At 38.4% G+C, this 288358-nt stretch overlaps 25 protein-coding genes, 1 long non-coding RNA gene, 2 other non-coding genes and 1 pseudogene across 37 annotated transcripts in view; 12 read left to right on the top strand and 17 right to left on the bottom strand.

The window, feature by feature from the left end:
* The window catches only part of LOC147851932 (metacaspase-6-like), a 1878-nt gene extending 1667 nt beyond the window's left edge, over positions 1-211 (top strand). The window contains exon 2 of the mRNA XM_087334377.1: positions 1-211. This exon is cut by the window's left edge and continues 887 nt beyond it. The gene's annotated coding sequence lies outside the window, so the exon portion shown is untranslated.
* A 117-nt stretch (positions 212-328) lies between these two features.
* On the bottom strand, positions 329-2326 carry LOC147851931 (uncharacterized). The gene is made up of 2 exons (XR_015531466.1): positions 2147-2326; positions 329-1512 (listed from the first exon to the last, which is right to left on the bottom strand). It is a non-coding gene; the product is annotated as an uncharacterized LOC147851931 (long non-coding RNA).
* Positions 2327-5430: 3104 nt separating this feature from the next.
* LOC147851930 (metacaspase-6 pseudogene) lies at positions 5431-6898 on the top strand (annotated as a pseudogene). Its single transcript, XR_015531467.1, has 2 exons — positions 5431-5785; positions 6522-6898. The product of XR_015531467.1 is annotated as a metacaspase-6 pseudogene (transcript).
* Positions 6899-14717: 7819 nt separating this feature from the next.
* On the top strand, positions 14718-16850 carry LOC147851929 (metacaspase-4-like). Its single transcript, XM_087334379.1, has 2 exons — positions 14718-15142; positions 15885-16850. The coding sequence occupies exons 1-2, from the start codon at positions 14797-14799 to the stop codon at positions 16646-16648; spliced, it is 1110 nt and encodes a 369-aa protein (XP_087190505.1). The 5' UTR covers positions 14718-14796; the 3' UTR covers positions 16649-16850.
* Positions 16851-17672: 822 nt separating this feature from the next.
* Positions 17673-22086, bottom strand: LOC147851928 (phosphatidylinositol 4-kinase gamma 6-like). The gene is made up of 3 exons (XM_087334376.1): positions 21287-22086; positions 20713-21069; positions 17673-20005 (listed from the first exon to the last, which is right to left on the bottom strand). Exons 2-3 carry the CDS (start codon positions 20728-20730, stop codon positions 17915-17917), a joined length of 2109 nt encoding a protein of 702 aa, XP_087190502.1. The 5' UTR covers positions 20731-21069; positions 21287-22086; the 3' UTR covers positions 17673-17914.
* Positions 22087-29527: 7441 nt separating this feature from the next.
* Positions 29528-29601, bottom strand: TRNAI-AAU (transfer RNA isoleucine (anticodon AAU)). Its single transcript has one exon. It is a non-coding gene; the product is annotated as a tRNA-Ile (tRNA).
* A 484-nt stretch (positions 29602-30085) lies between these two features.
* LOC147851926 (membrane protein PM19L-like) lies at positions 30086-31632 on the bottom strand. Its single transcript, XM_087334296.1, has 4 exons — positions 31317-31632; positions 30604-30778; positions 30451-30499; positions 30086-30348 (listed from the first exon to the last, which is right to left on the bottom strand). Exons 1-4 carry the CDS (start codon positions 31441-31443, stop codon positions 30253-30255), a joined length of 447 nt encoding a protein of 148 aa, XP_087190422.1. The 5' UTR covers positions 31444-31632; the 3' UTR covers positions 30086-30252.
* Positions 31633-43481: 11849 nt separating this feature from the next.
* VOZ1 (vascular plant one zinc finger protein) lies at positions 43482-49043 on the top strand. Its single transcript, XM_087334351.1, has 4 exons — positions 43482-43873; positions 45066-45230; positions 46457-46970; positions 48201-49043. The coding sequence occupies exons 1-4, from the start codon at positions 43652-43654 to the stop codon at positions 48776-48778; spliced, it is 1479 nt and encodes a 492-aa protein (XP_087190477.1). The 5' UTR covers positions 43482-43651; the 3' UTR covers positions 48779-49043.
* A 2052-nt stretch (positions 49044-51095) lies between these two features.
* On the bottom strand, positions 51096-55794 carry LOC147851924 (uncharacterized). Its single transcript, XM_087334350.1, has 6 exons — positions 54814-55794; positions 54330-54355; positions 54128-54214; positions 53155-54051; positions 51441-51501; positions 51096-51358 (listed from the first exon to the last, which is right to left on the bottom strand). The coding sequence occupies exons 1-6, from the start codon at positions 55699-55701 to the stop codon at positions 51305-51307; spliced, it is 2013 nt and encodes a 670-aa protein (XP_087190476.1). The 5' UTR covers positions 55702-55794; the 3' UTR covers positions 51096-51304.
* A 7242-nt stretch (positions 55795-63036) lies between these two features.
* Positions 63037-66788, bottom strand: LOC147851923 (serine/threonine-protein kinase AFC3-like). 4 transcript variants are annotated; one of them, XM_087333805.1, is made up of 9 exons: positions 64966-65412; positions 64809-64860; positions 64565-64679; positions 64357-64448; positions 64058-64205; positions 63872-63936; positions 63662-63762; positions 63276-63381; positions 63037-63181 (listed from the first exon to the last, which is right to left on the bottom strand). In XM_087333805.1, the coding sequence occupies exons 1-9, from the start codon at positions 65205-65207 to the stop codon at positions 63041-63043; spliced, it is 1062 nt and encodes a 353-aa protein (XP_087189931.1). In that variant the 5' UTR covers positions 65208-65412; the 3' UTR covers positions 63037-63040. The 4 variants fall into 4 exon arrangements, 3 of the variants coding, with proteins under 3 accessions (XP_087189931.1, XP_087189930.1, XP_087189929.1); XR_015531423.1 differs by lacking the exon at positions 63037-63181 and adding an exon at positions 66526-66788 and having other exon boundaries at positions 63283-63381; positions 63662-63936; positions 64966-65146; positions 65267-65498; XM_087333804.1 differs by lacking the exon at positions 63037-63181 and adding an exon at positions 66526-66783 and having other exon boundaries at positions 63283-63762; positions 64966-65146; positions 65267-65498.
* Positions 66789-69438: 2650 nt separating this feature from the next.
* LOC147851922 (UTP--glucose-1-phosphate uridylyltransferase-like) lies at positions 69439-77440 on the bottom strand. Its single transcript, XM_087334293.1, has 21 exons — positions 77294-77440; positions 75242-75289; positions 75071-75162; positions 74734-74824; positions 74595-74655; positions 74395-74472; positions 74249-74299; positions 74077-74150; positions 73409-73481; positions 73273-73330; positions 73138-73184; positions 72771-72836; positions 72658-72690; positions 72519-72571; positions 71444-71519; positions 71311-71367; positions 70660-70743; positions 70289-70387; positions 70037-70141; positions 69785-69856; positions 69439-69689 (listed from the first exon to the last, which is right to left on the bottom strand). The coding sequence occupies exons 1-21, from the start codon at positions 77389-77391 to the stop codon at positions 69654-69656; spliced, it is 1452 nt and encodes a 483-aa protein (XP_087190419.1). The 5' UTR covers positions 77392-77440; the 3' UTR covers positions 69439-69653.
* A 14-nt stretch (positions 77441-77454) lies between these two features.
* LOC147851917 (uncharacterized) lies at positions 77455-164831 on the top strand. 2 transcript variants are annotated; one of them, XM_087334289.1, is made up of 12 exons: positions 77455-77475; positions 156791-156891; positions 158191-158370; positions 158610-158730; positions 158855-158896; positions 160255-160311; positions 160418-162538; positions 162660-162926; positions 163012-163113; positions 163218-163364; positions 164175-164300; positions 164385-164831. In XM_087334289.1, the coding sequence occupies exons 2-12, from the start codon at positions 156797-156799 to the stop codon at positions 164448-164450; spliced, it is 3324 nt and encodes a 1107-aa protein (XP_087190415.1). In that variant the 5' UTR covers positions 77455-77475; positions 156791-156796; the 3' UTR covers positions 164451-164831. The 2 variants fall into 2 exon arrangements, with proteins under 2 accessions (XP_087190415.1, XP_087190416.1); XM_087334290.1 differs by lacking the exon at positions 77455-77475 and having other exon boundaries at positions 156491-156891; positions 158225-158370.
* On the top strand, positions 96127-99374 carry LOC147851921 (amino acid transporter AVT1D-like). 2 transcript variants are annotated; one of them, XM_087334485.1, is made up of 2 exons: positions 96127-96433; positions 97914-99374. In XM_087334485.1, the coding sequence occupies exons 1-2, from the start codon at positions 96181-96183 to the stop codon at positions 99092-99094; spliced, it is 1434 nt and encodes a 477-aa protein (XP_087190611.1). In that variant the 5' UTR covers positions 96127-96180; the 3' UTR covers positions 99095-99374. The 2 variants fall into 2 exon arrangements, with proteins under 2 accessions (XP_087190611.1, XP_087190613.1); XM_087334487.1 differs by lacking the exon at positions 96127-96433 and adding an exon at positions 97243-97378.
* Positions 109712-113707, top strand: LOC147851920 (large ribosomal subunit protein eL18x-like). Its single transcript, XM_087334482.1, has 5 exons — positions 109712-109857; positions 111269-111358; positions 111520-111648; positions 111953-112135; positions 113408-113707. The coding sequence occupies exons 1-5, from the start codon at positions 109855-109857 to the stop codon at positions 113564-113566; spliced, it is 564 nt and encodes a 187-aa protein (XP_087190608.1). The 5' UTR covers positions 109712-109854; the 3' UTR covers positions 113567-113707.
* On the bottom strand, positions 117986-124618 carry LOC147851918 (nucleoside diphosphate kinase 1-like). The gene is made up of 5 exons (XM_087334295.1): positions 124508-124618; positions 124220-124268; positions 123531-123762; positions 122711-122845; positions 117986-118141 (listed from the first exon to the last, which is right to left on the bottom strand). The coding sequence occupies exons 1-4, from the start codon at positions 124562-124564 to the stop codon at positions 122731-122733; spliced, it is 453 nt and encodes a 150-aa protein (XP_087190421.1). The 5' UTR covers positions 124565-124618; the 3' UTR covers positions 117986-118141; positions 122711-122730.
* Positions 118057-124592, bottom strand: LOC147851919 (nucleoside diphosphate kinase 1-like). Its single transcript, XM_087334297.1, has 4 exons — positions 124508-124592; positions 124220-124268; positions 118984-119215; positions 118057-118279 (listed from the first exon to the last, which is right to left on the bottom strand). Exons 3-4 carry the CDS (start codon positions 119097-119099, stop codon positions 118165-118167), a joined length of 231 nt encoding a protein of 76 aa, XP_087190423.1. The 5' UTR covers positions 119100-119215; positions 124220-124268; positions 124508-124592; the 3' UTR covers positions 118057-118164.
* Positions 130263-169155, bottom strand: LOC147851915 (uncharacterized). 2 transcript variants are annotated; one of them, XM_087334292.1, is made up of 3 exons: positions 169143-169155; positions 132157-133133; positions 130264-131365 (listed from the first exon to the last, which is right to left on the bottom strand). In XM_087334292.1, the coding sequence occupies exons 2-3, from the start codon at positions 133101-133103 to the stop codon at positions 130420-130422; spliced, it is 1893 nt and encodes a 630-aa protein (XP_087190418.1). In that variant the 5' UTR covers positions 133104-133133; positions 169143-169155; the 3' UTR covers positions 130264-130419. The 2 variants fall into 2 exon arrangements, with proteins under 2 accessions (XP_087190417.1, XP_087190418.1); XM_087334291.1 differs by lacking the exon at positions 169143-169155 and having other exon boundaries at positions 130263-131365; positions 132157-133388.
* On the bottom strand, positions 165836-169066 carry LOC147851916 (proteasome subunit alpha type-3-like). Its single transcript, XM_087334294.1, has 11 exons — positions 168914-169066; positions 167980-168062; positions 167856-167895; positions 167657-167740; positions 167303-167376; positions 167125-167211; positions 166951-167035; positions 166808-166854; positions 166675-166740; positions 166497-166587; positions 165836-166052 (listed from the first exon to the last, which is right to left on the bottom strand). Exons 1-11 carry the CDS (start codon positions 168932-168934, stop codon positions 165978-165980), a joined length of 753 nt encoding a protein of 250 aa, XP_087190420.1. The 5' UTR covers positions 168935-169066; the 3' UTR covers positions 165836-165977.
* Positions 169156-170679: 1524 nt separating the features above from the next.
* LOC147851914 (pentatricopeptide repeat-containing protein At5g27110-like) lies at positions 170680-173030 on the bottom strand. The gene is made up of 2 exons (XM_087334512.1): positions 170803-173030; positions 170680-170763 (listed from the first exon to the last, which is right to left on the bottom strand). The coding sequence occupies exon 1, from the start codon at positions 173003-173005 to the stop codon at positions 171077-171079; it is 1929 nt and encodes a 642-aa protein (XP_087190638.1). The 5' UTR covers positions 173006-173030; the 3' UTR covers positions 170680-170763; positions 170803-171076.
* Positions 173031-174545: 1515 nt separating this feature from the next.
* LOC147851913 (uncharacterized) lies at positions 174546-178643 on the bottom strand. Its single transcript, XM_087334396.1, has 6 exons — positions 178457-178643; positions 176502-177886; positions 176323-176401; positions 175622-176238; positions 175414-175512; positions 174546-174996 (listed from the first exon to the last, which is right to left on the bottom strand). The coding sequence occupies exons 2-6, from the start codon at positions 177867-177869 to the stop codon at positions 174895-174897; spliced, it is 2265 nt and encodes a 754-aa protein (XP_087190522.1). The 5' UTR covers positions 177870-177886; positions 178457-178643; the 3' UTR covers positions 174546-174894.
* An 8091-nt stretch (positions 178644-186734) lies between these two features.
* Positions 186735-188880, top strand: LOC147851912 (EID1-like F-box protein 2). Its single transcript, XM_087334303.1, has 2 exons — positions 186735-186901; positions 186993-188880. The coding sequence occupies exon 2, from the start codon at positions 187941-187943 to the stop codon at positions 188658-188660; it is 720 nt and encodes a 239-aa protein (XP_087190429.1). The 5' UTR covers positions 186735-186901; positions 186993-187940; the 3' UTR covers positions 188661-188880.
* Positions 188881-195160: 6280 nt separating this feature from the next.
* Positions 195161-199157, top strand: LOC147851911 (dormancy-associated protein 1-like). 2 transcript variants are annotated; one of them, XM_087333834.1, is made up of 5 exons: positions 195161-195342; positions 195635-195853; positions 196740-196811; positions 197255-197375; positions 197765-199157. In XM_087333834.1, the coding sequence occupies exons 1-5, from the start codon at positions 195243-195245 to the stop codon at positions 197790-197792; spliced, it is 540 nt and encodes a 179-aa protein (XP_087189960.1). In that variant the 5' UTR covers positions 195161-195242; the 3' UTR covers positions 197793-199157. The 2 variants fall into 2 exon arrangements, with proteins under 2 accessions (XP_087189960.1, XP_087189961.1); XM_087333835.1 differs by having other exon boundaries at positions 195167-195342; positions 195632-195853.
* Positions 199158-212172: 13015 nt separating this feature from the next.
* LOC147851910 (protein NRT1/ PTR FAMILY 5.11-like) lies at positions 212173-215040 on the bottom strand. Its single transcript, XM_087333759.1, has 4 exons — positions 214813-215040; positions 214023-214240; positions 212757-213887; positions 212173-212647 (listed from the first exon to the last, which is right to left on the bottom strand). Exons 1-4 carry the CDS (start codon positions 214943-214945, stop codon positions 212318-212320), a joined length of 1812 nt encoding a protein of 603 aa, XP_087189885.1. The 5' UTR covers positions 214946-215040; the 3' UTR covers positions 212173-212317.
* Positions 215041-217118: 2078 nt separating this feature from the next.
* On the top strand, positions 217119-221412 carry LOC147851909 (uncharacterized). Its single transcript, XM_087334333.1, has 6 exons — positions 217119-217442; positions 218212-218364; positions 218570-218663; positions 219454-219536; positions 220272-220425; positions 220830-221412. Exons 1-6 carry the CDS (start codon positions 217197-217199, stop codon positions 221063-221065), a joined length of 966 nt encoding a protein of 321 aa, XP_087190459.1. The 5' UTR covers positions 217119-217196; the 3' UTR covers positions 221066-221412.
* Positions 221413-223137: 1725 nt separating this feature from the next.
* LOC147851908 (uncharacterized) lies at positions 223138-225476 on the bottom strand. 2 transcript variants are annotated; one of them, XM_087333729.1, is made up of 2 exons: positions 224814-225470; positions 223138-223738 (listed from the first exon to the last, which is right to left on the bottom strand). In XM_087333729.1, the coding sequence occupies exon 1, from the start codon at positions 225353-225355 to the stop codon at positions 224816-224818; it is 540 nt and encodes a 179-aa protein (XP_087189855.1). In that variant the 5' UTR covers positions 225356-225470; the 3' UTR covers positions 223138-223738; positions 224814-224815. The 2 variants fall into 2 exon arrangements, with proteins under 2 accessions (XP_087189855.1, XP_087189856.1); XM_087333730.1 differs by lacking the exon at positions 223138-223738 and adding an exon at positions 223802-224032 and having other exon boundaries at positions 224814-225476.
* Positions 225477-233934: 8458 nt separating this feature from the next.
* LOC147851907 (U6 spliceosomal RNA) lies at positions 233935-234039 on the bottom strand. The gene has a single exon (XR_015531488.1). It is a non-coding gene; the product is annotated as a U6 spliceosomal RNA (small nuclear RNA).
* Positions 234040-236472: 2433 nt separating this feature from the next.
* Positions 236473-241511, top strand: LOC147851906 (uncharacterized). The gene is made up of 2 exons (XM_087334088.1): positions 236473-236762; positions 240283-241511. Exon 2 carries the CDS (start codon positions 240350-240352, stop codon positions 241289-241291), a length of 942 nt encoding a protein of 313 aa, XP_087190214.1. The 5' UTR covers positions 236473-236762; positions 240283-240349; the 3' UTR covers positions 241292-241511.
* Positions 241512-252105: 10594 nt separating this feature from the next.
* LOC147851905 (uncharacterized) lies at positions 252106-256810 on the top strand. The gene is made up of 4 exons (XM_087334448.1): positions 252106-252451; positions 252627-255070; positions 255200-255365; positions 255794-256810. Exons 1-4 carry the CDS (start codon positions 252157-252159, stop codon positions 256729-256731), a joined length of 3843 nt encoding a protein of 1280 aa, XP_087190574.1. The 5' UTR covers positions 252106-252156; the 3' UTR covers positions 256732-256810.
* A 485-nt stretch (positions 256811-257295) lies between these two features.
* On the bottom strand, positions 257296-259327 carry LOC147851904 (salt stress root protein RS1-like). Its single transcript, XM_087333752.1, has 4 exons — positions 259153-259327; positions 258868-258957; positions 258609-258693; positions 257296-258405 (listed from the first exon to the last, which is right to left on the bottom strand). Exons 1-4 carry the CDS (start codon positions 259261-259263, stop codon positions 257831-257833), a joined length of 861 nt encoding a protein of 286 aa, XP_087189878.1. The 5' UTR covers positions 259264-259327; the 3' UTR covers positions 257296-257830.
* Between the last annotated feature and the right edge of the window lie 29031 nt (positions 259328-288358).

The following is a 288358-nucleotide window of genomic DNA, read 5'->3' as shown; positions in this document are numbered from 1 at the left end:
AATAAGCTACCAATATCATTGGTAAGGGATTGTATTCTTAATTGGTGGTGTTGTCCTTGTTAGCCAATTGTTGAATAGATATCTCAGAAATAACAAAATCCATGTATAAAAACCCAAGCCTAAAAGCTGCAAGCTTTTGTTGCTAGTGCTTTATGTGTCACCATATTGTTAATACACTACCCATATCATCAGTAAGAGATTGTATTGTTAATTGGTGTTGTCCTTGTTATCAAGTTCTGTTATTTATCAACTCTAGATTGAAGGCTGGTTGCATACGTCCAAAATCCATGCCTAAAAGTGGCAAGATTGAGAACAGAAAGCGAAGATAAGACTTTACACAATCATGTCCTCAAACTAACCATTACCAAAAGTTTACCCTTTACACCAATCTCAAAAGATGTGATAAATAATTACATGAAGTATCCCCACAACCCCACCCACATTTGATGTGTCTTAATTCCAGTTCTTATTTCATGCCGAGCATTCTAAATATTTACACTCCAATCCAACAGGAATCCCAATAAGCATAGCTTATACTTTATGCCTATGTTACTTGGATTGGACCCTCTTCGAGCTTACATGGTGCATTGTATCAGAAATGTCTTTCAGACAAGCACAAACTTTATTAGTGTTCCATTATCCAATTATCATTCCAAACTTCACTACCTTAAATGGATTAACTCTTGAGTTGTTTCAATTTAAGACTCCCTGAGCGAAACATTTATGATATTTTTCCACATTGTCATAGAATAAGATGCATCAAACCAGTAATGTACATGTTCAATGGAGAGGAAAACTCTGAAAGAACTGTCCATAAAAGAATTTACAATTTTACAAGAGGTATATATAAGCTCAATTTCTACACAAACTACATCCGCAGAAGCATTATCTTGGAGACTTACTAGAAACACTTAAATGAGAAGATGTGGCACAAAATCAAACTGAAAAGAGGTCCCAAGTCTCTGCCTATTGAAATTCACATTCTGATTACTCCTAGATGCCAGAGCTTCTTCCAAAACACTACTGAAACAGCTCAAAAAACACATCCACTCTTCATCACTCATGTCCCCAAGAGAAAATTGATTTGTATTAGCAGCAGAGACGCCTTTCCCATTCATCTTGGGTGCTGTTTGAACAGATATTTCTTCCTACCACCATAGTTTCCATATGTGGGCTTATGGTGATTCAAACTGATGCTTCTGTAACACATGGGACTGGATGACTGAGGATATTGCTTTCATCCTGGGACTACCAAATGGTTGATGTCCACTGACATGCCACATATTTCTTGGGGATCCTAAGGAAAGTCTCTTGTTCAAACAACTAGATTTAACAGTTGAAACTCCTTTGTTTGCCAGCAATAGACCATCTTCATCCAAAGGAGGGAGACATGGTTAAAATCGGTACTTGGGCCACACAACTTCCATCTCCAAAACAATCTTCCTCTACCCTAAACTGGAGGGCGCCGTAATCTTCCAATCGAAGCCTGCCGACATGGTGTCAGCCTGGATGCTGAACAGACCATAAAGACGAAACAGGCCACAGCAAATGCATTGTCACTTCTGATGCTAAACTCACTTGATTAAGGTGCCAACAAGACCGTGCTCAGTGTTAACAAGTTTATATTGCGGCCAAAGTAGACCAACCCTTACTAACAAAACAATGAGACTAACTCATGAATAACCCTATTGTGCTTTGTGACATGAACCTGATATACCATCGAATTATATTACGTCAGGAAAAACGGGGCGCCAAAAATATAATTGACAACCACACACAACGAACTGAAATTCTTTTCTTTTACCCTTAATTTCTGTTGGTTATAACTTATAACTATGGGATTGAAGTACAAAAGATATTGCATTTAGGGCATACCAGTCTCGCAAAAAGGATTGACAATGTTAATATCCAAAAACTCTCATCATCGTCACAGTGGAATCACTAAACCATCTAATTTACAACAAACTTGGTACCAAGTCAAAAACAGTTTCACCATACACATGGATGCAAAAGGAAATCCCCATCGGTGGATGTTTGGAACACATTTCCTTTCTATTACATCAAGATCAAACAACCCTAGGTATCATTTGTTTGTTTTCCTGCTTCTACTCGGACATATCATTAAGACGAAGGTAGGACGGTTTACCTGTAAGATTGTGTAGTGAGTGAGATCGACAGAGAGGAGAACTCTTCCACAGATGACAGAAGTAGGGCTACGATACCAGATGAGATCAAAGTTGTCTCTAACTCCCTCCTTTCCTTACCTATCTCTCTTGTGCTTTTTAATCGATCTCTCTGTGTCTCCTCCCTCTCTGTTTTCTCCTAATCTCTCTGTCTTCTCTCAAGGTGTTTTTCACTCTCTGTTTTCTGATTTTCTTTGGCTTCGTTTTTTTTATTTCTTACAGTACCCCTCCGTAGGGGCATATAAGCAATAAGTAAAAGTAGTGCTGAAATTACAGAAATAACCCCTTACCTTTTACTTATTACCTTTTCAAGTGTGGGTTCCACTTGTGTGGAAAACCCCCCGCACATATGTATGTGTTTCATGTTGTGCAAATGAAGTGCTTTGTTTCTTGGTGAATAAGTAAAAGGTAAGGGGTTATTTCTGTAATTCCTGATGTCACACTGATCGTAGTCGCGCGCATTCTTGCCAATCAATGAGCTAATTAAAACAAACATGTGAGTAGTCCTAAACTTCTCCACACTAGTTAGGTTGCAATGTGTTTATCGAGGCCCTTAGCCACTACCCCATGGACATTCATTGACACATACAGATTACTTCTTTTGTTTGGGGTCTAATTATAGGTTTAGGATTTTTAATTGTAGGGATTCCATGTCTTTTTCATGTGGCTCTCTATGCTCAATTGTTATACCTTCTACCACTTTGCTCAATTGCCTCTAGCAATTGTCAACAGTTCCATTTTAACCGATCAGAACCGTGAAACCGCGACTTAATAGTTTATATGGTTTGGTTCAATTCAAGTTCGAGTTTTTTTTAACAATTTGGTTTCTGTTCGCTTTAAACGGTTTGAAATCGTGGCTTAAACGATTTAGGGCAGTCACTTTATTATTTTTTTATACTTTTTGGACAACCTTTTCATTTTTCGGCTTGATTCTGACATTTTAGGGGAAATAATTATATTTTGAAAATTTTAAATTTTAAATATTGAAAAATATAAAATCTTGAAATTGAAATTTGAAATTTTGAATTTTTATGTAACTTGAAAACCGAAACCAATTCGTGAAATCGTGGTTTTAGCGGTTTAATAATTCGGTTTTAATTGTTTCGGTTTAAATGGTTTTGTGGTTTTGGTTTGGTTTGGTTTGGTTTGGTTTGGTTTGGTTTGGTCGGTTTAAGTTTCAAAAAATTAAAACGGTTTGAGTTTAACACTCTCGAAACGAACCAAACCAAACCATTGCATGTTGTTAATTGCCTCTAGCATAGGGAAATAAATCTCTTAACAATAAAGTGACTCAAGCGAAGGAGTTTGGCTAGCTCAAATCCGACTAATAAAATGACCTAGGGTAAGGGACTTTCACTACGTCAAACACTACATTTGATGGAATATATTAGTCCTAATATCTACAAAACCAAACTCCGTATGCTTGTTTAGTTTGCACAAACGGAATACAACACTTATTAGTAAGTCTCAACTTTAAGGCAATCAATCGTGTGGCTATCTTCATCACAACATTTTATATCAAGATGGCACAATACATCCACAGTATAGCGAGTGAGTGGATTCACTAGATCATGTGCCTAGCTATTTGCTCATATATTTGTTGTACTCCCAATTCGATATCAAGATTACACACCAATAAATTAAACTTTTTGAGTATAGAACTAAATGAGATAGTTTTGAATTTTCTACCACATAGTTGAGGCTATACTCTAACCTGCCTATCTCAAGCTTGTTGATCTTTAATCGTTGCTTCTAGCATTTAGATGGATACATCAATCATCCTTTATTTGGTGTTTGTACACGACATCTTGTTGAAATTGTTTTATTGAGAGGTTCATTACTATGGGAAAATGTAAAGAGACCTTAATTACTAGTGGGTGCAACTTTTGTTCAGTTTGTTTGCGATGTGATTGGAGAGATTAACATGTTGAATAGTTAACTTTAAGGGTATATCCAAATATTGCTAGTATTGGAAAACCTCTTGAATCAACCATTTGAAACAGTTTTCCATTTGGCATTCCTTGATGATACATTTGTTATAGATGCATTTCATTCTAAAATTTTCATGAGAAAGGTACATAATGGAAACATATTTATGAGTTTTGTGGATATTAAAGGCACAATGGGATTCAATGTATAAAGGTGATGAAGATCATATACAAGAAATATATCACATAGCAACTGCTCATATGATCAATTGGTGTCAAACCTATGTAAGAAATTTGATTGTTCTATAATGTCGTGGTTTGAAGAATGATTTTGATATAGTTCAAGCCCCAAATGTCCAAAATACTATGATAAATAGTTGGAAAAGTTAGATGCATGCACAAGAGTGTCATATGTGTTATATAATCATTTTGGGAATGATTCATATACATTGCATAAACAAAGAATAAAATCAAGAGAAAGACAATCTTTTACTTTGGAGATGAGAAGTTGGTTTAGCGATACAACCATGCATGCACTTGTGTTGGGAAGATTGTTGTAATTGTGATGAGTGGGAGGAACAAGCAGCTCCATGGATAATGAAACTTTGCCGCTATCATCAATTGGATGTGAAAAGAACATTTTGTCCGAGAATAATATCAAAAACAAAAATTGAAATGAACAATTATTTCTTAAAGGAGTCAGGTTATTAACATTTTGTGGGCATAGGCACACAAAACAAGGCCAATTTTGAAGGGTCCATGTGGGGCAAAAGCTTTGAAGCTTGGAAATATAACATAATGTAATTAATTTAGGAATATGTGGAGATAGATATGTAAAACAAAAAACCATCCTTCTATAATAATATAAGGTTTGTGAAGACAATTCTTTTGTTCCTATGATTCCATTCTTAGCTATTGTATATAGTTATATGCTCAAGAGTTTAACAAGTCAAAGTATGAAAAGGGACTCCATTGTCTTGTTGTATCACGAGGTTTCCACCTTTGACCTATGGTTCAAAAATGAGAAGGTAAGTGCAGAATCCATCTTTGATTAGGGAGGGGATCACCATGTCTTTACTTTTCTTTTCTTTTCTTTTGCGGCCCTGCCGCGTCGTGTTTCGATTGTTTCGGGTGATGAAAATGTCAAAGCAGGGCATCCAAATTGGTTGGCCCCACATAGGTCACTTGTCCTTGAGAAGACTGAGCAAGGTCTCACATTGATCCGTTACAAAGACACTACATATTATAAAATCTAACCAGTGGAGAGATGGTGAGACAACTTAAGACCTAACCTTGACAACCACAAACAGAGAGAGAGAGAGCATTATACAAACATAATGGATAAGATGGTTGTCTTAGTGGGCTGTAACTACCCGGGCATAGAATCTGAACTTCACGGATGTGTCAACGATGTGTGGAACATGCGCAAGCTCCTATTGGACAAGTATGGATTCTCTCAAGAAGACATTATGGTGCTCATTGACACCGATGACAACTACACTAAACCGACGGGTGCCAATATCCACCAAGCCCTCCACGACCTCATTTCTGAGTCGGCACCCGACGACATCCTCTACTTCCACTACAATGACCGTGGTACCCGTGTTCCTGTAGACGACGACGAGACGGGCTATGACGAATGTATCGTCCCGTCTTACCTGAATTTAATCAATGGTATGTGCCAATATGATTGCATTCATTACTAGATGTTGATATTGAGTCCAAAGAATAGTGAACCATACGCACCACACGTATATTTGCATTTGAGTAGGTTTCGATCATTCATGTATAGTTAACACCTTCCAAGTATGGTAAATACCATATTTTTGTATTTGTTATTTATTATACGGTAAAACGTTATTTTTAAGTTAAGAAAATTAAGGTAAAAACGTGTATGTTTTCATAACATACACATCACATTGCAAACATATACGTATGGAAAAGTATGTTTGCAAATGCATTTGAGTATGTTACGACCAATGGTATGAACCATACGTACCATACATGCATTCGCATTCGAGTATGGTAAACACCCTCAAAGTAGGGTAAATACCATACTTTTGTATTCATTATTTATTATAAGGTAAAACTTTATTTTAAAGTATAAAAGTTTCGGTGAAAAACGTAAAAATCAAAATAAACATTAAGTATGCTTTCATAACTTACACATTCGTTTGCAAATGTATGGGATCGGCATTAGTTTGATGATTATGGTGTTAATATAAGAACACTATGTAGAATCCATGGAGAGACTGATATTACTTTGAACACAAGTAATATTTGTTAGGGGTTAATCATTAGGGCCTATAGTGATAACAACTACAGAAAGTGTGTTTTTTCTTAGCATCAAATATTCTAAACTTCTTGTGGATGTATTAATGTGTACTTATCCATTTCTTATGATGTGTAGATAACGAGTTCTATTCCTTGGTGAATAAGCTTCCTCCTAATGTCAAACTCACCATAGTCTCAGATTCTGGCCATTGCGGTGGCCTCATTGAGAACTCAAAGGAGGAAATAGGAGATAGCTACCAATCTTCAAGGGAAGGATATGGAAATGATCGGGATGGGAGTGCATTTACGAAAAACACCGACTCGGACGGGAGCTATGGCGGAGATGATGTGGAGATAAAGAACAAGCCTTTGCCATTGAACATTTTGTTAGAATTGTTAAAACAAAAGTTGGGGAAAGATGATGTACAAGTAGGCAACATAAGGACAACTTTGTTTGACGGTAGTGGGGATAATATTGGGGATAATAGTGGGGATAATAATAGTGACGATTGATCTCCCATGGGAGGGGATAATAATGAACAAGGAGGAGGTGGGTTTGTGGGTTGGTAGGATCTCTAGGAACACAAATTGTTAAGCAAATAGTCGAAGGTGGGCCGAGTAACTATAATAGTTATGCTAAGCAAGTGGGTAGTGAGGATAGATCTTCTAGTTTCTATTGTACCAATGCAAATGCCGGTTCTCCCTTCATTTGTTAGTTCTCTCTCTCTCTCTCTCTCTCTCTCTCTCTCTCCTTGTTTGAACCTCAAATAACATGAGTGGTGTGCACTAGTTTCCATTTTGTTGTTAGGGCATTATGTGTCACCATATCATTAATAAGCTACCCATATCATGGGTAAGACATTGTATTGGTGATGTTGTCCTTGTTAGCAAGTTGTGTTTCTTATCAACTCTAGGTTGAAGGTTGGTTGCATAGATATCTCGAAAATAACAAAATCCATGCACACAAACCCAAGCATAAAAGTTGCAAGCTTTTGTTGTTAGTGCTTTATGTGTCACCATATTGGTAATACGTTACCTAGCATATCATTAGTAACGGATTGAATTGTTAATCATTGTTGTCCTTGTATATCAAGTTGTGTTCTTCATCAACTCTCGATTGAAGGTCGGTTGCATACGTACAAAATCCATGCCTAAAAGTTGCAAGATTGTGAACATAAGGCGAAGATTGACTTTAAACAATCATGTCTTTGGTGAAATCCTCAAACTGACCATTACCAAAGGTTCACCCTTTACACAAATCTCAAAATATCTGATAAATAATAACATGTAATATCCCCACACCCCCACCCACATTCGATGTGTCTTAATTCTAGTTCTTATTTCATGCAAAGAGCATTCTAAATATTTACACTCCAATCCAACAGGAATCCCACTAAGCATATCTTGTACTTTTTGGCATTGTCACTAGGATTGAACCCTGTACGAGCTTTCATTGTGCATTGTGTCTGAAATGTCCTTCAGATAAACTCAAACTTTATTAGTGTTCCATTATCCAATTACCATTCCAAACTTCACTACCTTAAATGGATTAACTCTTGAGTTGTTTCAATCTAAGCCTCCTTGCGCGAAACATTTATGATACTTTTCCACATTGTCATAGAATAAAACACATCAAACCAGTAATGTACATGTTACAAGCAAAAACAGAGGAGTTTGTTTACAAGCCCATCCATCCTTCAATGGAGAGGAAAACTCGGAAAGAACTGTCAATAAAAGAATGTACAATTTTACGAGAGGTATATATAAGCTCAACTTCTACACAAACATAATCAAGCCCAAACAACATCCGCAGAAGCATTATCTTGGAGACTCACTAGTAACACTTAAATGAGAAACTATGGCACAAGATCTAAACAACAATTGTGCTGAGACACAAAACAGAAAACAAGCAACACACGATTTACGTGGAAAATCCCGAATCAGGGAAAAACCACGGGCATCGTTCAGTTTAAGCCACAACTCGTAGGCATTTGTATCACTTGCTACATGATGTAGAATGATAATGTCTACACACTGTCTTATGGTTGCCATAACCTTTCTATTTAGGACATACCACTCAGACTCTATTACCCTTGTTGGTATATCCTACCTATCTATCAACTCATATAGGTCTTTGACTATTAGAAGATCCTTCATCTTGATCTTCCAATCAGCATAGTTATGGGAATTTAGAACGATCATCCCTGGAAATCCACTCATACTTCTTTCCATCTAGAACCTATTGCTTTGATACTAGTTTGAAGTGATATACACTCAGATGCAAACAACAATTATACTAAGACACAAAACAGAAACAAGCAACACACGATTTACGTGGAATATCCTGAATCAGGGGAAAAAACCACGGGTGCCTTTTGGGTCACCAAAACTTCACTATAATCAGAGAGAATACAATTAGTTCGGGGGTATGATTTATAATGAGCTGAGATCACCAACAAATCTCGATACCAATGCAATGGACAAAATGCTTATGAGTCACTTGATTTCTCTTCAAGAAACCATAAACAAGCAAGGTGAAGAGATTAGGACGTTAATGAAAGAGAATGCAAAGCTCCAAATTGTTGTCATTGAGAATGAAAGTCTTAAACAAGTGGTTGCAAAACTTCAAGAAGAGATTCAAGAATGTAAAAGAGCTTCTTTCGAACCAAATGAGCTCCTTAACAAGATTGAGTTAAAGGAAGCATTAAAAGAAGAAAAATTGGACACCATGAGGCGGGATGTAAGTGAGATGAAAAATGTATGTACAATGAAGTCATGGGCCGATGTGTGTGGCGGGGATGTGGTATCAAACTCATCTAATATGCATGTGATGCATCAAGAGAAGAATATAGAAAGCATAGATGTCTGAGAATTGAAAGAACGTGAATGACGATCAAAGAACATTGTCGTCTGTGGGATTAAAGAAGAGAGTATGGAAACACCCGCATCCCTTGGAAAGGCCATTGGTGAATTTTTTAGCATGCATTATGGGATGTTAGATGTGAATGTATATGGGGCACACCGAGTTGGGAAACATGGTGTTACTCGCTCCGGAGAAAGGCCTATTGTATGCACAATGACAAATGATACAAAGCGGCGGATCATACTAAAAAATAGTTGGGTATACCTCAAAGGTACGCAATGCTTTGTGAGTAAAGATCGTACTATCTCACAACAAAATGCTCGTCGTAAAGCATATGAAGAAAGATTGAAAAATAAGGTTAAGGATGTGCCTAAAGATGGAAATGTAGGCAAATAGGGACACATGACCTATGAGACTAACCCACGCCTTTTACGACTATGCTTTTGGAATTGCAATGGATACCCATGGAATGCAGGCTTTGGCATAGAGGAGTTCATCGATGATTCGGATATAACACTTCTTGTTAAAACATGGGAGCATGATACTCAAAGGATTCAAGGTTTAGGAAACTATAATGTACACTCTTTGATATGGAAGAAAAATCCAAGACAAAGAAGAGGACAATGAGGGGTGGCATGTTTGATTAAGAAGGAAATAGAGAAATATGTGTCAATCATAAAAAATGATGAACATAAATGCTACATATGGCTCAAAATAGAAACACCTAATGATTTGTCCACTTTTGTAGTTGGATGTTACATTCCTCATCAAGATTCTAACTTTTATGCTTGTTTGGATAAAGATCAACCTTTTGCCAATCTAGAAGATGATATTGCTTTTTTCAAATCCAAAGGGGAAGTTATTGTCTTTGGTGACATGAATGCTCTTACAAGAAGTTTCCAACTTGATTCACAAGAATCTTTCATGCCACATATATCAAGGATGCAAGAGGATATGCAAATGTATAGCCGCTCTTCTATCGATGAAAAAGATCTGGACCAATTTGGGAAGTTACTCCTACAAATGTGCAATAGTACCGGATTGCTTATTGCAAATGGTATTTCCTTATGGCCCAACACTAATGGTTTTACATGTAGAAAACACAACGGAAATAGTGTGATTGACTATGTGCTACTTTCCGAAGGTATTTTGGATCGTATATATAAATTCTCACTTGGTGAATGGACACCGGAATCCAATCATAGGCCTTTATGTATTGATCTCAAATGTATGGCACATAGGTTTGATTGTGAGAAGGCTATTGAAGATAATAAACAACCGCACTTGAGCATGAACCTTAAGCGAGCACCCATGTATTCCAATATGGTTGAGGATATGTTACAAATGACAAAGATACAACATGGAGCCACACTAGAATGCAAATGGGAAGCTTTCAAGAAAGTCATTCTCTCCTGTACAAATAAATGTTTTTCGACCAACCGCACATCTTGGAAATGCACCAAGAAACTTAAGAAAAAAATGGTTTGATAAAGAATGTCGTGAAGCTAGAAAGTGCTTTATGGTTATATATGGGAAGTTACTCAACAATTTATCCAAACGCAAGAGAAAACACATGCATGTGCTAAATTTTGGGGAAATCTGAAGGGGAAACGTGTTGAGAGTTATGGTGACTTAACTCTTCACGACTTGTCTATGCATTGTAAGAATTTATATGAGTTACCTCTTGCCAGAAAGATGATGTGTTATGGTTCTCTTTCACATATGCCTCCCTTCTTTATAATTGAAGATATATGCATAGGACTTAAGAAATTGGCCTCTCGAAAGGCAAACGATCTTCAATATATAAAGGCTGAAATGCTCAAATGGACGGGAAAGGAAGCACATATATGGATAAGCAATATGTTTAATGATGCATTACAACATGGTATGTCGTACGATTGGACAACAAATTGGATCAAACCTTTACATAAAGGTGGAGATGTAAATAATGTAAACAACTATCGAACCATCATGGTTGGCTCATTAATGGCAAAACTATTTGGATGTATTATGGAATCAAAGATAAGTGTATGGGCTGAAAAAAATGGTAAGAGAGCTTATGGACAAGATGGCTTTCAAAAACATCATAGCACCATTGATCACCTTATCACCCTTTGAGTATTAATGGAGGAAAGTCGCCTTAGAGGTAAAGGTTTATATTGTTGCTTTGTAGACTTATAGAAAGCATTTGATATGGTACCTCGTGAGCATCTTTGGAGGTGAATGGAAGAACTTGAGGTGCCAAGTAAATATATTCTTGCAATTTCCCGAATTTATGAGAAGGTTATATGTTGTGTGCGCATGAGAGATAAACTTTCAAATTTTTTCAAAAGCACTATTGGTGTTAAGCAATGATGCCCACTCTCACCAACACTATTTGGTCTATGCATTCATGAATTGGAAGAAATGATTACCAAGTTTGCAAAGGAAGAATGTGTTGAAGATGTTGCCATTGGGAATGTTGTGATTATGCTTTTGCTATATGCAGATGTTGTAGTGCTTTTTGAAAATACTTTAGGAGATGCACAAAAGCTTATGAAGGCATTAGAAAAAATTTGCATGAATACTAAGTTAAGTGTCAATAGCTCTAAAACAAAGATTATGCTTGTGAAGAGCCAAAAAAGAGATAAACCATGCATTATGTACAACAATGAGCCACTTGAATGTGTGGAAAGCTTCAAATATCTTGGCCTTGAAGTTCCTTCAAATCATAGATGGAATGAATGTGCTACACACCGCTTAGAGGCGGGTAAGCGAGCATACTATGCATTTGAGAACACATGCAATCTTGGAGATATTAAGTGTTGGGTCCTTAAGAAATATCTTTTCGACACTTTGGTGACACCGGTTCTTCTCGATGGGGTGGAAGTATGGGGCAGTAACATCCCTAAATCTATGTGGAAAGAGTTTGAAAATGTCCAAAAACATTTTCTTACAAAGTTTCTACAAGTTAAGAAACAAACGCCCTACACCCTCCTCCTTGAGACGGGATCACTTCCCATTGAGATCATGGCCATGGAAAGGGTTGTTGAATACATGCTTAAGGTTCATAAAAGTCCCTCACATCGACTTCTTAGAATTGCGTGGGAAGCAAGCAAAAAGATCCAAAAGACGTATAAAAGCAAAATTTTGTGTTCCGGTTGAATGCAAGATATAGAAAAATGATTTGGTAGATGGGATGTGAGACACTTGCTTCATGATGCATCATTAGATTCCTCTGTAAATGAGGCCTTTTTGCAACGCCAATGTATCATGACATGGGACAAATGTGGAGGCTCGCGCTTCACACATTATACTACACATGTTGCACCTAACTAAAAAACCATATTCTTTGCGGAACGGGGAAATCGTACACATCGATACATATTAGAGCCCATACCGTTATCTACCATTCGAACTATTGCTTCCATGCGACTTAGCTCACATGCGTTGCAATGTGAAACATGGTGTTGGGGCACAAGTGATGAGAGTGGTCGGCTATGCACACTTTGCCCTAAACAAGTTTGCAAGTCTGAGTATCACACTTTGATACAATGCTCTGCCTTTGATCATATTCGACCATGCTTTCCACATCTCTTCGACCGAACCCAATCCTTGCATGAATTCCTCTCACAACCACAATGTGCACTCTTGATTGCAACATTCATTGGTAAACTTCTTGAACATTGAGAGTCACTACTCACTTTCACACGTATCACGTGAAATGTAATATTTTTGGTCTCATAGGTCATATTTGACCTCCGAAGACGATAATATAATCTCTCTCTCTCTCTCTCTCTCTCTCTCTCTCTCTCTCTCTCTCTCTCTCTCTCTCTCTCTCTCTTCATTGTTTTCTCTCGCGCTTCTCACACACACTTAGTTTTGTGCTCTCTTAGTATATTTCTCTCATGCGCGCACAGGTAGTAATGATCATCGATGACCTAACTACTATATGTGTGTGTGTGTGTGTGTGTGTGTGTGTGTGTGTGTGTGCGTGCGTGCGTGCGTGCGTGTGTGTGTGTGTGTGTATGTATTTGACCATTCAGCCAACTCCATTCGACCTCTCGGCTGATTTTGGTGTTTCAACCGTCTCCCCCATCAGGAGGAACAAGCTTTCATAACATAAAACACATCAAACAAGTCATGTACATGTTACAAGAAAAAACAGAGGCGTTTGTTTACAAGCCCATCCATCCTTCAATGGAGAGGAAAACTCCGAAAGGACTGTCAATTTTACGAGAGTTATATATAAGCTCAACTTCTACACAAACATAATCAAGCCCAAACTACTTCCTCAGAAGCATTATCTTGGAGACTCACTAGAAACACTTAAATGAGAAACTGTGGCACAAGATCAAAACTGACAAGAGGTCCCAAGTCTCTGCCTACTGAAATTCACATTCTGATTACTCCTAGATTCCAGAGCTTCTTCCAAAACACTATTGAAACAGTTCAAAAAACACGTCCACTCTTCATCACTTATGTCCCCAAGAGAAAATTGATTTGCATTACCTGCAGAGAAGCCTTTCCCATTCATCTTGGGTGCTGGTGTCAGAGGAACATCCTTGAACAGATCCTTTAGTTTCCATGTGTGGACGTTTGGAGCACGTTACCTTTCTATTACATCAAGAGTTACCTTATAATATGTATGTATACACTTATATGCTCACAAGTTTAACGATGCAAACCATAAGAGAGACCGATTCCATTGTATTGTTAAATCACAAGACCTCATTACTAGTGGGTACAACTTTTGTTCTGTTCTTTTACGATGTGCTTGGAGAGATTAACATGTTGAATAGTACTTTGTAAGAGTTGCATCCAGGTATTGCTAGTATTGGAAAACCTCTCAAATCAAACATTGAGGCTTTCCATTTGGCATTCCTTGATGATACATTTGTTATAGATGCATTTCATTCTAAATTTTTCATGAGAAAAAGTACATAATGAAAACTTATTTATGACTTTTGTTGATATTAAAGGCACAATGGGATCCAATGTAGAACGGTGATTAAGATCATATACAAGAAATATCTCACATAGCATCTACACATATGATCCATTGATTTCAATTTTATGTAAGAAATTTCATGGCTACATTCTGAAATTGTTTGAAGAATGATTTTGATATAGTTGACACAGCAAATTTCCAAAATACTATGATAAAGATATGTCCAAACATCTATATTTTAAGTGATGAAGCATATTAGGTTAGGTCTTCTCTTAAAAGTAAAGCTAAGTGCAAAATCTATCTTTGATTAGGGAGGGGCTCGCCATGTCTTTTCATTTTCTTTTCTTTTGCACCCCCCGACCTTGTCGTGTTGCAATTGTTTCGGTTCATAAAATGTCAAATAAGTAGATCAAAAGTGGAGAGAAAGGAGACATGATAAGGCTTACCCCACACCAATGACTTGTCCTTCAGAAAGACTTGAGCAAGTTCCTAGATCTGACATTGATCCATTACAAAAGAGACACTACATATCATTTAGATCTAACCATTGGAGAGAGTGAGAGGGAACTTAGATCTAGTAATCTTAAGAGCCAGAGAGAGAGAGAGAGAGAAGACATAATGGCTAAGAGGGCTGTCTTAGTGGGCTGTAACTACCCGGGCACGAAGGCGGAGCTCCAGGGATGTGTGAATGATGTGTGGAACATGCACAAGAGCCTAGTGGACAGGTTCGGATTCTCGGAGGATGACATTACGGTGCTCATTGACACCGATGACAATTACCGGTCTCCGACGGGCGCCAATATCCGGCAGGCCCTCCAAGACCTCATCTCCCAGGCACAACCCGGAGACATCCTCTTCTTCCACTACAGTGGCCATGGCACCCGTGTGCCCGCAGATGCCGATGAGAATGACGAGACGGGCTATGACGAATGCATTGTCCCTTGTGACATGAATCTCATCCACGGTATGTGCGCCCACATGATTGCATTCATTACTAGAAGTTGCTATTGAGTCCAAAGTAGACATGAATCTCATCCATTTTTGCTCTTTCTATGCCTGGCCCTAATATGGGAGAATGGGATTGCATTAGGTGAATTTCATCCATTTGGCCTTGTGGATGATGATCTATGCTTGCCCTTAATATGGGAGAATGGCATGGCATTAGGTGAATTTCATCCATTTGGCCTTGTGGATGATGATCTATGCTTGCCCTTAATATGGGAGAATGGCATGGCATTAGGTGAATCTCATCCATTTTTGCCCTTGTGGATGATGATCTATGCCTGGTCCTAATATAGGAGAATGGGATGCCATTAGCTGAATCTCATCTATTTTGCCCTTGTGGATGATGATCTATGCCTTGCCCTAACATGGGAGAATTGGATGGCATTAGGTGAATCTCATCCATTTTGCCTTGTGGATGATGATCTATGCCTGGCCTTAATATGGGAGAATGGGATGGCATTAGGTCAGCCATAATAGTCTGGGCTCTGGATAGCTATGGTGTTAATATAACAACACTATGTAGAATCCATGGAGAGACTGATATTAGTCTAAACACAAGTAGTATTTTGTTAGGGGGCTAAATCATTAAGGCTTATAATAACAATAATCCCCTATGTGAAAATGGGTCCTTTCTCAGTGTCAAATATTTTGAAAGATCTATCAATGTGTTTCTTATCCCATCTCATGATGATGTACTACAGATGAAGAGTTCCGTTCCTTGGTGGATAAGCTTCCTCCTGATGCCAAACTCACCATAGTCTCGGATTCTTGCCATAGCGGAGGTCTCATCGATCACACAAAGGAGCAAATAGGAGACAGCTTCCAATCATCAGGGGAAGGACATGGAAATGATGAGGATGGGAGTGCAAATAGGGAATGGAGCTATGGCAGAGATGATGTGGAGATACAGAACAAGTCCTTGCCATTGGACACTTTGCTGGATGTGTTGAAAGAAAAGTCCGGGAAAGATGATGTAGGAGTAGGCAACATAAGGACAACTTTGCTTGACTTGTTTGGGGACGATGCGACCTCCACAGTGAAGAAATTCGCGAGATCTCTCATCGGAGGGGATACCAATGAACAAGGAGGAGGTGGGTTTATGGGGTTGGTAGGATCTCTAGCAACACAATTTGTTGACCAAAGATTCGGAGAAGAGCCGAGTGAGGATTATAGTTATGGTCGGCATGAGGATAGTGGGCGCGTGCAGGGCCGAGATATGGGTATCCTTGTGAGTGGGTGCCAGAGTAGCCAAACATCCGCAGATGCCCGCCCTGGCGATGGTGGTGCTTATGGTGCTCTTAGTAATGCTATCCAAATTACCATTGGCTCGGCCCCTCCTGATGAACCAATCACGAATCGCCAACTCGTCACACAAGTTCGTAAGCTCCTCACCTCACAAGGCTTCACTCAACAACCCGGTCTCTATTGTACCGATGGAAATGCTGATGCTCCCTTTATTTGTTAGTTAGCTAGTATCAACTCTCTCCTTGTTTTGAACCTCAAATAACATGAGTGGTGTACACTAGTTTTCATTTTATGCTTTATGTGTCACCATATCATTAATAAGCTACCCATATCATTGGTAAGGGATTGTATTCTTAATTGGTGGTGTTGTCCTTGTTAGCCAGTTGTGTTTCTTATCAACCCCAGATCGAAGGTTGGTTGCATAGATATCTTAGAAATAACAAAATCCATGCATACACACCCAAGCATAAAAGTTGCAAGATCTTGTTGCTAGTGCTCTACGTGTCACTAGATTGTTAATATGCTACACATCATTGGTCAGAGATTGTATTCTTGGTTGGTGTTGTCCTTGTATATCAAGTAGTGCTCCTCAACTACAAGATTTAGAGGACATAATGCAAAGATAGACGTTAAACAATTATGGTTACAATGAAATCGTCAAACTGATCATTGCCAAAAGTTCACTTTCTAAGCAGATCTCAAAATATCTGATAAATAATTGCATGAAGTATATCCCCACCCCCTCAATACACAAAGATATTATCATTTCTGTGACGATGCAAGAACACCCCTTCAGAACTCTACACTGACCCACATTTGATGTAGTTCAAGTTCTTATTCGTGCCAAGCATTCAAAATATTTATACTCCAATCCAATAGGAATACCAGTTAGCATATCTTGTACTTTCTGCCATTTTCATTTTCAATTGGACTCTCTTTGAGCTTTCACTGTTCATCATGTCAGAAATGTCTAAAATGAGCTTTCACAATGCATTGTGCATTGTGTCCTGAATGTCTTTGAGTTTTCACTGTTCATCATGTCAGAAATGTCTAAAATGAGCTTTCACAACGCATTGTGCATTGTGTCCTGAATGTCTTTCAGACGGGCACAAACTTTGTCAGTGTTCCATTATCCAATTATAATTCCAAACTTCACTACCTTAAATGGATAACTCTTGAGTTGTTTCAATTTAAGCCTCACCGAGCGAAACATGTATAATATTTTTCCACATTGCCATAGAATAAGACACAACAAACCAATAATGTACATGTTACAAGAAAAAACAGAGGAGTTTGTTTACAAGCCCATCCATCCTTCAATGGAGAGGAAAACTCAGAAAGAACTGTCAATAAAAGAATTTACAATTTTACAAGAGGTATATAAGCTCAATTTCTACACAAACATAATCAAGCCCAAACTACTTCCTCAGAAGCATTATCTTGGAGACTCACTAGAAACACTTAAATGAGAAACTGTGGCACAAGATCAAAACTGACAAGAGGTCCCAAGTCTCTGCCTACTGAAATTCACATTCTGATTACTCCTAGATTCCAGAGCTTCTTCCAAAACACTATTGAAACAGTTCAAAAAACACGTCCACTCTTCATCACTCATGTCCCCAAGAGAAAATTGATTTGCATTACCTGCAGAGAAGCCTTTCCCATTCATCTTGGGTGCTGGTGTCAGAGGAACATCCTTGAACAGATTTTTCTTTCTACCACCATAGTTTCCATACATGGGCTTATGGTGATTCAAACTGATGCTTCTGTAACACATGGGTCTGGATGACTGAGGATATTGCTTCATCCTGGGACTACCAAATGGTTGATGTCCACTAACATGCCACATATTTCGTGGGGATCCTAAGGAAAGCCTCTTGTTCAAACAACTAGATTTCAAAGTTGAAACTGCTTTGTTTGCCAATAATAGCCCATCTTCATCCAAAGGAGGGAGAGTTTCATGCCGCTCTCTAGAAGTAGGCAACCCTCTTGCATTAGGCAAGGTTAAAATCGGTACTTGGTCCACACAACTTCCATCTCCAAAACAACCTTCACCTAGCTCACTTTCTTCTTCTTCATCCATCTCAAACTGCTCAGCTAGCTCATCGTTCTCATCTCCGAAAGAAATCTCCGAGAGTACATCATCTACACCACTGTCACTCTGCATTGATGCTCTTTTTGCTTGCAAGCAAATCAGTTCAAATTGGCTTGCCTCTTCAATAACATCCTTACTCATCATCTCCCCTATCTGCCCAAGGCAAAGGCCAGCCGCAGCTGCTTTCTTCAAAACAGATGTAGAAATAATGAGCATTCTATGGCACGCCTCTCTCAGCATAGGAAGCTCTGCCCGAAGCATTTCTGCATCTTTAATCTCATCCAACTTAGCTATGTATTCAAGCTCCTCTTCTGAAAAGGGCACAGAAGACTGTGGCCAGTGAAGCCACTCAAAGTAAGGGTCCTCTAATCCTTCAGGTAAACAGAGCCCATGGTCTATAGGTATAAGCTCTACAGTTTCATTTACATGAAGATTAGAACGACTCCAAGCAGGTTGGCACTCATTAGAAATTTTTTTCCGAACCAGAATATTCCCAGCATGCCTATCTGTATTGAAAATCCTTACGTCCAGAATACCAATCTTGTGAACAGATGACACAGAAAAGCAGGAAGTACCATGATCACTCGCATCATAATCATGAGACACAAATGCCTGACACGAGGCTAACTTTGAAACAGGAGAAGAACAGGAAGCCTTTCCATAGTCTCGATGAACACTTGTGTTAGCATTAACATGAAGGATATGGTGTGAGACCTTCACCAACACTGTAGGAGGAACACCCGCGAAATTTTCATGATCAAGAAGGTATGCAGCAACCTCTCTCACTCCAGTTTCACCAACTCTAACTGCTCTCTTAAGACCAGGTTGACCCAATGTTTTTCCAGTAAATCCTTTGGGATTATTGGGTGCAAAGGGTTCTTCATCAGTAGGCTTGATGACCGCTACACTATCTCCTCTACAATTCCTAAAGTAATAAGCTCCTCCAAGACCTCCACTCACAGCTATCGGTTCAACCCCACATTCCAAGGCTTTCACAACATCCTTCATTATTCTTTTCATTCTCGGGCAGCATCGAAGACCTCCAACCACTTCAAAAGGCCGACTGTAATCCATTAGCTCCTGTGTATTTGATTGATTGAAGAAACAAGGTGTCGATTGACTCCTCTGTAACTCTCTAGTGAGGAGGAGAGGGGAGTCATTTCTTACCTCACTCAAATCACTCTTAAGAACAGTATCACCCAAGATAAGAGAGGATTGTTCTGAAGACACATTGAGGATAGTTTGCATCTTTTTCTTTACAGTTTGCACATTGTCTGTCCTATCTAGCTCGATTCCGTGAACACTTCCAGTGTCTGTCTGTACAAATATACGTCGACACGCAGATGGTTTACAATGAAACCCATCTGATTCCATCTTTCTACCATCTGGAATCGGGAGAGGAAATCGAGTCTTAACTGAGCTGCTAACACTTGGAGGCATATCTTCCAAACTAGCAAAATATCTCTCAGCACGCCACCAAGCCTGTAACACAATGCATATCAGTGAGATAAATTTCTGCTAAACTTCCGTCTTTCCTACTGCTTCAGCCTCTGCAACCACCATCCCTCTCATGTCAAGATTTGTAGATCCAACATAGTTTAATATAGTTATTTATTTAGTTGCATTCCACAATTCTATATTTTCTTTGTTTTATGTTTTTGGAGATTCAACACTTCTGATCTTCGAATACCAAATAGGTGTGGGAAAAACAAGGGGGTTTTGTAAAATCTCCATATATCAATGTAGTAAAAGTCTGTCCCCTTGCACACGAATGTCTTTCCTTTTAGGCTTTATATATGTGGATCCAATACAGTTTCAAATATATCTCTGTAATAGAAATCTACCACCATGGTTATCAATTATTTTCAAGGGAGTAATGTGTTTTGCAGAAAATCCTTCACCAATTGCATGCAAAGCAAGAGTACAGTCCATAAGCTCACAAGTTTTTAGCTTCAAAAAGCAATATCTGCCTATTCACATAATTTAGCAATCATGTGCACCCTCTCTACTCTCCATATATCATTCTGTAATGACATCTATAATATATTGTATTTCATTACTGTTCATATATATATATATATATATGAATACTGCACACTGGCCATGGTCTACAAACATGAAGGGCAGAAATTTTTTACCCTTAAATATTACAAACAGAAAAGCTCTTCATTTTCAAATGAATACTTTACCTTGACGTCTGAGGACATTATTATAACATACAATTTACATCTTCAGCCAAGATGAAGAAAAAGCTAACTCAGCTTAGCTTAGTCCAGATCAACCTCTGTAAATAGATCGCTCAATTCCTGCACCGGGATTGAGCACCTTATTAGAAATAAGTGCATTATCTTGCAGCCTTTGTTCAATTAGAAGCCAGCCCATACATGTTGTATATGCTTCTATAACCAATATTCTTCGACATTGTTAGACAGAATATTTTCCAGTCTTACTTCAGATTCAAGACACTGCGTGGTGCAGATCTGGATCTGAAGTGTGAAACTGAAGAATATATTTGATTCGGTTAACTCAAGATCCAGCCTTGACACCTAAAGAATACAGTCAAAAGAAACAAATAACCAAACTAACATAAATTCGCAAGTATAAGGGTGAATTAAAAATTAAAGAGAATGCTTCATGCAATGTCAAGGCAGATTACGTAGAAGAATGATATGCACAATCTCAGAAATTTTACATTTCATTGATGTATAGAAAGTAAAATAAGATTCTCGATCATCATGAAGAAGATTGATAAAATACACTCACAATTTCAATACGGTTTCAAAGCCATGTTTTTTATACTCGATGAAAAGGACGACTCTTCGGAAGGGATGATGATGATGAAGAAGAAGAAGAAGAACCAGAGAAATGGGGTGCTCACAGTTTGAAGAGCTCGATCCCAAAACTACTTTCTGTTATGAAAACCCTCTGTCAGACTTAAACACAGTGAAGAAAGATATTTAGATCTTGAGCGGTATCTACCTCATAATAAAACGGTGTCACTAAAAAAACTGTACATTAAACCCTAGGAATCAACAAAGCTCTGCAATTCCTTCACTTTTCACTACGAATTTCCATAGATTTCTTTTCGAGCCCTAGATTTCAATGCTTGATTTTAACTCGTATCTCCTAGGATTGATTGCCTCTTCTTTTCTGCTAAACCCTAGTTTCCCTGCCCTTTCGATTTTTTCTTATAAACCCTAGACTTCATTCGCTCCATATCTTAAGTGCAAAACACTGGATCTCTTCACTCCCATCTCTGCTAAACCCTACGGTTCAGTCCTTCACTTTGTCTCCTCTCTGTTCTTCTGCTCAACCATCCTAGGATTCATTCGTTTCTTCATGTGTTCATCTAAACCCAGGCCCTGGATTTCAATCCTCAGTGTCATCGATCTCTAGATGAAGAAGTCCCTGGATTTGTTCCTTATTCTCTGGAAAACCCTAGACTTTCCCCGCCCCCATTTAGCTCTGCTAAACCCTAGATTTAAGCAAAGGTCTATTGTTAGGGTTCAAAACAACCAACAAATTCCCGTGATTCAGCAGAGAGAGAATCATGCTTCTCTCCTCTTCTCAGTCTTCATTTGCACAACAAAAAGGAAGAAAGAGAGAGACCTAACCCCCGATCGAGTCCCACCCTACACGTGTACATCAAAATCAAGCAAGGAAAAAAAAAAAAAAAAAAAAGCTTCGGTAGTGTCTGTCTGGGTCCTCCCTCCTGGTCATGGAGTAGTGTCTATCTGGGTCCTCCCTCCTGGTCATGGCCTCTTTGTCTCATTCATCATGCGAAAGAAGATTCATCGACAGACATCGATATTTATCCAGAGAAAGGAAGACTCAAGAGACAATCGGTGTCAATGTCAATGTCTGTGCCTGATGTGTTATGTTTGTGTCTATGTCTATGTCTGTTGTGTGTGTTTGTGTGTCTCGGGACATTTGTTAGTGTTTGGAGAACGATCCGGTGCCAAAGAGTGCTAGTGTCCGGAGAAAGACTCGTCCATGCCCCTTGCTGATATCGTCGATTGTCCTGGTGCTCGTACTAGTAGTTGTGTCCACTATCAATGATAAAAAGGTTTGTCGGCTTTTGTGCCTTTCTATGGCCGGTGAAGAGACTTAGTTCAAATGAGCTATCTTCGAACACAAATCTAGGTTTTGACACTTGAGCCAACGTGATTGGTTTGCAAGATGTGTGCGGTAGACATCTACGAAGATGGATGTGAATTTGTTATGTTTAGGGCTTAGATCATCCTGAGCTAATGTCGTTTGGAAATCGGAATCGATGTGAAGCAAACATTATTGATTTATGTGAAAGGCAAGTTGGTACCTACAAAAGGCACGACAATATGATTACAAGATTTATGAGATGCAAGGAGGCGATTGGGTTTTCATTGCATGTGAATATGTACCACCTTTGATTTTGTATTTTAGTTGAGCCGGAGCATCATTATTGGTCTCGACTCTCACCTAGTTGTTTGATTCACTTGTTTCTCATCTACACATGTATCATTGAATGTGTTGTGAGCTTGTTTGTGGGAGTTGGTTCAAATGAGGGTTTGGAGTCTGCATGTTTGCCTAAAATAAAAAACCTTGCAATTAACAAAGTGTAACTAGATGATGCCAGAATGGACGATCTCCCACGACATTGTGCCCATCAAATTTAAAATTTCATCATATTTATGTTCAAAAGTCCAATCAATTTGCATACCCTAGTTGCGTATTTGGCCATACTTGCAATATTTTTTCAATTGGGGCACCAAATTGTCACTTAATTCAAATGTAATTCTTGTCTAAGGGGGTTGATCGAATTGGAAACCTAAACTTCAATCAATTAGACTTTGGAGATAATTCTAGGATGGGTGACCTCCTATGTTCTCTTCAATGAAGTTTAATAGTTTGGTTATCTTGGTTGCATACATACCCCCAACCAAACGTGCAAATCGTGGTAATGCTTGAAAGTTGTGGATTGCTTCAAATTAGAATTTGAAGCTTGGGTAAATGAACCAAGTTCCTTATTTTCACGATCATGGTCCCCATAAAATGTCATTTTTACTATGAGCCTCGTGGTGGAAGAGCTATAATTGCTAGAAGTAGAATAAGGAGAGAACTTTAACTTCAAAGGTAAAATATACCCACAACAGTTTTCTACAATTTTCAAGATTGACATGTATAATGTTTTGTAATTTTTGTTATTCATTGGTTAACATGTAAATATAAGTACTTTTTATTTATTGATACTACTTGGTCATTGGTCATTGGTTATGATTGAATCACCTTGAAGTAGATGTGATTATGTCTCCATCTCTCATTGTAGCATGGCATATTAATTAGTGCCACATGGAACTGATTTTCAAGGTTTTTTATTCACAACTTTAGAAATTGAACAGGTTCAATGAATTGTGTATGGCGTTATAGTGAGCTCCATATTTATGAGTCCACCTTGCTTTGTTTTGTACCAATTAATATACATAAATACACATATGAAGCATGCACGACGATGACTTTAGACATAAATAATGAAGACTTACCTCATAAGGTAGAAATCCTACTCATTTGCATGTTTTGCCTCGTTATACAAACAAATGTGTATGTAGAGATGAACAAGGTACATTGCTATATGAACACTGTCTAATCCTTGGGCCCACTTATATTTCTTGCCTCATTGTAGGGATGCACTATATTATTTGCGCATCCTTTTTATTCTTGAGCTTGTGTAGCATCTAGTTTCATTGGGTTTACAATATCACGTTGAATATGTAATCTAGTGAAAATAGTCATTTTAGTGATTGACATCGTAATGGAGCCTTGTTTAGATCGAAACCCAATAAAGTTTTTAAATTTGGTGTATTCAATGAAATCATGATCATGTTAATTTGTTTTATAACGATTGATAGGGCTTGAATGTGGTTCGTAAATTGGTCACCATATTTTTTTGATAGCCAACAATTGCAATGATTGAGACATTTATGAGTAGTTTCACACTTGGTTTGGATTAATGATCAATAGATTGCGTAAACTTGGAAAACAAATTCGAATGACACTCTTAAGTGATTTAGCATTAGGGTCAATAATAATGAGAAATAGAAAATCAAGATAGAAATAATAAGCTAGCGAGGCTGATGATGACATGTAGCAATGGACTTGGACATGTTTCCCTATTAGATACTGCAAAACAGGTTGCACATAATCTTTCATGTTACATGCACCATGACTTTACTAGGTACAACCTAACAATGTCCAATTACGATGTCTTTGCATTTACCCCATTAACATTCACGTGTATCCGATTGTCAATTGGCACCTTATCATTGATAGCTTGACATGCACATGTGTAGGGTCACATGAATGGGAATACGGTGTCACGATTCACTTGGACAAATAGGATGATATTGAAAAGTGACGTCAATTGTAGCGTCAAGTCATTATAAAAACATCCAAGCATTGTGTTTGTCGTTCCAAAAGAAATTGACAAAAACAATGATTACAAAAACCCGAAGATGAAGGCCATTGCTTTTCTCTTCACATCCTTTGTCACTCCATAAGACAAGTGTCGAAAGTAATCTCAAAGTTACTCCTCATATGAAGGGTAATATACTAGAAAATTATCAACCCTCGCTGCTTTTTTTAAATATATCCTAATGTCGCTATTGTGAAAGTCTCTCAAGTAAATTTTATTTTTTACAAGGAGACAAGAGATCAAAGTTATTACAAAATCTAACCATATTGATTAATAAAGTTTTTTATGCATTAATCACATTGATGAGGCCCTATTACGATAAAATAATGGATTTATTTGCGGGGATTAGTAGAGATTGAGTATAAAGTGATAATATGTTTTTGAAGGGCAAATGGAGATTAGGAATCCCTGGAAAAGAAATATCAACAAAGACTCAGAATGGCTACCACCGGGTAGTTTGTAATTATAGGATAGATTGAACACAAGATTACATAAGGTCAAGCCTAAGTTAGAGGAATTAGGGCCATACTAAACTCCATGACAATAAATTCAAAATCAATGTGGATAATTGCAAGAATGGATTGATGGTATATGAAGTTACCATGTCTTCCAATATAATCTCCAGTGGGATTCAATGCGATTTTAACAGTAGTAGATTGATATACGAAGATGTACTAAGGAAATCTCTAGTGAAGAAACCGCCGAAATTGTCATGCGTGAAGTATGCCGGCATCATACTATGAACTATGCGTACCATGTGTGCATTCGTGTTCGAGAATGATTCAATCATTCGAGAAGGGTAAACACCCTTGAAGAATGATAAATACCATACTTTTGGATAAATTATTTACTATAAGGTAAATATTTTTTCAAGGTAAATATTTTTTTTTAAATTGCAAAAAAAAACATTACCTTCTTAATAACAGAAATTACAACAAAATTACAACAAACTTACAGAAATTATAGAGAAATTACAAAAATTACAAAAATTATAGAAATTACAAAAATTACAACAATATTACAAAAATTACAGAAATTACAACAAAATTACAACAAAATTGCAGAAATTACGAAAAAATTACAAAAATTAGTGAAAATTTACAGAAAGTAATGGCCGGGAGAAGATGTGGTCATTGACTCACTATTGACTAGTGTGCACGATGCAAGCAGTTGATCGTTCAAGGAAAAGGGGGAAAAGGGGAGGAGAGCAGAGCGTAGTGTTGATGTGCAGAGGAAAAGGGGGGGGGGAAGAGGTAAAAAACCAAAAAAAAAGGGGGAAAACACACACACGAATATTTGAATATCATTCGTGTTCGTTTTCCAACGTAGGAAAATGAATGATATAGTAGACGAACACGAATTTTACGTACTATGGTCGGCATCATGGCCTTCCTAATAATATCATCAACGACCGTGGACCCCAATTTGTCTCGAAATTCTAGAAGTAGCTTTTTTAAATGCTCAAGGTCACTTGTAACCTCTCCTCCGGCTACCACCCGCAAACCGACGGCCAAGCAGAATGAACAAATCAAACGTTGGAGCAGTATCTTTGGTGCTTTCTAAGCTATCATCAGGATGATTGGGCGGATATTCTCCACTTCGCCGAATTTGCCTATAATAACTCTATCCACTCATCGACTAAAATTATGTCATTTTATGCTTATACGGGTTGTCACCCCTGGTGGTGTGTATTTGAAACCCCAGAGTTACCCACAAATCCTTGCGTAGAGGATCGTTTGGAGCGATTACACAATTACAACCTGATTTATCTACTCATCTACCGCAAGCTCAACAAACACACAAGGTTTACGTGGATCGTCATCGACTTCCATCCAGTTTTAACATTGGAGATCGGGTATAGCTACTACGATGACACATCAAGACTACTTGCCCATGCGAGAAGTTAGATTATCGACGATTAGGTCCTTTTCGTATTATCGGAATGATTAATGATGTCGCTTTTCGTCTCGATCTACTCCCGCAACTTTGCATACATCCGATGTTCTCCTCGAACCCTATAAAGACAACACCATCTTAGGACGTATTCCACAACCTCCACCCCCGATCGAACTTAAAAATGGACCTGAGTACGAGGTTGCCGCCATCCTCGATTCCAAGATTATTCACAACAAGCTCCACTATTTAGTCGATTGGCTAGGATATAGTCCCAGCGAGTGTACTTGGGAACCAATAGAGAATGTGACCAATGTTCGTGCTCTTCTTGAAGACTTCCATTGTCAATATCCAGATAAACCAGGTCCTCAATCCAAAACGACTCGTGACACTCATCGTTTTAAAAGGGGGATAGTGTCATGATATGACAAGACTCAAACCCACGACCTTATATTACATGGGTCGAGCTCTTGACCATTACAATATCTATTATAATACGTAAAATATTATTTTTACTTAAGTTTTACTATAGAAAATTAATGTATATTCCAGATTTCTCTAGAACATTCTAGAAGCTTCAGGACTACTTCGGAGAACACTATAAAAGGAGGCACAAGGCATTATTTCGAACCAAATCGGTTCAACGCTAGTCTTAAGCCTCCTAGCCTTCCTTGTATATTCTTCTCACATAATATATCCCTGTCATCATCATTTTCTCTCCCTCGATTTCTCACTCTCTCTCTCTCTCTCTCTCTCTCTCTCTCCTTCTCTCGAGTGTTCTACACCCTCTATTCCTCTTAGTACTAATATTCCTCTCTTAGTACTAATTTCTTCTATGTCTCAATACTATTCTTGACAGTAAGATTTACTCCAATGCTACAAATAAAGAATGATCTTAACCAATTATTATTGTATAGATGGAAGGAACTCCATTGTTTTTTGTTGTAACATTGTTGTATTTTATGTATTGCAATGTTGTGTTGATTAAACATGAAAACTCCATCATTTTCTGCATGTTATTGTTGTGTTTTGATGAATCTAGACCTTCCATGACATTGCAAAGCTTGATTAAACCGTTTTAGTGATATATTATGAATCAACAAGCTTAATAGCATGGGCAATCGCTATTTTTTTCTGAATTAACGAACCTCAAAACTCCTGTTTTAGTAGCATATATGTTTTAAGTGAAAACTCCATAGCATTTATTTTTTATATTTTTATTAATTTGAAGTTCCATGATTTTGGATTGGAACTTGGAGTTCTCTCTTTTTCTGCATCATTTATTGACACAAAGGGTTTAATTAATGGGAACATGTAATTTTACGGAAGTGAAAGATATGACTCAAGCGATATTCATACAATGGAAGCATTTTCTATGGTCGAGTTATCGTCTCAAAGAGTGGCTTTTTTTTTTTGTTTCTAAACAATATATCCTTCCATTAGTTTTAAAAAGCATATCATATACAAAATATAGTCCACTTATTTTACCAAAATGAGAGATGATTAGGAGATATATAGCCTCCACTATGTGACTTTCAACATACATGCTTAACATTTGTGCATATGAGAGATGATCGAAGAGTAGCCTATTTAAGTAGATTTTGTCTCGATTAGGACTTTGGTAATCTCAACCAAGTATTTGATGTCAATCATTAAACTTTGAGAATTAGGGCGTTCTAAATTTAATTGTATGGTTTAGCTTGGCTTTATAAGTATCAAAACGTTGTTTTAGTAGCATAACGTTGATAAGTATCAAAACTCGTAACATTCAAATTATGTGTGCAGTTAGCTTTCATATATCTTGTAGACATAAAAGTTGACTATCATCATCTTGTTGGCCCATGTTTCAAACATGCATCGTGAGAAGATTAGAAGTTTAGTTGGTGGTGGATTTGCCATCACTTATGTGGCACAAATGGTGTTGTGTAAAACATGGATAGACAATTGCACCTTCCATTCTATGTGAAAGTATTTCTTTGGCATGCATCAATGAGTCGGGTTGCTTATAGTAGCGCCTTTAAATCATTGACACATCTTGGATAACATGTCTTTTCTACACGGTTATTATAAGAAGATGCAAAGTATAAATTCTTTACATGCACAATTACTAAAGCCATTATGGATCTTGTGTTATGAGTCATGACTTTGGACATTGTTAATTCAAAAGATTTTGTCCCCTCTTTTAGTGGATTTTTTGCTCAACAATCCAAGAAGCAATGGGTACGGTTTTGGCTCAAACCGAACCGAACCATTAAGCCATGGTTTAACGGTTTATTGGTTCCCAAAAATTATAATGGTTTGGTTTGGATTTTTGATAAACGGTTCAATTTCGGTTCTAAAACTCGGGTTTATAGGTTTTTGATTAACTTTTGTTTTACCTTAATAGTTTATTGATTTAATGGTTTAATGAATGGTTTTTTATTAATTTAATACATTTAACTTAAATGCTTATTTAATTTAATGTATTTTGTTTATTTAGATGTTTAATTAGTTTAATTTAAGTGGTTAGGTTAAAAAAATTTATTAAACGGTTTGGTTTCAATATTTCGAGTTCATAAACGGTTTGGGAAGTTTTTTTAATTATCATGTTGTTTCCCCATTTCTGTTTTATAAAAAGAAGGGCTTAAATGGAGAAGTACAGATTTTTTAAACCCGCTCAAAAATGGCCCATGCAGGTCTCGAACCTGCGACCTTCGCGTTATTAGCACGACGCTCTAACCAACTGAGCTAATGGGCCATTGTTGACCATTTAATCGATCTTTATATATATATAATCTATATATACGTATCTATATGTGTATATATATACCATTCTAGTTATTTTTATGATCAATGTAGATCTGGAATGAACAATCCACATGAATAGGCAGGCCAATCTCAGAGTCAAATGCTTGGGCCATTCATCGATATGCCGCTTAGCGCATGTTGATTGCCAGAGAATGCCATTCAGAATGCTTGAAAAGACCATTGCAAGGTTGAGCCCAAATTTTTCCAAATGAAACATACACACACACACGTATATGATGGAAGAATTAAAGATATCAGTAACTTATTAATAAAGGTACACACATTTATGAGCAACAAAGCAATGGTATGGACGAGTCGAGAGTTATTGTTACTTTCCTATTGAAGCATTCATCAATTGCAAATAGACACTCATCAGCATTGGTATGTGATAAATTATAATCATGTAAATAAGCACATTTTATGTCATGATGAATGTTTAGGACCAAAGATGCACAAAATACTATGCACTAGTATATATTTAAGTGTTACAAACTCAACAGTATAACTTGATCATAGCCAAATATTTGTAGCATTGTCCATGTATTTAATGAACAATTGCTCAACTTCTCGTTAATTGTCTCTATGGATGATGATTGCTCAATCAAGCATATTCTCCGATGAATTTGCCGATGCGAAGAATGATCACATACAGCAACTGTATTATCGCCGCGACGATCACAAGGGCTTCCACTGCTTTCTGCGAGTATGTCATATTAAAGAAAAAACATTTGAACTAAATCGAACAATTGGAATCGACTTCGAAATGTGCAATGTATGGATCTTAAGTTACACTCCTTACCACTTGTTTGCATCTAAAAGCACCTGAATTGATCCCTTTCGATGCGAACCTTTTCAAAGAAGATCAACAAAGATCGCATATTATGAGAAATTCTTTTGAAACTAACCTCAAGATTGAATACTTGAATCAACTTGAATTAATGAAATTATATACCCGAGGGCTTCCAATCCGAGCATGAGAGCGACAAGAGAAACTGCTGCGGTTGCTGCATAGCTCTCCAAGGTCCATGAATGTGCATGATGAAGACCACTCACCATGGCTCCCACGCCAGCGGCCGATGCAATGAGTGCAAACATCATCAAATATGTGGTTGAATCGGTGTCCGACACTGCAAACACAAAATTCATTTATTCGATCGAATGTCTTAACCACAATTATATGGAATGCTACTAAGTTTAAAAATGTTCTTTGCTTTGTCAAACTCTTGGAATCCTAGTATGTGTATCTAACTAGGATTCTAATTCAAAATCAAAGCACAAATTCAATCCAATGTTGTTAATTGCTCTTCAATTTTCTCCATTATCGCACATTTTCACGCAGAAGAAACACATTAATTCATTGTCTCTTATCTTAATGGTTTCTTGGATTTTGTCATGTCAAGAAAATTTGATGGCAAATAATAATTCTAATTTAAAAGCCTAGGATCCTGAATGAATGACGAAAAAAAACACTGAGATAGTCTAACAACGACCCAGTGAATGTGTAACAGAGATTGATCAAGAAGAAGGAGATCAATGTAATAAGTGATTAATGAATGAAATTTGGTTCATTGATTCGACGGATGTAATGAAACAAATAGATCCACCAATGAAATGAAATTGAATCGAATTGATCCATCAACGAAAGCAAATGAGGAATTGAATTGCCTTGAGTGGGATTTCCATCAATCGAAGTATCGACTGCCCATCCAGCCAAAGCTAAGATTGTGATATAAACTGAGAGGTTCAAGATGACGATAAAAATTGTGGTAGCACGCAGGGGCCCTGTCGCCATCCCTAAATGAAGCCTTCCTTTCCTTCTTCTTGATATATTCTGATTCTGATTCTGATTCTGATTACAGTGGAAATGCTCCCTAAGAATGGATTTCTGTTAAAATTCCGGATTCATCATCGCCATCGCTATCTGCTTCTTCTTCTTCTTCTTCTTCTTCTTCTTTCATGATGGCGCCCCTCCATATCTGGATTCTGAACGATGTTTTTTTTTTTTTCACATTTTTGAATAAAACTAAAATAAAATAAAAAACACGAATTCTAAAAAACCATACCCTTCTAGGTTTTTCGAAATTTCCTCTAAAATGCCCCTCCAAAACTCTGTGGGTTATTTTGAATGGAATCACCCCTCCATGTTTTCCCTCTAATCTCCCTCACCCTCCATGTTCGGGGTTCAAGCTTGAGCTTCGTAAACCGGTTTGAGCTCAGTTTGGCAAGGCTCAAGCCGAACCAAACCGAATTGGGTCAAACCGGTTTGGTTGAAGATTGAAAACTTCCAAACCGGTTTAGGTTTAATCGGTTTGGTTTGGACAAGGCCAAACCAGTTAAGCCGAAACCGAACCATTGCCGATCCCTAGTGGAAACTATGGGAAATTGTCGATATCAATATCATTTGTGTGGGCATCGACTAGAGCATGTGGATGGCTCCGAGAATGCGAGGGGACAATTGGGCTCGGTGACAAGTTGGGCAAGTCATTGGGTGTTGGGTTTGGGTGCAAATTTGCGAGGAAAGGATCAAAGTGCATTAGGTAGGGGCATACTAAGTATCGTAGTATAACATTGGATGCCTCTTTGCAAGCCTGCAAGCCATCAAGCATATTTTGGTAGACTTGGAGTTGGTGGTTGGTCCATGATAGAATTTCACTTTGGAGGCGTTAGATATCAATCAGTGATAATGGCATGTCTTGCACTTTGAATTGTGGTTCAAAAACTATGTCTTGTTGTGAGCATAATAACTCATTGTTGTATTTTCAATATTTGATGGGGAAAAGGGGGGGGAATATGTTACCTGTAAGCTAGAATGCATGAACAAACCTTGTATTGACACGGTCTCAAAATCGTGATGATACTTGGACAATAAGGGCACTACTACGAGACTCTAAAGACCCATTATTAAGGATAAGGGCCACAACCAAAAAGGTCCAACTTTAAGCATCCACACAATATGATATCCCCACTCACAAACACAAGGAAAACAAGTTCATCAAAGGGAAAACAATTGTGAGCATCTGACGCTTGTTCGTTATCCGGGAAGTCCCAATGCTCCTCCTCACAAAAAGAAAAGGGTAATATGTAGCCAGAATGTTGCAAAACAAACCACTTGACCCATCATAATATACAACTAAAAGTGGCAATGTCCAAGAGTAAAGCACCCAAATGGCAAAATCGCCAAAAGATGGGCCATAAAAACAACTACCCATCCACAATCACCAAGTGTCCAAATTAAACCCCAAATGTCAATGACAACCACCACAAAGGTTCAAGCTACACTCACATAATGGTTGTGGAAAAGTCTCTAATTTGTTCTCCAAATAGTGTTGAGTGTACTCGACCTAATAAAGCTCAATACAATAGTGCCAAAAGATGTGTTAGTCATTGAGATGTTGTTACGTCGAGTGCCTTCATGTCCCTCACATCAAGTTCTTGATGAGGAATTCATTAAATGGCACTACCTCATTCGGGGTGATCCACATAAGAATGGGTGTCAATCATCCTTAAATGTCATGGTGAAGTGTTAACCATTGACATCTCTATTACCTTAACTTAATTAAGAGATAAGTATAATCAATCTTTAAGCCTTATCATTTGATTTAATGAGGCAAGGAACAAGAAAATACAATAAGAAGATGAACGGTATGGGGGGTTCTCCATTCCAGTCTCTTGTTGAATGAGGCAGATGATGCTCTAGAGGCTACGCCAGTCATCAACGCGCATCTAATTTCTGTTTCCCCTTTTTAGCAACCTCGCAATCAAATGTGTACAACCCATGTATGGAAAATAGTATCTACGGTTACATTATGAATCTTATGGAAGTATCGTTGTAAAAGACGATATGATTCCATAATTCCTCTTCTCTCATATATATTGGCGGAATTATGGGGGATCTTATTGGCGGTAGTGTGTGGGCAATATGACAATATGTCGGGCTCTTCGGAGGTTGTTATTAAGAAAAGGAAAAAATTACTGAAGTTATGGAGGAAGTTGCCTCTATTCATGGTCTCCTTTCAAGGACCAATCTGGAAATATCATCACCCATGGCCCTTGCCCTGATTATCCTTTTTGTATATAACACTCTCTTATTGTACATTTTGTAGCCTTCCCGCGTTTTTTATTAATACTAATGAAGGAAATCTTTTTTTGGAAAAAAAAATGCAATAAGGGAATACACCATCATCCTTGGATCAGTTAAGTTAATCAATCTTGAAGACTTAATCATTAGATTTAATGAGGCAAGGAATGAGAAAATACAATAAGAGAATACACCATCATCCTTGGATTAGTTAAGTTAATCAATCATGAAGCCTTAATCCTGAGATTTAACAAGGTAAAGAACAATAAAATACAATAAGGTAATACAACATCGTCCTTACATTAGTTAAGTTAATCCAAGCTAATATAAAATAGTTTAAGTACTTATGGTAGAATACTTTAGAATAAAGGTTTAAGCTCTAGCCTAAAGTCAAAAAGTGAAGATGCCCCACAAAAGAGCACCAAATGTGAAATTTACAGTATCCTACATTATGGCTCTTTGATGATAGTGGCTACTAGATCATTGCCTATCCTTTGTTAAATCTCTTGCCCCATTTCCTTGTCTATAGTCTTGTCCCACGGCACCAACACAGATGCGATATCATTGAAAAAGCATGGGAAGTGAGGTGTATGGTAGGTGCTTCACAGGTGATGCCATTCTTGTTTGTGTGGCAAAAGGTTTATATATAGGGTCCCTAATGTCATGGAACAATCATCTTTATTCTAGAGGGATGAATGCCTATAATTTGTAGGTGGAGAAGAATATCAACTTGACCATGATATAACACACTTAATTGCACATGCCTCCTTGTCTTGAAGAATTTTTAAAATAGATTGTTGTTAACCAAGTTTGTTGGATTGTTTGAGTACCAAACATTCAATTTGTGTGTATCAAATGTAATAGCATGATCACTTTATTGACTGACGTCCAATATGTACAATAGCAATTACACACAATGAGCTTCTTCCACGCTAAGGAATTTCCAAAGTTTCATGATTTCATGACCACATGCAATGGTACAAATTAAAACATGTATTTCCCTACACTTCTTAATCTGTTTTAAAATGTACAAAATAGGGAAGCGAAGAAGGATAAGTCATGTTAAGACCTTAATACAGAGCTTGAGCGGAACCTCACCCAATGCAGAAGCAACTAACCAAGGCAGAAGTTTGAATGTTACGCCTCAGAACATAGTCTTCCCAGACACAAGTGAGTGTGTTTCCTCTAGCCAAGACCTTGAACCACACCCGCAAAACGCCTTGAAATGGCTAGGTATAGGGCACAAGACAGTGGAAAAAATAAGGGTACATGTATCAGCGGTACACAACAACGGAGTTCCGACAACATCAATCTCCTTTCCACTCTTGCTTCCAAGGTTAAAGATACGTTATGTAGCCAAGTCGCATGCTTTGTAACAAAAATAAGAGATGAAGACCTCATGAACGAACTAAAGCAACATTGGAATAACACTGAATTCTGGTGCACCATGGATGAAGAGGAACCTCATCTCTGCCACATCCACCTACGGACTATCATAGACACCCAGCTAACTCCAAGCTTTTTCTATTTCTATGAGCAACACGAAGGAAGCTCACAAGATAGCCCACAAACTCCACTCATGGATGTGGACCAACATTCCATCAATGGAAATGACTGGATGTCTAAATGGTGAGTGTTCCCCACTCACGACATGTTGTGCAAAGCATCATGCACAAATGGCAATCTCCCACCCCATTCCATGAGTATGTAGATTGTAACATGGAACGTGCAAGGGCTCAGGAGTCGACTAGACCAGCAAAATTGATGGAAACGGAGAAGAGATATTGAGGAATATATATTAGGGGGTGCTACTGACATCATCATGTTGCAGGAACACCACCTAGATAGTACACTTTCAAAGGAAGTCAAAGATCTTTTACCAGGATCATGGTGAAAATTTTGGGAGCCAGCAATAGGGGAGGATGGAAATCATGGTGGTATTTGCACTTTGATTCGGGAACATCTAGCCCAAGGTTTAATACACCAAGAATCTCTGATACCTAGAAGGGCACATTTTTGCACGTTGGTCATCCAAGGGCAACATTGGAATTTCACGAATGTTTATGCTCCAAATAGTAGCACAAAACGGGCAACATTCTGGGAACGCATTCGCCAACAAGTAGCGGGTGCGGATGAGTGGTGCATTGGAGGAGATTTTAATATGATCGAGTCCATTCATGATGGCTCTAACAACAACCCTAGAGTCCTACAAGGAAGGGAACGTAAACAATGGGAGAAGTTATGTGTACACCTTAACTTGCGAGATATATGGCATTTTGACAACTTCCAACGAAAAAGGGACTCTCTCTTATTCTCTCAATCAGATGGGTGAAATAGTGGACCCACCCTATCTTGCATCGACTGTCTTTATGTACGCGAGGCCCTAGAAGCAAAGGGATGGTGGTGTCGCATAACTCCAAGCACAACTTTCTCTGACCATTACCCGGTAGTCGGTCACTTTCACTTGCACTGAAAGTGGGGCTCATTCCAGCCTCGAATCCCACACACTATCTACACAAAGGTGAAGGAACAACTAACCAACCAATGGTCACTACCTATCAATGCCTCATTAGCATCTGACAAACTTCTAGCTAAATTATCAAGAGCTTCAACTCTACTACACGAGCTTGTCAAGACTAGAAGTAAGGATGCTCACGAAAAGCGATAGAGGAAAAAACGGGGACTAATAGCCTTACAATGACTCCAACAACGATACTCGACATGTAGTTGGATCGCGGGACAGGTTGCCATGGCCAAACATGAACTCATTATGGCAGAAAAGGCAATCTATGACATGGAGTTTCATGGAAGCATGGCTCGATGGATACGAGTAGGGGACAAAACCACGAAGGAATTCTTCCGATCCAAGGGACCGAGGCACGCTAGAACAATGATGCACAGCCTCAACCAAGCGGATGGAACTACCACGGAGGATGGCGATGAAATGAGGAATATTGCCACAAGTTATTTTAAGCGACTACTTACTGAAGATAACATGGCCACAGGGGAAGACATACGAGAAGATATTATCCTCCAAAGCATACTTGAGAAAGTCAGGAAGGAAATGAATACATGGCTCGTGCGTCCCCTATCAATCATCGAGATATGGGAGGCCCTCTCTTATTTGGATGCAGATAGTTGCCCCAGAATTGACGGCCTCACCCCTCATTTTTTCATGTGCCTTTGGGACATTATTAAAGAAGACCTTCTCTAGGCATATGAGGAGATCATCACCTCTGGAAACATGCCAGAGGAATTTGGACACGAGATGATACATCTCATTCCTAAAAGTGGTGGGGGTGCCAATCACATTAGTAAGTAGTGGCCCATAAATCTCCTCAATATTGTCTATAAGTTGCTCGCAAAAATTGTGGCACGCCGCTTAGCACCACTTCTCCCTCAGCTCATTCATCCGTCCCAGACAAGTTTTGTTAGAAATCGGAGCATTCTAGACAACCTGTTCTCATTTTGGGAAGCAGTAACCCTTGCCAAGCGTACCAACAATAGGGTAGTTGTGGTGCTCCTAGATTTTGAGAAAGCATATGACAAGGTATGCTAGAAATTTCTAGAAAGTGTGATGGGGAAACTCGGCTTTCATGAGTCATGGATCAAAGGCATTGCATGACTTTATAGGAACGCCACCGGTTGCGTTTCACTAGCAGGTGAAAGGGGCCCTTTCTTCCGAATATCGTGGTCCGTACGACAGGGCTGCCCATTGGCTCCATCCTTATTTCTATTATACGCCGATGCACTCTCTAGCTTTCTCAACTCACGACATCTAAGCCTATGTGGTCTTCATGTGCCGTATTCTCACCAAAGCCTCCTAGATATAGAATTTGCAGATGACACCGCGATCTACTTGCAAGGCGACTTGGAAAATTTACAAAAGCTAGAAAGTGGTTTAACCGTATTTTGCAAGAGATCCAATGCCATGATCGATTGGCACAAATCCTGTGCAATATGGCTCTCTCATGAAGCACATCCTACGTGGCACCCAGATCCCGCTTTCAAGTGGATAAATCATGGAGTGAGCACCAAATATTTGGGTTTCCAAATTGGGTTCAACATACCTCCAGACTATGATTAGTGGCAAACCAGGTATTACTCGCAATGGCATGGTACAACCTATCATTGTGGACAATCTCCAAGGAAAGTATACACCAGATTCAGCGACTGGTATGCAACTACATTTGGTATGGTAAGGAAGATCATACAACTCGGGCCAAGGTGGTGTGGCCTATACTCACATCACCTAAGTTGAGAGGAGGATTGGGTCTTATTGATCCCCTCTCACAATCAAAAGCCCTACTCGCCAAATTTGTGGTGCGAGGACTCCAACCAGGGAATGACTGCTGGAAAATGTTAATGTGTTATGCTTCGCTTACTTTAGGCCACAAAAAGGGACCAATTGGGCGCCCCAAACTAGATGGATTCTAAACATGGATCTCAAACCTAGTTTCTCCCGCCAACTAGAGGATAGATTTGGTGCATCCATGTGGAAGGCGTGGTGTGACATTAGACGAGGACTCAAGTGCGATCAACCCAATTCCGAACCTGCCTGGCTCAGTCAACGTATCCTATGGAACCCATGTATTAGGGATGAATCTAATCAACTAATTGGATCAAGTAAGGGGTTGTCATGGGGATACATGTTGGAAGGTGAAGGAAAAAGTATAGAATGTTGGAGACGATTTATGTCATTGCCAATACAAGACCAAGCCAACATCCTCCATGGAATCAGGGGCGGATGGGCTATGAGATCTTAAATCATTAACACTCTACTAATTAGGGAAGTTGCTCATCAAAGGACAATAATGAAGAAATGGATAGGCTACAAGGAGGAGGGCTCTTTGATCCCAAGGGGTAGGGACACACCGGATAGGATTGAAGGCTCTGAATTGCATGAAAACGATTCGAGTACTAGCATATACTAGGCAAAAATGGATTGTAGATCCTGATCCGATCAAAGTACAACCAAATTGGCACATATTTACTCATGAAAACACATGGCTACGTAAGGTCAGTTGGGACCCTTTGCAATGGACATGGTGTGATCCTTACGCGGGGCAAGGAAGCAAAACCTATCCCTTTCTTTCAATTCACAACTAGATTGGGTCGCCATATTATAGCCGCTCAATCCGCCCAAGAGTTGGCTGTTGCAAAGGTCTGGCACACATATCATGTTCCTTGCACAATTATCACCAAGTTTTGGCAGAAACTCTGGAACCAGATTGGCACATATTTACTCATGAAAACACATGGCTACGTAAGGTCAGTTGGGACCCTTTGCAATGGACATGGTGTGATCCTTACACGGGGCAAGGAAGCAAAACCTATCCCTTTCTTTCAATTCACAACTAGATTGGGTCGCCATATTATAGCCGCTCAATCCGCCCAAGAGTCGGCTGCTGCAAAGGTCTGGCACACATATCATGTTCCTTGCACAATTATCACCAAGTTTTGGCAGAAACTCTAGAACCAACAACACGCAAGGCGAATCACCACTTTCTAATGGCTATTAATACATAAGTCATTACCGGTTGGTGCATGGCAGTGTGGGAACCTAAGCTCTCCTAATCGTGTAGCGTGTCCAACTGTATTAAAATCCACACGACATGCTCTATGGGACTCCCCAACGTCCCATCGAATATGGTGAGGGGGTTGGCCACTTATTGCAATTATGCTAGGTGCAAGGCTCAATCCAGTGGGGGAATGTATGTTGGCTATCATGGCAGGCCCCAATTGACAGCTATGAGCATCAGGAAGAGGGGATGACTTTGGTTATAAAAGCACAAGAGATTTTTTTCTCCACCATCCACAATATCCACTCAACTCCTATTAGTGCCAAATCTCAAGTTGTGTTGGACTTGGTCAACCCAATAACTCTTTGGATTCTATGGAAACAACAGTGTAGACGGGTCTTTTCCAACCAAAGCGCGCAACCAATAATGTTAATGCAAGAGATATGGAGTGAAGCTGTAGCCACTATAAAGAGCCAATATGATGGCCTCAAGGACGACTCTGATAGAGTTGAAAGACAACGACTAGCCTTTATCCAACAATGGTCGTCCTCTCCTTTTCTTGAGGCAGTGGGCATCCACATAAGATGGACCTATCATGTCCCTATAGGGATTTGCATATAATATCATCTGTAGTTTTTTTTTTTGGAAAATAAAAATTAAAAAATCTGTTTTAAAATGTTTGTTAGGTGACCTCTTCAATAGGCAACATTCATAGTTATGTCCTAGATTAAATATGGTAATGGGGCTTGGTTTATTGCTTCATAGATATACTACTTTATTGGCTCATATAAAATAAATGATGTGCTTGGCAACATTAAGGTTATGTGTTAAGTGCCTCAAGAAATGGGTTTGATGTTGCATATCTTCATAATCCTAGTTTGAGATCATGTACACAAACCCTTTGCTTCTCACGAATGCCTTCACAATATTCCATTAACATATTTTCAACTATAAAATGGGTTTCATCCTTGTATTCCACATCAAACTCTTTTTAATTCCACTTTAAGCTCGTGAAAATTACAACATTTTATTATTTTGACACAACACGAGTGAGATCACAATATTGTCTTTCAAAAGGTAATGGGAAAAATAAATACCATTTGGTTTTGAATACGTAAAGCAGGAAGGTGAACAGGACGGGTCAAAGTATTATGTTCATAGTTAACATTTTTTGTCTACATGTGGTTGTATAACTCTTGCATTGCCAATGTCTCCATAAAAGGAGTGTGTGTGACGAATCTAGCTTGCATAATCATGTAAGAAATGGCATAAGTTAAGAACGTATAATTTTTTATTCTTCCCCAAGTGGGCTTGATACATACATGTGTACCTCAATATATATTTGTAATTTGTCAAAATGCACCCATTCACTTGGAATCAAAGAAAATTTGTTTTACCGCCACAACCAACTAGTCATAAAGAGGCAAACTTTTAATAAATGTGCTAATGTAGCCATATATATTCGAATCCAATATTAGATATTGGTGAATGTGCAGTCATGATTAGGTTTCAAAGAACCCTCTACCACATCCACACATCCAATTTTATTATGTGATTAAATTCTTGATTGTGGATTCACTTGGTTTCATCATCAAAACTCAATGGATAAAAATGATTCTGTAAGTTGGTTTTGCTACCTAGGGTGATGGAATGAAGTCATGGATTTTGGGTTTGGTGTCAAGGAAATTATAAACAAACATCTACAATTCATAGAAAGTATTGCTAATTTGGTTGCAATATTTGGTTGAGAGGCCATTAAATTTGGGAAAGCTTGGAAACATTTGATTAAATGTGATCATCATTGTTCGTGGATGATTACTTCATCTTGACTTTAAAGCTTAGAGAATCGAAATACGAATGTATTTATTGAATGGAGTGCATGGGTCTTATCAAAATTCCTTCTTTATCACGGGTATAAAATAGAATTCTTGATCCCTAGAAACCTAATATGTGCCAAGCGGGGGTGCAATATTCCTTCTTTTTTTCTTTAAGTGATTAGTTCTTGTTTTGCAATATTTGTCACCCCAACAATGACATGGAATCTATAACATATCAAAGAGCTTAAGATTAAGCTAAACCATATCCCACATTCCCATGTGTTCCTTGTTGTATGGTAGTACCCCTTGAAGACATACGAAGACTTAGAAGAGAGAGATTATAGAAAATAATGGATTAGGGATATTTAACCACACCAACCATCCCTAACCGAAGTACAATAGATGAACACAATACTCTATCAGTGTTCCATACCACTAAAGATGGGCTTGTATCATACCTTCGGAATATTCATGTCAAGCTTTTAATTAAAAAATTGAGGAAAATAATGGATTTGAGGGTGCTTAACCACAACCCCCCTGAACAAAGGACAAAGAGATGGATACAAAACCCTACGGCCATCCCATATCACCAAATATCACATTGTATCAAACAATGGAAGTCTGACAAACCATGGACCCAACATATGGGAGTTTTTACCTCATCAATAGAGTCTTTATAATAATGTCTTTAAGAGTCATGTCAAAGTGGGCAGTTAATCCCTTTATGTAATTGAACTACTTGGGTTCTCAAGTTGCCACAAATTTTTGATTCATTATAAGTTGCCATCAGTCCTATGATAACTAGTTTCCCACTTATCCTACCCTTAAATCCATTAAAATTAACATGTAACATTAGTTCTTGATGTTTAAGAAAGGAATTAGCTTGTTGGCCCGGTACACATGCACAATAATATATAAGCATTTTAATGGCCAAAAGTCTTTTGCACATTGGCCCATAGGAATGCAATTCCCATTATCTCGATATGTTCTCAAAGTGGTCATAGAAAAGAATGAGATCATTTCTTCGTTTCACAAAAATGCAAACTTAAGGTTGGTTGCGTGGCTTTCCACGCAAACAAAAGTGGAATCAAATTGGTTGAACCTTTTGGATCCATGGCATCAAACTCATTACAAATTTACATGTATATAATTGATCTACATGACAAATGGAGCATCACTTAACACTCACAAGCTTTGGTTTGGACCTTGATGTATTATCATAATGCATATGCACCACATTCATAAACAATGTGGCATCCAATTGTTTGGAAATAATATATGCTTACTTCATGATGAGTGATAAGATAGGTATCGATCATTCCAGAAACTATCACGAACATGCACAAAAATATATATAAATAAAAACATATAAATTGAACGAATGAATAAGTGCAAACACTAGTAAGATTAAATGTACAAGGGAACAACTCCCAAATACCCTCGTGTTTTCCTTTATTTTCCGCATTACCCTTGGTCAACCCCCCTTGAACTAATATATTGTCAATTCATTGCCTTCATCTATATTACATGGTTGATTCATGAGTCATCCCCCTTTTGTCTCTTTCAAGAGTTACCCATGGGCGCTAGGGAAATAATGAGAACTCAATGGAGTTTATGAAAAACTTAGTCCAAATATGAGAAATGATTATAAAGAAAGGAGGAGCTCCAAAATACTTGTTTTTTGAAATTTACGACTGAAGAGAGGCTCTTCTCGTAAATGTATAGAAACCTAGGGGTATTTGTTTGAAGAATACTAGGCTAACATGCGAGACATATACAATAATGCCTCCCTCTATAGTAGTACAATGTTCCCAGCTTGGGGGGGGGGGGGGGGGGGCGGGGAGAGGAGCACTCTTTCCATTTGCAAAAAGCTAGGGTTTTTCGGACAACTTATAAGAGATAAAACAGAGGGATAATGAAACTCGAAAGTAGGCTGTGTGATTTATCTCATTCGTTTTTTTCTTCTAATATCAGTTCGTTTTCTATTCTTTCTTGAGAGGATGGGGGAACCGATGGAACTTGGCAGGGAAGAAAACAAAGAAATCTCAGGTTGGCTTCCACCGTGCAATCCGAGTCTTCTTTTTGCCGAAAGGGAGGGTGGGTCTAAGCCAAGAGTATGATCGGAAAATCGAAGGAAAAAAGGAAGGGGGGGGGGGCATTGAAGAGAATATATATAAATACATATACATACATATGTATTTATGTACATGTACATATACATATCAGTTATAAGTTATAACATATAAATATGTATGTATGTATGTATGTATGTATGTATGTGCTATGCATTAGTATGTATACATAAAAAACAGAGATGGAATCAATCATCTGAGGAGCATCTCTGCAGAGAGAGAGAGAGAGAGAGAGAAGCAGCAAAGGAGTGGCTGCGAGACCGTAGAGAGCTCGATTCCATGACCTAGTCTTTCGTCTGCTATGCTTTGTTGCCTTGTCTCCTCTCCGATTTCGTCTGCTGGATTGGCTCTCACCCCCATCGGAAGTTTATTTTAGTTTAGATTCACCTCTGCTATTCACCTCTGCTTCTGCCTCTCTCTGTGCGTGCGTGTTTAATTAGAAGAGGAAGAGATGGGTAGCCAAGGAAAGCATAGATCCTCAACTCAGAGCCACTCATTCAAAGTGAAGGCGAAGAACCGGGTAGAAGACCTCCAGGGTGTGTTTTGTAGCTTACAACAGGCGAGGAGAGAGAACAGAGGCGTGGATGTGGGTGTCTTAGAAGAACAGGTCAACCAGATGCTCAGAGAATGGAAGGCTGAGCTCCATGAGCCCACTCCTTCATCATCTTTCGTGGTGAGATTGCTACTTATTTCCCTCATTTCCTTCTTCTTTTAGTTTGTTGAGAGAGAGATTGTATGATTGTTCTCAGATATCAGATAAGACATATGGCTTTGAAGTGAAACTATGGGAAAATGACTAGAGAGAAAGAGAGACGATGATGCAGATTGTATATATACATAACCAAAAGATATCGTCACTGTAGGTTGCCAGTGACACAAAATTCTAGGTATGAATAGCTACCTACATAGGTTTTATCATCATCCTTGGAAGTCACACCATTACATATAGGACCAAAGTGAGAACATTTCACATGGTGTAGGTTGCATTGATGATAGATAAAAATTGAACCCGGATTATTGTACCTCAGTTTGTAAAGTTGCTCATGCCAATCAGAAACTTAGGCGATCAACACCTATATTCCATCATGGGATCTAGTAAATCAGTGTTTATTGTCAGATTTTAACCAGGATGCATAGTCTAGTAAAAACTTGGCTTACATCTAGGGAAATATTAGGATCCCCCTTGCAACGTTATGCATGTGTGCATGAGGGCCCATAGTTTCCCAGCAGCATGTGGATGTTCTAAATATGGTAATTGAGTTCAAGCTATAAGATACTATAATAAAAAGATAGAGAGATGTTAGGATTACCTTGCACAACTAATGTTAGAATTGTATACCCTAACTGGTCTTGCAGAGAGATGTATCAAAACATTTAGGGGAGGTTCAAATATAAGCTATGAGTGCATGACATTAGCGAACTGGCATGTCTGAGTTGTGAAGATAGATTTGAATTTGGGTTCACTCTTTCTTTGGTTCAATTCAGTCAATAATGTATGCATGTGTACGGTGGATACGAACTACAAGCTCATTGTTAATACATTGATACACAGCATTCTCAATCGAGGAAACATGATGCTCATAAGGAGGCATGAGGTGATCCGAACCAAGTTTAAGAGTGGTCTCCTTAATGGTCTGTTCACTAGGAGAAGGGGAAGAGATGTGTTGAATTATTGTGTTGTGCATCCTTGGATGTTGAAAATAGGGGCAGCAAGGTTTACATATCCATCGTGGATAGATGCTGTTCCATTTAAGTAATTTCATCTCACGTGAATATAGATTGTTTCATCGTTTTTTACCACATACCATTTTCCAATCACATACGTAAATAAAAAGTTGGTGGTATTTTTCAATCATTATTTACAGGGTCCTAGCCCTAGCTCATCAGAGCTTTCTTCAGACATGAAAAGGCTTCTTCAATTGACAGAGGAAGATGATGATGCTAGCAGTAGCTTGGCTGCCTGCCTTGGGAAAGTTGGTGATGAACAGGGTATGCGCAGCTCACAATCATACTGCCAGAATCCTGAAGAGGTAGACAGCTTATTGATTCATTTTATTGTTAAAATAGTGATGCTTTTGTTTTGGGAATTCTATTTACTAGAATCATGCTAAGATCCTTTATCTCCCTCCCCCTCAAGAAGTACGAAAAAATCTAGTTGACAAGTGGCATCTAAGTGTGACTCTGGTAGGCATGTGGTCCACATCAAGATATTGTTCAGGACAACCGTCACACCCTAAATAGGAATGATGAGACTGCATATTATCACCATTCATAGCAACTTTATACAGGACTTACCAGAATGTCATAATGGATAATTTCACAATTATTGCATCTTCGCTATTATTCATGTTGTTTATGCCTAGATTCTAGTCTAATGTAAGGAAAGTTCTGGGATTATATCTATGATCAAGGTAAATCTCGCAAATATAAGTAATAACAATTTAAATATAAGAATGGTAGGAATGCAAATCATGGAAAATAAAACTTGATCTGAAGCATACTTCAATGCTTGATTTCTTGTAAACTCAGCATGAAACATTAGGTAAAGCCTAACCCCAAGTATAGTTAATGTGAGAGGATCATTCTTTGTACATTGTTAAAATGCTTCTTTTTCTTGCTGTTATTCTTAATGTAGATGTAGTGAAGTTCAGAATTTGGATTGCTGACTCAATATTGGGACACACGAGTTCCATGTTATTTCAAAGCATGGAAGAAAATGATGTGTCACCTGACATATCGTTTCGATTGAGAACTATATTTCCAATTTGTTCCTTGAAAATTTATTTGTGGATGTGGCATACATACTTGTTTAAAATGTAAAGCATTTCATGTGCACAATACAATGTTTAACTCATCTCACATTCTGTTTATGGAATTACAGTATATTCTTGATGTAGATATGATGGTTTACCAAGATGGGGACAAGAACCTGATGCATGATACCTGTGTTAAAGTGTTTCCCAAACTTTAGTGTCCTTATAGAGGAGTCATTAGTCATGTATTTCGTGAGCAGTTTGATCTTTGAATATTTAAACATCCTATAGTTATAATGAGTAATTTGACCTACTCATTAGTGTCACGATACAATATTCCTGACACATTGTAGATGGTATACTTTTTGTTATCATGATATCTATGTGTAAATGATGTTCTTTCAAAGAATTTTGTACAGTTTCTTTTCAATTTCTGATTATTGATTCTTTTGTTTAGTTTGTTTTGCTATGACCTGATTTATGGGGAATGCTTGTTTGGACAGGCCTATAACCCAAACTATGCAGAAAACCAGGTACAAATATTTGAAGAGGAAATGGTGGAACGGTTGTTAAGAGCAAAAACGATATTAGCAGAACCTTGCCATGAAGATAATTTGGGCTCGCAAGCAGAGTTCAGGAACACAGTTTTTCCTATTCAGAATGAAGAATTGAATACAGGAAAATATTTTCCTAATGGGTTTGGATCCCATGATGAGACAGTTCCATCAGTAATGTTTCCTTCACCAGCAGCTTTTTTGGGTCCAAAATGTGCTTTATGGGATTGTCCACGGCCTGCAGCTCAATCAGACTGGTTGATGGATTATTGTAGTAATTTCCATGCAACATTGGCTCTCAGTGAAGGTGCAAAAGGACAATCTCCTGTGGTTCGTCCAGGTGGAATAGATCTGAAAGATGGCCCGCTTTTCTCATCATTATCTGCTAAGAGCCACATTAAAGCAGTTGGAATTCCTGAATGCGAAGGTGCAGCTACTTCAAAATCACCATGGAATGCTCATGGTATCATTCATCAATTCCCTGTTTTTCGTATTGAGTTTGCATGTGTATAATTCTTTTGTATTTGCATTCCTTGTTTTGCTTATTTATGTGATTCTGTTTCTCATATTTGCGTCCAATATTGTTTCTAGTTAAACAAAGTTAATTTTCACTGAAAAGTATCATTATCAAGTACTCTCCTTGTCCCATATGCATCTCTGTATAAACAATCCAATCTGATGCTGAGGGTATAAATGGTCACATGGCCATCCTGTTTATGGTTATAAAAAGTAGCTCTAGAGACATTTCACATGCAAGCAAACAAGTGCCCACAGGTGTAGCTCTGTGAGAAATCAACCATAGGCGTTTAGATTAAATGTTATCAAGTTGTTTACATTTGTGGTGGCACTCACAGATATGCCAAGACGAGATTGCATTATTATCTGATCTGTACTCTTTCCAGCTATAGCATTGTAAGAAATCAACCATAGGCATTTAGATGAAATGCTGTCAAATTGTTTACATTTGTGGTAGCACCCACAAAAGTGCTAACATGAGAATGTATCATCTGATATGCACCACTCCATTCTGAGTAGCCTAGATAAGTGAAAAGAAGGGCCACATACAGTTGACATGTTACCTGTAACTAAATCTTCTCTTCAGAGGAGAGCTCTGTGTACATTGTCATTTCAGTCTTTGCACTTCTGCAGTTTCTATGGTACCATGCTTCCCAATACATCAACACCATAATCAATTCTCTTACCCCTGAAAAAAATATCAACCACAAAAGGGATAACATGGGGGAGGGATGGGATTTTATGGCAACTCTATATGTGTCTAGTCAAAATATGAGTAGTCTCTGTGGTAAATCTTCTCTAAAACCTCAGTTATGTTTATTGGTTTTTTTATTTAACCTTTTGAGCATTTCCTTTTGCTAGCATCATCTCCCAGAGAAGCATGAGCTCTCTGTTGTTTTGAGAAGCCTACTTTGAAAAGCTATTTGTGCAGCCTATTTTAAATAGCAATCCATTTCCTGTGCTGAATATATTTGTAGGATTTATGAATTTCAAATCCATTAATAAGTGTGCGTAAATGGTTTTCTTTCTGAGTGTAGTAACGCCAGGTGATACTGCATTATAGTTTTCTTTGCAATCTAATTTAGGTTTTTTTTGGTTCTTGAATACATGTTTAGACTTTCCAGAATGGACAATATTTTTAAGCAATAACTTGGTTCCATGGAACATTTGTTCATAGAGCTATTTGATACATCCATGCTTCCTGGAGAAACAATCCGAGAATGGCTTTTCTTTGATAAGCCACGAAGGGCATTTGAAAGTGGAACCCGGAAGCAACGATCTTTGCCGGATCATTGTGGACGTGGTTGGCACGAATCCAGAAAGCAGATCATGAAAGATTTAGGTGGGCTGAAGAGATCATATTATATGGATCCACAGCCTACTCCGCAGTATGAATGGCACCTTTTTGAGTATGAACTGAGCAATTATGACGCATGTGCTTTGTATAGAATGGAGCTGAAGCTAGTCAATACAAACAAGAAAAGCAGTAAATGTAAGGTCCAGCATCATGACCCAGTGACAGCATTACAAAATCAAATCGGTAGATTGCCAGCTAATTTTTCTACTTATGATGGGAAGCTGCAAGTTTCTGGATCAAACCATGATGGATCAAAGAGTAATAACAATGTCGCATTGAAAGCCACTCAAAAGGTCAATGCAAAAAGCAGTGATAGCACTACTGAAGGTGATGCATATAGTACCCACACTTATGAGTTTACAGTTGACGATGTGAGCAAATATCTGTTGAGTCCATAAATATCTTCAAAATATTTATTAGTTTACAATTGACAATGAGCAAATATCTGCGGAGTCCATAAAAATCTGGGAAATATTTATTTAATTATCCGTCTGAAGACTTGTCACCTACTAATGTATCGAGAGTGGAATGTCAAGAAACCATAGTGCTAAGTAAAGTTTGTTGGCTGTATCTATAAGCGATGTGTGAGGGATGTGTTTGTTTCCTCCTACCAGTATTTCGATGAAGTATGTCTTTACTAGAGTATATCAGTAACTGTAAACAAGTGTCATACATTGTAATCTGTTAACAGATGCATGATGATTTGCTAATGTCAATGCCTCGTGAGAGATTTTATTGTGTCAAAAGTAAAGATGTCTAGTAGCCCATATTGAATGCAGTGATTCTTGTGTCACCTGGCTATATTTCAGGGCATCAGCGTATATATAATATACAGTGTAATCATGATGTTTGGAAATCTGTTTTGAAATGGATCATATTCCTCTTGAGGAATTTACCAATAAGAAGTGAAGAACAATCAATTCATAGGAACCAGCATTGTATATCGTGTAACCCAATAGTTGCAGAAGAACGAATGATCTTCATCTTCTATCCCATGAAATAACGAGAGCAAGGGCTAAGGGCTAGCTCAATGGCAGCTGCAACAGTTATCATGAATAAACAAAATATTCCTCCCCTTGCTTGTTCATGTATTAATGTGTAAATAGATATCCTGTTTCTCTTCATTGAGGTAAATTCATCATGACAGTGTCATGTCTGTCCTCCATTTTTGTACCCTTAGTAGGTTCATTATTTCAGGTGCTCACAATGTTTTTCTCTTGCTATTGTGTTAAGAAAAATGACTATTTATGAACAAGACTTATTGTCCATAGGACATACCTAACAAGTCAGAACTATTCTGCAAAAAAGTTTTAATCCATTTACTTACAATATAATGGTGTTAAAAAGGAGTTTACAGATGGTGGTCACTAATTCCAATATAATTAAAACCCGTCAAATACATTAATAAAGTATAATTTCATTGCATGTTTAACTAAAACCCATCACACCAAAGCTCAGCCCTGTCAAGAAAACACCCGACACAGTAGTTTTCTCTCTTGCTGTGAATAGAAGCAAAGTCATGCACAGCTCCAGCTTCTGTTTCACTCTTTGCTTTAAAACTTTCTTATTTCAAGTCTTTGCATACTTGTTTTATGTAATAACATAATATACTACACTAAGATATCTAAAAGATACTGAAATCTGCTGTTGTTTCATACACGAAGTAAAACCATATTTACATCTTGAAATAACCAAGGTCAGCACTAGAATTACTCATACTAACAAAATTTGTACATTGATCTTCAGCACTAGAATTATCCTAACAAGACAACGTGATCAAATATTTATTTAGTTTTGTAATATATGATCACCTACATCTATAAAAAGACAACACTTCCTCGTGTAAGTCAGCAATACACCTGATCAAATACTCAATTAATATTGTACACTCCACTCGTGTTGTTCAACGTACAGAGTTTTACATAGAAAGGCACTACTTAATAAAGCTACAGCAGTTTGTGTTCACACATTTGGCACAAACGAACACAGTACCTTCTCAAATTTTCATAGCGTTATCATTTATTCAGTTTTATTATCTACAATAATGTCTTTATTGATTTTCACACGAATTGATGACATCATTCAGATGAATATCTTAGCAATAATGCAACGTGATCTTTTCAAGTGGTTTCATTTCCTCCATATCAATTATGTATGCACCATGTTGAGTTATTCGCATGTATGCGAATCTCTATAATAATAAATGAACATCTTTTCACGTACCTCATCTTCATCTTCCTTTTCAATTGACACAGATATGATGATATAAAATAGGAGACAACTCAGGAATCAATCAACCATACAGAGACTAAATGAAATGAACCTCCTTGCAACTATTGCTGTCGAATTTTGTATTCAATTTACAATGCCATTTATGAAGGAAAAGGAATAGAGGTAATCTTGACGAGCATTTGGTTTTTAAACTATCGCATAATATTGTTTTGCAATAAATCACAGAGCCATATTTGCCAATGACATTAACAGCTTAAAGTGAAATATGCGGACAAGATTCCAGTACTTCATTATCAAGAATGTGAAACTTGCTCTCCCATTAAGGAGAATTCATATAAGCTTAATTAATAGCAAAGTAACTTGGAATAAAGACACAAAAAATCTAGTTCTCTATATCATGAGAGAGAATTAATTAAAACCAAGAAAGTAATCCTTTTAAAACATTCTGACTTTAAAATTTTCATTGATGAAATGACCAGAAGCGCAAATAAAATCATACTGAATTTTCACTGACCACTATAGAATTCATGCAGAATATTTAACACGCTGCTGAAACTTCCACAGAGTGTCACATGTCATTTGATTCAAAATAGCATACAAACACCTCTTTCCCCACAAATATGGGTTTCTGGCACTCCACATCGAAGATAATTAGTCTCGTCTATTTCATTCCACAGTGCATACCTCTATATTTACATTGCTGATGAAGAACTGTACCGTAAATGCTTCTCATAAAAGTCAATCAGCTGTGCAAAAGGAAAATCTTTGGGTTAATTGATCAAACACATACATTTTGAATGTAAACTACATGAATGCATGTTTTCATACCAAGACTGGATAATTTGCTCTCATGAACTTGTTGTCTACCAGCATCTCCCTCCCATCAGCCCTGAGCAAATGCATTCACCAGCATGAAAAAAGTTGTTTTTCTTTCATTAAGTTTTTATCTCAACGAAAATCTAGCTGGCTTACAGAGAATCCATTATACATCTCACAATCATTATACTGATGACCTACTATTCACAGAAAAACATTTGAACTGACTATTCGTAGAAAAACAATACATAACAGGATTTATTCACAGAAATGGTTTGGGCCATCACCCTTCAGTTCCACCAGAGTATTTTCTAGGAGGTTACAAATTGCCCCTAAAAGATGAGAAACATATATCATGGCAAAAGAAAACAAAATGCACAAAAGCACACATAGGATTCAAATTCAATTTCATCCTTTCAAGTGTCCAATAAACGTTCAAGATAATCAACTTTACTGTCCATGGTCCAAAACATAAGGTAGCATCCAATTTGGCTCATAAAGAAGCACGTAAATCTGAAATTTTTATCGAAGATTGATCAATTATCAAAGAAGCAAGTTTAAAAGCCTTGTTCTTTTGATGTTTTCAACCAAGTATGTATCCTCAACACTATTGCTGAATCTTGACTTGATGTTACGTTTTTGCTAATAATTTCTTTCAATTTCCATTATACTTCTCTCTTTCAATTCGTTGAGTACACAAAACATACTTACCCATCTAATGACCTGTTGTGCACTTCACAGGCAATATGGGAGTGGCATCACATAGACATTGGTCTGGTCTTCTTATAGAAATAACAAAAAAAATTGGTCTTCTGAAGGTACACATAACATAGTTACCAGGTGACAGGCAATATGGGAGTGGCATCATAGTGATGGTGAATCAATTCTGATAGCAATAACAGAAGCGATTGGTCTTCTGAAGTTTTAAAGACATACTTACCCATTTAAAGACCAAAGTGCTTGACAAGCAGTATGGGAATGGGGCCATATAATGATGGTGAACTAGTTCTGATAGCAATACAGATGAACTCTAGGTGTGTAGAAAGGCCAATGGAAACAAAAAGAGGAATTTTTTGCTAATTATCCTTTTACTAGCTCTGTTTGTGGGCTCACCAACATTAGGGGAGTCAACTTCTATAGTCTGGCAAAGAACAAGGACATAGAAGCTTTCTAGTGAACAAAAATTAGGGAGGCTGGCTGTGTGATAGTGATAGTAATGACAAACCTTGTATTATAGCATTTGAAAAAGAACAAGGATAGTGTACACCATAGAGGTGTTGTTAGAGCCGGTATAGGGCACATGGAGAAGTATGGCTGACCACTGCACTACACCGTCACATACTTTCTAAGATATCCATATGTTTCACAAAGTTGTTCATATAGAGATTAACGAAGATACTAGTGTAAAACTATGATAACATGTTTTAAATGCTATGATATCCATATGTTTCACAAAGTTGTTCATATAGAGATTAACGAAAATACTAGTATAAAACTATGATACCATGTTTTAAAATGCTATTAGGAGATTATATAAACATGCTTAGTGGTGGATCAATCCCTCTTGCCCTGTTATCATTCGTGTAGTGCCTGGATTTTAGCAGTTTCTAGGTTCATATAAGTACAAGGTGCTGTGACAAACAGTGTAAACATGGCTACAACTATACATGAATTTTTGCCCCAAAATAAGGGAGGTCCCAAACCATGCAGAAGAAATATTCCATACCTGGCAACTTTGAATTGCACTGTTACATCATGTTTTCCATCCACATAAGAATTGCTATAGTTAACAGCTTTTAATATCTTTGTCAGAGGCAGGGGTGACTGTGTACTGAGTAATAATGCAGATGATTCAAGCTCACTAACATGTAAAGCCCTTCGGTCATCATTTCTATCTTCTGATGATACTGGGTTTTGTCCCTTGGAAGATCTGGTTTCATCAAAAGCTTCATTATCACGAGGCTTGGCATCTTCATCTTCATCTTGAGGATCAATATCTTGCCGAACACGTCTCACAAACCCCTGTTTACGTTTTTTTGCACCAGTGCACTTATCAATGCCTGATGTCTTGCTAAGCTCTCCTACTATTATCTTCTCAGGATGAGAGTTAGATGCATGCACACCCACATCTTTGCAGAGTTCACCTCGAGTAGCCGCTTCGGAAGATAACTTTAAATGGTGTTTGTCAGAAGAGGTGCTATCATTTCGTAAAACCTCTTCCTTAGCCTCTTTACGAATATGATTGGTTTCTTGTCCACAAAAAGGCAAGTATGAGAATGTTTCCTCAACATCTAAAGCTTGGGTGTTATCATGTAGACTCTCAATCTTTTCTTCATGAGCCAAACAATTCTCTTGGATAAATTCCGTCACTGTAGCGTTATATTTCACTAATTTATGGACTGTAAACTCTGACTTTTGTGCATTTGTTTCTCCTCCTGCATCAGTACTGTGAAAGCTAGCACTACCATTTGTAAACTCTACAATGTGATTTGCAGCATCCTCAAGTGCATTACTGTCATCTTCTGCACTTGTATTCTCACTATCCCTCTTTCTCTTCTGTGGCGATGAATGAGTTCCAGCCTTCCTTTTCCCTCGTCCTTTTTTACTTGTTTTGGTAGCCGAACTACACAGAGTTTCCTGGAATTAATATTTATCACTTAACAAACGAATTATGGTGGAACATCTTGCAAACCTATTACCTCGCTTCAAACTCTTCTATTATTTCTGCACAATGCTTTACATTATCAAATGGCTCCCAAGTATTTGCAGACTCTGGCCAGTTTCTCCTGAAAAAAGAAAATTCCAAGACCTCAGACATTTCATAAAAGCTTTTGTCGTAGAAAATATTGAATAGTATCAAATTTGGAGGAACGTTAGAATGAGCTTCAGTTGGACACTCGCCACTTTATCAGGTACTGCACCTCGCCCTGTGGAAATCATATCCAAAGATGTTATGCAATGAAATAAAAATACTCTCAAAAAGGGCAACCAAGAAGATTTCGAACATTCAGTTTTGATAAAAAAAATATCCAAACAAGCAGATTTTCCTTCACGTACTACTTCTTGATAGGAGACTATGCTTACTAAAAGAAAATCAAGCAAGGAAAGTAATTACGATGACCAAGACTACAGGACTCAGAGTGGCTCGTCATAACAATTGAACTCAAAGAACCCATCATGCAATCGTACGAGTTCAAAAACATTCATGCCCATAAGAAAACTTGCAAAAGAAGCGGATTTAATTTTCTCTACACAACACCAGTAATTGAACATACACGAAAACTAGAAGGGCCAAATAATACAAGCAATAGATTAAAAGCATTCATTTATAGGAAAGAACGGCAAAAGACACAATTTTCTGCACAAATAAACTATAGGAATTAACCTTCCTAAGTCGCTTTTTCCGAACACTCTCGACCTCATAGAAGCCTTCTCCCAAGCTGCCGTTATCACTTCCCTCTCCATCACCTTCTTCGCTCCGATTACCTTTTTCACCAGAGCCATCACCACCGTCAGCTCTGCCCTTTTCATCATCCAGAGCTTCTGTTACATCTTCCTCTGCATCACCACAAGCTTCTTCTGTACCACGTTCCTTTGCACCATCAAGAGATTCTGTCCCACTACCCTTTGCATCATCAATCGCGTTTGTACCATTTTCCTTAGCAACACCATGAGAAGCAGTACCAATTTCTTTGGCATTTTCGTTAAGCTCCATAGATATATCATTCGCTCCATATTTCTCTATCTTCTGTGAATTAACAGTATTTTTAGGAGGCCTACCTCTTCGGCGTGGCAAGGTAGGAACTTTGGAAGCTTCTCCATTGCTTTCTTTGCCACCTTCTAGCTCCATAGCTCTGTTGTTTCCGTCTACATCGCTCTTTGTCTGCCAATCATCATTATCAGTCGGTTTCGACGGAGTTTCAGCTTCTCTGCATGAGGAATAAGGAACCGTGGAACGTTCTCCGTTGCTTTCCTCGCCATTTTCTTCAAGCTCCATATGTCTACTGTTCCTATCGTTCTCTTTCACCATCTGTTCATCATCATCATTACCTTCAGCTTTGGAAGAGAGGTTTCTGGCTTTTCTAGGAGACAAGGAAGAAGAAGAAGTAGAAGCTATTGCTTTCAGAGGCGATTCGTGCTTCCCTTCTAAAGGCGGAGATGGAGGAAGGCCACGCCGCGATCGACGACTGGAAGAATTAGAATTGTCTGTTGTTTGATCCCTGAGGGTTGGTGTAGACATGACAGTTTCAGCGGTGAGAGATCTCCGCCCCATGGATCTGCAGAGAGTAAAGATTGAAGTTACGAAACAGAAAGAGAACGTGGTGCGAAAGAGTTGCAGAGATTGAAGAGGATGAAGAAAACGCGAGGAGGGAAAAAAGTTGAGGGATTCAAAAACTGCACGCAGAGAGGGAAGGGGAAAGGAAGAAGGTAAGGATTCGAATGTCTGTGCAGAGAAGGGAGGACATGAGAGCAGGGGAGAGAGGGATTTAGGGTTTCTAGGGTTAGGGTTTCTAGGGTTAGGGTTTCATATTCTGTCGCGCGGTTAACACAGACAGACAGACAGAGAGCAAGCACAGTGTGATGGCTTCAAAACAAAACAAAATTAATAATTATTATTATAATTATAAAGATATTTATTTATTTATTCTACATATATAATAAAAAAAACGCTTTACGCACAAATTTATTTCTATTCTGATTTCTTTTTTTGTTGTTTTTTTTTTTTTTTTTTTGCTTTTCTTTTTTTAAACTTATTTATGTATCTTTTTATTTATTTATTTTTTCAAAACGTAGGTAATTAATTTTATTTTTTGTTTTTGAATTAAGTTTTGTTTTTCTTGTTTCGTTTTTCGTTTCTGTGCGCCTTCTTTTTCTTCTTTTTTTTGTTCAAATGAAAAATTTGGAGGTTCCTTCTCTTTCTCTCTCTCTCTCTTCTCTATGTATGTAAATTGTAATAATGCATAGTATGAAACATACGTGCATTCGCATTCGAGAATGCTTAAAACATTCGAGCATGGTAAACACCCTCGAAGCGTGGTAGATACCGTACTTTTGTATTCGTTATTTCATTATAAGGTAAAATTTATTTTAAGGTAACAAAGTTACGGTACAAAGTGTAAAATAAAAACTAAGAATGTTTTGATAACATACGCATTCGTATGAATATGAATGTTTGCCAATGCATTACGTACTATGTATGTATGTATGCATATAAAGAAGAAACCAATACAAAGAGACACGGAGAGAGAGATTTCTAGAGTTTGGGAGAGAGGAGCTTATTATGGATTCATGGATTGAGAGAGCCATGTGTCTCTAAAAATTGGCACACGTGACCTTGACATGTCGATGCCCCACTTTCATACTTTGGTGTGCTTCTCGACCGATCGCGCCCAAACGAATCCGAAAACACAGTTACACATGCCCACATTCATTTCCTTCACCCGAAAGTCTCTCCCACTCAAGAAATATATGCCATACGCCCCTCCTAATTCTTCTCAAGACACGATCACTTCCCAATCGAGATCGTGGCCATGCTTAAAGTTCAAAAAAAGTCCCTCACGTCGATTTCCTAGAATTACATTGCCTAATAAGCAAGCAATTTGATCCAAAAGATACATAAAAGCAACAACTTTGTGTTTCGGTTGGATGCACTATACCAAAAAAAAAGAGGTCTAGAAGATGGGATGCAACACACGTTTGCTTCATGATGCATCGATACATAGATTCCTCTCTAATTGAGACCCATTCAGAACTCTAATGTATTGTCAATATTCGAATAAATGTGGAAGTTCACACTACACACACTATACTACATACATTGCCCCCAACTACAAAATCATATTCTTTGTTAAACAAAATGAACACATCCAAATTTGGACCATAGTCCCTGAACTTATACCACGATGCAACCAAAAACTCGCACGCTAAACAATGCAATATAGTACAAAAGGAAAAGTGGTACATTATGTGAACTTACAATGAAGAATATAATGTATATGCAGATCAAGAGCGGTGTTGAGAATCACATTCTTCAATTACTCCCTATGTAAAGACATGAACAAAATTTGGGAGCAATTGAAGGATGTCATTCTCAATGCATGGTATCAATATTTCAATGCATGTACATAGAGGTGGATATAAAATGTTTGGTTTCACGTATACTCGTTGATTTTAGGAAGAATGCTAGGCCCATCTCAAAAATGTTCAAACTTGCAAAGAGATAAAAATGAAGAAGTCCTCACATTGACTCTATAAACGAAGAATAGTGAGGAGAGAGAGTAGAGGCAATGTTATAAAATGCAAATATTTAAACTCCAACAAAGGCTAGCATTGAAGTAACTTCAACAAATATTTAATATTACCGGCAAAACCTTGTATGATGAGGATAAAGAATAGAGGATAATGCCTGCGACATTGAATATGGAACCACTAGTTAATACATGCGTGTCTATTGATGACGTAAATGAAGGGGCAAAAGAATAGAGACTTGCAAAGCGCGATATGCAATTTCAATGACAAGTGAGCTCTGGAAACAAACAAGAACACCAATAAGCTAATGGTTAGCAATTTGTGAACTATCATGTATAAAGCTATGAAGCAAGATTTCCAGAAGACAAAACCATTGTTTCATCAAGGATTAGTTTTTGCAATATCCACAACATGTTCATGAGAACCATAACCATTATTATTATATATGGGTGGAAACAAAGTATAGTTTTGGGGGATGGGCAAAATATCAATATAAGATCATTGCTCACTATTGAAACCCTTGTATATAAATTTTAACAAAAACAAAATTTGAATGGATTGATATTTTACAATGTCACTTGATTTGGAACATCGCGTATACTAATGATGTTAGGTGATTGTTCAATAACCTAAACTCTATCTTGATGGTTTGTTTGGTTTTATTGTGTGTTGTTCTATCTTGTTAGATGCGTTGAGGTACTTAAACATAGACATCCCTTTATCACAACAACTCTCTTATTTCAATTATGCATTATAAAACTTAGTAACGATCAAGATACAAGATTAATAATAAAACGTATGCAACGAAAACACTTAATTAATTGAAGAGATGTAGCATAAGCACTTGATGGTGAAGAGTGGGAGCGAGTAATATAAACAAAAATTTTAATGCCCCCCCCCCCCCGTCTCAACAAGATAATAATTAATACACACATACTTAATTGCAAAACAACTAGAGATTAAAATAGATATAGCAATTAATGTCACAAAGAGTTTCCTACTTCATCATGCTTTGTTTCTCATTTAGTGAATCATATAATGGTCACAAAAGGTAAAGCATCCTAGTATTCTCAAGGTGGTCCAGTAAATGCAAATTTTAGTTAACGTACTTTCATATTCTCTTACATGCATGGGGTGAACGAATGTGCATAGTCAACTTATAGTTTGAAATGTTGTTAGCCTGTCTAGCTTTCTAACAAATGTTGAGTACTCATTGTACGCTTCACTCTCTATGCCTTTTTTGGCGGAATGGACATAAAGCTCTAAGGACACAATGCACGATAGAGATAAACAATAGCTCTTAGAAACAGTCGAGCAATAGAGTAGAGGTATAAATGTCATCTGTGAGTTTCTTCTCATTCCCATATACACATTATAATTCACAGTTTATTCAAGAGTCTTGGGTATCACACTTTGATACAAGGCTTTGCCTTTTATCATATTGGACCATGCTTTCCACACATCTTCAAACAAACCCAATCTTTGCCCAAATTCCTCTCACAACCACTATGTGCACATTCGATTGCAACATTCATTCGTAAAGTTCGTGAACATCGAGAGTCGCTACTCACTTTCACATGTATTATATGAAATGTAATATTTTTGGTCTTATAGGTCTATTTGACCTCTGGAGACAATAATATAATCTCTCTCTCTCTCTCACTCAAACTTAAAAGTAAATATTGTAGTAAGTTATTAACTGCTTAAACAAAATGAGTAATTGATCCTTTAAAAAACTTATGGATAACTTATAATAACTTTAGGTAATCATTACATTATTATATCATTGGGAAAGGTTTTCTTAATCAGTCAATCGTTGTACGAAAGCGTGAGAGATTCGTTCAAGAGGCTAATGCAATCCTTGCAAGCTTTGGCTTGATTGACAACCATTTTTTGCCCATCTTGCCAACCAAAGGAAGGATGGTGATATGGTCTTGAAAGACAACTTCAAACAGAGGCATAACTTTGATTGAACAAAGACGTTGCTCAATGTAGTACACCCAAGGGCACTAGGATCTCTTTAACTTGGTTCTTGAGGAATGTGGTTCACTACTCAATGTTATTGGTGAGCTTTTTATAAAGCTCGATGGTCTCGTTAGATGAACTCGAGAAAGGAAGAGGTCATACTAAATCATTGTCAAGGAGATTGAGAGGGGTTAAATAAGGGAGTTTAGACAATCTCCACCATTTTTTGTATAACTTTTATAGTGTTAATGATTTCCTCTTACTTAGGCAATTTATTTTCATTTTTTCCTTTGATTTTTTTCCTTTGATTTTTTTTCTTACCATTTGGAGCAAACAAACTTATCCACAAATGTTATGTGTGAGTAAACACTCATAGGTCAAGGTCATGCATGCATGCGTGTTTAACGTGAACCATTGATTTAATAAATGGAGATGCCTTTGCATTGAATGGCGTGAATATCTTGGATCTCTCATTCACTCTCCCATCATTGATAGACTTTTTTTCATTCTTTCCTTCGATTGTTTCCTTACCATTTTGGAGGAAACAAACTTAGCCACAAACGTTATGTGTGAATAAACACTTGCAGGTCACACATTCATGCGTGTTAAATGTGAACCATTGATTTAATAAACGGAGATGCCTTTGCATGGAATGACGTGAATATCTTGGATCTCTCTCTCACTCTCCCATCATTGATAGACTTACATTGATCATAAATTCAATGTATACTATCACACATAGAATTTTTAATAATAAGCAAACGTTCTTCTTGTATACAATGTTGATTATAGTTTATTGGTTTTTGATTGTAAGTGTTCATATTATTGTAATATTCTCTAATTTATTTGCTGACAATATTGTGTCTTTCTCTTTCAGTATATCATCAAATTTGGTCTCATCATGGACGATAAAACATATATTCTATTCTATTCTATTATACATATACATATACACACAAAAAACGTCCTTAATCTATTTCATTGCGTATTGACATTAATCTTGTAAACCTACCAAATCCACCATCCCATTCAAAGTATACATCTTTATAGTGGCATCGAAAAGGAGTGGCAAAAAATTTCCTCCTCTTCAAATACAATAGACAAGCAAGGCCAATTGTGCAAATCTACACCAACTCTTCATGCAAAATTGCATGTAACCATCTGTGTAAGAATTATCATGTAAATTTGCATAATTTGTATTCAAGTTGAAATCTCATATGCACAACGCACTTCGGCTCAGAGAGGCCATTACACTGTCTAAAGCAAGCACTAAGGGTATGCTACTTGAAAATCATATCTAAGCAAGTCAACTCCCTCTATGTGTGGGCTCACTCTCAACATAGCACACACGTCCTCGAATATGTTGAGACTATACATTAAAGAACAAAATGTGGTTGCATCAAGAAAGCGACATCTTTACTCACTACCAAATTTGAAATGAAGCACAGAGACAAACTCCATCACGTCTTTGGCATCACTTTATTCTTTTTCATTTCTAAGCTGGTTTTGTCTAATAAGAATATATGAGATTAGAAACCGTGAAAGCTTGTGGCTAAATATGAATTAAAATGAATGCTCTATAAAGCCATTCGTTAAGATAGAAATGTTTATGGTCGGATAGCGTGACTTGTTCACAAGTTAAGATGTTGAGTCGCGTATGTGCACTCATTTTGCGAAATAACAGGAGATTGAACGAAATCAAAGTGAAAACATTGGTTATGAGAAGAATTAGGACTAAACGGGCTGTGATACTTCTTCAAGTGAGCCAATAATTTAAGGTTTCTCTACGAGCTTCCGTTGCTTTTGCATTAGAAATATTATTTGTTCATTCATTTTCGCTCGTTTTCACGCACGAGAAAGGTCAGCTTGATCTTAGTTGTTCTCGAGGCCTTTCATATAGAAACAAACTCTCCAAATTTATGACCAACCTTTTCTTTAGTAACCTTCAAACGAATAAAAGATCGCCCATTATGAATTTATGCATAGCAACCATCAAATTTAGGTGAAATGAAAAGTCTACATGACCAAATTCTCCCTCTGATCTTTCTTGACTTGCGATAGAGCTAACATTGCTATAGGTTCTAAAGATGCGATTTCGGAGCCTGCTTATACATTTACACACCTCGCAGATCTTGCTTTCGCAACATTATCACATCAAAAAGTTCATGTTCAAATTCATAAAGTTTATAAATTTGCAAATGAATCAAGGCACTAATTGAGTAGTCACATGCCATCTTGGTTAAGAGGCTAAGGCCCAAGGCATAGTAAGAAATCCCAACATTCAAGACTTCATTACAATATTCTGATAACAAGTTCTACCCTCACTTCGTTTGAATGAGACAACACCAAACCTAATGACTGCATCATGGTTGAACACAAATTCATAAATTAGGACTCCAAAAGAGAAAACCGGTTTATCTTTTATTTCCACAGAACATCATAGTATTTTTTTTCTCCTACAAGTGGCATTTGTAAGAAGATTATGACATAGAATAGGATGCTCCATTTCTTCTGAATTTCTACAAGAAATGTCACAGAACATATAACCAATTACTCCTATGTTACCTTGAATGAAACATAAAAACCAATGCTAGAGTGATCAAATCCTTTATTTATAGACGTTATTAATCTGAGTAGAAGAGAACTATCAAGAAGGAAACTACTAAACCAGAGATTCCAGATTCAACTTCACATTCATCTTATATATCATGAATGGCAGAAGCCTCAAAATACTTTACAGTAAACATATGATTGGATCTTAGCAAGCTTGGCTAAAGCCCTCACTTGTATATTATATATTACATACATAAAGCCAAAACGGTCTTCTTTGAACTATAAACAACCCTGTAATGGCAGGGGAAGTTGCAGAACTGCACGATTGCATCTGGCTTTTGGAGTGGGTTCAGTGTAGAAAATCCATGGGATGCTGCTTTGAACCACAACCATTGCTCGAATTGAATTGTAAAGAATCACATAGAGGCTCCATCCTTCAGTCCCTTAAAGTTCTCATCAATGAAATCATTGATGTTCCAATGCTCTCAAGATGATCGATCTCACCACTGAAATTTGTATCATGAACTCATTTGATGCTTCCTGTGTCATCTTAAACTTCAACCCAGCAACGTTCTATGAGACTTCAACCCAACAATGTTCTTTTAGACTTCAATCCAATGGTCTGTCCATATAATCAAAAAGCACATTATATGGATTTCATCGAGGTCACTACAATCTTCAACTCCATTACATTACAAGCTCGGTTGGACTTCATCATGAAACCACTCCTCCAGTGGATTCATTAGAGATTATTTCACCATTCAATTAATAACATTTGATTCCATATCATTGTTCGCTCTGCCAATCCCTCAAATATTCTATGATGTTGTAAATCTCCATCTTTCTCAGTCTGATGAGCTTCGGAAAAATGGATGATCAAGTGCCTCCTTTGCAGTAGGTCTACTTGCAGGATCATACTCTAATAATTGGTGCAGTAAGTCCAGAAACAACCTTCCACTATGACCCACATTGTCAAAAATAACATCCTGAAATACAGAGAATTTGTTTAGACCAGGTTAAAATGACAAATTCAGTACAACTGAAAATGACATTAAGTCAGTGATGGGTTTTTCAAAATACTTTTAGACGATGTACTCGTTTCACATCTTGAACACTGTTCCTTGAAGATGCACCTTCAGGCCAATTTAATCTCCTCCCATGCCGAAAATATTTATCGGCTCTTCCTCTAAAAGAAGACCACAAATAATTAGAATACTACTAAGACCAAAATAGAATAATCAACAATTCAGTGGCTAGTGGGTCAAATAAATAGTCTCAAATAATTCAGCCACAATAATGATTGGTACAACACTTATATAGTCAATTATCAGGTGTTTGCTCAAAGGATTGATAACACTATCAACCATTATTGAGGAAGGAGCCATGTCGCAAGAAAACTGTTTAACATGATAGCTTCCCAAGACCCTTTATCAACTGAAAGGAGCCCTTATATATCTTCCACTTACTTTGATGCACGTCTGATCATGTGATGAGGAATTGGCCCAAGAACACGTTCCATCATGGCAAGATGCTCTAAATTTTCATGGGTTTGAAATAGAACTTCACCCTACATTATTACATTTTGAAGTAAAAGATTTCATCTGTAAGTACCCTAGCAATAAAAACCAATTCAATCGATCATATCTCATAAAGACATGATAACTTTGTAATAGTACCGAGCAGAGTTCAACCAAAATACAGCCTATGCTCCAGATATCACAAGGAAAGCTCCACCCACAACCTGGGTTAAAAGAACAAATTTTAACTTGAAATGGATGAAGATGCTTTGCAGCCATTCCAATAAGGGGTGACTATAATCAGTCCCAAGTAAGCCTAACAGTATTTACAAAACCTCAACCAACCTAAAATAACTTCAGGTGCTCGATAATGTCTTGTAGAAACAACTGAAAAGCTAGATTTCCTGTCAGGTGTTGTGCTACCAAAATCAATAAGCTTTATTCTATTTGACTGTGGGATCCTTTTTGACCGACTTGAATATTTTCCACTGCTCTGTATAGAGGAACCACATGATACCCAATATTACAAAATCATTAACGAGTATTGTTCAATGGTGTCAGGTGTTCTGATAAAAAACTACTGATAGCAGGCTGTTATTATATAAAACTATCTAAATAGCAATAGGGTTTCATTTAAGAGTTACCTTATGGTCAACAATCTTTGTATACTCAGATGAAACCAGAAGAACATTTTCAGGTTTCAGATCTGTATGTATTAAGTTCAAGCCATGTAGGTCTGCAGAAGTAGCAAAAAATAATCCCAAAAGCATATAAGACATTGTTGAGGTCACATATGGCTGACACGACAAACGAATTCAGATACACAGAAAGTCTTCAAGGTGAAAAACACACATGCAACAGATCCCAGAAGTTGTCTACCGAACTCCCGAACAAGATCAATAGAAAATGGACGATATTCGTTGGTCTTTATAAAATCAAACAAGCTGGGTCCAAGTTTCTCAAAAACCTGTGAATTGAACCAATCATCATGGGTTGAAGCATTCTAAGATCTAACCGTAAAAAAATAGACACCATGGACAAGAGATAGATAATATGCTATGTTACAATGCAAAGGAAAGCAAGAGAAAAAACTTACCATGCAGACATGATTCCGATACTCGAACCATCGCTTAAACTGGACAAAGCCACTGAGAAATCCAAGTCTAATCTAATAAGCTTCAAATTTTCTCAATGTGAATTTCCACATACACAATCTACTACGAGATCTTCAAGTTATAAATAGACAAACAGACCGTGACCCTGTCCGATCGTTCTTTGAGAGTGTAGATAGAACATCAATTTCAATCATGGCATCTTCTCTATACTTCTCCGAGCTTCGGACAACTTTGATAGCAACGAGCTCTCGATCATCCCTATCCAAACATTCCAATACCCGCCCAAAAGTACCTTCACCGATCTTCCTCACGATTTGGTCTGAAAACCTCATGAAGCATGAGTATGAACCTAATCTCTTACAATAGCTGAATCTATACATACATAAATATATGAAGATAGGCTGTTGATTGATTTTTTATATAAAGGTGTATAGATTACAGCGAGGGGTCAGATTCTCTCCAACTTCAAAATTGTAGTGGCCATCCTTATCATCATCATGCCAAGGGGATACAGTTTCCAGTTGTTGATCGTATTGGTGCACTGGTTTGTTGTTATAAAAATCATGTTGACTCTGATTTGTTGCATTTGCATCTTTCGAAAATTCAAGAAGAGGTAACAAAGATAGCCCATTTGTTTGCATATGTTGGTAACCAGCATAGAGAGGGTTAGCCTACAAAGTATAGTCACGAATTAGTCAATGAGTAACATACTGCGCATTTGAGAATAATTGTAAACACAGAAAATATAGAATACAAATGGATGCATACGAAACAGATCCCTCAACAAGGATTATTTAAAAGGCCCTAAAACAACAGAGAGATTCCACAGTCTACCATGTTTATTATTGGTTATTCATCTATCCTTAATTGAAAGTTTCTTACCCTGTTCACATTTAGAGGATACAAATCAGATCTAAATCAATCATAAGGAGCAATCATTCAGAAAACTTGAGAAAAAACCAATCCTGGTTATCTAAAAGATGTAAACATCGGATTAAACAGCAAAATTTCAAAACGCCCACACAGATCTGCACTTATTACATGAAGAAATCATGGTATGCTACAGATGTAGGTGCTTAACGTTACGAATTTCCGGTCTTAAATAAAGATGTATACAAGAATTGAACCCAACTATGGTTAAAAAGTTCCAGGGAATAACCCGAAAATTTCATGAGAAAATTATGAAAGAAACATGTTATGTTCTAAATCTTTTCTTACGATTACTTCCGACATGTAACTTCAAATACAAACAGATTCAGTTAACGACTCATGTTATGGTAAAACAGCAACAGAAAACAGGGGAAACATAGAAAAGACTTCATGCTGAAGAATAACGAATGAAATTCTGAAAAACTATATGAGAAATTTTCTGTTTCCATAACAATTAAAGAACCCAGAAGAGGATTCCCCAAAGGGGGATCCATCCGTAAGAGAAAGAAACCCGGCAGACATTAAAGAGGAATATCGTTCTAAGTGAGCAGATGACCTAAGTATATTCTAAATCTTTATCCCCAGGCAGAGATCTAAACCTATTTCAACCGCCAGAACAGATATCTTTACAAAAGAAGAATTCCAAGGATCAACTCTAACTGCGTATCCAAGATAATTAAAGAGAATCGTAATTTTAAAGAGAAACAACACTGTGATTCTGTGGTGTAAAATAGCTGTGCTTAAACAGATAGAGAGTAACTTGCGTACCATTAAGAGTTGAGCGGCAATTTGGAATTGAAGACGTGTAGCTTCAGCCAAGAAGGCAGGGTCGGGGTCGTCCCAGCCGAGTCTCGCCCTCTTCTTGGGTTGGGACTCGTCGGGAAACGAAGCAGTAACGAGGTCGAGCGCCATGGCCAGAAGATCTGGAAGGACAAATAATAGAACAAACAGACCTGAATGTTATTACAGATCTGAAGATGAAGCAGTCTTTGAGAAAGGGGGGGAAGATGTGGATCTGCAGTGGAATAATTCTCGGACAACAGAGAGAGAGAGAGAGAGAGAGAGAGAGAGAGAGAGAGTCAGAACAGACAGACGGAGAAGAGCAACAGGGAAAAAATGAATAGCACAGAATATGCAGGAAACCCTAACCCTAACCCTAAGTCGGTTACATATTCAAGGGGGACTCGTGGGCAGGTTCACACTTGGGACGAGGTCAACCTTTCACACTTTGGTGCATGATGGCCTTTCTCCCAGGAAAATGAATCTGATGATTTGTTATCGTCCTCGGACACAATACATATATCGATACGTACATACGTATACATATACATACACATACATACATATACATATATATGTAGAGAGAGAGAGAGAGAGAGAGAGAGAGAGAGAGAGAGAGATTAACATAGGTGGTTGATGAAGATGCCAGACATAGGTGGTTCATTACATGTCCGGTTGCCGAAGCCATTTGGGCCTAGGAAGTATTTTATCACCTTTTTAGCGGGTTTTCATTGATGATGATAAAGCTATACCCGCACCATCATATTAGTTCGTGTTTGACTACCTTAGGTATTGGGGGATGTGGTTTTAAATTAATTGGACCACGAGAAATGGGTTCTTGTTTGATGGACTTCTTGGGGTAACACAACAACTGCTTAGGATGAAAGGGAAGTTGATTTGGCAAATTTCGCAACTATGTTGTATGGGGACGTTTGTCCCAAGATGAGGTAGAGTTATGTCATCTAGTATTACAACATTTGAAGAGGGTTTACCTTGCCATATCACTACTAATGAAGTAGTGGAGATAGCAAGGGTGGTATTATCATCTTGTTTTAACATAGATTTATTAACATCTTCTAAGACAAAATTTGGCCCATGAGAGAGAGTTTTCAACATTAGATTTACAAAAAAGAAGAGATATTTTTAACGTCCACGGCAGACCGATTTGCCATCTATGATACCAAGCCTAGCCGCCCATTGTCAAGAATTGAACTTGACCACAACGAGAAATTTTGATTTTACTATCATCCTTGGACTTTGTATGTATGACCTGTGACACCAAAACAAATCCACATCTACATGTGAGTTGAGTAGTGACTCTCCATGATCAAGACTAAGGTATGTTAGCATAGAGGTACACCATACCTTCGAAGTTTAATGTCAACTAAATAGTATGATGACACTTCAAAGCTAACTAAAGTCACATTTTAGGATGATTTTAAGGAAATGACTATTGAGTATTAAATAAATCATGGTAATAACAAAGCCAAATTACATAGTCGCACAATCATGGTTGTTGATAAACGACTTAAGGAAAATGTAGAACACACATTGTTTGATTACCTAACTATAGAAACAAAAACATTGGAAAGAGTCACGAACACTAAGTAAATCAAATGTTATTCCATCATATGACAATTCTATCAATAATTTTGGAGATTAATCTTATTTGAATCCTTAAAAGGGCATTAAGGCCTTTCGTATTTTAATTCCAATCCACCTCATAATTTTTTAAAGGTGAGCATCCACCTTGAGTATAAGCTTCATGGCCCAAAAATAAGTTGACAGTGCTAAGGATCTATTTGAACGATATCTCATCAAAAATCGAGTGGACATGTGCCACCAGATAACATCTATTTGAGTCTGAGGTGTATTGCTACACAAAATTTTAATATTTTCTTTCCTTCATTTTCATTTTTTATCGAGAAATCTTTGCTATGCTTAGTGTGCGACTCATTCAAACAAAACCTCTTTTACAAACTATACGAGCATCGTCCTATCCTAGACAATAGTAATGAGTGAACAAGAACATAAAATCAATAAAGTTGGAAATACTTGTGACTTTGTACTTCTAATTGAAGGACCAAATTATGCTCCCAATTATTCTTATCATGTCTCATACCATGAATGGTAGGGATGTGCTTGTACCTCATGAGATGGTATTGCAGTGTACAAAGAAATATGTGGTATATAAAGGGCACAAAGTAGGAAGAATGTGTGCATTAGATGGTGAAGCCTATTTATAAGCAGCAACCCTAGTTTATACCTAGACCACATGGTCATCCATTTGAGTTAATGGGACCACATCTTTCCCAATTGATTAGTAAATTATAAAATTTTGCATACATTCATAACAATATTGAATGGGTGCACCCAATTACTTGGCAATTTGACAAAGAATTGTATAAACCATCCATTTAGCAACCAAAATTATTACTCGAATACAATATCATGGAACTAAGCCCTATATTATGATGACATACATATATACCCCTTCATTAACAAGATTGTTCATAGATCCTAATCTCTTTAGTACCATGCATTTCATTTGCGAAGCAAGATTAGGTTTAGGGCAATGCACTTGATTTACCGCCCAAAGCAAAGAAACATGTTATGATTGCATTAATTTCGACAATTGATTGTTTTTTACTAACATGGGGCAAATCACACACCCTCCCAAATACAATGCCAAAAACCTTCAAAAGTCATAGCACCAATAAGACTTTATTAACTCTAAAAACCCAATATTCCCTTAAGCGTGATTTGGTAACGAGGGTTTGCAATGTTAATATACAACCATTGAAAAGGACTCTCAAATATGATTTTTATGGAATGTAAATCAATGCCATAGGTAGCATTGCTCGTGCATGAAGCCATATTTTAGATTCTACAATTGGAAAGCAGAAAAAATGATGAATTCGAAACTGAAATTTTTCTTAGATTCATAATAAATTATTAGAAACATTTTCATAGTTGGTTTTTCAACATCAAAGCGTCTATCATAGACAAGATACACCAATTCCTTAAACTCATCCAAAGGTCAGCTAGACACTTTGGATGTTTGTCTCTGCATAACTAAAAGATATCAATATTAACATTATTAGACGATGTTCTTTTTAAAAGGATGAAAAAGTTGGGCCCTGTGAGACAATCTGCATATCAAACAATAATCATTAATGTACTTCATATAAAAGCGCTCAATAATTCATGTTATAATTTGGAATTAATACCACCACAAAGGCATCACCTTATTTTCAATAGTTGTATCATCTGGAAGGACAAGTGTTTCATCTTTTTCCGCTTTAACCACCACATTTCCCTGAAACCCCAAGTCAACAGAACAAGATAACTCGAATTAAGAAAAATATATCATAATGAGATGTCTTAAGTCGAATTCTCCTTTTCTGTGAAATCATTGCTATGAATAGTGGCATAGGAAACAAACTTCTAATTTTTATTCTTTATTTTAAATTTACAGTAATTTATTTAGTTATGATACCTTTAGGACGATGCCACTCCCAAACCAAACATCTCCGATAACCTTCAAGCTCTCTAGATCCAGGATGCTAGGAATAGATTTGAAACGCTTGAGGAAATCTCCAACCTAAAACAAGCCATAGGATTAGTTTGACTAAGTGAAGGAAACCCTGGACTAGCAAAAAAATAAGGAGAAGTGCAGTAACTTTTTGGACATTTAAATATCCAAAAAACAAGGTTATTTTGGAGTATTTAATATTAAAAATAGACTTACCTTTTTAAATTCTGAACTGAGATCAATTGAAGGGTTTTCTGGCTTGCTTCTTGCTGGATTTCTTAGTACTAAACCATCTTCTATAGTGTAAAGATCAGACTGCAATAGTGAACGAAAGAAAATAAATCAGCCACGCACACCTTAGTAAAATTTCATTTATGCACTAATTATATCAATGATAATCACAATATCTTCAAAGTTCACTGCTATTCTTGCCATTCTTGAAAACTCAAGGGGTATTCAGATAGATATTCAAAAACTTTCGGGGTAATTTGGCGATTTTGCCCTGTTGCCTTTTTAACTAAATGCGTAAACATAGCTAATAAAGACACAAGTGGCAAAGTAACAACCATGATCACCAAGTCTAATACCTGAACAAGTAACAGATCTGATGTTGCCTTGACAGGAAGAAAACGAGACCGAGGCACATTTATACCAATAGCTTTATCAAAGAACTGTAACAGAGAACTTGATACTTGAGAATTCAACCATAAATAACTAACATGAGAAAAGATGCTAAGAAGATTAAATATCCATATCAGGAAATGGAAGTTCAAAGGGAATCATTGGGAAGAAAGTTTATTCTTGTACAAATATTCATATTACGTAAAGACATTTACATGAATAGATCAAGAAGTAATGAGAAAGTTCAGTCATAAGAAAGTGTGACATTAAATTTTGTATATAGCTGACTAATAAGCCATCATTATATATGATCAGACAAGTAGCTATCTCCATCCAGAACCTCTAATGGGGCGGAGTTTCATAAAACAAGTTATGAAGGTAGTAAAACCAGTATATGAATAAAATTAATAAATGTAAGTTTATAGGGAAGGGCAAATATCAGATAATACATGGGAAAATACCAGAGGCATAACTCATATTGTCCCTAAAACGAGGGGTACTATTGATATTTCCCCTAGTTTTCTAATAATATTAGAGAGAGAGAGATACACCAACACCACAATAAATCAATAATGTCAAGTGAAAACATGAAATATATGTAGAGCGAGAAGGAGAACCCTTATAGCTGCCCCTGCTGCCGTCTCTAATTGCAAAACCTTTACACCATCTACTTCCTGTAAGCCATGTAGAGGCTAGTCATGCATTTGGAAGCACCTTTGGAATGAAAAAGAAATGGAAAAATTGTTACACCTTTGGATTGGGAATAATCTCCATTTGAAGAGCATCAGCTTCAACCAGCCTCTTCACTGCCTTGAGGTTTACCCAGCTGTAAGCAACGGCTTCAATCAACTGAATTATAGGTATAACATCCTAATTTCATTCTTTCAATATAATTTCTCTAGCCTAAAGTCAAAACAATAGCATATGTAAAGGCAACGGAATCATTTGCAATTTGTTTCTGCTCACATAAGGATGCACAATGTGCATGTGTGTTGGTGCTGATATCAAAGACATGCATAATGCAAAACACGTCAGTGAGATAATGACTTGTTTTGGGCAGTATAGAGGTGTCACTTTTCTCCCATCTTTTAGGTTAACGATTAATTATCACAGTTTCCATATGATTGTCATGGAAGTTAAGCTTGAAATTACCACAGGATGAATTACCCATAATGAAGGTCTGCACACGAATACGATAATTTTATCCCTTATCTTAGATCTCAGGTTCATCTTATGCTAAATTTTTTCCCCACACATTATTTTTCAGCTCACAGGTAGGATTTAGCGTTCTTAGAATGTGACTAACAATCAAAACAGAATTGCTAAATTTGAACATGAAATATATGTAGCCCTTAAGAGAGTAAGGAATGTAAGAATTACTGTCTCATTTGGCCCGTCATCACAAAAACCATGTCCTTGACAGCAGCATTATAGACTTACTTTCTTGAATCTTCTAGTACTATGGACCTTGAACCTATCACAAGGGGTGAGGTGAAGACTTATTGTACTATTGCTCCTGACAACTTCTATACTTCAGCAATCAGTAGTACTATAATTCTTTGGGAGCGATAGTGATAGATTCCACTCTTAATTTAAGCAGCCAAATTTCAAATATGTTTGGGTGGATCACCTCCATGACTATGCCACAAAGATTTGACTAGAATCAGTGTGTAACTCAATATGGAAATTTGGTAGGTACGCAAGATTAAGTTGATACTACCAGTGAATTCATAACAACATGCATCTATCAGGAAGAAATGAATTTAAACAATCCCCAGTCAGATAATATATGGCATTTGAGGAAATAGGACCTAAGAAGACTCACAGGTTATTTGTATTGAAAATCTTGAACTTCTCAATTGATTTGAACTCGCCAACCTGGTAGAAAATTACTGTAAATAAACAGAAAAAACGAAGTTGCACTAATTTACTCTCCTAATCCTCAAATTAACGTTATTACTCACATGTTTTTCGGGAACTTGTGCAATCTCAAGGAGCTGGAAAAATAATATAGACATAAGCACAAATGTTTGGGCAATGCATTAAAAGATTCAATTAAATAATATTTATATGTTACCTGGACTCTACCATCATATGAGATGAGTGTACCGCCCTTTACATCAGCCAAAGTTTTAGGAGTGACCTGATAAAAAAACACATGGAACCATTGTTACCAGGGGATCACAGTCTCATTATTCCAGCATGGGTTGGTGTTATATAGGACATGCTAGTATATATGTCTTATTATGGATATAACTTCATTGTGGTGCTTGTTAGCGGGTTAGACTTTCCTGCAATAACTAACCAACCTCTGGAAATGGAATGCAAACAAGACTAGAAAAAGTTCTAATATACAGATTTCCACAAAGATATGTGTACTGCATACAAATGCCTTGAATAGAATACTTGTTTGCATTCACTCTCAATAGGTAATACATGCTTACCTCCATGCAGTATTCATTCTGGTTCTCCACCAGATGCTTTAGGATTTCTAAGTTTGAAATTAAGATTGAACTCAAAACTTTTAACAAGGATATACAGTTTAAATTGAAGCTCAAAAAAACATCTGGAAAGGATACTTAGATCAACTGTTGCTCCTAGATTATCTGAATTTGCAATAAAGGCATACTCTTTTCCCTACACAGAAAAAGAAAATATCAAACGTCATATTATGTCATCAATTGAACATTGCAGACTTAGATTCTAAGCACAAACCTCTGCTAATAGCTCATCCAGTTTTCCACTGTTTTGCAAGGAGGCAAAAACGTCCCCGTGACCTGGAGGATACCTAAGAAACCAGAAAAATCCCACCATAATTATTACGAAAATTGTAAGTAATCAAGGGAAAATAACAGGACATGTTTCCAAATGCCAATTATGAAACAAACAAAAAGATGGATCCCTGAAGTTTTGAAATAAAATTCATGGTTACTATGGTTCAGTTAGAAAACAGAAATATAACTGAGGCCATGGCACATTCACTGAATCCCTGATGTATTTCTTAAGCAAAATAAAGTTATTAGTTCAATCACGGAAACACCGGTTTGAACCCTAAGATATCTGCAGGGCCAAAGTTCTAAAAAAAAAATTCAATGAAAGATATATACTCCTGAGTGGAACATAAACAGCTGGACTGTTATACAAGATATATGACTCGTGTCTACAGGGAGAAAAGCAGACTCTCATATTGTGAAAGGTTTTGCTCATGAGGTTCTACTCTGAAAAAATATATATCAGGCTGATACAGATATAAGAAAACAGGTACACTCTAAAAGTTAAAGGTGCACCATAATAAGAAGAATATAAAGCTAGTTGAGGCTTCTTATACTTTTTTTATTATATTGATGCAATTTTCTGTGATAACTTCACAAGGAATGAATTACCAGCCACTCTTATCAGTCTGACCCTTGCTAGGCCAAGGCATTAAGTCTTCAGAAACAATACGAGGATATTGGCTCTGCATTCAGAGGTTATTCATGTTAAAGCCTTCTTTCTAGTAATATTCTCATGAACAACACATATATACATGGAAAAAAAAGTGGGGTTTGTTGAAACCTGATTAAATATCTTCACTTGTAGTCCTGCATGCTGATACTTGTCTATGATCTGTAAGCATACTCATTTCTTAAATTCAAAATTCATAACGCGCTATGCAAAATCTTAGAAGAAATCAGCAAAAATTTGAACTGATGAGGTAATACCTTTAATGTGTCATCATGAGTGTTGAAAGAATTCATGAGCACTAAGGGAACCTCACATTTAAACTTGCTGTTCAGAGTCTGCAATGTATGTCAAGTCACATAAACCTTGTGTGACACTTGAGCAAAATTGAGTTTCTCATAAAGCTAAAATAAGATCAAAATTTTTAACGCTGCAGAATCTTGTATTAATAACCACCAACCTCGATCTGCTTCACAATCAGATCTAGAAAGGTTTGTCCATTACGCACTTCAATGACTGACCTGCAAGATGATGCAACTAGAATAAAGACTCTTACTTGAAGAAATCAAGGATTCTTATACATGAAGAAATCATATTACTTGGGACCAGTGCAACCCATTGTTGTTCCAAGTCCTCCATTAAGCTTTACAACCGCAAGCTTGTCAAGAAGTGATTTAGTCTCTGTTTCATCTGCATGACGTGACATAACTCAAAATAATATTCTCAAAGGAAATCTAGGCTATTTCCTGCGTAAAACCTCATGAGTTAAAGATTCTATATAATTAGCAAAATCCAATGTACTACAGCTGAACTATTAAAAAATATGAACTCAATTGAAGAATATCACTGCTACAGTATGATATTTGTACTTTAGTACAGGAAGAAATGAAATCTAGCTATTCACCAGTTTGCAATTAATGTGTGCATGAAATTTACCATTGGACAAAGCAACCAAATCCTCGTATGGGATGACTACTTCATTGGTGGGTGGCTCAATCTTCTCCCAGCTGATTTCTTCCACATTGCCGCTGTTTTGGGAAGCAAAAAGTTTGAGAGCAAAAAACAAGAGTAACAAAGAAAATCATTGTTCATGGTTCCATTGCTAACCTTAAGTACCGAGTGATGAGCTTCAAAAAGCCTGTTTTTTCATTGTCACTGGCAAATAACAAAGGCATTTAGATGTTAGATCAGGAATTGCCATCAGCACATTTGTTGTATAAATAATTATTTTAGCTTAGAATATATAATTTTCTTAAAATAAAAAGCATCCTGAAGCTATCTCAAGCAATAAGTCTCCATGATAGGTCATTAAATTGCACTGTCATACACACTGGAATCAGGAAACTGCTAGCAATAAACCTTATTATCAAGCATATGTATTAGGGTATTAGATAGAAATGAAGCAGGAAATAAAGTATATATTATGGCATGCGAACTGCACCTTCATGCACATACTAGCATGTGCATTTTTTGCATATATCTCTCTCCCTCTGTTGTAAACCTACTGATCCCATCGGCCAGGTTTTATATGCCACTTTTCCAGACAATAGGTATATTTGACACAAAGGATGATAGTAGAATGAAAAAACACCAAATTTGCCCTAAATATCTGTACATTTACCAGGATATGCAAAGGCTTCAAACTTACCAGAATAATAGCCCTCAATTTCAAACTACCCCTCGGTTTCAATTAGTAATCAGCAAAATTTGCAGCCTAATTACTTTAATTAGCATGCAATTCTAGTTGAGAACTCGTATATCAATGATCATTAATGTATTCGCTACAGTTTTAACATTATGTCAATCCTTGCATGGTTAAAAATGCTGATTAATATGTTCGCCTAACTAATTAAACAGCTGAAATTCAAGAGACTAAATAATCCGTTAATGCAACTCAGGTTAATTAGCTCCATTAATAGGCAGTTTAATTTGATGAAAGTATAGCACTTAACGGGCTACCTATTAATTTGGCTATCAACCCCTAATTAGGGGAGTCAAGTTGAGGAGTTACTTTGGGAATTAAAAATTCTATGAGCTATTATGGTAATGTTTTTCAAACTAAAGGGTGACCTGATGAATAGGAAAAAGAGGGGTACATTGGAGTTTTTCCCTAACCAATATCAACAAAAAATTACCGCTGTGATTACCGTTAACATGATCAAAATTTACCAAAAAAAGCATCCAGATTTTTAGAATTAACAATTCACCATTTTTTTTTGCCAAACTAATCATTAGAGCCTGATTAGCATTTCTAGCCAGCCATTAATATGTTATGAGTTCATTCAAATCCTAATTAATGAAAAGGAAACATCATTTATTCCCAATTATTCATGCTTTGGGATTAATTTTGTATGGCACTCAATTGCTAGTTACGTTTGTTTGATAATAATCATGCTTTACATGACATAATATAGCACATTATCGTTAGGGTAAAAAACCTTAGGGAGACATTGGAATTTTTCTTAAACGAAGTCTACAGAGAATTACCAACATGCATAGCATTAAATTTATCAAAATGTACAAAAACGCCATCGGGATTTTTAAATTTATCAATTTACCATTAGTTTTTTGAAAATCTAATTACAACCAAAGAAAATATATTCTTGTGAATAGGAGAAATAAGGTTATTCGTACTTGTTTGTTAGAAATCATGTTTTGCATGAATCTATATACCACATTTTCGAGAGGTGAGCTAATTTAATACGATCCAGTTCTACGCTATAGTTTACATGACGTAAAATTACTTTAGTTATGGATTGTTCATGTTTAGATATTCATTTGTTTTGCAAGAAGAAAATGGTGGATTTCAATCATATTAATGCTACAATCATCAATTTTCCCTAAAACCTATTTAACAATCCACCTCTTCACAGCCAGGATTATTGTAATATTTATGGTGTATCAATATTTTAGTCTCATGTGTGTATTCTCTTTTTCTTCTTCTTCAATTGGGTTTGCAAGTGGTAAATTGGTCGTTTGTCCTAAAACCTTTTTCTCTCTCACTCGCGCGTTCTCTCTCTCTCTCTCTCTCTCTCTCTCTCTCTCTCTCACGCACACACGTTATCAATGTGTGTGTTTTCTTCGTCGCCTTTCTCTCGCTCACTCGTCACATGCATACGGGAACACAGAAAAGTGATGATGATGATGATGAAGATGAACCTGATTTGATTGAGAAGGGAAAGCTCGAGGCGAAGCCGGGATAGCGTGTCTTCCACAGAAGGACTTGCAACAGCAGTAGCAGTAGCAGAAGAAGCCATGGCTCGCTCTGTGTGTGTGTGTGTGTGTGTGTGTGTGTGTGTGTGTGTGTGTGTGAGAGAGAGAGAGAGAGAGAGAGAGAGAGTGTGTGTGTGTGTGTAGAGCTCCTCGAAGGGAGCAAAACAATACGATGGTGTTTTAGCGTTATTTTGAAGGGAACCAAATTAATAATAATAACGATAATAACAATAACAATAATAATACATAATAGAGAGAGAAGGAAAATCGGAAATTAAGGAGGCCACTCACACAACATCTTCTTCTTCTTCTTCTTCTTCTTCTTCTTCTTCTTTGCCTGGATGTGGTTTGTGTGGACATTTTCTGTTGAGAGACAACCTCAACATCGGCCGGATCGGCTGAAGAAGCCGAGGACCGGATCGGTTGGGACCGATCGGTTAGGTCGAGTGCATAAACCGGGAGATCGTTAGGAAAGATATTCCGTGAGGAATATATTTGGGAGTTAGTGTAGGAGCTCTTAATGAGCATTGAAGTATTGTCAGTACTTCGGTCAGTCCTTCCAGGACTTGTATAAAAGTGTTCACTGAGCACGTCTTATGTACAGAGATTGAGTGTTATTGTTGAATATAGGTTTTTGTGTTTCTCTCTCTGTCTCTCCTGCGTATACCATGTAAGCCTAAGCTCTCCATTGAACCTGAGTTTCCTTCCTCTGTTCTGTCTTCATACCTGCTTCCGCACGCTACTTTCTACATGGTATCAGAGCGCGAGGGTTGAGAACCTCTCTACAGCCGACACAGCTTGACGAAGAAGAACAAGAAGAACGATGGATAGAGGCATGGTGAGCTCGCTTCCAACAGAGAAGTTCGACAAAACCAACTACGTGTCTTGGTCCTACAAGATGCACCAGTACCTGCTCGGGCACGGCTACTGGAGTTATGTTGAAGGAGCTAATGATGCGGCACCCGAATCGACACACAGAGACTTCCCGTCGTGGGAGCAATCAGCGAGCAGGGTACTATACTGCTTCGCGTCGTGTGTGGGCGAACAGCTATTGAGCTATGTTCGGGATGCAAAGACGCCGAAGGGTGCGTGGGAAAATCTGAAGAAGATTTTCGCCGCGAGCACCATAGCCAGGAAGCTTCAGCTCCGACAGGAGTTGAGCAACCTACGACAACGCGACTTGTCAGTGGCGGACTATACCTCGAAGATCAAGGATATCTGCGACTCCCTCGCCTCCATAGAGGTGAACATCGAGGAGAGCGAGATGGTCCAGATTTGTCTCGGAGGTTTGGCGTCGAAGTTCGGAGCGTTCCGAACTACTGTGTGTACCCGGGAGAATACGTCGTCCTTTTTCGACTTACAGTCGATGCTCCTGGTAGAGGAGAACCACACAGGTGCGTCTACAAGCGCGCACACCGACAACAGAATGTTGTACACAGAGGGAGATAGGCCCCGTGGACGTGGAGGACGAGGCGAGTCGGCACGCAATGGAGGCGGCCGACGAGATCAAGGAAGAAGGCACCGAAGTGATGCCGACAGCAACTCCGAACCCTCCGGAAACAGGGGGAGTCGAAGTGATGAGAACCGGCAAGGGAAGGCCATCGCAGAGTGCTGGTATTGTGGCAAGAAAGGCCACAGGGAAAGCGAGTGCTAGAAGAAGCGCGCTGATTCGGAGAGAACTGGTTCCGGGAACGGCTCCAGACATACCGACAAGGGAAATCGGCAGCGATCGCACTAGGCCAAAGACTCTGGGAGAGCCGGAGAAGGGTCTGTCTTCGTGACGAAACATGAAGCAAACTCAATGAAACAGAGCACCCCGAGATTGGACGAGGTGTGGTACGTAGACTCCGGCGCGTCAAACCACATGACGAGCCATAAGGCGTGGTTCTCGTACCTTGAAAAACCGATACAACCGGGAGTAGTCGCAACAGGAGACGACACTCCGCATCCGATCGTGAATGTCGAAGAAGTTCCCCTTAGCCATGTCGGGCAGAAAGGGAAACTCAAGAACGTGTTGCACGTTCCGACAATCACGAAGAACTTGGTCTCGGTCGGACAGATCGTCGACCAAGGGATGGAGGTTCGGTTTACACACCTCGGGTGCTTCATTGAGGAAGAAGGTCGAGTGATTGCGCAAGGGCGCAGAGACGAGAGGATGTTCATCCTCGATTCCACTAACGGTGGCACCTCAATGTTCGCGAAGGGACAAAAAGCCGAGTCGGACATCGACTTGTGGCACAAGCGGATAGGCCACGTCAACTACCAGCGGCTTCAAGATCTGCAATCGAAACAGGTAGTGTTCGGATTGCCCAAGTTTAGTGGCCGAAAGGCACAAATTTGTGAAGCCTGTCAGCTCGGGAAGCAACACCGACTTCCTTTCCCCAACGAGTGAAACCGGAGCCGGAACAAGCTCGACCTTATACACTCGGATGTGTGGGGGCCGGCACAAAACGTTAGCCTTGGCGGGAGCCGATATTTCGTCTCCTTCATCGACGACCACACGCGACACACGTGGATCTACCTCATTGAGAGGAAGAGCGAAGTCTTCGACTGTTTCTGGGACCTCAAAGGGTTCGTGGAAACAGAAACGGGACGAAAGATCAAGTGCCTGCGGTCGGATGGCGGGAAAGAGTACTTTTCCGGTCAATTCAACGGTTATCTACAACAAATGGGAATTCGGCGCGAATTCAGTTGTAGATACACGCTGGAGCAGAACGGCGTGGTTGAGAGGAAGAATCAGTCGATTGTGGAAGCGGCACGGGCAATGCTGGAGGAGAAGAGCTTGCCCAAGTTCTACTGGGCCAAGGCGGTAAGGACCGCGGTATACATCCAGAACCGGATCAGAGACAAAGTGTCGGCGCACGAGCTATATTTCGGAACAAAGCCGAACTTGCGACACTTGAGGGTGTTCGGTAGCATTGCGTATGTGCATGTACCGAAGGAGAAAAGGAGGAAGCTGGACGCAAAGGCCGAGAAGTGCATCTTGGTCAGTTACTCGGACGAGCAGAAGGGTTATAAGTGCTATAACCCTCGCACCAAACAAGCGTGTGTCAGCCGCGACGTTGTGTTTGACGAGTCCGCGTCCTGGTACCTGCCCTCGCCTCGGAACCCCGACTCCAATACGAGTTCTGACGATGAGGTCAGCGAGGCCGAGATGCCTCCGGAAGAGCCCGAAATCGAGACCCGCGAAGAGAGTCCAATTTCACTCCGGTTAACTGGACCGATTGGATGACTGAGTCGGTACGACCAGTCCGATGAAGAGCCGGCGAGTAGTGGAGACTCGGCCGTGCTTTCCCCGCGCAGGAAGCCGAGGAGACGGCTTACGCGCAAAGAGAAAGGGAAGAAGAAGGTGTCGGATTCCGGCACGGAAAGGAACGAGTCAGACCGACGCGAGTCCGACTCCGAGGGAACCGGTGACGGGTCTTTAAAGGTGAAGACCGCGTCGACTGAGAAGGCCTCGACATCGGCTAATGTGAGATTACGTCGATCTACCCGCCAGAAGAACTCAGTCGTGCGGTTCGGATACAACGAGTACATGGCGCATCATTATGCGTACATGACCCGTATAGCGGAAGTGCGTGAGCCTGAGAGCTACGCAAAAGCGGCGAAGGACGCGAATTGGCGCGCCGCGATGGAGGAAGAGATGCACGCATTGGCGGAGAACGAGACCTAGGACCTGGTTGACGCACCGAAGGGTGTGAAGCCGATCGGGTGTAGATGGGTGTACAAAGTCAAGTACAACACCGATGGCTCGGTCAACCGGTACAAGGCTCGGCTAGTGGCAAAGGGCTATGCGCAAAAACACGGCATCGACTACGATACGACGTTTGCGCCGGTCGCGAAAATGACGATCGTCTGTGTTTTGCTCGCAGTAGCCGCGGCCAAGGGGTGGCACTTACATCAGATGGATGTAAAGAATGCGTTCCTGCAAGGTGACCTTGAGGAACAGGTGTACATGGTACAGCCCCTTGGATTTCACTCCGGAACGAACTCCTCGGCAGTCTGCCGATTGAAGAAGTCCCTTTACGGACTGAAGCAAGCCCCGCGTGCCTGGAATGCGAAGATCATGCAACAACTGCGTCGGTTGGGCTTCGTCACGTCAAAATCGGACTCTTCCCTGTTCATCCGGAAAGGTCGACTTGGACCGGTTAGTATTTTACTATATGTTGATGACTTGGTCATCACCGGCGCCGACCTAGGAGAAATCGACCGCGTGAAGCTCCAGCTTGCGGCATCGTTCGACATGAAGGATCTGGGGGACCTTCATTACTTCCTCGGGATCGAAGTGATCCGTACCCCCGAAGGCATATTGATCAGCCAACGTCATTACGTGTTGAGTATGCTCTTCAAACTCGGGATGGCCGACTGTAAGTCCATCTCGACTCCTCTGGACAGAACCATGAAGCTTTGTCCCGATACGGGAAAGGTATGCGACCCGACGAGGTTCCGACAAATTGTCGGAAGCCTCATATACTTGACCATCACCGGACCCGACCTCAGTTATCCGGTCGGGGTGATCAGTCAGTTCATGGCGCGACCTACCGAGGAGCACCTTCAGTGTGCCCAACGCGTACTTTGGTACGTAAGTGGCACTAAGGACCGAGGACTGCTATATCGGACCGGTGCAGCCGTGCAGCTAGTCGGCTACACCGATGCTGATTGGGCTGGCAACGTCGGCGATCGCCGATCCACGTCTGGATACGCGTTCTACCTCAGGAGTGCCGCGATCGCGTGGAGCAGTAAGAAGCAGCAGACGGTTGCACTATCGAGCATTGAAGCTGAGTACCGAGGAGCGGCTGTCGCGACATGCAAAGCCATATGGTTGAAGCGGCTACTTAAGGACCTGCAAGAGCAGGTGTCAGATCCGACGACGATCTACTGCGACAACCTCAGTAGCATCCAACTCGCGAAGAACCCCGTCTTCCACGCACGAACCAAGCACATTGAGGTGCACTACCATTTCGTCCGTGAGCGTGTCCTTTCCGGTGAAGTCGAACTTCAGTACGTTCTGACGGATCGGCAGGCAGCCGACATCTTCACCAAGCCTCTTGGTCTGGACAAGTTGCGGCAATTCTCAGGTGCGCTCAGATTGCGTCACCTTGACGTGCCGAACTTGAGGGGGAGAACAGTCCCGAACGACCAAGCAAGGCAGCAGGAAAGGAGCAGACACCGCGACACCGAGTCGGTTGATTCGTTTGTTGACTCGGTTGAAGACGGATCGGCTGTAGAAGCCGAGGGCGACTTCGGATCGGCTGAAGAAGCCGAGGGCGGACCCGCGGAAAAGTTCGGAAGCGGACAGAAGGGGAGCAGCCGAAGGAGAGAGCCGAAGCCAACCACGCATAGGGGAGATGACGCCATCGAGGGCGAGAAGACCGAAGACGAGTTGGAGACAGCCAACTCGGACGAGAGCGAAAACCGATCGGAGGTAGCCGAGTCGGTTCAGATGTTTGATTCAGACACGCTGAATCAATCGAGGCCCAAGCGGAAGAAAAGGCAGCAGAAGAAGCGTCAACACCGCAACAACAGAAGAGCTGATGAGGGCCGCATGAGCAGACAAGCCGATCGGAAGGGTTGAAGTGCGCGGAGTCAAACAGGTCGAGGAGCGCGAGCGAGGCGAGAAGCCAGGAGGAACCGGTGCTGTGAAGATCCCGAAGAGCCTCAAGTTGAGCTTGAGGGGGAGTGTTGAGAGACAAGCTCAACATCGGCCGGATCGGCTGAAGAAGCCGAGGACTGGATCGGTTGGGACCGATCGGTTAGGCCGAGTGCGTAAACCGGGAGATCGTTAGGAAAGATATTCCGTGAGGAATATATTTGGGAGTTAGTGTAGGAGCTCTTAATGAGCATTGAAGTACTGTCAGTACTTCGGTCAGTCCTTCCAGGACTTGTATAAAAGTGTTCACTGAGCACGTCTTATGTACAGAGATTGAGTGTTATTGTTGAATATAGGTTTTTGTGTTTCTCTCTCTGTCTCTCTTGCGTATACCGTGTAAGCCTAAGCTCTCCATTGAACCTGAGTTTCCTTCCTCTGTTCTGTCTTCATACCTGCTTCCGCACGCTACTTTCTACATTTTCGTGATAGATAGGGGGGAGCATTTGCGGACCGTGGTTCAAGCTCACCCCCCCCCCCCCCCCCCCCCGCGCTTGCACCCCTGTATATATGAATTCGCTTCCATGCTCGTTCACATGACTTCTTCATCTTCGTGCCGTAGTCCTATGTTGACACTTCGATCTTCCTCTTGATCTCATGTCAATGTTGTCATCGACTACCTCTGTCTCTCTCTTTTCGTTAATAATGGCTTTCATTACGAAACAAAAAACACCACCATGACTAACTTACTACAAAGTATAAAACCCTTCTATCTAGGGATCATAAAGACTACTATGACTCCAAACTCAATGCCACCCTACACACCAATTCAAATGGCGAGTATGATGATATGTGACCTTGCAGAGTTCTCTTGAAGCTACGTCGACTAGAAGCTATGGTTGGGGTACCTTTTACATTGGGACCACGGGCCACATCTACATTGCAACCCTTTGACCTCCCGCTTCTCTTCGAGAGACTTGGATGGAAATGAAATTAGGCCTAGTATAACATCTTTTCATTGTAGAACATGTTTTTTTATAGAACTATTTTTTATCTTATTTTGATTTTTTACTTTCGATGAATGGGTAAATATCCCATTTTTTGTAAACCATTTGTCTCATGGGCCTTAGAAGACGTTAATATATCTTTCTTTCTTTCTTTCTTCCAAGTTGAGATTGCGTGACTTCTCTCGCACTGTCAATTGCCACAAAAGAAGTCTGTTTAACTTTAGAACATATTTTCTCACCCCAACTTGCGAATAAAAAATGAAGGCATTCCGCATATTCCAATTGAACCATAGCCCCCAATACCTCAAGAACTCAAAAATAATTTGAAAATGAGGCATCGATTTATTTCATGCCCGATGGCAATGATGGTTTGGAGGTGTATCAGTTTAGTGTGGATGTCTCTAACAAGAGTAAGTCTATCTTCCTTTAGTTGGGCTTTTGTACATATGGAGAACACCCAATTATAGTAATAAATGTACATGAAAAACACTACAATGGTACCACAATTGAGTATGCTCACCACTACACAGGTTATAGAATATGTCGACTTGCCAATAGGCAATTCAACTTGCTCCAATAAAGAAATTTGTCACACATCAGTACTCCCTTCAACTTTCGTATACAATATGCTTTGATTCCATGTCTACCATCAAATACAAAAACATTATGTATATCCCAATTGTGATGTAATCCCCAGTATCTCATAAATAGGACAATGTGTTAGGAAACAGGTCCCTCCGGATGGGAAATGAGAAGAACAGTCCTGATGAGCAAACTCGGCCGAGGCCGAAACCGGATGTGGTGTACCCGGTTACGGAGGAGCCGGTGAGAACCGGATGTGGAGTACCCGGAAACGGAAGACCCGGTGAGAACCGGATGACGAGTACCCGGCAAGAGCCGGATGGTGAAGACCCAATGAGAACCGGATGTGGAGTACCCGGCTACGGAAGACCCGGTGAGAACCGGATGACGAGTACCCGACAAGCGCCGGATGATGCAAGCCCGGTGAGGAGTGCTCACCGGATGAAGGGACATATTCGTAAATATGTTTTCCGAGAGTCCATCGGGGCTATATTTGTAAATAGCCGAAAAGTCATATTAGTATAAATATGACTTAGGGCAAACTTAGAAGAAGAAGTTGTTGTCATTCTTGTTTTGCGCAAGATTAGATCGCGTAACAGTGTACTGAGAGAGTGAGAGAGAGGAAGAGGTCGTTGCCTCTGTTGTAACCGCCGCCTGTGACGAAGATAGCAAGCTTGAGGTCGTGGCCTCGGTGCTTTCCTATTGTACATTCTGATATAGTGATAGTTTGCGGTCTGTGGGCTGCCGTGGTTTTTCCCGAGTTTGGGTTTTCCACGTAAACATCTTGTGTACTCTTCTCTTCACTGTGTCGTGCATTCATTCCCGTTTTCTGTGTATGATTCTAAGCTCGGTTGTGGCCGAGCATTGCGCATAGGGAGCGTGTAGTTCCTGTCACAATGATCTCCATATTTGATTTTGGGTCACCCTGTTGAATTGTGCAAACACCCATTGCCTTGGTGTCAAATAACACCATGACAAAACTTGCCAAATTTGAGAAATGTAACTCCAAATCATATAAGCAATCACAAATTGTATGAAACGGTGTATACTATCTTTCACTTGGACGTTGCAAAATAAGTAATTGATTGTTGTTAGTCCACATCACATTAGAGCTAATCCCAATAGAAAACTCCCAATCAAAACTCTCCAATCTAGAATGTCGACAACATCTTAAGATTTGCCACTAGCCATAATCAAAGTTAATGTACTTTTGTGTCTTCTTCAACCTTAGATGATAGTCATTGAAGAGACTGAACATAGCAATCATAAAAGAGTTTAGTCGTCTCTTTGTAACGATGGTGTTCAACCCCCTACACACCAATAACCCAAATTTGTTGCTTGGTTTGTAAAGGTAAGTGACTTTGTATCAATGTTATGTTTTGTAATTGTTGCGTTAATGAAATTCTAAAATTATGAGACATGTTTGCTTGCAACATCCATCATTAGAACTTCTGTAAAGTCTAGCATTTGTGTTGTTCTAAAATTATGAGCCATATTTGCTCGCAACATCAATCATGAGAATTTTCACAAAGTCCACGCAATTGTGCTATAATATTATATCTTCATGATCTCATCAATGACTAGCTTTAGTTGGGATAAGTATAAATAAGGATGCATTATTTGTTTATCACAAGGTGCAATGATTAATTCATAATCACGTCCTCCCAAAGCATTAGCCTCGAAACTCTTGAACACACCTTAGTAAGGTATTTTCTCTCGATGCACATTACGATATTCTAAATACTACCTAAATGAACCACCTCTTCATATAAGCATGATCAAGCAATCTTCCCAGAATGACCATCAGAATTCATATGACCATAAAGATAATGAAGCAAGGCAACAACATGTGTAGTCCATTCTCAAAAAATCTCATGAACTTCCTTTTAATTAACATGTTAGAAACGTCAAATGAATATGATATTAAAACGAGTGGAATATCAAATTAAAGGGTGAGAATGAGAGTGGATTCTAACAAGACAAACAAAGCACCATTAAATAATACAATTTTGATTAGCAAGACAAATTAATTAACATCCAATTTATTTTTTTATGTAAGATAAACTAAGAGGAGAACCCCTTTGAAGTACCTGTATGTGAGCAAAAGCTCTCCATTTCCTAATAATATAGAACCGACATGCGACAATAAACTATACTTCTTGAAAATACAGAGGTTGTGTTAACGTGGATTTTTTTTTCTAAAAATAGAGGAATTAAGTTTTTTTACAAAAAGAATGTGCGGTACCATATGATTTGATCATTGGTTCTGGCTTAAAAAGTTGACCATTCTACACAAAAGTACAATAATTAGATTCCAGTCCCTATGGCTTAAGTTTCTTGGGTATGCCCATGAGAGGTTAGTTTTTCGTTTGCTCGTGTTGGGATTACGGTCCCTCCGGATGGGATAGTCAGATGTCCGGGAATCGGGACTGAAGACCCGAATGAGGAGTACCCGGTATCGGAACCGGATGATGTAGACCCGGTTCCGAATCCGGATGATGAAGACCCCGGCTACGGAGCCGGATGACGAATGTACCCGGAGAGAGAGATCCGGATGCGGGGACATATTTGTGAATATGTTTGCCAAGGGCCCTTGAGGCTATATTTGTAAATAGCCCGAAAGTCATATGTGTATAAATATGACTTAGGGCAAACAGTTTTGTTGTTGTTGCTCATTTTTCTGGTTTTCCACTTAGAGGGAGCTAAGTGAGCAGCCGAGAGAGAGCGAGAGAGAGAGAGAGAGAGAGAGACGAAGAGGTCGTTGCCTCTGTGTATTACCGCCGCCTGTGGCGAAGACAGTGAGCTCAAGGTTGTTGCCTTGTAGCTTCACCATTGTACATCTCTGTTTATAGTGATAGTTGGAGTTTGAGGACTCCCGTGGTTTTTCCCATTTAGGGTTTTCCACGTAAAACATCCTGTGTACTCTTCTCTCTATTGTCTTCGTGCATTTTGTATTTCCTGTTTTTCTGTGAGTTGATCCTATTCCTCGGTGGTGGCCGAGCACTGTGTTCATCAAAGTGGTATCAGAGCGACGGTAACACAGAAAATGGAAGGCGGCGGTAGTGGGCCTCCGGGCATGATGGTGTTGAACTCACAGAACTACGCCGACTGGAAGATAAAGATGGAAGACCTTCTCATCGTCCGAGACCTGTACGAATCGATCGACAATGCCGAGATACCCAAGGGGGTAATAGAGTCGGAGTGGAAGCTCCTGAACCGGAAAGCCGTAGCGACGATCCGGCAATATGTCGATGTAAGTGTTCTGCAACATGTGGCGAACGATACGAACGCCTATGAGATGTGGCAGAAGCTGTCCGGACTGTATGAGAGGAAGAATGCTCTGACCCGGACCTCCCTGATGAGGAAGATAGTGAATCTTAAGTACGGGGACGGCGAGAGCATGGTCGAACACGTCAGCACGTTCATGGGATTCGTGAACCAGCTTGCGGCGATCAAGTTCCCGTTGGATGACGCAATGCAAGCCATCATGCTGATGTGTACCCTTCCGGAGAGCTGGGAGAACTTGGTAGTTACTCTCAGCACCTCCTGTAAGGAAGAGAACTTGTCTTTACTAACGGTAAAGACAAGTATTCTAAATGAAGAAGCGCGTCGGAGAGATAAAGAACCGGCCTCCGACTCGAAGGCGCTGCTTACCGAATCGGAACGGGGAAGACAACGGAACCGGAGTCCGCAAAGACGGGAGAAGTCGGGGACACGGTCGCAGTCGAGGGGAAGACCTACATGCTTCTACTGTGGGAAGCCGGGGCACTTCCAGAAGAACTGTCGGCATTTCCGGAAAGACAACGGAAACGACGGTACCGATTCGAAGAAGTCACCGGAGCGAAACGGTGCATACCGGGGAGCCACGGACCGGAGAGGTCCGGATCGGCGAGGGCAGGACCGGAAAGGAACGACGGCACTCGCGGCAAGTGAAGAAGAGATAATGCTCATTACCGAAGAGAGGGAGCTGAACCTTGCCGGTGAAGAGATGACCTGGGTGGTCGATTCCGGAGCGTCGTTCCACCTGACCCCGGAGAAGAAATACTTCTCATCCTACACAGCCGATGAGCACGGCTGTGTCCAGATGGGAAATGAAGGTACATGCCGGATTGCCGGCATAGGAGACGTGTGGCTGATGACATCAACCGGATGCAAGATGTTGCTGAAGGATGTTCGACACGTTCCGGAGGTTCGATTGAACCTGATTTCGGCCGGGAGGCTAGACGATGAAGGCTACACGGGTAGCATCCGGAACGGTGTCATGAAGTTCAGCAAAGGGAGCCTGATAGTGGCTCGGGCCCAGAAGGTCAACACACTGTACCTGATGAATTCTCGGCTATGTCCGAAGGAGCTGAACGTGGCAGCTGACACTACCGGTGAGCTGTGGCACAAGAGACTGTGCCACATGAGTGAGAAGGGGATGAAGAGGCTTGCAAAAGACAACCTTATTCCAGTGAAGCACGTGCACCTAGAGAAGTGCACCGATTGCCTGGCCGGTAAGCAGAACCGAACCTCCTTCCACTCAAGGCCACCGACGAGACGCAACGCACCATTGGAGTTGGTGCACACTGACGTGTGTCAAGTAGAAACGAAGTCACATGGCGGAGCCCAGTACTTCGTGACATTCATTGATGACCACAGCCGAAAGCTGTGGACGGCACCGTTGAAGACAAAGGACCAAGTGTTGTGCGTCTTCAAAGAACTCCACGCGAGAGTGGAAAGGGAATCCGGCAAGAAGCTGAAAGCGATACGAGCGGATAACAGAGGGGAATACCGGGGGCAGTTCAAGGAGTACTGTCGCTCGAAGGGAATCCGGCTCGAGTTTACTGTGCCGAAGACGCCGGAACTGAACGGGCTGGCCGAGAGGATGAACCGGACCATAATGGAGAGGGTCCGGAGTATGCTGGCGCATGCGAAATTACCCAAGGGGTTTTGGGCTGAGGCAATGTCGACGGCGACATACGTGATAAACAGATCACCCTCAGTACCTTTGGACGGAGACACGCCGCAGAGAGTGTGGACCGGTAGGGAAGTATCCTACCGGCATCTGAAGGTATTCGGGTGTCTCGCATATGTGCATGTGGCAAAGGACCGGAGAGGAAAGCTAGATCCAAAGACCCGGCCATGCATATTCCTCGGTTACGGCGATGACGAGTTCGGCTACCGAGTATGGGACCCGGTCGACAAAAATATATTCAGGAGTCGAGATATCATCTTCATGGAGGACAAGACACTCGCCGACTAGGAGTCGGAGAAGAAGATGAAGAGCTCCAAGTCGACCGGTGAGAATCAACTCTACGAGGAGCAGTCCCGACCGGCTGTGGACCGGTTAGCACTCGAGGATCCGGCCGAAGACGGTGAAGAAACAGAACCGGCCGAGGAAGATGAAACTGATACCGGAACCGGCCCCGATCCCGAAATGGATTCGGATGAAGAGGAAACGGAGGAGCCGGTTACCGCAGCTCCGGAACGGAGATATCCTCTAAGAGAGAGAAGGGCCCCCCGGAGATTTCCGGAACCAGAGCACGTGCTGCTAACCGACGAGGGGGAGCCGGAGAGTTTTGAAGAAGCAAAGCTTGACACCCATAGCCGCAGGTGGTTAAGTGCCATGCAGGAGGAGATGGATTCCCTGCATGAGAACCACACATATGAACTTGTGGAGTTGCCGAAAGGAAAGCGGGCACTTCGAAACAAGTGGGTGTTCAAGCTGAAACCGGGAGATGCTGGAAACCCCCCGAGATACAAAGCCAGGATCGTGGTGAAGGGGTTCCAGCAGAAGAAGGGCGTCGACTTCGACGAGATATTTGCCCCGGTAGTGAAGATGACCTCCATCCGGACGGTGCTGAGCATAGCGGCAAGCATGGACCTCGAGGTAGAATAGATGGACGTGAAGACGGCATTCCTTCACAGTGACCTCGAAGAAGAGATCTACATGCAGCAACCGGAAGGATTCGAGAAGAAAGGGAAGGAGCACCTGGTATGCCGGTTGAAGAAGAGCCTTTACGGACTGAAGCAGGCTCCCCGGCAATGGTACCGGAAGTTCGACTCTTTCATGACCGACGAAGGGTACCACAAAACGCAGTCCGATCACTGCGTGTTTGTGAAGAAGTTCGAAGGAGGAGACTTTCTAATACTCCTCCTGTACGTGGACGACATGTTGATCGTCGGACGGGACCAGGTCAAGATACGGATGCTGAAGAAAGCGCTTCACCGAACCTTCTCAATGAAGGACCTGGGTCCGGCGAGGCAAATACTAGGGATGCACATCATCCGGGACCGGAAGAAGAAGCAGTTGTGGCTGTCACAGGAGAAGTACGTGACAAAGGTGCTTCACCGGTTCAACATGTCGGAAGCAAGACCGGTCGGGTCAACCCTCCCGGCAAACTGCAAGTTGTCCAGCAAGCAAAGCCCCAAGACAAAGGCTGAGAAGGAGGACATGATGAAAGTACCATATGCCTCTGCCGTCGGAAGCCTGATGTACGCAATGGTGTGTACAAGACCGGACATAGGATATGCAGTCGGAGTGGTGAGCCGGTACATGAGCAATCCCGGCAAAGAGCACTGGAACGCGGTCAAGTGGATACTCTGATACCTGAAGGGAACGGCAAACGTGTGCCTCCGATTCGGCTCCGGTAAGCCCGAACTCGACGGCTTTACCGATTCGGATATGTCGGCTGATGCAGATACCAGCCGGTCCACATCAGGGTATGTGATGACGTATGCAGGGGGAGCTGTTTCGTGGCAGTCGAGGCTGCAGAAGACGGTTGCGTTGTCAACCACGGAGGCGGAGTACATGGCGGCTGTTGAAGCCGGCAAGGAAATAATATGGATGAAGGACTTCATTAGAGAGCTCGGTATCCGGCAGGAGGAGTACCGACTCTACTGCGACAGTCAGAGTACCATCCACCTTGCGAAGAATGCGGCCTATCACTCCCGGACGAAGCACATCCAGCGAAGATATCACTGGATCCGGGAAAGGATAGAAGACCAGGAGTTCGTGCTGACGAAGATCCACACGGACGAGAACGGGTCAGATATGCTGACCAAAGTGCTCACACCCGACAAGCTGGAAGCGTGCCGGAAGAGGGTCGGACTGGAAAGACATCCCATGCCGAAGTGAAGGGGGAGTTTGTTGGGATTACGGTCCCTCCGGATGGGATAGTCAGATGTCCGGGAATCGGGACTGAAGACCCGAATGAGGAGTACCCGGTATCGGAACCGGATGATGTAGACCCGGTTCCGGATCCGGATGATGAAGACCCCGGCTACGGAGCCGGATGACGAATGTACCCGGAGAGAGAGATCCGGATGCGGGGACATATTTGTGAATATGTTTGCCAAGGGCCCTTGAGGCTATATTTGTAAATAGCCCGAAAGTCATATGTGTATAAATATGACTTAGGGCAAACAGTTTTGTTGTTGTTGCTCATTTTTCTGGTTTTCCACTTAGAGGGAGCTAAGTGAGTAGCCGAGAGAGAGCGAGAGAGAGAGAGAGAGAGAGAGAGACGAAGAGGTCGTTGCCTCTGTGTATTACCGCCGCCTGTGGCGAAGACAGTGAGCTCAAGGTTGTTGCCTTGTAGCTTCACCATTGTACATCTCTGTTTATAGTGATAGTTGGAGTTTGAGGACTCCCGTGGTTTTTCCCATTTAGGGTTTTCCACGTAAAACATCCTATGTACTCTTCTCTCTATTGTCTTCGTGCATTTTGTATTTCCTGTTTTTCTGTGAGTTGATCCTATTCCTCGGTGGTGGCCGAGCACTGTGTTCATCAGCTCGTTAGTGACCGAAGACAAATCTTGTCTTGTTCTACATACTCTCCTTTATGCCCACACATGCATGAATATTAAGGTCTCATTGGCAGTACATGTGATACAACCAATTATAAAGGTTTGATTGTGCTATCCAATATGCATTGGACATGATTTATTCTCGCTACAACTTGCCTTTGTCGATAGATAATTATTATAGTTTCCTCATTCTAGTACTAACTACTTGACTTTCAAACCTCCTTCCATCCCCCCACCCCTCTGTATGTCTAACATTCACTATAGAAGCTCACAACACCCAACTTATATAATTGTGGAAATATATAACTCTTATTAGACCCTTGTCACGAAGGTTTAAGACCTTCGTTAGTTATATTGTCATCCTAAGTTGTAAAGGTTCTTTATGATTCGACGAGCCTTCCCCTTGGTTGTGTACCATTGTACAGGTTCTCAAAGGGATAACTTTTCATGATCGAGGTGATGATTTGACAATCCTTCTCACACTTTCAACTACTTTGCTCTCAATATTGAATGCTTACAATAATGCATTGTTAACCATTGATCAATCTTTGTTGTTTTTCCTTGGGGTTGCATGCATTGATATTGATTCTTGTGCATCCTTATCCTCTACCCAAACTTGCTTGCTTTGCCTTTTGAGCAGGAACAATTATAATAGTCCTTCTGAATGGGAATATAGAGAAGGCGTATCCTATAGTTCATTTCCTCCACCACTTTGTACTCCCACACTCAATAAAACCTCAATGACGAGGTCTAAGTAAGTTGGGTGTGGGTTCGATGTTACATTCCTTGTAAATCTTATTCGTATCTTGATCACTTTGAGATAATGCACACTAAAAGTTTGCTCTTAACAAATGACTTTCCAACAAGGATAAAAAGGAATTACTATTGTGCACAAAAAAGTGAACCCTTCCTTTAATTTTCAAAAAAGATTAAAAATGGGTGTGGGCACATTTGTTTAAATAAACATCAGCCCTATTATTGTATTTTGATCCTCGTAGAAGGAGATCAAATATTTGTAATAAGTCTTTACATGAGCATATTTCATTGGATAGTTTTATCCTCTCAATATAAAAGAAGAGGGTATTAAAATACCTTGTCATTCATACCCTAGAATGTATTACACTAGAAACAATACCCCATTATGTGAATGCTCAAAACATGTTCATATTGAACAATATCATAAAAACAACAAAAGAAATGTCTCAAAGCCCAATTGAGGATTATACTTGTGAGGTATTCAGAAATTTGAGGCATCTTAAACCATAATTATAATCTATGATACCATAGTTGGTTTGTGTGATAGTGTATTCTAATTTGATCACCTTTTTAAGAAATTTGTTTTTTCTAAAAGCACACCATGTATATTTTACAAGATTGCGCCCCATAGAGTATAGTGGAAAGATGCTCAACAGTCAGAAGTAAACTTCTATTAGTGAAGTGTCACATACCACATTCATGACCATTTGGTATATTCTTTTGGTATTGTAGTACGAAACGAGACTTGTGGTAAAAAAGTTATTTAAGGAAGGAATATATAATGTAATGGTATATTTATGAGCAAAAAATGGACTAACCATGCTATTAATAGGCTATTTTAAGGTCTAATTTGTCATTCTTATTTTGTCTTGGTCTTGAGATTTTAAGCATGGTGATGTTTCTATGTGTTATACATGTATTAATGTATCAAACGGATGTGCCTTCTAATATTGTGCGACTATAGACATACTAAAAAATTTGTGTTGTTATACAGGGTCATATTGTCCTTCTTGTTAAAATGGCATATCAGTCAAAGGTCAAGATTGTTCAATGCCTCAACACACTCGTTGGTCCTCAAATGAGATCTAACCAAGAAAAAGTCCAAAAATGTCCTAAATTGTTGCTTATCAAATTTATTCAATTTGAGAAATGTATGCCATACTAAATCCTACCTATGATATTAGATCACTTCCCATTGAGGTCACATGCTATAAGAAAAGGTGTTATTGAGTACATGTTTAAGGTTTAAAAACAAACTTCATAAAATTACACGAAGAGTAACTAGACAAGGCACATGAAAACAAATTATTGGGGTTTAGAATGGATTCAAAGTGTGAAACAAATGGTTTAGATGATGAGATGTGCCACACTTGCTTCAAGATGCATCGATATATTCCTCGTGGTATTAATCATGTTTATGTTCTTCTTTGCATCTCTCCTTGATCGTCGTGGTATTAATTGTGCTGGTGTTCTTCTTTGCATCTCTCCTTGATCGTAGTGGTATTAATTGTGTTGATGTTCTTCTTTGCATCTCTTCTTGATCATTGATGATAAACGATCATGTGAGCTTAATATTTGTTTCTATGCATTCAGGTATTAGGTTTAGTGGCGAATTTATTTGCTTATAGGTTTAGATTTCACATCTAGCCAACAAAATAGTAGAAGTTGTATGTGGTCCACAAACTTTAGTTCTAAGTTAGTTAAAAGAGGTAACTAGATAATGTGTTGTAAGTTCTAAACTTCCTCAAATTGGTGGTGGTGTTGGGTAAACTCTCATAGTAAGAGAATTCCCATAAGTGTGTAAGAAACACTTAAATAAACAGAGGGTTCAAGGATCTCTCCAACTTGAGTTTTGGGGTCACAAATTCATAGATCTAGCTCTGTAATTGACCTAAGTTTGTCTCCCACTAATTAATTGTATGGTTATATTTTTGTAGTCACTTTCTTCTTTATCATGTTGGTCACATGCCTTGCGTGTAGCCCGCAACTAACCTTTTTTCCAACTCTCTATCTTGTGACTTATTGATTATCATATGCTCTCCATGCATTAGTCTTTCATGGATATGAGATATGTAATAGGTTGGCATGCCCTTTACACATGGAGTGGTTATTTATATCTCAACATCCCCCACCATGAGTATGAACTTATTTTAGCCCATGCTTAATATTTATCTTCAAATGGCTTCCAACATTGCTTGTCTTAGATGGTCCATTTGTTTGGCAAATATTGGTTCCGCCAACACTCTCTACAGTGTTTTAGGTTCACCTTTGAAAAAGTGGACATATAAAATTACCACATGCATTTCATGTTAAAGAGCACATGCTTAGTTAGTAGCCTTAACTACAAGGGACATCTGAATTTATACGAGGGATGTAAGAGTAGGTCTCCAATGTTACCAAGACAACAAAACACCCTCACCAAGTTGTAAATCTAATTGCTCATAGTCTTATAGGAATGGCTTGCTTTTTGTTTCACGTCTAGATTCAGTTAATCAATGTTGAATTAAGTCAAGTTATCTTCTTACATCATGGACGATATTTTATTTTTTGTTGAGAGACGAAAATGGATTGAAAGCCACGTAGGTTATAATAGAAACACACCACAAACACTCTATAGTGTTCTGTGTTAAAACAAATATATCTTGTTCTAAAAAGTATAAACTTTCTATGAAACAACATTATTAGAAAATGATAAATATCTCTCCTCCAAATAAATAACTGGATTGAACATCTCTAAGCTTTTTTATTTGGTTTAGAGTTTGTTAGTCAAGAGAACCCCAACAAATAGAAAAAAATCCCCAAATCTTTAGTGAATCCAACAAGTACATCCCAAGGAGTTGAGAGAGAGAGAGAGAGAGAGGCTTGACACACGTTTTTAAATAACAAGTGATTAACAAATGGGTTGAAAGCAGGAAAGAGACATGGAAGGAGGCACATCAAGATTCTCGTCTTAGTGGGAGAAACCAGAAGCTCCACTTGGGGGTAATTGGGTCATAGTTTTAAATATTCATCCACTACCTTTGATGAGGTAGTCATATATAACGGATGTAAACACGGATGCTTAATTACACGAAGTGGATAACAAAGGTTAGGTGAAGTGTGGTGTGACCACAAATGGATGATGTTGAGTTACAGAAGGTGGGGGTGGTGGAAGGAAGCAACAAAATTACGAATGATAAGTGTCTCACGAATGCGGACAATAAATCAATGACAAGTTGCAACAAGAATTCAACCACAAAGAATATGCTTGATAATGTTAAGGTGGAAAGCAACTTAGAAGTGCACAAATTTGATGATCCACATGCAACTAAAGGGGGTACTTGCAGTTTTGCACAAGCCACATTTAATTGCATCAGTCTACTAGTGGGTGAGATGATTATCCCTCTCTAATTTGCCCTTATAATATCTACAAAATGGTAACGCAATACTCAACAATGATAGAGGTAACATAAATGAATATGAAGTAAGTTGACGTTAACCTTAAACCTAAGAATCACCATCACTTATTTGTTTGGTTTGAAAACAATTGTGAGCTATATGAGGATATTTGGTTATTTTCCAATTATAATTATGCAATCAAGATACATAGTCTATAGACCACTATCTAGTTATCACTTATCCCTTTGAATTTTAAATGTGAGGAACACCATATGGGTTGATTTGAACACGTGAACAATAATGTGAGGTAGAAATATGCAACTCCATGATCAATTTACTTGTAGGTGGAAATATTATATGGATGGTAGTGATCATATCATCAAACACAATAATAAGACTATCGGGGTCATTGGTTACACATAATTTGCCACCAAACATTTTATAAAAAGTGTAAGTTATAAATATGCACATTTTGTGTTTGGATGGTTCATTCATGCACACCAATATAATCACTTTACTTATGTGGTATATTGACTTTGGAGTATAGAAAATATTAACGGGTGTAAAATAAGTTTTCTCATGATTGTAGCACGAATATGTGACATCCTTTCAAAAATATGCGAGTTCATGTTAATGTTTGTGCTTGTGTGTTGGTAATAAAAATGAACGAGCATTTTTCCTTTTTAAGCTGGTAAAAGATTTCATGGGACCTAATTGCAAACTACAATTGGAACATCATTCGTTTCATTTTGTCACCATTCACAAACATAATTATTCAATTTTGGACTTGATTTATTGGCATGCATGAAACATTAAAGAATGGGCACCACCAATACAAGGGGATATTGACACCTTTTAACATCAAGCGGGGAATGGGATCCTTCCCAATCCCCAACCCATCGTGGTTGGATTTCAAATACGATTCACATTTCATGTAAGTCGTCATCATCTACATGACTAGGAATCACAATAAACAAGCTTGAAACAAACAATCTAGTTATTCTCCCTTTTCTATTGATTATTCATATGTTTCGATGATGCAATCAACTATAATCTTCCATTGATGGCATTTTTCTCGGAGAATCTAAGCATATTGAGGGAAGCATAGTTTCGCCAATTTGAGAGAAAAACAGGTTTTGTCTTTGAATCGTCATAGAATAAACAAGGCAATATACGCTCCATTTTTGAAAGGATGATAAAGGAAGATGAACGCTCATTTGAATATGATAAACTAAAATCAACTCTAGTATTTTCATTTGCACTGCTCTGATTTTAGCAATGAAATTTGAATATGGCCATTAAGATGAGTTTTGCCAGAAACATTAAAATATTGAGAAACTCCTTGGTAAATAAATGTAGCGGTGAAGGTTTATTGATAGCTATTAACAATTAGAAAGACAAGATATAAGCCAACAATAAATTACAGGGGATGACTAATGTCAATCAACAAAAAATGTTTGTATTGATAGGTTTAGGAATATTGTCGTCTCCCTATGCCATGGCACATGCGGGGTGGTTGGGAGGTCTCATTTCGTTGGTGGTGGCAACGACGTTCGCTTACGCAGCACAACTAATGGTACGTTGCCAACAAAAGACAGGTTGTGCGACATATCAAGAGTTGGCAGCAATGGCAGTTGGCAAGAAATCTTGCATCTTGATACAATCATTCTTCTATGTAGAGGTGGTTGGAAGCCTCGTAGGCTTTTGCATATCAGTCGCTGACAACTTGGGCAAGGCATTTGAGGGTGTAACCAAGGCACGCCAATTGGGAATTGGCAATTCAACAATCATGACCTCTCAAAATGTGATGATGGTTATGGCATGCATGTTTGTGCTCCCCACAGTGTGGCTTCGCAATCTAAAGGCATTGTCATTCACTTCTGTTTGGTCGGTGGCAATGAGTGGCATTTTGGTGTTATCAGTTGCAATAGCGGCTAGCCCCATTGATGGGAACATTGGTTTTCCCCACCAAATTCCCTTGGTGGGTTCCCTCTACAATGCACCGGTCGCCACCGGACTCTATGCATTTGCATACAGTGGCACCACAATCTTCCCAGCTATCTACTCCTCCATGAGAGACCCCTCCAAATTCCCTCATGCTTTATTTCTTAGCTTTGCCATCACGATCGTAGCTGTTAGCGGATTGGGTATCATGGGTGCCATGATGTTTGGCCACGAAACTGCCTCTCAAATCACGCTCAACATGCCCCCTCACCGAATCACAACCAAAATCATGGTGTGGATGACGGTGCTCACACCATTACTCAAATTCGCGCTCCTCTTATCGCCCCTTTCAGTCGCCATTGATAGGTTCATAATGTTTGGGCGTTTAAGCCGTCATTACGGTGCTCGAACTCAACTTACGATGACCACATTGGCCCGCTCAATAGTCATGGTGCTTATCGTGGCAGGTGCCATAGTGTTGCCATACTTCAACTATGTTATCTCACTCATTGGTTCTTCTGTCAGCATCTCCCTTTGCTTGATATTTCCATGTATTTTCTACCTCAACCTATGTCGCGATCGACTCACTCACCTCTCTTTTGTCACTCTCCTTTTTGTTTTTGTTTTTGCCATCACTGCTGCTATATGTGGCACCATCCTCTCCTTCCATGGCTTAGTTGTTAGTAAAAGGGGAAGTAGTGCCTAACATGATTGGTGACACTACAACTTTAGTAATTGTAGTGTACATATACAAAAAGGTTCATAACAATTTCCCGTGTAGGGAAACAATGCACTTTCCTTCACTTTCCTTTATAGTATCGTGCATAATTATGAGTTGGGTGTGGTGTTGGTAGAGGGGTTGCTAACCAACAATCTACGCTCTCTAGTGTTGGCTACCTCCTATCCCACCACTTATGCTCGACCTTGACCATATAAACTCGTAATGTTAGGTGTTAATTGGAAAACCTACAAGACTTTATGTGATCTATATATGCATGTACATATTTCATAATCATGTCATAATATTTGCACTTCTAGCCTTATCGAGTATACTAATTCTTTGACAACCAATATATGATACGATGTCTTTGTTATATTAAAAACATAAGATTTCCCCCAAAACCTATTTAGATTGTACTATTCAATAACTTTTTGCCCCAAAATCTTACATCCATACATTGAGATGATTGTAATTGGACCATATTATGATATTCACTTTTGAATTTCATACAAAGAAATAAAGGATTGTGGTAGGGACATTGTTGACATGTGTCAAATCCAATATTATTTAAAGATAAACTTTTAATGGTTTCAAGGGTACATTAGGAATTAAGGCAACTCGCAAAAGGTCATGATTTATGGCAACATGTGGTGACCCAGGACCTATGATGTGAGTATAAAATTAGGAGTAGTTTACCTCATGAAGAGGGAGTCAGACAAACATTGTGTCATAGTCATGTTATGACAAGGCTATTGTTACAATAACATTGTGTTGATTGTGTTTGATCTTAGGCAATATTAAGTGGTATGGGACACTGTTGAGAATCAAACCCAACTTCCCCAATGCAATGGCTTTCACACTAGCAACAAACTCTAGGTTCAAGCTAGTTTTGTAAATAGTAGAAAGGGCAGTTGCCCTAAGTTAGTTGGTACTTAAACCAACCCTTTTGTAACTAAGTTATTGTTGGATGTATTTGACACATTTTCTAATATAGCTTATTGTTCTCTCTCTCTCTCTCTCTCTCTCTCTCTCTCTCTCTCTCTCTCTCTCTCTCTCTCTCTCTCTCTCTCTCTTACACACACACACACACACACACACACACACACCGAGTTCCTTCCGTTGCGTACAATCACCTACACTCTCCATTTCTTTACATGGTATCAGAGCATGTGGTGTTCTGATCAAAACTTGTTCAACTGTGTTGTGTCACACACTGATGATCAAACAGAACCAGTTCAACAATAGAGAAGAAAATGACACCATGAACACTCAGCCGGGAACCACTCTTCCCACCGAGAAACTTGATTGGTCAAACTTTGCATCTTGGGAATACAAGATGCACCAATACCTTGTCGGCCAAGGCTATTGGAGCTAGGTCGAAGGAGCTCAAGGAAATCAACCCAACCCAACCCATGCCGACTACCTAGCTTGGGAGCAAGCAGCGCGTCGCGTGTTGTACTGCTTAACATCATGTGTTCATGACCACATGCCTGGCTACATTCGAGAGGCAAAAACACCGAAAGAAGCTTGGGGCAACCTCAAGAAGAACTTTGCAACCAACTATACCTTGAAGATCACACTTTGATACAATGCTCTGCCTTTGATTATATTCGACCATGCTTTCCACATCTTTTCGACTGAGCCCAATCCTTGCACAAATTTCTCTCACAACCACAATGCGCACTCTCGATTGCAACAATCATTGGTAAAGTTCTTGAACATCTAGAGTCACTACTCACTTTCACATGTATGACGTGAAATGTAGTATTTTTTGTCTCATATGTCATATTTGATCTCCAAAGACGATAATATAATCTATCTATCTTATCTCTTTGTCTCTCTCTGTGTTTGTCTTACACATAGAGAGTTCCTTTTGCTGCATAAGATCACCTACACTCTCCATTTCTTTACAAACATTGATGGTGTTTAAGATCCATCTTTAATTCTTGTTTTCAAAGTGGTTGTGTGGAAAAGTGCTCTCAATACATTGTTTGTCCTTTAATTACACGTTGATGTGCTTAACTATTAATTGTTAACTTTAACAACGTCATGGACACAATCAAGTCACATTCAACACTCATTGGTGTTGTCGCCTCGAATGGAGACATAAATGATTGTATGCATTCATGTATAACTTGGTATTTGCAATTGGAGAGCAGTGGTCCCTAATCTATTGGTTGGCCCATAGCAAGGAAGATGACCCCTCGGGATGCAATAGTGACTATTTGAAGTGTAATACTATGAGATATTAGTCGTATTGGCCCATTCAGGAAATTCAATTCAATTGACCGCGTGTATAGGAACCATTTGCAACAAATCCTAATATATGTTTGGAGATCTAAGTTATCTATGTAAAACAAACTTTTGATAGTTCATAAGCTTTCAGAATATCAAACCCCTAAAAAATGATGTCAATGCACATTATCATAAAAACACTATGTACAAAGTTCAAAGAATGAAATGTTATTTTGTGAGATAGAACCAATGATCATCGAGGAAAAATGCATGAAACTCTCTCCATGAATTCATGAAATTTGAGGTAGGTGTCACCACATGGTAGAAGACATTGTAAACCTAGAAAATGTCGTTACTATGGAAATATATGTGTGCATGTGAATGTTGGGTGGTGTTGAATGTGAGTCTCTAATGGACGGATTCACATTGTCTTCTTTTGTATACACCAAGTTTAGGCTATTTATGTAAATAGTGAGAAGGGTAGTTGCCCTAAATTAGTCAGTATATAAATTGACTTTGTAACCTAGTTTGGTAGGTTGTTAAAAATAAAGTTCATCTTGTCCCTAACGTCTCTCTCTCTTGCGTTTTGGTTGTGTCATACTTTTTGTAGATGTTGTTGCCATCAATCTACCTTGCTTGTATCTGTTTATGATCTTCTCTTTAGAAGAGTGTTGATTTGTTCCGTACACGACCACGTTACCAACATCTGGTATTAGAGCAAGAGGCTCTTTCAATTCTACTATCGTCGTCTATCTAGTCTCCATCAACAACTCTTATTCTATACACCGTGAAGATCTCGGTTGGCAACTCTCTACAAGATCGTTTTCGCAAAGAGAAATACCGGCAAAATATTGACTCCACTGTTCTAAAACACCATTGAAGTGAGTCAATCAGTTGCACTTCACTCATGTGATTGTAGCATCTCGTAGTGAGATTTTTCCTCACAAGCTCTGCCTCAACCGTACTACATTGGATTAGACAACAATCGAATAGGTCGCCTGGCACTAGTCATTCGCTCATCGTAATCACTCATAGTAGTATGGGCTCTAGGAACAACCCCCTTCCGTGCTTCATTCGGCTAGGCAACATTCGGAAAGGTTAGTTGAATTTGTTCCTCTCATTCTCGTAGTCACTTGAAGGAGGATCGACACATACTCTATGTTCGAAAATCTTGAAAATTGACATTCGAAATCGAGTCAGCAAACTCAGGTGCAATTCGACTAAGTCAATTGACTATTGTCACTCTCGACAAAATTCGCCAAATAGTCGAAATCGATTTGACTTGTGTCCAATTTCGGCTAGAACGACATCGAGTGAGCCAGTTAGCCGCACTCCACCACTCTTCTTGGTCGACTCTGGACAAAATCTATCAACCAACATAGATGGCATCAATATCCGGCTCGTTAGAGATGAGTCTAAGGAAGTTTGACGGATCGAACTTCAATTTCTGGAAGGAGCAGATGCACGACTATTTAATAGTCAAGGGGCAAATCCACCCCATCAAAAACGAAAATGCTCTAGAAGGATACAAGCCGCTTGAATGGGAGAAGCTCGACAAAATTGTTCGATCCACCATTCAGATGCCCCTATCGGAGTCGGTGTACTTCACGGTGCAATCGTGTTCGATTGCCTTTCAACTATGGAAGACATTGTCGGACACTTATGAGAAGAAGGTAGCTGCCACCAAGGTATATATGATTCGACACCTTTATAATCTTCGGATGAAAGAATCTGACTCGTTCTAGGCACACTTGAACGAGTACGAAAGCTTAAGTTCCCAAATTGCGGCTCAAGGGACGACTATTGAGGATGAACTAAGAGCAATGCTACTTATGAGTAGTCTCCCCCCTTCGCAGGAAACATTCGTTACAACTGTGTGCAATGCATCGATTGTTGCCGTTAAGTACTCCTCAATCATGAGTGCAATTCTAACTAAAGCAGCTCAAAGTAAATCATTTGCGAACAATTCGGCCAACGAGGCTTATGTAGTACAAGGTTCGACCGACCGATTGAACATCCGAGGAAGAGGTTATTCACGGTAGCCAAACAACCAACGAAGTCGGAGCAAGTCCCAGGATAATTGAGTCTGCAAGAAATCTGGACACATCAAAGCCGATTGTTGTGCACTGAAGGCCAAAGTTGAACGAGCTGATTAGAAGAGTGGCCGACATGAGGAGGTCATCTACGTCAACTCTTCAGTTGAAGTATTCTTGAATGACCTGAACATTCTATCCGTCAAATCAGAAGTTCTACTTACTATTAAGGAAATGAGCACATGACTCTTGGATTCGGGTGCGTCCTTTCATGTGACCCCTCATCGATCCTAATTTTGGCAATAATCAACCCGACATTCCGACTCAGTTCGAGTCGGAAATTCAAAGCACTATGTGATTATCGGAATTGGCACAATAGAGTTGAACCTTTCGGGTGGCTCTACATAGGTACTACATAATGTCCGACATGTACCTGAGCTCTCAAGACCTTTGATCTCAATTGGACAATTGGACGAAGACGACATTCGTAATGACTTCTCATCAGGAGGGTGGACACTTCATAGGGGGAACCTTCTACTTACCCGAGGACCGAAAGTTTCGTTGTATCCGTTATACGTCACACTTAGAGAGGGTGGCTTGTTCCTACTTGACATTCTTGGGTCATCACTATGGCATGGACAACTCAGACACCTCAAAAAGGTCTGCATCACACATTTATCCAAAGTCAGATACATCCCTAAAATCTCCTTCTCTGATCATCAATTTTGCGAGCATTGCTAGTACGACAAACAGATAGCCACATCACATCTGACATCAACACCAAGAGAATTGAATCCACTGGATTTGGTTCATTTGGATGTCTGTGGCCCTTTGCCATATCAGTCTCTCGACAGTGCTCTATACTTCGTCAGCTTTATTGACGACTCGACGTGGAATGTGTGGGTTTATCCGATCAAAACCAAAGATCGAGTGTTCTCGATTTTTTCCAATTGGTTCACTATGGTCGAGAATAAGTCTGGCCAAAAACTGAAATGCTTTCAGACCAACAACGGGGGAGAGTTCAAATTTGAAGAATTCGTCAGATTTTGCCAACAACGCGGCATACGACGTGAATATACAACACCCTATAATCCTGAGCAGAACGGAATTGTCGAGATGATGAATCAAATAATTCAAGAAAGGATAGTTTCCATGCTGCAACACTCTGGACTGTTGGATGGCTTCTAGGTTGAGGCCCTACTTACGATAGAACGCGTAATCAATATGTCACCGAGTAGGCCTTTAGGACTTAAGATACCTCTGGAATTATGGACCGGTAGTAAACCGAATTACGACAACCTGAGGATCTTCGGGTGTGCGGCATATGCCCTCATACCGAAAGATGATGACCACAAAATTGCACCAAGGTTCACGAAATGTATTTTCCTCGGTTATGGACCAGATGGCGAAATTGGATACCGACTCTCCCCAAGCACAGACAGATTGTCCGAAGTTTGGACGTAGTGTTCAATGAGTCAACCATCCATCAATCGGCTGATAAGTCGATCAAAGTCCAAAGGGTAATTTTCTCGGATGTGCCAACCCTTCAAGACGGCCCAACACACAACAGAAGGTCTGCTTCACGGGTAGAACAAGCCTCTATTGATTTGGATATAGATAGACATGAAGGTTTCGTTGTGGAAGAGTCCAACAACCTCGAATCGAGTACAAATAATAGCATACGGGGTGGTACCAACTTGATAAAAATTCCATCCTCCAATCATATATTTTTTCCAAAGAACAATATGAATCCGAATTTTCAAGGGTTGTCCAAAACGGGTAGATTAGATCCCATTCTTGATTGGGGAATTTTTGAAGGATTGGGTTTACTAGGAAGTTTACGGAGCACTTCCTGTTTGGTGCTTTCTCATCCCACATCAGGCGGTGAAACTCCGACTTATGAAACTTTATCGATCGAGGATTCCATAGATACACTGAAACGTGGAAGGCATTTTCTGATTTGGCACAACCGAACAACTCGGCTCCGAACCATCCGACATCGTTACCCAAAGCGACCAGTCTAGTCATACCTCAAAGATCCAAGCGACTGTTGCAACCCCTGAGAGAGATACTCTCTTGGTATCTTCTTTACGGACGCCGGAGAACCAACGTCATACGAAGAAGCATCGACATCTGCCGATTCGGTCACCTAACATCTAGCAATGGAGTTCGAGATGAATTCCATTCGAGCAAACCAAACTTGTGACTTGGTCGAGCTCTCAAAGAATCCACGTGCTCTTCCGTGCAAGTGGGTCTATCAAGTCAAAGAGACGTTTGATTTGGACACCCCAAAATTCAAGGCTAGACTGGTAGCTAAGGGTTTTTGATAGGAATATGGCGTCAATTTTGGCGAAATCTTTTCACCAGTGGTGAAAATGACAACCCTTAGACTCATGCTCGATGTTGTGGCAGTTGAGGACTTGGAGCTAATTCAGTTAGATGTCAAAACGACATTCCTCCATGGTGATCTAGAGGAGTAAATTTATATGGAGGAACTGCAAGGCTTCGTGGCCTCCGGCCAAGAACATCTAGTCTACGGACTCAAGAAGAGTGTATATGGCATGAAACATGCACCGCAATAGTGGTATAAGAAGTTTGATGACTTCATTCAGTCGGTCGGCTTCTTGAAGAGCGATAAGGACCATTATCTCTTCACGAAAACAACTCGACATGGGTCACCCATCTTCCTCATTATCTACGTGGATGACATGCTAATCTCGAGTTGGCAAGCCGGAGAGCTTGCCAAACTCGTTCGGCAACTGCGGTTGAAGTTTGCCATGAAGGACCTTGGTCCGACAAGACACCTTTCTCGGCATAAAGATTAGTCGGAATCGAAATCGAAGACAATTGTTTCTGTCCCAATCTGACTATATTAGATGTGCCCTCAAACGCTTCAACATGCAATCGGCAAAATCTGCTTCGACCCCGCTCCCCATTAGCCTTCGGCTGTCTCAGCGAGACTACCTGACATCCGGTTCAAGTGGAAATTATGAAGTTGGTACCGTATGCACCGATATTTGGATCCCTGATGTACGCGATGCGACCTGATATTGCTCACGTCGTCAGAGTTGTCAGCAGATTCATGCACAATCCAGGCCGATTACACTAGAACACAATCGAGCATGTGTTCAAATATTTGGTGGGCACAGAAGACCTTGGCATTCTATTCGGCGTGAACAACACTTCATGCGTAGTCGGATACACCAACTCGGACTTTGCAGGCTGCATGGATAGTCGAAAATCGACAACTGGATATTGCTTCAAATTTGGTAATGGAGCAATCTCGTGGAAATCGAAACTTTGGGAGTGCACCGCTACATCAACAACAGAGGCCGAATACGTAGCCATGTCGGACGCATCGAAACAAGCTTTATGGCTCGGTCGGCTAGCATGCATGTTTCGACAAGTCGAATCTGACTCGGCTCCAGTTGTCTACAGTGATAGTCAAGGCGTTGTTGCTCTGCGAAAAATCCGGTCCAACACAATGCCTTGAAGCACATCGACGTTCGATATCACTTTGTTCGGGACTGCATCATTTCAGGAGAAATCGGCCTCAAGAAGATACCCAGAATCGATAATGTCTCAGACGCAATGACCAAGTGTCTTTCGGCGGATCGATTTCGATCCCTTCGGCACCAAATGGGCGTATTGAAGAATCAATCCAATTGAGTCAAACACTTAGGTTGTTTTTCGAGCAATCACCATAGACAGTTCGAAGCCTAGTCTTAGTTTCCCCAACTTTGGCTAGTTTAGCCTTTTGTTTTTCGAAGTTCACCGACTCGAACGAAATTTCGATTTGCTCGAAAACTTTGTATCAATTTGTATTGTACATTTATTTCGATTTACAGATTTTCGATATATACGCCTATTATGGGGGAGTGTTGAATGCGGATCTCTAATGGACGTATTCACATTGTCTTCTTTTGTATACACCAGGTTTAGGATATTTATGTAGATAGTGAGAAGGGCAGTTTCCCTAAGTTAGTCGGTATATAAACTGACTTTGTAACCTAGTTTTGTTGGTTGTTAAAAATACAATTCATGTTGTGATTAACGTTGGGCAAGTTTATAGGGGGAGAAAATAGTTGTAGAAAGGTGTAAACGGGCACATGTCAACGTGGTGCCTAGGCTCACGTTACTGACCCTAGACTCAACAACGTGAAGTTGTAGGTTCGACATTGGGTGTGGATGTTGGCCTGTAGAAATAGTGACAATTGTTGCATCATTGGAAGAGCAACCAATGAGATGCTCCTGTCTTCCCAATCATTATTCAATGAGCAATATATAAGTGCCCCTCACTCCTCCCTCTTCTCTTCTCTTTTGTTTATCTTCTTCTTCTTCTTTCTTTCACACCCTTCCCCACACTAATTCGGCCTTATCTAGGGGTGAAGGTGAATGCTCTATGTTAGAACTTTGAATGAAGGACCTCGAGATGAAATGGGGGGAAAGGGGGATCTATGTCCAAATGAAAGACACAAGGATGATTGGAGGTCCCTATGTTTGAAATTTGGACCTCGAGACAATTATGAGGCCCTTAGGTCCAAACTATGGAATTGAGGTAGTTTTTCACATAACTTTTTTTCATGCTAATTTTTTCCTTTCTAAATACAAGTGTGGCCCAAGCACAAGGGTGTCATATTTTACCAAATCCAAAGGTGCCAATTCAAGTTATTCCATAGCTTGTGAATTTTCTTCTTTTTAATGTGAATTCCATTATGGTGCTTGAAGTTTTGAGTTGAAAGTTTCACGACAATACTCACATGGATTGGCTTGGTAATGGAGCTAAAAAATTATCGACGTTCCTCATTTTTTGCACAAACTAGTGCAAATATAACATGATTCACAAAATCTTTTGACATATGTATGGATTAAAACAGTAAGTAGGTGTAATTTCTGTAGTTTAAACTAATATTTGAGATGAGGAAAAATTTCAAATAAGATAGAATAAGTCTTTTACAATAATGAACCCTCTATTAAAGGGTGTGAGAGATAATGATACAGATAAGTATTGAATGGGGATATCCATTTGTCGTCAAAGCCTAGGCGCTTGACTCCTAAAATTTCCCAATACGACAATGAGTTCTCTTCCTCATTATATAGTGTTTTGGAGCTCTTGTGTTAGAAAAAAATAGAGGTGCTCATTTAGTTTGCATTGTTTATTTTTCTTTTTGAATGCATTGGAAACCCTATCCATGTATGTGGTTGATGTTAGCAAAATGGTCACAAATTTGTTTGTATTTCCTACCTACTTCACTATTGTTGTTTGTATGTTGGAATCTTTTTCCTTGTTTCCTAAAATGAGTACCTCTTGCCATTTGAGCTACTTGATCTCGAAGCATTTTCTTTCAATCATCACTTCAATTGGAGCCCAGAGTTGTTGCAAAACTTGAACTTTAGGTACTTCTCTCCCACAAAAAGGCAATATAAAAGTTTACATGAACATGAGCCTGATTCCTCTTGGGCATGCACAATACTCTAATGGTAATATCATGTGTGCACAACAAAGATACAAAGTAAAGAGGAAAGGATAAAGAGCAGAGATACCTAAACCCAAATAATATAGATGTGACAAAATAATGACAGAATTTTTTTTAGTACTTACTTCCTCTTTGTCAAAATTCTATCAAATTTGGAATGCTAAGGATGGGGTGAACCTGAGTGGTAGGGGTGCGTGTTATTGAATCTAAAGAAGAAGTAGAAGCCCAAAATTGTAGTTTTCAGTCATTGCTACTATTTGGAGATATTTGAAAATCGAGAAACTTGATATGTTCTCGGTTGCTTAAGCCTAGAGCATCTACCCTTCCTCACTCTCACAATGAACAACATGCGAACACAAGGTTGGTGCCAATGACAACCAATATCAAGATGTAGCTCTTAGTACATTCGCGTGAGGCGTGGGGCAATTTATTTGGGGGGGTGGGGGGGGAGTAGAATGGCAAGAAGAAAAAAACACGGACACATTTCCAACATATATATTGATGATACATGAGCCCTCCCCGCTTTCCGAATTCAAGGTTCTCAAAGCACGATGGTGATTTAGGAGTGGATTCTTGAGAGTCTCGAGAAGTCAGGGCTCAAGAGGAGGAACTTCCGAGGGGATCGGATCCCATGGAAGCCAAACGAAAGCGATAATGAATGTATGGTGATGTATGTCACGGGGAGGGCCTCTGATTGATCGAATTATGTATGTATGTATGTATGGTAATGTATGTATGGTAATGTATGTATGGTAATGTATGTATGTATGTATATGTATAGGGGGGGGTATTGCCCAAATATGTATGTAATGTGGTAGGGGTATTCTGTAAAATTGTCTAAAAGGTTCTGAGTGTGAATGGCACCCACCATCAAACCCTAATTTCGACTGATCAAGCTTTCACTGACCGTCAAGCCTTCCTTGCCCTCTCTCCTTTCTGCACAGGTCAGCGAGCTCCTGCACGACCGCGCCCAACCTGCGAATCTCACTGTGCAGCTACCATGGTATGATTCTCTCCCTCTCTTTCAAAGCTCACATTATGTGAAATTGTGAGAGCCATGCCCTTGGGTTTTCTATTCGAGCGATGTAACTCTCTCTGTGTGTATCAGAGACATGTTTTTTGTTTTTCTGTGTGATCGATACGGTTTTTTTTTTGTTTTGTAGCAGAGACGCTTTAATTTGCTTAAAGAGAGTTCTTGATCTCTACTCTGTATGAGAGATATGGGTTATTATTCGATACGAGTAACGTGTGCTGTTTTTGTGTATGAACTCTACGTTCTTTTTGTCGATGTGGGACCTATGGATTTTAATTCTATGAGGGATATGGATTTTAATTCTCTAGGAGGAGACTGGATGTTCATTCTGTATGAGCAATGTGAATTTGTTTTCTGTGCTTGATGTATTTTTTGGAGATATGGATTCTATATGCGAGTTCCTCTTGTTTATATGGTACCAAAATTACCAATAACATTTTTTCGCTAATCTTCTCCCCCTTTATTTGGGTTGCGAGATATATATAGATTGCAGTTCTTGCATTTCTCTGGGTGTTAAGATGAGTAGTGATTAGTAGAATGTTTGCCTCCTTGAATGATAGCTCTAAAAGAGAAGTATGGATATCTATCTGGGGATTTTTGCTTTTCGTATGTCGTCATAATGCTATCAGTATAGATTTAGTTTTGTTTTCTGCTGCAGGCACATTTCTCATCGTAGTTTCAGCGTTCGATTTGAAGTTTCATATTGTTGATTCTGGTAGAACACATTGAACAAGATCACTAGCGTTACCTACCAAATATTGTTCATGACATGTTTCCATTAATGCAAGGAAATCTTTCTCTCTACAAGTGGTATGAATTGTGTAAGTTAGGGCTAAACTATAGATATGGCAAATTTCAATCGAATCACGTAGATGCCATACAAATCTACTACGATGAGTCTCTCCTGAGAAGCTTTTCGTGTACGTAGGTAGTTTTCTTGGAACTCTTCAAGACTGGTTTCATTCCTAGCCTCCCAACATTTCTTGTTACTCTCAGATACTGTATTTCGTGTACATAATGAGTCTCTCCTGAAAAGCTTTTCGAGTACATAGTGAGTTTGCACTGTTAGCCTCCCAACATTTGTTGTTTCTCTCAGATACTCAATTTCAAAAGAATACATTTGGCTCAAGTTTCTCATTTTTATGCTGCCACAATGATCATATCAGAGCTTTAGTTATTGGTTTGGTGCAGTGCACAGGCAACTTTAGTCTTTGGATGTGACGAAATTTAGTGTTTGTTTATCTAACAATTTCCCTGTCATTTTTTATTTGATTCTTTAAGAAGTCAAACTTGCAACTCCATTAAGTTTTATGCAGCAAAATAATAATGTGCTAGTTAAAAATAACTAACAATTTCAATATATCAACAATATTTTCTTCAGGGTATTGATTTGCCAGCTGGTGGTCGTAACAAGAAGACCAAGCGTACAGCTCCCAAGAGTGATAATGTCTATCTGAAGCTCGTAGTTAAGGTAGACCTTTCTATTTATTAATTTTTCAATCCTCATTTTTTGATCTTAGCACTTTTCAAGGTTTCTACATTCGCAATCTATTCTTAACGAAAAAAATAGTTTGTTGATTGCTATACTTTCAACAACTTTCTTAAGCACCCTTTGTTGTTGTCTTGTTTCAGCTCTACAGGTTTCTAGTGAGGAGGACAGGCAGCCCATTCAATGCTGTCATTCTGAAGAGGTTGTTTATGAGTAGAACTAATAGACCGCCTCTCTCGCTCTCACGTCTTACACGTTACATGAAGGAAAAGGTATGAATTTGATCTCACGTCTTAGTTTATGAATGATGATTATTTTTTATCTACAATTGGTGCAGAATGACAGCAGGATTTCTTTAGCTTACCTTACTTCAACATTTTAAATAAAAGCTCCATTTTCTCCGTGGATGCCTCCAAACCTCCTATACTTAATGGAATTTGCATACTTAAAAACAATACATTTTGCCTAGACTCCCATATACCCTTTACACAAGCTCGATATAGTTTTTGCATCCGAAATGTTATATTTGATTATGTACATTTTTGTCATCTTCTTATATGATGTGGTGGTGTCCAGGATGATAAAATTGCAGTTGTAGTGGGAACTGTGACCGATGATGTGAGGCTCTATGAAGTTCCAAAACTTAGTGTTGCTGCTTTGCGTTTCACTGAGACTGCCCGGGCACGAATCCTGAAGGCTGGAGGAGAGTGCCTCACCTTTGATCAACTTGCATTAAAGGCACCAACAGGATCAAATACTGTATGTTTCTACCTACCAATTTATTAGCATTCTATCTGATTCATTGAGAATTCAAATCTGTCATGTCTTTGATTTTTCACCTGGCTTGGATTTGTCATTTGTTGTACAGATAGTTTTAGATTACACTCATCAATTTAGGATTTTATTAGAGGTGCTCTTTGGAGGAACTTTATTAATTGCTTTTGTTGCAAAATTGATTTGTGTTCTCGGTTATCTTACTTATTTCAGATGTACTCTGTAAGTATTTGATTCATGCAGTATTCAAATCTATTTCATCAGGTCTATATGATTTTCTACCTGTCTTGGACTTAACAATTGTTCTACAGTTAGTTTTCGATTACACTAATAAATTTAGGACTTGATTAGAGTTGTTCTTTAGAGGAACTTTATTATGTCTATTTCATTTTTTACCTGTCTTGAACTTAACATTTGTTCTACCGTTAGTTTTCGATTATGCTAATAAATTTAGGACTTGATTAGAGTTGTTCTTTAGAGGAACTTTATTATGTCTATTTCATTTTTTACCTGGCTTGAACTTAACATTTGTTCTACCGTTAGTTTTAGATTACAGTAATCAATTTAGGATTTGATTAGAGTTGTTCTTTAGAGGAACTTCATTAATTGCTTTCACATGTTTTGCATGTTTTGCTTCAATTACAATATTTTATGAGGATTAGTGTCTCAGGCCTGTTCATAGTTAAACTTCATTATGATGGTATGAGATAATTTCTTCGGTGAACTACATTTGTCTTTCATATATATCGTGGATTACAATAATCTCTATAAGGGTTTGTACCTTAGGCTCTTTGCATTGTATTATATGCATAGAAGACATTTGAGAAAACTTTGAAGTATATAACAGGTATTCTACGTTTTGGAACAGCTGTCTCTAAATGTTCCACGCATTTAATGTGCTCGATTTATTTGACAAGTATTTGATGTTTCCTAGAAATAAAAAATAAATGAAAACAGTAAAAATAAAATTTTAGTGAGAAAATAATTGTTAGATGCAAATACAAGTATAAAAATTAATTAGCGCATTCTATGTACTCATGTATTCTATGTGTATCCTAATTCGTATCTTTACAGTATGTGTATGCTATGCAAAGTATCTTTTACTTTGACTATATTAATCTATGAAGTTTTGTTTATTATAGGTTTTTTGTGATTATCATACTTTATTCTTAGCATTACATTCCATTTTAAGTGTGTGGTGTTCGATTTACATGTAATGGGTGCTATATATTTATACGAAATGATGTTTTTTTGCAGATTCTACTCAGAGGCCCTAAGAATGCCAGAGAAGCAGTTAAGCACTTTGGAAGAGCTCCTGGTGTACCACATAGTAATGCTAAACCATATGTGCAATCCAAAGGACGGAAGTATGAGAAAGCTCGTGGTCGTCGTAATAGTAGAGGTTATAAAGTATAAGTTTTTTTTTCGACATACAGAGTCACGAATATTTCTCGAGGATTTTTGTAGTGGATTATCATCTCGGGTAAATCTAATTTTGAAACTGTGAATGGCTATTGTTATTGGTATTTCCATGGAAAATGGTGAGTTTCTGGTTTCTGGTTTCCAATGTCTCTTAAATTTGTGATGTGATTGGGCATCAGATTGCTGTATTTTTTGCATCAGAACAATTGCTTTAATTCAAGTAAGGTAATCATTTTACATAACTGGAATGGCTCTGAGCAGCCGTGAATTATGCAGTTACCTGTTCAGTTGTGATCATCTTTGCCACTTGATATAGACTGGCAGCGTTTAATGTTTTGATCCATACTAGTGCCTAAACATTTGAAAAGGATGAGGATTTGTCAAATTGAACCCTTACATTTTTTTGTGGTATGAATAACAGCAGGTTATACTATTACATTATCATTTTTATGAAGATGAAAAAACTGCTACAATTTCCATGGGAAAGAAATGAGTGCATGATATATAGTTTTAATTAAAAGAACAAACGTCCCTACCATTGACATGACGCAAAAGTACTACAATTTGGAATTGATAATGTTGAAATATTTGATTTAGTTCATATTAGGCTGCATTAAAATAATTTTCTACGTTCTAAAACATTTGGCAGACCACATATGTTGCAAACAAGCTTCTTTGTATATATCCTGTCCTTATTGCATTGAGTACACTGGGCTTCAAATTATTATCTCTAATGTTATATCTTCTAACTGATGGTATTGAGTACATTGAGCTTCTAATGGTTGAAATTGATTACTCCAAGCTTTTAATTGTTTAAACTGAGTACATTGAGATTCTAATGGTTGAAACTGATTACTCCAATCTTCTAATTGTTGAAACGGAGTACATTGAGCCTCTAGTTAGTGACATCTCTTGAGTTATTCTTAATTACTGGGATATAGTACATTTTTTAATAGTCTAGAAGTGGGAGGTTGTGATTATTGATTGAATAAGAAATCTGACCTTCAACCAATTTGTGTTATAACACTTTGTTAAGAATGTCAGACCAATTCCTGTTATAACATGTTAAATTTGACAATTGTGCCCAAACAACTTCAAAATTACACCCTCTAATGTCAGCTGAAGGTTTTTTCACTTCATGGAAATGCATTGCTTTAGTTAACAATTTGAGATGATTAGCCATGTGTCAACTCTGCCGAGCATATGTATATGTATATGATGCAGTTTCTTAACCTCTTCCCTGTTTGACACAGTGGAATTAGCACTAATCATCTTATAAATGTTAATCCAGTGCAGGATTTGTTGATGTGCACACACATGCTCATTCACTTTAGTTATGGACATAACATAGTGGACTTGGTACTAATCATCTTATAAGTGTTAATCCAGTGCAGGATTTGTTGATGTGCACACACATGCTTATTCACTTTACTTATGGACATAACACAGTGGAATTAGTACTAATCATCTTATAAGTATTAATCCAGTGCAGGATTTGCTGATGTGCACACACATGCTCATTCACTTTAGTTATGGACATATTGTCACTTATATTATATTGCAGCTAAGATCAGTACAAGATTTCTCACATATTATTGCAGCTGACTTGTTACTCTCATTAATGTGGATGGTTATTCAGAAAAACTTCAAATTCAATCCATGAATTTACATATTCTTGGATAGGCAAGGAACATACATAAATATATATACAACTATGACGAGAAAAAGAACCACAAAAGGTAATTACAGGAAACGGCCATACCAACGCAGAAACCTTCCTTTCAATCTCTTGAATGAATCCCTCCATTGATCTGATAAGCTAACCTCTCTTTTGAATTTATAGGTTTTTAGAAAGAATTGCCTACTCTCATACCTCTCTGACCCTGGATACTTATAAAAATGCCCATCAATCCATGCATATCCATTCAAACTCGCATTTCCATATTTCATCCCATCGTCATCACCGTCATCATACCTTGGGAATAAGGATGAATTACAGACTTTCACCACCCTACTTTGCTTGTCCATGCTGTAATTCAATTAGGTCAAGCAATTCAATGTTCACATCGAAAATCAAGAAGGAAGGAAGGACAGAAAGATGGTAGTGTTATATGGATGATTTATGCTCATTACGGGCATAAACAAGATCAAATTGTGTGTTAAAATATTAGGGCTAGGGTTTGGAGAATTCTGCTTAAGAAAGTGCTACTACTACTTATAGGCAAAAATAAAATGAATTATCATTTTATTTTTGGTCAAAGTGTGTGTATTGCACACACATATTGTGAGGTTTGAAAAAAACAAGGAAAGAAAGAAGACGCTGAAGAACAGCCCAAAACCTAAAAACCTTCTTTTGTCTTGTTGTGGACGTTAAAACTGGTTTTTTTTGTCCACTGAATTCTATTACGTTTTCTCTCTTCTCAATCCACACGAGTTTGATTCAATGGTTCTGGACACCCTGTAAACAATCTGTTTTTGGGCTTTCAAGCTTTCACAAGGTTGTATCATGTATGTGAACACAAAGCAAACAGCCCCTTCCACACAAGTATTATTGCAGCAAATCATTTGTCTGTAAGCTCCACTTCTTCGGTGGAAGAACACGACATGACAATAGTGTTAGATATAATCAATCATCAGCCCCAAGTTGTAAGTCTATCCCCATATGTGCTCTTCGAGTGTACATTTTGTGATAGCGCCCCAAATGAAGCGCGACCAATGTGCAACTAGACCATATGGGTCGATACGGTGTTAATCTAGGAAACCGTAGATGCGTAGGACAGAATGGATTTAGGAAAGAGCGAGATAGGTAATAGGATTGGTTAATCAAGTCAACTAGAATATTTTGTCGGGCAAGTTACGTTGTACTTAGTCTTGAAGTATGTGCCATTAACTTCAAGATAAGTACACTATCTAGCACTAGCCTGTATCTCGGGAGTTGGGTCATTTTAAATGACAAGTCAGTTGACAGAAAAGGAATACTCCACTACTATCGACTTGACATTTAATGTTATACTCAGACCAAACATAGAATATAATCCACTTTCTTACACAGTGGTTGGATAGATCATCAATTCCCACTAATTTTGTAGTGAGTTGGTCCAGATCCCATCTAAGCTCTAAGGTGTGAGCACATGGGTGAACTACCATTGTGAGCTACTCTCATATGTAATAGAAGTCTATGTGGTTGTTTTCATATATCCATCTATGTGGTTGTAACTCTATATACATATCTAATCGATTCTCAATATTTCTAACAAATAGTCTTGCTTCTCTCTCCCTTTTGTACAATGAATGGTTTGAGAGGAAATTGCATCAGTCTTTTGAGCAGTTTCTCTTGTGTAACAATAAAACATGATCGCCCCCCAAAAAATGTTGCACTGTGACATTTTGTTCCCTAGGATACTATAAGGCAAAAAAACAAGATGTTTCTTCTTCCGTTGCCTAATATGAAAGGGTGGTTTGTATGCAAAGAGCAAGTGATATGTGCTAGCAAATACAAAGATATATTATCCTATTTGAGTTTCGATACTTCAATTTTCCCTTATAAAGAACAAATGCATTTGTGGTAGGATGCTACTTTAAATGGATTTTGACAAAATTCAACGTAGCAAATGCATTGTGCTAGAATTCATTTTTTTGAGTTATAAAACCTTGAGACCCAATACTTGATTCAACTCAACCATTAGCTGGATGTTTTAAGCTGCGGTGCATGGGATGGTGTATTAAATTTCAATCCAACGTAGTATTGAACTTGAAAGTTAAAAATTCATTTACACTGATCCTGTTGATTGGTGGAAAATCAGCTTTACTCCTTAATCCCAAGGGCCAATATGTTTTTTTCACGAGTACTGCAATTTGCCATCCAAACAATTTTGTGCAATGTATCTATTGGTTTGTCTAGGCACGTCTTGTTTTGGAGCCATAACCAGACTTTTGTTGTGATACCTTCATTTTCTCCTTCAATCTGTGCACGATATCAGATTCACATATAGAGAACTGCAGTTTATCAGGTTCGACAAATTCTATACTCGAAATTCAGATGTTATAATGTCAGTTCCATAAAGACAGAAATGATAGCTGCCATATCTGTAATATGCTTTGGTAAGTGAGTTTTGACAGATTTGATCACATAAGTGGAGCATAAGCTTCATTGACCAGAAAGCAGAAGCCTCACATTTCATTCAGTGAAGCCAAAATACTATGTCCCTGATGCATAATCCATTAGATTGTTCATCACTTAACAGATACAAGCATCCTCATGCATAATAGATTGTTCACCACTTGATCAGAGGGCATCCGTATAGAAGACAAAAGAGGAGAGCCTCATCCTGAAGGGAAAAGAGGAGAGCTTCATATTTCTATATAGAGAAAGCCAATAATATAAGGAGAACATAAGGAGCCCTGACCCTATCATCACATACCTTGTAAAAGTAAAACATTATAAGCAAAACAAAAGTCATCACTCCAAAACAATAGGAACATCATTCTTCTAAAAAATGAGCACATTAGCCACATAATAATTTCAGTTCAAATACAACATAGAAAGGAGTGTTGAACTTGCTCATTCTAGTCGGAGAATACAAAGTTATTATTTACTCATAAATCCAAGATGCTAAGCTGCTTTGCCACTCCATGGCACCCTCATGGAACCACACGGCAATCTCCCGTTTTGCACTCTCAACCGCATCACTGCCATGAATGATATTTCTGCAAAAAATGAAACAAGGAGGACATAAGCAAAACGCTGGCCACATTTGCCAGATTCCCCATTCACGCACAAACATGAAATAGGAAAAACATAAGCGAACACCAGGCATGCTTGCATTCTTCCTCAATTATTTCTCAAGACTCTCTTACATGCTTATATAAATCATTCCAGCACTTATCTCGCAATTCCAGACTAAACTTTTAATTAGAATACAACAGAATAAACTCTAATGCTTCCAAAAGACAATCTTGAATTCTTTCCATATTATTTTTTTATGGGAGCTTCAGTTTGAGGTATTTATTGTACCAGCATGTCTCCTAATATGACCCTCTCTTTCTGTCTCCCTGATACAAAAATATAGTTAGGATAAATACATTATATGTAGCATGACAAATAGATTGCCTCAACATCATTCACAATCATTTTAAAATTCCAGATATTGGAATTATATAAATAATCACAATTAACTTTCCTGTTGCTGAATATAAACATCAAACCATCTAAGGTTTCCATATTAACATTCATATCCAAATTATCGATTAGAATATAGATTTTTTAACTATCATGAGTACAAACATTAAAGCATATGGTCCTATTCAAATGATTACACCTACCATCAACTCACACACACGTATATAACAATCAGCTTCAAAAAATATATTACCAGTCATGCGTTAGAACTAAACTTTGGTTAGGTATTTACCTTCCAGTATCAATGCCAATGTCTCCTCGGATAGTGCCAGGATCAGACTCCGAAGGGTTTGTGGCCCCGATAAGCTTCCTTCCGGTGAGCACAACACCTTTTCCAGCCCACACCATAGCAAAGACTGGTCCTGAGGTTACATAATCCACAAGACCAGCATAGAAAGACTTCCCAGAATGCTATTCATAATGCTTCTCAACTAAAGACCTATCAGCCTGAATGAGTTTCAGGGCTGCAAAATTCATATTCAAAAGAAGACAGCATTCTTCCTTAGACATGTCTACAGATAGTTAATCCAAAAATAAAAAAATAGCTTAAGTATTTTAAGCTTAATTAAATCTGGGAATACAAATTTAATTATTTGAAACGGAAGTTTTAGTATGAGAGAATTAGAGGCATCGCGATAGCACGGGATACGGTCTTTGCTACAGGGCGTAAACAAGTCAAAAACTTACGACTCAAAGTCTAAAAGCAAAACCAAACGTACAGATTAGTGTCAAAATTCTAAACCATATAAACGTTAACCAGTAGAGGAGACCGGATTACATTAAGTACATATATGGAGCATTAGGCATTTAACAGAACAACTAACATTACAATAGGAACCCATAATATTGAACTAAACATCAAGTGTAGCTTGAAACATAACCATCAGTCAAGGTTATGTGTAAATCATAAGCAAAGAAACTAACCTTTGAGTGTAAAATCCTTTCTGCTCAAACCTCTGGATAATCGGTCCGATCTGGCAGATACAAAAGCCATGACAAGCTTAAAAGGATTGAACCTAAAGGGAGGAATTCAAGAGAAAAGGCAAGTATCATAGAAGAAAAGACGGTACATCTGTAATTTTTAGTAGAATGACGCGTATCTGGAGGGGGGACATATAATGTTGAGCAGGAACATAGATTTTGGCAAAGAATCATAAAGAGTTGCAAGCCATGTAGAGGAGGAGGCATTCAGATGACTTGCCAGACGACACCTCTGCACGCCATCAGGCTTGATCATGATGAAGGTTTGCTCGGAAGCCATCGAGAGACAGACAGAGAGAAAGGGAAGGAAGGATGGAAGAAAGAAAACACAGAGAGACAGAGAAGAGAATATATGTACATATTGTTAATAAAACAAAGTGGTGATATATATAAGCGCAGGGTTTTGGATATTTTCTGAATGTAGCCCTCCAAGTCCATCCCTACCCCCCTTACTTAGTCTTCGTGGGTTGGGCTCTGGGAGGGGTACATCTGTAATTATCTAAACCATCTCAACAAAACACTCACACACACACACACATGTGTAATTAATTATCCATGGAACTTGGATAACAAACAACCCATACGGAAGGACGTGTGGCAAAACATGGGTGGTATGGGAGCCTTAGATGTTGGGCTATAAAATGGGGACCAGCTAAGCTAACCCCTTCATTGCAACATCTTGACACGTTGTTCAGATTCTATTAGGCGAGGCTCTGTACTGTATTTTTTAATCCATTCTTCAATTATTTGGTGCTATGATGGTATTTTATGTTTGTCTCTCTTGTCCTTCATATTTAGTCCATTCATGAGTAGCTTGTTTGTAATACTATTCCAACTTTTCATGAAATCTCAAACACTCCTAATTGCTTTTAGAACATAATATCTACCTTTCTATGTCTTTTTTTCCTTTTTTTCTGTTTTTGTACTGACACTTTATATTACTAGTGGGAAACGTCGTGAGGTAAAGTAGCACCCAAAACAAATATTGTTGTACAATGTGGTGATCAAGATTCAAAAGCAGTGATAGAGAAATTGCTAGTTGTTGAGAAAATATCATGAAGCTAGAGTCATTCATGTAATGATTTCCATTGAAACCACTCTGACAAAGAAGAGAACTCATTTACGATAGTATGATTGTAGACCGTAATCCCCAAAAGCTTTCGTGATTGAAAATTAGGATGTATTTGTATGATGGCTCTACAAATGAAGGTAAATATCCATAAAGAAAGCTCTTCTCCAAATGAAGTATTGGGAATTGAAGTTCAAGTAGGTTGCGAAAGATGTAATGCGGGATGGTACGTGTTTCTTCGTTGATATTTATTCCTTAGTTTCTCTTTTCATCCATGTGCATATAAGTGTTTGGTTTTGTTTACACAAGCCCAAAGGATACAAACCCCACCAAAACAAAAGGGTCTTACTATGAGTGTATCATCACCATGGCCATCAACAAGACAAGGACTATGACCATCACCATCACTCATCATACCACTAGTAAAATCAAAAGGGACCTCTAGATTTGGGGGAGGCGCCATGTTGAGGGTATGAGTGGAGCTATCACAAAGCTTCTCAACCACAAAGATGGGATGATGATTGGGTAGAGGAACAAGGGGGGTTCAATTGAATAACTCCCAATGGGTGAACATCCATTGCAACCTTTGTTGAAGCACCACTAAAAGGAGACCAAGCCATATGGAGATTACATAAGGACCTCACCAAAGCCCAAGGTTGGCATGAAGGTGCTACCCAATTTTGGGTACCTAAACAAAGCCGACTATCTGCAACATACCAACGCTAACAACATCTGCCCGACACACATCGTTCGGCTCATAGAAGTCCCAAAACAACTTTCTTTTTTATTTCTTTTATTTTATTTTTCCCAACCTTTCTTTCCCCCCTTTCCTTCGCTTTCCCCCTATCACCCTCCTAACCTCCTACCCACCGGGTGCCAATGCGGTGCTTCCAAAGGACAACCATGCGTTGACACTCGTTATGCTCTAGTCAAAGTTCACGGCCAACCCTCTACTAAGCGAGGGTGACCTCTTCCGAAAACACATCCCCATTCTGTTCCTCGAGGATATGGCATTATTGCACACCACTATAACACCAAACTTGGACATCTTCAGACTTGATATGTTATAAGCTAGTGGTGCATAGGATGGTGTATTAAATTTCAATCCAACATATTGAACTTGAAAATACATCTACACTGCTCCTGTTGATTGGTGGAAAAGCAGCTTTAATCCTTAATCCCAAGGGCTAATATGCTTTTTCACAAGGATCATGATCATGGTTTGTCTAGACCATCTTCTTTTTGGAGCCATAACCAGATTTTTGTTTTGGTACCTTCATTTTCCCCTCCATTCTGTGCACGATATCAAATTCACAATTAGAAAACTGCAGTTTAATAGGTTCAACAAATCCTATCCTCCATCAAATCAGAAATGATGGCTGGCATATCTGCAATGTGCTTTGGTAAGTGAGTTTTGTCAGATTTGATCACATAAGTGGAGAAGAATCATTAGTGACCAGGACACGTAAGCAACACTCACACTTAGTCACTGTGGCCATGATACTATCTCCCAGATGCATAATAGATTAGATTGTTCATCACTTCAGAGATACTATCACCCTGATGCATAATAGATTGTTCACCACTTCTCTGTTATGCAACGTTTGATCAGAGGCCATCAGTAGAGATGACAAAAGCGGCAAGCCTAATTCTGAAGGGAAAAGAAAACCACAGACATTGCAGAGCTTCCTATTTCTATTTAGAGAAAGACAATAAAACACTGAGTTTTCACAGATAAGGAGCCCTGACCCCATCATCATATAACTTGTAAAAATACACGTTATAAGCAAAACAAAATTCATCATTCCAAGAAAATAGGAACATCATTCTTCTCAAAAATGTGCACATTAGCCACATAATTTCAGTTCAAATACAAAATAGAAAGGTGTGTTGAATTTGTTCATTCTAGTCCAGGAAATACAAAACTATTTACTCATAAATCCAAGATGTTAGGCTGCTTTGCCACTCAGTGACACCATCAGGGAACCACAAGGCAATCTCCTTGTTCGCGCTCTCAACAGCATCACTGCCATGGATGACATTTCTGCAAACCATGAAACAGGAAGGACATAAGCAAAACACTATGCAAATTTGCCAGATTCCCCATTCACACATAAACATCAAAAGAGGAAAAACAGAAGCAAAACACCCAGGCATGCTTGCATTCTTCGCCAAATATTTTTCAAGACTATTACATGCTTATATCATTCCAGCACTTATCTTACAATTCCAGACCAAACTTTTAATTAGAATACAACAGAATCAATTCTAATGTTTCCAAAAGACAATCTTGAATTATTTCCATATTATTTGTTTGTTTATGGGAGCTTCAGTTGAGGTATCTATTGTACCATCATGTCTCCTAATATGACCATCTCTCTCTCTCTCTCCAACTGATACAAAATGTAGTTAGGATAAATACAGTATATGTAGCACAACTTGTAGACTGCCTCAACATCATATTGGAATAATATAAAAAATCACATTTAACTTTCCTGTCATTGAAAATAAACATCAAACCATCTAAGGTTCCTTATTAACATGCATATCCAAATTATCTATTAGAATATAGATTATTTAACTATCATGAACACACATTAAAGCATATGTTCCTATTCAAAATGCTTACACCTACAATCAAATCACACACAAGTATATCAAGTAACAATCAGCTTCATAAAATATATTAGCAGTCATGAATTAGAACTAAACTTTAGTTAGGTATTTACCTTCCAACATCAATGGCAAAGTCTCCTCGGATAGTGCCAGGCTCAGACTGCGCAGGGTTTGTGGCCCCAATAATCTTTCTTCCAGTGAGCACAACACCTTTTCCAGCCCACACCATAGCAACGACTGGTCCTGAGGTTACATATTCCACAAGACCAGCGAAGAAAGATTTCCCGGAAAGATCTTCATAATGCTTCTCAGCAAAAGACCTCTCAATTTGAACCAGTTTCAGGGCTGCAAAATTCATATTCACAAGAAGACGGCGTTCTTTGTTAGACACATCTACAGATAGATAACCCAAACATCAAAATAGCTTAAGCATTTTAAACGTAATTAAATCTTGGAATACAAATTTGATTCTTTAAGACGAAAGTTTTTGGATAAGAGAACTAGAGGCATCTAGATAGCAAGAATTATAGGCCATACAGCACGCGGTACGGTCTTTGCTACGGGACCTAAATAAGTCTAAAGGCGAAACCAAACGTGCAGATTAATGTCAAAATTCTAAACCATATGAACGTAACCAGTAGAGGAGAACGGATCACATGAAGTACATATATGGAGCATTGGGCATTTAACAGAGGAATTAACATTACAATAGGAAACCATAATATTGGGCTAAACATCAAATGTAGCTTGAAGTATTACCATCAGTCAAGGTTATGTGTAAATCATAAGCAAAGAAACTAACCTTTGAGTGTAAATCCTTTCTTCTCAAACCTCTGAATAATTTCTCCGATCTGCAGATACAAAAGTCATGAGAAGTTTAAAAGGATTGAATCTAAAAGGGCAGAATTCAAGGGAAGACGCAAGTATCATAAAAGAAAAGAAGGTATCCAACAGAAAAACGGCGGCTCTTTTAGTAGAGTGACGCGTATACGGAGGGGGGACATATAATATTGAGCAGGAACATAGATTTTGGCAAAGAATCATAAAGAGTTGCAAGCCATGTACAGGAGGAGGCATTCAGATGACTTACAAGACCCCTCTGCACGCCATCAGGCTTGATCATGATGAAGGTTTGCTCGGAAGCCATCGAGGGACAGACAGAGAAAGGGAAGGAAGGATGGAAGAAAGAAAGAAAGGAAACACAGAGAGAGACAGAGAGAAAGATCGGAGAGAGGGAGAGGGAATTTATAAACCCTAGAATATGTATTACTGATAAAATAAAAGTGTCCAGAAATAGGCGCAGGGCTTTGTATACAGTCTTCGTGGGTTGGGTTATGGGAGGGGTACTTCTGTAATTATCTAAACCACATGACCAAAACACACACACACGGAGGGCATATAATATATATATATATATATATATATATACCTATATGGCTTCATGTTCTGGACATGCTTCGTGTTATGTCCCTAAAATGGGCCAACCCACAATCCGCCCCAAACTGAGTCACGAGGAAACCAAGGACCCCCAAAACGGAGTTGGCATGGGCATATACCAAGAAGGGTTTGGGTTGGGACAGTCCCATGTAGCCATCGGTTCCAAACCAAGTTGGGACCCAAGGAGGGAACAAGTCCTAGTCTCAATCTCAGTCCCATTCCCAATCCCAGTTCCTAAGAAGGGGCGCCACTTTTCGGTTGGGACTACCATTCCCGATCGGAGTTGGGACTTCGGAAATGCCTAGTCCCACACCCCGCTATAAAAACACCTATCTTGGTATAATGGTTCTTGGCATAATGACTCTTCACATAATGGCATGAGAATCTCGAAAACCACTGTTGGGGTAACCCAACAACCACACCTTAGCTTATATATACATGACCTTCTCCTCTCTTATTTTATTCATTCCTCGATTTCCTAGTTTACTCGCTCTCTCCTTAATCTTAGTTAGCTCCAAGGAGCTTGTAATAAAACCTTCTTATAATTACGATTAAGTGTTAATGATAATTAATCTTAGTTTTACCTTGATATCTCTTCTCCCCCATCGTGTTTTGGGTTCATTTTATGACCCCCATGTTTTAGGTTTATCACACTTAGCATAGTAATAGCAAGGTTTGTGAACATCACTTCATTGTACATTAATAGTAAAAAACAATGAAATTTTTACTAATAAAAAACATGGATGTAACCTCGCATATGTATATCGGACCTTCGATTTAGTCGATCTATTATAGACATAACCGTAAAGACCAAGTCATTCGTTAATTTTAATGGGTCAAAAGGTAAAATAGTTGGGAAACCATTTATCCTTGGAACTTGGATAACAAACAACCCATAAAGACCTGTGGCATTATTGCACTATGGGAGCCTTAGATGTTGGGCTATAAAATGGGGACTAGTTAACCCCTTCATTGTAGTGTCTTGCGACATTGTTGAGACTCTATTGGGTGAGGCTACATATTATTTTTAAGATCCATTGTTCAATTATCACTATATACCATAAGATAATATTTGTTGGTATAGAACACAGATGGTATTTTATCTTTGTCTCATGTCCTTCATATTTAATCCATTCTTTTTCTCAATCTCTTATCATAGCTCATGAGTAGTTTGTTCGTAATACTATTCCAACTTTTCATGAAATCTCAAACACTCCTAATTGCTTTTAGAACATAATATCTACCTTTCTATCTCTTTCTTTTTTGTAGTAACACTTTATAATATATAATACCAGTGGGAAATCTCGTGAGGTAAAATAGCACCCAAACACAAAAATCGTCGTACAATGTGGCAATCAAGATTCAAAAGCATTGAAAGAGAATTTGCTAGCTGTCCAAAAAATATCATGAAATTGGAGTCATTCATGTAATGATTTCCTTAGAAACCACTTGAAGAAGAACTCATCTACGATAGTTTGATTGAAGACCCTAATCCCCAAAAGCTTTCATGATTGAAAATTAGGATGTATTGTATGATGGCTCTGCTAATGAAAGCAAATATTCATAAAGCTCTTCTCCAAATGAAGTATTGGGAAATGATCATCAAGTGGGTTGCAAAAGATGTAATGCGGCTAATGTGTTTATAGACTTTTGTCATTGAACATACAAGTACCAAGCATCATAAGGACCATTATTAATCACTCTTTCAATATCATAGAATCACTCACACTAAAGAATATTGCTCAATCCACAAGAGGGCTTTCTAGCCCACCTAGAATACCCATTTGTTATAGTCAACCGCTAAAGAGAGCTTTAACTTAATGACGTCGACACTCCAATTTTCATTTAGAGCTATTTGCATATTTACAATTTTGGCCTTAGTCTGAATATATGAATCTCCACCAAACGACTAACAATGACCAAGGGGGGTTTGCATGACCCTTATTGAAAATGCTTAAATCCACACCCTTTACAACCTATTAAGCAAATAAGCAACTCCTTCATATTAATATCTCCATTGATGGCAAATCGACATACGAAACACTTTTTTCACCAAGAGTGTTCTATCCACAAATAACTAGCAAATGGTGTCTCTTTGTTGTTTGTGATGTGATTTATTGGTAGACATTTGGAGCAAATAACCATGGTCCAATCTTGCATATAGTTTTGTGTCCAAAATGGTGGAAAGTGTACCTAGTATGGGGGGGGGGTACATATGCCTACCCTAGTGGTTCACCATATTTTCCTTTGTTCATTACATTTGTGTTTGAAACCCATATTGTTTGATATGTTATTCTCTCTTTCGATCTTACTCACACATGCCTACCCTACTTCTATACATATATTCTTTTCTATATGTAGGTTTGAGTTCCTGCCCACTCACTAGGAAGAGACATTTTATTCATATGCATGAATGATTAAATTTGACATCAAGTTAGTCATGATAATCTAATTTTTCCATATCTTAAACCACTATTGAGCATAAACCTTCGAAATTGAATTTGACTAATGGAAAGATCCTATAGTAATAACACGGGTACAAACAATTTTTTTCCATTTTAATGGATTGGATCTTATGTACATCTATGATAGAAGGACATTTTCCAATAAGATGTTTTTCTAATGTTATTGCCTCATGGATATCACCGGAAGCAATGTCATGCATATATATCTATGTGTCGAGTCTTGTTTTTTTTTGTATAAAAAGATATTAAATTAGTATTAAGAAATTACCATGAGGTTGTACAACAAATTACTTTATATACACGATATGTACCTACATCCCCCTTCTTTTAAGATCTAGCTATCGATTTAAATAAATATTTCGGTGTATAGTAATACCATTCCACCTTATCAAAAAACCTTTGATAAAATATATCTTTGTCTCACATGGTATGAAACTATAGCTGTTGCAATTTCTGTTAGTTGAGTATCACCTTTTATGTTATTCAAAGAACCTTTGAGATTATATATAATCTCTGTCCAAAACGGTGATTGTCTGAGCAGGTATTTTTTGTCATATCTTCAAGCACATTGCGTTCCAATATATACCAAATCATAATGCTAATTACCAATTGCCATATTTCAGTTTCAATATTGATGGGTATCTTTATCTTTTGCATTCAACCGTGCCACGAAAATAACATTTGCAACATCCTCTTTCCATATAGCATTGGTTGTCCTTGTACAACTACCCACAATGCTATTAAGGTTCTTAAAATTCTCTTCTAGATTTCTATGGCAAATTCACAACTCCACAAACAATGTTTAGTAGTATTCACTAGATGCACACAAAAGACGATGTAGATTGTCTACATATAATATTGTCAGTGTTTGGTTCTCCAATTATATTGATTCATGTCTTTATGTGTAATTTTTGGGTGAAAGATTTTCTTATTTGTTGCATTACAATTGTTTTGTTGCTTATTCTCACATATTGTTGTGTTGTTCTTTATAATTGATCTTATAAGTTATATGTCATGTCTTAATCTGACTAGTAGCATTGTCCCTTACGTTTGTACGTGGCATGGTTTCTCTCGTTACTAATGGGAAGTGCATTGATATGTTTCTCCCCTTTCCGAGTGGAGAAAATGTTGTCGGGTAATGATGCTTTAAAGCTTTTCTTTTGCAAATAGTTTCAGCCCAATAAGGAAATTCCTTTCTAAGCATTATGTTTGAAAGTGAAATGCTTTGTTTTCACTCCTTGTATTGTTAAGAATTCGTGAAAATTAATTTTGTTAAAGTATATTTTAACTCAATTGGTTAGGTTGTATTATTAGAAATTTTATTATTTGTGATGGTTTTTGCTAGCATTACCTTTTCAATGGCAATGCTTTATTTGCACTCGTTGTAATGTATAAATTGCAAACTTGAATATCGTACAAACAAAAAATTCAACGAAATTCATAACAATATGTAGAATGCATTATCGCAATTTGTTACCTTTCTTTGCACAAAGGTAATGCTTTAACACATTTTATAGTATCACAATTGGCTTCTACACTATCTTTTTAAACTCTTGGGTGGACAAAGATACCATAAAAGCGCATATTTAGAGGAAGTGAATTTATTATCTCTTGTTAGTCACTCGCCTTTTATGCTTTTACATTCTACCAATTGGCACATGGAAAGTGACTTGATAAAGTTTTACGGAGCAACTAGTTGGTGTTATCTGTGTTCATGTATGTATCAAACTAGAAAGATGAAGACTCATTAGGAGCAAATAGGTAGTCTCATGACCACTAACTAAAAAGAGGGACAACATTGAAAGTGATGCCCAAAAGCTTCATTGAAGATAGAACCTATTAGAAGAAAGACTATTACTATTAAAGGATCTCAATCTATATTCCGGTGCAACTAGAATTGTCAGCCAAGTTGCAATATGGGAAGTTCACTTATTCAAGAGGCTCTCAAGTGAATCTAACCAATGATGTGTTGAAGGAGACATTGAAAAAAATTATCTTGTTTGGGATGGGACATATATTGTTCAAATTGTACATGCTCACACTTATATTCAATCCTCTACCAAGATAAGCACTAGAATTTTTAAATCTCAATTTCCATGATGTTGCCAACATATTTCTATGAAAAGGATGCCCTCGAGTTTGACATAAAAAATAAAGTCATATTGGTTAAATTATAGTTGAAACATAGCATGCTTTATGCTTGCCTTCTTACAAAGTTGCCGAGAATCGATTGAAACAATCAGCTTTACTTCCTGAGTTTTATATCCTCCGGGCCTAATTGTTCAAGCTATGGAATTTCCCAACGTATAAGAAAGAGATTGTCTAATGTGTCCAAACACAAAAAAGAACTAACAAAGATGTAATTAACTGGGTTTGTCCTTTTCTAGGAGATCATAGAATCCAACCTCCTCTTCATTAACACGAGCGTGCCATGTGTTCATCATTGTTTGTTTGTACACATTTACAAGGGCAGTTCCCTTATGCCTACATTGTCCGGACCAGGTTGATGGGAAATATGGCTTCGATTGGTCGACCGACACCAATGGCAAGGACGGAGGTTTGGTATGGGTACTTTCGGATCCAGGTTATAAGCATGTGTTTATTTATGTATACACCACATCCATAAACACATACAAGCATAACCCATACTACCATGGCATACATACCTTGCCACCACAAAAAGGAAAGGATAAACGAAACAAACAAATTGTGTACCCTCCTAGTAAAGGGGGGGGGGGGAAAGGCTGACATGACATGAAATGAACGGAAAGGAAAGGCGTGGGAGTCACCAAAAACACGAACAAAGTGGAGAGGGGAGAGATGATGATGATGATGATGATGATGATGATGATTATGATGAGAAACAAAACACATACACACACATACACGTGGTGAGAAAGCAAAGGATGGATGCTCTTTCTTATATGTATATATGTATATATTTATATGTACAGAAACTGGAGGTAAGTCAGGTCACAAATAATGGGGGGCTTGTAAGTTGTCAGTACAAACAAAGAAGGGAGGGAAGTTCCATGCTCTTTTATGTGGATGTATGTTTTGTCTTTGTGGATAAGGCAGAGAGGAGTGATGAGACAGACAGTCAGTAGGGCAAGCTACTGGAGCTTCTAATACGCCGGTCCAGAGCCCTCCTAGGTCCGGTGCCGGCCGCCACCACATCCCCGCCCATGTTCGCGCGCCGCACGATCCTCTGCATTGTCTGGTTGAGGCTCTGCCTCACCAACGAATCCACGACCGTCCGCTCCGACATTGTCCTCCCCGTGCTCGTGCCCCTACTACTACTACAATACAAGAAACTCTCTTCGCTAGCCCCGCCTCCTCCGGCCCCGCCCCCATTCCTTTGGCCTACTACTACTACTACATTATTACTATTGTTGTTGTACTGCTGAGGCGCGGAGAAGGCTTTCGCCCGCCTGAAGCTGTCGAGGGTCCTGGAAGCCCTCTTCTGCGCGAGAGGCGTGCCCAGCAACACTAGCTCCAGCAGCGCGGTGATGGCCCCCGCGTTCGCCATCGCCTCCCTCTGCGCGTGGCTGTGGTGCGCGATCATCATGAGTATGTAGGCCGCGCGCTCTTGCGATTTGGGCGCGTCCGCCCACCTCAACGCGTCCACGAGCACTGCGTACCCGATCTCCTTATGCCTCGCGATCGCGCCCCTCCCCACCTCCGTGGTCGCAAAGTTCCCCAGAGTTGCCAACGCTTTCTCCGACATTTCCATGTCTTCCACCATGGCCAGGAGGAGAGGTGCACCCCCTGATTCTACTATAGTCTTCACGTTCGCGGGATGGATCGACAGGTTGTACAGTGCTCTCAGTGCATCCTTGCGCCGGTGCTCGTCCCCTTCTTGCGAGAGAATAGACACCAGCGAGGCTATGGCGCCTGACGAAGACCCGATCACAGCTTTGTTTCCTTCCAGTGCTGATAAGCTCAGGAATGCTGTTACCACTGCTGCTTGTACCTCTCCATCGGGGCTCCCTAATAGGGCTACCATCTTTGGTACTGCTTTCGCCTTCACTATCGATGCCTTATTCCTGCCAGAGTTCATGTAATCATCGTTAGTATGGTTCTAGTCAGACAGCAGAATATTGGAAGCTTCTGCAGATGTTCTACTTCAGGGATTACTTAGGTTTCCCAACCAGTCAATGTCATATGAGGATATATATGTATGGCTTCAATTATGCAGTACTTCGCTAAATAAGACTTGAATCCCTTGAAGCCATGAGATGGCAGGGTTAAACCTACAAGCACGGCAAATTACTCGACCATACTTACAATCATAGACAACAATTAGGTTTAAACGTTAACTGGCGAGGTGTGATTAGCAGGCGATTGATAGTTCTCCGGAAGTAATTAATTAAACATCACGAATTAGCACGCAAACTTAAGAGCTACATTCAAATCTCATAGATGTGATTGAGGCTACTGTTTCAAACCATAGTCAGCAGCAATTGAGATTCAGTGGATAAGCCATTTATAATACCCAATTGCATGTTAAAATCCATGATTATCTTCTCCGTCATATCATGATCAAGCAGTGATTACTGATAATCCTTCACCTTTGCAGATATAATAAGCTTCATATACCTTCCTGAGACAATTAGTGAACAATCCTTCAAATCTGTTTAGAATTTCAAAAGCTTTTCATTTTTCGTGCGTCTAGATATGATAAAGGGATGCACATACAAACTCAATGCTGGCGTATATACAGTTATAATCATGACTAAGACGTCATTAGCGATAGCCCGCCATAGTTAGAAACTGATTAACAACACTAACACGTTTTGAAATAAGAGACTAGACATTGATTAGAGAAATTACTCACGTTTCGTTTCCGATTGCGAGGTTTAGCAGAGCAAGAAGGGCAGTACATTGTTGCTTCGGATCGGTTTCTGCATCGAGCATGGAGATGAGAGGAGCTATGACGCCAAGCATGGCCATGGTAATCCTTGCTATAGGATCATCCTTCGTCATCTTTCTCACTTCTTCTGCTGCTTGCCATCTCTCCTGGCCATCGGTAGACCCTTTGAGCTTTGCCACAACTCTCTGAATCTCACACAGTGACAGATTATTAACTTGATTCTTCTTCTTCTTGAAAGACCTTGACATATTTGCAGAAGTGGAGGTCCTGAAAACGTCCGGTTCTAACTCTGCTTCTTCCACTTGTCCTCCTTGACTTCTCGACACAGTCTCGCTAGTCCGATCGATACGGTCCTCTAATTCCGCATCTGCACAGTAAACATGTACCATAGCTTCGCTGTGACACCTTTGCTTCATCCTTTTTCTGCCTAATTTCTCCTCTGAGGGATTATTCTGCAGGACTAGAGATTCAACTGTAGCGTCGCTGAGCCGTGTCTTTTCCTGCGAGGGAGTTTTACAGATCTCTCCTTGTTTTGAACACATTTCTCCTGCGAATTGAGTTTCTGATTCCAGACAAGTACTTTTCTTTGGGTTGAGGCGAGATTTTCCACAGGACGCTTGGCGACGAAAGGTTGTTGAGAAGGAAGAGAGAATTACCTGAAGATCTTTGGCGGAACCGAAAGAGAAGCTTCTCGGCGTCGAAGATGAGCTCGGCGCTGTATGAGAAGCTGAAGGAGCAGAAGACGCTGTACATAGTGATGGGGATGGAGAAATTGATGAGGAGGAGGAGGAGAAAGAAGAAGAAGAAGAAGAAGAAGGTCTGAAGGTCGATTTGCGACGCCTGCGGAGAAGCTTTCTAAGAAAGGAAGTATAAGGTGTCTGGGTGGAGGAGCAAAGGATATCAACGGGCATAGCCTGATCACAATCAGTAACGGAGTGCTGGTGATGATGATCAGAGATAGTAGTAGAATTAGGGAGTGGAGGAGGGGGAGACATGGCGGAGGATGAAGTTTTAGTTACTATTCAGAGAATTAAAGTGTGTGCAGAGATTCATTTAATAGTTAGTAGTAATAAGTTAAGTTAATCGATGGAGGGAAGGAATTAGAGGTTCAATCCCGTACAGATGAAGAGGGGCTGTTACAATCGCTGTCGGCCATAGCCATAGCCATAAGCGAGGAAGGCAGCAGCAGGAGAAGAAGAAGAGGAAGAAAAGGAGGAAGGAAAAGCTTCGTGTGGGGAGAAATGGAGATACAAGCGACAGAAAATGGGAGTGTGGAGGAGGTATCAAAAGAAATCTCTGAGAGAGAGAGAGAGAGATGGATTAACGTTTCACTGCAGAAGAGGGACAGAGACAGACAGTAGAGAGAGATTGAGAGACAGACAGTAGAGAGAGATTGAGAGAGAGAGAGAGAGTGTGTGTGTGTGTGTGTGTGTAGAGAGAGAGAGAGCTCCATTTGTTTCTGGACAGGCCTCTTCGCACACACGTGTTTCGGTTTCACACTTGTCTCGCACTCTGTCCGGACAACCCCGAGCGCCCCCCTCCCCCCTTAAAACCACCGGTTTCGATCCCAGAAACCGCTTCTTGATCGATTCCCCAAAACCGCTCTCTCTCCAAGCCAGTGGGGTCCACAAAATCTCCTTTTTTTTTCATTTTCGCCTTTTTTTTTTTAATTAACTCTCTTGTTTTTTTTTTCTTTGAGCGGGAAAATGTTTTGAGCCAAAAGAAAAATGAAACAAAAATATTTAATTGGAACTCCAATTTCAACGCTTTTTGGTTTATTTTTATTTTATTTTATTTTATTTTGAATTTACATACAAGATTACGTTTCAACGCCTTTTTAATTTTGGTCTGTTTTTATTTATTCTTTTTCTTGAGGGGGGGGGATATGGGCAGCCACGGCCATCTCGCTGCATTTCAATTTGTCCAGCCAAACCAAAACACACACACACTCTCTCTCTCTCTCTCTCTCTCTCTCATGTTTCGTGGCCATTAAAGAAGAGAAAGAGAGAGAGAGAGAGAGAGAGAGAGTAGAGAGACCAACCCCATGTCTACCTAAAGACATCGGCAGCTTTTTCATCTCCATTTTTACCCCCCCCCCCCCATCCCCCTAAATCCCTCCTCCCTCGAGTTGTGCTACATCCAATAACCATTCAATGCTTCTGTTCATTCGCACTAGACCATTTTTTTTTTTAGCTCATAAATACCTCGCCTGTCTCGACTCAGCTCGGCTCGACTCGATTCTTCGTTTTGGCCACTAGTCACCACTTGCTCGCACGTCAACTTAACACTTCTGTAAAAATGTTTTAAGGCGGTGGTGTGCTTTAAGAGAGATGCATTCGTTGAACGATATGCAATAGTATACAATGGACTTGATTCTTTGTCATAGGATTCGATATTGTCTTCACCATATGTTCCTGTCAAAACAGTGGATATGATCACACTTTGACGCCTCTATAGAATGCGTTCCTTGGAGTCTTATCGTCTTATTGAGAACCCATAGCATAATGGTTTTCACATCCTTCATGGATGACATAGATATGTTGTGTTGGTTTAACCTTATGACCATTCTCACCTATAAGGTTGAGTTTGAATAGAGATGGAACTTTCAAAGTACCTCATATATTGCACTTTCTCCAAAGCTAGCTTTAGCATTTACGAAGTGTGAATGAATAATTGATTATATTACTTGAATGAATAATATTCATTGATTATGTTACTCACCCTGTATATTTTACATTCTCATGCATCAACGAATATACCCACAAAATGGTTATTGCATGCTATAAAGACATAGCCCCTTGTGCAATCGGGACAACTTTATTAGTGTTCATTGGCACCTATGCATAGATATTGTGTATGTGTAAATATATTAAATCAAGAACCAAAGATCATGCTGAATATAGATCGAGGGCCAACATCTCTTGCTCAATGAGTACACAAACAACATTGTTAGCTCCATTTAGAATAGAAAAAATAGCATTAAGTTTGTGCATCCCCCAAGTTGTATTCTTATTGCCAAAATATGCATATATGGACCTTTTTACTCCCTATGCAACCACTTCATTGCATAACTTACATAGAGTTTTGTTTTTGAGTCAACTTGTGGAATGTCAACAACAATTTCCGTTTCATGGAGAGGATGATCTATGCAATTCTAGACATCGTTCTCATAGTATGCACCGCTTAAAATATAATATGTGAATTTTGATCATTTATAATTGTAGAGCAATGTATCCATTGAGTTGGCCAAATTGTGTATATATTATTTTACATGATATATTTTGTTTGAGCAAACTTCTAAAATCTGCAATTTTGATGTAAAACCTTTCGTCATAGTGCCCTTTCGGGAAAGTGTGCACAAGAATAACAAAGATCTCCAATCTATCGTATCTTTATTAATCTATATATTTGGCGTATCACGTTGATTAATCATCCCATTGTAGAAATATGTGGTGACACCATGAGCGAGATGTTGGAGCTCTATAACATTGATAAATGCACAAAGTCATCAAAAAAAGTGGCTCATATGAATGATATGTCTAGTTTAATGATGTAAATTATCACGAAAATAGTTAACAAAACTCTCCAGTAAATTTGGTACAATGACACACAAATCCTCAATTGTGAAAGGTCTCAATAGAATAATAAAAGTGCAACGTCATATTTCTTATGTAGCTACTTAGTAAATGTACTTACTTAAAAAAACTTATGATATGGAAATCTCGTAGAAAAATATGATATGGAAATCTCGTAAATGCAACACCAACACATGCCATTGTTGTCCGTTTATACGATAATATTTTAGTAAGAGAGAAATGTGATATAGGATGTTTTCTTTCTTCGAGAAACAATTACTTTGATCTCAGATCAATAACAAAATAATGCAAAATGAAGACATCTTTCTTGTGGCTTGCTTTGACTCTCCATGAACATGTTACATATTAATAGATAGATAGGGTTTCAACTGGTGCAACCAAGCACAAACCTTGTGTTGTGTTACAATTGTTTGCATGTTTTTTAGCCAACTAATACAAGCCGTACAAATGGCCACAAAGAAACATGGAGTTATCATACAAATCTCAACCATGCCCATTGTTTGTGGTGGTACATGAATCACCTCTAGAATAAAGGAGATAAAGAAACTAATTTCAGGGACGCTCTCCTAATCATTTTATGCCTCAAATAATGGTCTAAACCAATAGTAATGGTATGGAAACCCCTCTAGATGTAGATTCTTGTTATCTAAAGTCTCATTTTCTTGAGTGGTATGTTAATGTAGAATTTCATAGTTTTCTTACAATCCAATGTAAAAGTGTTCTCAAGGTTTCCCAATTGCTATGTACAGCTAGAGGGAAAAGGGTAACCTTTGGATTCCAAAGTTTGGAGTACCCAAGTATGTTGGGATGGCTTCTTGTGAGTAAAAGAATAGGTAGCTCTATATGTGCATATGGTCTTAGCACCACCCAAACTTCTAACATATATTTTGTTTCATTTACTTTTTAGCCCCCACCTTATTTGCCATCATAACCAAGCTTATGACCAAAAAAGAAAATAAGTAAGTTTGGTATTGATGATATCATTACAATATTGTTAGTTTTCAACCCAAATATTTGTGTCTGATCATACACAAGCTTTAGACCAAAAAGTAAATATTGAAGGTTGATACCGAGGATATCATCACATTATTATTAGAATGTTTTAATCCAAACCTAACAGTCAAGTGGTGGTCGTGGAAGATTTCCAAGTCAACCCTTCATTAATGAAAAATTGTAAACCCAAGTCTTATCAATAAATGTATAATTCGAGGAAGGCTACATGAGCATTGAGTAGGACGACCCTTGGCAAAGCTCCAATTCGGCATATGGAAAGAAATTGTAGTGTGTGATTTGGCCAAGTGATTGCGTTTGCTAAGCTTGTAAGACACATAACCTAGAGAATGAGATGACTAAAGCTCATGGCATTTATAGAACGAGAAGCAGAGAAAGGATGTGTTTTATATGAATGCATATGCATTAGGTGGAGTGAGCTTTGAGTCAACCAATGATTAATGAAAGTTTGTTATCCCAAGTCTTATCAATACATGAATAACTGGGGGAAGGCTATATGAGTAGAAAAACCCTTGGGGGAGCTCCAATTTGGCATACGACATGAAATTTGGCCAAGCGATTGTGTAATTGCTAGGCTCGTAAGGTGTAGAACCGGGAGATGAGATGACTAAAGGTTATTTCATTTATAGAAGAAGTAAAGCATGTGTGTGTGTGTGTGTGTGTGTGTGTTGCATGAATGAATGCATATGTATTTTTTTCCCATAAAAATCATGCTCCATTGGTATTAAAATTAAAAAGGCCAAAGGCACTATACAAATAGAATATAATATTTTCCATCTCTACAAGTATATATCATCAAAGAAAGGACCAAATATAAGTGATGGCATTTGGCAAGATAAGGATAATTATAATCTATGAAAACAAATCTCTTGCCAATAACACTTTCTTTCACAATGATTCCTTGATCGCTGCTACATGTAAGATTTCATCATATCTAAATGATCCAGATGAGCCTACCATATGAAGATACTGGTTCTCTACTCAATCCACTCCCCTCGGACCCTCATGAAAATTTGCTTATACCTCCGCCACCATCTTCTCTCATCGTTGTATAAACTGAAAACAGATAAATGTGCTTCAAATTATTTCCACATCAGCCATCTCTCCATTTTCCATGAAATTCCTGTATAGACAACAAAGAAAAATGAATGCATATGTGTTAGGCGGAATCTCACTCTATTGAAGCTTATTCCTAATGTAAGTATGAGATAAGGAAATATAATATAAATATAAATAGAGAAGAAAGAAGAGAGAGAAAGAAGGGTTTATTCCCTTCCACCCGACCACCCCCGAACGAAGGGATTGAGACAGACTCGAGCCTCGATCGGCATCCCATACCACCGTTGTGGCATCGAGTGGTACTTGGTACTGGCGTGCTCGCTACAAGAGGTGATCACCACAAGAGTAGAGTCTTGACGTAATCGATAATGTGTTAATGAGGGTAACTAGCCCTCGTATTTATAGCCAGACCTAAGGCCCCCAGGCAAGTTCACACTTGACCCGTATGGGTTGTCCCAATTCTTAGGATTAAAAGTAATCCTCCCTTCTTTACACTCTTGTTTAACCTCGCACTTTATCCACGTGTATAGAATACTACAGTACAACTTACCACGGGATATTATATGGTCATGCCCGTAACACATCCTATAAGCCTAAGATGGCAATCATATGAGACCGCGAAGGAGAGAGATCATGCAATCGACTAACAATCGGCAACGGTTCGGTTCGGTTTGATAGTGTCAAAACCAAACCGTTTAAATTTTTTGAAACTTGAACCGAACCACAAAACCATTTAAAAAAAGTTCAAACCGTTAAACCATAAAACTATTAAAATCGCGGTTTCGTTGTTCGGTTTCAGTTTTCAACTTAGGTCAATATTCAAATTTAAAATTTTTACAATTAAAATTTTTTCATTGTTTTAAATTTTCAATATTTTAAAGATTTTCCTAAAATGTGAGAATAAGGCCTAAAAATAAAAAGATTGTTTAAAAACAAAATTTAAAAAAAAAACTTGTTAAACCGCGGTTTGTAACTGTGGAAACCAAACCATTTTAAAAAACTTGAACCTGAACTGAACCGTTTTAACCGTTACGCCGCGATTTCACAATTCGGTTCAAATTGAACCGTTGCCGACTATTACAAGCATCCCATGGGCCACGTAGACAACATGGTAAACCTCATTGCTAACTTAACAATGGCATTGTTAATCCACCTCTTTTGAATGGTAGGTTGTTCTTAACCATTTTTGGTGCCTTGAAATAGTAGGCACCTTTTGAAGATATTTGAACTTGAACATGTTGGTATATTCTTATAAAAATTAAAAAATAAATGCATTTTTTTAAACATTCAAGTAATGAGTATTTTAATAAAACATTTAGGGAATGTAGGCCCTCATTGAATGCAATAGTCTTTGATACTTTGAAGTTAACTTTGGACTAGTAATAGGATACACAAGCATGATAAATATGGAAAGGATTGTCTTATATTCAAATTTCATATTATAGATGATGCTATATGTTGAGTTCATAAGCATGAGGAACTAAAAGTATTTGCATTCAAAGCATTTTCCGAGAGGGTGGACAACAATGGGCATAATCACTATTATGGAGGGGGATGTAATTTGGTGCATTAGGAGACATTGGACATTATGTTGATTCATTGCCCTATCAGTGCCTAGCAATTGTTTGTTAATGCCTAATAGTGTGTATGAGGTTTTGGGGTGACGACACCATATTTACATAATATCACAAACAACCCTTAGAATGAGATGCTTTTCTTTGCTTGTACACTTAGTAGTTTTCTCATTGTATTTGCACGATGTGATGGGAGACTATCACTTTAATTATTTTACAATTATATAAAACTTTTATTTAAACTCGTCTAGAATTTTTTATGTATATTGTGCTTACGTCTTTGGGTGAGGAGCGGTGCCTTGATGGAATGTATCCCACAAGCTGGTCCCTTACGCGTGTACCTCATCATATGATGGCTCTTTTATTGTTCAAACGACCTAGAGGATAGGTATTCCAAGTATGGTGTTGGTGAATGGCTACATTGGTGTTCCTAAGAGAGGATTTCTCCAACAATGGGATTCACCAAAGTTCTAACTTCTGACATGAAATTAATGATATATTGTAATACTACTAAGTAATTTTCATGAGTAATTATTTGGATCTTTTATTTTTGTTTATTTCTTTGGGGATATTTCCATTATCAATTTGCATTTTGATTATAAATATAGAACAATGGTTGGTGAGCACTATGATCCAATCTTTATGTTACTTTGGACCAAAACTATTTGTGGCATTTTATTTGACCTATAGTATATGTATAATTAATTGACGTTCTAGCATATAATTATGTGAATGGAATTAGCATAAAAGAGAGTGCATTTAGTTGTGCAGTTATTTGTACCGACTTTTCTAAATACAAAGCGTTTGGGGAATTGAAATCCATTTTTGTTGGCTTTTCAAGATGGAATAGCCAACAACGTGGTTCTGTCTTTGATAACAAATAAAGCTACCTTACCTATATATTGAATAGAAAAAAATAGTATCATCCCATTCAATGAGATAACCGTCCATTTGTTATCCACGTGAAGGGTAGTTTAGCTTATATTTTGATATAATTGTGTCGTTAGTCATGTCTAGGAACAAAATATGAGTTTCTCATACGATTTGCACTAGTTGTTTTTTTTTTTATAATAAAAATAAGGGAAAAGTACCAGGATACCCCTGGAAGTTCGTCTATTTACTAGAATGCCCCTAGAAGTTCCAAATTTACCAAACTACCCCTATGTCCAAAAAATTACACTTTATAAAGTAATTATACACTCAAATCTTTGGTAAATAGGGCTAGTTCGGGTCCATTTCTTCCATCTTTGGTAAATAGGGTTTCTAGATTTGAGTGTATAATTACTTTACAAAGTGTAATTTTTTGGACATAGGGGTAGTTTGGTAAATTTGGAACTTCTAGGGGTATTTTGGTAAATAGACAAACTTCCAGGGGTATCCTGGTACTTTTCCCTAAAAATAAACTACACCATAGTTTCCATTACCAATGCAATAAGCAAATACAAGCCTATAATGATACAATTTAGTGGCGGGTAAGATATCCCCCATTATGTCCTTATTTGAACCAACCTCCAACTATGGAGGGAACAACCATCGCGGGGGTACGTATTGCCATTCCATTTTGTCATTTCTCTCCACAAAAACTAACAAATCCTTCCATTTGCCTTAAAACGATTGTTGTTTCAGAAAAATCATATCTTCATTACCTGTGAAGGAGTCATATTGATCTTTTAGAATTGAGATAAGCATCGACCAAATTTCCTTCACACAATGAATAGGATTTTGCTTTATTTGCTGAAACACATTTTGGCATCGACCTATCCAAATATTCCATAGAACCACCGACGATATCGTAGCCCATATTGTGGCATCCACATTCAACCGATTTTGGGCTTGAGTATGGTATGTCCTTAACTTGCCTTCCCCAAGTTTGAAGGGTAAACAATATCTTTTCCCTTTCATAATTACGTTTATCCACATTTACGTCCATCCAAAAGACATTTCCCCATGCAATCACATTAGGTCCATATGCAACATCATAATTATGGAGCCAATACTTATTTTAAATTTCAAATGGTCAGAGGTCTCGACTCTCATGTTTGTATACGGTGGCAACAATGTTAAACCCATGAATAGTTTCAAACACAATACCATCTGATGGAAAATATGAAGACCATAAATCCATGATTCTCATTGTTCCTAGAGCGAATGGTATATTCTCTTGATACAACACCTTAATTTGACTTTTCCACATTATTTTACAAAACCATGCTAGAATTACTTGAGATGGCTCAGTAAGTATTTACTTTTATTTGCTAGAGATGGTCATGTACGTTGCCACCTCGTACACTTTCAACAATGTGTATACACACACACACACACACATTACTTGGAGCACAAGTTTTACCCTGCAATATTTGAACAAATCAAGCAGACCTTTAATAAAACTCATTTAAGGATACCAATAACAACATAGCAATCAATTTCTGACTAAATTACTTATACAATGAATCACAACATACTCACATTAAAGATTGGGCAAAGTCCAATGGCTTTAATGCTTCAAAATTAAAGCGAGACTTCCCTGCTCCGTCCACTTTTCATAATAGCAAAAGCATTCTCATCGCCATTCTAATATGTACCACGTGGGGGATGTAATCTAGACACCAAACAAAAAAGGCCCTTAGTAAAGAAGATGACCGATCAATTCAATCATTGTCTCAAATTGTCATCGATCAAATTAAAGTTTTTATCACTTGTGGGTTGACCTAGATAATTGTTGATTCATGTATGTGAGACAATATGTCGACCTCCTACTGTTGTACTATGTAAATGATTATGCTAACAACAAACTTCAAACAAAGTTATTTTGGAGTGAATGAGCAAGAGGAATCATAAAATGATGCTTTATGTCAGATACATTATAAATTATAAAGGTAAGTGTTATTATCGCTTCAAGTGGAAAATTCTATAATAATGATAGAACTATGACACACAACTATAAGTCCAAGTTATAACTTTCTACTTGCTCCACGATTTGACGAACACATGATTTATCCTCCTCCTCTTTGTCGGTGAAGCTAATGACACCAACATTGAGAACTCTAATGCTCTTCAAATACATAGTTATGACTCATGAGCTTATTTTAATATTCGTTTTTAGATTTTGGTGATGTTTTCATTATCATCTTACCAAGACATTCATTCATTTGTGGTTCCTATATTTCCCATCATTATCCTCACATCCCAAAACATGCAAAGATTGTGTTGGCAAATTGTGAATGCATGTTTGGTTGTTCCATAAAATCCATTGCCCCATGCATTAAATTGGTGTTTCCATCCTTACGACTCCACTTATCCAAGTTAAGCTTTGTGCTTTCACCAACTTTCGAAGACACGCGTCACGCTAGTTTTGACAGTATGCCTAATTTTTTGACACTCAAGGCTACGCCCCGGTAGTGAAGGGTGTTTTATTGACTCATGCACTCGAGGATACTTTATGTCACATATTTTGTACTTGTAGTGGAAATTTGTTATAAATGTTGGGCAATGGAGTGGAATTTTTCTAAAGTAAAAAGATTATGTATGACAAAGGGCCAAGGCCTCAAGTTCCAAGCCATAACTATCATTTTATGAAACATAATCAATCCATATTCTTTTCACACCATCACAATAAGAATCTCAAAATACCCTAATCATATATCGTATTCATTAATTACGTGGTGTTGTGTTAACAACAACCAATCAACTTTTAAACTTGAGAGACCTCTACTCCGATTTGTTCTTATCCTAATTTCCCCTATAATTTACCATTGATAAAATTAGAGGTGACCTGACCTAGCTCTCGTGATATTGCTTATATTGACAAATTAAATAGACTAAATGTGACTGAGAACGTTGCCTGTGTAATATAAGAGTTTCATCGGGCGATGATATATTTCATAATCAAGTTCACATCTTTTATCACACGTGATAATCACTACGATGCACATGGGGCAAACATACTTATAAGCAACGACAAAGTTCAACCAATTTAACCCATCAACCTAACATGATGTGTACGCTGCACTTAGTCTAAATCACAAATCGTAGAATCTTTATGGTCTTATGGGCCATGAACTTCTATCTACAAGTTGGGTTCTCGTATGAATGGCAACTCAACAAACTAGAACCATCACATGATACATCATTTGATTGATGAAGATTATTATTTGAGATCTTAAATAACGAACGTTGGAAATTTGATGTAGTGTCTCTTCAACGAGACTCCCCCATTCATGTCGTCATGCCCATAATGTAAAAAATGCGTATCAATGGTGTTTTACCAATCTTGTTATAGATAGGTATTGTTCGTTTTTCTAATGGGTTTTGCCAATCTTTGCCCTGATATGCATTGTCCATCTTTTAATATTTATTGCCAATCTTGACAACAATATGTGGCATTCGTTTTCTATATTTTGGGCCAATCGTGGCACTATTATGCATAATTCGTTTTCTAATGTAAACTTTTTGGTGCTAAAATAAACACATAGGGGAACATCAAAATACTCATATCATGTCAAATGTGCGTGCACCTAACACATTTGGCGGAATTCCCATTTTTTGCCCTAATGATTTTAAAACTTGGCAAAAGTATGAGCTCATTTGATCTCTTGAATATGTGTCCCTCACTAGACCACATAACTCTCCCTCACAAACATACAAAATGAACAATATCTAACAATATCATGTAAGTGTTTCACTCTGAATTGGCCTACAATTTAATATTAAGACATTGTATATCTCATTCGTCAAGGTAGCTCTTTGTTTGTTTTGTTCTATATGTAAGTTTGGGTTGTCTTTTAACAACATACCACCCATGAGTTTGGAACCAATATTTACACATCAATGTTGAGATATCTAGGTCTTTGTTATTGTTAACGTTTATAGATTTGGATTTGGATTGTCATCAACAGCTTTCATCCATTCCTTTGGAGCACATTGTACCTGTTACATGTCTACATTGTCCTTTGCTTGGATTTTCTTATCAAATATAACATGTGAATGATTGTATGGATTAGGTAGAGGAATGTTTTTTATCGTAAAAAATTACTATCAAGTAAACCATATGGCTTTATTGTAAATGGGTCCTCTTACTTGAGTATATTGTCCTTCCCTTGGATTCTCACATAAAATATATTATGTGAATGATTATGTGGATTACCTAGAGGAAATCTCGCTCTAGTCTCTTCATTCTTTCCAAGAATTTGAAGCCTCATTGAAACACGTGTGCGATCATCACATTCATGTGACTCGTGAGCTCAAGCATAAACAAGGTAGAAATAATACTTGAGAAATGTTACTTCTCCAACAGAGATATGCAAATATACCCTCATATAACTAGGAAGTATCAAATGATTACTCCCATTCTTTCACTTTCATGCAAAAATTTGAGTTGCCAAACACATGCATGAACATGAATCTAAATATTGCTACAGTGTTCATTCCCTACACATCAATGTTACATCAACAAGTCTATCATGGGCCTCTTTGTTGTCGTTGATAGACAGTGGAAATGGATTTTCATCCTAGACATCGTTTAGTTATATACAAGTCAACAATTCTCAGAAAGTAAGCCATGTGAACCTTATCCGTCCATTATTTCTTTACATTCTCTCATGTTAAGCTGGTTGGAATTTACTTAAATAAACCATGTGAATGACTTGATTGATTGATTAGATGAAAGTTCCCCCCACAAATTTCTTTTTGTTCTTTTCAAGTGGTAATCATCTATGTTCTATTCAAACTCGTGATCATTGCATTCATGTGACTCATGAGCCCCTCATAAAATAGGACATTCACATATATTAATCCTTTTGAGATCCAACTTTGCAAAGAAGGTGACATTTACAAGTTGTCTTGTAATAAGTGTGCTATGCATATCCCAACTATTTCAAAGACAATTAGAGTTTACATGCTACTTTGTGTCGAATCGAGGCATGGATGTGTAATGCTAGGTTGTAGGGTGAGAGAACATTTCCAATCATATTAAATGTCCTTCATTTTACACAAGGTGAAGTTGACTAAACATCGACATTCCCACTATTTAGATTCCAGCTCCCTAAAGTTAGATATTAGCTAGAGGTATACTAAAGAGTTGTTTCCTACTAGAACAATTTAGTGTCCAACTCATTTGGTTACCTATAAATGGAGCAAATGCAATTTGCATTGTTCAACACGGGTGATATTTTTTTGTATTAGCAGCCAACATTCGTTTTCTTGGCTTATATTCACACATAACACGCACAAGGAATGTGCCATGCATCCTTAACAAACGTGAATATGTTTTGGCTATTTCTCTAACCCAATATGTTTATGGTGGACTATTATCTAATTAATGTGTGAAAGCTTGGCACTATGTTTGAATCATAATAAGGTTTCCCATGTAACCAATTTAGATGGATTGTTAATTCAAGCATGGCCATAGAATTGTGCTTTACACATGTCAATAAATTTATATTGTAAAGTTTACAACCACTTTAAAGTTTACTTTAGACATGGAAACAATTAAATCCATTAGAAAAATAATCATATGATGCATGATCATTCAAAACGCTCATATATGGCAAGGATGTGATTCAATATGTTCATGAAACCTACTTAAGATCGTGCTTTCATGGTACACATTTGTAACCTGCTTGGATATCAAAGCCTGTTTTATTGATATACCCCGAAATGCGTTGGCTTAAAGATAATATCTACATGCAACACCTATCACAATCTTTCCAATAATGCTCTTTATCATTCTGGAGAAGAATATCCTTTAAAAAACGGGCCTCAAAATCAACACATTATATAAGGCCTAAGCCTTAAGCCTCATTATAGAGACATGTCCAATACTTGTAGACATTCCAATAAATATATAACTAGCCTTGATAACAATCACCAAGCATGAAAAATATCCCTTAGATTTTGTAGGAATGGAATTAGGATGTCTTTATTTCTGTCAGGCCCTTCACTTTGAAAAACAAAGTATCACATCCTCCAATCATATTTTGAGGAACTGTAGGAATTTTCTGAAGGGTTGGTTCATTTGTGGGAGTTGTTGTCTAGTGTAGGGGATTAAGGTAGTTAAGAGGGAGGGAGATAGAGAGTTGTAATTATATACTTGATTAATAGAAATGATATTGTGATTAATCATGGGTTTAAGGTATGTTACTTGTTATGGGTGAGAGAGAGAATTGTAATTATATACTTGATTAATAGAAATGATATTGTGATTAATCTTGGGTTTAAGGTATGCTCCTTGTTATGGGTGGATAGGGCCAACTTATGTCTCAGTGACAACCCTATACGTCCAATAAAAATGTCATAACCTCTCAACAGTGGGGCTTAGCTCCATTCTTTTACTTATATAGCAATTCTATCATTCAGCAAAGCTACTTAGTTGGTTAGAGCATCTTACCAATAATATTGCAAAGGTCATAGGTTAAAAAAAAACTGACCTATACATGTCAAATGTAATGGTTAATAAATCAGCACATTATGGAATGTAATGAGTAATAAATCCAATTGGAGGATGAATGAAGAAGTATACAGGATAAATCAACACATAATGTAATGTAACGGTTAAAAAGTTTGAATTGGAGGATGAATGAAGTAAGTATACATACATAATGACATAGATTACTGAGGAAAATGGAAAGAAAGGTGGGTAGACAAATTTCAGGTAGTGGGGGTATTTGTTTGTTACCTTGGTTTTGAGGTAAGACTGCAGAATTATATACATCTTTCAATCCAATGGGAAGAGCTTTATTCCTCTGACTCTTGGTTTGATGAGGAAGGACTGTAGGATTACATACATCTTTCAATCGAATGGGAATAGCTTTATTCCTCTGAATCAACAATGTGTTATGGGGGTTTACTCTGTTTTTCTGTCCCTGCCAAATGGTTTTGCCTACCAGTTCCAAAGATCTCCATCAAACCTATCCATATGTTCCTCATGGCATGCATCTACCTGCTAGATCTTTAGCATTTCTGAAATTCCAGGAATTCCCTGCCCTAAATCCATGGTTAGCCCGAGATCTGTTGGTGATATTTTCCCCTGTACTTCCGAATCGATACAATTAGTATGGCAATAAGTTGTGTGATTGAATAGTTGGGAATCTGAGGCCAAGTACGTTCATATGTCTACATCCTCCCATATAGTGTTGGTAGGGAGTTTCATTTTAGTTTTTCCATACAAAAATGAGATCATGTGATGTTGTCAATCATGGTTGATTTTGGCCAACTACATCTATTGTTTCCCTAACACAATTGTGCGTAGACATTAATGTCATTCGTGCAAATAACGACCGCCAAAATTTGGAATGCTCACATGGTGGCATAGATTGTGAGATCCTTGTAAGTTCAGTGGTTATGTACAACTTGGCGGTGGAAATGGTAAGTTTCCTAAAAGATGATACCCAACTTCATGGCATGTGCATTGGTCAACGACATTGATGTTGGACTTGCCATTGATTACAAACTCCATGATTTCAAACTGTTGATATATTGTACCAATGAGCCAATGTGGGTTTGTGATGGCACATTGACAAACCCTTCCTTTGTGGGAGTGGGTTTTGTCAATGGATATATAAGCAATGTTCTTTGTGTTGGCCGCTCAAACCCAAAATTTGGTTGTCCTATCAAACTTCCTCCGAAAGTGGCCCAAGAGTTGGCAATGATGGACAATATTTGAAGTGTGCTTACAATATGTCGATGGTGGTGATCCAAATCAAGTTAGTCGTTGGACCTTTGCCTTTGGCCATTGACAAGTCATACAACATCCACTAGTTGCTAAAATTACTTGGCTAGTTGCAACTAAAGCACCATGTTTGTTTGTGGGGCATGATGGGAGTTGGTTCATCAAATACATATAGGGCTAACAACGACACTCGTTTTTGGTAACCAACATTGTTAGGTGGTGTTGGGGCACCATAATAGTCTGGTTAACCATGATACGTGTGGTTTAAGGGTTAATGGTAAACTTGATCTTTGCGATGTTTTGGACGATCTACTTGGTATCCACTTTCCTTACTAGATCATGTGGTGGTGAAAGGCTGTATGAGATCATGAAACATGTGTTTTGGGCTAATGTGATTGTCATCGTTTGGAGAATGTTGGTATTTGCATTATGTTATGAGGGGTTAACCTCAACTAGGTGCATTGTCAAAGGAAATAATGCCATACTATATAGTTATAACAATCCTATAGCAATCTAGAATAACAATCATATAGACCAAATGTCGATGAGAAACAAAGCCATATTGTAATTTATGGAGAGCTACCTTTTATTATGTATGAATGGCTAATTGACAATGGGCTTGTAATGTGAAAGGGACCCTTTAGGGTTTCCAATTGAATGACCCAAACTTTGGGGTTATCTTTTGGTCTTCATTCTCTCCCCTTCGCAAAAACTAAGAGCCACTTTCGTCCATGTAGATTTTTCACTCTAATCAATCGAGGTATACATGTTTTTTACTTAGCAATAATCTAATTGAGACACCTCACATGTTTCTTATGTATTAATTATCTATTTAATTAAGGCTAAAAAATTTCTTAATTAGTGTAATGATTAGGTGTGTGTTAATTATAGATTTACTTAAGGAACCTTTAAGGCTTCCACAATTACATGTAAGTGCTTAAGGAACCTTTAACTTAAGGAAAGTGAGGGCTTATCCCTAAGAAAGTAACGATTGAGGAGAAGAGGATGAAAGGTAAACAACTTTTGTTAGCCTATGGATAATTTTCGTATTGTCTCATGGAATGTTCAAGGATTGGGTGGTGCACAAGCACCAAAATTTAAGGCTAGACTTAGGCAAAACTTGCATAAAAGCTTTATGCGATCTGTAGATATGGTTTTTCTTCAAGAACATCATTTGAGTCCATCAAGGGTAGATTCGTATGGATCATATTCAGTGGTTCTTGGACCCATTTTTTGAGTCCCGCTATTGGCGAATCCTACAATAAAGCTGGTATTTGTATAGCATTCGCCCAAAAATGGTCCTCTCATGTGATTGACTATAGGATTTTAGTGGAAGGGAGAGTGCAAGTTATTATTGTAGAAATCCAAAATCTACAATTGGGTTTTATAAATCTATATGCTCATAATGCATCATTAGATAGGAGGAGGTTGTGGTCTTATGTGATACTTTGCCACATTTGGATCATTGGTGTATGGTTGGAGATTTTAATATGATTGAGGATAAGTTGGGGTGGAGGTAGCCAAGCTGCTTTATACGGTTCAGAGTTAAGCTTTTGGGAGAGGTTGTGCTTTAAGTATGGTTTTCAAGATACTTGGTACTCTTCTTCATTTAGCAAACATGTTGAATCATTGCAATTCTCTAGACTAGATAGACGGTTGTTGGGTACTAATCTAGCTTGATTAGACAGATTCTATGCTGATGACGTCTTTCTAACGTTAGGAGGTTCATTACAGATATTAGCTAGGACAACTTTCTCATATCACTCATGTCTTATTGTTACTTTGAAAAAAGGGGGAAAATGGAAGGCCTATAGGACACTTATACCTTCCTCATTGTATGTTGATGTTGTCATTAGACGAGATGTCTTAGCAATTTAAAAGGATACATGTGTATCTGAAGTGATGGGGTGTAATAGAGTTGCAGATGCAATTGCCAATGTTAGTAAGTGGCCTTGTAGTAAAGCAAAGGAATATCGATATAAACTAAAAACTAAGATATTGAGTACTAAGCAAGTGGTTGTTTCGTTGCAACATTTTCGGCAACGCATGCCATGGGCAACGTGGGTGATGACTGAATAATACAATGGTTAAGCTCTCTAAACTACAAGATTATTGGGCTCAATGCTCTTATAATTCATATGCTGCAAAGTGGGCACAAGTGGGGGATAAAGTCTTTGCAGATTTTTTCAAAATTGTAAAGGACAAAAAATCTTGTGATGGGATGAAACAACTTCAAAGGGATGACGGATCCAACACTGAGGATGTTGGGGAAATGAGGGATATTGCTACACAGTTTTATAGCAATCTACTGTCCGCCCAATGTTTTACACTTAATCAATTGGAAACTCGTCAATGTGTGTGCAGACCATGCATGCACGGGTTTCACTACACATGGCAACTGTTTTAGTTAAGCCAATTTCAATTTTTGAAGTCAGAGCTACTCTAGATGCAATTGGCTCCCATGTATGCCCTGGTATTGATGGGCTTTCAACATATTTTTTTCGGAATTATTGGGAATTTATTGGGAACGACATTATTGTTGCATTTCAAGAGGTGTTTGATACTGGAAGTATGCCTAGTAAATGGAAAGAAGATATGATATATCTTATTCCTAAGTTGGAAGGGGTAGTGGTTGATATTAGGAAGTGGCAATCTATCACTATATTGAATACTATTTACAAACTATATGCTAAGATGTTGGCTATGAGATTGCATCCCTTTTTAACAGACATCATTCATAACACCCAAACAGGGTTCTTACAAGATAGGAGTATATTGGATAACATTTTCTTATTTTGGGAAGCGATTGCAATTTCACAAGAAAGGAAAGAGGATTTAGGTATCTTGTTGTTGGACTTTGAAAAGGCTTATGATAGGATAGATTGGTCTTTTTTTAGGTGCACTATGGAAAAGCTAGGTTTTCCTAATCAATGGTTAATGATTGTTTCCGCTCTTTACAACTTAGGTACTAGTAGGGTATTAGTAGTTCAAGAGTTAGGGCAAGCATTTTCAATTTCAAGGTCAGTGAGACAAGGATGTCTGTTAGCTCCCTTTTTATATTTGATGATTGGAGACGCTTTTAGTAGTTTTCTTATAAGTAATGTTGAGAATATAACAGGATTGCAGTGGCGTTGGTTAGAGGAGAAAATTGTGGATTGTCAATTTGCTGATGATATAACCTTGTATTTGCAAGGTTCTCACAATAATTTGTGCTATAAGGAAGAAATTGTTATATTGGAATGCTGCTAAATTGTCATTGGCAGGTCGGGTTGTTGTTGCCAACCAAGTATTGTTGGCTTCCATGTGGTACATTTTGTCGGCTTGGTTGTGTTCACGTTCGGCTTTATCACAAGTACAAAGGCTTATTAGAAATTTCCTTTGGGGATCGGAAGATGGTTCATATGTGAGAGCTAAGGTATCTTGGAAAGTCATTATAGCTCCAAAGGATGAGGGGGGTCTTGGGTTGATTGATCCTCTATTACAATGTAAGGCTTTTTTGGGAAAATTTATTATAAGAGGCTTGTTGCTAGGTGGGGAGCATTGGAAAAAAATATTAAGACACAAAATGGTTAAGGTTATGCCTTCTATAGGTGACAACTAGCAAGATAGTATTAGATGGTGGTTTTTAAGAGATTTTAATCAATCCCTTCATATTTTTCACCAAGATAAGTTTTTTTAGGGGTATCATGAAGGCATGGTGGGATTTGAAACATAACTTGGTCCAATCTCTACCATCATGTATGGAGGAATGGTTGCGACAACCCCTAACAATGAACCCATTATTTCTATCAGAGGAGGGGGGAATGTTAGGGAAACGAACTAGGTTGAAATGGGCTGATTTTGATAGAGGAGAAGCTAGATCGGTAAGGAATTGGCTGTATTTTTCATCTTCGACGATCGAAAACAAAACCCAGGTTTGTCGCACAATTTGGGTTGGAAACATTATGTATGTCGGAATCAATAGAGTGTTTACGATGTATTCCTTTCAACCTTCTCAAAGTGGTCTATTTTGGTATGGTATGTTTTCATCCTTAAATGTCTTGTTGGGGGTCAAAGGCTATAAAAACTCTCATGACTGTCTATATTTCGATGTTTTGCGGTGTAGACGGCCTCATTCTATTGTTATGGACGACGAAGTTGTATCTCAAGGTAGTATGTTGCCTATACGTATATTGTGGAAAAACGATAAAAAATGGATGTTGAATCCACACCCAAATGATATAAACAATTTATTTGAATTGTGGGTCTATGAGAATAAGCCCATTGACAAACTTTTGTGGGATCACAATGAATGGAAATGGCAAAGCATATTACCACAAGGAATGTTAGGCAAGCAAATCCCATTTTTTTAGTACTTGGTAAAAATGGGTAGAGAATTGCTAAGGAGGTGTGTGGTTGTTACGCCAGCAACATGTAAACTTTGGAACTTGGGTAATGTAGGACACTCTTGGTTAAATGCTTATTGGACATGGCTATGGGCCATGCAAATTCCTAGAAAAGCTATCTTGTTTAGATGGTTGTTCGTACATTATGGCACCCCTGTGAAGTCATGGATGAAGGGGCATTGCCATGATTTAAAATGTGATAATTGTGGTTTTTCCAATGAATGGGTTTAGGATTTTATGGGTGCCCATACTGTGATTTAAACCACAAGTCCACAATGATTGAAAATGTGATAATTGTGGTTTTCCCTCCAACACATGTTTTATGGGTATATCCTATAGTTAGAGCAGTATGGAAAAGAGTGTTGAGAATTTTGTGTCCTATTTATGGTAAACAGGTGCACACATGGGGTTTTGTGAAGAAATACAAAATTATGAAAGGGATTGTGTTGATTTTCTTTTCCTCTCTCATGGAATACATGTGTTGGAGGCCTCTTATACTACACCAATCCATTGTTTGGAAGAAGTCAAGGTTTGGTCTATTGTATCTTCTTTAGTAGTTTAGATATTATGGAAGGCAAGATGTAAGTGTGTATTTCAGAATGTCAAACTGAATGCAGTTGAGTAATTCTAAGAGATATGGTTGATGCTCATGCATACTCGAAGAGGTCAATATGAGGCAATACATGGTGAGCCTGATGTTGTGTTTCGCAAGTAACAACAATTTAGAGAAATTTGGAAAAAAGCAGAGGTCTTCACCTGTTTTGGGGACACAATAAAATGGAGATATCCTCCACCAAGATGGCTTTTTCCACCCCCCGTCTTGAAAAGACCATGCATGAGGCATGTTGATTCATGTGGGTAGAAGGGTTGATAATATATTGTATGGATACTTTGTAGCCTTTGGGCATATTTTCATTAATACCACGGTGAATCTTGACTTTAAAAAAAGGAAAAAGGAAAGTGAGGGCTTATCTCTTGATAGGATAACTTTATTATGTGTGCTGAGTGCATGTGCTCACTCTGGGCTCATTTATCAAACTCAACTTTTGTATTTATAATGATTTTATAATACCAGGGAGTATCTTTTATTTTATTTTTTTAAAAACCTTTAAGGCTTCCACAATTACAAGTAACTGCTTTTTTGTGTTTATGTATGATGTGGTGTTAAATTTGTAATTCGGGAGTGATGACCTATTCATGCATCATGAAGGAGCATGGGCATTGACTATGGTCTAGTTCCACATTCCTTTCCTTCATAATGTCAATGGTGTTTATCATAATGTTCATTAGGATCACATATGTGTGGCGGTGTTTGTTGATGCAAACTTGAAGATGGCCTTCAAGTTGACTTCCCCTAGTCATGACACATGGAGGTGGTGCAATAGTTACTTGATCAGTGGCATTTTATTCTTTCACAAAGCGAAGTTGTTTTTATCACGCCCATGACTTGCGAAAGGGTTTCCCAATTGCATGTTTATGTTGGTGGTGATTTCTTCTTATTATCTTCATTGACTCTCTTTGACGTGTGCATACCCTGGTCAACATGCATGTCTCGTCCTTAGAGATACAACCTCCTCACTATCATTAAGTTTCATGTGGATGTATCTTGATTGTGTCATCTTTTGTGATCGAGTGTCACAGTACCAAGTGAACCCATCCCTCAATTTACATACTCTATTGTTACTCTTATGGAAGGCTTAACTTCTAACTTCTCTCATCTCCAATTTCTCATGCTCGTTCATGGTCAGAGAAATAAGTTATTGGGTTGACAACCTCCTATTTGTAAACCCCGAGATGGAAGATCAATCTAAGCTTGATACAAGTTTATTTGCTAAGTGTTTGTTGTGTCCAATCAATGTACACATGTTTTTTATAGGGCTCAAAAAAATGGTTTTCACTACAAATTTTAAAGCAACTGGTCAGTATCAACATTTGTCTTGATTCATAAGGGAATGAAATTTAAAATGTTATATTGATTATAACGATGATGCCTTTCATAGACTTGTGAAAAGGTATATGCTTGGAGAAGATTTCCTTGAATATGTTGTGAGTTTCATTGGGAATTATTACATTTTTACATAAGAAAGAACGAACAACATAAGGATCGAGTGTTAGTATTACACATTTATGTGGGTATGCTTCTAATTTAAACTAGTTGCTAATAATTTGTAATATTCAGTAATGGATTGAAAATATGTACATCTAGAAAAAGAAACAAAAAACTCGCAAAACTATATTCTTATATTTTTAAACTCATTAAATAATAACAACAAAGTTGCTCGAAAATAACATTGATATATTGTGTTAATCGTGCGATTAGAGTTTTGTTGGACATCTCATGCTTCAAATAGAAGAATATTTAGTAAGAAATCTCATATATAGCTAGTATATATAACATGAATGTTGTTTCAAAAAGTTACTAAGAAATGGCATGTGATGTGCGATGTGCATAGATGATAAGAACAACGTGTACTTACACACATTTCTAATCATAGATCGCAGGTATTTACGTTTGGTAATGTGCCCGTGTGAGTTGTAGCTTATAGGTTCAACATTAAGGCGAACACAAGATATTGTCAAAGTTTCACATCAACAAAAGGCGTCAAAGCTTACATCAACAAATGTTTGATTGGGAAAGATATTTTTTTCCAACACGTACTTATGTATATGACAAAAGAAAGCAATAATAAGTAGGTGATAAACTAGACACTAAAACAACTAAAGTGGTTCCCTTGGTGATTTTTTACAATCATGTCAATGTCGTGTATGGTTTGAATACATTAGATGTACGGATAATTAAGGTCGGAACAACATCATCTAGGTATTAGGAATGTTCCATCATCCTACTCATTGCCTCTTATCCTGATCGAGTACGAATATAAAATAATATCATCTCTCTGCCCATTAAGAACAATTATATCTTAATGACTTATTCAAATTCTCTTATTAAGCCACCATATTATCTATGTGATCATTATCATCCCATAGATATGGTTAATGAAGTTTCTTGACCAAGTTTTATTGCATCGTGATTATTAGTGTAACGATCAATTTGTTGATAATAAATTATTAACCAACAACAAATATGCTTGAATCATGCTAATTGATATAACCTATTAACAACTAGATCTGTAAATCATGATAATTACATATGCTATATACCAATGACGCGAATGAGTTAATTTTTATCTAGGCTCCTCATTATGGGAGTAAGCTTGCTAAAAACTAATAGTGTAGGTTTGAATTTCCATAATTAAGACAAATATACTAGCTAAAAAGGGCTTAGTTCGCAATCATAGGATTAGTAGGAAAATATAGGAATAATCGATGTCGAGCATGTTGCAATGAAAACAATGTTATTAATGAAGGAAGATATATCAATCGATCACACAAACAAAAAATTGGGGTTCGTCGTACATGAACAACGCGGTTGCGAATTTGTATGTGAGTTTTTTTCCCAAGCATTAGTGTGCTTGAGAAGCTTTCGGTATTCGCGAGGTCCCAAGAAGACGAGGGTAGTAGGTTTGTGGGAGATTGTCCCAAGAGAGCAGAATTGGTGGTTGTTGGTTGCTGGAGCAGGGGTAACCCCTAGAAGGACATCCCCACAATATTATTATCATGATTGCTAGTATTAGTATTATTACCAATCGATAGACTGGGCCATAGTTCGGAGAAGATGAGAGTTGAACAATATGAAAAGAAAATGAATTTGATTATGTAGGTTGGTGAAATTTTACACATACACACATAATAATTATATACCCTATATACATTATTACTTATATATAATACTTTATACATTACATATACATACATATATGATATGCATATGTACATATATATAAATATATGTGTGTGTAGGTATATCGTATGTACCTACCTATATCTGTATATATACTATATGTATATGTATATCCGTATATACGTATACGTAAATATATACATACATACATAAATGTACATATGTACATATGAATAAAATAGAGGCTTTATGTCATTTTAGTTTATTTACACTTCAAATGGAGACTGGGATCGCTGCTCTCTCATTCCCATTCAGTTCAGCAGAGCTAGTTAACGAGCGAGCGGGCTATGGCTATGCTCGCAGAAGAAGCTTTTGCATCGACGAATCTGTTAGATTTCCCTTTGCACTGAGAAAATCCTCCCACCGCTATCAGATCGATTCTCAGCTCTAATTGGTTGTCAATAACTCCATAAAGTATTCATTTTGATTTTCTCTGCCAGAGATAGAGAGAGATAGAGAGTTTGTGTGTGTGAGAGAGAAGAAGAAAGAAGAAGAAGCAGCAGAAGAAGAAGATGAAATCCTCTGTTTTGCATCAAACACTCAGAAACCTCTGCCATGACGTATGGTGTTATGCAGTCTTTTGGAAGCTTAAAAGGCAATCACGCATGTAAGTGAATAAATTACTTTGATTTCGTTTTTGCAGGTTTCCAAACCTGTAAGTGAATTATTTGATTATTATTTTTTGCCTTCCATTTCTTCATCTGATATGGTTGTAGATTCAGAAATAAATATTCTGCTAGGATTTACTTATTTTCTGCCCTAATAACATTCTTTTGGTAATTAAGTTGGTTTATTTACATTGAAACATGTTGTTGGTGTTAGTGCGTGATAGCCTTCACTTTTTTCCGGATTATTTTGTATGCTGTAGGCTTTACTTTGTTTTTGGTTAATAGCAGTCATTTGAGAACTGTGATGGTTCATTATCACGAAAACATATTCTGGTTACACGAGATATTTATGTGTAACATGATATAATTCATTTTATAGTTAGGCTTTAAAATTGGCGGCATTTATGTCTTCTAGTGCTGAATTTGGCATTTGTTTGAAGGTTTAGATGGTTTGTTAACATAAAAACCGGCTGTTGATAACAGATGGTGTTTCTGTTTTGGCTTCACAGAATTCTCGACAGGTCAAATGTTTTATTACCAATAGAGCATGCGTATGATAACATAGGGTATTCATATGTATGATGTAGAAATCTCTGGTAGGGTTTACTTTGGTTTAGCTTAATGGCACTCCTTTGATGGTTAGGATGGTTTATGATATTGACATATGTCACTTATGTGACACAGAAAAGTTTTTGCTAGAGGTACTTTAGTTTGGATTAAAATATTCATGGTAGAACTTTAGGACAGTTGATTTACATTAAAACATGTCTGATAACAGACTGTGTGTGTGTGTGTTCCAGCACTTATGTTTTTTTACCTAATGCATCCATTTGATAGTTAGAATGGTGTATTCCCATGAAAATCTGCTGATACATAATGACTTAGTTTGTTAATATTGAATAATGGTTTATTTATGTGAGATTGTGTTGCTTGCAACAAGCATGTTAAAGTTCATGATAATTGGGATGTTTTATTAACATGACAATGTTTGCTGAGTATACATATTGTGAACATTCATTATTGTTGAGTTTAGGATAGTTTATCAATATGGAACCGTGTTTCTGATAGCACTGGGTGATCACGTTCATGATGATTAGGATGTTCTCTCAACATGAAGACATGTTGCATATAACTCAGGGCATTAAGATTCATGAAGGTTGGGACACTTTATTAACATGAAAACATGTTATTGGTGTTAGCATTCATGATATCTAGGTTGGGTTTCACAGGTGGCTAATATCATGCTAGCTATGATACGAATAACATGTAAACATGTTACTGATAAGTTGATAACACAGGGTGTTAACTTGGGAGGATGCATTTTATGAACAGTCAAAGACACGGGAAATTCCAGAATCACAGTCAAACTCATCAACTATGGATACATCGATATCACCAGGAGAACTCTCTGATGTAAATGATCCAATTGGATTGTCAGTTGCGAAAATGTCGTATCACATCTATTCAGTAGGAGAGGGGTAATCTGAACACTACCTTATATCCAATCATTTATTGTTGCCTACCTTCATTTTGAAATGGCGTGCCTTAATTTAGAGTGTTAACATGAGTATTAATAGGATATCCATGTAAATGCAATGTAGATTAGAAGTCATACGACTTTATGCATGTTGTTGCCCTTTCTTGCCTCTTCCCAGAAAAGTTATGTGTATAGATTTTTCTACTGCAGCTGGGAATTCATAATGCATTTGTTTGGCAGAATAATTGGCAAAGTAGCATTTACGAACAAACATCAGTGGATTTTCAGCTCAACTAATAAGGTGGCAGTAACAACTGGAATCCTGAATAACAAAAGAAACATGCGGTCACAACCAGATAAGGTTTCTCAGTTTTATCTTTCTTGTCAAATGGTGTAAAATAGGATATTATAAACCTAGCTTCCTTGTGATTTGCTTTCTCTGTTTTCCAGCTTTTCTTACTCTGTTATTTTATTCATTTCATTAGTATCCAGCAGGATGGGACCATCAATTTGCAGTTGGAATCAATGTACGTTACCCTTAATCATTCTAATAATGTTTCCAAATTGAAAACAAGACCATTCTCAATATTTTCTGTCACCAAGAGGTGTTCTTTTTTTCTTATTTTATGATTTTATATAATTACTAGTTTATTTTATGAATTGCTCTCCCAGATTCCACTGGTCCCTATATTGGAAGGCCTCAAGATTGGCATGTGGTCAGTATAGTTAGCATTGTGTTCCAATGTGTGTCAACCTGGTGTGTGCTTGGTTGTCATAAGCCTGTGTCTTATTAAGTCACTTTAGGTTAGAACCTGGACTGCTTTTGTTTTTCTGAAGAGGTGGCACTTGGAAGCATGAACAAGACTTGCTCGATTCAAACAAATCTATTTTGTGTAGAACCTGAAATTTAGCTTTAGAGCTAATTAAGAGCTTGCCTAGATCTACAGGCTTTATAGCTGATTTGCTCGGCGGAGAGTGCCTTGGGAGATCTACATGTGGGTTTTAGTTCCTGAAAGAGGCTTCGACTACTGGTTGTGTTTTAAGGGTTTTCATTCAATCTTATTGTCTGGACATTACGATAGAAGGACTTTTCAAAAGCCTAAAGGCGAGGGGGAGGTATGGGCTGTGAGCAATGGGCATGCTTGTCTTGTCTGTTTCTATTAATTATCGAAAGTGCCACCTGTCTTTGGAGCCAGTACGGTGTCAACTTCCTTATTCAGGAGCAATCTAGGTTGCTGAATGTGAAATGAAGTTGTAGGAAGTCCACAGTCTTAATGAGGTGTTTCTTCATTTATATAAGTCCTTGGTAGTGAAAATTTAGCCATTTATGTAAGATTCCTTGGTGAAACTTTAATGAAATTGGTGGTTTGGTGTTAAGAATCTCTTACTAATCAATAGAGCAAATTAAAGTAAAAGAAAGATGATTAGTTTGACAGAAGAACCCGATCTGACATAGCCAACCTACCATCGATGTCCCAGACCGACGGATATTAGGATGGCTAGTACCTTGGAAGAGGTAACACGATGGCTGTGACAAAATCCTAATCTGCATCACTGGTGTGTCAATGCTTCAGCCTCCCGATGTAATGTGTTTTATGAGGGTAGCTAGGCCTCATATTTATAATTCTTCCAAAGCCGCTTGGATAGATGTGCTTTTCCAAAAGATTCACCATTCATTGGTTGTCAAGATCATGATAGTGAATGCACCTATCATTCCCTCTTATCCAAGCGTTTTGTAAATCTTAGTGACCTACCCTAACATACATTATGCATATATAACATTTGGTTGTTCTTTTACTGTGCTAGGGAATTTCTAGAGCCCACTTTGATTTTGTTGATTATAACTATACAATGTAGAAGGCTAAATGTGTAATTGTTGTAATAGACAATTGCTGTGATAGCTGTTCCACAAGGGGTTGTCCAGCTTGGATCGACACAGACAGTATGTTTCCAAACTTGGTGCATTTTAAAGCTGACAGTCTATTGTTGTGACTGGTTAGGGTGGCACAATAGTCTATTGATAGACATGTCTTTTGTATGCCTTGCAGGTCTCAGAAGATATGAAACTAGTTGAGAATGTCAAAGCTTTGTTTGGAACTCTCCAAAATATTCCTGGAGCATATCTCTCTGATATTGTTGCAGAAGTCCAAAATGGAGGGATTCATACGTTGTATTCCATGCCACCTCAGATGCACCATGCAAATACATCTCGAGTAGGTTTAACAAGTAATGCCTTAATCAGGTCACCATCCATGGCAGTTTCTATTGGTGGTACAGGTGGTGGGGCCTTTGGCAGCACAGTCTTATTCAGCCCACATTCACAGCCACAACCTTTACCTGTGATTCTTGGGATGCACGGGAGTTCTGCACAGAGACTAGATCCTATGCCTCATAAATTTGCTGGGGATCTAGACCGTCAAACATTAATTGCAGTTGGCAAACAAACACCTATTCCAATAGGCAAGAATCAAAATGTGGAGTTATTTCAACAAACGCCTATTCCAATCAGCAGGAATACTAATGTAGAGTTATGTCAGCAAGCCTCTACTCCAACAGGAAATAATTTAAATATATGGGCACATCGTGTTGGGATGGGTGCTATGAAAGCTGCTGCTGCACCACCTCGAATGGGTATCATTAGTAAAATTTCACTCAGTAGTGGTCATTCAACAACACCCGAACACACTGTTGAAACCAAGAATATGAGCTATTTCCCATTAGTTGCATTGCCAAAATATTCATCCATGGGGGTACCTAATGCTAGAGTCTCAGAAAAAGTAGAAGTTCCAACTCCATTGGGGGTTTCCAGCTGTATCCCATTGAATAAGAACTCTTCTATTTTGGAATGTAAAACTGGTTCCCCCTCTTTACAAACATCAACACCCATTCCAAGTTCAGTGAAACCACCTCTTACTAGCAGGTATTCTGTAAAAGATTATCAGGTTCTGGATAGAAGGAAGTCTTTGGAAGACAGTAAGGGTGTATCCCCAATAGGACACACTCAATATGTTATTGGTAGACCTCTTGGGAAAGTTCCTCAATCTCTCAGGGACAGCTCCCTTAAGAAGGTTCAGGAACCTATTTGTTGTAGGCCTCCAGTTGACATACTGCCAATGGAGAGTGACAAATCTGTAGCTGATTTCATAAATAGCAGACATGCAATAAATAATCTAGATGGGAAAACATCAGTACAATGCCAATCAAATCATCTTCCGGAATACCAACAACATTTGCTAGATGTTACTGAACCTGTTGTAGGAAATCAACCGACGAGGCTTTCATCGGAATCTCTACATTTTAATCAAGCTTCACTTAACTCAATATGCGATACAAGTTTTTCGGTGGAAAGGCCCCATCTAAGTGAATCTATAACTTCATCTGAGAATATGCAGCTCTTTTGTAGGTTACCTTCATCAGAAGGCATTCAGATAATTGACAAGCATAATCAACGATTGACACCAGATAGGGGTTATCAGTCTTTTGAAGATAGACGGCATCTTCTTGGATCTCAGACCTCAGCAGAGAGGTATCAAAATGTTCCTTTGATTGGCAAACCTCAATCTTCAGCAGCAGGACGAACATCTGGAGATGCTTGTCTTTCAGAACCAAGCCATCGGTTTGTTTGTGCTGAGAGTTCCAAGAAAATTTCTCAGCTAGTTGCGCTGAGATCTCCAGTACAGAATTCTTTGCCTGTGGATACAAAATTTTCAACTCTGTACAATTCAGGGCTGGTTGTGAATTCAAAGTGTACAAGTTATAACACTGTGGAATTGGGGGCCATTAACCTTTCATGTGAAGGGTTACGGCCTTTAGCTGCCTCGAACAACAACATATGTTCTGATGATCAAACATCTCATATGTCACAATTGCCAGAAATCCCTGAACATGATGGTTTAAATGATTCCTCTACTGTGACAACAGGACTTGATGCCACCTTGTTTTGTGATAGTTTTATAGAAGATTGGAACTCCTCAAATATGCCTTTCCATGATGTAGATTTCAGTGTTAATCAAGAGCTTTCTGGGGCCAATAATGGAACACATAATGCTTTTAAAAGTGAGCTTGAGGATTTTGATGACTTCCTTGCATCGCTTACAAATGAAAGTGAGAATAAGAGTGAATTCACCTCTGAGCTGGAAACGGATGCAACGTTTGTTTTTCCAAATAAGGTATCAAGAGCTCCCATACAGCAGAAAAGAATGGGTTATCATGCAAACAATGTGCTTATTGTCACACTCCTGTAAACAGCTAAAGTGTGGACTTGTTTTTCCTGTATTTGATACTGAACAGGAAACTGTGTCATGTAAGGTGGCATGCAATATCCAAGAGAAAGTGCATGCTGATTGGTCTACAAAGGTACAGACCACTCGAGAAGATTTTAACCAATGCCAGGAAGCCGTAATATCAGCGCAACCTTTAAGTAACAAGGGGAAAAGTAGAAAGTGGCGGAAAAAGGGAGCATTTCCAGGTGAGGATGGTATGGATCAGCAAAAAAAGAGGCAAAAGGTTCAAAAATATCTTTCAGAGCTTCGAAATATTATACCCAGTGGAGGAAGTGTAAGATTTATTGAATAGATAGGTTTGAACATGTCTGGTTTTGAATTGGGTTTTGTTAATAAGTTCCCAATTATGTGTTAAACAGTATGATGTTGATACATTGCTCGAGAAGACTGTCAAATATGCAAACTTTCTACAGACAGCCTTGCGTGAATCTGACAACCAGACACAGAGTAACAAACGACAGGTCAGTCAGCAGCAGGCTTACCCTGTTTGAATAAAACGTTCATAGGAATGTGACTTCACATCAGGAGGTTTATGAAAATATAATCTGATGTATTTATATTGCAGAAAGGCGATGCTAATATTGGAGCCCTTCAACATGGTGTTGAAGGTAAAGAAATCAATGCAAGTTGGGTGATTGAGCTTCACCAGAAAGGAAACTGTTGTCCCATCATAGTTGAAGATCTTACCCAGCCCCAGCAGATGTTGGTTGAGGTGCGAAAGTTAGACATGGTTCTTATTATACTTCATCATATTGTAGGCCGTTTTACAAGGATAAATAGCTGCAATGTGTCCGACATAGCTTAAGTTCTACTAATTTATACAAAAGAGTGGACCATTAATGAGCTCATATGAGAGGCAGAAAGCTGAACTCATGTTTGCCTGTTTGTATGTATGTCTTCAAAGCACAGCAGAGCGGTATTGTATGTAAGTAGATGATGATATCTCAGATCTGCCAATGCCATATTCTGTATATGCGCCATCTGTAATCTGAACATTTTCTTCTTTTTGAAATCCCTTTTAGCTCCAGGCGAACAGTTCCCCGGGGTTTCTCAGAAGTCTCTTCCTTACAGTTGCATGTTGCAAATACCTTCTCTCAGCTCGTGTTGCATCGCCATATATAATAGGGGGGAAACTAGGAATGAATGTACACCTCTTACATACATATACTAACTTCATCCTTGTTATAGATGCATATTGCAAATTAGGGAAATTTATGAAAATATTTTCAATTCTGAATGTATGCTTGCTTATTTTATTAGCAATTTTGTTGTCTTGAACCTATATATGATCATACTGGATAAATGCTGACATTAGTAAGTATGAAACCAAATGAGATCCATGTCAATCAGTTAGATTCAAACCTTTGAATTCAACTGATGGTAATGAATATTATGTACTTGTACAAGTAGATAGTGGCTTGTTCTGATAGATTTCTTCAACAATAAGTAGTTTACTAATAATTTTGGTGGCAAATTTTATATGATGCTGTTATGTACCGATTCATATTGTTTTATTATGCAGGTTGTATGTGAACAAACTGGAATGATTAAGGAAATTGAAAAAACCTTCAAAAAGTTACATCTGGTGGTTTTGAGAGGTATTATGGAAGCAAGGGATGACAAAATTTGGGCTCGATTTGTGGTTGAGGTATATGCTACTATCTGAAGTTTGTACTTTCTGGTAATGTGCACAGTTTCAATATAACCGAATTTTCTTTTTTATACATACAAGGCACCCCAGGATGTTCATCGCATTCAAGTATTGTGGTCGTTGATGCAATTATTAGAGCCGAGATGATTCAGATGTTTAGTACATAGATGATATTTTAGATGCGTTAATAATAAGCCTTCCTTGAGTATTCTTGTGAAAGCTTCATGACATCATGACCTGAATCTCTCTGCTAATATCCATAGTGCTAAGAGCGTGTTCTCTCTTTCCCTATCCCTCTCATGTAATTTGTAGAAGCAAGGTGAAAGTTTTGTATAATATCCTGCATATTTGAGGTTGTGCCATAGTGTATATTCTTTTTTCAAGGAGCCTAATTGGGCTATTCCTGTCAGAGAAACATTCTGTCATTATTGTTTACATTGATTATACCATCTAATTTGATGGTACAATATATAAGGCTTTTGTAATGTGCCAAATATTCAAATACAGAATCAGATGTGTTCCTCTCAACGCTCTGCACAAATTGAGAAATTCATCACGAGATTGCTTACATAATTTGGTTTATATGAGAAGCGTTGATCTGTGTTAATATATTCTTACATTATCTTTATCTGACAACTTGTTGTGCTAATAATCATAGAAACAGAGAAATGGAGTATATGCAAATGGTTACAAAATCGTTAATATTGAGTAATGGTGCGGTTCAGTAATTTCAAGCTATAATTGTCCTTAAAATAATATATGGTCTATGATACGTCTTTTACTGAGATAAGTTATCATTACAATTCTCTGACATTGACATTTAAATACTGTAAAACGTATCCACACTCTTGTACACAAGCTCATTGCAGTGCAAAGATGACCATCATGTTCTATTTAATTAAATTGTGTACGTTTGACTTGTCCTCAATAAAATCTCTATTTTAGGATGAAATTCCACTAGATGGAAGACCCCATGTGCTGTTATTAAACAATCTTATTTGCTTTTAATATTTATTGAGTAATATTTATTTTATGTTGATTTGTTGTGCTCAAAGACGAGACAATGTTTAAAAGATGTTAATATATCTTTCTTTCTTCCTTTCTTCTCTGTTGAGTACTTCATTCTCATTAACGAAAGGCAATGTTCCTCAGTCTCAAACTGTTCCATGTTTCACTGGTTCTGTTATCTATGACGGGATGTTACATCTTTATCAAACCAAAACATAACAATTTTCTCTTCCTTTGTTCTCCGTGAAGCACTGTCCACGTAGCGCAAAAATTGAGAAGGCTATGACTCTCACCAACTGTTCCATGTTTAACCCGAGTCATATTCCATGTTTGCCTTCTCAATAATGAAATATTGAGAAGGGAAAAATCTATGATGGGATGCTACATTTTTTTATACGATTCTGTTATCTTAAGAATAAATAACTGATATATAGGCATAATAAATAGCCATAAAAGCTTCATATTAATTATTCTCTAATTACATGTTGAAAACACGGGTGATACTAAAACCAAATGATATCCACTTTGACTAATAAAAATGTTCTTCAATTAAGAATGGAAACTCTAGCCAGAGCACTGTGATTAACAAAATTACATTCAACAAGTTCTTGTCTTGCTGTTAATTGTCCTACGTTCATAAGAAAAGAGTGTGTCATTGTAATGCTTCTAATCAGCTTCCATATCTTCCTCAAGTGCAGCCTTTGCAGCAGCCTTTGCCTGCTCAAGGAGGTCAACTGGCACCTGCAAAATAAGTTTCAACATTAGTTAATGTGCGAAAACCAATGACGACATTTTCTAGGGTCTAATATAAGATAATGCACAATCATATCCTAGTTCTAATCACATTAAAAAAATGCACCAGAGCTGATGTTTTTGCTGAGCCTTGTACTTAGGAGGAGAGGATGCAGTGTTCATCTTTACTTGTTGGCCTAGTTTCCTTTCCATGCATGAAATTGTTAGAATTTGAGACCTCCATTGTCCAAGGATGAAACATTAGGTGACGAATAAGCAGAAATTTCATAGATTTCTATCAGATTTTGGATTTATTTAAATAATTCCAATTGGCAACTTCATTTTAGCAAATCAGGGCATAATATATAAATGGAGTGGCATAGTTGCGATACATATTTTCCATACCATATAATAAATGTTCTCTATTTAACACAAGGAAGCTATTTTGTTTACCCGTTCATGTTCACGATTTGATTCATCACATATCCAGCTCATCTCCAGCTCAAAGGCTTTATCTTTTGCTTCATCATGCACCGCATAGATACTGCAAAGAATACCACAAACCATTCTCATGTGACTTCAGGTCATTTTAACCAATACACTAAACTGCATGACATATAAAATAACTCACATCTTTGCTACTTCAATAACACCTTCTCTGCATGTCATTTCTGATAGCTTCAACTTCTCAATTTCCCTGCATAACATAGTCAGTACATATCTTTCCTGCATATCGTGATAATGATCACATAAATTAGACTCACGTTTTTGCGGCTTGTCTGCCCTTTCCTACTGCCGCACCAAAATATCTCTGACACATTCAAAAGAAACCCATTACTAATATGTCTTTTTGAGAGAAGTTTCCATTCAAAAAGAGAACTTTAATGAGTTATTCAAGGATCATTACATAAGCAACACCCGACGGTTCAATCATGTACAGTTGTGGGCCATCCCTATCATAACCACCAAGAAGAGCAGATGATCCAAATGGTCTGCATAGGTATATATATTTCATCAAATATTATTTTTGTCATATGCAGTTCCAAAGCCATAGGATCCAAAAAACGTGACTAGAAACTACCTCATCCACCAGTAGAGGGTGCACAAGTGAACATAACTAGCCACTCTCTCAGAAAGCTCCTTAATAGGGATTTCTTCTCCATAGAAACTAACAGAGAAGAGTTATAAAGTCAGTCAAACTATGCTGTATTGTCAAGAGTTGTCTAAATAGTTATTTTCTACTTAATACTATGCACTACTTTTGGTAATTGCTGGCTTCTGCCCGACCACGTGACACTATTTGTCTACCATCAGCTGCTAACCCCGCCATTGCCTGCATATCAAAATACAATCAGGCTACAAACCAACTTAATTGCATATGAATGACCAATGAAAAGGAAAATGTGTTTATTTTCCCAGCATATTTGCCAATAATAGAGCTATATATTAAATAGAAGATAGCTCTTTGATATTGTTTCTGAATTCCACGGAGGATACTTGCGTTTTATAGAACTATGTGTTTTTTATGCTGATTCTATTGAAGATACTTTCTCCCTCATGACGATTGAAAATATGCATCGACCTGTTATAATTTCTACGAAGAATTATCTTACCATTCCAGCATGACGATGAACAGAATGTATCCTACGATTAGATCCCTCCAGCAACATCTTGGAAGCAATAAGCTTTTCTACACCCTAAGATTCAGCATCAGATATATCACTATGCACATCTTATTGATTGAGATGCACACGCACATAAACACAACTATAAATTCCGTACAATCAACATCAAAGGTATAAAACTAAATACCAAAACTATTCCATCCTTGCATTTTATGCCCACTGATGTTCTGAAAAACAATATACAGCTCAGATTATGCAAAAACAATTCATGCTTGCAATAGCTTCAATCATCACTCCTAATCCAATCATACCCACTATTGTCAACAGCCTTGGTTGCATACTCTATCTGAAACACACGTCCATCCGGTGAAAATGTTGTAACTGATAGATCATACTGCCAATCACCAAGCATTTGATAATATGTCAATCACTGAATTTCATACGTTTAGAATAAACAATAGCACAAATATAATTTTCTTGTTCCAGATTCGGTTTCATAGAGATCCATTAAAGAGAAATAACGTAGACAAATATCCTTGAGGATATTTCACAAAATAGGTGGGTGTGTAGAGCAGTTGTGGAGTATTAAAGTTTAGTTTTATTTTCCTAACTATTTGTGAACATCATTAAGTGATGATTGAGGGGGACTATATAACACCAAAGTGGTTTTTGTGAGTAAGACGTATCTGCGAATTTTGCCTCGCACATTGGTGGTACCAAACTCAATTTCTTATTTAAGTGACAATGCAATGCAGAAGAGAAGTGACGATCCATCCCCTAGTATATGTAGAATTGGTGATACACTTGCGATATTTAGAATTATAGAACAGTTTGTTATATTTTCTTTGTCTTTTTATCAGTCATTTGTTATATTTACAATCTTCACCTACGCATGGTTTCTTTCTCTTCTTAGAAATTTGTGTACGTTTACACATTTAGGCTAGAAAAATTTCTTTTTCTTTCTTTGCTTCGTTCCTTTGTCGTGAGAGATTGTAACAGATCTCACCTTTATGGGGTTTCTTTGGTCTCATGGGTCATTTCGGTCTTTGGAAGACGTTCGCAAATCTCTCTCACACACACTCACTCACTGACTTTGTATATATCTTCATTTGAGTGCGTGTGCATGTAGATAGATAGCTAATGAATATACGTACAGAAACTACCGAAGTAGATTTAAAAAAAAAAAAAAAAGCAGCAGAAACCTAATCTATCACAACACAAAGAAGGGGAGGAAGAGATACATACTCCTGTTCCTATGGAGCTCATGTCGGGGTTTGCTCCGATCTTTCTTTGTCTCTGTGTCTGTTGCAGCCCGCAAAATGAAGGAAAGCTTTGTTGAGAGAGAGAGAGAGAGTGTGTGTGTGTGTGTGTGTGTGTGTAATGAAGGCAGGGCAGGGCTCTGAATTATAGTATGTATTGTCTTTCTTTCTTCTTTCCTTCCTTCTTTTGTCCACCCTCTTTGTGTCTCCTATAGGCTATGATGATGATGGTCATATGAGGCTCACATACATTGCTCGGACACGAGATGGGCAAGATTGTTGTCCACTCATATCCAACTTAACAATGTCCTGTCGAGACTTGCTTCCTTTGGGCATAGTATAGTACTAGCCTATGTTTTTGTATCGGCTTTGTGGTGGCTTTGCGCCCATTGATAGATATACCATGTTTAATAAAGTTCTGTGTCAAAAATAAATTAGGCCTTATGTAAGTTTATGTTTAGCATTTATATGGGGAAAACAAAACTCGTATGGCTTCGTTCATCTTGAAGGGAAAGGGTCACAAGATTGAAAAGCAAAGCATAAAATTTATTTCGATAAATTTTTGATAGTAGATTTTGATCAATCCACGGATGCACTCAATCTGATAGTTGCTCAGAAATTGAGAAAATCATGGCCATTATATGGACTACATAACATCCATGCTCGAAGATAATAAAGTAATTGAGAGTTAAATTGGAAGTATATATAATCTCTTATCGCCTGGAGCTCCAAAACCAAAATAAGCCCCAATCGTGGTAAAAGTGGCAAATTGAGCAAAATAGGGAAAACCAACAATCGGGTCAACAACAACACAAATTTGTTGGGTCATGTTTTCCCTAGGTCATTTTTTATTATGTTGAAGCATGTTTCACAATGACATTGATCAAAGGATTTCCAAGCTAGTTTGCAGTATTGTGGAACAAACATTTCTATTTCCACCTTCTTGAGTATTTATAAGCATGTGACAATTCAAAGAAAAATCAATATAATTGCTTGCACCAACATATGTTATGGCAACAACTATAGCATAGACACATGTGCCACTATTGCCATAGATATCATCACCAAGCAAATGAGCCAAAACATGTGCTCTATAATTGCAAGTCATAACATTTGAAGTTGACTTACCCCACTAACCTCAATTTCAATTGTTATATGACTTACAAGTACAAAGCTTTCTCGTATCTATTCATTTGCATTGAGTTACAAGCTTTTTGATAGAGTTTTGGTCCTAACTTGCCTAACCTCAACTTCTTGTTATGACTTACAAGTATAGAGTTTTGGATTTTAAGCTTTCTTGGGTCTATTTATTTGAATTGAAAATTTTTAGAGCCAATAGGAAGAGTAACATATAACCACTGAAACATATAACCACAATTTCCAACCTATAATGCAAAACATGAGCACATCAATTCGTGATCTAAAATTTCAAGGTTAAACTCATAGAATAGAATAATAGTATTGTATTTGTTTGTGAGTCATTAGTTACCATCACAAAAATGACCATCTATTAGTGTAAGGACATCTCTTTTATCTTTTGTTAACAAAACTTCAAAATCACCAGTTCAGCACCTTTCTAACCACTTGTAACTTATTGGTGACGGGATTTGAGAGAATGGAATTTGTGGAATATGAATCTTTCATAATAGAAAGAACTGTTGTTTTATAGAGATGGACTATTTACTTGTGCTCTTTTGCAAGAATGATATCCAACCTCAAATTTGTAAATACAACTCGTCAAATTCCAACTCATTAATGTTATATATGGGATATACATGTCTTCTTTCTTATACATTATTTCACAGTTTATATGGTTCATGTTCTTTACAACACAAACTCATAATAAAGTGATAATTACAAAATATTTATCATTACATCCCTTGTCCTATCCCTCTACACATGGCAACAAACTCCCATTTTCCAGAACCTATTGCATTAATTATATAGCATATATATGCCAATCCCAATGCTTAATGCCCACCTGTAAACCATTGTCCATGTACATCAAGTGTTCAATGCATTTACATGCAAGGATTTCGACTATGTACAATTCCTCTCGACAGTGCAATAGCCTCTGGGTTTGCTCATTGTGGCTTGTTGCTTTTCCTGTAAAATCTCATAGTCAGCATTTTCGCTAGCCAAATTTGATCTAAACATCAATGGAAGAACTAGAATAAGCGTTTGTTAGAAGTGGTAATGAGTAAAATCCCCTTGTGTCTACTTCTGGATGGGTTTTCCAAGCACGATGTAATGCTGAATTTGCATAGACATGGGAATCCAATGAGCTGTTGGATATTATTTTCTGTGCTTCATCTAAACATCCCGCCCGCGCAAAAAGGTCAATCATACATACAAAATGTTCTGTCATTGGTTTTGTTGTTCGTCTTTGATTCATGAACATAAAGCAGAAACAAGCGTCATCTATAAGACCTACATGACTACAGACTGATAATATAGCAAGAAAGGTAACCTCATTTGGTGTCACACGTTGATCCAGCATCTGTTCAAAGAGTTGGAAAGTTATCTTAACATTGCCTTGTTGTGCATATGATGTTATTATGGCTGTCCAACTAATAACATTATGATGCAACATCTTTTGAAACATAGAGTCTGCACTCTCTAATTCTCCACACTTCCCATACACGTTAATCAAAGCATTCCCCACCATAATTTCCCCTTCGTATCCCCCCTCTATAATACGAGCGTGAAAATACTGTCCATTATGGAAGCTTGGCAAGCAAGCACATGCCCCCAGAAGAATCAAATATGTCAACATGTCTGGAAGCACAGATTCTTCGACCATTTCGCAATATAGAGAAAAAGTTCTCTCCTCTTGACCTTGCTTCACATACACACTGATTAAAGAATTCCAAGATTCGATCGTTCGATCTCGTAGAGCCTTGAATACAAATAACGCATCCTCTAGAGCACCACATGCACCATACATCATAACAAGGGCATTCGCCACTATAGGAAAAGCCTCATAACCATCACAAACAACACATTCATGAATCCACCTACCCTTTCGTATGCACTCAAGATTACCACATGCACTTAAAATACTGGCAAAGGTTTCCTCATCTACATTCAATCCTTCACTCCACATCTGATCAAATATTTCTATAGCCTTTTCATTATACCCTTGATGTGCATATGCAGCTAGCATTGCTGTCCATGTGACAACCGTTCTTTCTTTCATTCTCTCAAACACATAACAAGCTTCATCCAATGCCCTACAACCACCATACATAGAAACTAAGGCACTTCCTATCGATACATCTTCCTCAAGACCATCCTCAAGTACGCACACATGGATCTCCTTACCCTTAGAAAGAGTACCAATCTCCATATAAAGTGATATAATAGCAAGGAATGTGGCTCTGCTTGGTTTTATGCCTTTTATAATCATAGATTCATACATCTCCATTGCCTTTTCAGCACATCCTGACTCTCTAAATCCACATATCAAAACATTGAAAGTCGCCACATTATGTTTTGGCATTGAATAGAAGACCCACAATGCATCTTCCAAAGCACCACACTTGCAATACATGTGGACAAGAGAAGTTGCAAGAACAATGTTGTCGTCGTCGTCGTCTTCATAACATACATATCTCATCACAAAAGAGGCATGGATGCCCATACCTTCTTCCAAAAACCTTCCTCCACCACAAGCCTTAAGCGCGCTGATGAAAGTGATTTGATTCGGGGGATCAATGCAACAATCTAGCATGGTAGTATACACATATAAAGCTTGAGAGAAGTCATTTACATGTGTGTAAGAATTCATCACAGAGGTCCACGATACCACATCCCGATGTGCCATAGAGTTGAAAACAGAGGACGCATCGGTGGGAGAGTCGAATCTTGTATACATTCCGATGAGCAGGTTCGCGCGGAATCCATCGATCCGTGAACCTATTCGGACGAGAGAAGCGTGGAGGAGCCTACCTGCCGAGAGAGAGGCGACGCTCTGCACTGTCTGCACGATGGTTTCTTCCCGGAACACGTCGTGGGGCAGATCCTTCATGAATCGTAATCCTTCGGTTGGAAGGGCAGGGTTCATCATGTATTTCATATACACCAATCATATGTATGTATGTATGTATGTATGTGTGTGTGTCTTCTGGTGTTGCTTCTTTCTGCATTTTCTGTTGGGTTCATATGTTTTTGTGGATAACAAGGAAGGAAGGACCAAAAAAGCAAGCATTTTCTTCAGTAGTAGCAGGCAGAAGATGTCAAGGACCAAGCAAAAGCAAGCATATTGTGCTCCTGCAGCCTGACCCACTTGGTGAGGGACCGACACTTTGACGCAAACCTCTTCGATTCCTCTTTTTTGCCTTCCTGAACTCTTCTCTTTGTATCCGAACAATAACCGTGGCATACTTGTGTTGTTGTAAGATCATTGTGACCAAGAACAAGAAAACCCTTAGTGTTGACGATTCTCATCTCAACTGCGATCGCAAAAGTCCATCCATGTACTCGCCTAACTACATTAGCTCTGACCTCCATGCAACTAATTGTACATACATGGCTAACCACATATGCTAATAATAGACGAAATACAACATTGATTTACATTTTCATTATCCACTACCATATTGTGATTAATGTTATCATAATTAAGTGTCTATTGATGGTTATTATCACGCACGTATTGCCAACTCCCTAATTGCAACTCTTCTACCAATTGGATGACTTTTTTAAGCATGTTAAAATACCCCTAAAAGACAAAGCATCCATAGACAATAGATGGATCGTATATAGGTCATGCATAGGTAACTAATATTGGGATAACAACCTTTGATCAACCATTCTGGTGTGAAGTTTGAACCAATTTTCGCACCTCTATTACTCCATATGTATCTCTCTCTTCCTGTGTATGTGTGTGCACCAATTTTCACACCAGAGTCTTACGCTTCCACAAAAGAACAATCCCATCAAAGCTCTCTAACAAGTGATAGTAGAGCTTCTTGCTATCTCACCAAAGTCAAAAGCTCCCCGCTTGAATTAAGATAAGAGGCTTGTGTATCTCTCGCTTGTTGATTGAAAACACCAATATCTAACTTCGGTCCCCAACTACAACTCATCCTTGTGACAATTACAAGCTTTGGAGAACAATACTTCATTCCTCAACCACAACGCATCCTTGACAATTACAAGCTTTGGAGAAAACATTGTTCAACATTTATCTTATGGCAATCACTTTTATTAGCTTCATTTTAATTCTCTTATAGGTATCCATGTATCATAATAACATCAAAGAGGGAAATAGGTACATATAGAGTGAAGTCTTTGAGTACTAAACCTTTAGAATAAAGTCCTTGAGTACATTACACACCATTTGTGCTACCAATTCTGTTGTATCCTGTTGTATATATGTATATGCACTAGTACAATGAAAGGTCTAGAGAATGGGCTGAGGCTTCTGTGCAATGCAACGCTCTGATCAACAAGTTTCTAATTGTTTGCACCTTAACATCCTAGTTCCATGCATGCAAATAAACAATTTTATCATTTAGTTTATAGACATTACAGCTTGCAGATCTTTATCTTCATTCTGTAATCTTTCCAGAGTTTGATTGGGTTCCATTGCTAGACATCACATCTTACATATATCTTTAAATTTGACATTTACACTTGACATTATATCCAACATTGTGGAAACAGATGCAGTTGATACATATCATCTCAGGCATAAATTGTCCTCTACTCTAAAACTTATCATATCTGACAAACCTTGACCTTATTATCCCAACATTTGGAAAGAGATTTAGTTGATACATGTTACATCTGTCTTATCCTAATTCTCTACACACAACCCATATTCAGGTGTGAAAATCCAGATTATGACTCCTGACTTCCAGATTCAATCCACTGTTGTAATGAAGCATATATTAGCTCGAGTAAGTAAATTGCATTATACAACAGACTCCTCGTGTGTGGAAATAGTGATGAGGTTATATTCTACAACAATTCTGACTCTGTTGGTTGTGAATTGAATATTTTTATGTGGCATAGTTTGCCACCCTGTTCATCTGCGAAGGTAAGTTTTCTCTCTTCCATTCGCTGCAAAAAAATTTAAGATATACATGACTTCATAACACAACAAACAAAACAAGCTATTTTGATATCAATAATCTGTGACTGCAGGAGTCTGAAATCTTTTACTGTAAATGCACAAGAACTATGGTCATTTGCTTCTTATTGCTAGGATCTTATCTATTTACCATTATTTACTGTGAAAATGTTTCATTTGCATGTGGTTGTAAAGATTCTTTAAAACATTTTTAAGCTTTACAAATGCCTCTCGGAAAATAGGAAGATTCACAATGTAGTAGTTTACTCCCAACGCCACAATACTAGTCTTCCATCAATTATATGAAAAACAGCTACTAGAATGCAAACAAAAGTAGCTTAGGCTTCACATTCATGAGACAAAAGGCTTTCCACACTTGAAATTATTAAAACTTATCAAATGTATACCATTATCTTGCAATAGCGATTGCTGTCTCGCGACATCCGAACAAGCCATTTCTTAGCTGTTTCCTCTGTCTCTAGTGCATTGATCGCAGCAATCCTCACCTACAAAAAAAAAAAAAAAAACGAGTTGTTTGAAAGATAAGGAAGTCATCGTAATATACGCAAATGGACAGAAAATAGTGTGCAACAAACATATCTTATTACAACTTACCTCATCCATGCTCAAGGATGAATGCGCATCTTCAGATTGCACAGACCTTGGAAGAAGCTTATCTTCAACTATTTCACGCAATCTACTCAAGTCTTTCATTAGCATTGCAGCAATCCCTTCAATATCTTGCATCTGACGTTGAGAAAATTCGGACGCTTTTTTAGCTCTTAATCTAGTAGAAGCACATTTCTCACAATAGCATTGATCCTTGCAAGTCTTCGATGTAGACTTCAGAATTCCTTTTACTGGTATATGAGGAGATGATCCAACAGTAGATGCATTCACCACCTTTTTAAAATTTTCCAAGGATGAAGAAGGTGAATTATGTGATACAAGAGAAAGGTTCTGCACATTTGAAAATGGTTGGTGGGAACATAGTTCTGTCAAGTGTTTCGCAGAGGTCAGAGGTGCAATATCAGAAGGTGATTTGATCTTCAAAAATAGAGGCTTTCTATTATTATGACAGGAAGATTCTTGTAAACTCTGGTCATTTTTACCAACATTCGCAATTTTTTCAGGAGATTTAGAGAGCATATCACGAGAAAGATCAGGACAATTCTCATCGGGATTATTTTTTCCAGTTAAAACTCTGGAAGGATAAGGACGTTTTCCCACTCCTACAAGAAAACCAGTACACAGTGTGGATCAGATGGAAAAAGGAGAATGTCAGAGATGGTTTGCAAAGCTGGGAAATTGATTACCTTGGTTTTCAATGTCATAACCAAACTCATCAAGTCTTGAAGCCCTAAGTAACATCTTTTGTGAGAATGGAGATATGGCCTGAAAATGGGTATCATGCAATCAGAATGTAGAAAAAAATTTAAAAACTGAATGTTTCTTTCAATGTATAGAAGAAATTAATAAGAGCAAACCCACTTACTTTTCTTTTGCAGGGAATTTTTGTTGGCTTTAATGGAAAATCATAGTCTTCTTCAATTTCAAAACTTTCCAAAGCATTATTATCGCTGCTATTTTTGTCACAGTGATCAATTCTAGCATCAGGAATCTCAGACAAACTTCTGTCCCTATACTTCATTGTGCATTTAGCATCACCTTTAGGAAGAACTATTTTGGAACTCTTAGATCCTTCCAGGTTCAAGGTCTTTTTCTTCCCATTTATTGTAACTTTCTTGGAAGTGATTGATTTGCGGTTTCCCTCAGCAATGTGTGAATTGAAACTATGAGCAGAATCTTCTGATAGCCTTAATGGTGAGAGAGAGACAGATAGTCCATCCGCACATGGTTTCAAAGCCCAGCTACAAGCATCATCTTCTTGCATCCTTATGGATAAACAATTTGACTTGTCAACATCAGATTCATCTTCCAGTTCCAAATTTATTGGTGACAAATTAGTAAGCATATTTACAGAGTTTTCTTCATGGTCATAACTGGTAGTTTGATGACATTTTCCTATGGTTGAAACTTCAATGTGAGTAATCCCATTAATGAACTTGGCACCATCTTGATCCGTACAGCATAAAGAAGTGTTACCAGGCTCCTTATGTTTACTGTCTTCTCTAACAGAATCAATGGAGCATGATACATTAGAATCTATGGTGATCAAACATGGGAGATCTTTGGCATTCTTCTCAATTCCCGTTACAAGGTTATGTTTTAACGAGCTGTTTTTCTTAGACTTTTGACGACTAGACTGTTGCTTATAATACAGTTGCCACTTTTGCAACGTCCAATCATCTTCACCATCTTCTATATTCATGGGTTCAACTGTGGAATCTAAGATATTTTTCCTTTTCTTAAGGTTTGAAGGTTGACAAATACTCTTTTCTGGTGATCGAACATTCACTTTCTGATATAGTACTTGATGATATTCCCTAAGTAAGGAACTCCCTGTGGCATCAGTAGATTGAGCAATGTCCATTGTATCATCTTCAACGGAAGTGTTATGACTATAACCTGCACTATTGGACGAAGAATCTTCCAAATGCAACTCCAAACTAATAGAGGCCATGTTCTCATCATCATCCTGCAATGCCATTATCCATGGTTTTCTTGAAGAAAACCGTATCTGGTCTTTATCGGCAGTGAATGATGTTATGCAGTGAGGTTCAAGGTGAGGTGATTTCTTATCAGGTACAACTACATTTACTATATTTGTTTGTTCTTTCGCCTTAGTAGAACCTAAAATATCATCTAGAAACCGTAACTTTTTACAATCTTCTCCTGGGTCTGGTAGATTTATAGCATCGCTTCTCTTCTTCCTGGTATGTCTTCTGGAATGACAACGCATTTTTGTCGATGCTATTACTGCAAAAGTGAAGTGATATATATATATATTTATACATCATAATTGGATATCATAAAGCAGAATATATTGCAACAAAATAATTGACATTCTGCTCATACAATCTATACAAATAAAACGATTATTAGATCATCAAGCGTAGACAGAGGAATCAAACTGTATATTCCATTATAATCAGGAATCGGCAAAATATAAGAATTAGACATCAAGCGAAAATATGACCCTATAAAAACAATCAAATAGAAATGCGTTTCTCGATGTGCAACGTAAATATTACCCTTCCCTAGCAGAAAAGAAAAGGAAACAATCGACAGCAGAGCTGTTTATTTGTAGAAATACATGACTTGTCATGACCTGTGAGAACGTAAGCATCATAACTCGAACAAAAACACAAACGCATGCAACAATACAATGTAAAGAAAAAAGAGACATTTCTTTGGCGGAAAGAAAAGACGGTATCTAGATTCAACCTTTAACATTTCGATCTTAAGTCCTGTATGCATTGCGTTTCTTATTTAAGAATGTGTGAAAGAAAAAAGAAAGAAAGCGGAATTTGGAAGAGAAGTACAGACCTTCGGTAGGAGGATCGACCGGATAAACTTCGTCTCCTTCTTCTTTCTGTTTCCTTTTCTCTGATTCCTTCTGGATTAGTCTCCCGCTGCTTCTTTATTGATTATTTTCCCTATCTACCTGGCTTTCTTCTTGATTCTTGCTTCCTTCTTGTTTCCACTTGAATCGATCTTCCTTCTTTTCCCCTTCGATCCCCTTCTTCTCTCTACTTCGCCTTCTCCTTCACATTCTGCGTGCTTTGGCTAGGCAACAACTACAGAGAGGCAGGTGCTTCGTCTCTTTTCCTTCTTCTTCGTCTTCTTCTTCTTCTTCTTCTTCTTCTTCTTCTTCTTCTTCTTCTTCTTCTTCTGCTTCTGCTTCCTTCGAAGCTTACACAGAATTTGAAGGCAGAAGAAAATGAGGAGGGAAACCAAACGAGAGATTGAGCGGGAACTGAATCCCCTCCCCTCCCCGTTGGGCCGCGTTCACACCTAAGTGTCCGGCCTACATGTGCCCGGACATTTCCCTTCTCACAAATTGTGTGACCTAATGTCCGGCCATTATCTGCCATCCCAAGCTTAGTCCCCCGTGTTGGCAAACCAAGCGGTGGTTTCACCCTCAACAAAAGCACTCTAATTAAGAAGCCGCTATCAATTCTTTATTGTCCTGCATGAACTTCCATCGCAGGCTAGGAAAGAGAGGAAGTGGTTTGTTGAGCTATAGGATTAGCCTTTGTGTGGGAAATGCCCTTGATTTTAAAGCTTTTTTGTACAAGGTCCTAAGGGCTACAAATCTTCGTGTTCGGCACCCAGAACAGAAGTGGGTTGTGTCATTCACGTACGCGTTGACTACCTAGTATTCACTTTCTTCTTTTGCACATAATGAACTGGTTCAATCTTTAATGACATGCCATGTGACATGGTTGATGTCAAAATATAAATCCATTTGTGTCTTGATCTTTGAGAACCTTGTGTATATGCTTGCTTGTTTACGTGTGGTGAATGTAATCCTTGATATCATACTTTACTTTAATGATGGGTGACACAACCCTAGTACATAGTGTGGCAAAGTTGATGTGGAGAAATTATTGGAGCGTTAATTGTTGTGCATCCCCTTTGGAACCTCATTCAAACACTTACATACTCATGTGTACAGAACTTGCTTATAGGATTAATAGTTGATTCGTTGCAAGATGCACCACATGGTCAATTTCTAAAAACTTTGTTCCTCACACTATGAGCATGAAATCTATACAAATAAGGCTAGGTTTGACATGTTGAAATAAGCCCTTCGAAAGGCATAAGTATTGGGAAACGTGGTGGCTAACTATTCATTACAGATAAGCAAGGTGGTAGCTGACTTTTCTGGTGGTAAATGCTATATCAAAACGATTATATACAAGTATATGTTGCAACTCTATGGAAAGGCTTTTTTACGCACAACAAAACCATTCATTGCTTGTCAATATTCTAATACGTTTGACATAAAGTCTAGAGTTTTGTGAGCTAGGCCTATCTACGACATGTGTGCCAAGTCTTTCTATGGCATGCAATATTGTACACATGGGTTTGAGACCATTCAAGTGCCAATGAAACTATGACATCAAGTAGAAAGGTCGAGGATGAACTAATGGTATCACATCAAGATCATCTTGTCAGTAAGAATTAAATAACACGAGAGACCCATATATTGACATTGAATCAAGCACTAATATATCACTCTCGAACCCACCCTTGAATAACATTATTTTAACACACAAGTTTAATCTTACTAATGTTGTGTGGGAGCTATCACATCACCTTTGTAATTCACATTGAGAGGGATATGTGTACTCAAGGCATTTGACGATCTTGTAAATTCTTGGTTCACACATCACTCTAATAAGTATTTGTAATTGTGAATCCGTGTCTTCAATATTTGTATCTTTAAAGACTCGTGATTGCCTTTACGTGTCTCATTAGTCGTAACCTTAAGCATTTATTTATGGTACACGTGCAATGTTATTCATATAGCTCTTTAAGGTGTAGAGAACCTTTGTTCCTTGAGGCATAGAGAGGTTTTTAGACATATTTAGCACATTGATGAGAAACAACTATTTATGTTTTTAGAACCTTGAGATTAATAGATGCTCGTATTGCCCCCAATAATGTTATGTTGGTCATCTTTGAACCTCTTGATGAAGTTTTCTCAAGGAGATTGAGCAATCACAATTGCCATTTGTTAGGTAAAAGTGACTTGGAGTCATAACCAGATATACCATAGTCAATGCCTTAAAAAGTACTCAAACAATGTACATCTCCAAAATGGAATTAAAATGTTTCGCTCCTAAAAGGCTTTGATTATACAACCCACGCAAAAATGGTTAGGAGATGAGGATATAAATTGATGTTTTCAAAACAATCTATGGTTGTTAATAGTTATTATTGCCTCATATAATGCAATGCAATTGTTTTCAATCATTGGGTCAATGTAAGTGAATTTGTAGGTGTTAGTGCGTGCATAGTTTTGAGTAAAGTATTTTGCCCAAATATTTTTACATGGAAAGAGAATGTTTGAGCCATGTTTTAGGAACAAATTGTTGGCATGCATGATCTCGAACTAGAAATATTACGATTTTATTTTACATATAGCCTTTTCATGTGGGCAACTTGTTAGTGTGCATGATCTCAAATTAAAATATGATAAGATTATTGTAAAGTGAAACCATAGCCAATTTAGAGGGACATATATGCTAGTGTGCATGGCATCAAACATAAAAATAGAATAAAGTGAACTCAAGTATCACCATAAAGCAAAGGTCACAAAGCACAAGTTTTACCGTTGCATCATCATGTTTATATGCCTGTTCAAGCATATCAATAATTGCAAGCTCTTTCTTAGATTCAATTGATTGGGGAAATGCTTTCTCATTTACAGAAGATCATCGATTGCCATGTGAAGGGAGACTTCATGTCGAATGAGTTATTTACTATTCTTTTCAAATTGCAAGTTAAGGTAGCTCATTGTCAAGGAATCTAAAGCATATAATTGTGCTTTTCTTGATCTGCCTTTAGTTTCGCTTATTTGTAGAAAGTTAAAAATAATAATATGACTTGGTTTTTTCAACAAATTTATACCACCAATCCCATTATATTCATATTTACCGTGTATATGATAAGGCCCTTATTGCATATGCTTGAGTGTCCATTCTGTTTAAAGTATTCTCTAACAACACATTGTTCACTTGTACAGTGTATTGTGTACATGTTTGGGGGGTTTTATTCACATTTCCTCTTTCGCTTTGTACACCTTTCTTCCATGCAATTTCCATTCCCTGATTAATCATTTGTTTACATATTTTTTGAGCAAAGTCTTTGTTTGTGATTGAAGTATATATTCTTTAAACCAAGCCAACATAATGATGCACATGTTCTTGGAACGATAACCTATATTGAAATCTATAAGACCAAAATGTTTAACGCAAGCGATGCAAAACTCTTGTTGGCTATACTTTTTGATAGAAGATTGAAAGGGTGTCGATAGACAACGAGGGCTCTTGACATTGAATATTCATATTATTAAACACAATATCGCTAAACTCACGATAATCCTCTTATAATATATTTTTCCTTCTAAGTGTGAGGTGAGAGATGCTTTGATAGAATTGGTTGTCTAGTGTGTGCATGGCACATGGCATCGCGCAACTTGATAACGTCGACAATGACTTCCCATAAAGAGGTCTTTCATTTGAGTCGGCAAAAAAAAAACTTTTTACTATATTTTTTACTTGTACTTATCAAGTATGTGCTTATATGTTTTATTCATACACAACTAATGAGATTGTCATGGCAATGTTCTTATGTTACCAAATTAAACTCATCCTTTCAAGGGACTTGGAGTTACAAGAGTACACAACAAAAGTATTGAACAAAATTTGCGTACAAAGTTTGTAATGTAAAATCTGAATTATTTTGTCATCTTCTTAAATAATGCTCGTGTGATGAAAAGGTAGAGGGGAAATTTTGATTGACTATGTAATCAACATGAATGGACGATTGTGTCCATAGTCAACTGCTTAAATATTGTTGATTATGCATGGAGGATTACAATGCTACAAAAATAAAATCATGTATGGTTTATTACAAGCGTGAATTGTTTTTTTGGGGTTGATGAATTTGATGTATGGATAGTTAACGTCTTTTAGCTTGGATTGGAAGAGGTAAATTCCCCACGATAAACATTTTGCAAGTAAATTGAGTAATTCCACTTAAGAACAAGCCACATTTTGGAAATGCACAAACTTTATCAAATGCTTAGGTTTTTGCAACCACACTGCTAATACATGCCAAAACAAGTTACTTCTCGAAAACACGAAAATCAAAGGTAAAAACTTCTTGGAAATTTAAATAGCAATTAGCTTGAAATTGAGGGCATGATCTCAAATGCAAGCAAATATATATGGTATCTACGGGAGATTATTAAGGAACTATTGTGTTTTTGACAGATTTCTTGATAGATATGTTGCGACTTGCAAGCATCATGTGGCGTAGACTAACATATCTTTTAGACATGTCTCATAAAAACGGGATGTAAACATGATAATCTTTCAAGGAGATGTCAGTTGCAAATTATCCATGTGTATGTATTGATTAGATTGAGCGTATCATCTTCAATCTGTTGCAAGGATATCTTGAGGATTTAAAATTCTTACCTCTTTATATAATCGAGGCATTATATTTAGTAATGTCATTGATAAAGTTTGTATTTGTGAGGCATCTTTCTTAAGTTTTGTTCATGATTAGATGTTAAGCTTAAAGTGTGACAAGGGTTATTAGTTGAGAGAAGTTCAAGACATAAGGGTTGGACTAGCCGTCAAAGCATTAATACTTCCTCCAACTATATTCGTTACTGCATATCAATCGACCTCTTGTAGTAGTCATATACAAAGCTAATCATTCTTCTCTCGCCAAGTACTCCACATCAAATGGCACACCAATTTATGGGGACCAATATCTCCATATTATCCACATTTCAAAATATTAAACCATTTGCATGCATATAAACATCTACAAACATGTGCCTTATACACAATGCAAGGAAGAAGTTTAAATATACGAGGAAAAAGGAATATTAAAGTAGAAGTTGTAGTAACAAGTGCATAAAAGAGTTTGATGTTCGAAATATCCCCAAAATATGCAGCACAACAACCAAGAGTTGCCAAAGAAGTGCGTGACAAAGTTCAAGGTTGATTATCTTGTCAAAGTATTCCAAAAGTTTCACCGCATTCATATGAAGGGGCATCAACCTAGTTATGTCATTGTATTTTTCCTATTCCTTTACCCCAAAACTAAATGTATTAAAAGTACAACGGATTGCATATTTATGTGAAATATATGGAGAAAAATTGCTTTATGAAGATGAGGCACCTTGATTCAATAATATGCAACGTTTAATTTTAGGCTTTTAATAAAGTAACATTATTTTACCTTAAAATACAATATGTTATGGAGCTAATTGTTGAAAATTTCATTATAAGATGAAACATTATGGACGCACCAACAAATTTGATTACAATAATTCATTTGTTAATGGCACATTTAGTCTCATGATGTGCGTAAAACAAACTTGATTGTGATTAAAGGAGCACCATTGCGATAGAGTGCAATAGTTTCACAAACTAGTTCGAGGAAAACTATGTGTTCTAAGTTTGCAACTGCTCTCAAATGTATCAAATCACATAAAAGAGAACGTGAGTTAACTCACATGGAATAAATGGTATGGATGTTAGACAAGGGGATGGGATTTAGCATGCATGGCGAGTGCATGTTCAAATATAGGATTGGTTAGCGATTACCGGAACATACATAATGTAATGTGTGAAGTGGGAGCCTCCATGTCTTTCCCACTCCGAGAGAGGGAGAGAGTCCATGCAACCAAAAGTGAATCATTCTCACAATTATGTGTGAAGTTTACTAGTGACTCTCGATGTAAGAATTTTACAAAGGAATATTGCGATTAAGAGGGCATGTTGTGATGTTGTGATGCATGATATGTGAGTAGCAATTCAACCAAATCAACATTTGACAAGAAAACTCAAATATGGTAAAATGTGAAGCCTCATCACAACCGCAATACTAATACTTGCTAACTTGTCCAAGTCATCAAGAGATGCATAGCCATCAAGTCAACCCCCTTATGCCCCAAATCCCTGCTCGCTTTGAAGAGAATGTGAATTTAGTCAAATGGAAACAATACAAAGCAAACAACAAGCAAAGGGATGGGATGGAAGGTGTATTAGTGATCATGATTCTCTTGTTCATGGAAAATAGTTGAAAAGACTGGTGAAACATGTGCAATATAGTGTGTGGAATAGAAGCCCACACATATTTTTGAATATGTGGTGCAATAGTGTTACAAAAAAACCTCATGCATGAAGTAATCTATCGGTGTACCATGATTCATGAACCCAATATTAAATGCATGATATGCATCCCATTTCTGATTGATTAAGTCAACCTTAAGTTTGTACTCAATAACCCTTTAATAGCCATTTATCTCAATGGAATGGATCCAATCTCAAGAAAGTAGAGCATCTCTCGTGTTTGTATATTTGTTTGAAGAAAATTCATAAGGAAGTCCTTTTGAACATTTTTCAAACTCTTTTCTAAACTTATAGATGGTATTACCGCCCTAGATTACAAGCCCGAAAAGAAGCACCAACATTCCCAATACGTCATGTTTCTTGAACCACAACATTATTTTTTTTGCTTAACATTTTAGCGATAGTGTTTCTTTTCTAAAATCCTAGCTCTCGTATGCACACAACATATCACCTTCCCGTAGATTAGAGAATAATTAATGTATATTCACTTTGTACCTCGAGGTATTCAATGGTTCAAACCCATGACCATGTGTGGATGGTTTATCAACAAAGTTGTAGTTCAAAGCACTAATACTGCATGTACTTCATTGCTTGTTAGTTATATGTGGAACCTCTAAAAGGTGACAATTTGACAAATTTTCATTTCCATCGAATAATCAATTGTTGTTCAACTAGGGTTTGTAGGGGTTGAATTAACACGTGGACAATAAACTTGGAAAAATCAAATGATTTTATGGATGTTTTACATTTCCTTAAACAAGAATGCTTGAAATATTGCTAGTCTAGTCATGGAAATGCTATTCAACAAGGATACTATTTTATTTAGACTCAAAATCAGCGAGGTGCAACTCCAATGACCTCTCTAGATGCTTATGTGACACGTAACACTTGATATTTTCAAATTTGTACTTGCAAATGTTTGATTAGATTCCACGACCCAGTATTTGTAGACATGCTCGAGCCCAAAGTGTCATATGGGTATAATGAAGTATATCAAGCCACCGACATTTCGTGGGGAAGATCAAGATCATATCTAGTTCTATATATTAATGGAATTATGCAGTGACAAAAATAGAGGAGTAACTCTCCAACCCAACTAATCATACGAGATAAGGCTAATCAAATTACATGCATCCCATACCATGGCCCTTAGAATAAGCCAAATATATTCATGCAATGAATGGACAAAAGAAAGACATGCAATGGTAGGTCGCCCCTTCACATAACTATAAACCCTAGAGCATTGCACATAAATGTAAACATTAGGAATTGTGCAAAGACACAAACGTCTATGCTCGAACGATAACTATCACGATAATAGGCAGACATATGGCAATCCAATTTGTGATTGTCCTATCCCTTGTCTTAAATCAAATACATATGCTCATGGCGAAAATGTTTTATATACTCGAGCAAATGAGAACCTTGTTATAACATGGCCATACTTTACCCACACAATCTCCATGTTTGAGAGGGAAAAAAACAACTAACGAACAAGTGAACAATAAACAAAACGAAGAATACCTTAGGCTAGGTCTAAGAACACTATCTGAATCCCTCAGTTTGGCTTGTAACGACAAGTCGAAATACACAGTTAACTGTGCCTAGTAGGGTTCAAGGGCTCGATTGGACGAGAGGCACCATATGATGTGCCATCAGAGAAGTAATCGCATTGTGGACGCCCATATGTACACATCATCATATGATCCAAACGCCGATACCAATTCCAATGCAATGGTTCGAACAAGAACCGACTAAATCTTCACCAATTTAGAGGCCATGCCATATTATATTTATAACTCAAAAATATTCCATTGGAAATATGAGTATATAATATATTCATACATACATACGTACATACATCATAAATACATACACATACATACACGAATACGTATATTGTTCAGAATACAAATACGCTTATGTAACGCGGCTTTCCTTCTGCAGAGAACAGAAGAAGAAGGAGAATATGATTACGATGACTGCCACATCTCGGAAGTAACAAAGAAACAGAAGAGCCAGATATAGAAGAAGAATAGACATAGTCGAAGAAGAAGAAGAAGATGATGATGATGACAAGAATATGATCGAATTCTTGATTTTCTGTGTAAGTTGATTCTACCTCAGACCTCCTGAGAAAACCAAGCTTCCCGTTATGGAAATTTGTTCGATTTATTTCATTTTTTTATTCTTCGCAGGAGGGGAATTCACAGAAACTGGCCGGGGTTTCCCTTTTCCTCATATCAAGAGAAAAATGATCAGATTTGCTAAAAACGGTACGAAAGTGGGAATTAGGGTTTCATTTTCATCTGAAATTGATCAGGTAAAAGGTCCGGAGGCGAGAACCGGAGCTTCGTTTTCCTATCATCAGGAGAGAAAAATGTCTAATTGATCAGAAAAACGCCCGAGTTAGGAAATTAGAGTCTCATTTCCGCCTCTTATCCCCAGAGAAAAACACAGAATTTGTTGAAAAAAGTACCAATGTGAGAAGGGTTTCATTTTCCTGATATATCGATCAGAACTAGAGCTCCATTTCTTCTCTTATCAGGGGAATAAAAAGGTCAAAGTTATCAGAGAAACCTCCTGAACCAGGGTGTCACTTTCCTTTTATTTCAAGAGGAATACCTCAATTCATTCAGAAAGTGGCTCATGGGTGAGAAATAGGTTCAAAATTCCGAGAAGAAGATCTCGTCACTCGAGGAAATTAGTGTTTTCTTTTCCTCCTATCTCAGGAGAAAACTTGTCAAACTAACCAGAAACATTAGGGTTTTTCTTTCTCTCTTGAGGAGAGGGAAATTTGTCCAACTTATCTGAAATGGTCCAAAGATCAGAATTAGGGTTTCACTTTATACTTATTGGGAGAGAAAATGGTTAAGTTGACCAGAAAGTGGTCCAAAGCTGAAAATTAGGGTTTTATTTTCATTTAATGAGAGGAGCTTGTGCAATTGATCAGGAAAAAGGTGCTGTTAAACCAGGACTAGGGTTTCCTTTTTCTCCATACCACAAAAGGAACTTCTGTCAAATTTATCAGGAAAAAGGCTCTAAGGAAATAATTATGGTCTATTTTCTATATGGAGATCCAGATGCAGAACTTGATTTAAAGAAAATGCTGCTTATTGCCTAAAAAGTGATATTCACAAACCAAGATGCAGACAAAACGCAGAAGATGTCTTCACTCGGCATCATGCAAATGTAGCCATGGGCATTTAACAGAAGAAGTGCTTTTATTGGTATTTGAATCACAGAATTGGAACCCTTTCCTCATTGCAACAATTGCTCAGGTATGCAGATGGTTTTCTGAATTCTCTAAAAGACATCTTTGGAAGCGATTTTGCTTATCAAGAGGTCCCAAGATGGTATCGGATGTGGATCCAGGTGGGAAGGGCATCATAGGAGGATGGGATTCCTTAGCTAGACTCATGATATATTGTACGGGCTTCCAGAATATTCAATCAAGAATTGTTTTTCCTCACTTTGTGCGCACGACCAGATTCTCTAAGACATCGGGCCGAAGCTTTCTAGTGCCTGAGTGTAGATCAGACATTTTGTATGTTAGTGATCCTTGTGAACACCAATGTAAGAATCCTGAAGAAGATGATATAGGTATTTTCAGGGGGGTTTTCCGTGATTTCCTGACATCAGCTACAAGAAGATTGTTTGTCAATTTGCATGTTGAGCTCGAATCAAAGGAGGTTTGCCCCTATTGCTTCAATAGGGTTTGGAACTTGTTGAATGCAAATATGATACCTAAGAGTGCCCATCGAAGGTTGGGAGCATATGGTTTGGTTGAGTATTTTGTATGTCTTAATGGCCATCTTTATGGTCATTGCACTCTTTTGCATCTCTCTGACACTGAATCGGGTTGAAGGAATGTGGAGTGCATGTGTACAGGCATTTTTACTCTAGCTACTTTTTTCCTTTCTTCAAATTCTTTTGGGAGGGATTTGTTTCTGGTTTCTGTATTTTTGCAGTGATTTCTATATGAAGGCAAGTCTTGATTTGCTTTTGCATAATGGTTTCCTTCCATTTTTTAAACATCTTTGTAATCTGATATATGAAACATAAATGGGAAACTGGTTCTTAAAACTATGGTATTTTCTCTCTCACATGGGCTACATCAGAAATATGTGCCAGAAAGTATCAAGATTACTATGCCAACATGAACTGAAGGCAGTAAGTTTTCCCTTTGGGAAATAGTTGTGGTTGTAGACACAAGTCTACAAGTTGGACACAAGTTGAACACTCACATTTGAGAATATAAATTCATAAGACTCGTAAGCATTGTAAATTTCTTGTTTCGTTATATAATAGCCTCATTTTATAAAGATGTATAGATTTATTGGATCCATTTTTTATTTGATCATTTATCTTGCGTACATCATTTGCTTCAATTGATTATATTTTCTAAGTCATGTGCATTGAAGGCATACCTAGTTCGATTGTTTGTTTTGCTTGGAGCAATCACGTGAATCGATTATAGTTTATGAATTGATTGCTTAAACATGGCTTTGAAATTGATATCCCGACTATGTGGATACAAAAATCTTTCAGTTGACTATTTTTGAGTAACTATACTTCCACCTGTCCACATACTTGAAGTCCAATCAACTTTTGACAATACAATTAGAACTTAAACAAACTTTTTAGGGACTATGTTTGAGTTCTATGCATCATTTTGTATGCTCAACAAGATTTGTCAACACATTGTACGGTGGTTGTGGAAAAAATGTCTTCTATAATTGGAAAGATCCATTGTCATGGTTCCTATTGCAATATATGCCGTCCACATTGCACAAAACCTCTTTGCTTAGTAACAAGACCAACCATGTAGTTTCATTGACATTCAAAGCTTCAACCATCATCAAGCAAAAAAGAATCAACTAACCATCATAAATTTTAAGATGAGTGCAAGAGTTTGCTCGCAAATGGTTTTAGAAGTTCATGAATAGAGAGAATTTTCATAGGAAACGGATCAACTTTCTTTGTTAAGGGTTCTAGAAGATTTGCAATAACAATTTCTTTAACTTTGAAATCTTGAAACTACTTGGATACTCTTTTCTCTTATTGGTGCATGTGACCTCACTCATTTGTTGTCGAGGTCATAGTACTATGAGGGTTCCATATCAAACTTGACTATGTGAGATAGTTTGGTTTTGTAGATTGTGCAACATGATGATGCTTTGCACATTATTCATGAACCTTGGGGATGAATAAGAGAAGCCACGAGAGATTATCAAAGCTTTAAAAAAGGTCATGACTCATAGGTGCGTTAGATTCTTGTTCACAATAAATTTGTATGACTTGCAACATATATTAAATTAAGAAAATTTAAATGTTTTGCACCCATGTCAAGCCTTTATGATAGAAGCTTGAATTCCAACTCTTGGCATTTCTTTTCAATGGGTAATGCCAACCATTTCAATCAGTAAAACAACCTATTTTTTAAGTGCATCATGATGTGTGTATGACCATGATTTCATCGTCTAAAAAATGGATATGAGTTTTGTAATGTGTGTGACACCAACCGCATTGCTAAAGACTTGAATCCACTATATTCATTTTTTAGAAATTTCATATGTTTACTTCTTGAATCTATAAATATATTATAACATATTCATTCAATAACATTGAAATCAAGCTTTTATACTCAATTACAATCCAATGGATGTGTTATATTATGGATCAAAACAACGATGAGACAAAGAAAGAGATTAAAGAGAATAATGAATTAAGGATGCTTAACCACACTCATCGCCCTCAAGCAAAGAACTCGAGACAAACATGAAATAGCATTGATGTCCCATACCACTGAATTATGAATATCACCTTATGTTATATCTTGGTTGGTGAAATAGAGAGGATATGGAGGAAAGAGCTCCACCTCACCAACAAGAGTCTTGGTAACATCTCAAGATGTCACAATGAAGGGGGTAGCTAGTCCCCGTTGTATAACACAACATCAAAGGCTCCATGGCCACTACATACCGTAGATCCATATGGGTTTGTCTTGGTTCCGAGGATAACTAGTTTCCCAACCATCCTACCCTTAACCCATTAAAGTTAGTTATAAAATTGGTTCGTAAGGTTATGCGACGGCATGCCTATAACATGCTAGCACACTTGGTTGGAGTTGTGAGGATCATGGTAGTCCTAACATGAGATCCATGCGTGTGCACAAGAACTTAGTTGCCAATGTATATTCCATGTTGTGAAACTTAGGAATAAATGAAGAGCGTGGGAGAAGGATGGTTGAGAGGTTAGTCAATGTCATGTTATCATTTTTTCAGCATTGTTAATGCCCATAATGTTGACATGTCAACTTGTAATTTCCTCAATTTGGATTTTTTGAAGAAATTACATTCCAAGCAGTTCCAAACACTCATCTTTTGTGATCTTTATGATGCAAGATGATAGTGTGAAGGTTTAGGATCTCCAATTCAAGAGTGTTCCCTTAATCATTCAAGCACAATGTATGCACAACAATTTTCATGTCATGCATATGGATACTTACGATGTTTTTGTTGGTTTTACGTGATTGTATGCATTTGGCCCATGTTTTACTCAAGTTATCCAACTAGTACACTCATATTTATGGATAATGGAACCTATGTTTTGTTCGCACAAGTGACAAATGGGTCTACCCACATCTCTTATGATATGGAATATGAACCTAGTATTGTTTGATAACTTAAGTAGGGGAGGTGAAAACATAACTTGTGGGGTATTGATACTAATGTTCCATTGGTGTTTTTTTTTCAAAACAAAATATCCTTCCATTAGTTATATAAAAAGGTCATAACGACTACAACACACAAAGTATTTTTTCCCCAAACCTATCTTGTGTACGACAATGGCTCAGGAAACAAAGTTATGTACTCCAAAGTAGAGAAAACAGTCTACTAATTACAAGCTATTCCATAGACACATTGCAAGGTATCCATATCCATAGACAACGACAAAAGTAGCTCTATTCGGAAACAAGCCCTTTGAGGTCATAGTTTTGAACTATTTCAATACTTCTTCAACATGTTCTTGTTCAACATAATCTTTATCCAAAAAACCAAATGCTACCACAAGCTTTCAGGGTAGATAACATTGTATTCCATGCCTATACATCTCGGGTTTGAAGGCAATCAACTACGTTGTTTGCTTTTTCCAGAGATCCACATTTCACATTTGTGACTGTAATTCATTGGTTCTTTTTCGTCTACTACTTGCCCCACAAACAATTAGTTGGTTAATGTTCCATATGCATGCCGATTATCTATCATGCATTAGACGTAATAACAATGCCAAACACTTATTTTTAGTCATTATGTATTAGAGATATGTACTAATGTAAGCAAATGATAAGGATAAACGATAGATCTAGATAGAGAGGAGAGAGAGAAAGAAGGGTGCCGACACGTGTATAGAATACTACAGTAAATTCTCACCACGGGATATTATATGGTCATGCTTGTAACATTTTGAGTTTGCATTTCCTACATGATTTGACCATTATGAGTTTTTTATTCATGTTATTCGGTCTTACTAATGTTATATAGCTATGTTTACGAAACTTGAATCTTACTTGCATAGTTTTGTTGTCATCTTCATATAAAACTACACAGGGAGTTGGAGTACTTTTTTTTTTCCAAAAAAGAATATCCTTCCATTAGATAAGAAAACCAAGTTTGCTACAACATACAAAGTATGTGGAAAGAAATCCAAGATACTTCCTAAAGCCCTCTTGTAAAATTCAAAGGGCAACCATAAATCTTTGCCTAAAGAGGCTAAGGAGATGGATCTATATACATCCCAACTTACAATGGAGAACAACCAACACAGGGAATTGGAGTACTTGTTGGATTAAACTTTGCTAATGAGGCTCTTCATGTTAGACAAATTCTATAGAGGTTCCAACTAATGCCTATGATTGTTTGATTCAAGGTCTCAAGTTTGGACGATCTTTCCAAAGAATAATAATTTGGTTAGTTTGAAAATGACAATCATACATGTACGCGTGGTTAGGTGTCAATGTGTACCTCCCATTTGTGAAACCTAGGCATACGACTAGAGCATTGGATGATGACTAGTTGCATTAAATGTTTGGGACTTAGGAGGTTAGTTGTCTGATGTCTAGCATACTAGCAAACACATCAAATGTGATGTCACAATTACTACATAAAGCTTTTTCAACACATAATGACTTTCCCTAACTCTGCTTGCTTGATGATCTTCTTCCCATTTCATGATTTGTTGCGTATATTATCTTTTCTTGAGTACTAAGATGCTTCATGTAATTTTATCGCTACTCTAGAAGGGGGGTTAGTACAAAAATGGGAAGTCATATCATGATTGTATGGACACTTGACAATACAATAACATCCTAAGAGATGGGTTATTGTATCCATACATTTTCGTCTTATCTTAGCACACTTGGGCTTTGATGCAACCATGGGAACTAAAGTAAACGAATGGGTGGACTATGGTTAAGCTAAGTTGTGCAATGTCCCTTGATGATGTCGTGACATGTATTATATGGTAAAGTGGAAATTTGAAATTCAGGCCCAGATCTTTCCAAAGCAATCTCATGGGTTAAGGTCTTCAATTATGTTTGTGATGGGTTGCAATGTTCTTAAAACTAGGAGAGCTGCAATTTATTTTATTTAAATAACATTGCATGTTACCCATGTAGGCCTTAAAGGGGCAATGGATGCCTTTTCACTTGTCTATTTGTGTGTCTCATCTTATTAGTATTGGGAGAATAAATAAGCTTACATCATTTTCTTGGACATGGTACCATTGAAAAATAACTTGACATCAACAAAACAATATGCTAAGAAGAATAACTAAAACCAAGCAAAAAGCAAAAATCACAAACTTTACAATGACGGATTATTAAAGTTATATTGCTTCTCAAAAATTATACCTTATGTATGAAGCAAAAGAAAAAGGATGATGATGTCCAAGAAGTAGGGCGAATTCAAAAGTGGAAGGCTTGTGGATAAGGCTTGATAGAAGCGTGATGTGGACGGAAAGCCAAGTTACATATGCTTCAAAAGTGGGATAACTATGAAGTATCAATATTTAACTAGAATAGAACCCGAGGTTTGTGGGTCCTAATACAAAGGCAATATGCACACAACATTGTGATGTGGCTTCATGCTGCTAGAAAAAGGGGGGGGGGGGGCATAATAATAAGATAGTATTTAAAAGAGTTCATCACCAAGGCATGAGGTTATGGGTGACAGATGGAACGTTATCTAAAGAGACCTTGTTAAGGATGAGTTACTTGCACGGGAGACTGGCAATCAAGCGAGAATTGAGATGTCTATGTCAATTGTTTGGAGACCATGATGTCAAATCACTGATGTGGTGAGTAGGTTAGGAAAAAGTCATGCATGTTATGTCAAAGATGCGTGATTTATCGTTGGGCTAGGCAAAAGCAGAGGACAAAGGAAGTCATGTAATTTAGGAAGAAGTCGTCTATGGTGTAATAAGGATATGTGAAAAAATTGCATTTGAACCCAAGACACCATATTATAAGTGTAGTACCTCTTAAGAAAAACTGAAATCTTAATTGTATTGTGATGTTATTTTAATCTTCCATATCTCCTTGGGCAAATTATTCTCCTTGAATTTTGTCTATGTTGTTCATCTCCTACTTTGAACCTAGTAGGCTCCACTCATTTTCATCTCCTAGTTTGAACCTAGTAGGTTCACATGCCAACGTTCATGGGGTAGGTCAATATTATAACTTAGTGAGTGAATCATACGTTGGTATGGTACATAGCTCAAGGACGATAATACTTTAGTAGTAGTGGATGGAGGGGGTCGTCTAATCAGTAGTAGATTCAAGCCATATGTTTGTAGCTTAGCCATACCTCAACCCTTGAAGAGGGGTTGGAGAGATATGTGAGGACTCGTAGTGGATGGAAGGAAAGCTTACATTTGCGGGGCCCTTTACGTTCGAAACCAACAACAAAATGACATGGTATGGAACCCATAAAGTGATGCCACACATATGGGCAACAATATTGTTCAAGAGTCCGCGAATTCTATGTAGGGCAGATCGGGCAGGCGGGTGGTGCAGTGTTACGCGAACGGTGTGTGCGTGCCGGACATTCGATGAATGCGGCCATACTTACTTACAAAGAATGATTCACTTGACTAAGTTATAATATTGACTTACCCCATGCCATGTCATGCCATGTATGTATGTACATATCAAATTCACTCTTTCTTATGTAAGAAGAGAGCAACACACTCATACTGTCTGTCCATCTATCTAATCTTAATCTCTCTCTCTCTTTCTCTCTCTCTGTGTCAGAGTGCTTATCTTCTTCTTCTTCTTCTTCTTCTGTCTGTCTCATCCTATACTCTCTCTCTCTCTCTCTCTCTGTGTCTCAATCAATCTGTTTCTCCTTCCCACGCACAACACACACAGACACAGATCCGGTACCATGGGATTGCTTGACAAGCTCTGGGATGACGTTGTTGCTGGTCCTCAACCCGATCAAGGCCTCGGTCGCCTGCGCAGAAACCCTAAACTACAGTTCGACGGTATGCTCCTTCTCCCTCTCTCCTTCTCCTTCTCCTTCTCCTGCTCGATCCACACTACTTCGTCAATTTTCACTCGCTTGAATTGTTGTTTCTCTCTCTCTCTCTCTCTCTGTCAATGTGTTTCTCATGTTTGTATGCCCCGTTCTGCTTCACTTATTTCCTTACACTACTCACTTTCCTTATCGTGCGTGTGCGTTTCTTTTGTTTGTGCTGCGAGATCTGCTCTTACGTTCTAGTTCCTCAACACTGCTCTCTCTATTAAGCCTTCTTCATGTTTCTCTTGATCTAGAAGAGACTTTAGACGAGGAATTTATTGCGAGCCGCAGAAGAAGCAGTGAATTCCTTCGCCATCAGGAGGAGGCAAGGAGAGTGGCTCAGAGCATACCTATACTGAAGAAGCCTCCTCGTTTGAGGATCGATTCTCTGGATATGGACTATACCGACTCCGCTCCTTCAACTCCAGGAGCTCCAAGCACCCCTAGCTCCTCTTTTGCCGCATCTCCTTTCAGCAGTATGTTACTGATCCCTTTTCTGGTTTTGAACTCTTTTATCACAGTTTCGGTGTTATAGATCTTTATCAATTAGGGTGGATATTCTAGTGTAGAAGCTCAGATTCATTTCTTTTTCCTCATCATACCCTCACTGTTTGAAGTTCAAGTTTGTTTTTGTGTTCTCAAGTATACCTTAGCTGAGTAGCTCTGATGTCCCAGCTCGTTTTCTTGTTCCTGAGCATGCTCTCATTTAAAAGTTCAGACCTTTGGTATTCTTTACTAGATCTTGATCTTGGGCCATAACTAATTTAGAAGCTCAGGGCTGAAGAAATTAGGTTAGATCTTTCTTGTTTGTAAGCTTTTACCAGCTTAGACATTTAGATACTTTCATGCTAGTACAGATGTTTCTTGTTCTTGGGCATATCATCCTGTAGAAATTTGGATCAGCATATACAATTATAGCTGTCCAAATATTTCTCATTCTTAACTGTATTGTCTATATACTAATGGAGAAGTCTAAATCTTTCTTGTTCTTGACTATGTTGTAGACCTGATTTGTTTTGTCCTTGGCTGCATCATGCTATCATAGCCTAGAAGTACGGTCTATTCTTATTCTTAGGTATCCTATCAATATCCAACCCTAAACCTTTATGTTTTCGTTGTCTTTAACTATGTCCACCATATTATAGCATCTGCATGATCCATATTCTAGCTTAGAAGGTAAGGCAAATTGCTGTTCTTAAATATTCACAGGTCTATATGTTTGGTCTGCATCTTATACCTTGGGAGGTTCCACTCAAATTTGGGTACTATGCTAGCCTAGACGTTCAGATTTTTCTTGTCCTCATCAGAGCCTATATGTTTTCGTCATATCTTCTGGAATCTGAAATTGTATATATCTTACAGACTTCGATCGGGAAAGAGTTCAGCGGAAAGCTGCGTCTGTTCCTTGTTCTCCAGCTCTAGGGTCACATGATGGTAATAAATACTTGAAACCTTGATGAGTAAAGCTTTAAGAAATTCATTTGTGATGATATCATTTCATTTGTTAATGTTAGAAAGCTTTAAAGTTTGTTTGTGAATGGGCAGATTTGTAACTCTTTAGATGAATTTAAAGATGTTATCTGTTAGATCTTATCAGTCAGATTTATAACTTCCACCAAACTTTAAAGAATTCATCTATCAGCTATCAGATTAGTATTTGATGTAAAGCCTTAAAAATTGATTCGTCAGTAGCCAGATTTATAACTGCTAGAAGCCTAACAATTTATTTGTTTGTGGCCAGATTTATAATTGGTTGAAACCTTTAAAGAATTTGCTTGTTACTGTCCTGATTGATGGCTGTCTGAAGTTTTTAAAGAATTCATATGTGATAGTGCCTAGTTCTTAATTTCTCCTTCATCTTAATGTTACACATGCAGTTCCCGAAAGAGAGATTGGTTGGAGCAGCGTTTTTCATTCTGGGAGTGTCAGAACGATGAAGAAACCAATTCCTGAGAAATTTGACAAACAAACTCCAAACCCTCCTTCTGTATATGATTGGTAATGTTTTGCATTCAATCTTACTTCTAGTTTGTTTCTCCTATTTTGGTGAGGAGGTTTGCACTATTCAAAGGCTTGATCATCTCATCTAATGCATGTGAAATTTGCGGAAATGGAGGGTTTGCACCAGGTAATATGATCAAGGCTTGATCAACAGAAAATGAGGGTTTGCAGGTGGAATGAACTATGCATGTATTCAAGCCTTGATCATATCCTTTGGTGCATGTGAAGTGGTGAAATATTCTATGTAACCTTATCTGATGCATGTGAAAAATAGTGAGATTACAGCTATGGTTGTAAAATATGCCTGTGAAATTTTGTAAAATTTAGCATCCTTAATTGTCACAACATTGGCTAATATTAGTTCTCCATGGACATATGGATTGCAGGGTAGTATTGAGCGCTTTGGACAGATAAAAAAACCATATCTGTGCAAGGGCGCCTTCAGTACACTTAATGCCCTCGAAATAAGGCGGTCCATGTGATTGGAGTTAGGTCCATACATAATTAGCTTAAGAAGAACATGAGATGATGTACAGCTTATTAATGAAATTGTATAGTGGGGTGGGGAGTTTTAGAAAGGGTTTATATACCATTATGGTTTATGTTGTCAGTGAGAGATATTAGCCAACCTATTGCTTTGGTGCAGGCTATATAGAGAATACCATTTCAAGTATGCATTATTACTTATAATGCAATTCTTGGATGGACTCTCAGTGTTGGAGATGATGATGAAAATGTAGGATTTCTTAGTTTTATACATATAATAGAGGGGTGGTCTTAGGTGTATATATGGTGGTAGCAATCCTAGCCACGTGGTCAATACTACTTGTTATGAAGTTCTTGAGACTTGGGATAAACTTTGGAGTGTTGGAGATAATGTAGACTTTCTTGCTTTTGTACATATATGCTTGGTGTGGTGTGTGGATCTTAGCAGGTTGTCCTTTATTTGGCATGGTGTACAAATCAATACTAGTAAGTTGGAGGGTTTGGTTACACAGATTTCTCTTTTGTTTTGTAATATTCTCTATCATTGTGCTGGCTTTGGAGTGGGAAGATTTGGTCAAATTGGGGCATCTTAAGTTTGGTGGCGGCGTTAAATTTGCCAACTTCTATTCTGTAATGTAATACTCTTCACATGGCAAAGAAAAATAGTATGCAATGATAATCAAGTTGAAAGATGATTCTTTTATTGGCCATCGGAGTTCTTATTAAAGATCAAGTGGACAGTTAAGTTGGAACAATGGCCCTGGTGGCAGTATGTCGCAGACAGCGAATGGTGTTAATGATGCTCGGGACATGCAATCTGATTTTGAAGGTGAAAGAAGACCACTTTAATGATCATCATAGGTCCTATTAGCTATCGAGTGGACAGCTAAGTTAAACATTGCCTTGAGTGCAATTTGTTTTGGTAATGGAATAATAATACTATCAACGATGCTAGCTAACCTCTAACTCTGTTTCATCAGAGCGTCGTTGAAGAATCCGTTACTTTTTTCATATCTATACATGAGGTTCAAAATGATGAATGGTTATGAAGGACTTATGTTTTTTTGGGAATTTCAAAGGTTTTACCTTTGTTAGTACAAAGGTTTGGAGGGACGTACCATTTACTTGAAGAAATGCAGAATGTTTTAAGGTATTTTAAAGTAGATTTGTGATGTCAAATCTTGAGGATCTTTGGGGAGGAAAGGAGAGATGCTTTATAGAGCTTCTTGAGTGGTATTAACTTTTTGTAGATTTGGAGTTCTAATACTTTTATTTAGTATTTTCTTTGTTTGCGTCTGCAAATATGAATTTATTTTTCTCCCCACCAATGCTACTTCCTCTTAGATTTGCTTTTATTGCCACACAATCTTGTGCATCGATTATGCCTATTCCTTGACTAGGAGGATGTGATTTGGAATGGTTTTTTAAGAGGTTTATTAGAATGGGTTGTTTCTAGGATTTGTACTGCATTCTCTCTCTCTCTCTCTAACACACACACACAAAGTCGCCAATGCAATAGAGTACAAAAGGAAAACATAGACATTATGCAACATTGCATGGAAAGTTAATCTATGTGCAAATAAAGGTGAGGGTTATGCCACTCCCCCTTATTAAAGATGTGGAAACAAATGGTGAGCAATTGAAGGATATCATTCTCAATGCAGATGCTTAGTTCCCCATGCAATGCTTGGTTTGATGTAGAATGCATGGCTCATCTCAAAATGTTCAAGCTCGCAAAAGATAAAAATAAGAAAGCCTTAACATTGTGTCAACATCAAAGAATGATGAGGATGAAGAGCCAATACAATCAAAAGCAAGAATAGAAAACATAAATGCTTAAACTCTAACTGAAATTGGCATGGAGATAACTTGAGGGCCAAAAAGAAGATATAATTGGTGAGTTCACCAATGATGGAACAATATTTACATAAGGTTTATATGCATGATAGGATATTGCCTATGTTGTTGAAGATTGAAACACCATTTAAGGCATGTGTGTATGTATAATGGCAAAGTAGCAGATGCAACTATAATAACAAGTGAGATCTTGAAATGGACATGACCACAAACATATCAATAGATAGAAATGATGTTGGATCAAGCTATCAAGCAATATTTCTTAGAAGATTGGCTCATGAATTGGATTAAAAAAATCATAAAGGAGGTTTCAACCATTGAAGAACTATCATGGTATATAAACCCTTTCTAAACCCTAGCAAATGTTAACCCTCAATGTTATCCTAGGTATAAAGTTAGAACATCCCTTTCGAAACCACATATTAATATTTTCATGAGCCTTAGCTCTCAAAGAGTTAGTATGCTTGGATCATTCCCGCTTGTCCACTACTCTACTTCCTCACTCAAGCTAGGTGTAGGTGTCGAGATAGCATCATGGAATGCAATGAAAACCTCCTAGAGGATGAATATCACTTCTTGCATGCTCAATATATATTGTAATTCGTGAGAAATATGATGGCCTAAGTGTCATATTGGAATCTTCTCCAATAAAGGGTGAGTGCAATGTGTGCGCGTTATTTTCACATATATAGAGCGTAATTCCCTATTCAGGAAGAATTTCACAATCAAGATGATATATTTAGTTGGTTTTATAGGTAAAAAAATTACATCTTTATGGATGATAAAATGATCTCTCTCTCTCTCTCAAATTTCAATGAGAATGAAGATAGATGTGTGTCATGGACGAGGGATTGCAATAGGGATCGGCAACGGTTCGGTTTAGGCTTAGCCGGTTTGGCTTGATCCAAGAAAAACTGGCTAAGCCTAAACCGTTTACGAGATCTCAAACCTGAGCCGAGTCGGTTCACAAACCGGTTTAGGCTAAACCGGTTTGGTAAACGGCTTGTAAACCGGTTTAGAAACCTCTCTCTCTCTCTCTCTCTCTCTCTCAGATGATTCACTATATACTATATACTATACATTGTACAAGCTCTCCCTCCCACTCTCTCTCACGTCTGTGGTCTCGACTCTCTCTCTCTCTCTCTCTCTCTCTCTCTCTCTCTCTCCCTTCTATGTAATTCCTCTCTCTCTCTCACGTCTGTGGTCTCGACTCTCTCTCTCTCTCTCTCTCTCTCTCTCTTTTTCGTAAATAATGGCTTTCATTACGAAAGAAAAAACACCACCATGACTAACTTACAACAAACTATAGAACCCCTTCTATCTAGGGATCTAAAGAAAACTACGACACCAAACTCAATGCCACCCTACACACCAATTCAAATGGCGAATATGATGATATGTGACCTTGTAGAGTTCTCTCTCTTCTTGGTTGAGATTTTGTGACTTCTCTAGCACTGTCAATTGCCACAAAAGAAGTCCTTTTAACTTAAGAACATATTTTCTCACCCCAACTTGCGAATAAAAAATGAAGGCATTCTGCATATTCCAATTGAACCATAGCCCCCAATACCTCAAGAACTCAAAAATAATTTGAAAATGAGCCATCGGTTCATTGTTCTCCATATGTGCAAAAACCCAACTGAAGGAAGATAGACTTACTCCTGTTAGAGACATCCACACTAAACTGATACACCTCCAAACCATCCTTGCCATCGGGCATGAAATAAATCCATGCCTACTATGTTCCAATTCCACCAAACAAAAGAAACACAATCCTTTAGTAATGTTTCTTCTTTTTAATGCATCCCCTAATGGTAAAGCTCCAACCATAACTCTCCAAATAAATACCTTGGCTTGTAGCATCAATCGAGAACACCAACCTGCCTTGATCACATGAAACCACCAAGTAATGGGCTTATGAAAACCCCATATCTTTATAACCCTTTCTTCCAACCACTTATGTTTGTCAATCAACTTGTGATAAGCAACATTCGTTGAGATCATAGTCAATCTCTTATTTCCAACAAACCTCCAATCAAGCTCTTGAGATCGCCCATCTAAATCAGGAATTAGCTCATGCGAAGATAGTATTTGTTGCAACTTATCCCAAATAAAGTTATAACCTTTTGGAATACGAAATGTTGATCTTATTGTTCGAAAAGCCATTAATCTTCTTTGTGAAACCAACATAGCATCCTTAACTCTTACCAAACCCAATCTAGCCATCCGATTAAATTGAAGGTTAAGAATTTGTTTACCTTCCCACCTCAACAACCTTGATGTTGCCAAAACCTCCATTTGTAATGAATTGGCACATCCCCTTTCTTGTAGGGGATGTCATTCCACAAAATCCAACATACTTTGCCAAGATGTCAACAAATGATTAACTATCATAGACCCTGTACATTTGACATCCCTGTCAGAATTAATTACATTCCACCAATTTGCTTCAACCTTCATGTTTCCAAGCTTTATTCTGTTCTTCTCTATAAAGTATGCCACCATTTCTGTCCAAGGTTGTACACCTTCAAACATGAATCGAATGAAAGTAAATTGACGAGCCACCATATGCTCATATAGATTCAATATTGATGCCCCACCAAGATGCTTCGGAGTACAAACATGATCCCATGCCAACCATGACAAGGCACTTTTCCCTTTTCTTTTCCATAACAACATTCGCATCGAGCGTGACAACATTTCAAGAGATTTCTTTGACCATGGGAGCAAAGGAAGATAATAAGATACCATAGAGACCATAATCGATTGGACCACCTTAAGTCGTACATGAAAAGGCCAAAATTGAGACCTCCAATACATAAACTTATCCTCCAACCTTTTGGATACCCACTCAATAAGTTTCACATGAGAAACTTCCACCCCAATTGGATATCCAAGATGACGACAAATCATACCACGATGTATTATCCTTCCTGACCACCCCAACCCTAACACATCTTGTTTTGTACATGAAATGAGGACAGATTTATGTATATTAATTCTCAACCCCGAAGCATTTGAAAACAATTCCCACACATCTCTTGTCTTACTAATATTTTCCCGATTAGGTGCCAAAAACATAATATGGTCATTTGCGAGAGCTTGAACAATACATGACTTTCGTGATGGCAACCTTAGTCCAAGCAATTCTTCCCCCATAGCCATATTGTGTAACTTAACAAGAATAGGATGTGTCACAATAGTGAATAGTAAAGGACTTACCGGGCATCCTTGTCTAACTGACCTCCGAATAGAAATCGGTTGGGTTACTCCTCCATTAAACATCACATGTGAAATCGAACCCTCCCCTAATGTGTATATCAACTTAGACATACGATCACCAAAACCCATATGAGACATCAATTGATTTATAAATGACCAATCCACATTATCATAGGCTTTCTCGATATCCAATTGTAGCAACACTAATTCTTGTTTAGACTCCTTTGCATAGTCAATTGCTATTTGAACATTTAAAATATTATGTAAAATGTCTCTTTTTGCTAAAAACCCATATTGAGCATTATGAATAATAGAAGGTAAAACCTTATGCAACCTATTGGCCATCACTTTTGCAAAAATCTTGTACATTCCCCCCATCAATGAAATAGGCCTCCATTGAGCAAAGGAAGATGGAGAAGGCACCTTCGGCAAAAGCTTGATCAAACCAATCTTCCAAGAATGAGGCATTTCCCCTGATGTCCACACCTTCTGAAATAAAATCGTAAAAGGCCCCTTTAACTTAATCACATATTTCTTAAAGAGTTCATGTGTTAATCCATCCCACCCAAGACTCTTATCATTAGCAAGATGTGACATGACATGTTCCACCTCATCCTCTGAAATATTAGCATCTAATGATTGTGCCACATCATGCGATACATGATTTTTTACTCCATTAAAAAATACATCTCTATCCTTTTTAACATTATCATCGATACACACTTGTACATCCAACAATTGTGTGTAATATTCTATGCATTTCTTCACAATTTCTTGAGGATCGGAACACATGATACCATTTTCCTCTAACCTTACCACATTATGTCGTGCATGTGATTCATGAAGGTCATGGAAAAACTTATGTGATTGACAATTAGCATCATCCACTTCTTGTCTTAGACAATGTAGTCAATGTAGTCTGGCATGTTGATAATTTTTTGCAGTTATGTCATGCATCGCAGAAATTAATACCTCTTGATATCCCATCAACTCTACATTCGTTGGCCAATAAGTTAACAATGAGTTGCATTTATCAAGCAAATTAACTAGGAGACTTAATTTCTTTCTCCTTTTAAAAGCATGGTGAATTCCATAATATCTAGTTAACCTCTGAACACTTGCAACAAATACTTCCCACGCTTCATACCCATCAAATTGAACACGATAGGCAAATGCATCAATCAATTGACACATACAGGCATGGAAGACCTCATGATCCAAAAATGATGAATTAAAAATCAACAATGGTTTTCCTAAAAACTCATGAAAACCTCTAATTGAGTGGGTTTAGGGTTTAGGGTTTAGGGTGAAATTTATCTCTTATAAACATGACAATCCCAGAATAATCCCCATGAACCTTGCCAGCATAACATAATGTATAACCCTTAGAATAACTAATTAAACCAGCATTCCGATGATCTTTATGCTCTACTGCACATAAAACATCCCATTGCTCACTTAACACAATCCTCCAAACCTAATGCATTCTAAATCTAGAACACAATCCCCTCACATTCCATGTGGTGATCTTCATACTTTATTTTTTCCTTTTATTCGAGAAATCTCCTTCTCCTTCACTGCTAATGTTTATGCCATATCCTGAAATAAATCCCCTAAAATTGCATATGAATTACTATGGGAATGCAAAACTCCAGACCCCGATGGCTCCTCATGTGAACGAGGCACCGATTTTCGTTTATTCCAAGGAACATACAAATTACCTTTACTATCAAAAGATAATTTCTTTGGATAGTCCTCTTGGCGAGCCCATGGTTTATTCCGCATGGGATGTGTCGGTGTGACCTTCTCCATAGATACATTATGCCCAACATTTTTATTAGACTTCTTCATCTTTCCAGAAACTATTGACCATTGTCCTTCATCCTTCTCATTCACAATTTGTGGTTCCTTTGTTTGCTCTGAAATTGTCAAATCTTGAATTTGATCATGAGTTGTAGGCTCTTCATGTACCACTTCCACTACATTATTTCTTTTTTGAGGACATTCAGCCATAAAATGCCCCAACACACCACAATGGAAACAATGTCCTGCAAATGTACCCCATTTAAGCCGAAAATACATAGGTGGCATACCAGAACATGCAATCTGTAAACAACTTGGCCTCTTTATAACAGTATTCCAAAGAATACACATCCGATATTGATTTTGAGCATTAGCACTAGGAGGCACCAAAATCTTTCCCAACTTTTCCATCGTTGACCGTAATATTGGCCAAACCACTGAATATGTGCACTCTACCTCAACCCATACGGGACACTCTTGCTTTAATATATCTTGGTATTCCACTAATGGTCTCCACAGAACAATATGAACCAAACTTTTCTCATAAAAAACTAGCAATTTATTGAGTAATTTCTCTTTATACTCTTGTGATACCAAAACAACCTCATAAAATCCACGAGGACCAACATAAACATCTTGAACAAAATTAGCTTGTAAAATCCCATGTAACCATTGTTTGACCCTCCAAAGGAAAGGTATCTTTCCCGTGAAAAACAATATGACCCTTTTATCACAAAAATTAGCAAATGAGCCCAAAAACTCCTTATTGTATATTTCTGCCTTAGCCACTTCATCGTCAACAAACTCCTCAGCAACTTTCACATTCTCCCTTATACAATCTTCCATTAATATATTTGCCATGCATCTTAAATGTTCCCAATGACTATCATCTTTCTCAATATCATCTTGTCGCATTGCATCAACATAAGACATGTCATTACTATTATCTCCAATACATCGTTTTCTTTTACCATCCCCTCTTGGGCTTGATACTAACTCAACCATGCACGCATCCTTTGAAGAATTTGGAGACTCATCCATATTCATGAAAACACTACCATCCATATGACAAGAAATAGGAGAGAGTTCACTTACAAGTAATTGTGTTGGAGAAGGAATCAAAGCAAGCGATCATGAGATGCATGCAATCGAATGGAATTTTTACTCGTAACGTTCTACCAAGACCTGCAAATGATACGTGCAGGTACTCTTTAGAAAGCTCTATGTGTAGGCTTCGAAACGAGCTAAAGAACAAAGGAAACGGACATCGTAGCAAGAAGATACATCAAAATTAGTGTTTGCCCTTCTCCAACATCTCCGAACTTTGCGTTTTCTCTCTCTCTCTCTCTCTCTCTCTCTCTCTCTCTCTCTCCCTTCTATGTAATTCCTCTCTCTCTCTCTCCCCTCCCCTCTGTGTAGTCTCTCTCTCTCTCTCTCCTTATATGTTGTCTCCCTCCCTCTCTCTCTCTCTCCTCGTTTGTGTAGTCTCTCTCTCCTTATATGTTGTCTCCCTCCCTCCCTCTCTCTCTCCACGTCTGTGTAGTTCTCCCTCCCTCACTCCCTCTCTCTCTTTCCCCTTGTCTGTTGTCTCTCTCTCCCTCTCTCTAAAGTTTATAAACGGCTTAACCGGCTTGAGCCGGTTTGGCGAGGCTCAAGCCGAGCCGAGCCGAGCCGAGCTCAAACTGTTAAGGCAAGTTCAAGCCTAAATCGAGCCGAGCCGCTAAGCTGTTTTCGAGCCGGCTAAGCCAAACAGTTTAGGCTTGAGCTGAGCCATTGCCGATCCCTAGATTGCATGAAATGGAGGAGGCAAATACTGACTCAAGTGAGGTAGGAAGACAAAATGAGAACAATAATTGAGAAGGAAGAGAACAGTACCGTACCACGAAGTGAGCTTTGGAATATAATTGTAGGGATTGACATGCCATTAGAGTATTGCATTGTTGTTGCACGCCTATATGAACAACTTACAAGTTAAATGCCAACTAAGAATGGATAGTGGATTCTCAAAGCACTTTCTAAGTAACATGGGGGTCAAGCAAGGATGTCCACTATCACCCACACTCTTTGGCTTATGTATTGATAAATTAGAAGAAGTGGTGAATAAGGTTGCAAGAGAAGAAGGATTGAATGCCCCCAAATTGATGCATCATGTTATCTTATTGCTTCTATATGCAGATGACGTGGTACTCTTCTCATATGTTGTTGATAGTATGTGTGGACTAGCGGTGAATGTGGAGAAAACAAAAATGATGGTAATGCAAACCATCATTACCCTATGGTCACATATAGAAGTGAACATATACAATTTGTTCAAAGCTTTAAATATATTGGTATTGATGTACCCGCCACAAATAAATGGAGTGCATGCTTTGATTCTAGGTTCCAATCTAGTTGGAAATTGTATTACCTTTTGGAGAATCAATGCAACCAAAGTGATACTTGTGAATGGGAAATAAAACTAATGTTGTTCAATGTCATGGTAACTCAAGTATTGCTTTATGGAGTAGAAGTATGGGGTGGCACCATCTCTCTTAATGCATGAAATGAGATTGAGAAAATACAAAAGATGTTTTTAAGGAGGCAATTAGGAGTTAAATGCATCACCTCTTACTAAGTTATGCTCTTGGAAATAGGTGTTCGACCGATAAAAATATTGGCACTCCAAAGAGTATATAAATACATTAAAAAAGTCAAGAATATGCCGAATCATCAATTACCACATCTTGCTTGGAATATTGGATGTAAGCTACAAAAGAATCATAAGAGTAAGATTCTCTCATAGGGTTGGGTTGTTGACATAAGGAAATGGTTTAGAAGATGGGGTGTGGACGATCTTTTAGAGCTTTCGAGTGATGTTATGCATTATGTAATGATTGAGGAAAGGTTGGTGGAATCATTAAGAATGAAGTGGGAAGATGCTAAGAGGACAAAGCTAGAACACTAAGTTGCAAATGTCAACCTTGAATGCTGATCTCAATATAAAGCAAGAATACGAATCGATTGTATCCAACCTTATCTCATTACCAATATGAGTAGTAATGCTCGTAGAGCCCATACACTACTTCACACTCGATCTCAATGGTTTCTAGTGCTCAAGTTAGGTATTAAAGTTGCATCATGGTATCAAAATGTAACGAATTTGAAGACATGTAAAGTACGCAATGAAGGCATGGTAGAGGATGAATGTCACTTGCTCTTCACATGCTCGACATATAGTACAATTTGTTCAAGATATGTTGACATACTAAGAGGGAGTGATAACTTCAATGTCATACTTAAGACACCACCTATAAGGTTGAGTTCATATGTGTATGCTTTATTCACGCATAGAGACTTTGCGCTTCAATGTATGAATACCCCTTCTTAAGAAGTATACACATATCAAGAACACATGTATATTGTAGTCCCATATGTCAAAACTGACCTCTTTATGGACGGTAAAAATTCTAATTCTAATTCTCTCTCTCTCTCTCTCTCTCTCTCTCTCTCTCTCTCTCTCTCTCTCTCTCACAGACACACACACATTGAATGGGTAAATACCCCATTTTTGTTGTAAACCAATTGTTTCATGGGCCAATTTTGGTCTTAGAAGACATTAATATTTCTTTCTTTCTTTCTCTCTCTCTCTCTCTCAGACACACACACATTGAATGGGTAAATACCCCATTTTTGTTGTAAACCAATTGTTTCATGGGCCAATTTTGGTCTTAGAAGACATTAATATTTCTTTCTTTCTTTCTCTCTCTCTCTCTCTCAGACACACACACATTGAATGGGTAAATACCCCATTTTTGTTGTAAACCAATTGTTTCATGGGCCAATTTTGGTCTTAGAAGACATTAATATTTCTTTCTTTCTTTCTCTCTCTCTCTCTCTCAGACACACACACATTGAATGGGTAAATACCCCATTTTTGTTGTAAACCAATTGTTTCATGGGCCAATTTTGGTCTTAGAAGACATTAATATTTCTTTCTTTCTTTCTCTCTCTCTCTCTCTCAGACACACACACACATTGAATGGGTAAATACCCCATTTTTGTTGTAAACCAATTGTTTCATAGGCCAATTTTGGTCTTAGAAGACATTAATATTTCTTTCTTTCTTTCTCTCTCTCTCTCTCTCAGACACACACACACATTGAATGGGTAAATACCCCATTTTTGTTGTAAACCAATTGTTTCATGGGCCAATTTTGGTCTTAGAAGACATTAATATTTCTTTCTTTCTTTCTTTCTTTCTCTCTCTCTCTCTCTCTCTCAAATTGAACTTCAATGAGAATGAAGTTAGATGTGTCATGGACAAGGGATTGCATGAAATGGAGGATGCAAATATCGACTAAAGTGAGGTAGGAAGACAAAAAGAGAACGATGACTAAGAAGGAAGAGAACGAGAATTCTGTAACTGGTGTTGTTCATCTATAAAGGGGAACACACATACTTATACGAGGTTGGAGAGGATGAAAAGAAACTTGAGAGGCATGTAAGGAAAGAAAGATCTAGAGATGTACGTGCTCAAGTAGATTCTAGAATATACAAGAACAAGTATCCAATGAAATATGCGCATTATTATAAGGTTATTCCTTGTGTGGGGAAGGGTTCAAATTTGAATCGTGGTGGGTTCATGACATTTAATGCAATTCAATAAGGAGAATTGATCGTTGTCCTTTGCTTTGGAGATCTGTTTTGAGGGAATACACTATAGTCTATTGTCTAACCTTCCTTTTTCATTCAACTTAATTTGCAAATTATACCGATTTACCATGCTCAAAACTCTTGTTGTTTTGGGCATTGGCATTCCTTGAATCATTAGTTACTAAGCATGTATGCTCATAAAGATATTCCCAAATCTCGAACTTATTGCATAAATATATGTACACATATACTTACATATGAAATGAGAGAAATAGGAAGTTATAAATTACTTCCCTTAGATTTTTTGCACATTAGAGCCCACCATAGTTAGATACTCTTTTAAAATACTTACACATGTAATTCACATGTTGCTTCCCTTTGACTTAACTTAATCCACAAGGTTTTCTATGTTTATCTAGATTTGTTCTAGTGCTTCTATGCAAATCACATCATGTTTTTATATTGATACTTTCTTTGAATGACATATCATTTCCCTTATGTAGGTTAATGGCCATTGGCTCCTTTTCAGTAAGCACCATTCCATTAAGCTTTAAATTGATTGTTCAATTAAATCTTAGGGGGAGGTTGGAGCATTGATCCTTCTTTCTCAATGGGCATTGTTCTTCTATTGTTTACTTTAGAATTTAAAGTGCATAAGGAAAACTCTTACAAGAATATTGTGCAAAGGAACACCTTAATGTGCATTGGTATTTTTCACCATCATGACCATGGCAAATAACGGTTTCAAGAAATTCGTGTGTCTTTGGGAGTATTTTCCTTTATGCCATCTAATCTTACATCATCCCAATATGTTTTACCATGCCATGAGATCCCCACAATTGTAGGGAATGCATAATTGCAAGGAACTTTTAAATTGTTGTGTTGTTTCAAAAAGATACTTTTATGAAAAGAGAGATTATCGTAGTGGATCGTGATATGGAAAACCAACTTATGCTCAAAAGAACAAAATGGGGATAGAAACTGCCCACCTCTTAATCTAGTTGTGTTCTTTTTCAACATCATTCCGTGCAAGAACAATAACCTTTGATTCACTACTTCTGTTCCGTCTTGTTCTGATTGTGTCACATTCACTTTACGATATGCTAATTAGAAACCATGTTCTTGAAAACTAACTCACAATTTACTATAATGAGAATGCTACATTTTGGGATATGTTTTACATTAAGTTCCTTTCCAAAATTTCCATTATTGTTTGCAACATCCTAAGATGATGCTTGTTCTTCTTTACTGCAGATTTAGGGCCTTGAAAGAAAAGATTATTCCCCTATCAATGTATTGGTGGCCACCCCTCCTCTCCTCAATATTCGTAGGTAGACTTGCATTTTAAATAGCTTGTTACCTAATTAAAGCATTGGTAATGGTAGTTATTATCATAAATAGTGCAAAACAAATTAAGGACAATGGATTTTCCTATAAAAAATCCTTCTTTAACATTCTAACATTATCTATACATTCTTCATTCTTGAATCAATACGAATGTGATTGGACAACTTGTTTCTAAAGGGAAAATTCTTATTAGAAAGATGTACCTTGTGCGGATCAATCGTGGAATGTTCCTCAATTATTATAATTAATGCCATGAGATTCTAACCTCAATGCATCCGATTGATATGCAACATGTTGGTTTGAACATGTAGTACCTTCATTTCAACCATGGATACACCTAACTATTAGAATTGAGTTGGGCTTAGAGATGATGATACTTTCTAAAGTTATGTTGTTCTACAGGATGGACGATTAGGGACGATGCCCCTTGAAGATGAATGTTTGGCTGAGGCTACATTAAAACCTATTAGAATTCTAGCTAAGGTAGAAAAGGTTTGGGTCCTTGTCCATGATCTTAATGATGTTTATCCATGGTGGGATCTATGGATAGTGGGGGAAAAACCATTATGTGAATTGGAATGGGACCTAGGGGAATTGGAAGTGGCTACCTACACCATATTTTGGGGAGGATGTTAGGCTGATTCCGGTTTTTCAATATTCCGTTCGATTGGGAAGGGAGATGATACGACGTAGGTACCCCATTGGCCAACAACAACTACAACATGGTTGACTTACAATGTTGATCCTACTCACATGACAACATTTTGAAAATGGCTATGGGCTATGCAAATTCCAAAGAAGATTATTCTATTTAAATTGGTGATTGGTTATTGTGTGGTTCCTATTAGGGTTTGCATGTATTGTAAAGATGTGGATAAGATGTGTGATTTTTGTGGGTTAGAAGTGGAGTCTCTTCATCACCTATTCTGGTTATGGATGGCTACCAAATTGGTTTGGAAAACGTTTTTACGTCTCTTATATGAGGTGTATGGCTCTAGAGTATGTAAATGGGGGGCACACTACAATGATGTGGGCTGATATTAAGGATGAGGTACAAGATTAAGAAATAAAAATAAATAAAAAATGTTATGCCCATTAGGAAATACAAATGAAAAGTAGATATGATGATCCAATAATTGTGTAAATCTTATGATTTGTAACCATAAGCTCATCCATAACAATGTATCTTGACAAGTCCAAAAAATATTTGTTTCCTCCATTTTTCAAGTTATATTGGCAAGTTTGTAATTCTAGCTTTGAGAGGAATTGCAATAGTCAAGACACCATGAACAAAGAAGGGGTTGTAATGTGGAATACCACGTTGAGTATATAAGTAGTGTTCAAATAGCATTTTCACAAATATATATTACACTTCTAGTTGATTACATCGAATGTTATTGACAAAGTCATAGGATTATGCATTAGTGAATTAAAGGTGCGCTTGGGGATTGCATTACAAGCATTGTATTTAACTTCGAATTTGGAGAGTGAGATCTCTAGGGGCATGTAAGCTCGAGATGCGGTCTCGCTTGGTGTGAGGTCCCTCTTGACGATTTTGTGTGATGCCACACCTCATCGAACGAACATTTGCGTTATGCAACGGGTTGAGGTGCCACTGGGGTGGAGTTGTTATCGACATCGTGGTCGGGGGTAGAGTGGGGTTGCCTTTTCACACGCTTGTAGTTATAAGCATTGGCGAGGAGCACGAAAGCCACGAAGTTGAGGGAGCTGAGGAAGGCGAGGAGCCAGAAGTAGTAGTCGTAGCGGGAATGGTCGATGTCATAGGGTTGGATCCAAGGGCGGCCGCCATGCCGTGTGGACACCCAGTGGACGGCCATATGGATGAACGTGCTCGTGAAGTAGCCGAGCCCATTGCCGCTGAGGTAGAGGGCCATGCCCAAGCTGCGCATGGTGTCGGGCACCTAATATGTTATAGACGGACAGCCACAACAACCCAGAAGAGATAGACAGGAGACAAGTGTGAGTGAGTGAGTGGAAGGAATGAGCGAGAGAGGAGAAATAAGTGTGTACCTGGTCATAGAAGAATTCCTGCTCTCCTACCAACGTGTACACGTCGGCGATGCCCAGCAGCGCGTACTGCGGCATCGTCCACCACGCCGACAACCGCCGCGCTTCCGCCACCGCCGCCAGCCGCCGCCCGTCCACAAGCGCCGCCGCCGCCACGGACAGCACGGACAGGAAGAGCCCCACCCCCACGCGCCGCAGGGTCGTCATACGGACGCCGTTTCCTGCGCTTCCTCCGCCCGCCACTCGCTCGTAGATGGGCACCCACAGCAGCACCACCAGCGTCATGGACGCCTGGAACGACGCCGGCGGCACCCGGAAACCCCCCGCCGCCGACAACGCCGTCTCCATGCTGCTCACCTGGCTCACGTACACCGTGCTCGCCTGCGCGTACACCACCCCGTACATCACGGTCGTCAGCCAGATGGGCATCACCCGCGCCACCAGCTTCACCTCCTCCACCTGCGTCACCGTGCACAGCCTCCACGGGCTGCTGCTGCTGCTGCTTCTTCTTCTTCTTATATCCTCCTCCTCATTCATCCTCCCCTTGTCCACCACCAATACCGCCGCCTTGTCCAGAAACCGCAGACAGCGCGAGTGCTCCAGCTGCCTGAATGTAAATCCCACCTCCGCCGCCGCCGGGACCGGGACTTCATGCAAGAGGCGCGGATCTTGGGGCACCTCCTCCTTGGCATTGCGCAGCGCCGCCACGCAGACCTGCGCGATCCGCGTCAGCGGGCTGCCGCCTGCCGCCGGCCTGCAGCGGTACGCCCAGCTCCCGCTGAAGAAGAGCGCGCACCCCGCCGCCATCACCGCCGTCGGGATGCCGAACCCTAGCGCCCAGCTTACGTTGTTCTGCACGTACACCACCACCGTGATGGCCAGCAGCGCACCCAAGCAGAGCGCGAAGAACCACCAGTTGAAGAAGGAGCTCTTCCTCCTGCGCTCCGCCTCCTCCTCCTCCTCCTCGAATTGGTCGGCGCCGAAAGCTTCCAGGCATGGCTTCATCCCGCCCGTCCCCATGGACACCAGGTACAGCGCGAAGAAGAAGAGCTTCACCACACTGTTGCCGCCGGCGCCGCCGTCATGTTTGACGACGGGCGGCAACCACACCGTTAGGGTAAGCAACATCAGTCCCTGCACAAAAATCATCAAGCTCATGCCAGGAGCAGCTTCCCAAAAAGAAAAAAGAAATCAAGCAGCCATTCATAATCGGATCTACTCAATTAGGTTATGTTGGGGCCTGCTAGCCATATATATGTGTTAGATTACGATTAGATACACGATGGAGAGGACGGCGATGGTCCGGTATCTCCCCCAGTATGCGTCTGCCAAGAAACCGCCGGCGATGGGGACGATTAGGGTTATGCCCGTCCATGTGAGCACGTTCTTGAAGGCCTCTGTGCTGCTCTGCTGCAACACCTTGGTGAGGTAATGCAGGAGGTTGGATTGGATTGCATAGTACGCTAACCGCTCACACAGCTCCATTCCTGCACTCCGTTGTAGAATCATTGTGTTAAATCGTATGCATTATACCATATACATACATATATATACATGCCGCTGTAAGTAGCTGCCACATGAATATAATTGCAGATCTGATCCAGGACGCAGAACCACTTCCAACATTCTCCCAATTTTGATGACATTAAAAATAAATAAATAACAGAAAAAGAAAAAGAAAAAGAAAAATAAATAACAGAATTTTGCTTTGTTTGATCGATTAATGCACATATGTGATTGAGCGTAATCCATGAAGGGATTAAGCATTCAGCTCCATCAAGTCTTGCATGAAACTCCATGGAGTTATAATGTGATCCAAGTTGCCAAACAAACTGCTTACTAACATCACATGGAGTACTATGCGATGACAAAAAAACTGATTGCTGTATGCAAGGAAGATTCTCGAGATTGAGCATTAATGAATTGAAATCGTCTAAAAAGGATTCCGACTTTGTTTAATTAACTGAACTATAAATTAATGCAACTTAGTGATGGAGCTTGAATATTGAACAATCGCGGTAATTAATGAATGAACATTATACATAATCACGTAATTTACCAATGATGAAGCAAGCCGCCTTGAAGCCGCCGGAGCGTCGTTTATTAATACTTTTATAGTTCGGCGACATATTAATATCTTCTTCCATGGACGGGGTACGACCGAGCTGTTTGATATCGATAGTTTCGGCCATGACGGATGAATTGAATAACAATGAGAGACCCTTGGGCCTTGGAAGGTTGGAATGGGAAACCGAAGATCGGGTGTGATGGCAAAGAATGGCTTTTGCTTGCAAGTGGTCTGGATTACAAAGAAAATTGAATGGGAATTAGGTAGTATCTTTTGTTTTGTTTTAAATGAAGCATAAGTGACCATTGCTAAAGAGAAGTGAAGCCAACATATGGATACTTATAGTAGACATATTTCATGCCAAAGGAATGTTATGTTGGGTGCTCTCAATATGTCCCTCTATGACCTTGTGGACATCATTCATTTAGATGTCAAAGATCAAGGTAACTTTTTGTATAAGCTCCACTCCTCCTTCAACTTTCCCCCTTCCTTACCATTATTGCGTGCACTAACTACACACATTGCCCTTTTCTCATTTCCGAGGAGCATCCACATGAGACTAGTAGTCTCTTTCTATTGTTTTTCTAAAAATGGGAAGCCTTGGCCTCCCCACTAGACATTGGTGTGGGATGTATTAATAGAGCATTACAGGAATCATTTATGTTGGATTCATACTAAGGCAACAAAGAACTTCTTCCCGTGTGTAATCATTGTACTCATTTCTTATTCGTTGACATGTGTTGAGAAAGTGTTGAATACGCTTTTTGTTGCAAGCATCCCATATAGCATACATTCTCATTATTTAAACCATATTGAGAATCATTATTATCACATATCAATGATCATGCTTTGGCATTTATATTCACATTCTCATTCTCACCTTATTGATTGATTGTAATCACAATGCCTCTACATGACAAGATTGGGTTCAATCCTTATTCTAGAGTGGCATCTAGTAAATCATGAGGATATGTATGGAGTAATGGAGAGGTGAGAAAGTTGGATCTCAAACCCAATATGTAGGCCTATTAGTCTAACAACTTAGCACTATGGTAACCTAATTATGATTAAAGAGAGAAAAGGGGGGGGGGGGTATCTATTCTTGGTCTAATTAGATGCAATGGAGGGGAGGAGATGAATTCATGGTGAACCCAACTACCATTTATTGCAATATGTTTCAATTACTATCAATCATCGATGATGTCAAAAAATTCATATGCCACCTTCTAGACTATAATTCCCTTTTTTATATGAACTATCGAGCATGGATGTGCTAGAAGAACAAGAAATAGTTGATAAAGGAGTTCAACTTCAGCGGACTCATTGTAAAGAAAGGAAAAGATCATGTCCTCGCAAAGCCATTTCTCTAGGTTCGTTAGCAAAGAAGAAACCACGACAAATGATGATGATGCATCCAATGTAAAATCTCTTCACATCGATAACATGCTTGAGTGGGCATCTGACATTGTTAACATCTCGATAGAGAAGGGTTCATGCTCTTGTAACAAGTACTCCCAAAATATGTCGTATGCATGTTATTGGAGAAGGGTGAACAATTAAAAATGTTCAGGGGAAACCTATGTAAGAAGGGTTGAGACAATGTCCTACTCTAGACGAATGTTTGGATCTCACGACATGATAGAAGTAATGGAGCAAACTCTCTATGGGAGTGGTGGAGGGCATTTCTTGAAAACTATTCCAGGGGAGATTGTGGTGGCCAACAATTCCTTTGAAGGGTACACATGTGTGCGAAAATGGGATGTGACAAGTGTTAGCGACACAAAATGTTCAATTGATGGCCTTTTATTGATGCGCATGCATGACGCCTAATAACGGGCTTATTTTTGTAGAAGTTGCAAAAGTATATCCATGTATATGTACGAATATGCATGGAAGCAAGGTCTTTTGGGCGTATGGTGCACGAGGACATGCGTAAGGCGAACAATCATGGGGGTTGGGTTTGTGTTTATGTTACGTAGGGCGGCTGGCTATATAGGCTGATAGCTCAAACGTGACAACAATTTGAGAGGGGTATTTTAGAAATTTCACAAAAATGGTGCGGGGTATTTTGGTAAATTCCTCAAAAGAAATGCATATAATAGCAATGAAGTACATACATAAATGATAAATAAATAGATACATAACTTGATAGATTATTATGTACATATAAATAAAAGAGAGTGGAGCAATATGTTAATGTATGCATATATGTACATATATACATATATATTCTAATTTCTATATATATATATATATAATAATTATAATTTATATGTATATATATTAATTGAAGAGAAGAAAATATCTGCGTTGTGGTTTTATCTGAAAAACCCTATCATCTCTGCACAACAGGAACAAAGGGAGCAGAGACAGATATGGCGTCCTTAGCTCTGCCTCGATCACTATACGTTCCATGGAGGCGTCCTGAAGCTCAGTTCTTCTCTTCGACCTCCCCTAGGCGCGTGTCTTTGCGCATGAATTCCTCTACTACCATCCGATGCGGTCGCATTGTTCTTTTCGAAGACGAAGAAGAAGAGGAAGATCCTTCCCTTTACCCTAACAAGTATCACGAGCCTGTGGCTCTCGTCACAGGTGCTTCTCGCGGCATAGGTCTCGAATTCGTAAGTGATGTATATTTTTTAATTATTTCCGTTTTGTTTAATTTATTCTATGTTTTATCTGTCTTTTCTGTATGCGTTTTGGCCCCGGGATAGGGAAACGTCATTGTTCATTTGTGCTCTTCTTTCTTGCACCAATTCTGTTTGGATTAGACCAACATAGGGCAGCAGCAATCTCGTGCTTGTGGCTGATTATTTAAAAATAAATTATTCTGTTTGTCCTTGTATCAATTGTGTTCCTGAACAGACAGACATAGCACCATAGGTTCGATTCACACTAGCTCAATGATGATGGGAGGTGCCTAATTTGTACAAGATGTGGTTGAGGGTAAAAAAGAGGCCATTTCCAGTTCATAGCAACAAGTGGTTGAGCCTGGTGGCGAGGGGTGTGACTAGCGGAAAGGAGAAAGTACATTCTTGGTCTCACAGGAATGAGTGGTTGAGCTGTAGGGTAAGGCATGATTGTAGGAAAGGAAAATCACCATGAAATGATGGACTGGATATATGGTGATGTGTGATTGGAGGGAAAAGAAGATTTCATTTTCCATCCTCCATTTGCATAAACCTTAGCCAGTGGCTTAGGCCACACAAGTTATCGATAGTAGTTCTCTTTATAATAAACATATTCAATTTATACCAACATAAATTCTTTTTTCTTTTGAACACAAGAAATTGGCTAGAATACCAGTTAGCCCACAAAACTAGAGTTCAATTATTATGATCTATAGTAAATTATTTCAGTCTATTTTGAGTATTTTCTTCTATATGCTAGGCTCGGCAACTTTTGATTAAGCATCCTGGACAAGTTGTTTATGCCACTGCACGAAATCCAGATGCATCTAAGAGTTTGCAAGCATTGAAGAGGAGACACCCTGTTCGTTGTGAACTTGCAACTATGGATGTGACCAAGGAAGAATCTATAGAGGTGAATTTTTTTCCCTTTTACTGCCTTTGTTTTCTACCCCATTATATTGGAATCATGTATATTTCCCTGGCACCAGCTACGTCATTATGTCTTAACAGAAGCAAGTTTATTTAGACATCGACATATTTTCTTGGATATAACTGTCATATTGTTTAGACATAAATAGGAATTTTCTACTTAATAATGGTTTTTTACTTATGCGTAGGCTGTTGTGAAGGACGTGAATGAAAAGTATGGTCGTTTGGATCTTATTATGCATTGTGCTGGTCTCCTTCATATTCCAAATGAACTGCAACCAGGTTTGTTGTGGTCTGAAGCTATTTGTAGGGCCACATGATCCATAATATGTATTTATTTATTGCTCATTCGTCATCCTTCATTGTTTTGATGTCTTGATTTCACAAAATTCAGTTACTTAAATTTGCTAATTGTTGGTCATATCAATGGGCTACTTCTGGAATGTATAAACCAATCAATCAAAGCATTTTTCTTAAGACTGATAACCTGTAAGAACTATATTATCAATAAAAACAGCGGAGATAAGTAGTTTCCTTTAATAGCAATTCAGTTACTTAAATTTGCTAATTGTTGGTCATATCAATGGGCTACTTCTGGAATGTATAAACCAATCAATCAAAGCATTTTTCTTAAGACTGATAACCTGTAAGAACTATATTATCAATAAAAACAGCGGAGATAAGTAGTTTCCTTTAATAGCAATTCAGTTACTTAAATTTGCTAATTGTTGGTCATATCAATGGGCTACTTCTGGAATGTATAAACCAATCAATCAAAGCATTTTTCTTAAGACTGATAACCTGTAAGAACTATATTATCAATAAAAACAGCGGAGATAAGTAGTTTCCTTTAATAGCAATTCAGTTACTTAAATTTGCTAATTGTTGGTCATATCAATGGGCTACTTCTGGAATGTATAAACCAATCAATCAAAGCATTTTTCTTAAGACTGATAACCTGTAAGAACTATATTATCAATAAAAACAGCGGAGATAAGTAGTTTCCTTTAATAGCAATGGAGATACGAGATTTAAAGACCTTTTTCAATAAATGTTTAATATGCATGTGCAGAGACATACTTACGTGAACTTGACCCTGAGAAAGCTTTGCAACTTTTTGAGGTTAATGCACTTGGGCCAGCACTTGTGACAAAGGTAATGTTCATGTTGTATAAATCAGTGTTTTCCTTGGGGAATTAATGAAAAGTAAGATGAGAAAATTGTTTTCCTCATCTGTTGAAACTAAGATGAGAAAATTGATGAGAGGTTTCTCTTTTCTTGCACAGTCTCCCCCTTGCCTGATCATTTGCATGTTTTCGAAGATTATTTGATCATTAATCTTAACTTGCATTAAGTCTTCTATCTTCTGTTCATTAAGGCCTTAATATTCATGTAAATATGTTTCCAGTAATATTGCAATGACATCTTCATAATACTGGGAGATTATGTTGTCATATTTCTACACTTTCTCTACTTAATCTAGTTGTCAATTGATTTCGGCCCTTGGTATTCACTTGGAGAGATAAATAGATAAGATATATTTTATTATCATCTTCAAAGGTCAAATGTGAGCTATGAGACAAAAAATATAACATTTTCACATGGTGTGTGTGTGTGTGTGTGTGTGTGTGTGAGAGAGAGAGAGAGAGAGAGAGAGAGAGAGAGAGAGAGAGCACTCCTTCCCAATGTGATTGGTAAAGAACAAGAAGGTATGATTCTGGTTCTAAAAAAGTGAAAGAGAAATTTCTTATTGATTATCTGATTTAATGAAAAGAAACACTTCTTAGCCCAGCATATAAATGTAAATTGTAAGAACGATTATCCATATGTTTCTAATATGAAGGAATTGAGAAGCATACTTGTAATTAAATTTCCCTTAATTTATTACAGCATTTTTGGGAGCTGCTGAAGATTGGTCGTGGAACAGACACTGGTCGGAATGGAGCAATTGTTGCTGTGATGGGCCACAAATGCTCATCAATGACTGATAACACTTATGGATGCTGGTATAGTTATCGGGCTTCGAAAACAGCTCTCAACATGTGTAAGTAAAGAAAGTTGTACATCTTTAACTTTGTTATTTGTGTAATTTCATTATAGGTATATTTCTACTTCCATTGTATGTATGTATATGTATATGTATATCTATCTATCTATCTATCTATCTATCTATCTATAATTTCATTGTATGCATCTAACACTGACTGCTATATGTATATATAATATGCATATATCTGATGCCATAATATTTTATTTATATATACCTATTTTCATTATAGAGCATCTAAGTAGTGAAAGTTGATACTTCTTGGGCTTGTTATCTCCTCTTAACAGGATTGTAGGTATACATATCTAATCTTATTTAAGGGTATATCATGTATCCAATATCATAATAGTTGTACATCACATATCATTTTAGGTACCAGCTAATGATTTCTGGGTTTGCAGTTATAAAATCTATGGCAGCAGAATCGGAACGTAACAAAGATCGCATTTACTTTTCCATTATACATCCCGGAGCCGTCAACACTAGGCACATTCAACCATTTGCACCAAATATCCCCAACTCAAAGCTTTTTGCCCCTGATTATGCAGTTGAAAGACTATTGGGAATAGTGAATAAAGTTAGACCAGAGGACAATAGCAAGTTCACTTCATGGGATAGGCAGGAGATTCCATGGTAACAAACTACAAGGAAAATATTGCTTTAATGGAAATTTTGAGCTCAGAGAAGATTCAATGTTGTACAGTGGCAAAGGTATCGACACCCATGATTAAGAACATGTAATCATGATATGATTGTTTGCCATTTTCGAATTCCTTTACTGGAATACAGTCTTAAGTGGAGCACGGAATCCTTGTCCCACAAGACTGGGAATGATTTGATATCATTAGTATAAACAATCTACTGTAGAAACCGTATCTTAGGAGTGATCCATGATACTCAGTTGGCCTCATCAATAGAGTGATTGTGTATGTTTTTTAAAGAACCTATGTAGACTTGAGAAATTTTGTTTTGAGTTCCGGATTTCTTGCTGTGCATATGGAATCACAAAATATGTTTCAGTTTTACGACATACTGCAAATCATTTTCGTTGACTTGTAATCTAGCTGAAACTATTTAGATGTGCTGATAATTGACCCTAAACTTCACCGTCACACATTCCGTTTTATGACATTTGAAAGTCCCTAATCATGTTGTGAGTAATTTCCCCATTTGTTCAATCCAATCCAAATTTTGACCTTTGTGGAGGAGTTTGGTGTATTTGGTACACCTCTTGCCATGAGTTTTCTTTGATAGGTTATGTAGGACCACTCCAAATTATTGAACCCCTCAACTCATAGCATCGTGACAAATCATATTTCCTACAAATAATAGTGTCTCATGGTACATTGTTATTTCTCTCATATTGTTTTCTATACTGCTGCAGTATGACACAAACAAGTACACTATAGCCTGACTATGGTCTATGTATGGAATGTTTGAAGAATATACCCCTCAACTCATAGCATCGTGACAATCATATTTCCAACAAATAATAGTGTCTCATGGTACATTGTTATTTCTCTCATATTGTTTTCTATACTGCTGCAGTATGACACAAACAAGTACACTATAGCCTGACTATGGTCTATGTATGGATTGTTTGAAGGAATGCAGAGGACTGCTCCTCATATGCCAAATTACATGCATTGCTCTGCTACAAAAGCATCTTCTAGTGTAGAATTGAGTCCATATGTATGCCATTGCTTCTATATGACTTATCTCTTTCTATGGTTTCTATATGAGTTGCTCCTTCATTACATGCGTTTTCTAATATGACCCATACTTTGTTTGTGGTCAACAAGACAAAGTGATGGCCTTCATTGCATTGCTGAAACTTGTTGAAGAACCAACCTTTTAACTCCAATGCATATGGAGGAGAGAGAAAAAGGGAAAAAACCAAACAGACTTGGAAATTGTTGAAAGGAATATTTGACCATGATTCTTTCACGCTTCTTCTAGAGATCTTTCCTGTTAACGCAACTACTATTTTGCCCATTCATGGATCCTTGATATGAGAAGCAACAAGTTAGTGCCCTGAACAAGTTTCTGAATTTGACTATCATATGCTACTGTGTTATTGTATTATTGTGGCCTCTAAGGTCATCTTTATAGACCTAGAGGACAATATTCATCGTATTGCTAGCAATCTCTCTCAAAGAATTTATGTAATTAAATTTTCTTAAGGGGACTATGTATCACCTAATTCTCATTTCACGAAGTACCATCCACCTTCGTGATCAATCATTGCTTGTATACCAATAAGGAAGATGGAAGAAGATAAACCAAAGAACTCTGACTTCGTTTGTCGTTTGTTTATAGAGTATCCTTTGTCTTTTTCTTTAATGTTCACATTGCCCATGGATCTTATAACATCATTGACATGTGTTCATTCTACTTTGCACTTTGAATTTGCAAATAAAAAGCTTCGCTACCCAAAAACTACCTTGTGAAGATGGCTGTTAGTATGCCTAAATCAATTTGAATCAGAGAATATATGTACATATATGTATGTATATAAGAGCTCTTAACATTGGTGTATCAAGCAAGCTCTTAATTAGCTACATGGCTACACTATTAAATTGCTTTGATAACAGGTTTGTGCGCAAAATTTAATGCACATCTCATGTTTAGAATGAATCAACAGAGCATGTTAATATTGAAATTATGGAAAATCCAAATAGAACAGTAGAAGAGATTAAATTGAGTTCATTAATATCAACACATCATTCCTCCAAAACAAATTTAAAATGAAAGAATCAATCGGAAGTGATAAAACACGATATATACAAAAAGTTTATTAAGACCAAGTGAAAGTGATCTAACACTAAATATAAACCCAATGTTTATACAGAACCAATTGAAAGTGATCTAAAATGTGTATATACACCATTATACATGTTGAATGTATCAGAACTTCCTATCTATGATATATAATGGAATGCAGGATTTTTAGAAGCTATACCACCCACTGTTTCCGTCTGAGATGAGTGAGATCATGCAAATGAGACATGGGTCAAAGTATATGCAAATGAAATACCAAGATCCTCTACAAATGTCACCTTTAGTAAATTGCCAAATCACACTTTCTTTATGAGCCAAAAGTGTGATTCTTTACAAGCCAAACACGACGGTTACACTTCTTCCTATATTTAAATATTAGCTTTGGTTAAATGATATCAGGTCACTAGCATTCAATGCGATTCATAAACTACGCTGAGCACGATATTCATCTGTAGCTTCAATTTGAAGGATGTATCCAGTCTTCCTATTCGTATGCAAGGTGAAGAATCATTATCCATCTGGAGCACATCTGTATAAGTGATGCCAAGAAAGATTCATTAATACTAGGTCTCTAACATCATATATTCATCTAGAGCACATTACACTATAATAAATAAACAACAAAACCCTCCCTGTTCAATACCTAATAAAAACATACTTCATACATTTTCTATGTCCTTATGTTGTGAAACAAGTTTCTTATGGCGGGAATATATAGCAAATGCCATGATAAGTGTATGATGGATTTTCTAATGTCTAGTGGGGTTAAACATGTTCCCACGATGACATATATTCTCTGTCCTTGCATGATTATCCATGATCCCTATCAAGAAAAAATGATGCACCAAAATACATTTTCTATAAGGTGCGCATACTACATGATGGACATATAATACATTTGTGTGGTAAAACACATTGCCCATGGAAAAAATCTGACGCAAATGTGGGTGAATATGCATGCAAAGTTGCATGGTGTATATGCTAAATATATGGTTGCATACCTGATGCATGTATCATGTGCATCTATGGCTTGATGTAGTCGAGACTGTGCACATGTGGTTTCAAATACAATGATGTGTACACACTGCATAGATGAAATGAAATTGAGTACCGAAGAAATGTCAAATGCAAAAACCACAAGGAAAAGGAATATGAGAATTTTGTTTCATAGAGTATAGTGCCTTTCAATGTGCATGAGGGGCTCATCATTTGCTACCTGAAGAAGGCTCAGCCCTGAAATAGGCATCGGAGATAATTTGGTGAATAGCATCAGCTGACAACCCAGCAAAGATGCATCTTCATATGTCATTGCATACGCACCCATGCCTGTGATGCGTATACGATGACAAATATGATATGTGATGATGTTGAATATGATATGCTGCAACATTTGTGCATCCAAATAATGACATGAAGGTTACAAGGAAAACATAACCTAAAATGGATGTGATTTACATATGACATGTATATGATATAATGAGCATATGATGCATGCATGATACATTTATGAGGTGGGCAATGTTGCTCATACATCATCATGCACTCAAAAAAAAATGGAATGAAGCTTCGGGCAGAAAAGATATGCAAAAAATAGTGGTAATCACCTTCAGATGTGTGAGGGTTCATCATTGGATGCTGTCGAAGAATATGCATCCGCAATGCGCTCACGAATAGCATCAGGTGAGACCCAACCAAGAGGATTTAGAGCAATATTAAGCTCTTCAATGGGAAGATTTGTGGTTCCAGAACTACTTGCTGCAAGGTGTACGAAATCATCTTTAAGGTCTTGAATAATCTTTGAGAGGGGTGGACTTGGAGGCAAGAAAAACGAGGATTCAGGACGGAAAGGAAGCCATGTTGGCGCGAGTTTCTGGAATCGCAAATCAGAGTAGATCTGATCTAGGGAGGACGTTGCTTTCGGTACCTTTAACTTTTCTTTTCCTTCTTCTTTTTCTTCATTCAATTCTGCAGCCTCATCAGCGAGGGTCCATCCTTCCTCTGCCGTAGATAACCATGAAGGCGACGAAGAGGAGGAAGAAGAAGAAGAAGAAGACGATGAGGATGAGGAGAAGCACCTCACGGGATTAGTAGTAGATCTTCTCCGAAGCACGGAATCTCGTAATCGTAGTGCAACAACGAAAGCCATCGATTTCTTCTTCTCTGGGTTCCTGCTCCTGCTCTTCGTCTTCCTCTTGTTTACGGGTGAGGAATGTATAACCTAATTGTGGCTTCTGCGTTCTTCGACTTCTTTCTTCTCCTGCAGAAATTGCGTTTTGGTCAGGGCCTGCGTTGAGCGTTTTGCGTGCGTTTTGCGTCTGTCTGTGTGTGTGTGTGTGTGTAATGTCTGAATGGTATGGTATGGTATGGTATGGTATGTATGGATTGAGATTGATGGCGACCCACCGTTTTTGCTTCCTTTCCTGTGGATTCTCTGTATGTATATATAGAGACTGTGGGTTCTCTCGCCTTCCTTCCTCTGCTCTTGCTTGACACGGTCTGTCTGTGTGTCCGTCCGTCCGTCCGTCCGTCCACAACCCTTCACTAAAGAAAGAACCATATGTCCTTGCTCCATGTATGCTTCTATACATACATATGTACACACATACATATATGTATATATGTGCGTATGTATGCATGTGTATGTACGTGTATGTATGCATGTCAATGCCCGTGTATCAGTATGTATATGTATGTATGTACGTATGCATATATGTAAGTATGTTAATGTATACATATATGTATGTACATATGCATGCGTCTATTATGTATGTACATATGTATGTTAATGTATACACATGTATGTATGTCAATGTATGTATGTATGTCAATATATGCATGCATGCATGCATGCATGTATGTATGTATGTATGGATGGATGGATAGATTTATGTATGCCTGTATGCTAATGTGTGTGTGCGTGCTCTTCTTATGTACATGCATTGTTGTCATACATCAATCGATCCTTTTTGTCGTCGAGGGTTCATTCCAAACTTCCTAGTCGAATCTTCTACCGTTATCATCCCTGTAAAACCATCCCGTGTTGATGCACACTTGCCCACCAAAAAAGGCTCTTTTTCTAAAACTCTGATGTGGAAGGTTTTATTCATCGAGTTGGTTTGATCCATATTGCTGACGTGTGCAAAAGCTTGGAACTTGCACATCATGGCAATTTGGGAAAGAAACTTCATTCACGTTGCGATAATAGCCATCTGAGTCTTTGACTCTACATGACCCCATAATACATTTTCTTTTCTTTTTCGTCAATTATATGTTGTCTTGGCTTCAATGAGTGATGACTTAAATGCAAATTTGGTCTTGATAATTTCCAGTGACATATCAAGGATTACCATGTTAATATGCATTGTAAGGTTTTAGAGTGGTATGCATCGACTAGCCAAATATATGTCATCTGATGGATTGAACAATCAAAGGTAGGCGTGATTCCCTTCCTATCAAGCAATGATTTGTGTGATCTTCATGGAAAAATACATAATTAACTATTTCAACCATGCAACTTCAAATGACTTCGTAAAGCCTAATTAAAATTAGGTTCCAATTCCCCATATACTTTTTGTGAAATAACTCACATTATTGATCTTAACCTGGTTTTAACATACACTAAAATCCTTTTCCTATCATCTTTTAACTCAATGATTATATTTATACAAAAAGCATGGGTTACATCCTCAAGATCTTGATAGTAGAGTATTCCCTACATTAGAGATGCACTTAATCATAAATCAAAATTATTTTTTGTGTTGGTATAATTTGAAGGCATCCCAAATATATCCGATAGTGTCATTGCTTACCCATGGTTACCATGAACCTGTGATTCATGAATAGAACGTTGAAGGCTATGAGCAAAGTTAAACAAGAAATATTGAAAAAAAAATGGTAGGCACAATTAGGCAATTAGAACATAGCACAACAATGTTGGTCACCCAAGATATTTGAAAGGCCATAATATTTGAAATGGTTAAAGTCCATGTACATTAAGAGGTCGTAAGACTAATTTAGAGGGACATCGATTCTTTCGAAAGATCAATAAAAAAGTATTTAAAGCATAATGGCATGGTGCCCCACTATGTACCTGCATAAGTTCACCAAATGCCCCATTGTCCACATATTTGTAAGAGAGAAATAGAAGATGGCCTATATTTGCAAGAGAGAGTTAATCAATATCGTATGATTTAACATACGTTCACAACACTGAATTATTGTCATTTGCATTGTCTTATTCGAAAAATCGAACTCTACTTTAGTATGGGGCCTCAACATCAAAGACCTGTGTAAAAGGTCCAAGAGAGGGCATTTGCGATATGCGACAACACTTGGTATCCATGATGGAGCTACTTAGACAATAACAACAAAAGGCAATATTTTTGATGATTGGAGTAAGATGATCTCCACAAACTATCTAGTTGTACACACATTTTTCTAGCATCAATGCATACCAATATATGGGTCCAACGATCCATATCACCTATGAGACCTTGGGAGCTCTAATGTGTTTGAGCATGCATCCCTTAACTTAATTTCATTCAATATCTGCCAACATTCACAATTTAGCTTTGACATACAATGATGATGTGTGCAGTCATTTTCACAACCATGAGAGTGAGGCAACATTGGTTTGCAACCTAACAAATGCCACAATTCAGGTCAACTTGGTAGCGTAGTGCCACCTTCCACATTGCCATCGTTGAAATCCCTCAACTTTTAGGGATTGATTAGAAGCCATATCTGTTACGGGCATGGCCATATAATATATCACCACGCGATATTATATGGTCATGCCCGTAACAATATCTCTATCATTAGTTTTGTGAAGGGACTAGTCCCGAAGAGCACATCACCACCATCTTTCACTTTGTACGGAGTGCCAACCACATGTACCACATAATGAACCATCTATTGAAGTGCATGGAATTTAGGCTCTTCTTGGATGGCTAAACCGCCACCAATTGGTATAATCAACTCCTAATTGGCCACTTTCCTACCTTCAAAACGGTATGTGTGACTTTTTAATGCATGTTTGATCATAAGCTATCCATATAGGAGGCTCACAACCACATTTACATGATGTTTCATCTTCCCCACGTGATATTACTAGAATCCCTCTTCCAGTTTGAGCATTTGTGTTGTCATATTCTATTATGACCACAAGAAGAGAGCTTGTATTAAGGTTTTGTTTGAAGTTCATGCATATCAATGAACTCTTTCGCACCCACATGGATGTAATGAACTTAACCACCAATGTCGTCAATACCATGATGGACAAGGTATTGGATATTGATCACAACCAACATTTGGGCCCCTCCACAATGGAAGGCCTTATCACAACCAAAGAGCTATAGATCCACCAAATCACGCAACACACAACATGCCTTGATTCTTCATTCATCTTCAAAATATTCAATAATCCTTTGCTATTCTTAGCTTGAAAATCATTCAAACAAAACTATAGTTGAAAAGACGAGAAATCAATTGATCAACAAATTAACACTCAAGTTTCACACATAAAAATTGAAGCATATTCTCATGAGGAGATGAGGAAACAAGACTCATTGTATTGTTGTATGTGTAGGATTTTGGTGGTATTCGGCGAGATGGTTGATGTGGACTTAATGAACTAGAATTTATGTTTTGGATAAGGATGAGTGATGATGGTGTGGAGGCCGAAGCATATTCTCATGAAGAGATGAGGAATTTAGACTCATTTTATTGTTTATGTGTAGGAATTGGCAAGATGGTTGATGAGGACTTAATGAAGTAGTTTTTATGTTTTTGATAAGAATGAGTAATGATGGTATGGGGGTCGAAGAATAAGCTCATGAGGAGAGGAGGAAACTCGACTTAATTTGTTGGTACAGGATTTTGGTGGTAATCCAGCGAGATGGTTGATGTGGAAAGAGGAAGCATACTTGTTGAGTTTACAGTCACGAATGTGAAATGTGGTTCTCTTGAAAAAGCACACAACGTATTTGATTGCCTTCAAAACCGAGATGTACAAGCATGGAATACATTGTTATCAACCTTGAAAGTTTGTTGTAGCATTCAGTTTTTTTTATAAAGATTATGTTGAACAAGAGCAGGTTGAAGAAGTATTGAAATGGTTCATAACTATGACCTGTGAGGGCTTGTTTCCGAATATAGCTACTTTTGTTGTTTATGGATAGCTACACCGAACGTGTGATAAGTAAGTGATATTCATCCTCCACTAGTTTTTCGTTGAATACCTTGCATATCTTCATATTTAGTTGATGATGCTACCTCAACACATATTAAACTTTTGTGAGTGACTTCGAAGAAGTGTTAAGGCTCTTTGACAGCCAAGGCCCAAGGCACATGGAATAGTGAGATGCATTTGGGGGCCATATTGTGCGGATTAATATTCCAATTTTGACATTTTAGCATCTTGCAACTTCATCCTTCGTGCCTCCTTTGAGAATCTATGAGCACTCAAAGGTCAAAAGTCACACCACTACTCTCTACACATTAACTATGTGTCATAGAATCATATTCTATGACACATAACTAATGAGTTTTATATTCCCCATGACTAATGAGTCTCCACATTTCCCAAAAGTGAGTGGTTGTTGTACTGAGTTAATAAAGAGAGAGAGTGATCTTATATAAAGCACCCTCCTCCTACTTCATAAAGTGTCGGTTGTGACCCCTTGTAATGCTATATTTTTGTATCTCATATTCTCCTTGTGAATATACACCTTCTTCTTGAGTATTCTATTTTCCATTCTATCTAATCTATCTTGTGTTTTCTCTTCTCTCTTCTCTTTTCTCTCACACATACACACACATAACACACATCTCTTCGGCTGCACAAGAATCATACCTGATTCTTTACACTTCATAACATCACATGAGAGCTCCAATAGGTTACTACTCCCTAGCTCTTAAACCATTTCATAATGTCAAGCACCCAACCAAATGAGAGGATTTTGGCATTATTAGTTTTTGTACCTTTCCTCCTATGTTCAAAGCTTGTTTGGGTAGTCTATGATCAACCATATTCTTGACTTTTGGGATATACTTGTATACTCTTTGCATTGGCAGTACCTCTATGGGCGAAGCACCTGTTTCTAATAGCATGATAGGGTATTATGTTGAGGATTTTACCCCGAATTGTCTACATAAGAACATGTTTTGGATTTCCTCTATTCATTCCATGCACCAAGTGAGATAGTGCCACCCCACACCTCCACTCCATAAAGCAATGCTTGGACCCCTATCACATTGAATAACATGAATTTCACTTCCCACCCTCGAGCATCATTTTGGTTGCATCAATTTTGAAACACAAGAACTATTCAAACATGTTTGAAGTCTCCACTCATAGCATACATTCCACGTACTTGTTGATGGGACATTAAACAAGATATTTGAAGCTTTGCACCACTTATATTGGCTCCCCTTGTATGTAAAAGTGGGGTAGTGTCTTGGTTATATTTTCTTTTTTTCTTTTTTTCTTTTCAATTTTTTATTATTCTGCATTAGTAGAGCTTCTGCATACATGACGAAAGCATTGAGTTGAAACATTACAATGGCTCTAGCCATGATGACCTATAACGAATCACAAAGAAGTAGAGTAAAAACTAAAAAGAATGACATTATTCATCCTATATGTAATGATTGTGTAGCAGAACCCCTTTTTGAGGCTGATTCATCCGAACTTTCTCCCATTGAATAATCAACACATACCAGTGCCATTGGATTATCTGAAAATTCTCTACATTGTAGGCTAAAACTATTTTCAGCCATAACATTAGGCTCAACTTGAGTTAGTGAATGACAGACTTTGATTTGTCACCTACAACATACTTAGCAAATTCCTGTACTTGAACACCTGCTTCAACAAAACATGGATGGAAATTTTTTGTATTACAACACCTGCTACAACTGTTGCATTTGTAGACACCAAACATTCCATGGTGCACATTCCGCTTGGAATAAATCGTGGTGGGCCGCCTTGGATAGCCCACAACTATCATCTCCCATGTCGAAATGACCATGTCCTTCATCTCCACGACCAATGGCAGGAAATGTATCATACTTATGCATCTTCAATTCTTAATTCCCGATCTTGTAACTCAGTTTCAGTGGCAGCTCCTACCTTAATAACAGTTACACCACCTGTCAATAGCTTTGCAATTTTGTCTGCTAACTTTATAGTATCATAAACAAAATCTGTTTCTGCAAGTTCTTATTAATTTGAGCTATCATGGCCGGTATCTCATCTTTTGAGGTAGCAGTTGCAATAATTGTAGTAGAGTCGTTGGTGATGGTCACTTTACGAGCGGTTCCTAGTTGCTCCAATAGTTGTCTCTTTAGGATTCAATCCAAGATCACTAGCTATAAACTCGACACCCCACAACTTATTAACCATGAGTGTAGCAATCACTTCTCCAAAAACATCCTCAACAATAATAACAATGGGAGAATTGATTTGTGAAATGTTTTCTAAAACTGACAGTATATCCTTATCACCAAAATCATGTACTTATAACCACAAAATGATATAGTGTCCTCATCACCTCAAGAAAATATGCTTCGACCCCCACACCATCTTCACTCATCCTCATCACACAAAAATTTGCTTCATTCAGTCTGCATCAACCATCTCGCCAATTACCACCAAGTTCCTGTACAAATAACAACAAAATGAGTTTAAATATGTTTCCTCAACCCCTCATGATCTGCTTTGGCCCCCACACCATCGTCACTCATCCTCTCGTCATGTCTATATGCTTTAATCCCTACCGCCATCATCCTTGATCCTAATGAGAGAAACATAAAATCTTCTTCATTCAGTCCACATCAACATCTCGACCTCGCCAATTTCCACCAACATCCTATACTGACACACAAAAAAAAGTCTAAAAAAGTTCTTCACCTACTCATGATAATCTACTTCATTCTCCACAACATCATCCCTCATCTTGATAAAACAAAAAATCAGCTCCCTCAAGTCCACATCAGGTCCTTCATCTCCGCTTTAACACAACCTTCATGTTCTCGCATCAGCCATGTCGACGATTATCACCAAAATCATGTCCACATCAAGTCCACATCAAGTCCATCGAGAATATACTTGTATGCCTCCATACCATCAACACTCCGCTTTATCCCAATCTTCATGTTCTCACATCGGCCATGTTGACACTTATCACCAGAATCATGTACCTATAATGACAAAAAGACATACTAGTGTCCTCCTCACTTGAAGAAAATATGCTTCAACCCTCATGCCATCTTCACTCATTCTTATCATAAAACAAAAATCTACTTTATTCAGTCCACAACAACCATCTCGCCAATTACCACCAAGGTCCTAAACAAATAACAACAAAATGAGTCTAAATATGTTTCCTCATCCCCTCATGCTATGCTTCGGTCCCCACACCATCATCACTCATCCTCTCGTAATGGAAAATATGCTTCAATCCCTATTGTCATCCTCACTCATCCTAGTAATGAGAAACATAAAATCTTCATCATTCAGTCCACATCAACATCTCGCCGGTTACCACTAACATCCTGTACTGATAGCAAAAAATGAGTCTAAAAAAGTTCCTCACCTTCTCGTGATAATATACTTCAGCCCCCACAACATCATCAACCATCCTGACAAAAAACAGAAAATGAGGTTCTTCAAATCCACATCAACCATGTCGCCATTGCCGATTATCACCAACATCTTGTACCCACGAAAACAACATAAGTGCACTCTCTACCTCACCCTATGAAAATCTGCTCAACCCCCGCCAACATCGTCACTCATCCTTATTGAAACTAAAGCCTATGCTTCATTGTTCGCAACAACATCTCGGAGATTACTGCCAAAATCGTCTAACATCAAAAGACCCTTCCTATATGCCGCAACTACCTCCTCTATGTTAACTCACGTTGTTTGCACTAAGAATGGTGCCGGAGGCGGGAACAAACAACGAGGTGGTACGTAGTTCTACCTGACATCAACGCTTGCATCTAACATAATAAGAATAGTTGATCAAATACGATGAATTCTCCTTCTTGTCTAATTAGTTGTGTTTCTAGAACCCTTATAACTGTCATAATCACCTTTAACCGTATGTACCAATAAGTCCCAAAAAGACTTAACCTGATCCACAATGTGAATGTTTCATCATTGTATAGTTTGGAACACCTAGCTTTCCAAAGAACCCATAAAGCCAAAGAGGATACAATCTGCCAGACGTAACTCCAGGAGAAGGGGGGGAGAAGAACTTGATTCCCTCCAAGGAACTTGAAGTAGAATATACTTGAAAACTTCTCACAAGTAATGTCAAGGAAGAATAATGATGATGATAAAAAACCATTTGTTGATCCAACATTCCCCAGAAGATAACACCCCATGTGAAAATAGCCGACCTATACTTATGACCTAGAAGCCTAAGAATTCGAAACCAAAATCTTTTTGTGGCAACACATTCCCAAAATACATGATGCAATGTCTTAGATGCAGAACCACAGATAACGCATGACTGATCACTCACAGATCCCCTCAACAATGCATAATGAATCATCAACCATCAAAAATGCAATATCTTGGTTGTATTGTCTTCATTGCCATAATTTTTGTTTTGTCCAAAATAACAATTGGCCCACTTATTTGACAAAATCAATACATAAAGTAAGTGTTGCATATCATCGTATATGTTGATGAGAGAGAGAATAGTTGATTTATTGTTCATGATTAACCATTTATTGATTTATGTGTGTCATCCTTTCGCAAGGGCCATGCCAATCTTATGTGTATCACTAATTTTATCGAATGTCCTAGAGAGAGAAGATATTTTTTTAGTGTCTATAGAGAGGTCAATTTTGACTATGCAACCTAAGTACACTGTTTTTTATGTGTGAATAAGGCATACATATAAGCTCAACCTTCTAGGTGTGTTGTTTAATGTGACACTCGAGTAATCATCTCCTCTTAATAAGTCATCGGAATTGCACTCTATGTTTGAGCATGTAAAAAGCAAATGATATCCATCCTCTAATATCCTTTTGTCGCATACCTCAAATGTTTTTATGTTTGCTAGATGGATGCCATAATGCAACTTAAATACATAGCTTGCATGATCAAGTGTGAGGGCTCTACGAGAGTTAATGCCCAGTGTAGTAATGAGATAAGGTTGGATACTAATATTCACTCTCGATGATCCCATTGTCTCATACCTTACATGCCTTTATATTTGACAGATTTGATACCATGACTTTTTTGATTGAGTGTGAATGAGTGTGAGGGCTCTAAAAGAGTTAATGCTCATGTTTTTAATGAGAGAAGTTGGAATACAAACGTAGATGGATTGACAAATTTCAATGGTCCAAATTGACATAGAAATTTAGGTATTTGTTGTGGGGTTTGAACACATGTGTACTTGAGTGGAGGCAATCTTAAGTCATCCCCCTTAACCACTCTGGCAAACCAACTAATTTTTTATTTATAGTCAAGGCCAATTAATCTATGAGCTACCTGCTCCTATGTTTACTTGTCAACTAGAATGTTAAACCTTCAACCCTCATACATCCATGAGTTCAATGAGAAGTGATCCCACTAGGCAAGGCATTTGCATCTTTGCTTTAAGAAAATTAAAAAGAAAACACTTCTCGTCTTAGAGATGACATTGGTGTCATAAAGTGTTAATGTATGAATTATTTGGGAACCTTTAATTTTCCTTCATTGCTATTTTGTCAAAATGCATAATAACCCATCTTTTCCATTTTCAAGTGGCTAGTGTCGCATTCATTTCATCTACAATTGGAGAGGACATCAAACACTTCTCATCTTAGAGATGACATTGGTGTCATAAAGTGTTAATATATGAATTATTTGGGAACCTTTAATTTTCCTTCATTGCTATTTTGTCAAAATGCATAATAATCCATCTTTTCCATTTTCAAGTGGTGAGTGTCGCATTCATTTCATCTACAATTGGAGAGGACATCAGACTAAAGGTATTTCGAAGCTTTCTAGCAATTAGAAGTGGTTTTTCATATAGAGAATGCATGGTTATCCTTGTTGAGGACTTGGTTCACAAGCATAACCTTTATTTTGGACGGTTTGACAACTCAAGCTACTGCACATATGCAAAAGTTCTACAAGACACTTACAAGAATTTGTGCGTCTCTCTAAAGTTTTTGCTAAAATAAACTCATCTAATATGCACAGAGCCAAAAATGTGATTAATACATTGGGCTCGATGGTCTTCAATGCATTCTTGCCGTGCAAACATGTTAAACATGTCTTCCAATTCACCTGAAAATCCATGTTCCTTTTTCTCATAAATGCGAGAAATTGCAAGATTCTAGTCATTTTTGTACTTAATGCACTCTTCCATACATTTTATGATGCTCAAATAAAACGATCTCTTCAGGTCTACAAGGAATTAATGTTATGTTTCATTACCTTTCAAATAACTTTCCTCTAGTAGAACTTGAATGACAAGGTTATACCACGATGATCTCAAAAACCTACTTGTCCATATGCCTCTTTCCACTATCTTTCGCCCATGCAATTAACTTCAATTCCATTACGTGTTCAAATGACATTCCCATAAGAGAATTGATTATGATGCTCTATAATCATGCACATTATTTATATCCCCTCTTTATGTCAAGGTTTGATCCGATTTGTACTCCAATTGTTAGCCATCCCATTTCATTGGTGCATGATTATGCATATCATATATCCATGCACATTTTTCCTTTCCCATCCACATGAGCATTTTGGGATTCATAACTCAAAGAAGTTATTCCTTGTGAGTGACCAAATCAATTGATATGTGTGCAAGCATTTTACGACTTTCCTTACATTTGCCGATGCCTAAAGTCATAACGTTCTGTTGGGTTTCTTGACATCACTAAACAAAATTTCTTACCGATGCTTGTTCACACCTTTGCAAGGCATGCGATTTCACACATAATCATATGTTTTTATGTGCATCAATAAATAACTTGCTTGAAACCTTCCCAATCACATCGTAGAGTTTCCCTAGAAAACATATAGAAAATGCTCAGCAAGCCGGTATAACGCGGGATTGTTTCCACATCACTCCTCAAGTTTTGACCCACGAAACGTTACAAATTTTCCCAACTTAGCTTGACTAATAGGACTTGACTCCAGGGGTATTTCTGGAATTTCCAAAAGCTTAGAGGAAAATGAGTGGGTCCCACACACAAACAGAGACAGAGAGAGACAGAGATAGAGAAAGAGACAGAAGAAGCTCAGCAGATCTAAGTGTGCAAAGGTATGAAAGGTCTCTCTCTCTCTCTCTGTCTCTCAGATGTCCTTACCTTTAGGCTTTTACCTAGTATTCTTGTTTTGCTGCTCTGTTTCAGATCCTCACAGAAGAAAGAGAACAGCAGAAGGAGATCAGGAGAATACGCGGAAAACGAAGAAGAAGAATAGTACCGGTAGTGGCGATTTTTTTTGGAAGCTTTATATATCTTGCTCGATTTTAGGTTTTTGTTTCTAACGCACCGGTCACCAAAGCTGATTCTTCCGTTTCCTTCTGGTACTTCCCACCTTTTCCTGCACACAGATTTAACAGTAAAGTTTTCTGTTTTTATTATATTTTCCTCCCTTTGCACACATAGTTTTTAGATGTAAACATTCCAAATCACAGTTTTCATAAAAGATATTGTTTTCTAGAAAGTGGTAAAAATTCACAAAATGCATTTTCTAGCTAGTAATGAAGTTTTACAGAATCTATTTGTACGGCAATACCATCCAGAGAAATACTTACCAATTCACTGCTGCCCTTCTGAAAAAAATGTAAATTATAAAGACCTAAAACCTTTGGGTGCTTTTACGTGGCAAAGAAGGGAAGTGTATAGCAGGAACTCTGTCCTGAAAGGAAAACAATCAATCACACTCTAGTGAATCCTGATTTTATTTTATAACAAAAGAAGCCAGAAATATATTGCCACAGCCACCATTGGTTTTACTATTTTCCCTGACATTCATCCGAGTTTTATTGAACTTATTGTTTTTGTTCTAAAAAAAGCATAAGTCAGGCATCTCTAAATATTTGAGACCATCTTTTAAGATTAGGTAGTGAACTATATTAAACTTGGAAATTGTTTTTCAGACATCGCATGCTAATAATTATATTTAAGATAGAAAGATGAATTATTTCAGTAGGTTTAGGCTTAAACATCCTGAATGTCAACAGATTGTTGCCACCATCAAAATTTTCATTACCTCAAGGCATTGCATGAGTAGATTACTAATGAGTTTCCTTTGCATGTAAAACTCAACAGAGAATAGTGAGAAATTACAGTAAATTTATAGAACAATAAATATATATTTCAACTTTCCACTGATAAATTAGCGAGTGAGGTTGCATTTTTCCCAAACACTGACCCAAAAGCTGTTTGTAATACTTGTGCTGACAGATCCATTCTTAAATATTACAATTATGCTGATAATTTCATCCTTATGCATGGGAAAGCTAGTCCTTTCACAGAGTAGTTTCACCTACGCTCTATATATGTAACTGTTTCAGATGGTGGAGAGTGGGTGGATCTCAGAGGACTGTTTGACTCCTGAGATAAGTTTGTTACCACTATTTATTGGAGACATACATGGTTTTTGGACCCCAATTGATAATCATATATTGTGTTCTAAACTCTAGAATATGCCTATATAAATCTAGTCTCCACAATGAGACTTGGAGATTAATTAAAGAGTTGTTGAGAGTACTTCAGATTGTGTCTAATGCCAATGCATATGCACCCTTGTCAATGGACACATATGGTGATTCTAGGGTCTCGAATATGCCTGTACAAATCTGGTTTTTGTAGGTTTGGGAGATATATTAAAGTGTCCTATTTTGGATCATCACATACACTAGTGCAATGATAGATGTTTTGATCAATCTCTTCGAGAAACTTTGAATGACACTCACAACCAGTTTCCTGGGGCAGTTATAAACATCTTATAATGGGCAGGGCAATTGTCTAGGGCTTATCCCGTATTTCTGATTTCCTTTGGGCCTCATCCCTCAATCTCAACTTCTAAGTACTTAAGTCAGTTTCTCTGACATTTGTTCTCTATTTCCCCATGTCATGGACAGTAATATTTACAAAATCTGGCTGGAAGGAGAGGCAAAGAATCATTGTCAATTAGGATTAGCGTCCAATATACTGTAGCAGCTCCTTACGTAGGGATCCAGCCTTTCTGTGATGACCTTGTATGCTAGCTACTTGTTTATATCCAAGTGTCGCACTCTCTGTCAGCCTCGGGCTTATGGGTATCATGCAAATCTTACATCTTCCCACACGCAGTGTCCATGGAGATACTCTCATCATGAGACCATGAAGGTGTGAATTGGCCGAGAATGCATTGTTGAATGCTCAGAATAGTCTATTTTTGGAAGTCTTATGCTTGAGGAATGCTGTGATATGGTATAAATCAAAATCTAGAAGAGTTCATGCTCTTGCAAAAAGACTTATGCCTCTTTGAGATACAACACACACCCAAGTGACCTGATACATTAAAAGTGGTTAGTAATTGAAGAAGGAAAGGGTTGTTCTTTGTCTTAGAAATTGACTCAAGAAAGCCCATGTATTAGGGAAACTTAGTAAATTCTTCTATGGGAAGTAACCAAGTAGGGAATAGGAAGTTTTTTGAGGAATGTGAGAAGCTTGCCGTGAAGGACCACTGCGTGAAAGTGAACTGTTTGCTCAAGGTTTATCATTAAATTGAGGCTATATTGATCATTTCCATGATATTTAGAGGAAGAATCTAATGCATTTATTCTTTAACACTCTATGTGAACTCATGCAATGCAACTCAATGTTCACAAGATTGATGATCTTTTGTCGAATATGCTCTGCTTACTTGAGTGTTGCCCTCTTCGAGGTATGAGGGTAGCGAGGTGGCCCTTTGGAAGTAGTCTATAATTTGTGATTGTCTTCCCTGGCCTTGCTTGTGTCGAAGACGCCAAATAATGTAGTATCTCCCCCAGTAGTTATAGCAAGAGTTGTTGAAGGTTTTTTAATTTTTTACTTTGGTACTGCATGAAACCATTTTCTAGAAACCGAACAAACACATTTCATTTAAGTTTTTTCTTTCCATCTCTGAATCTCTAGTGTCCATGTTGGTGTTTCTTTAGTGCCTCACGAGCCTATATTGGTGCTTTTCTAGTGTCCACTCTTTTAAACATCCATCTGTCCATGAGATTCTACTCTGAATCTAACCTTTGATAGTTGCATGGATATTATAATTATGGTATTGGGTAATGTGGCTCATTGCTAGGCTGTAGACGTACACCCAACTTTCTCACATGATGTATTGATATATACATAGTATATTAATGTTACATCACCACATGTCATGCTAGATATTGTGTAATAGTTGCATTTATGTTAGGTTGGGGCTGTGTCCACTATTATCCTTGCTTTCTGTAGAGGTGAACCTCCTGATATGATTGCATGCATGCATGAAAGGACTACTTGGAGAGTTATATTGGGTAATGTGGCTCATTGCTAGGCTGTAGACGTACACCCAACTTTCTCACATGATGTATTGATATATACATAGTATATTAATGTTACATCACCACATGTCATGCTAGATATTGTGTAATAGTTGCATTTATGTTAGGTTGGGGCTGTGTCCACTATTATCCTTGCTTTCTGTAGAGGTGAACCTCCTGATATGATTGCATGCATGCATGAAAGGACTACTTGGAGAGTTATATTGGTAGGCTGTAGACGTACACCCAACTTTCTCACATGATGTATTGATATATACATAGTATATTAATGTTACATCACCACATGTCATGCTAGATATTGTGTAATACTTGCATTTATGTTAGGTTGGGGCTGTGTTCACTATTATCCTTGCTTTCTGTAGAGGTGAACCTCCTGATATGATTGCATGCATGCATGAAAGGACTACTTGGAGAGTTATATTAATAGGATAAATTTTCACTCTTTATCAGCCACGTTCCATTAGCAGTATTATTGGTTCAAGATCAGAAATGTCTTGTATCGTCTTCTTGATAATCTGGTCTTGTGCTGCAGGAAATTCATGTAGGAGGTCCTGAATATTGATTTGAAAGGTTTACTCAGAAGTGTCGTAGACACCTGAATGGAAGTTCCAGCAAAGATGGAGTTGCGACACTGGTCAAACTTTGACCAGACATATCTGAAAGATTTTTTTAGAGAGTCGCCACACACAAAGCTGACAGAAATTATGGCTGAAAGGGATGCTCATCTTGCCGAACGAGATAAAGCTATAGCAGAAAAGAAAAATGCATATGCTGAGCGAAACACTGCATTGTTGCAAAGAGATTTAGCCTATGCCGAGCGAAATGCAGCGTGGATGGAGAGAGATAGTGCTATAAAAGCTCTTCACATGATACAAACCAATGAAAATGACCAGGAAAGTAGTGCAAAGATCATGCAGATGATGCATTTCATAGCAAGTCACCCTTCCAGTGGATCAAACTATTTGTGTGCACCAAATGAAACAGCCAGTAATGATATGATAACACTTCCATTCCATACAGAACCAAGGTCACCCCAAAAGGCAATGAAAGAACAACAGGGAAAGAAAGCAAAAAATGACAATACTCCGAAGAGGCATAAAGTGGATAATCAAGATAAGAAAGTGTCCAAGTTCTCGGGGAAGAAAAGGAAGCAACAAGATGAGGATGAGGATGGAATATTCAGCATGGAGAAATTCAGCCATGATGATTCATCGAAAGGTATTGTGGCATGTGTTTCGCCATATGATATGTCCTCAATACCTGTTCCTCTTTGCTCATGTACTGGAACAAACCAAAGATGTTATAAATGGGGTAATGGTGGCTGGCAATCAGCATGTTGTACTAAGTTTGTCTCAGTATACCCACTTCCAATGAGTGAGTTTAAGAGTGGCTCACGGGTTCCTGGGCGAAAAATGAGTGGTAGTGCATTTAGTAAGCTATTGGAGAAATTGGCAGCTCTTGGTGTGGATATTACTAAGCCAATAGACTTGAAGGATCATTGGGCTAAACATGGAACAAATAGATACGTTACCATTAAATGAAGCTACGATAAGGATGACTTATACAAAAATTCATGTGCTTGTGAACAAATAGATAACTAGCTGCAAAGATGATGACCTTTAAACATTCTTGTGGACGTGGACTTGGACTTGCTTTGGACTTGCTCTATTTGGGCATGTGTAATGTTCCTCTTGTTTTTTTGTATTGGAGGAGTGGCTGGTTAGTTTGATCTCTTATAAACTTCACCAGTAGTTGGTTTCAGTCGAAAGTGTCCTATCGTTGACGTTCTTATTACTCGTAACTGTATGGCAATGCAATTGGAAATTGGTTTCATGAGACACATCGACTGCATGTCTTATTTGCGTTCCTTTTCTGTAGGATACTCTGACATATTGAATCTAGTGCTCCACTAATAAATGGATAGAAATGAATTGGTTTTATCATATGAACGAATAGACTTGGAAGTCTATTTCAGCTAAATTGTTTTGCTGGTCTAAATGCCTTTCCAAGTTCCATCTGCCATCTTTAATAGTTGGATGGATTTCAGTTTAAGAAACCATTTTCAAATACTATTGACGGTTTCAATATGTGTTTGAAGATTCCCTTGGTTTTGTGACATTCCAATCTATTTTTGGTATATGGTGTGAAAAATGAGAGTTAAAAACTCTTAATTAAATTAAATTCAAATTGTTCTCAACTTTGATGTTATAGTATCATACACAATCTAAAAAATGAAGGCATGTTTGTTTGGGGGTGGTGATTCTTTCTATTGTTTCCTTAACTTATTTGTTGGGGAAATTTTGATGGTCATTTGATTTTTTGTAATTGCAATCTTTAGCAAAGTCATAAACTTAGTTACTTATGTTACGATGGTTTAAGGGGGGCATGCAATCCCATTTTGTAGTGCAAAATGGTTAGGCCAATAGACGATCTTACTCTCTACTTGAGAGAAGATATGCCTTTTTATAGAATGTACACCACCTTTCTTAGTTCTCCTTATAAGGTGAATGATCGTTGTCTTATTTGCATAGTAAACCTTTCAAAATGTGCCAGAAATTTTAGAATTGTTTCATGCATATAAAAATATTTGTAAACTTATTTTATTTCAATGTGCAAGACACCTCATCAAAATTGACTATCCCATCATCGGCACAGAAGTAGAGAAAAAGTAAAAAAAATCATCCCTTATTAGCTATAGTTCAATTTGGAACTATTTTAAAACAATAGCCTAGATAGTGTATTGAGAAATGTTACAATTGTGGCATACATAACATTAGAATGTTACAAAGTTTGACTAATTTTCTTTTGCTCACCCCTTGTTTTTTTCAATTTGAGTGAATCTAGTGAATCAATGTTCGTAGCACATTTTATCATATAAATGGATTGGAAAGGACAAGATGATATGACATAAGTATGATAGGAAACAAAATAGATGTCTCAACTAAATCAAGGCAATAAAACACTCAATTACTTATCATGGCCAACTTCCAAGTCATATAAAGTGTGGAGAAGAATTCCTAATGTCTTTTCATTGATTAGAGCGAATGAAAGTTGGTTTTGAATGTCATTAATATTCATGGATATATTATGCACTCTTTAACAGTTAATGCATTCAACGCACCTACTTTTATACATTGGTAATATGCCTAGAAAACTTAAATCACAATGTAAAAATCTAATGATTATGATTATCTTATTGTCGAAGGTCGTTGTTGGATAGTTTAATAGAGATGAAAGCAACGATAACTTGTCATCTTGTAATACATTTTTTCTCCTTACAAAGTTCAAAGTCATCAATAAATGTTTGCTCCTCGAATTTTTAAGGAGAATGTTCAATTAAAAGGGGGTTGATGACATTGACAATCACATCAATCTTTATCTAGACATACATTAGGAGAGGACTTACATTTTACAAGGGTGATTGTATTGGGAGTCAAGGAATTAGCACTTACAAGCTAACATCTTGTTGATAGCATGTTTCTTTAGTAAGGCTACAAACCACTTTGTTGTTCCACATTATGTGGTGCCCTAGCATAGTGGGATCTCCATGAGAATGTTGAATATGATTGTCTATTTATTGTGCTTGATACTTTTTGTGATTAATTAGTGGGAGGTGGAAGGATGAAAAAGACATTTTTTATAGCATAAAGAATTGGAAAAATCTAGCTAATTCTTACAAAAATCAATTTGTGAATTGTGATGAGGGTCACCTCAACAAGGTGGGGTAGGAAATATACACAACTTTAATAATATGGGGGGATTATTGTTGGAATGACACAACATATGCTTGATGAGGCTACGCATGACACATGTATGAAAGAAAGAAGAATAAGTACACTCTAGGATATAAGTTGTAGAATCAATTCCAAAAGAAGAAGAAACCCGCAAAAGCGAGCCATAAAGAGAAACAATGTTTTTACTTTGGTAAGAATGTATTGATCACGAAAGCGCGCAACTAAGAAAGAGTGCCCATGTGATGATGATGATATTGGATGGGGGTCATGTCTTCCTATTTTATGACGACGGGATAAACCAAGTTAAAAGATGTAATATCTTATTTATATACCCAAAGTACATCCAAAAATCACGAAAAATCGAGCCCATTCGAGTGCCCAAGAGAAAGGTGCCATCACTGCTCATTCATTAAAACTACGAAATCGATCAGATTCTTGAATCTATGACTCATGAGGTAGAAATTATAAACATATGGAGCAAACATCGAGGAAAATATGTAGATTTTGTACAATAGTCCTACAAATCTATGTTGATTTCTTCTTGTAACATCATGTGTAAATTGAATTAAGAAAACTTGTATGCCCATTGTGGTAAAGAAAATTTTCCACAACATTTTGGTTGGGTTTGTCAAAATGGGAGAACAAACTTGGACTGATACACCAAACTCACCGTTTGTGAATAAATGCAAGGTGTCAATGTGGTTAGGTTGTGTGAGTAAGATTTGATTTGTCTGTTTTCCATATGAGCAGGAGGATTAACATGGGCTGGGTCAAAAGAAAAAGAAGAAGAAAAGACATAGATGTCAAGACTCAAGATTACAATGGGACACATTATTTAAGGAGGGAGTGACGGATATGGCAAGCATTTTACTACATCTAGTTTCAGGAATGAGAGTCCATGCCACATGGGCATGGACAAATATAGTCGTCAGTCGTGACTGTTCTAATGGTGGTGTTAAAGTTTGGTCATGATTTCTAAGGCTTTTAATGTTATATACCCGTTCTGGAAATTGCAATGATGGGGATATTATTGCTATGTAGCTAGTGCTATTTATGACCCATTGCTCTCTCTCTCTCTCTCTCTCTCTCTCTATATATATATATATTATATATATATATATATATATGTATGTATGTATATATATATATATCTTCAATGAATGAATGAGTTTGGGAGACAATCAATTCATCTCTAAATGTAGTAGTTGTAGAAAGTATAGTTAATCCAATTCACACACATACCAATACCAATACAATGAATGATGATGAATTTGACATTCAATATATGATTTCATGTCTCATTAAGAGTGCAGACTAGATTGAAATGAACCAAAGGCTGACCCCTTCATAATTATTATGGTCAAGGATTTGCTCTTAGAAGCAACCATGTAAAAGAAGGGGAGATTTATTATTATTATTACTTTTCTACTCTTTTGTCTCGGTAAGTTGTGTTCAATCTAGGTCGATTTCGGGTCAGCCTTTGGTTGGTTTCAATCTAGTCTTCAATATATATATATATATACACGAGATATATATACCATATATTATATACTATATTATATATATATATTATTGTGGTCAAGGATTTGCTCTTAGAAGCAACCATGTAAAAGAAGGGGAAATTTATTATTATTATTACTTTTCTACTCTTTTGTCTCGGTAAGTTGTGTTCAATCTAGCTCAATTTCGGGTCAGCCTTTGGTTGGTTTCAATCTAGTCTTCAAAATATATATATATACACGAGATATATATATATCATAATTGCTAATTGTGTCCCACCTAGGCTTTGTCTCTATGTTTGGGGGTAATCCATCGTGGAGGTAATACACTTTCCTACTTAAAAAAAAAGATTGTACACACATCTGATACTTTCCCAATCCACGTATTACATCATCATTTTCTAAAATGATATATTATCACCTTGTGCATGCATGCCCTCAAAGAAAAACATGTCCATGGGTTACTCCAAGTCTCCATATTTGATGGGACATCGTACTTAAACGTAAGTTGCTTTCTCGCTCACCTTGATGCTTATTTTGGCTTACTTGTGATATCCTAAACAAAGCATTTGCTAAATTGCTTTGCACTTATTGTTGTTGGATGTTGTCGGTTCCCCCTATCTTTGATGTGACATTGCACTCGCTTTTTATGCTTACTATAATGTGATGGAATTTAAGCATCTACTTCTAGCCCCATTGTAATTCAAGTCCATGAACATAATGTCCTCTTGCCTTGCCTACTCCATACCTAAGTGTTTCTTATTTGCATTTTCAAGTTTGGCAATTGCCAATTTAGATAATGTACGTTACCCATTTCGATAATGTACATCAAGGATGCACCACCAACCACCAAGGGTTAAAAAAGTGAAATGCATTCACAAAAGCGTGAGATCCAAGAGGTTGAAATTTAATGTGACGTATCAAGTTTTGTGCAATATACTAACCACTCTCGATCGAAGTTGCAACTATAAGTGCTAACATTCACTTAATTTGTGACTTCTCAAAAATACTGGTTTGTTGTATGTCATGATTGAGTAGGCTTATGTTGTTTTTTTTTCTCCATGGCTTGCCATATTTTGTGATCTAAATTGCCATTGCAAAAGAAATTTGCCAAAATAAATATGGGGCCAGAGGCAAGAATAACTAGCTTTATGAAAAGATTCATTGTTAGGCAATGCCTTGCTCTTGGTTTTCTCATCATGAGATAAGGTCCAATGTATTGTTTGAAACATCCAAACCACATAGGCAATATTGGAAATATACAAGCAAGTTGAATTGTGAAACTTTCTGGCCTTTTTCAATAGATACCTCACTGTTATTGAAAGAACCTTTCATGATGTTTTTGTCTTTCCACAAAAAAAGAATGTTGAAACTCTAGGATGTTTTTGTGTTGTGTATGAATCCACACAAGAAAAACAAGTTACATATGCGGTTGTGTGTATTTATCGATACAACAATTTATGGCAAGCATGAATATAGACTATACATCACATCACATTTACAATGATTAAAAAGAAGATATCATGAACCAAAAAGCACATGCATCGAGGAGGTTCACTTGATATTCTTTCTCTATGAAAGAATGATTCCATTGCCTACATAGACAAAGTGACACACATCAAACCATGTCCAATTAGTGAATGACACACATTCTTCCTATTCCTATTCCAAATGTTTACGGCTCCGTGAAACTATAAAGTTATACAATCACATACAATAGCCAATTTGTGAAATGATTATATTCAATTAATGTAGGTTGACATGTTGGCTTTGTCTATCTGAAGGCATGGTGCTCAAACTAACTTGATCTTGATTCTCAAGCTTTGATTAATGGTTTCATGTCTGATGCTAAATTTGATCTAATCAAAATCAACTTCAACTTGATAGGAAAGCACTTTCTATACATTTCCACAGGCTCTATGAATGGAGTGAAAGAAGAGGCTTCCTTTATTATTGACATAGGTAGTGTAAGAGTATTTGAATATCGAGAACAAATGGTTGATTCAAATTCAAGTAGGGGATTTTTGAGATAATGTTCATTGTAGCCTCCATTGTATGATTGGAGACTAGTGGATCCCATTGAGAGAAATGTGGCAAACAATCATTCAAATCATACCCCAACAAAAAGAGGGTACACTTGGGAGTACAACATCAAGATATGTTAAGAACCCACCATGAGAATCCAAATCTATTGTACCTTAAGAAGGACAAAGATTCCTTTGGTGGCAAATTTAAATTTACAAGAACCCATCATTCTATTACAACTAAAAACATTCGACCTCAATGAATTTTGAATGGGAGTGAAAGTTCAAGGCAATATCAGGCTTAGACCAGTTTTACATGAAAAAAGAATGCTTCTCTCTCTCTCTCTCTCTCTCTCTCTCGTAAATAATGGCTTTCATTACGAAAGAAAATACACCACCATGACTAACTTACTACAAAGTATAGAACCCCTTCTATCTATGGGATCTAAAGACTACTACAACTCCAAACTCAATGCCACCCTACACACCAATTCAAATGGCGAATATGATGATATGCGACCTTGTAGAGTTCTCTCTCTTCATGGTTGAGATTTCGTGACTTGTCTAGCACTTTCAATTGCCACAAAGGAAGTCCTTTTAACTTTAGAACATATTTTCTCACCCCAACTTGCAAATCAAAAGTGAAGGCATTTCGCATATTCCAATTGAACCATAATCCCCAATACCTCAAGAACTCAAAAATAATTTGAAAATGAGGCATTTGTGACTTCTCTCTCTCTCTCTCTCTCTCTCTCTCTCTCTCTCTCTCTCTCTCGGTGAAAACATACAATTATATTAATAAATGTGTGCGAAAAACACTACTTACAATGGGTGTCAAAATGGAGTATGGTCACCCATTGTAAGTAGTGTTTAGTAATCATTATTCATGTATGGTATCAATCGTGGGGAATAAATATTATCCTCAAGTGGTGCATAATGATTCTTATGGTCGGTTTTTGGTTATAGAAATTACTTTTCTTAGCCATGTTGTGTGGGTGGTTGGGATTTATGCCCCTAACCAAGCCACTCAACGTATTGCATTATGGGGCTCACTCCTTCAAACCCTATGTGTAGGCCGTCCATGATTACTTATGGGTGATGTAACATGTGTGTTGATGCATCTCAATGTACGTCTGAACATTCTCTCTCTCTCTCTCTCTCTCTCTCTCTCTCTCTCTCTCTCTCTCTCTTCACACAGACACAGACACACAGACACAGACACACACTCACAATCAACTACGACTGGATCAAGCTTCCTCTAGGTAAGGTGTTCTAAATTAGTAAAGCGATGAGCACATGGCAATGAAATTGTAAATGTACCCATTTTAGATTGTGTTTTGAGTTTTTGAAGACATTACCCATGTAGAAATGCATCCACTTGTATGCCACATATACATATTAAGGTGTTAAAAGGAAAAATGCATTAATGAAGTGTTCAACCCTTTTTCTATCCAATGTAGTAGGGCCAACATGCATTAAAGAATTAATAGGCAACATTAAGTTTTGAAATATCCCACATTGTAACCACCTCTTGGAAAAATATAGTGGCATGTCATTTCTACTAATGTTGATAGTAAGTTAAGACATTCATTATTCTTGGTGTCAATCCATATATTCACTAGAGAGACATAATCAAATGGTAGAACAAAACATTTTTCAACACAAGAAACATCTTTGTAGCAAAAAGTACTTGTGAATTGTTTTTGTTTAGGCCTTTTTGTGAAGTTAAAGGTTCAAATTTGTAGGATGTTTTTGTGCCTCACAAGTCCAAATGTGCTTCAAACAATTGCCAAAGTTCCCATTTCACAACTTCACATGTTAGTATGGAAAATATACGTGCATTCAAGAAAGTATACATTATGTTAGTGTAGTTTTGTTGATAAACAGATATTAAGAACTGAAATAAAGTACATATAAGGTAATTTCATTTAAATACTCTCAAAGAAAATCGGTGACAAAGCACTTCATATAGTAAGTGATAAGAAGATGTTGCATTAATGTGTTCTCTAAATGTTTACGTATGCACGAGTCATGGAGGACACAAACACATCAGATCATGCATGAGGCATATGAAATAATCCTATTGTCTTATTTAAAGAGGAACTCAATTGCCAATGGAAACATCTCCTAGCTTGTGTTGGGTTGGTGGGGGAGGTGGAGAGGGAGTAATGAGGGATTATTAAACTTAGGTATTGTAAGAGGCCATCGAACCTTTAGAACCCAGTGAAATTGTACCCAAATAAGGAAAAAAGGCCATTTATAGATTATTGCAAATATATGAAGAGGTTAGTGGAGTGTCTAGAAAATAAATGTAAACAGTCCAAATATTTTGAGTGCATGCCTCACATCAAGTCCAAAAATTGCATGAAAACTTGATATATTGAAAATGTTCAAACCTTAGGAGTTTGATCTACTATATTTGCATCTAAAAATATTGTCCCACATTGGCAAACAAACATCCCATGTTAGTCTGGGCCAACACTCAATCCGTATTCACATGGATGGACTCCTCATGAGGGTACACTCGTGGATAGTGATGCCATCCAACGCAAATCAATGACATCGAGTTCATGGGATGACATACATTTAACTCGTGTTGTATACTTCTATATTGATGATGATAATTCTACACGACCTAATTTAAAAAATTGTCCCACATTGTCCCATGTTAGTCTAGCCCAACACTTCAAGCCGTATTCACATGGATGGGCTCCTCATGAGGGTACACTCATGGATAGTGATGTCATCTAACACAAATAAATGACATCGAGTTCATGGGATGACATACATTTCACTCATGTTGTATTCTTGTATAATAATGATGATAATTCTACACCACCCCATAATATTAGTGCTCCCAACAGTTGTCCCTTGACGCTAGTCTCAATGCATTCTTATCTCCTTCTCACGTTACGCCACTTAATAACTCCTATTTGCATATGGCATCATCATCTTGTACCACTACAAGATGATGTTGCAAGTAACATAATGATGGTTGTAACTTTGGGTCTCGGTGGTCGGTTTCGCTTTTGGAGATATGATTGTTTCATCTTGCTTTCCTTGCTCTCTCTCTCTCTCTCTCACACACACACACACACACACACACACAAATACTACAGATAATTGTGTGTGTCATATTATATGTTCACCTATTCACTCAATAACAAATTTAAAGGTGCAACCACCAAGAGGGGGGGGGGGATATTAGAGAGACAACAAGAAGAAGTGATGTGTTATATGTTGATAGGAAGGAGGTAAATGTATCTTTGTTCCAAAGACTGGCCGTATTGATGCTTGGTCATAAACATTAGGATCAATGTAGAAGCAAAAATGATGAGATATATGAATGCTTGTTTCTTTTTAGGCAATAATTATGTTGAGACATAATTTGGGGGCGAATTGTTGAGTTGAAATGATCACATTGATTGTCCGAAAGACTGTGAGCCTGGTTGTAAGTTCGACATGATGGTGAGGTATTATGTACTAGTTTAAGAAAGGAAGTGAGAGAAATATATGGTGAGATGTAAGGGATATGGAAGCTATAAGATGGTAAGTTTGAAGATGGTCACGTGTCGACGACGGTGATGGTAGTAAAAAGAGTAAGGCCTCGGGTGACACGTGGGTGGTAGATACATCATACGATATAGGAAAAGAAGTCAAGATATATAATTAACGTTTTGGAAGACCAAAGTGGACACATCACCAAGTTTGGAGCACCAACCAAACCCAACTTAACTTAAGACAACCATTTGGGGATGAAGGGAAGGGAAAAAGAGGGAGGGAGTGGAGTGGAGTGGAGTTTAGCTAGTTAGTTAGTTAGTTAGTTAGGTAGTTGTTGTTAGCGTAGAAGTAGAAAAGAGAAAAACGTAGCTTCTCCGACAAGCCCCTCCCCACCCCCCACCCCCCTTTTTAAAAAAACAACCCCAACAACTCCAACAGCCCCAACCCTAACCAACGACACGTGGTGCTACTACTACTACTACTACTACTTCTAGTAAGGAGAGAGAGAGAGAGAGAGAGAGAGAGGAATGAGATGATGATGATATGTGGAGAGGAAGGAATGAGATGATGATGATGGCACATCAGGAATGCATGCACAATCGTACACACACTTACTTACACGTAAAATGGATGCATGCATGCATGTATGTATTTAGTATGTGTGTATGTATGTATGTATGTATGTATGTGTGTATGTATGTATGTATGTGTATGGCATTCAATTAATTCTATTGCTCCTTCCTTCGGGCTTTCCTCCTCTACTCTACTCTACTCTACTCTACTCGATGAATGAATGGGTAAATACCCCAATTTTTTTATCGTAAACCAATTGTCTCATGGGCCAATTTTGGTCTTAGAAGACAGACGTTAATATATCTTTCTCTCTCTTTCTCTCTCTTTTTCTGTGTGTCTCTGTAGCGGCCATACTAGCGAATGAAATGATGATGATATGATAATACATATACAGATCTAATAATTGGCTTTTAAGTTGTACTGTAACACGAAACACACACACACACACACACACACACACACACACACACACACACACAGACACAGTGAATAGAGTATTTAAATCAATGCCATCTGTTTAGGAGTGACCGCATTAAGTTAACAAGAAATAGTAGAGAAAATAGTAAAACAAGTGGAGGAGAATGAATATATATATACACACATTTTGCACACACCCACACAATCTGCTGCCATAAATAACTATACTACTACTACTACTACTACACTACTATCATCATTACCGCCGGTTATCTATCTCGACACCAACAACAGCAAATTCTAATTTATGTACATACATATTCATTTAAATTTATATATTCTCATGGGAATTCGGAACTCTGCTACTTACTTACTTACTTACTCACCAAAACCAAAACCAAAACCCCAAACCAACCCCCATTCCCAAATTCTAAATTAATCATTCAATAAATTCTATATATACATGCATATACTAATTACTTAAGTACCAGAAAAATTAGAGCCTGTCTGTCTGTGTACAAAATCTGTCTAACTGAACGGATTGTATTGGATTGGACTGGATTGGATTGGATTAGGTTAGATGGGGCCTGCTGCTGCTGCTGCTGCTGCATGCTGGTGGTGATCAATCCCTTCCCATCCATTCACTTCTGTGGTGGCCATGTCTTCAGATCCCGACATTACGTTAATCGGCCAGCGCCAGGCCAACGCCAAGGCGGGTGGTGGGGCTGCAGCAACACTACTGTATGGTCATGGTCCTGATGATGATCCTAAGTTCCTCATTAACACTAATAATAGAAGTAGTGGTAGTGGTAGTGGTAGTGGTATGGGATGCATGGCCGGCATTCTCCAGATCTTCGATGTCCACCGCATCCTGTCGGGGTCGGGCCGCAGGACCCGCCGCTTCCTCGGCCACATTCGGCGCAATATCCACATTATCAACATGGCAGCAGCAGGTTGGAAAGAAAGAAAGAAAGAAAGAAAGAAAACCAATTAATTCTGGCTTCCTATAATTAATCATGGCTAACTCACTTAGCAAATTTAGATGATTTTTTGGTTAATTAAAAATGTAGCCGATTTTTATCTTCACTTTCTTCTGATTCATGCATGCTCTTTGAACTTTACTTACAGGCGTAAACAGTAGTAAATTTAGTGGCCACAAGTGCAATGTCAAGAATCATATTACCTCTCCTGATCTTGATCCTGATCCTAATCCTTTTCCTCCTCCTCCTCCTCCTATGTCGTCAGTGACTAATGATGCTAATAATGATGATCATGAAGAGAGAAGCGCCATGGGTGATCATCAGCACTCCGATACTAATATCTCTGCCAGTTATATTGCATCTAGTACGTCTAATTGTAGTGGACCTATACATTCCAGCAACAAATTCCATGAATATATAATTGAGGCTCTAAGTGATCCACCCGCCCCCAGCCCCATCATCATGAGCCGATCTAATTCCGCTAACCTCAATATCAGCAATGCTCCTTTCAACGCCCAAGATCCATTGATCGATCCTAAAACCAAATTCTCCTTGATCCATATTCGCCCATCCGAACTAGTCGAGTTCGAGCTTCCATCGTCGGCCACTGCTACTTCCCGGAAGAGCTCATACGAGCCATCACATTATTGTTCTGAGACTACCCAATGTAATGATTCGCCTCTTCGTCAACTGTGTAACGCAGGAAGAAATGATTTGAAGGAAATGCATAGATTATCACTAGATGGTAGCAGAGGATCAGCTCGATACAATGCTTCCTATATTAATCGATCTGTTGCCACCATCAATGGGTCAAGCCCTTTAGCTCAACGCATGCATTCATTTAATCACAATAATAATAATAATAATAATAATAATTCTAAGACGGGTCCTGCTTCTGCTACGTCTACATCCAGGACAGTCCCTTGTGCTTATAGCATTATTATGGATCATAATTGGGATGATAATGACGGAGATCATGGGTCTAATACAATTAACAATCAAGAGCCGAAGAGGAGCTCATTTAGCTCCAATGTAGTAGCCAAATTGATGGGTCTTGATGATGATGATGATGATGGGGATGTATTGGTGTCCAGCACATGTTTGAATAACCCTATTAACCATGGAAAAACTCCCTTACTTAACCAACTTATACCCAAGAAGAATCATCATTGTCAATATAATTCCACTGATCCGGCCGAATATATGCTCTCTTCGGCTGCAAATGTACATCTCCTAGCCGAAGAAGAAGCACGAAGAAACGATTCGATGAATCACACGTGGTTCCAGCGCCAGTTTCTGGTCGAGAAAAACACAATGGGGGAATGCTGTGATGATTTGGAAGCATTGAAGCAACTTCTGGGCACTATGGATATGGACGATATCCGGCGCACCACGAGCGTAAGCAATTCCCGTACTTTTGTGGCTATTGCAAATAGATCAATACTAGAATGCTCGCCAGAGTATAATCGGGTATCGAGACATTCGAGAGAAGGTAGTAGTGCTACTACAACACCACCGTTACAAAATTCTTCATGCAGGAAGAGCTCAATTAGAACCTCACCAAGATCAAAGAAAGCTGCTGATCATGGTAATGTGCATATGCCAAGCCAAATTCACAGTGATGATGCTTATAGAAGTGGTATACAATCTTCTCAACGGACTCCTACTAGATCTCGGAGGCGGCCTGCAGTGACTACATGGCAGAGTGGCAGTAGCTGTACTGAGAGCTGTTCGGAGGAGGCGGCATCCGAATCATCAGTATGTGAGGCCAAAGAATTGGCTGCGTTAATGAATGGCCCAAACCAGCATATAAACACTAGTATGCAAAGCTCGTGGCATGATGGTCGAGCACCGAGAAGCAGCCGGACTAACCACCAAATCAGAGCCAATGCTGGGACTGGAGAGCGGGAAAAGATGCGGATGCGGCTATGTCATGAGAGAGTTGTGGCTCATACCAAGAAGAAGATGATGATGAAAGGCACAAGCTTGATTGTGAATAGAGACAAGTGTATGAAAGCTAGCGAGATCCCTCGAAATGTTGCTAGTAGCTGCACAACTACTAACTCTACTAGGGGACTACTAGGGGTTAGTAATGCATCTGGCCGCAATACATCAGATTGTGCCCGGCCAAATTCTCGACTAGCTTTCAGGCCTAATTCGGAGGGTATAAGGTCGGGCGTGCAAAGGAGTACTACTACTACTAGAAGCTCTAGTCATGGACAAACTCGGTCGGGTTATAGTTATCCGAGATCATCAGTCGCCAAATGCAACCTGAAGTTTGAAGGATTGTCTTCCTCTCCGTGTTGCCGAGAAGACATCGAAAAGCTTCACATTGCCAGGAAAACACCAAATGATCACTCCACCTCCACTCATGATTCTGAAGATCAAAGTAATGGTAGTAATAATAAGTTGAGTGAGCTTCTAGATCATGTTGAGGCAAATCAAATTGCATTAACCACCCAATTACAGTGTGATAAGAACAATTTAATCAACCACACAAGCATCTATTGCGAGCCGCATCGATCGGCAACTAACCCATATGAGCAATATGCTAGCCAAAGTGGAGCCTCTAAATGGCTAGAATCAAAGGAGGTAACTGCAAACTTCAACATTGAATATTTTTTCCAGTCTTTTACATATTTACGTATGTTAAAGGTTAATTCCAGAGTCGAATACCAATGATATGTTCTGATAAATGTTCATTGTATTGTGTCCCGGTAGAGTGATGACACTGATTCGCAAGGAGACAAGTCCACAACAGGCTTGTACTGTGAGCAACCCAGTCCGATTTCGGTTCTGGATGGGCCGTTTTATCAGGAAGAATCAGAGATTTCTTCTCCACCGCTAGCCAAGGCATCAACTAAACTCATGCTTCGATTTGAAGAAGGTATGTATAATTTCAATTATGAACGTTTTCTAGGTTCTTGATTTGTAATATTTAGACACGGTTTACTCTTGATGTGGTTAAAAGAAAAAAAGCCCACTAAATTCATTGGTCATGTCTTCCATCTGAGAGATTGTATCCATGGAGGCATTAATGTGAAGACAATAAAGACTTGTCTCGTGCTGCTCCACCTCCAACTGCAAGTTTCCTTTTCATGCTGGAAACGATTAGGTTCAGGGAATTGATCTGACTAAGATTAACAACAATTAATCCTTAGGGTTGCACTAGATCACTTAAGGAAAACCAAATGTGGTTGATATTTATTTACAGGAATGTTAAGCTATGGAAAGTCTTAAATATCTTAGATTATTGGTACATATATTCAACGAAACGATCTGATCATGTGGATGGTGAATCGATTCTTTTTGTAGATATTCAATGCGGTGATGCTAGAACTAGCGAAGAAGGCGTGAACCTAGTGGAGGCTGAATGTGTTTCACAACTTGGAATACAAGATGCATTCGAGGCCCCGTCGTCCATGGACACCATCGACAATGATTTCGAGTATGTAAAAGAACTCTTACGAAGATCGATTACACTCGTAGGAGCATCAGACATTGGGGTTAAAGATAAAGAAGCATTACATGATGGTACTAATATGATGATTATTAACAACACATGCAAATTAGCACCATTGCAGTCACAACTTTTTGCCATGTTAGAGGCAGAGAATAATAAATTTATGGCATCATCATCATCATCGATCAAATCGAAGGAGTCAGGGAGCGATTCATGCATGTACCAGAGGCGGAAGCTTTTGTTCGATCTCGTGGACTCGAGGTTGAGAAGCCGAGTGAATAAATGGTTAGTCCTACAACATCATCCATGGATTCTCGCTCGCGACCACAACATCAACAAGAGGCTCCTAGGATGCTCTCATGTCTTGAACCCTTTCTTCATACAAGGCCTTGATGAGCACAACAATGTGTGCTTAAGCAAAGAAGGGGCCAAGGTTCTAGTGAAGGAGGTGTGGGAAGAGGTTTCCTCTACTAACAAAACTGCCAAGGACTGCATCCTCAATGAGAATGAAGCTTCTGATGCCAAGTTTAGTAGAGATGGTATTGATGATCATGTGGGGCGTCTAATCGAGGCGGACATATTGAGAGACAGCCAAGCGGCTGGCCTATCCGGCGGGGATTGGTGTCATATTGAGGAGCTCGATGCCGAGAAAGCCAAGATAAGCCGTGATATCGAGCGATTGATCTTCAAGGATCTCATTGATCATATCTTGAGAGACCTTGGTCTCATGTCTTCCCTTTCTTTTTCTTCTTCTTCTTCTTCTTTCACCAAGAGGCAACTTTTCCATTGATTTCCCCCTCTTCATATAAATTTGTAATTTCAAGTCTTATAAATTTGTTGAATTAGTTATAATGGTTTCACCCATCACATTTTCTTGGTGCAGAAATCCCCACTTTCTTATGAAGAGACAGAGATCATAATTATGACCTATAATTATATAAACATACATATTACACATCTAACTGCATAAATATCTTAACACAAATATCATGCCCATCTGCGTTAAGTCTATAAACAAGCCGTTTAGCAACTCCTAGGAAAATTAACAGTTTGAAATTACCTCTAATCATGAGCAGTTTCTGATTTTCTAAAAGAAAACGTCACTCCCATATCGTGGAGACATCCATTATTTAAGTGCATCGACAAAGTTTAGATAAAATTTCGCGAAACTTCAAAACAAAAATTGGAGAAATTATTCCCCAATTCAAACTGGAGGCTATCTATATATAGTATTAGTGGCATAACCTCGTTCATATGTACTCTTTTTTAAGGCTTCGGATTTACTTTTTAGCCACTTTCAAATATGGGAGATATTATCAAAACATATTGAACACTTCCGCCAATTTTACATATATCCAACACCACCACAAAATGTGAGGAACATAATTATAATATAATAGACAAGACTTCATCAAAATGAACGAATCATGGATTGTTATTTGAGATCATTGAGAAAGATTTGTTTATTTGGCACATAGAGTAGGTAAGTAATTGATCAGAATCATAGCTTAGTAGGCTAAAACAAAAAAATCATGTGGAAATGGATCGCTTACAGGAATAGGAATACAGACATGGAGAGGAGAGGAATATGGAAGGAGCTTTAATTTGTTTCCAACACATTAAAGAATGAAATAATGAATAAAAGATTGGGGGGAGAGAGAGAGAGAGAGAGAGATCGACAATCTTTTGCAGGCTATTAACTATGTATCTAATGCACTCAAAATGGGGATCAAAACGCAGAAAGCAAGAGACCCAAAACAGGCAAATCGCAGCAAAGACCCAAACGCAAGAATGAAGCCAACAAGACCCAAAAGAAGAGCAAAGTGCAAAGTCTGAGAGGACCAGATCCAAACGCAAGAACAAAAGCTAAAAAAAAGGTATGAGTGGATTTAAGGGGCGGATGGAGGTGTTTCTGCAGCCACTTTAGCGTCCTTCTTCTCTGGATCTTCGATAACTATACTCTCTTTCTTCTCTGAATCTCCTTTCTCTTCTTCTTTCGGAGGAGAAGGAATGGTCTCGGTACCATTGCCGATCTCACGGGTCTCGATCGCCGCCGTTTCAGGAGCCAATGAATGTCCGGCTTCTTCCTTATCATGTATTATAGCGACGATCGATTCAGATTCCTCTTCGGATATTTTCACCGCTTCTCCATCCACAGTAGCAGTAATAGTAGAGATTTCTTCCTTCACAATTATGGCTGCATCCACAGGTCCTTCTTCCTTCTTCTTTTCTTCTTCTTCTTCTTCTCCTTCTCCTCCTCCTTCCTTTTTCTTTTCTCCTTCTTCTTCTTCCTTTTCCTTTTCCTTTTCTTCTCCTTCAACAGCAACAATAAGAGGTGGAGATGGCAATGGCTCGTCTTCCAGATATACTGATGCTTTCTTGAACAAGTACACCACTGGGCCTGATACCAATCCGGGGCCCAGCTTTGATCCTGCTTCATATATTTCTTGGGTTCCCGGAAACCCTAAATGTTTTACAAATCAAAGCCAACAGATCATTAATCTTAATACAATTACCACCAATTCATTAACCACAATAATTTATGATTTGTGCATAATAGCATCATTGAAGATCAGTGTTACAGCATCAGCAATGACCATTATCAATATGTAACGCTCTACTATGGTTAAAAGATCAATCAAGTAACTAATATATATATATATATACCTTCATTGACAAGATCTAGAAGCACACTTTGCACTGCCTCTGGGTTCTTTTTCACGGCAGCTTCGTCAGGCTCCTTCAGCAATTTCTACACGAATAATGCCATAACAACAACATTTTCTTTAAATTTCTTTGCCATAATGCATTTTAATATGAGGGTAGAAAAGAGATCGATCGATTATTGATGACCCCATTTAAACTACTGAAACGACAACCAGATGGATTGCAATAGCATTTACAATGGTTTACAGCTAGCAATTACCTTAGAGATGTAGGTAGAGGATCTATAAATCTCCACAACTTTGGCGCTGAGATCGGAACTTTTCGATTCAATCTCCTGGTCCAAGAAGACCTACAAAACGAACATGATCAATACTTTCAGATTAACATTAATGTCATATCGATCCGACAGCCTTCATCTAACACACCATGAATCCCTAGGGGGGTTGTGTTGCTAAAGGTTAGCAAAACTTTGATCCATAAGCACATTTTCGTTGAGTAGAATTATTCAGGGTTTTGGTGAAAACGAATATTCATGATATATTACCTTTGAGTCATTGAATGCCTTGCAAACCTCTGCACCTTGCTTCTTGGCTCTGGATTTGTCAAACAACTTCTTGAACTTGGGTACCACTTTGCTCTTCCAGAAGCTGGCCATATCTTGATTTTGGCACAATAAAAGGCTCCTGCCCCCCGATTATGAGAGAGATAAAGGAAGGAGGCAATAATCAATGAGAGGAGGATATGGGCTTTCAAATTTGCAGGTCCTGGAGTATGGTAAAGGTGATGGATGGGTGGTGATAATGATGATGATTATGATAGATAGATAGATGTATGTATGTATGACAGTATGTGGGTATATATATATATATGCATGTATTGCCTTTGAAACCCACCCAAAAGAAAAAAAGAATAGATCCAAGTGGGCATGAACCATTCATTATGACCACACACACGAGGGCAGCCTGGCATCATAAGCATATATATATGTATGTATGTATGTATATATATATATATATATATATATATAAATTCTGTGTTGTATGCAAGGGTGTCATATGTACATATATATGTATGTGTTGATTCTTAGGTATACATATATTGTTAGGGAGGAGTGAAGTGATTGATATTTTGTTTGAGTTCTAATCAATTCCAAGCATGACTAGGGGACCCTATTAACTTTGGGCCCTCCTATTTTGTCCCCCCCCAACATTCAAACTTGTCCTTCACAATCTGTCTTGACTGTCCATCATTCCCCTTTCCCTAAACAACAAACCATACTCCGCTCGAGGGCTCCCCAAGTTGCATATCATATCGCCTCCCTATATACGAACTTTGTTGTGTGCAGATGCTTTTCTGCAAATACTTTATTATATGTGCAAAAGCTTATAAGGACATTGGAAGAGTTTTGCACACATACAAAGTTGAGTGTCGATACTAAGTTTTCCACACATACCAAGACGTTTGGACGATGGGATGCAACGCACTTGCTTCATGATGGATCACCAGATTCCTCTGTGAATGAGCCATTTTCGCACTTCCAATGTATCATGATGACATGGGGAAAATGGAAAATGTAGAGGCACACGCTTCACACATATATACTAAATATGTTGCAACGAACTACAAAACCATATTCTTTGTTGAACAAGGAAACCGACTACATCAATATTTATTAGAGCCCATCCCTTTGTCTGACATCCAATCCATTGCTTCCATGTGATTTAGCTCCATGCACTACAATGTGAGATGGGGCATTGGGGCACAAATGATGAGAGTAGTCGACTATGCACACTTTGCCTATAACAAGTTCGGGAATTTGAGTATCACACTTTGATACAAGGCTCTACCTTCGATCACATTCGAGTACGCTTTTCACACATGTTTGACCAAACCCAACCCTTGCACAAATTTCTCTCACAAGAACAATATGCACTCTAAATTGTAATGTCCATTAGTAAAGTTATTGGGCATGGAGAGTCGTTACTCACTTTCATGTGTATTAAGTGAAAATGTAATATTTTTGGTATCATAGGTCATATTTTACCTCCAAATAGAATAATAAAATTTCTCTTTCTCTTTCTCTTTTTCTCTCTCTCTCTCTCTCTCTCTCTCTCTCTCTCACACACACACACACAATCATGAATATAGGGTGGTAATTTCACACGTTTATCTCTATTTTGTTCTTGTATTTGAGGAATCAAAAGAAAATGGTTGGCCGAGTTTCTAAAACAAGAAGTCGTGGAAGAGGATTACCATTGGGGATGTTATTCTCATGCTTTCAATATATGTACGCAAAGGATGTTGTGCTTTTAACAAGTGGTTTAGAATATAACACAAGCTAGGGGATGTCTTGGACAAAGGATGTTGTGCTTTTAACAAGTGGTTTAGAATATAACACAAGCTAGGGGATGTCTTGGACAGCTTTTGCACTCAAAGTAAATTTAGTAGTGGCCATGGCTCTAAAACAAAGATTATGCTTGTGAATATCTCAAACAAAGGTTAGATCATACATTCATGTGTACAAAATTATGAGCCACTTGAATGGTTACAAAGCTTCAAATACCTTGGGCTTCATTTCCTCTCTAATCATATGGAATGAATGTGTTACTCATCGTTTAGCAATGGGAAGACGACTTCCGGTGCATTGGAGAACAATATATGCAATGGATGAGAAATCAAAATTTAGGTTCTGAAGTAATATTCTAAATCATGATTTTGGTAACATCAAGGCTTCCTATTATATAGATGTACATGTGGGTCTTCAAAACTACCAATATAGCATCTATCAATGTAGCAAAAGTCTAAAAGATATGAAAGGTCGTCACAAAAGCTTTTAATATGTATGGAACAAATTATCGACAAGTTCATACTACTGAAACACATTCAAGAGGTTATGTTTGGGAATGGATTTGTCGTGTTGTGGTTATATAGATATCATGTAATCTTTCAAGATGTCCTTTCAAAATGTGCTTTTCCATGCCATGCCTACTAAGTTTGCTTGAATGGCTCACAAACAAAGTTTTATGTACATGAAGACTTTATAAAGAAAATTAGTAATTGTGTACTATAATTAATCAACTAGTGAATAAATATCATGCAACCTCAAAAACCTTAGTGTTGAGTTTATCTCAAGTCAATTAACAAGTTGACTATGCAAGCTTTGCGCTAATCAAGTTTGGGAGTCATAGAATCATTTCTTGATTCCATATTATGCCTTTAATCACATTCGACTTTTCTTTCCATACATGTCCATCCCAATGCATGCATGAATTTCTCTCACATCAGAGCATGCACAATCAATTGCAACATATATATTAGTAATGTTCTTGAACGTTGAGAGTCATGTGTGAAAGCGCCATATTTTTATCTCAAAGGTCATGTTTGACCTTCAAAAACGATAATAAAAGCATCTACTTATCTGTCTCTTGATGTCAAAGCAAAAAGAATATTTTGCTTACCTAGATCAAATGAAACTTGTAATTAGTTATGTCAAGGAGATGTCAAGAGAGAGGAATACTCCATGTGCAAGTGCTCAACATACAAGGATATCATAATTAGAAAACTAGAGTTCATGACCATAGATGATGGAAAGGGCTGACTTACAACTCTTGGGCCAAGGCATTTAGAAGCATCAAAGTCATAGGTAGTCAGCCCTCATGTTTGCAGACCGTATGTATTGGCAATAACTTGCAGTCATTAACTTCTTCCAATATTTTTACAAGTAATGTGCCAAGCAGTCACTCTCGAGCAAGTAGAGGAATATAAACAACAAAGACCACAACTACAATCAAGATTCAAGGCACATTAACCATATGCGCACCAAATCATGAATATCATTGATTAGCATCATACTGACCTTCTTGAGGACAACCAAAAGCAATAAGTAAACTTTGTCAAAGTCTTCCTTGCTATAATAAATAACAATAGGTATGCACTTCATGCTCATGAAACAATCTTAAGAATCACTACCAAATGTAGAGGTATATCATGCATTGAGATCATTATTACGGAACTTTATGAAACATGTAGCTTTTGTTTAAATTTTAGTACAATTAAGTTGAATTTAATCATATTTATGATCATTATTTGTCTCACGAGTCATTTTCTACCTCTAGTAGGCATTGATGCATGTGCATGCACATACACACAATTCAATGCAATGAAAGGCTTAAACAAAGTATAGCACAATATTTCTACAATATGATTTGCCAAAATTGGGCCTACTTATAACTAGTGTAAGGAGCAAATGTTTGAAAAACTCTCCACTCTTTATAGAGGAGAGACTTGTAAAAAGTTAATGGTCATACCAATCATATGTTTCAGACAACAATACATCGACCCGATATTCATCTCCAAATAAAATCACATAGTGTAATTATTTACGAGAATAAATGGAATTTGTGTGATTGTTTCATCATGTTTGAACCAAGTACTTAATCAATGTGGCTTCCATTTTGATAATATAACTTTCTCATAATAACCATATTTTAATGTGAATTCAAACAAAGTTTCTAACAACAAATGACAATTCTTTGGGTTGCACAAGTCATTTCTAATCATTAACTCTAGTTTTTAAGAAGCTTCCTTTCTATGTGTCATGTGATGGAATTTTATTAAAAGAGATCCACGAAAAGATATATTATGCTTCATAAGTATAGTCAAATTGACTTTACAAATCTTTGAGTAGAAAACAAGATTGTATGAAACATACTTGAGATATGTATGACTAGGTAAGTCTTATAATGTCCTCAATTGTTGGCACTCTAGGTTCGCACACTAAGGGTAGGCCCCACTCCAAATTTATAGGTAAGAAACACCATCAATCGAAAAAGAAAAGGGAGACTACCTCCATTTATTTATATTTTCCTTACACTTGCACTACAATTGAGTGCACTAGAAAGTAATGAAGCTACATATTGTCATTGCAATGTGCAACTACGAGTTTGTAAGAAGCTATGACTATCATAGATTGTTGCAAGCTTTATTTATTCGTGTATCCTCAATGTTTATTAACTGAGACGAATTATGTATAGTACAATTTTGTCCGCTACGTAAATAATAAAATATATACCTTATATCGTTTACCATTATGGATTTACAACCATAGCTATGGAATACATGAAGGAACCAAACCCAAGGCTCCGCGAGGAGTGTTAATTATGCTTTGCGCTAAAGAACATCAATCTAGATATGTTTCTACCATAGCTTTGGAATACATTAAGGAACTCACCCCAAGGCTCCTGGGTGAGTGTTAAATTGTGCTAATGAATGTCAATGTAGACGTGTTTCCACCACAACTATCACATAAAGAAGAGGATACTTTTGAAATTGACACATCAAACTAACAAGTAGAATGGCCCCTCAAAACATTTTACATAAAGTTGGAACAAGTGTGACATCCTCATTTGGATTGCAAGATCTTGTACCATAGCCATGAGATTGGAAACAAATTTACCACCAGTAATTTCGTACATTGTACCTTTCCTAAATTCTCACGAGTCACAATATATGTATATCATTGTGGACATGTTGTTTACTAGAGTATTGCAATCTTGGTTTTAGGTAGTGTCATCTTTTAGTGTTAGCTCTATTATTTGAAAATGTTCTATTTGGAACATTCTTGAAAGAAAACAAAATGCAAGCTCTAAAAACTAAATTGACTTAGTGTCATAAAATGTGAACTATTTTTTATGTCCACACATGGACATGTGTGATTGTCCATACCAATATAGATAGATATAATCACCATGCAAACACGATGTTACATCACCTCGTTTCCTTTTGGATGTAAAGTTTAACTTCTCTTCATTTTCTATTTGGATTTGAAACGAGGACAATGATAAGAAATATTATGAAGAAAGTGGTCAAAATTAAGATCTTAAAAAGGTGTGATGGTCGTTGGATGTATATGTGATACTTGTCTCCATTTGGCACAAAACTCTATTGGTTGTGGATTTGGAGAGTCATGTAAAGTGGTCAATAGGGAGCTGGAAACAGTAATGGAACTTCCGACAATGCACAAAAAACAGAGTAAAAGTATACACAATGAAGGGGGGAACGTTGCTTTTGAGAATTTTCCAACTTGCGTGTGTTTTAGGACACAGGAAGGCGAAAAATAGTTCTAAATGATGCCATTTTTTACACGATGGATGCCTTAGTAAGGTTGCATTTCCAAATGTAAGGAGAGAGACAACTCCCTCCACCTCTCGTTGCATTGGGACATTGTCATGTAATGTGTCACTCCAACATATATATAGACTTAGTTATAAATATCCTATTGCGCTTTCTTGACTCTCTCAAAAATAGATGTAAAAGAACATATATATGGTTTTTAATGCCATTTTCTTAATTGAGAGATTTTAGAATCACAACAACATCTTCGCTTTTGAATATATCTTCAATCAATTATAGGTGATTTCATCGTCTCCTAAACATCAAGATGAGCATAACGAATTGATATTCACCATGTATTATCACATTCTTATGGTTATTAAGAATTTAGTTATACCCATGCCAACAAAAGTAAAGTGTGGTGTTTGGTTTTATGTTTGTGCATTCATTTGCTTTGTATGTTTGTTCAAAGTAAAATTATATCTAACCTTCGTGAACTCCATATAATTTTGTCGTATATAGCCACAACTAGCAAAGAAACAATAAACATTGAGGTCAATCCAAAAATAGTGCTTGTAGGAAGGATGTATGCAAATGGCACTAAAAGAAGAATATGTTGACGTTAGAGAGAGAAGACATGTCGATATGTTTGCCAATTTGTTTGGAAGTGCGCATATAAAACAATTCCTTACATACACATCTTACAATTTATTAATAACTTTGGCTACCAAATTGGAGACTTCCAAGTCAATTAGCTTTTGGAGAATCAAATGTAAACATTGCATGTCGAGTTACCTTATACAAGAAGTATCTTGGTCTAACATCTAGTCCTCTAAAAAGACAATGTCCATGAGAAGATATTCCTGGAGAATCAATAGCACTCCCAATCCACTCTACCTAACCTTTACGAGAAATGTGTGTATCTAATCTCACCATATATAACCAAGTACATAAAATAGTTATGTAAGTTAGAGGAGCTATGACTGCATGAGCTCCCAAATTTACTGATATATGTAATAGTTAGCCATGCACAATGAAGCAATTGTACCATATCAATGCCCATACATGTCTAAATCTTGATGGAAAGAGCCCCTTGTTTTCTACTTCCTTCTTCTTTTAATGTCTCCCCTTCCATTTTGAGGACTCACAAAAGGGTGATGCCATAACTGAGCATTATTATTTTTCTTGTTGAAATTAGAAAATTGTTTTTGCTTCCTTTTTTCTCCGTCTTGAATACGTATGTTGATCGTTTTTACATTTCATAAGCTTCTCTCTTTATCAAAGTCATAAATATTAGAGAACCCAAGATCTATTCCTCAACATGGGCTTGGCCCTATCCCAAAGATTTGAAGTAATCTCTCATAAATTGAATCAGTCTTAAACAAACTCTCCAAATCCTAACTAAATCCCCCGAACTATAAGGACGAGAACATTTTCCCAAAACCTACTAACAAAGTTCTGCATTGACTAGTATTTGCCAATTCATTGCTCACTCTAGCTTTGCTTTGCTTACTATATATAAAACTTTTGTTTTTCTATTAATTTCTTATTTTAATCTTATATCCATTTTACTATAAAAAACATGGAAGAAGTTATTGTCTTGAGGTAGTTAAGAATTGATTTATCACTTGATGATTCTAGTATTTGGGAATTTTAATATATCCATACATTTAGCACCCAAGGCATAGATGGCTTGGAATATATGTCCCCCATGTGTTGGTGGTGAATGGAAAAGTAGACTCCCCAATTACGTGGTAAGTTATACATAAAGGTTAGAATCCGACTTTCAATGGTTTACATTTTTTTACCAAGTTTAAGATGCTCAATTGATAAACTGTTGTTCAACAAAGACAAGAAGGTCTAGTGCCCAATCCTAAGGTTACCAAGCCAAGAATCAACGTCGAACCAAAGGCACACATGTCACACAATATGGCCCATGACTAGTATTGTAAGCCCTCTTTATGAAATAGATAAACAATTTTTTAACGGCCATAACGAGGTCAACATTGACCCTCTTCCACCTCGAGGAAGTAAGTAAATAGCGTTAAAAGTAGAAAGACAGATGGGGATAGAGAATTGTCCTTGCATAACACTTATATCTACATTCTTGATGCCACTCCTCCCTTTGAAGAGGATTGCAAGATGTCAAGTGGTGGACTTTATAGTAACCCTCTTGGTTGATGGCATCGACAAAACCAATCAGAATGGTGTGCAACACAATACTAGTAAGCTCTTGCTCTCTTTTGCAAAAAGTATGAATATTGCACATTTTGTAGAAGCTGTTTCATCAAATCCACAAAAGTGTGTGAATATAACAAAAGCGGGGAATAGATGCTCAAAGTCAATGATGCTCCTCTTTCATCTGTTTTTGGATCTAGAGGGGATCCATTGCCCTCCCCTCTAAGAGTTGTCAATCCTACATTGCATGTGTGTGACAACGAGGCAAAGGAATAATAAAGCTAATGAGAAGTGAGACTAACATGCGTGTTTGGTTGTTTAATCCTCTCTATGAAAATATATGTGTACATTGTGTGTATACTACATACACACAGATGTGTGCCAACTAAGGGCATGAGACCCCACTCTTCCCATTCTTTAAGGTTGACATATTTTTCTCTATGTTGGCAACCCCACATCAATATATTAAAAATTTCCACCTTGTCTTTTCCTTTTTCGTTAGAGCTTGCCCCCACTTGAACCCCACCTTGTAACATTTAGTAACGGTTTGTGCCTTCAAGTTTTTTAGACTAATCACTATCGGTCTTATTACAATGCGTACACAAATCCCTCCTCTCTTTACAAAATTAGACCCGTGTCTTTCTCGTCTTATATGCCTTAGAACTACTTCACAATTGTTAAAAGTTCGGTCATACAATCACTAGGTTAATACATCCTTCCTTTTGCAACATCATATTTCAATGTTGGAACATGGAAATATGATGGAAGATCCAATATAGTGGGGTTCTTTAAAAAACATAAATTTGATAAGTTTGATTCACCTAATAGAAATGTGTGTTAGTTTGAGACTTGAGTCACAAAAGGTCCACTTTTATCTAGAGAAACACGTGAATTGTCGCGCTTTCAACACAATTCATACATTTTGAAACCTCAAAATTTCATCATTGTTAACCATTAAGAATGCATTGCAAGTCCAGTTTTAATGAACTATGGTCTATAAGACATAGTAATAAGCATACATGAATCGAACTTTAGAAAATAAATCCCACTCCTCCCTCTCTCTCTAAACGACTGCATTTGTGCATGAACCTTAAGTGAATGTCCATGTATTCCAATATGGTTGAGGATATATTACAATTTATAATGTCACAACATGGTGCTACACTAGAATGGAAATGGGAAGTTTTCTCAAGGAAGTCATTTTTTCATGCACAAACAAATGTTTTTCAACCAAACATACATCTCGGAAATGATCAAGAAATGTAGTTCAAAGGAAAAAATGGTTTGATAAAGAACATCATAGAGCTTGAAAGTGCCTTATGATTTTGGATGTAGTTAAGGATAAAGAAATTTATCAAAAACATTTGCTTGAGTAATTATTCAAAAAAATAGAAGAATATTGGAAGTTACTCAACAATTTCTCTAAACATAAGAAAAAGGCACATACTAAATTTTGGGAAATCTAATGGGGAAACCATTGAGAGTTATGGTGACTTAACTCTTCTTGACTTGTCTATGCAATGTAACAATTTATATTAACTATCTATTGCCGGAAAGTTGATGTGTCATAGTTGTCTTTGACATATGTCTTCATTCTTTACAATTGAAGATATATGCATAGAACTTAAGATATTGGCATCTCGAAAGGCACACAATCTTCAATGTATAAATGCTCAAATGCTCAAATGGATGAGGAAAGAAACACATGCATGGAGAAGTGATATGTTTAATCATGCATTGCAACATGGCATGACCAACAATTGGACTATAAATTGGATCAAACCTTAAAATAAAGGTGAAGATATAAATAATGCAAACAACTATTCAACCATCATGGTTTGCACGTTAATAGCAAAATTATTCAAATGTATAATGGAATAAAATATAAGTGCATGGGCTGAAAAAAAATGATAAGGGAGTTAAGCTAGCTTTTGAAAACACTATAGCACCATCGATCACGTTGTCACCCTTCAAGTATTAATGGAGGAAAGTCGCTTGAGGTAAAGGTTTATATTGTTGCTTCGTAGACTTCATGACAGCTTTTGATATGGTACATCGTGAGCATCTTTGGAGGCGAATGAAAGAACTCAAGATGCCAAGTGAATATATGCTTGCAATTTCCTGAATCTATAAGAAGTTTGTATGTTGTGTGGGTATGGGTGATAAACATTCAGATTTTTTCAATAGCACTATTTGTATTAAGCAAGGATGCCCACTCTCAACAACTCTATTTGGCCTTGAAGTTCCTTCAAATCATAGATGGAATGAATGTACTACTTGTCACTTAGAGGCGAAAAAGAGAGCACATTATATTATGCATTTGAGAACACATGCAATCATGGAGAAAATTAAGTGTTGGGTCTTCAAGAAATACCTTTTTAACACTTTGGTGACACCAATGCTTCTATATGATATGGTAACATCCCTAAATCTACTTGCAAAGAGTTTGAAAATGTCCAAAAACATTTTCTTACAAAGTTTCTACAAGTTAAGAAACAAATATCATATGCCCTTCTACTTCTTGAAATGAGATCACTTCCCATTGAGATCATGGCCATGGAAAAGGTTGTTGAATACATGCCAAAGTTTCAATAAAGTCTCTCACATCAACTTCCTACAATTGCATGGTAAACAAGCAAAAAGACACATTAAAAGCAAAATATTGTTTTCCGGTTGGATGCAAGATATGAAAGAATGGAACTTTGGAAAATGGGATGCAACAGAGTTGGTTCATGATGCATCACTAAATTCCTCTATAAATGAGACCTTTTTGCTTCACAAATGTATCATGACATGGGAAAAATATTGAGGCTCATGCTTCACACATTATACAACATATGTTGCATATAATTACAAAACCATATATTCTTTAACAAATAGGGAAACCATACACATCAATACATTTTAGAGTCCATCCCATTATCTACCATCTGAACCATCACTTCCATACGACTTAGCTCACACGCATTGCGATGTGAGACTAGGCGTTGGGCACAAGTGCTGAGAGTGGTTTGACTAACCCAATATAACCCAATAACATGGCAGGCCATTATACCATATCTCCTCTGAATCATGTGTGACAAATGGATACTTGCATGAAGTGAGAAAAAATCCTCATTTTTTCTCCTAAGATCTAGATGGAATGTCTTTGTAAAACCCACACAGATTCTTTAATGGCCCAGATATCTTGAAGAATTCTTTACCTTCAACTGCCTTCATTATAAAGGACTTTGCAAATCTTCTTATAAAGGACTCATTCAATCTGGTCATATGAACACCTTTTCTTGGATCATTTTATTATCCTTCTATTCTCTTCATCCCCAGGTTGCTTTTATTTCAAGCTACCATTTCTACATCATCATCCAATAACATTTCAACTTTGAAAAGTGTTTTGAAGGCATGTAGTAACCTTGGTACTAACGGCAAATCCACCAGGTTTACATTCATCATATCGAATGCAATATAAGCATGGCTTGTATAGTTGTCATTCAAAATAGGAATTTTTGGGTAAGGTTGACTGAAATGTGTGAGAATGACTCGATACACTCCACCAGATTTTGCAACTTCTATTGCTTTTGTAAAGAATCAGATATGACTCTTGTGTAGCGGAAGAGATGTGTGTTATGTGTGAGAGAAAAGAGAGAAGAGAAGAGAAACACAAGATAGATAAGCTAGAGAAATGAAATACTCAAGAAGAAGAAGATGTATATTCACAAGTAAAATAACAAATACAAAATGTAGCATTACAAGGAGTCACAACCGACTTAGTAGGAAGTATGAGGAGGGTGCTTTATATATAGTCACCCTCTCTCTTCATTAACTAACTATAACAACCACTCTCTCTTGGGGAATGTGAAGACTCATAGTCATGGGGAATATGTAACTCATTAGTTATGTGTCATAGAATACGATTCTATGACACAGTTAATGTGCAGAGAGTAGTGGTGTGACTCTTGACCTTTGAGTAATCATAGATTCTCAAAAGGTGTGTTCACACGTTGCACTATGTTGAGCTTGATTCTCAACATGCCCCCTCAAGCTCAACTCGGGTCGGTTCCTTTCAATTGATGTCTGCTTCGGCTGGTATCCGGTTCAGACGATCTTCGGTGTCCGTTTCAGCTCATACCTGGTTTAGACGGTATCCGGTTCTCGCTTGTACTCCCCCTCAAGCTTGGAAAGTTAGGGATCGTCAATCCAAGGTTTGACATGAATTGCCGAAGCTTGTTGGCTCCTAGGGCATTGGTGAAGATGTCGGTTGTCTGAAGATTCGTGTTGATGTGTAGAAGATCGACATCTCCGGCCTGAACACGCTCTTGAATGAAGTGGTAGTGCACTTTGATATGTTTTGTGCGTGCGTGGAACATCGTCTTCCAAGCCAGATATATATTGCTCATGTTGTCGCAATAAATGGGAGTCGGATCCTTGATGGGAACACCCAGATCCTTCAAAATCCTCCTGAGCCATACAGCTTCACATGCAACTACGGTTACGCCCCTGTATTCGGCCTCCATACTCGAAAGTGCGCCGGTAGGCTGCTTCTTACTACTCCAAGATATTGCTCTGCTAGTGAGCGAGAAGACAAATCCATAGGTTGATCGTTTATCAGCTCTGTAGCCGGCCTAATTGGCATCCGAGTACCCTTTGAGTCGAATTGGTGTGGCCGATGCGTAGAGGATGTCGTAATCCATTGTGCCGCTCACGTATCGTAATACTCGCTTAGCGCAATTGAAATGGATAGCTCGCGGAGTTTGCATGAATTGGCTAATGAGGCCGACTAGATAATTGAGGTTGGGTCGAGTGATCGTGAGATACATGAGGCTCCCGATCAGTTGTCAATATTGAGTCGGCTCACACTCGTCTATGCCGGAGTCGGCATCTAGTTTGAGGTTTCAATCGAGAGGGGTTGCCATAGATTTGCACTCTGTCATTCCGAACTTGTATAATAATTTGAGAATGTAGTGACATTGAGAGATCATAATGCCGGTCGGAATCCGAATCACTTCGATGCCTAGAAAGTAATGAAGTTCCTTCATGTCCGTCATCTCGAATTTGTTGGAGAGGAGGGATTTCACCTTGTTGATGTCTACTAAAATTTCTCCTCCAATGACCAAATCATCCACATATAGGATGATGACAATCGAGCTTCTAGAGTCGTTTCGTACGTAGAGGGAGTTGTCAGATTTCGACTTTCGAAAGCCGATTTGATGAAGATATTGCGTAATCTTCGAATGCTAAGCACGAGCTGCTTGGTTGAGGTCGTAGAGAGGCTTCTTGAGTTGGCATACGACTTTTGGATGAATGCTGGATTTGAAGTCGGGTGGTTGTACCATGTACACCTCCTCTTCTAATTCGCCTTGAAGAAAGGCATTCTTGATGTCCATTTGGTGGAAGTGCCACCCTTTCTTCCTTGCGAGTGTGATCATGGTCCGCACAGTCGTCATCTTTGCCACCGGGGCAAATGTCTCTTCGTGATCGACCCCATGCATCTGTGCGTATCCTTTTGCTACTAGTCAAGCTTTGTAGTGGTTTACGAAGTTGTCGACGTTATACTTCACCTTGTAGATCCATCTACAGCCGATCGCCTTCTTGTGCGGTGAGTGGGGGACAAGATCCCATGTCTTGTTTTGGAGAGTGCTTGCATTTCCTCATTCATCGCCTCAACCCATCTGGGGTTCTTCACGGCTTTAGAAAACGTTTATCGCTCCTGTATTGTCGGTACCTTCATCATAACGGCGTTATTGTGAAGATTTCCGGCTACAGTGTGAAACCGGGGTGGAATGGGCAAGTCGGCAATGTGCAACATGTGCACATGTATAGTAGTAAAATGGTGTATAGAATAAGGGGGAGAATTTATCCCACACTGTAACGTCTCTCCCTCCTTGGGCTATAAAAGGAAGGGAGGGGTCTCTTGTGAAGGGGTTGCCCATTTTGAGTCGTGAGGGTGGCGGTGTCGGGAACATAGCCCTTGTTCCCTGTGCATAAGAGTCGGCGTCCTACGCATGCTCTCTCTCTCCTTTGTCTCTCTCTCTCTCTGTCGTGTTCGGTTGCCTCCAGGACGTCCCCGGAGTCGGTTTTCTTAGCGTCTCGTTCTCCCTCGTCTGAGACCCCCGTGGTCCCGCCCCTTCTACACGCACACGCGTATCAACGCGACATCTTTGGTGAACCCAACGCGAAGGGCGGCAAGGGAGAATGGAGTTGGAAGAAAACGACTTCACGCAGCTTTTTGTCGAAGCGGTGAGGGAGTTTGGACGAGCAACAACAAGAAGGGAGACAACGCAACAAGCTGTTGAGCGAGTGGTCGAAAGAGTCGGCCATTTCAACGGGGACAAAGTCCCATTCTACTTGGAAGCCTACAACACGGAAATGGAGGAGCGAGGCGTAGACGAGGCGTTGAGGCTGGGGTTCTTTTGTCGGGTCATCGCCGTCCGCATGCACGCGGAAGTGAAGGAGCTCTGAGAAGCTCATAGTTCGTGGGAGGCCTTCGAAGAGGTGCTCCTGCAGGCATATGGAGGACAACGGAAGAGCTGGAGATGACGCGGCTTCGACCAGTGGGTGGCATCGTCGAAGACCCACCGGTGCGAAACGAAGGCGTTCCAACGGAGCGGGAGCAAGGTTTGGTGGGGGCGGACAAATTTCTGTTGTTCGTTAGGTCAATCGACCGAGCGGAACGGGAGGCCATTGGGATTGAGCTCGAAGACGAAGACAGAGCGAATGGCCTTACGGAGGACTGGTCGAAGGTCGGAAGGGTATGCCAACGGCTAGATGACGAGCGTGAAGAGAAGGCTAGGAGGAAGGCGTGCGACGACGCTCCATCACAATAGGAAGAGGTCGAACGGGAAAGAGAGTCGGCAAGGCTCGTCATGGGGGCTAGGATTGCGGAGGCGTATGCAGCTCTCGAGAGAATGCTCGAGGAAGAGGAAAGATCGAAGCCACAAGCCGACACCGAGGAAGCGGACCTGCCCCACGAGATGGCAGAAGATCGATACGACGGTACCATAGGAGAGGGTGCGAAACAAAATGCCCTCTGGGCTTGCAGAGATAGAACGACCAAGGACAAGGCCGAGATACCGATCACAAAATCGGAACGTCGGGACCGGCAGTTTCGGGCACGTCAGCCCAGAACTCCGGACATTGGAGAAGCAAGCCCAGGCAGGGCTTGCGCGATCGGTAAGGAGACAACCACCGACCACGAGGAGCCGGTGGCTACGGAGAAGGGCATAAATAGGATAGGTGATTCTACGCGTCTTCCTAGACTTGCTCCCGAGACGATGGCAGTCGGGCCCGAGTGCCCGCTGTCATGAAGATCCGTCACTAGGCGTAGATCACGAGGCAGAACCGCCGGGGTTCTGGACCGGAAGGATTCGAAGTTGGCGCTAGCTTTAGCGAGAAAGGATTTAAGATAGATTGAAAGAGAGAGAGATTGAGATAAGATAGAACAATTGATTTTAGATTGAGAGAGATTAAGATTGATACTCTTGACTTTAGATTTGAAGAACAAGATGGATAACGAATTTTCTTCTTAATATTAATTTTGATTTAAAGTACAAAGCTTTCTTTTCTCCAAGAAAAAAAAAACCCCAATTGATCTTTTCCATTCCCTCTTTTATAGATGCCCTCATGCATTTGAGGGTTCAAGACATGCATAAAATGCATGTTTGCCATTTGGCGCTCATGTATTACATGTGGTGCATGATAACCATGTCACTCATTTTTGCTCTCATGTATGAGAATTTATATGTAAAAGTACAATGATAGAAACATAATTTTAACTAAATATCTTGGCTTAGTGGTAAGCCAATTGACTCCTAACTTGGAGGTGCAAGGTTTGAATCCTTACTTGCCCTCTTTGTATATGTATATATATTTATATATTTATTTATCTAGTCGCCAGATGTCGTCACCTTGCCGGCCCGTCGGATGCCAGTACCGCCAGATCACCGGCTCCACTGCTGTCGGCACATGCCGATCACCGATTATTGTCCAGTTCCGTTTTGGTTGGCCAAAACCTTTACGAGTGACTAGGTCACCTCCACTCTTAGTTCAAGTTATCTTGAACTCTCTATGCTCCACACATAAACACAAAGATAATAACTTTTGCTCTACCTTATATATGTGGGATATCTCATAATTTTCTCTTTTTATTTCGCAACTTCTTACCCACATAAGTTGACACTTAGATGTTTGTTTCTTATGTAATAAAGTGCACCTCTTCAAGATCTTTGTCTTTTATACTAAGGTATTAAACTTACTTAGAATTAGTATATTCACTATTATTGTTTAATATGATTGACACTTGATTTTGTACGTTTTATGTGATTTTCACACCATTGCCGAAAATCTTCACGACATCCACCCCCACCAAACCGCACGTCCTCCGGTACGTGCCAAGAAAAGAGAAAGTGAGATTTTGGCAATGGTGATCAGCATGACTCCTCCACGTCGAGCATGTCCTTTCCTTTGCACTCGAATCATGGTTGCCAGCCAATCCACCATATCATTCGTCTTTTCTTTGCTTTACCATGACTTGTTATCATGGCCCCTTGCTCCCTTCCTGAGGATAATCGTTTAAGTCTCATAAATGTTCCGCCTTTGTCTCGATTGTCTCCTTGCTCAAGGCACTTGGACTCATTCACAATAGTGTCTTTGATAGATGTCTTGATCACATTTGTCAAATCCTCATGGCTCGCTTGGCCATCACCATCCCTTGCCATATTTTGCGCAACTTCTTCGTTGCACGCATCAGCTTTAACCCTTACTTCTTCCCCGTCACTATCATTCTCTTGGGTCTTACATCAGTTAATGCCCAAGTCTCTAGAAAGAGTGTGGAGGGACCCATACATTTCCGTCATTTGCCTTTTTCGTGCCACACTTAGCCATTTCCATCTTAATGTTTCTTGAATCAACATTGATCTTTGCTTCCTTGTCGTCGTTGCGCGAATCAACATTGACCTTTGCTTCCTCGCCGCTAGCTTCCGTCTTTTGCCGCAAGTATTAGTTTCGGCCTTCAGTTCTTCGCCATCACCTCCCGTCTCTTGGGTCTTACATCGGTTCTCGGATGCAATTGCCCAAGTCTTGGGAAAGAGTGTGGAGGAAATTTGGCCGTCGTCATTATCTGTACTATCTTTGTCCTTCTCTTCCTTTTTGCCACCATCCGTCTCTCCGGTGTCACGTTGGTTCTCGGACACAACCGCCGAAGTCTCTAGAATTAGTGGGCCGGATTCCTTAGTATTACCTTCCTCCGTCGTTTCGTCCATAGCCTCCTTCTCAGCTATCTCTTCATCATATACATCGGCTTTGACCTTTGTTGTCTCTCCTCCATCTTCCGTCTCTTCAGTCTCACGTTGCCTTTCGATCGCAACCGCCGAAGTCTCTGGAGTTAGCAGTGGGAAAGTCTCAACATGACCAATCGCCATTGACTCGTTCATAGCCCTCTCCTACTTGATGTCGTTTTTCGTGGCTATCTCTTCAATCTCATGGGCCTCGCACCCATTGACTCTCTTGATCGAACAAGCTTTGATTATCCTTCTCTCTTTAGCTTCGACCTCTGGTTCTTCGCCGCCACCTCCTGTCTCACGTTGTCGCGTTATTACGCGCGTGCGTGTAGAAGGGAGGGACCACGAGGGTCTCGGACGAAGGAAGAAGGGAAACCGAGAAGACGATTCCGGACGCGTTCCAGAAGCAACCGAACGAGAGAGAGAGAGAGAGAGAGAGAGAGAGAGAGCTTGATGCTGATTCACACACACACGACGCCGACCCAACTCATGCCCTTATGTACAGAAACGGAGGTAAGAGGACGCCAAAACACCCACATAGACACTGATACACAGAACCCTCCACACATATATTACAAGAACAAGATACAATACTGGCATCAAGCCCGACCTAAGTAGCTCAGGTTGCAACAGTCGTCTACTGCCAAGCCGCCGAGCGGGGTCTTGCACAGAGGACGGGCAGACAACGGAAACGTTAGATGTCCCGGCTCGATACACACAACGATGAAGAGGAAGAAGCAGAGGAAAAAAAAGAAACCCTAAAACCAAGGAAAAAGAAAGAGGAAGAGAGAACGTTTCTTCCTCTAACGGTATACCCTACTACCAAAATGGGCAACCCCTTCACCAAGGGCACTCCCTTCCTTTTATAGAACAAGGAGAGGGATTCGTAGCATCGTGGGATAAATCCCTTATTACATGGGATTCTTGTCCCGACTTGATTACCCTTTGGCGCCATAAAGGCGCCCTCGTTATTCACACTAAATGTACAAGGCTGAGTGCACATGTTGCACCCCGCCGATGTAGCCAATATTTCCCGGTTTCCGCCTCTGGCCGAAATTCTTCACGACAACGTTGGTTAGCGGACGCAATTGCCCAAGTCTCTAGTACATTGTCGACTCCTGTTGTCTTGCTCATAGCCACCTCCTCGATTTTAGTGGCTAGATCCTCTATCATGTCGATCTCGCACTCTTTATCTCCTTTAATGCAGGCTTCAATTAGGCTTGCCCTTTCATCATTCTTTGTTTCGAACACGACGCATGTTCTGAAACATTTGTTCTCCTTTGAAATGGTCGTCATCGTCCTCAACTCATCATCAATCTTCTTTTCATGTTGCATGCGTTGTTTAGGCGTCTCTACTTCTTTGGATGGTTTTGCTTTCTCTATGATCGGCCTTACCAAGTCAATACCATCAAGCCATCAATGACGTCTATCGATCTTGTTGCATGCTTGCTTCACCGCAACCCAGTCCGCCACAAGCCCGTTCACTTGGGTATCATCTTCGAGGAGAGTCCCCAACTCTCTTCTATCCTTCATGTCCAAATTTTTTAAGAAGTATAAAGTCTTGTCCTCTTCAAGTAGCACTTGATCCGTATTGGGGAGACGGCCAAACATCTGGTCGAATTCGTCGTACACCCTCGAGGCCCTCATCTTCTTATTCTTCTTCTCTATCCACTACATCAGGGCATGTCGAGTCATCCTTGTTGAGTCTTCAGTCGCGAACTCCGCTAATATCATTTTCTCGAACTCGGACCATGTTGTCTTACCTTCTTGAAGTTCGATGACGCGTCTTTGAACGTTGTTGGCGACAACTCTCTTGAAGCTTGCGATTTGACGTGCTTCGGACACGTCCCTCTGATTCATCTCCCTTCTATATGCATCAAGGAACTTCGTAATGTTCCTTCCATCGAATTGGCCCTCGAGCTCTACGACACAATCGACAGCCTTCTCCACGCTCGCGTCGTTATCCCGAGATCTCATCATTTGCTCAACGATTAGCATCATCCTTTCGAGCTCTCCCGCTTGATTGCTTGAGGATGCCATCTCCAAGTATCGGTCGATACTCGACTTGATCCTTCCTACCGCCTCTTTCACGTCGAGTTCACCAGTTAATTATGTCGTGAAGATCCGTCACTAGGCGTGGATCGCGAGGCGGAACCACCGGGGTTCTGGACTGGAAGGATTCGAAGTTGGCACTAGCTTTAGCGAGAAAGGATTTAAGATAGATTGAAAGAGAGAGAGATTGAGATAAGATAGAATGATTGATTTTAGATTGAGAGAGAGCTTTTGCTCTACCTTATATATGATGAGAGCCGTATTTGTCGTGCCTATGTGGGATATCTCACAGTTTTCTCTTTTCCTTTCACAAACTTTATACCCTCATATCTTGACATCTAGTTGTCTGTTTCTCGTGTAATAAAGTGCATTCGAAAGCTCTTGAAGGCCTCCATCATTTTGTACTTAGATATTAAACTTATTTAAAATGTTATCTTCACTATTATTGTTTTATGTGATTCATACTCGATTTTGTACGTTTTATGTGATTTTCACACCATTGCCGAAAATCTTCACAACACCGTGGTGCAAGGACGCCGAGGCATATTTGGACCATCTCATCATCGTCCACATCGACGCTTATCTATCAGAACCAAGGATAAAAGATAGAGTGATGGAAGAAGGATAGAGAAGAATGGATGTATAAGATAGAGAAAGAAAGAGAATGGATACAAGATATGTAATGAGAGCTAAAGACTGGTGTTGATTCGAATTGATTTGAGAATACATGTATGCGCTTATTTATAGGTTCCTATAGAATAGCTTAGAGATTTCTAGAATGTTCTAGAATGTTCTAGACCTAGAATGCTCTAGGACATTCTAGAACATTCTAGAATAATCTAGAGTTTTTACAATAATCAATGTAATACAAGAAGTAGCTTTTATTGTTTCATATAACAATAAGCTATCTTAATGGTTGAGGTTTTCAAGTATGAATTACAAGGTTCGAGGTTCAAGTCCGGGTGACGCCATAATGGTCATGTGTTCATGACACTATCCCTCCTTCGAGAACGCCGAGTGGAAGTCGGCGTTAACATTGTTGGGCCGGGCTTGTTTGGATAGTGACGATGGAAGTCGTTGACCAGAGCTTCAGCATTACAAACGTTATCGATGGGTTCCCAAGTGCGATCACTCGGAGGATAACCAAGCCAATCAACTAGATAATAAAGCTTATTGCGCACAATCTTAGAATCGAGAATAGCAGCTACCTCGTATTCGGGGCCGTCCACAAGTTGTATAGAAGGCGGTGGTGGCACGACACGATTAGGAATTAAAGAGGTGTGGCAAGGTTCCAAAAGAGAGCTATGAAAGACAGGGTGAAGCCGCATATGTGCAGGAAGGTTAAGACGAAATGTTGCATCATTAATCTTCGCCGTGATGACAAAAGGACCTAAGCGTTGATAGTCAAGCTTAGCACACGGTCGGGTAGTCTTGATGTGACGACGAAGCAACCATACACGGTCACCAACCTTAAACGGAGACTTAAGACGATGTCGATCGGCATTGGTCTTATGGTGTGCTTGCGCTTTCTGAAGATGTGACGATAACTCGAACTGGATTTGTTGTAGTCGGTGGAGGTGATGCGCCGCACTAGGGTTTCGTGACACCTCGGGAAGATCCAGTATACACCATCGATGGTGGTTGCCGGTGTAGGCAAAGAAAGGTGTAACTTTGGTAGAAGAGTGGACCGTGTTGTTGTATGCAAACTCGGCAAGATGTAAAATTTTACTCCAATCATCTTGTTGATAACTAATGAAACATCGAAGATATTGCTCGAGCGTTTGATTTGTGCGCTCTGTTTGTCCGTTAGTTTGTGGATGATAAGCCGAAGAGAGTTTGCAAGAGATTTTGAGGCCTGCCCATAGGTGCTTCCAAAAGTGTGAGATAAATTGAGGACCTCGATCGCTAATAATATCATTCGGGAGACCATGATGGCGAAACACTTCACGCATAATGAGATCTGCAGTTTCTTCACTATTGATGGTCTTTACACATGGTACAAAATGTGCCATCTTGGTGAACCGATCCACTACTGTTAAAATAGTATCAAAGCCTTTGGAAGGTGGCAGATCCGTAATGAAATCCATAGAAATAGACTGCCATGGCTTGTTGGGAGGGGGTAATGGTTGTAGTAAGCCATAAGGGTGATGCCGGGGTATTTTGGCGCGACAACAGGTGTCACAAGTGCGAACATAATCTTCGACAAATTTTTGCAAGTGAGGCCACCAAAATGAACGTTTCACCAGCTCAATGGTCTTGGAAATACCAAAATGTCCAGCCATGGGGGCATCATGACAATGTTCCAACACTTGAAGTCGGGGTGATCCGTCGGGGACGTAAAGGAGATTCTTGTAGAAGAGTAAACCATCTTGCCACTTGAAGTCCTGATAATGTTGAGATGACCCTGGCAATGTGGAGCAAGATGGACGACTTGAACCACAGTGGGCTAAGACATCCTTAGCAAAATCATCCGAATGAAGTAGTTGCCGAATAGTGTCAAGAAGGGTAGAATCAAGTGGTGTGGCATAAATTGTTGTTACCTGTAGCTTTGATGGCCCGAGGAGAGTTTGCTTTTGATTGTCAAAGGCCGGATCTCCAGGTCGAAGGGCTAGATACGAACGCCGAGACAGAGCATCTGCTTTCCCTTGTTGTTTTCCAGGGCGAAAAATGATCTTGAAATCGAAACGCGTTAGAAATTGGGCCCACCGAGCTTGTCGCCTATTTAATACTCGAGCTGTTTGAAAATATGTGAGATTTTTGTGATCACTATAAATGATAATCTGATGAGGTGATCCTTCTAGAAAATGACGCCATTGCTCGAATGAGTCGACCACAGCTAGTAACTCCTTGTCATGCACCTCATAGTTTATCTCCGAAACAGTAAACTTTCTCGAGTGAAACGCGACTGGATGTATCTGCCCGTCCTCGCCTGGTTGCGATAGGATACTCCCCAATGCAAAGTCTGATGCATTCGCCTCAATAGTAAATGGCTTTTCAGGATCAATATGTGCTAGGATGGGTGCTGATGTGAATGCCTCTTTCAGCTGCGTAAAAGCCTTGTCCGCTTCGATACTCCAAAAAAATGCTTGATTTTTCTTGGTGAGTTGAGTAAGGGGCAACACAATGCTTGAATAATTATGTATGAATTTGCGATAGAAGTTCGCAAATCCGAGGAAACACTGGACATCCCGAACTGAGCATGGGGGTTTCCATTCCAATATTGTTTGGACTTTTGCCGGGTCCATGAAAACACCCTGGGATGAAATAGTGTATCCCAAAAATTCAACTTGTTTGCAATCAAAACTGCATTTCTCAAGTTTGGCGTAAAGACCATACTTCCTTAGGCGTTCAAGTACTTGCCGCACATGTATATCATGCTCCCCCTATGTTTTAGAGTAAATCAATAGATCATCTAGGTAGATGATTAGAAAAATATCCAAGAAATCCCGGAAGATGTCATTTTCCATATGTTGGAATACGGCAGGTGCATTTGTGAGCCCGAAAGGCATGACTGTATACTCGAAATGACCATACCGAGTACGAAACGATGTTTTCCACTCATCTCCCGGCCGAATTCGAACAAGATTATATGCACCCCTTAGATCAATTTTGGTAAAATGCTTTGCCCCACCAATGCGTTCTAAGAGATTGGAGATTAAAGGTAAAGCATACCTATTCCTTATGGTGACTTTATTTAAGCCTCGATAATCCACGACCAAACGAAGGGAGCCGTCCTTTTTCTTCACAAAAAAGATAGGAGCACCAGCTGGAGACTTTGAATGTCGAATAAACCCATGTGCAAGATTTTCCTCGATGTATTCTCAAAGAACCTCAAGCTCAGTGGGTGATAAATTGTAAATCGGACCCCACGGAGGCTCTTTTCCTGGTTGGAGATCAATAGGACAGTCGTACGGCCGATGCTTTGGAAGAACACTAGCTTTGACTTTGTCGAAAACATCAGCATAGTCTTGATATTTTTTGGGAATTTGGATGTCTGAATTCCCTTGAGTGACACTAGAAGGTGTCACTGATACTGCAAATAAGAAAAGGTCCTCCTTGCCTCCCACTTGGTGCAATTGATGCAATGTGATGGCTGAAATTTGATGAGAAGGATATGGTGCATCGGTAGAACTATATACTTTGGGAGGATAATCCCGAGTTCGATCCTTGAGAATGATATTTTCTGCTAAAGGGCACCTAATTTCTCGCTTCCTCCAATCGATTCTAGGGTTATGTAGCTCGAACCATGCCAAACCGAGGACAATTGGATGCTCAGGACTACGGATTATGTTAAAGGAAACTACACATCCTAAATCACCCAAGAGTATGTGTATTGGCTCAGACTCTTCAAATATCTTCCCGGAAGCTATGGGGCGTCCATCAATCACTACTACGGAAACTAGACAAGGAAGTGTATGCAAGGATATTTGGTGTTTTTGGGCAAAATCTCTATCCATGAAACAAGAATTGGCTCCAGTATCTAAGAGGGCTTGGACTTGAAGTTGACAACTGGGTGTCCTAACTTGTACTAGGGCTGAGAAGACTCTACTAACATGCTTGGAAGAAATGGAACCCACACTAGGTTGTACATATCTAGGGTTGTCCAACCAAATGGCTCCTATTTTGGCCGGACTTATTCGTTTGAATCCTCTTCTAATTGGCTTAGGACTTCAAATTTATTGGACAAGGGTGGATTATTCATAATATTAGATTCACTAACTACTTCTAAAATGTTGGACTCATTTTTATTGTCATAGTGAATTTGATTTACCTGACGTCTCGGCCTACGGGAGCAATGAATGGCTATATGTCCTGGACCTCCACAATATAAGCACAGATGGTTTGCTCGATGACGTTGCTTCTCTTCGTCTGACAACGGTCCTCGTCGTTGAGTCATATCGATCTCCATGGGTGTAGGACTATCCATTGGGACTGGACTACGTGTTTGCCTTGGAGTTGGAGCAGAGCTATACATTTGCCTTGGGGATGATTGCGCCGTTACTGATGCATAAGTTGGTGTGAATCTAGATCTTGTTATTTGTTGTTGTCGCTCACATCGACGCTCAAAAAGGCGATTATCACACCGTATTGCTCGACTAATAGCTTCTGTAAGTGACCTTGGATCCTCGGGGAAGGTAAGAAGTAAGTCTTTGACATCACTACGAAGGCCTGAACGGAATTGCTCCATTAGGGCTTGTTCATCCCAAGGAATATCGCTTGCGATGAGACGGAAATTGGCAGCATATGTTGAAGCTGGTTGATCACCTTGACGAAGTGTACGAATCTTGTTGATAGCTATTCTCGCCCCATCAGTATCTCCGAAACAAGCCTTAAATTCCTTGATAAATTCCTCGAAATTATTCAGTAGAGGAGAATTGGTCTCTAGCAATGGAGCAAACCACGGCAACGCTATGCCAATCAATAAAGTGCCCACTAGCCCGACTCGTGATGCATATGTTGGATAACGTGCGGGATGCATTTGAATCACCAACCGTACTTGATTCAAAAAACCTCGGAAATGCGCCCTCGACCCATCAAATTTAGCTGGGAGGCTAATTTTGGGCTCCTTGATAAGTCCATGACCTTCAACCCTTTGTTGTTGTAACACGACGATTGTCGACTCTAACTGTTGCACTCGTCGCGTGAACTCCTCTTGTTGTTGTTGCTTCTCTATAGTAACCTTTTGTAGATCCCCAAGTAGACGTTGATTCTCTACTTCAAGAGATGCGAACTTGGATTTAAGGTTCTCCATTTCTGCAACAAGGGTGAGATATTCTTCTGAGTTAATGGCAGCCATGGTTTCAGGATGGTTACAAAGGAGGATGAGAGAGAGAGAGAGAGAGAGAGAGAGAGAGAGAGAATTCGAATCAAACTTTCAGAACCAAGGATAAAAGATAGAGTGATGGAAGAAGGATAGAGAAGAATGGATGTATAAGATAGAGAAAGAAAGAGAATGGATACAAGATATGTAATGAGAGCTAAAGACTGGTGTTGATTCGAATTGATTTGAGAATACATGTATGCGCTTATTTATAGGTTCCTATAGAATAGCTTAGAGATTTCTAGAATGTTCTAGAATGTTCTAGACCTAGAATGCTCTAGGACATTCTAGAACATTCTAGAATAATCTAGAGTTTTTACAATAATCAATGTAATACAAGAAGTAGCTTTTATTGTTTCATATAACAATAAGCTATCTTAATGGTTGAGGTTTTCAAGTATGAATTACAAGGTTCGAGGTTCAAGTCCGGGTGACGCCATAATGGTCATGTGTTCATGACATTATCGAGCCAAGCGAGTCGCAAAGCTCCTTGATCTTTAAGGTGTAACTCGTGATGGGCATATCCCTTTATTGGATGTTGTTCAACTCTTGGTGAAGATGAAGCTTTCTCGCGGTTGTGTTGGCGGCGAAAATCTTTCGTAGATTCTCCCACGCTTCCTTTGGCGTCTCGGCTTCTTGAATGTAGCCGAGCATGTGGTTGTGAACACATGTCGCCAAGCAATACATCACTCAGCTTGCCGCTTGCTCCCATGTTGCGTAGTCGGCGTCTTTCGGGTCAAGTCAGTTTTCTTGATGTAACCTCAATAGCCTTGGCTGACAAGTATTGGTGCATCTTATACTCCAGAGATGCGAAGTTGTTTTGATCTAGCTTCTCGCTAGGGAGAGCGCTTCCCATTTGAGTATTCATTGTCGATGAATATTTCTTCCTTCTTTTCTTTTCCTTCTCTCTTGAATACGAGCTATGTAGTCGCACTACGATAGCGATGGACCAGTTCTTCTTGAACGTCGGCATAGAACACAACACATGCAGATGGGCTAGATTGAACTACCAAACCGCTCTGATACCATGTAAAGAATCAGATAGGATTCTTGTGTAGCAGATGATATGTGTGAGAGAAAAGAGAGAAGAAAAGAGAAGAGAAACACAAGATAGATAAGGCTGCTAGAGAAATGAAATACTCAACAACAAGAAGATGTATATTCACAAGTAAAATAGCAAATACAAAATGTAGCATTTCAAGGTGTCACAACCGACTTAGTATGAAGTATGAGGAGGGTGCTTTATATATAGTCACCCTCTCTCTTCATTAACTAACTACAACAACCACTCTCTCTTGGGGAATGTGAAGACTCATAGTCATAGTTATATGTCATAGAATATGAGTCTATGACACATAGTTAATGTGTAGAGAGTAGTGGTGTCACTCTTGACCTTTGAGTAATTATAGATTCTCAAAAGGTGTGTTCACATGTTGCACTATGTTGAGCTTGATTCTCAACGGCTTCTTTTGTCTTACTATGATTTTTCATGATTGCTTCAACAAGCATGCTATCATCAAAAATTGCCTCATGTATTAAAATCATAGCTCTAATTGAAGCGTCAACCATTGCTTCACAAGGTCTTGTATCTCCTGAGTAAACAAGCTTCCAACCTAGTTTTACATTCCCTCCATTCTCCTGCTTGGGTTATGATTCTAAAACTACCCCATATGCATTAAGACAATGAACCACTTGTATCCTCACACAACTTCGGAGACCCATAACATGCAGAACATTCTTTAAAATACATCGTCCTGCCACATCCACACCTTGTTAGAAATGAAAACCTTGATCCGTCCTATTGGCATTACTTTCACGAACATCCTGAGGATCACCCATTTCTTTCACCAGCAGTAAATTCTCAAACAGTGCTTAGGCTTCAATTATTGCTCCACATTTATGCTACCAAGAAAAGGATCTTTTTCCAATCCTTCCTAGGCAATCACCAAACCATTGGTAAGCACGATATCCTCCTTCCAAAAGCCTTTAGGATGCAAATATATGTGATCCTATGTGGTGAGCAATCCTCACTTTGCATCTTCTGGAAACTGTTCATTGCGTCGTAACCTTTCTGTGTTGAGCATACCTAATAATGAGTGATTCGAAGAGTATAAAGTCTTAAGAAGAAGCTCACTCTGCATTTTTATTTATTTTGTGCTTTTTCAAGCATACCACAATTTGCATACATATTACCCACGCCTTGCCCCACATAAATCCTTCTCACAACAACCCTTCTAACAATCTAATCATGAACTTGAAATAAACAAAGACCTTATAACATTGTAAAATTCAGTATAGCCAGTTGTGAGCTAGGCCGACAAACAATGCAATCCAAGAGACTACAAATCGAGGTGGAACATGGTCCAAAAAACCTACTTGAGCAGACACATAAGGGGGACTAAATAATCCATTTTATATCATCATAAGCTTGGCCACATTGAATACATCTTATGTGTGATGTGAGCATTCCCAACTTCCATAATCTTCGTGGGTAGTTCAGTAACTACTTATTCAACTTTCACTAGGTCACCACATTTTGCATACATGTAAAAGAAAATACTTCCAAGATGGGTAATCTTTGCTAGAAAACCTCTTTGGAGAATATGAGAACCTTTAAAATGCAAATGAAATAATATCATAGTAGGAGAAAGTCTTTCACTTTGCATACGTTGAAACATTTCAATGCTTTAAAACCATCTCCTGAAATAAATAAATAACCTCCCAAGGCCAAAATCATTGTATTCCACATCCCTATATCTTTAAATCAAATCTTTTAAAATTATTTCTTGTATCTCACCAAGTAAACCACAAAAAAACTCCATTGAGCCATGCTCAACATATCTTGTAATAGATGCATTCCACAAGAGAACATCTCTGTTTGCAAGAATATCAAATACATCTTGTGTATCTAATAGAGATCAACACCTAGCATACATCCAAGAGACCACATCTCAAATTGAAATATCATTGACTGTTTTTTTGCTTTTTCAAGTTTGCCACATATAGCATACATGTCCACCAAAGCATTCCCAAGCTCAATATTGTCTTCTAATAGCCTCTTACTCATTATTTCAATGTGATTTTCTATGCCTGTCAACCACTCTTACACTACCACCTTGGCAAACTTCTCAAGGCCAAAATCATTGTATTCCACATCCTTGTATCTCGAAATCAAAGCTTTGAAAATATTTATTGTGCCTCACCAAGTAAACCACAAAAAATATATGTTGATCCATGGTCAACCTATCCTATAATAGATGCATTCCACAAGAGAACATCTCTATTTGCAAGAATATTAAATACATCTTGTGTATCTAACAGAGATCAACACCTAGCATACATCCAAGAGACCACATCTCAAACTGAAATATCATTGTCTGTTTTTTTTTCCCCTTCCTTTTCAAGTTTGCCACATATAGCATACATGTCCAACAAAGCATTTCCAAGCTCAATATTGTCTTCTAACAACCTCTTACTCATGATTTCATTGTAACTTTCTATGCCTGTCAACTACTCCTACATTGCCACCTGCCTTTGGCAAACTTACAAAGGTGATTACATCCAAAAAAAGACCATCATTTTGCATTTGTTCAACAAGATTCAATGTTGCATGACCAAATCTATACTGGTAATATCCTGAAATTAGTGCATTCTTAGAAGCCATAACCCGAAACAAAAGTCCCTCTTTGCTCATAGCTTCAAAACACACAAGATGAGGGCCATATGGCAACCTTCTAACCTCTTCCATTTCTTTGTCTCCACCCAAAGTAGTTGCGTCTTGAGACACAAACCTTCTTCAACCTGCTCATAGTTAGCAACACATACGACCTGCTACCAAATGTATACATCCTAATACAACACCTTTTGACAGCTTGTCTCCACTCATCCTCCCCAGAAAAATGAGAAAACCACTCCCCAAATTGGAAAAAGTAAATGAAACATAATCTACCCTCCCTATCACTTCCTAGAACTGCTTCCAAATTTGTCTCGTGTTAGTTTTTATTGTAGTTTTCTACACATAAGGATAAGAGTGTGCGGGTTAATTGAGAATCTAAAGACGGGATGGTTACTTTTAATCCTAGGCATTGGGACAACCCTTAAGGGCCAAGTGTGAACTTGCCTAGGAGAGAATTCACTATGTTCGAATTGTGATCTTGTGGTAAGGCCACTAGTACCAAGTACATACATGGTGGTATAGGATGCATTTTAGGGCTCAAGTCTATCTCAATCCCTTCACTCAAGGAAAATGTTATATCATGTATAACATTTTCCCAAGAAATCCACTTTTATCTAGAGAAAGATGTCAATTGTAGCAC

This window comes from Azolla caroliniana, unplaced genomic scaffold (assembly GCF_043228905.1).
Source record: "Azolla caroliniana isolate FFs.n. ecotype wild unplaced genomic scaffold, voAzoCaro1.0.p SCAF_18, whole genome shotgun sequence".
Taxonomy (NCBI): Eukaryota; Viridiplantae; Streptophyta; class Polypodiopsida; order Salviniales; family Salviniaceae; genus Azolla; species Azolla caroliniana.
Note: the sequence above shows the minus strand (reverse complement) of the source record. Positions and strands in the feature narration are given on the sequence as shown.

Coding starts and splice junctions, on each gene's coding strand:
- LOC147851917 (XM_087334289.1), top strand. CDS start 156,797: ATGAAATCCTCTGTTTTGCATCAAACACTCAGAAACCTCTGCCATGAC. Junction 158,371..158,609: donor ATCTATTCAGTAGGAGAGGG/GTAATCTGAACA, acceptor TTTGTTTGGCAG/AATAATTGGCAAAGTAGCAT. Junction 158,897..160,254: donor AATTTGCAGTTGGAATCAAT/GTACGTTACCCT, acceptor TTGTTGTAATAG/ACAATTGCTGTGATAGCTGT.
- LOC147851920 (XM_087334482.1), top strand. Junction 111,359..111,519: donor ATCTGAAGCTCGTAGTTAAG/GTAGACCTTTCT, acceptor GTCTTGTTTCAG/CTCTACAGGTTTCTAGTGAG. Junction 112,136..113,407: donor CACCAACAGGATCAAATACT/GTATGTTTCTAC, acceptor GTTTTTTTGCAG/ATTCTACTCAGAGGCCCTAA.
- LOC147851909 (XM_087334333.1), top strand. CDS start 217,197: ATGGCGTCCTTAGCTCTGCCTCGATCACTATACGTTCCATGGAGGCGT. Junction 219,537..220,271: donor GGCCAGCACTTGTGACAAAG/GTAATGTTCATG, acceptor AATTTATTACAG/CATTTTTGGGAGCTGCTGAA. Junction 220,426..220,829: donor GAAAACAGCTCTCAACATGT/GTAAGTAAAGAA, acceptor CTGGGTTTGCAG/TTATAAAATCTATGGCAGCA.
- LOC147851922 (XM_087334293.1), bottom strand. CDS start 77,391: ATGGCTTCTTCTGCTACTGCTACTGCTGTTGCAAGTCCTTCTGTGGAA. Junction 75,290..77,293: donor TCCCTTCTCAATCAAATCAG/GTTCATCTTCAT, acceptor GTTATTTGCCAG/TGACAATGAAAAAACAGGCT. Junction 70,142..70,288: donor TCAGTTCAGAATTTAAAAAG/GTAAGTCTATTT, acceptor GGCTTGTTTTAG/GTTGGAGATTTCCTCAAGCG.
- LOC147851919 (XM_087334297.1), bottom strand. CDS start 119,099: ATGGTGTGGGCTGGAAAAGGTGTTGTGCTCACCGGAAGGAAGCTTATC. Junction 118,280..118,983: donor ATTGGCATTGATACTGGAAG/GTAAATACCTAA, acceptor CATTTTTTGCAG/AAATATCATTCATGGCAGTG.
- LOC147851926 (XM_087334296.1), bottom strand. CDS start 31,443: ATGGCGACAGGGCCCCTGCGTGCTACCACAATTTTTATCGTCATCTTG. Junction 30,779..31,316: donor TGATGGAAATCCCACTCAAG/GCAATTCAATTC, acceptor TTGTGTTTGCAG/TGTCGGACACCGATTCAACC. Junction 30,349..30,450: donor CTTTTAGATGCAAACAAGTG/GTAAGGAGTGTA, acceptor ACATACTCGCAG/AAAGCAGTGGAAGCCCTTGT.
- LOC147851912 (XM_087334303.1), top strand. CDS start 187,941: ATGCAGACAAAACGCAGAAGATGTCTTCACTCGGCATCATGCAAATGT.
- LOC147851911 (XM_087333835.1), top strand. CDS start 195,243: ATGGGATTGCTTGACAAGCTCTGGGATGACGTTGTTGCTGGTCCTCAA. Junction 195,343..195,631: donor CCCTAAACTACAGTTCGACG/GTATGCTCCTTC, acceptor CTCTTGATCTAG/AAGAGACTTTAGACGAGGAA. Junction 195,854..196,739: donor TGCCGCATCTCCTTTCAGCA/GTATGTTACTGA, acceptor TATATCTTACAG/ACTTCGATCGGGAAAGAGTT.
- LOC147851908 (XM_087333730.1), bottom strand. CDS start 225,355: ATGGCTTTCGTTGTTGCACTACGATTACGAGATTCCGTGCTTCGGAGA.
- LOC147851905 (XM_087334448.1), top strand. CDS start 252,157: ATGTCTTCAGATCCCGACATTACGTTAATCGGCCAGCGCCAGGCCAAC. Junction 255,071..255,199: donor AATGGCTAGAATCAAAGGAG/GTAACTGCAAAC, acceptor GTGTCCCGGTAG/AGTGATGACACTGATTCGCA. Junction 255,366..255,793: donor CATGCTTCGATTTGAAGAAG/GTATGTATAATT, acceptor TTCTTTTTGTAG/ATATTCAATGCGGTGATGCT.
- LOC147851916 (XM_087334294.1), bottom strand. CDS start 168,934: ATGAGCTCCATAGGAACAGGA. Junction 168,063..168,913: donor TGAGCTCCATAGGAACAGGA/GTATGTATCTCT, acceptor GGTGATTGGCAG/TATGATCTATCAGTTACAAC. Junction 167,741..167,855: donor GCAAGGATGGAATAGTTTTG/GTATTTAGTTTT, acceptor GCTGAATCTTAG/GGTGTAGAAAAGCTTATTGC.
- LOC147851906 (XM_087334088.1), top strand. CDS start 240,350: ATGGAAGTTCCAGCAAAGATGGAGTTGCGACACTGGTCAAACTTTGAC.
- LOC147851904 (XM_087333752.1), bottom strand. CDS start 259,263: ATGGCCAGCTTCTGGAAGAGCAAAGTGGTACCCAAGTTCAAGAAGTTG. Junction 258,958..259,152: donor AGGCATTCAATGACTCAAAG/GTAATATATCAT, acceptor TTCGTTTTGTAG/GTCTTCTTGGACCAGGAGAT. Junction 258,406..258,608: donor TCTAGATCTTGTCAATGAAG/GTATATATATAT, acceptor TAAAACATTTAG/GGTTTCCGGGAACCCAAGAA.
- LOC147851910 (XM_087333759.1), bottom strand. CDS start 214,945: ATGGCCGAAACTATCGATATCAAACAGCTCGGTCGTACCCCGTCCATG. Junction 214,241..214,812: donor GGCGGCTTGCTTCATCATTG/GTAAATTACGTG, acceptor AACGGAGTGCAG/GAATGGAGCTGTGTGAGCGG. Junction 213,888..214,022: donor TCTCCATCGTGTATCTAATC/GTAATCTAACAC, acceptor ATTTTTGTGCAG/GGACTGATGTTGCTTACCCT.
- LOC147851913 (XM_087334396.1), bottom strand. CDS start 177,869: ATGCGTTGTCATTCCAGAAGACATACCAGGAAGAAGAGAAGCGATGCT. Junction 176,239..176,322: donor TTATGACATTGAAAACCAAG/GTAATCAATTTC, acceptor GTTTTCTTGTAG/GAGTGGGAAAACGTCCTTAT. Junction 174,997..175,413: donor ATCGCTATTGCAAGATAATG/GTATACATTTGA, acceptor ATTTTTTTGCAG/CGAATGGAAGAGAGAAAACT.
- LOC147851929 (XM_087334379.1), top strand. CDS start 14,797: ATGGCTAAGAGGGCTGTCTTAGTGGGCTGTAACTACCCGGGCACGAAG. Junction 15,143..15,884: donor TGACATGAATCTCATCCACG/GTATGTGCGCCC, acceptor GATGTACTACAG/ATGAAGAGTTCCGTTCCTTG.
- VOZ1 (XM_087334351.1), top strand. CDS start 43,652: ATGGGTAGCCAAGGAAAGCATAGATCCTCAACTCAGAGCCACTCATTC. Junction 45,231..46,456: donor ACTGCCAGAATCCTGAAGAG/GTAGACAGCTTA, acceptor TTGTTTGGACAG/GCCTATAACCCAAACTATGC. Junction 46,971..48,200: donor ATCACCATGGAATGCTCATG/GTATCATTCATC, acceptor ATTTGTTCATAG/AGCTATTTGATACATCCATG.
- LOC147851923 (XM_087333803.1), bottom strand. CDS start 66,669: ATGGCGCTCGACCTCGTTACTGCTTCGTTTCCCGACGAGTCCCAACCC. Junction 64,861..64,965: donor AACGATCGGACAGGGTCACG/GTCTGTTTGTCT, acceptor TGGATTTCTCAG/TGGCTTTGTCCAGTTTAAGC. Junction 64,680..64,808: donor ATCGGAATCATGTCTGCATG/GTAAGTTTTTTC, acceptor TTCAATTCACAG/GTTTTTGAGAAACTTGGACC.
- LOC147851921 (XM_087334485.1), top strand. CDS start 96,181: ATGGATGATGTTGAGTTACAGAAGGTGGGGGTGGTGGAAGGAAGCAAC. Junction 96,434..97,913: donor TTGCATCAGTCTACTAGTGG/GTGAGATGATTA, acceptor TTGTATTGATAG/GTTTAGGAATATTGTCGTCT.
- LOC147851918 (XM_087334295.1), bottom strand. CDS start 124,564: ATGGCTTCCGAGCAAACCTTCATCATGATCAAGCCTGATGGCGTGCAG. Junction 124,269..124,507: donor ATGGCGTGCAGAGGGGTCTT/GTAAGTCATCTG, acceptor TTGTATCTGCAG/ATCGGAGAAATTATTCAGAG. Junction 122,846..123,530: donor TTTGCCATTGATGTTGGAAG/GTAAATACCTAA, acceptor CATGGTTTGCAG/AAATGTCATCCATGGCAGTG.
- LOC147851924 (XM_087334350.1), bottom strand. CDS start 55,701: ATGGGGCGGAGATCTCTCACCGCTGAAACTGTCATGTCTACACCAACC. Junction 54,052..54,127: donor ATAGAAGAGTTTGAAGCGAG/GTAATAGGTTTG, acceptor AACTCTGTGTAG/TTCGGCTACCAAAACAAGTA. Junction 51,502..53,154: donor GTGCAATTCAAAGTTGCCAG/GTATGGAATATT, acceptor GCATTTGCTCAG/GGCTGATGGGAGGGAGATGC.
- LOC147851915 (XM_087334291.1), bottom strand. CDS start 133,187: ATGTCTCCCCCTCCTCCACTCCCTAATTCTACTACTATCTCTGATCAT. Junction 131,366..132,156: donor CTCGCAATCGGAAACGAAAC/GTGAGTAATTTC, acceptor GAACTCTGGCAG/GAATAAGGCATCGATAGTGA.
- LOC147851914 (XM_087334512.1), bottom strand. CDS start 173,005: ATGAAATACATGATGAACCCTGCCCTTCCAACCGAAGGATTACGATTC.